This window comes from Sylvia atricapilla, chromosome 30, assembly GCF_009819655.1.
Source record: "Sylvia atricapilla isolate bSylAtr1 chromosome 30, bSylAtr1.pri, whole genome shotgun sequence".
Taxonomy (NCBI): Eukaryota; Metazoa; Chordata; class Aves; order Passeriformes; family Sylviidae; genus Sylvia; species Sylvia atricapilla.
In genome coordinates, this window is record NC_089169.1 from 430,515 (window position 1) to 648,248 (window position 217,734).

Consider the following 217,734-nt stretch of genomic DNA (forward strand, 5'->3'; position numbering starts at 1 on the left):
AGTCCCCTCCCTTGCCCAGCCAGTGATGCTGGGCCTGATGTCCCTCAGGACATGGTTGGCCCTCCTGGCTGCCAGGGCACTGCTGACTCAGATCCAACCTGCCAGGGATGGGACCTCCAGGTCCCTTTCTGCAGCTGCTTTCCAGTCTCTCATTCCCAAGTCTATACACACAAGTAGGGTTGCCCCGTTCCAGATGTGGTATTTGGCACCTGCCCTTGTTAAATTTCATACAGTCGGTGGTTATCCAGCCTTCTAATTTGTCCAGACATCTCTGCTTCTCAGGGAGTGGACTGCTCACCTGTTTTGTATCATCTGCAAACTGACCGAGTGTCCCTTCCAGCCCTGCATCCAAGTCATTAATGAAGATGTTCAAGAGTGCTGGGCCTAAGATAGAGCCCTGGAACCCCATTAGTGCCTGGTTGCCAGTCTGATGTCACACCATTCACTGCCACACTTTGTACCTGGTGCATGAGCCAGTTGCTAACCCACCCACATGATGTGGCTCTCCTGTGTTATAAATGCATATTATAAAGTTGGCTTTTCGCAAGATGTGTGCTATATGATTAATAACTTTGTGGTAAGGATATAATTTTTTATTTCTGCTGTTAATAAAGAAAATTAGGCATAGTGGTAGTAGTGATATAATATGCTCAAACTGTCTGTTTGGCTGTGATAATATCCAATGAACATGTAAAGAAGACTCTGCTATTGATACACCAGCTATCAGCATCTCCCATCTGAAGAAAGCACGGACCAAGGCCCAATCTGGAGGTGATAACGAAGACACAGCCAAGAAACACACAGCTCTAAAAAGGCGGACCCAAGGAGGGGCCATGCAAAACAGTCCCTGGAATATGGAAACTAGTTTATGGGAAAATATGAATATTCAACAGATTGATACAATAGAAAGGGTATTTAAAGAAAGTATCTGAAATAGCAAGGTGTGGACTTGGCTGAATGCCAAGACACCCAGCCCTACTTTGCTTTTTTTTAATCTCCTAGTTGTTTTATCTTTTATTAAACCTATTTCTTAAAATTTACATAAAAATTGAATCTTGTTTCTCACACCTGGATGGATTGTCCAGATGAAAGATGTATCAAAAGCTTTGCTGAAATCCAAAAAAGATTACATCAACCGGCTTCCCTTGATTAGCTAATTGAACACTGTGTCGTAAAAGGAAATCAGATTTGACCAGCAGAGCTTTCCCCTCCTGAAGCTGTGCTGGCTGTGACCAATGCCTATGCTGTCCTTCAGGAGTTTTGCAATACCTTTTCTTTTCCTTTTCCTCTTCCCCAAGTCAAAAATTTGGTGCATGAGGAAGGGCATGGAGAAGCAGATGTTCGGGGATCTATAAAAAAAATCACATGTGGACTATTGGGGTTTAGGATTCTTCCATTTGTTTGGTTTTTTTTTTTTTCTCTCTCACGGAATTTTGTCTCTTATGTGTTGCTAGGAGACAATAAGACAATAACGACCAGGTACTTCAGAGAGACAGGAGTTCCCACAGCTCAGGAGAGGGGTAGAGCTGGCTACTCTCTCCTTTTACCCGGTGGTTTCTCTGGGAAGGGCAGAGAGACCTCGAGAATCGGGCTGGGGAAAAAGGGTGGCATGTAACTCCTACCTCTCCCTCCCTTGCCCTCTCGGCGTTTGGAGGCGTTATAGATGAGTAATGCGATGGTTGGCTCTCACAATTAAGGGATGAATATTACGTGTATATCAAGAGAAGTTTTATAGATGTGTAGTTATTTTATGGCGGTATGTTCTCCTCTCCCCCTCACCTCTGCACCGTCACGGTCGGCCTTGGGTCGGGCCATGGGCGGGGTTGTTACTGTGGCAACACCTTACCTCCAATCAGGACGAAAGGCAGTGACCTCCCACCAATGGACGGCAAAGAAGGAGTTGACTGACAGGACCTTGGGCGGGGCTAGGAGTAGAAAAGGGAAAACACGGCTGTTGTAGACCAGCACATGGCTGCTGGTCATAGAGGCTCTCAGGGTTGCTCTTTCTCCTTATTCAGTCTTTTGTTGCGTTTCGTTAAGGTTGGAGAAACCTTTGACATTTTAAAAGTAAGCGTCCGTTTCTCACAGAGGGGAAGAATTAACCACTACTGCAGGGTTGTCTTCTGCTCCCTTCTACCGTGAGTGAAGCTCACCTAAGAGCTCATAAGAGCGGCCGATGCACTGGAACCTTATCAATACTGTACCTCACCAAACGGGACCCTTCCCCATGTGCTTGGGTGCCTCAGGGGAAACCCCAGGATCCCGGAGCCCCTTTCCCCACAAGGGAGCCTCTCTCTGCCCTGCTGGGAGCTGGGCTGCTGCTGCCCACCCCCTGCCCTTTGCTTGTTCCGTGGTTCCCGCCACAGCTGCGGAGTTGGGTACAGCTCGTCCACCACCCTGGGAGTTTTGCTCATTCCTGCTATCCCAGCTTGCTTGTTTCCGGGAGTCCTGCTGGTGCACCGAGTTCGGCTGCCTCTGGGGTTTATGCAGCAAAGCCTCACTACAATCCCTTCCCGGCTCGGCCGCGCCGCCATTTCCACGTGGCCCCTGAGCTGGCGCCACAGCGCCCCCTGCCGGCGCGGAGGAATCAGCGCCCCGGCCCCGCCCACCGGGAGCCACTAGCGCCCCCGCCGGCTGTGCCCGGAACTGCACCGCAGGGGAAATGGCTTAAAGAGCGGGAGAGAGACTGCACTGGATTTTCTGGTTTATTCTTTCTTTTTGTTTGTTGTTACTGCTGCTGTTGTTGTTTGTTTGTTCATCTTGTTATTCACATACATACTAGTAAAGAACTGTTATTCTTTTCCCCATATCTTTGCCTGAAAGCCCTTTGATTTCAAAGTTGTAGTAATTTGGAGGGAAGGGGATCGTATTCTCCATTCAAAGGGAGGTTCCTGCCTTCTTCAGCAGACACCTGTCTTTCAAGCCAAGACAATAATTTAGAACAAATTTGTACTGAAGTTTTCACTTTTGCCTACTATTACTCTTACTTAGCTGTCAATATGAAAATTATTTTGTATTTCCTAATCCTAATAATTTTATTTACAAGATTAGTTACTTGACAAGCTTCTTCAGCATCACTTTACATTAAGAATTCTTCTAAATAAACTCTTTCCTTTGAAAAATAACAGCTGTTTCAAATCAGCAATTTGTAAAAAAACCCCCACTATATTGGTTAATTGCAGAGGATTTTGTGCTTAAAAAAACCCAACCTAACAACAACAAAAAACCAAACAAAGACCCCCCAATACCTTTACAGTCAATTTTGTGAAGCAGATGCTTTAGGAAAGGACGTGTTGCTGGCTGCACAGTACTGGCAGCATTTCTCTTTAATGTTTCTTTGAGGCTGCTGGAGGGTATTCTTAAATGGGGAATGAGCCTAAAGAAAAAAATCGGAGGGACTCGGTTAAGTGGCATAAGATGCTGTAGGTTGGTGTGCAGTACAAGTCTTAACTCTGAAGTCATGTATTTTAGAATGTCAGTGGGCAAGATGGGTGTGAAAAATGCTGTGTTTGTTAATGTGCGAGGTTTGTGTGCAATCCCTATGGATGGAAACGTGTACCCAAGTGTTTCTGTGCTGCTCACAGCAGGGAGAGGGGGAGAAGAGAGGGAAAAGCATGGAGGGAGAAATGAATGTATATACAGCATTGCCATTGTGGTGCATGGATAAAAATTTATCTGAGTTGCTCATGTGGGATCCAATTGCTTCAGGCCTTCTGAAGCCACTGGTACTCATCCCTGTGAATTTGACATGTTTGCGTCATGCTCTAGTCCTTTTGCTTTTCCCCCGAGGAAGGTCTAGACACAGGGTCAGAGGTTACACTGCTGTAACAAGGTGGAACTGGTGGGGCTATGGGTGGGGAAGAAGCTGGCCAGCTGGTCAGGACCCTGCCCTGGGCTGGGGACACCCTGTGAGGACACAGCCTTCCCCAGGAAGTCTATCGCAGTGGATCTGGGGACAGGGCAAGGGACAACCTCTATCCCCAGAGTGGGGCAGGTGGGACAAGGAGCCTCAGTGCTTCTCCAATTCTGCCCTGTCCTCCTGGCTCCTTCCTCACAGCCCTGAGGCAAGGGAAGAATGAAAAACACTGTCTGCTCCAGAAACATCTGTTACTGGAAAAATCAGTCAATGAAACTGGACCCCTAAATCACTGGGAAATTTGAGCTGTTTCCTTTTGGGGCTGGTCCTATTTGAGGGCTGTGCTGGCTCAGCTCCAGGCCCTCCACTCTGTGTTTCACTTGGGCACAGTACTTCTTGGAAATTCCTGTGGCTTGACAGAGGAAAGAATCCATCAGGATCCCAATGGCTCTGTGTTCAGGGCCCCTCAGCAGGTTTGTTGAGGATGCAAGGGGACCTGGGAGTTAGCCCAGGATGGGATGCCATGGAGCCCAGAGAAACATCACCTGGCTGGAACTCCTGAAGGTTCTGCTGCCTGAGCTGGGCTAGGCACTGGCTGGGCTGCTGGGCCTCCTGCTCCTGCCAATGGCCGTCCTTGGTGAGGGCCAGGTGCTCCCACTGCTGCCGGAGCTCCTGGATCTGCCACTGGAGCTCGCTGGCAGGGACATGCTGCAGGCCAGCTCTCTGCGCCTGCTCCAGCTTCTGCTCCAGCTACTCCTAATGGGCCCTTTGGGAGAGCTGGGCTGGCACAGGGACCTGCTGACAGTCCTCCCGTGCCTGGTACAGCACTTGGGCTGGCATTGGAGCACCCAGCACCACCAGCAGGAACTGGAAGCCCCCCAGCCAGTGTCTCAGCCATCCCTTGGCCCCATGTACCTCCCCTGAGCACCCTGCAGAATTCCTGGTGGTCCTGTTCCACGTGCATGGCCAGGTACTGTTCCTTCTGGGCCACCTGCTCCTGCTAGTTCCATCTCAGCCACTGCTTCTGCTCCACCTTCCTCTGTCCCTGCTCCAGCTCCCACTGCCACCATTCCCAGTCTGTGGCCTCTTGGCTCTTCTTGGTCCTCAAAGCATCCTGCCCTAAGAGGGGACAGTGCAGGGCTCCAAAAAAGCTTCCCTCAGGGGCAGCTATGAAAGCCCTTGGCCATGGCTCTGGCTCTGCTGGCACTGCTCTAGGACATACCCTGGCTCTAGGGGCTGGTGCTACAGACCCTCCATATCCAGGGGCTCTGCCCCTTTCCTGGGGCTGTGACAGGGACGGTGGCAGGTGAATATGTCACCTGTCCCCAGGCCACTCACCCACTCTGCCTGCCAGGCCTGGGTGAGCAGGAAGCCAGGGCACTGGGCTGCAGCTGCCGTGGTGCACTTTTCCATTATCAGTTGAAAGGTATCTACAAAGTGAGGGGAGAACCTTCTGTCAAAGTCACGCTGAGCCAGGATTCCTCCCTGCCCAGGAGCACTAGTGAAGCCAACCTGGAAAAGGCAGGGAAAAGACAGGCTTTGCCACCTTTCCTCCTCACTCCAGAACCGGGCAGGGTGAGAGCACACAGACACGCATCATCCCCGACCACGCGGCTCCAGGAGCATGGTCAGGTGTATCTGAAGGGGACCCATAAATCCACCACTTACCACGACCTGTGCACCCTCCTGTGCCAGGTACGTGATGGTGGCAGAGGTGAAGTTGAAGTACCCAGCTTTGAGAGGCCGTAGAACCACAGTATGGGACACGTTGCTTGCTCTAGGAGCCAGATGTTAAGGAAAATGATTGCATTTCATCACAGGAAGAAAAGTGAGGAGATAGGAATGAGTAGACTGGAACAGGGTAAAATCAGCTGCTCCTCCACATAACCAAAACTGATACATAAAGTTACAGTATCTCTTTAATGTCATAAGAGTCCAATATGATATCAACATAATCATCAATACTTCTTTCAGCAATGCTGCTGTCCTGGGTTGTAGTTTAGGATGTATTCTATCACCATCCTCAGTTAATGGCCCATCAGTGCCTTGTGAATGACTCATAGATAACTCCCTCCGGGAGTTATCTCTCTTTAATGGGCCATCAAGGCCCTCTTCCATAACCCATCATCCCATTGTGAGATGCTCCGCCCACAGGGAGGAGCCAAGCATTCTCACCTGGATATAAGCTGGGATTTGGGACAGTAGAGGCAGCCTTCACCCACTGGATTCCCAGAGGACCAGAGCTACCAGACCTACCAGACCTTTCTACGAGATTTCTGTTTCAGGAAGACCACCTCGTCTGGACTGTTTTCATCATCCTGATCAGGTTGTATTCTGACTCTGTCAGTGGTTTTTCTTTTTGTATTAATTTTATTTTACTTTATTCTATTTTATTTTCCTTTTCTTCTCATTAAATTTTATTTCTGACTTAGAGCCTCTCACTTGGTTTGTTTTCAAACCACAACAGCTACACTCAGCATTTTGAATTATATTAAAAAATATAAAATAATAAAAAACCCCAAATAAGCCCCAACCTCCCTTAACACTTTCTCCTACTCTCTCCCTGACTTTCATCTTTTCCCTGCTCCTTTCCCAGACAAAGTTTCTCCAAGCTGCTGCCTGGTTGCTGGGAAAGCAACCCAGAGGTTTGTTACCTGTTGACCATTGAGGCCATGGAACCATAAACTGGACTTGCCTCTCCCACCCCACCCTTCCACAGGATTTGCTGCAGTCAGGGCAGGCTGTTCCAGTCTCCAAACAGTGACACAACCACCTGTCCTGGGCCTGAGAAACTCAGAGCTTTTTATAAAGAAGGGGCTCGACTTTCTCTGCAAAGCACCTTCCTCCTGCTGGCTGTCAGAGGTTAATGCATCCAGCCTACACCTTCCCTATATTTTCCTTCCAGTCTGCCAGCTCCTGGTACCCTGGGAGCTGGAGGGGACCAGGTAACTGAGAGTGGGGAAGACAAAGCCTTGTTGTAGGGCAGAGTAGTTTGAGGGAGAAAAATTTGTAGAGGTGGAAGCTTTTCTGGACACTGATACCATAAAAGGGCAAACGAGGCTGGTTTTCTGCCCTCGGTCCCTGTAATTAACACTAAAGAACTGGATGGGCCACATATTATAGGAGCTCTCAGGCCTGGCAGGAATGGGATGGTGCTGGAGCCCAGCAGAAGCTGAAGGTGCCCCTGCCCCTGGACTGACTTGTGTCCTGTAGCAGCATGTGGTGTTCAGGAGAGCTTCACCTGTGAGCTCTTGGATCAGTGCCCTGGGTCAAGTCCCTCATAACAGATGCATTTAGAACACTTAGAGAATCACAGAATCTCCTGAGCTGGAAGGGGACCCACAAGGAGCATGGGGACTACTATAAATTACAACATAATATAAATGTTATAAATGTATTGGCTTTCTCATTTATGTACCAGACTTTTCATATTATTATTAATCACAAATATTTTGATATGGTACAATTTATATTTCCTTTTAACTGCTTTTTGGTATACCATAATCTGTCTGTTTGTGTATGCACTGTATAGCTTATATAAATAGTAGTGTGATAAATATATCTTAGACTGTGGTATAATATTAAAATAGAAACTATGTGCTGTTTAAATGCTTTTTCATCTAACTAACTCAGAAAATGGCATAAGACAATTAGGTGGTTCCCCACATTTCCTGGATGATCTTATCTGGAGGATAAGATACAGGGACAAAACCCAGAACACTCAGAGGAGAATTTATTGACTCTTCATTATCAGGGAGTGTAAAAACAACAGGATGGAATTGTGATATATTTTGTGGAATGAATTAATTTTTTATTGTAAATGTGGTAAAAAATTATTCACGTATAAGAAATAAAGATGTTCGGGACTCATGCCACCTCTGCCTGAACAGAGGAAGCAGCCCATTTGCAACAGAAAGAATGGTGGCTCCAAAAGGAGATGGGTCTCCTCCGAAGATAGGATTGCCAATGACCCAGTGATCAACACCTGATGAACATCTTACCTACATCAGCCTGGGTGTGCATCCCAATGCCTGGTTCCCTAAATGTAAATGCAATCAAGTGTCCATCCCTGCCCCGAAAACTATTCGGCAGCCAGGAGGAAAAGAAATATGAATATGCAATGAAAACAAGATGGACAATAGGATGAGGCAACCTACTTTCCAGTCAAAAAACTGTATAAAACCAGACCCTGCAAAGACTGTCTTTGTGAACAGGGGTGGGGGGGGATTCGGTGCGATAGAGGCCGGATCTGAGGTTCACCCAGTACTGATCCCGGGCTCGGTGCTGATCTTTGCTTATGGCTTTCTTGGACTTTCATTTGGCAATTTTTCAATAAGTTTCTTTATTGATAAAATTGGCTGATCATCTACTACAGAATCATGAAAAAAAAATATATATATTGATTTAATCTGCAAGATAGCATGAAAACAAGTCAAAGGTTAAAAACAAGTAAAAGAATTCCCGGAACATCTAAACTACCAGGAATGTTTGAATAACATATAAACAGCCATGAATATGCATATACCCCCTGTAATGTAACATTATATAGAGAACATTGTTTTAGCCCACCCCAGCACTGGATATTTGTCCCTTTTTATCCCTTATTAAACTTTAAAACATCTCAAAGAGGGAGCAGTATTTTTCACAGAGACCAACTCCTGGCCCTGCACAGACACCCAACAATCCCACCCTGTGCCTGGGAGCACTGTCCAAACGCTCCTGGAGCTCTGGCAGCCTTGGAGCCGTGACCATTCCCTGGGGAGCCTGGGCAGTGCCTGGCCACCCCCTGGGGAAAGAGCCTTTTCCTGATATCCAGCCTAAACCTCCTCTTCTGGGTTTGTTTTTTTTCCAGTGAATTTTTTCTCAACTGCTACCTGGAAAAAGAACAATGCGGAGCAATGGTGTTCCCTTGAGAAACAAATGGGGCAATTAGGAAACAGAGATGTAGCTAGGTGTCACAACCTTCCATTGAAATGGTCTTGGCTTCGGGCGGGTTGCAGGTGATATTGCCAGAATAAAGGTGAAGGGGCTACTCTGAAGGTTTGGCTGGGTTTTTGTGGAGTCAGGTGTCTGGGTTCATAAGGAGGTAAGGCGCCATTTGCCTCTTTCCAGGCAGCCTGAAAGAAAGGAAGGAGGGATTTGTCTTTACAAACAAACTGTGGGTCTGGTAGAAGATAAAACTAGCACTGAGAGATAAAAGAAACAATGGGAAGAGCTATAAATTCCATAGGAATTCTGCTGATTGACACAAGGAAAAGACAAAGGGGAGGGGGTATTACATTAGAAGGGGATCTTAAGTATAAGGCATTCGGGAAGTCTGTACCTCTGAAGTACCTCAGCCAATGGGGAAAAGAGAGGGGGAAATGCAGCCAGGAAATTAGGATAAAAAGGAGGCTGAGTCCTCCAAAAATTTGAGAGACCCCATGGAAAATGCCTATGGCCTCTCCCTTTATTCGAATAAAGTTACAGGACTCCTCTGTCACCTTTTTGGATATAAATCTCTGGTGTTTGTGGATTAATTCTCCTAACAGGCCTGACCACTGGGAGCTCAGAACCAGCACGTGTGGCGTGGAAGCACCGGGCCCAGCTCCCGCCGGACCCTCTCCCCGCCGTGTGTTGCCGTGGCCATTCCCGTGGGCTGGACTCCGAGATCCCAGTCTGCTGCGTCCTCAGGCCGTACAGGCCACCTCATGCCGGTACCCCGACAATTGGCACCGGCTGCCAGCCGTGACCGCCCACCTCAGCCACACCGCCATTACCGCACGGAGAGGAGTCCGAGCTTGTGCCACAGCGCCCCCTGCCGGCGCGGAGGAATCAGCGCACCGGCCCCGCCCACCGGGAGCCTGCTCGTGCGCCCCCTGCTGGCTGTTACCGGAACTGCACCAACGGGGAAATGGCTTACAGCGGGAGAGAGACTCTGTTGGGTTTTCCGTTTTTGTTTGCTGTTGCTGCCGTTGTTGTTGTTTGTTGGCTTTGCTATACATACACACACATACTAGTAAAGAAGTGTTACTCCTTTCCCCCTATCTTTGCCTCAAAGCCCATTGATTTCAGAGTTATAATAATGCAGAGGGAAAGGCGCCACATTTTCCATTCCAGGGGAAGTTCCTGCCTTCCTTGGCAGACACCTGTCTTTCAAACCAAGACACCTCCCCTGACACAGCCTCATTCCAATCCCTCAGGTCCTTGATTCCCATTCTCTGGTGTGGGTGGACTGTTCCTGCGATACAGCATTGCAGGATGGGAGATGGGACAAGACAGATACTTGGCAGATCTGGAGCTGGAGTGGCTTTTCCTGGATTGGGTGGATTTTTGACTGCTTTGGGTCATGACTGAGAACTGAGGCCATAAGACATGCGAATCCCAGGGGTCTGTTCATGTCTGCAGAATAGGGGCTCAGCACCCATCCTGAGGAGGATTAGCCATCCCTGGGCCTGGGCGGTGGCAAACCTGGCGCCATGTCACCCAACCTGGCTTCTCCTTGCATCCCTCCCTAGGGAGGGATTCCTCCCTCCTGTCTGACCAACTGGTTTGTGAATTGGGTGCTGAACCTCCACCAGGAGGAAGAGGAGGGACAAAAAGGGTGAAACTGGCTATGCAGGGACCCAGGAGTGGTTCACAGGGTTGGGAGAGGGACAGTCTCGGGGAAACATTTTTTCCCTCTGGGAGGCATAATTTTGAGGCTGGATGATTGCATACTGTAAGGAGAAGCTCTGAGTCATTCTGTGGAGAATTTAACTCACCCTCTGCAAACCAGCCACAGAGCTGCTTGGTAAGAACTTTATTGGGCAAAGCTGGGTCCAGGAGGAGGGGAAGCAAATCCCACCCCATTCCCAGGGAACAGGGCTTGCTGTGACATGCTCTGGACCTTTCTCACCTTCCAGTAGGAGTCTCCTGGTGCAGAGGGTTTGCAGCCTGGTTCCGTGGGCCCAGGAAAACATGAATGTGTCTAGGCAGGGAGCAGGGGCCCAGCTGGATCTGCCAGCATCCCTGTGCTGGCAAAACTCTTGAGGCAGGGCATTAAGCAGGGCTCAAACTCCTAGAGTCCAGGTGCCCCATCTCCTGGCCTCCCTCATCCCCAGTGCCGGAGTTTGGCTCGGCTCTCCTTGGGGTGGCCCTCGGGTGTCGGCGCTGCCACAGAGAGGAGGTTCTCAGGCTCCAGGACAAACATGCTATACAGGTTCCAGAGCAGCATGGCCAGGAGCGGCAGGAAGGTCATGCTGAAGCCGAAGGCACGGAAGGAGCGGCCAATGGCGTAGGACATCCAGAAAATCAACCTGGAGAAGGCAGAGGGTACAGGCTCAGCCAAGGGTGATGCTATGGGGCTGGCACTCAGTGGTTCTGACCAGTGAGGATTTCCCAGGTATGGCTGCTGTAGGAAGAGGAACCCTTCCTGGCTCTGGTGAGGTGCTGCCAGGGTCGGAGTTTGCTCCAAGGGACGGTGTTTGCTGGCACCGACAGAGCCCAACAGCACCCTGGGGTGAAGGAGCCACTTACCGGGAGATGGCAAAGAGCCCTGTGAGCAGTGGGATGAGCTTGAGGAGCTCCTGTGGGAGGTAGGTGGCCAGCACGGCCATGTTGAAGAAGTAGAGGATGAAGAGGTGGACGGACTGGGAGACGTAAGTGCGGTGGATCTCTACCTCCCGCTGGAGCTCTCCAAAGGGCTCCAGGGCAGAGGAGCAGAGGCGGGAGATGGCGCTGACAATCATTCCTGAGGAACAAAGAGAGAGACTGCATGGGTGCCCAGAGAAGCCACGGTGGGGTTTGGAGAGCACAGAGAGGAGAAAAATTCCATCTGCTGTTCCTGATGGGAGCAACAGAGCCACAAAGAACCCCAGCTCTGCTCCTGCAGCCCCAGGGCTAATGCAGCCCAAAGCAGGAGCAAAGTGCTCATACCCCAGCCCATGGCTCACCCAGGACGATGGGGAAGGTGGCAAAGGCAGCACAGCGCAATGTGTAGACCAGGCGGGCGCTGATGGTGGGCAGCAGTGGGGCATCGAAGGGCAAGAAGACGTAGGCCCCATAGATGAGGCAAGGGCAGAGGAGCAGGGCCCCTGCCACTGATGCCACCGCCTTGAGATTATCAATGCCACAGTCCCTGGCACATGGGCACTGCGAGCCCTCAGCTGGGGGCTTGGTCATGCGCCCCTCAAAGCCCAGTGGGTCCTGGTAGCGTGAGGGGCCAAGGGGGAGGAGAACCTGCTTGTGGCGGAGGCTACTGGGCCTGTCACTGCAGGGAACATGTTTCCCCCTGCTTTCCTCCCCAGACCATGGGGTGGGGTGCTGCTTCTGCTTTAAGGGGCTCTGCTCGATGCACTGGGGGTCGATGGGGACAAAGACGTGGGCTGCCATCACAGGCAGCTGGGGGACTTCCTCATCTTCAGCCTCGACTGTGGGGCATGTGGGAACAGCTTCCTCTAGGTCTTCACGGCTCTCCTCAGGACTTGAATGCTTCTTCGTCTCCACAAGTTCTGACTGGTCCTGGGTGTTGTGCTGACACCGGTCCCATGGCAAGGTGGCATCAGGGTCCCCCAGGTGTTCATCTGGGGCTGGTGGCACTTTGTCCAGGACTACCTTCCCCATCTCCAGCAGGGCCACCTCCTCGGGGGGCAGGATAGGGTCCACAGCAGCCATGAGAGCATCCAGTTCCCCACTGCTGGGGCTGCAGCTGGGGGCTGGTAACACTTCTGCCTGCACTTGTGGTGTTCAGAGCTGACAAAGTTCCTGTCCTTTCTGCTTTCACCCTGGACCAGGAGAAAGATGACAGATAAATTTACATCAGAAAAGAGAAGTTTGGCGTCACATGCACAGCCCCAGCGACAAAGTGGGGAGCAAACTGGGACCCCTGGAGCCCCCACCACCCACCTGTCTTTGCACTAGGAGAGGAAAGCAGTGCCTGGTGTCCTCATGCTTTGGCCCCTGGCAGCAGGGTCAGGTACTGTCCTGAGCAGGGTGAACCCTGGAGGTGCAGATCTGGCCGCAAAATGGGGCAGCCTAGGAATTGCTTCCTCCACTGAAAAAACATCCTGGGGGTTCTGGCTGGCCACAGCCTGGATGATACAACCAGCTCCTCTGTGGCTCGCTCCTGGGCCAGGACCAGCCAAGCCGTGGGGAGAGGTGATCTAGCTGCTTCTGGGAAGCCTGGCTACAGCCAGCATGGCTCAGGTTTGCTGCCTGATGCGGGGTGGGCAAAAGGGGCTGCTGGGTGCCCTTCCATGGGGTGCAGGAGGTACAGGCAGAGTTCCTAGGTTGTTACCCTTTAGGGGAACCCTGTCTCTCGGCCTGTCCTGGGTCTTCTGCCCGTCTTCTGCAATGAACATTGCCCCTTCACTCCTCTCAGTACATTCAACCCTGCACCCTCAGAAGGAGCCTTGGGCCTGGCCACAGGTGTGGGGAAACTGAGGCAGGGAGGTACTTGGGGCTTTCTCCGAGGTCTACACACGGAAGTAGGGCTGGAAGAGCTTCCTGGGCCTCCCGCCCCTCCAGCGCTCAGATCCCGGATCCCAGCGCTGCTCCCAGCCCGCAGCCCCGCTTCCCCCGCCGCACCACCTCCCCTCGCTGCAGCACTCACTCGGGAAGAGGCCAGGGGCCATGAGGCCCACGGGGCAGCTCTGCCGGGACCCTGTGGAATTCCAGCACTCTCCCGGCCGCCTCTCCACCCCAAACCTGCCGAACCAGCTCAGGTGGGGCGGGCGGAGGGGCGGACCTTCCTCCCGTCCCGTCCCGGGCCGGGGCCCCGCGGGCTCCAGGCGGCGGGGACAGGGCGAGCCCCGGCGCTATCTCCAGTGCCAGGCAGGGGACCCCCGGATCCCTGTCCGGGCCGTTCTGGGCCTGCTAACAGCTCTCTAAACATACACAGAATTTAGAAAGGAGACAGACAAGTCAGTCCTTGTTTATTCTGCGAGGCAGAGTTTTCCACAAATCAAGCGCACTAAGGGTAACACAAAGTTACAGCCTTTATACAGAAAAATTTACATAAACCCGTCTAATGCACACCTAATGAATACTTATGTCGCATAACCTAACAAAGCTTGTAATACGGAATCTTTTTATTTTATTGAGCAACTTTTATTACAGAAGCTATGCGACGGCATAGTTACGTTTACAAAAGGTGAGAAGATTCAGCCTGAAGACAGATAATTTAGCACGAAGACACCACTTGAGAGCCGTGGCACCAGCAGAGCCGCCCGGATGCCTGCTCGGTCCCTGGGGAACCCCCGGCACGGCGGGATCCCAGAGTGCTGAGAGATTCCTGCGCTGTTCCCCCCGCTCCCGGTCCCACGGCCACGGGGGGACTCTGGTCGAGCACTCCTCGATCTGGGCAGGGGGAACTCCGGCCTGCCCGGTCTGCCGCTCCCGCCGGGCCTGCACTGGGACTCGGTCCCGGCTGATTTGACGCCGCCGCCGTCACGTTGCCAGCACCAAGTGCGTGGCTATGGCGAGCTCAAGCGAGGTGACGCCAGCGCCGCCATGTTGCCAGCACTAAGTGCGGGCTGTCGCGCGGGCTGGTTCTCGCGAGGCGAGGTCGCCCCTGCCGCCGCCCTGCCCGCCCGGCGCGGCGCAGCCGCGGGAAATCTCGCGAGAGGAGCGAGGGACAGGGGGCAGCCATGGCGGCGGAGCGGGCCCGGGGGCGGCGGCGGCGGCGGCGCGGGCGGTGCTGAGGGGTCGCGGGGCCGGGCCGGGCCCGCTGCGGGCGCGATGAGCCAGGGTGGCGGGGCTGCCGGCGAGAGCGGCGAGCCAGAGGCCAAGGTGCTGCACACCAAGCGGCTCTATCGGTAAGGAGAGGGACCAGAGGGGATGGAGTGGCCGAGAAGGGGAGGGGACTAGGGGACACTGGAGGAAGCCGGTGTCGCTAAGGGGCCCGGGCGGCTCCAGATGAGGCTGGGGAGGGCCATCGCGGAGGGGGACGGGGGGTTACTCAGGGGGCGGGGAAGGATCTGGGGACGGAGGGTAACAGGGGGTGCCCGAGGAGAGCAGAAGGAGAATGGGGTTGGGCAAGGTCCGGCGGGGACTGGGGTGATGGGATGGAAGGGGATTTGGGCGGGAGAGGTTGAGGAGCCTCAGGGTGAAGGGGTTGGCGGCATATAGGGAAGATGGAAAGAAAGGAGATGGGGCAGTCGTCAGGGAACGATTCAGGGGACTGGGGAAAGAGATGGCGGAATCGAGCAGGGATTAACGGTGCAGGGAGGGGTGCTCTTGAATCCAGGGGAGAGTGGGGGAACGAGGGCGAAGGGGATTGGTGGGATGTTCAGCGAAGATGGAGAAAGGAGGTGATGGAATTTAAGGAAGATTGAAGTAAAGAAGTTGGGAAATCCAGGGAAAGGATATAGTGCAGAGGGAGAGGAGGAGGAGGTTTAGGGAAGACCGGGTAAAGGGAGTGTGGGGAAAGGAGTTGTATGAGGTCCAGAGGGGATAAGCAACTCGTGGAAGGAGAGCACTGGGGAAAAGGAGTCTATTGGAATCTGTTGGCTTCGGGGCAGATGAGTCAGACCAAGGGATGGTGTGGGAAGGAGCTGTGGGAGATCCAGGCAAGATGGGAGAATAGAGAGATGGGGGAACGAGGTAGGTGGGAGAGTTAGAATGGGGTCGGGGGTAAGACAGGGTAATGAGTAAGGACATGTGAGATAGAAAAAGGAGTTCTGTGTGATTCCGGGAATATGGTGGGGGCTGAGTGGAAAGGAGTCGTTGGGATACAATGGGATAGGGGTGAGATGTGGGGTCAGCCAGGGATGGGGGGGGTTGGAGAGGGTGTCCCTGGCTTTGGCAGTAGGCAGGGATTACATGAGAAGTGCTGGAGAAGAGAGTGTGATGAGCAGCAGTGTGAGCCAGGGCACTTTGCTGTTGTGTGGAGGGCAGGACATCTCCAGCTGCAGTTCTCTCCAGTTAAGCACTCCCTGGGACTCTGGTCCCACATTTCAACACCATACATTGGAAATGGCATCAGAGAAGAGGATTAGGGCACTCCCACTGGCCTTGGTGACCTCAGGCCCCTTCTGCCCTGCTCATGACTTACTTTGCGAGGGCAGCCCAGGAATTGTTCTGTTCTGGCTCAGGTTCCCTGTTAGTACAGCAGATCCACAGGAGTTCCAGCAGCAACTCTGGGTCTCAAAGATGAGCGATGTGATGGAGACAAAAGATGAATTTTACATGGGGGTCCATTTCTTTTCATCTTGGTGACATTGGCGATGTCATTTCACCTCGTGGGACCTCACTGCCCTCCTCTACAGCAGGACAGGGCTTTTTCTGCTGCTGGGGCCACTGGCAGGATCTGTGCCCAGGAATCCCCACCAGTAACTGCACGTTTGGATGGTGGTTATTTCTCTGTTTCCACAATGTACTCAGTGCAAGCACATTCCTGCACTTTGGAGGTTCAGTGGGTTGCTTTTCTTTGTGCAAGGTCAGAAGTAGGATCCAGTGGCTCAATGTGCTGAAGGTATGGGCTGCATGGTCCTGCCCCAGAGCACCTCGGGCTGTGGAGCTCTGTCTGCTGCCATGCTGAGACACCTGCAGTGATCTCAGCCATGTCAGCTGGAGGCTGAGCTGGAGCAGCAGAGCACTGTGCCTGCCCAAGGAGTGTGGGACAGGGCTGGGGAGGATGTGCAGGATGTCTGTGCTTCTGCCTGCAAAGCAGAACACGTTTTGTTGAAACCATCTTTGTCGTGGTTCAAGACCTGTTCTGCTTTGTTTTCCTGGTGCTGCTCAGCTCACCTGTCAAGTGGAACATCACGTTCTGCTGCAGCTGGCAAGAGAATGAATGGCCTGTGGCCAGATGAGGGATTGTCATCCTGGCAAAGGAGGGGTTGTTTTCTGTTTGAATTTTTATAGTAGAATAAGGCATGTAGTTCCACTAGAGCATTTTTACAGCAGAGAAAGAACCACCCCTCTCCTGCAGGGACAGCTCTTCTTTAGCTGGGAGGAAGCATTATGATTTTAGCATAGGATTTATGGTACCTGCAGTGGCCACAAATTTCCATCTCTGTAGCTGACAGTTCTTTGAGCAAGTTTCCACCTTAAGAATCTCCTGTCAGTTCTCTGTCTCAGCGTGAGGTGGGAGTTTCCTGCCTTCTAAGCAGCCTGTTGTATCGTGACTGTGGTCTCTGAGAACTCTTGACTGTCACGCTAAGTGGCGCCTTTGAGTCACAGATGCCTGAATTTCACAGTCCCAGCTCTAAACTGAGATCCCATGGTATTAGCATGTTGTCAGCTTGTGGGAATTGAGCTGAGTCTCCAAGGTCCTGGGCAGCAAGTTGGCTGTTGAGTGTCGTTTCAGAGATGAGGGTGCCCATTGCTACTCATAGGGTACTCTTTGATCTTTTCCAAGTCTTCCTAGATCGATAGTTCCAGGTTTCACCTTGGAATGTGCCAACTGCATTATCATGGGTGCACTTTTACAATGCATGTTGTAGTGTAAGGTGACCAGGTTTATTTTACAGGTTTCTGGGTAACCATTAGCTTGTAGACTCAGTGTTGCTGTTCCTGCGTGGAGCCTGTTCCAGACAGTGTGATTTGTGGTCCGACACATGCCAGAGCAGAGATGAATGACTTGCAGGTCTTTGCTCTGAGGAATGTCTTACTCCTCAGACACTGTGGCTCTTAGTGATGTACTAAATAAAGAAACAGAGGGGACAAATAATTCTCTCTGCGGTCCTGCTCCATCCCAGTCTGTTAATGGCAAAGAGGAAAAGGGACAGATCAGTGTATGGCTCAAGAGTACTTGGCATTGTGCTATTTCCACCCTGTTTGGCACCATGTGTTGTACTTGTTTCTTTTAATAGACTGGCATCTGATATGCCTCCTTTGTGGCTCAAATGCACTGTCTGAAAGCAAGGTTTAAACACAGCGGGTAGAAAAATGGGTCTTGGGACAGGATTTGTGCTCTTAACTGCTAGGGAAAGTTCAACCCGTGGTCTCAGGCCAGTCGGGGCACAGATGTTGAAGTGCATTTCCAGCAGTGCATGGTCCATAGCACCTGTGTTGGTGTTTCCCAGCCTTTCTGGAGTGAGGCTAGCTCCTGTCTCTTCTGTCCTCACCAAGTTCTCTTTCCTTAGCACCACAGATGTGAGATCTTGATAGGGAATTGTGAGCTGTCACAAATTCTGCTTTATTCCTGCCTCCATCTCTTCCAGCAGCACCATAGGGCCTACGTGGACAAGGCAACGCTTCAGCAGAAATACCAAGTGTGTGCACTTGCCCATCCATGGGCTGTTGTAGAAAATTAGGTTGTATGGCAGATGCCCTCCAGGCCACCTTGAGGGGAAGGTGAAATACCTTCTGGTGTCCTTGCTCAGCCTGTCCCTAGAAGGAAACTTTTCTGTACTTCTCATTTGGCAGGCCACTGGGATCATTTCCCATATTGGATGTCATGGATGCATGCACTTGTTTCAGACACACGCAGCTGAGATTCAGTGCTCACAGAATATTATTTTACACCTGCTTTACTGCCTATGTCAGGAATAAACTATTGTAGTTTTCCTATAGTTCTCTCTGGGAATCAAATGAACCAGCAGTTCCCCTTTCCTCTGGTCACCCTTTGCTGACTGGAAGCCAGTCAGCTCCTACTGTGCTGGGAGGGGCTTTGAGTGCCACAGCTAGGACATCAGTGCAGGCTACAGTAAGGAGATGCACATTGCCGATGCTTTGTGGGGAAGCTGAACTGAGGGGCTTTTAGGAATGTCCCAACCCAAATATGAGCTTGGCTGTATGCTGCACACTCAGTGCCTATTACCTGTAAATCAAAATGTGTTTTACTTGCTTCTTTTCTTGCTATGAAGGTATGCAGAGTTTGCAAATGCCCTTCAGGGCCGTATGAGAGAGAGGGGAGTGAGCAGGGGGGGCTGGATGTCAAGGATGTAACAGGATTTTTTGTGTGATTCTTACTATCTCCTTGATTTTCTTAGTGATTATTCAGGAAGAAGTTCGTTCAAATCTATGGTGTTCTGCTCTCCCAAGGTGTTGCATGAGATGCTTCTATTCCCCCCGCTTCCCTTTTCCTGTCAATTTCTGTGGTTACTAGAAACAAGTGAGATTTCTTTACCTTGAGTGAAAGGCTTTCTGTGGCGTAGCAAGAGATGGGACATTTTCTCTGTGAGCTCTAGAATGTGCTGGGGCTTTTTTCAGGGAGGTTCCTTTGGGTGTAGTGAGTTTGTGAAGAGAGATTGGCCTTGCTGGGAAGATGCTGCCATAGGAAACTGTTGGTTACTTTGCAGTAATATCTTTCATTTTCAAGGCAGTGGCGGTGGTTTCAGCCTGCCTGAACATGGGCTTGCAGGCTTTGGTTTGAGCGTGCCCTGTGCTCCATTTGTCCACCATCAGTGCAGGAGTAGCAGGCTCAGTCACTGCGTGGTGCTGTGAGTGTGATAAGGGAGTTCCCGAACTGCAGGTGATGGAGATTTCAGGAGGAGGAGCAGACTGGCTGCAGCACCTCACTGCTCTGTTTGGCAGGAGTTCGCTCTGTTCCTCTTTTGTGTTTGCAGTGCATTGCATTTGTCTTCAGCTCCTTGCACCAGCAGCTCTTGGGTGCAGCAGGCTCAGCAGCCACAGTGGGACAGGTATTGGAATGGCAGTGGGTGGGGTAGATATGAAGCTCAGGAGGAGAACAAGGACGACTGGGGTTTGGAAGCTGATGGCTTGAGAGATGTACTGCTTAAAGAAGAGCTAGGGAAAGTTAACTTCAGGAGTGGGTTTGGTGACCTTGGGTACAGTTGGAGCAAAGGCTGGAGTAGTGCTGGAGGTGACCTCTTGTGTAGGAGGGGTTGATGGTTATTGTGCTTTATTGAGCTGTCCCTGAGCTATTGATGAGGCTCAGCGCTAATGGTGCTGAAAGTCCCTGGGTTTGTTTCATTGCAGCATTCAGAATTGTGGTTTGATTTGTTCACAGCTGCAAATTCTGAGTGCTTTAGATTCACACACAGTGTGGTATTCTTCCTTCCGGAGGAGGGTCTTGGGCCAAAGTACTTTTTTGTGCGGCTCAGAGGTTTGGAGGTCACTTGCTCTCTCTTTTGGCTGGCTTTCAGAAGAGAAAACTTTGGAACAAATTTATTTTTTTAGGTTGGGTTTGAATATCTGTTACCTGTCACTGAGGGAACTTTAAGGGTTTAACTAGTGAATCCCGGTAGTGACTTTGGGGAAGTTTTGCAAAATGAGATACTTGTATTGCCTTCTTTTGTAGGCAGGTTGGTAAGGAAACAGGAATTGGTGGAGGTTTGATTCTTATACCATTAAAACTTACCCTATCAAAACTAGTAGTTACTAGAATTCAATCTATTTTTTTAATCAAAGAGTTTAAGACATTTGATTTAATCAGAGTGTTGGTATAGCAGGTTTAATTGCTGAGGTTGCCAAAATGTCCGGAGACATTTCTGATTTTGCAACTGTAGAAATAATTGACATACTTGATCAGACAGGCAGTGGTAAGTGGTGATTAAACCACTGTTCTGCAGAAAAATGCCTATAATGTATGTAACTCTGCTTGTTTCTGCATTCTGTAACTTTCTTCAAATAGAGTGCAAAAAGGAGATCAGTGACTGTGGTGTAGTGGTACAGGGCAGTGTGCTGACAGTGGGATTGAATAGTCCAGTGTGGTTCTTTGCAGACACCTCTGATCTTCAGTGATCCCAGGTGACCTGCTGTCCTAAAACTCTTGGTTCTGTATTCTCATGCAGGGCAGTGGTTGAGGCTGTGCACCGGCTGGATCTCATCCTTAGCAATAAGGCAGCTTATCAGGACGTGTTCAAGCCAGAGAACATCAGCCTGAGGAACAAGTAAGTTGAGCAGTGTGCTTGTGCTTTGTGTTTGACTGGGGAAAATCCGTGTGAAGCAACATGCGGAGCTGTTGAATGTGCAGTTTTAATGTTTATTTGGTTTGTAGCGTGTCTGTTGATCTGGGATCCTCTCAGGTATTGGAGGCAGACATTGGATTTCAGACCTCTATTTGAGCAGTGCAGTCCATGGCTGGTGGCTTTCCTGGATGTCATTGATACAAATGAATTGTGTTTGTGTTGGCCAATTCCTTCCCTGTAATAAAAACTGGGGGGCAGAAATGTCTTACACATGTGTAAAATCCTTTAACAGATTTAGGGGTTGCTGAGCAAGGAGGATTATTCTTACTAATTTTTTGAGCTGTCAGGCCAATTCTTGTTATTACTGCACTTCAGGAAATCACTGATGGCCAGCTAGGGGGCACTGGTTTAAGTATGTGGCTTTTCCTGGTGCTCTGGTGTGGGAGTGGTCCAAGCTGTACTGTCACCAGATGGCCTGGCTCAGCCAGTGTAATGGATTCAGATTTTCCTCTTCTGTGCTTCTGTAGTGGTAGCTGTGTTTGAGGCTGCAGCAGCTCACTGAGAATGCTCTTACTCTCTGTCCCAGGCTGCGGGAGCTGTGCGTGAAGCTGATGTTCCTGCATCCAGTGGATTATGGAAGAAAAGCAGAAGAACTGCTCTGGAGAAAGGTTTACTATGAAGTTATCCAGCTCATTAAAACAAATAAAAAGGCAAGTATCTGTGGCTCTGGCATGAGAAAGTCTCTGGTTGTGCAGTGGATGACATGAAGTTTAAAGCTTCATTTGCTTGGAGAAGCTGTGGTCTGAGCCCAAGGTGGGAAGCTGGGCAGCTGGGCACTCTCAAATTCCTATGGAGCTGCCCTGTACCTTTTTCTGGCAGTGGGCAATTGAGCACTAACATACTGTTGAGAGACCTGCCATTGCAGAAGGCGTTTCTATAGAATTTGCTTATTTTTTGTCTTCCTTTCTTCGTAAGACAGATCTCTCCAGGCAGAGTGGTTGTTTTATGAGGCTTTATCAATACTGATTGTTTTTACAAGAGTTGATGACTGGAAGATCCTCAGTGCTCTCTGATGCCATGAGCTTTCCAGGGGTCTGGGTGCATTTAAGGTGCTCTAACCAGATACTTTGACTGTATTTTTTTGTTTTTCGAAGTATTTCTCCTTGATGTTGGCCCTTAGTAAATACCACGAGAGAGAACACTGTTGAGCAGGAGAAGCTACAGAGCTGTGCAAAACCAGTTACAGCTGAGCTACCACTGTCTTGCTTCACATTCAGTACACATCATGGGTGCCCAGCCTGAACTGTGCCCCAGGCTGCATTAACGTGCTCCTTTTCCTTCTCCCAGCACATCCACAGCCGCAGCACCCTGGAGTGTGCATACCGGACTCACCTGGTGGCTGGCATAGGATTTTACCAGCACCTCCTGCTCTACATCCAGTCTCATTATCAGCTGGAGTTGCAGTGCTGCATCGACTGGACACACGTGACGGACCCTCTTATAGGTTTGTGCTCAAGGTATTTGGTTCATGGGCAAGGCTGAATCCCCTACAGGTGACTTCCCCTTGCACAAATCCATGTTTGTTATCTTTATTTCAGCATTCAAGGGAATTTTTTTTTTCCCTTGATTAGCAAGGTCTTAGGTCTTAATTTAGAACAGACTGTCATGCTTTCTTCTTTATGGCACCTTTTTTTTTTTTAAGAATACTAAATTAGGGAAGAAAGAAGGGTTTCTAACAGGAAGAAAACAGTGAGAAAATTTTTTAGTAACATCTGGTGATGGCTGATTTTTATGGAAAACTGAAGAGCACTGCTGGCTATATACAATGTTTTTAAAAGCTTAGTTAAAGCAGACAAATGGGAATACATTCTTGAAATCAATAGATTTGCCTGTTCACTAGATGTAAGACACTCTTCATCTTTTTGGTGCCTCTTCACTGTGTGGCTTTGAAATGGCTTTTGAATCTTGGACTGAGAACACAGGAGGGCCCTGTAGTTTATGTTAGCTGGCCCATGTCTCCTCTGCATGGCCTTAGTTCCCCTCAGATTTCCCTGCACCTTGTAATGGTCTGTTGTTGTTTGCCTAGGGCTGTACTCAATGGCCTCAGGGTGCATGTTTCTGTTGTGGAGGGTGTCCAGGGGAGAAATGGAGCCTCTGTTTTGTGAGCTGTGTTAGCAAGGGTTTAACTGATGTGCTTACAGTTGGCAGGGGACAGTAAGGCAGCACCTGGCTAAGGGAAGTTAGTGGGTCTTTAGCAAAAGAAGGTTTTACTTGCTGGGATCCTACTCTTAGTTCTGAGAAATGATGGTATCGCTATTGGCTTCAAAATGTTGGTTTAAAAGGCAGATGTTCTTGGCAACTGTTTTTTTTTAGAAATGTATGTCAGTACTGCAGAATTAATAAATCCTCAATATGCACATTCCAGGTGGGTTTATACCCTGAGGGGTAATTGCATATGAAAGGCTCCCCTTGTTCAGGCTTTTTGGTGTGTTTGGCCTCTTCATTTAAAAGGATGCTGCAGGTTAACATGTAACTGGAGAGTAGAGATGTAACTTTTGCCTGTCCAGGAAAGATGGATCTAGAAGGGTCTCATATAAACCAGATAGGTTTGAGCACAGCTTCATGGTTATATGAATAGGAGCAAGAGGATTCAGAGCAAAAAAAGGGAGGGTGAGTCCAATGGTGTATGTGGACACAGATTTCAGGCTGTGTATTTGTACAGTGTGGCTTGTACAATGCCTCTTGGTACGTGGCAACAGCTCCTCACTGGTCTCTGTAGCCTTCAGATTTCATGTCCACCCTTCTAGCCTCAGCCAGGAGGGAAGCAGAGTGCAGACTAGATTGATTGAAAATCTTCTTCGAGATTCCTGCTTGAGGGAACTTTCTCCTCCAGAAGATGTGAGTCATTGGTAGCAGGAGGACTGAAGCCAGCCTGAGTCCATGATGCTGGTAGCCCAGCTGCAGTGGACACTCTGGAGGGGAGGTACAGACACAGCAGCCTTTGCCTCCTGGCTGAACTGTGGCCCTGCTGGCTGAGGGGCAGGTGGGATGTGCTCTTCCCAGGAACTGACTCATGTTTGATGACTTCAGTTAGTTCAGGTCAACTGGCCTTCCTCTGTCAGCCTTCCTCTGTTGCGCTTGACACTTTCCAGTGCCTGAATTGCTCTTTTTTTCTAAGTTTACTATAGAATAGACAGGACTGTCTCAGTGGGAAGAGACCTACAATTGTCCAATCCAGCTGCCTGAGCAACTCAGGGCTGACCAGGAGTTAAAGTGTGTTGTCAAGGACATTGTTCAAATGCCTCTTAAACAGTGACAGGTCTGGGGCATTTGCTAGCTCTCCAGGAAACTCATTCCAGGGTGTGACCACCCTCTGGTAAGGAGAGACTTACTCATGTTCAATCTAAACCTGCTTTGATGCATCTTTGAACCATTTCCATGTGTCCTATCACTGGATGCCAAGGAGAAGAAACCTTCCCCTCCTCAGGAGGCTGCAGAGAGCAGTGAGGTATCCCCCAGTCTCCTCCAATTAGACAAGCCTGAAGAGTGTGGCCTCTCATCCAAGCCTGTGCCTTCCAGCCCTGTTACCAGCTTGGTTGCCCTTCTGAGCCCACTGCAAAGGCACTGTTGTCCAGAGGCAGTTCTCACTAACTGACTCCAGTTGCCCTGCCTACAGCACAGATTTCTGTCCTATTTTTTTCTTGTTTTAGCTTTTTTCCTTTTTGGCTGGTCACTCCTACATCTGCATCTTGGTCCTGAGGCAATGAGTTTGTTTCCATCTTCAGTGTTGGAGAGGCTCTGTCCCCATTATGTGTTCCTGCCCAGTGCCAGTGCACAGAGTTTGTTCTGGCTTCCAGGGATGTGTGCCTGCTCCCATAAAGGCCTCATTAGCCATGCTAATGAAATCAGCCTTATTACTTGTGTTTAGTGCTGTTTAATGTGATCACACAATCATATGAACAGGAATTGTCCTTTGTCCTCTCAGGTGAGGGAGCCAGGTCTCTCTGGCAGATTCTGTAGACATGGTGATGGTCTACATGACGTGGTTTCAGTGACTGTTGATGGTGCGGTGACATGCACTGCCCCCATCACAAGGGAATCCAGGGGAAGTGGGTGAACAGCACAGTCTGGAAGTATTTTTCTGCATTTATTTTTCACATTTTCACAAGAGTGACCCAGTGCTGCTCTATTGGCACAGCCAACAGTGAGGTCTGACCGTGGGGGGTTTGATTTGGGTGTCTTGGACAGAGTTGTGGGCAGCTTTGGTATGTTCCCAGCAGCCTCCACCCACCCAGTGCTCTAAGTGATTCTGTGTTTGCTCATAGGCTGCAAGAAACCCGTGTCTGCATCAGAGAAGGAGATGGAATGGGCACAGATGGCCTGTCACCGATGTCTGGTTTATCTGGGAGATCTAGGTAAGGACAGCATTGCCTCTCATGGCACTCTTTAAAATGGGAAAAAGATGCTGCCTGTACTATGTGAGGCCTTTGCTGTTGGGCACCAGCCAAGATTACTTCCAGATTTTGTTTCCTTGGACACCTTTGTCACAGACTGGAATAAGCTAAAATCCTCCTGGCTGAACTGCTGCAAGTTGCAGGAGCTTTGTATCTGGTCAGGTAGATGAGGAATTTGCTGCTGATAACCAGCTGTAGCCATGGCTGTGAGAGTGGAAGCCTTTGCTTTTATTTATGTTGTTGCAACAGTATGAGGGATAAAAGAGAGTTCAGTTCAGACTGCTTAGCTGTGACTTCCAAAGTCACTTCCATCAGCACCAGTGGGACTGAAAATCAAATTTAGGCAATATTGTGCATCAGTCCAGAGTATTGCCACTGCAAAGCCCCAGGTTCTTTGTCACTGGCTGTGTAGCATCCTTTTTATAGCAGGCATGACTGTCCCATAGTCACGACCTCATGAAGTGTGTGGTGTGTCAGCTTCTTGATGGTGAACATGTGGGAGTAAGGACAGAGAGAAAATGTAGCTGTGTGGAAAGCAGCTCTTGGAAGTGTGGCGCAGGTACACGTGTCTCGCTGCAGCCTTCCAGCTGGTGAAAGCTGTTTGGCATTAGTGTTGCATGTGAATCAGCCTAAGAGTGGTGTTAGAAATAAATGTCTTGTGGGGGTAGTAGGAATCACTTACCTGAGTGGTGGGAGAGAAATATGCTCACCTTTTCACAGTGCTGTCACCTAAGGTTTTTGAAATGCCCACATTTGTTAAAAAAAAAAAAACAACAAAAACAAAAACAAACAAACAAAAAAAACCCAAAACAAAAAAAAAACGAGAGAGAAAATAAAGTTCAGTCTAGCCACAGTCAGGTATATCTATGAAGTCAGCTGACTTGATTTAGATTTCACACCCTGCTGTATTAGAATATAGCTAGAATATAGTCTGAGGTACAGGAAAATGGAACACAACTCTGAGTTACTTCAAGGATAGATGAATCAGCACTTAACACATGGAGAAGAAGAGCATTTTCCTTTTGTTCATGTGATGCTGTAAGTGTGGTAGGCTCTGCCCTCATGTGGAAGGGGTAGGAGTTGTGGTGTGTGGTGTGAGCAGGTCAAAGAAGTGTTTCAGACAGGCCTGGCAAACCCTGTGTGTTGCAGTGTTTGCCAAGAGCAGTTCTTTGGTGGATTTGTTGTCTTGGCTAGTATTTCAAGTTTTGTGGTATTTTTAATAGAGAAACCGTGCTGCTCTGCAGCAGACACTGCCTTCGGGTTTCTGATGCATGGTGTGTGGCTTCCTTTCAGCTCGTTATCAGAATGAACTGGCAGGCGTGGACACGGAGCTGCTGGCTGAGAGATTTTACTATCAAGCCCTTTCTGTTGCGCCACAAATTGGTGAGTGACTAACCATGAATTTATAGTTGTTAAAATTATGTTGCTGCAACATAAGAACAATGTACTACACTGGTTAGGTTTATATCTTGCAGCTGAGAGAGGACTGGTTTTATCTTCTGGCTGAAGTTGTTTCCTTTGAGAACTTCTCTTGCTGGCAAGCCAAACAGAGGAGTTAACGCCAGGGTGCTCTTTACCAGTGAGCTCATTGTACTCAGTTGAGAACCTCTGAGAAGCTCAGACTTCCCTGACTGTGGTGATGTTGTACCTTTGGGCTAAGGGCAGATCTAGCTCTCCATTGCCAGGAGCAGAGCATTATCAATCACCTTCCCCTTTTACTCATGAGAGAAACATCTCCTGTGCTGCTTCCTCCTTCCTCCTTCTGGGAACACATCAGTGCCAGAGTAGAGGGCTTGTCATACCTTAGTGTGTGGTTCCAGCCAAATGTTCTCTCCACGCTGTCTTTGCAGAGTTCTTACTGAACTGTTTTAGGGGCTGTTCCCAAATAAAAGTGGCAAAAGTTTCTGCACCACAGGAGCTGGAATAGAACTCTCAGATGCCAATAACATGACATCTCTGTCAGGGAATATGGAGTCAACGCCACACCACTGTTAGTCCAAAGGAGGAGACGTTGTTTGCTCCCCTCTCTTATAGAGGTAACTGGCACAAGATGGGGAGGATCTAAAAGACGAGTAAAATGGAAAACAAACCCTTGATGGTGGAAAGATTGAGTAGTCCAGACCTTTGTACTACAGCTTTACTACTCTTAGTGTCTCCTGGCTTCCCTCCTGTGTGGAAATGTGAAAGGGAAAGGATATACTTTCTAGCCAGGGCCATTGGAGAATTCCAAGTGAATTCCATTGCCCATCTCCTTCCTGACAGGAATGCCCTTCAACCAGCTGGGGACATTGGCAGGGAGCAAATACTACAATGTGGAAGCAACCTACTACTACTTACGCTGGTGAGTTGCTGCAGATCTGGATGTCCTGGGCAGGGAAGCCATGCCTTGCTACTATGGGTGCCAGATCCTATTCTCCTTACTTTGAGCTTGGCACTGGTTTTGGCAAATGAATTTTAGGGGAAGAGAAAGAGTTGAGTTTGATGTGCCCTTGAGCAGGACTGGTGGTAATGAGAGTGAGCCTCAGTCAAACCAAACCATTTTGCTGGTTACTAATCACCTGTGCAGGGTTGTACCTGGCAGGCTTTGCCCAAGCCCCTTTTGTGAGCTGGAGAGCCAGGCTGGAAGTGGGTTGGTTGGAGGCCCTTAGGGAGGCACCCTGTGGTGTGAGCTGGGTGGAATTCCTGGCTTGAAGGCACTGATTTGAGAATATGTGTAAGCAGGGCAGGTAGAAGCTGTGAGGCAACTGAAGTGCAGTTCACAGCCATTGGTGGGAGTTTAGTTGCCCAGCATGTTCAGACAGCACCACTGGGTACCTGTCCTCCTGCCTCAATGCCTGAATAACTTGCTAGTGAGTTAAAGCCATAAAATGTGAGCGGCCTTATGGAGAAGTAACTTTGGCTGTGTCCTGTTTTGGTGCTTTAGTATCCAGTCTGAAGTGTCTTTCGAAGGTGCCTATGGGAACCTGAAGCGGCTATATGACAAAGCAGCCAAGATGTATCATCAGCTGAAGAAATGTGAAACCAGGAAGCTGTCTCCAAGCAAGAAACGGTAAGAAGGGAAAGAAAAGGAGAGTTGAAGGCTGAGAGTTTGCAGTGCCACTGGTGTATCCTCTGGGTTGAGAGTAGTGTCTTTGTGGGAAGTGGAGCTGGTAGATGGGCCATTCAGTGCAGTGACTGTTCCCAGAATTTTGAGAGCCCCACTCTAGATCCCATTCTTGATCTCTTGTTTCATAATTTCAGGAGAAAAGCTGAATGATTGCCAGGTATAGAGTTCGCATTGAGAGATTATCTCACTCTTCCCTGGAGTCGCGGACTGTTCATGAGGGTTGGGGCATATTGGTGAAAGCTGGCAGTGTATAAACTGACTTCTTTCTCTCCAGTTTCATCAGAATGGACTTTTCAGTTGAGACCTGATTTACCTGTTAATAGAGCTCTGTCAGCCCAGTTCATCTCTGTGATGGGGCACCTGCTTTATAGTATTTTCTCCTCCATCTTTTTAGAGGAAAAGACATTAAGAGGTTGCTGGTGAGCTTCATGTACCTGCAGAGTCTTTTGCAGCCAAAGAGCAGGTAAGGTTATGGTAGATTGTATCTTCTATTGATAACTCACAGTAGCAGGCACTTGGAATTGGAAGGGATGGTTTCCTGTAGGATAACAGTGCCTGTGCTGAGGCTTTCTGCCAAAAGACCCAAGGCTTTGGACTATCTGTGTATGGAGCTTGAAGATCTTGTTTCCAGGGGAGGCTGAAATACCGAAGGGTTAAATACTTTGTGACTTGTCTAAATCAAGCCAGCCTGAGTGTGTGTTGAGCTCCTGAGCCTTGCAGCTGTCTCTGTGCTGTACTGTGCCTTTGGTGTTTACTTACCTCATGCAATCATCAGATGCCTTTTTCCTGTCAAGCCCTGTATTCAGGCTGATGGGACAGCAAAGAGTTACTGTCCACACGTGTGTGGGGCTGTTCACTGCACTTGGAAGTCTGTAACCAAACACCTTGTTCAAGGAAACACCAAGTCCTGGCTGTTTTAGAATAAATGGGAAGCTTTATATAGCTGTGTGATTTTGGGCTTTTAGATTTTTTTTTATTGGATTTTGTCTGTCTCTGCTGGAGGTTTTCAGGTGATTTTAAATAAACCTCTTACTGCTTGAAACAGAACAGGTGTTTTAAAGGTCTTAATACAAACTGCACTTAAATTCATCATGGAATGGTTTAGGTTGGAAGGCACCTTCTAGGGGTCCAGTACTTCCCCAGAGTAGTCTTCACTGTGAAAGTAGATGCAGATGTGAAGTTGGATGAGCTTGCTCAGAGCCTCATCACACTGAGTTTTCACTGGATCCAAGGGCAGAAATCCCACACCTTTCTGGTGCCTTTTCCAGTGTTTCACCACCTTCACCATAGAATTTTTTTTCTCCTTGCATCTAATTTCATTCTTTGTTTCTGTAGTGTGTGCCCATAATTTCTCTTCTTTTTGCTGTGCATCACTAAGGAGAGTCTTAATTGGTCCTCTGTAATCATCTGTTTGGCATCTGAAAACAGAGGACACCCCCCCATGCCTTCTGTTTTTCAGGCTGAACAAACTTGATTCTCTTTTCCTCTTCTCATGTTCTCTCATCATGTTCTCTGTTCCTCTGCTGGACTAAATCCAGTTTGTCAGGGTTTTTTGGTTTTTTGGGGGGTGGGTTTTGTTTTTGGGTTGGTTGGTTGGTTTGTTGTTTTGGTTTGGTTTTTTGTGGGGTTTCTTGTTTTGTTTTTGTTTGTGGTTTTGTTTGTTTGTTTGCTTTTGTTTTGATTTGATTTGGTTTGGTTTGGGTTTGGTTTTGGTTTTTGTCCTGGGGACCCAAAGACCAGATACAGTGCTCCAGATGCCACCTTGTGAGTGCTAAATGGGGAGGCAGGACACGTCCTCAACCTGCTGGCTCTGCCTTTGCTCATGCAGCCCAGTATGGAATTGGCTTTCCAGTACTGCCTTATACTGAGGTGGAACCACAAGGCTCCTCTTGATATCCACTCAACATGTATTTAGCACATAAGAAATTTGGGAATGACTTCAATTTCCCAAGCACACTTTCCCCTGAAAAGGCTTGCTGGAAGTTTCACAGGCAGCATTGTTTTATAACTAGGAGGCTCCCATAGCCCAATGGACTGATCTCATGGACACTTCCTTTGAAGAACTGAATAGCTGTGGAGGATTTTGGAATATTCTGGGCTGCAGGAGAGACATGGGAGAAGGAAAAACTGAGTCCCATGTGTGTGGCAGTGTAATACTTTTCACTGAGCAGTGCATCTAGATCTTTTGCCCCCTTGAGCATTTAAGTGCCTTGTGTATCTTAATGGCCACTAGTGAGCTCCCAGGGGAAAATTAATCTGGTTTTTGGTGACCCACCTCTAGGTATTGTTTGTCTTTAGTTTAGCAGCTTTAAAGAGGAAAACATAATCTGATTAATGTTACTTACTTCCCATAGCTGTTGTTGCCTGCAGTATATTCCCTGGTGCTTTATCCCGCTTAGTGCTAAAGACAGCCTAACTGCCAGTTTTGGTTCAGTTTCTGGGCAGACATGCCAGGAGCATGAGTCTTGAGTTAATAACTCTTATTTATTTTTCACTCTTTTCAAGTTCTTTGGATTCTGAGCTGACATCTCTCTGCCAGTCTGTGCTGGAGGATTTCAACCTGTGCTTGTTCTACCTGCCCTCTCCTCCTAACCTGAACTCAACTAGTGAAGATGAAGAAGAATATGAGAGTGGCTACTCCTTCCTTCCTGATCTCCTGATCTTTCGCATGGTGATCATCTGCCTTATGAGCGTTCACAGCCTCAAGAGGGCAGGTAACCAGTGCTTTGTTTGGAAATTCCATGGTGAACATCCAGCAGCACAGTTAGGTTGAAGATGCTGTCTCAACTCACATTCATGTTATGGTGTAGTGCTCACCTCCTCCATCTCACTGTGCTGTCTGGTTGCAGGTTCCAAGCAGTACAGTGCAGCCATTGCCTTCACACTGGCCCTCTTCTCTCACCTGATAAATCACGTCAATATTCGCCTCCAGGCTGAGCTAGAGGAAGGGGAAAACCCTGTCCCAGCCTTTCAGAGTGATGGCATAGGTAAGAGAACAGAGATGGCAGCACCTGGATCTCCCAGGTTGCCTGCCTATAGGGCTGTCTTTCCCCTTTCTCTCCTTTCTGCCCTGGCTATGGGTTTTGTAGTGCACAGGTGTACTGATCTTTTTACTTCTGGTCTGGAATCCCCAAAGATGGTTGATTTGCTGAGTTGTCTCCACTTGGATGCTCTTTCTGAGTATTTGAAGCACCGCAGGACGGACATGTTGCTTTCCTTATAAAGAATTTGCTTTCTGTATCTCTTGGCAGCCCATTCATCATCTGTTTATCCCAATCTGAGACTTTATTCTCTGTCTTTGTTTGCTGTTGTTTACTGGCTGCTTTCATCTTCCGCTGAGGAGATGATCTCGAGTAAAACATCTGGGCTGAGGGAGGTGGAAAGGGACTGAGTGAGGCCAAAAGAGACAGACCCTCTCAGCATACCTCAGTTCTGCTCAGGCAAGGGTGGCTCTTGAATTTCTGGGGGATTTTTATTGAGCAGTGAATAAAACTGCTAAACCTTTTCACTGAAAACAGTCCATTTGCAGTACCTCACTGAATGCAGGTTGAGGGAGTTTCTGGTAAAAGCAACAACGAATCACCCCTCCTCTGCAGGTTTTGAAGCTGTCACAGTGATCCAGGGCTGCTAGAAAGGCTCCATGCATGTTGGTCAAGGAAGGGGTTGGGTCAGGTCAGTGTAGTTACAGAGCACATGTCCTGCTCAGTGGGTCACTCAGCTCTTTGACTGTGGAAAGTTTGGAAGGGGAGTTAGAATTCATCTGTGTTCTATGCCAGTTTAGCAACCTGGAGCACTAAGGCTGCCTGCTAACAGAGTGGCCCAGCTTGGGCAGTAGGAATCCCAGCTTCCCAAGTTCTTCTAGAAAGTGAGTCTTTCTGCTGGGGTTGCTTATTCTGCGGTGGAAGACACTGATGGAAGTGATGGCTGAAGTTTGCAGCCCTGGGTCTGGGGCTGGCAAGCAGCAGCGTATGGAACGCACTGTGACTTTAACTTACATTCTCCCTGTAAACAGATGACCAGGATCCACGGGAACCTGTGAACTCAATTGAGAAGGAAGCTGAAGCTGAGCTGCCCAATCATCAGCCCAGTGAGGAACAGCGGAAGAGTGACTGCAAGAAAAGCAAAAAATACTCTCGTCTCTCCTGTCTGCGCCGCCGCCGCCACCCCCAGAAAGTGGATGAGAGTGACCTGAGTGAGGGCTTTGACTCTGATTCCAGCCAGAGCTCCATCAAGGGCAGTGATGGCTCAGAGAGTGGCTCAGAGAAGAGTGATGAGGAAGCAGAAGCTGCTTTTGATGTGGAGACAGACTCTGACATGAACAGCCAAGAATCTCGGTCTGACTTGGAGGACATGGAGGATGAACCGGGTGAGGAGGGAAGCAGCCAAGGCAGAAGTGGGCCCAAAGAGGCCTTAAAGAACTGTGTAGATGGCAGTGGGCTGGGGGACTTAAAGAGCCCAAGCATCTCTAGAATTGAGGCTGTGGATCCAGCAGTCAATGGGCCAGCTTCCCTGAGCACTAATGATGCAAGCATAGCCAGTAATCTCCAGGCCATGTCCACCCAACTGTTCCAGACCAAACGCTGCTTTCGCTTGGCTCCCACATTCAGCAATATTCTCCTGAAACCCAACAATGAACCACCTGCCTTGAAGGACGGGATAGAGAGCAAGCCTTGTTTCAATGGAGATCTGGAGAAGCCCAGCTTGGCAGACCAAGGTAAGGGCCTTGTTGTTGCAATTGTTTGTAGAAAACTGCAAACTATAGCAGTCTGTTTGCTAAATTCACTGTTTCCCATGGGACAAGCTCTCCTTTGGCTAGGTTTGGAGGAGCACATTGCCCGAGTAGTGGGCAGGCCTTGGGTTGGACATTTCCTGATGGTGAAGCTTTACTTTTACTGCCCAGCATGCAGGAATATGTGCACTGAGCAAAGGAAACACCTGTGGCCAACCAGGGTGACCAGAACAACTGCTGTTCTGCAGACTAAATGCTGAGTCGCTGTGATAATCACAGGCTCACAGTCTGTTTTGTTTGGAAGAGACTTTAAAGCCCATGTGATTTCATCCTTCTTGCATTAGGTTGTCCCAAACTACATCCAACCTCACCTTGAACACTTCAAGGGCAGCCACAGCTTCTCTTGGCAACCTGTGCCAGAGCTTCACCACCCTCACAGGGAACAATTTTTTCCTAATACCATATCTAAATTTACCTTCAGTTTAAAGCCATTCCCCCTTGTCCCCTCCAGGACCATGTCAAAGTCCCTCACCAGCTCTCTTGAAGCACCTTTAGGCAATGGAAGGAGCTATAAGGTCTCTCTGGAGCCTTTACTTCTCTAAGCAGAGCACTCCCCGCTCTCCCAGCCTGTCACCAGAACAGAGGGGCTCCAGCCCCTGGATCACCTCCATGGCCTCTGGACTCACTTCAAGAGCTCCTCGTCCTTCCTGTGCTCGGGGCCTAGAGCTGGAGGCAGCTCTGCAGGGGGATCTCAGCAGAGTAGAAGGGCAGAAACCCACCCTTCACATACTACCCACACTATTGGGGATGAGCCCAGGACAGTGTTTGGTTTCTGGGCCCCCAGTGCAACGGTGCCATGGCATGCTGAGCTTTTTGTCAACCCATCTGCCCAAAATTCTTCTCGGGGCTACTCTCCATCCGTTCTCCCCATCCGGTGTTTGTGCTTGGGATTGCCCCAATACAAGTGCAATATTTCTCCTTGCCCTTGCTATTCACCCACCACACAAATCAGTGTTGTCAGCAAACTGGCTGCAGGTGCACTTGTTCTGTCTGTGACACCAACAAAGATGTTAAAAAGTGCTGGTCCCAACCCCTGAGGACGTCCCTCTTCACTGCTCTCCATTTGGACACTGAGCTGTTGGCTGCAGCTCTTGAACTATGGTTATCCAGCCAAGTTGTTGTCCACTATGTGGTCTATCAATCAAATCCATGTCTCTCCGGTTAAGAGACAAGGATATTGTGCAGGACAGTGTCAAAGGTTCTGCACAAACCCAGGTAGATGAGGTCAGTTGCTCTTCCCTCATACTCCTCTGCTATAACCCCATTGTAGAGGACCTATGAATTTTTCAGGCCTGCTTTGCTATAGTGAAGCCATTTTGGTTCCAGTGGATAATTCCAGCAGGTATTAAAAATTGCATCTTCCCTTTTCCCTTTGTGAAATACCTAATCAGACACTGTTGCTTTTGGTGACAGACAGGGCAGATGGAGGATGAGGAGCTCTCCATGAGATGTCAGATTATCAGTCCAATGCTCATACAGAAGTTTGTGTGGAAGATGTGACCCAGGTGCATGTGAGAGGTGTTGAGGGCCTCTGTGACCCACCAAATGTGTCTCACTGCCTGTTTCACGCTGAGCCCTTGGGAGATGCACAGCAGGTGGAGCTGCCCGTTACCACTCAGCTTACACAACTGAGTGATGTCCTGAGCAAAAACAGCTGGAAAAGGATCTGTGATAAACTACAGGGAATTGTTTGTATTTCACATAGAACTACATGGGCCTGTTCAGTCTTGTTTTTCATTCCTCCCAGCTTCCCTGGAGCAAGGAAACATTCTGCATCCTGCTGCCAAATCCAGCTGGCCTACAGCACTGGAAAGATCCAGGCTTCGCCTGGGCCAGCATTTGAAGGCACAGTATTAGATCATGTTAGTGTTGATTGGCTCCTGGCACTGCTCCATGGCCACATGAAAGAGATGGAGGGGTAAAGGAAGAAACAAATGGGCTTTGGGCTGTTTAACCCTTTTCCTCAGCGGTTATCTTGCTCTTGCAGCTCCAGGAACGTGTGGCCACAATACCTTTACAGTTGTAGAAAATGAGAGATGGAATAAATTCACTGTGTGCATTTTAGCTTCGTGCTCTCCTCATCTGTGCTGTATCCAAACTGCTTTTTTGTGGTGTAACACTGTCAGTGATGGGTTCTGAATAAATCACCTCCTTTCTTGTGATTCCCAGGGTTTATGGAATACCCATAGCTGTGCTAATAGGAAGCAATGGTAGGCTTGAAATAAGGGGCTGTAGCAAAACGTGTGGTTGATTCCCAGCTTGACCTCAGGTCACTCATGTCCCATGTGATTCCTCTTGCAATGGCTTTGAAATCCTCAGGTCTGGAAAAGTCAGAAGAGTGCAAAGAATATGTTCAATATTTAAGATTCTCTGACTCATAGGACAGAGAATGACCCATAGGGCAGACCCTTGCCGTTTCCTTCTCCTGCCTGGCTCGAAGCTGGGAGCATGTTGGCCTCACAACTCTGTTCCCTGCAGGAGCTGCTCTGGTCCTTGTGCTGGCATGTGCTGCCCCACACTGTCAGCAAGCCTCTTGAAGGCTGCTGCTGCAGAGGTTACACATTGGTCAAACTTTCACAGGGAGATTTTAACCCTCTTATCCCAAGGAGGAAGGAGAAGCAGGGGTGATACACTTTAGTAACAGCACAGGGGACAGGAACTAGTTTTGTGAGGATGTGTGGAGGCACCGAGTATCTCAACTCAATTATTACCAGCCCAGTGCTGTTCCAACACCATCAGGGCTTGGCATCTCAAGGGGTTTAACAGTTGCCATCTTGTGCTTGCCTCTGTTTTCCAGATGATGTGTCTGACTCTGAAGAAAGCATTTCAAGTAACAAATCCTGCAGAAATGAGCGATCCCTTCAGGAGAAGTTGGAGATCATGACCAATGAAGGGCTGCTGCTTACTGTCAAGGTGTTCCTGGACTGGCTGAGGACAAACACAGACCTCATCATTATGTGTGCTCAGGTGGGGATGGTGGTGGGGATCTCTACAAGGTTGTGTACCTGGGCTACCTGGGCTGGTTGCAGACATTGCCCCAGTCCTGGGTGGAGGATGATGTTATGTCCCCCTCCAGCTGAGTTTAGCTAATCTGGGCCTAAGAAGGGTGGTGAGGTTTATTCTTCATAAAGCATTCTGACGGTTGTCAGATGCTAGATGGCCTAAGCTGCCTAGTTGTTGTATATGTCTGTCTTGACATTTTCTATGACCTTTTGTGTTCTGTTCCTGCAGAGCTCTCAGAGCCTGTGGAACAGGCTGTCTGTGCTCCTGAACCTTCTGCCTTCTGCTGCAGACCTGCAGGAATCAGGTACTGGAGAAAGAAGTGGAAATGTAATTTTTCACCAAGCCTAGTCATCAGTGATTCCCAGGGTGTGTGAAAGCCCAGGGAGGAAGATTTCCTAGTAGCAGTTTTTTATAAACACAACAGGAAGTAACATGTGCCTGTGTTTTTGTTGTTGTTGTTTTGTTTTTTGGTTTTTTTGGAATTTTTTTTTTTGTTTTTTTCATTTTGTGGTTTTGGTGGGGTTTTTTTGGTTGGTTTTTTCCTTTGCGGGGCGGGGGGGGAGGGGTTGGGGTTTTTTTTGTTGTTTTGTTTAAACACCATTCCAGTGTGTATATTCCTATATATGCACAGTATATATAGGAATATACATATATATTCCTATACTGTCCTATAGTCTTTAGAATCATATAATCACAGAAGATTGGCTGAGTTGAAAGACACTTCCCTGCCTTGCTCCAGGATTGAGTTCAACTCCTGGCCCTGACAGGACAATCCCAAAAAGCGCACACAAAAATGCTGTATTAATACATTAATATGGCTGGCAGTATACTGAATCACTGACACCAGCATGTGAGAATCTGTGTGGCCAACAGGAGTGAAATTCATTGCCAATGGCAGGAGTAAGGCTGTGATTTTTCCATGGTAATCCTGGAAAATAGTTTCAGAGCTCCAGCTGCTCATGATGTACTGTGTGCCTCTTCAGGGCTGAGCCTGAAGTTCCCAATGGTTCATGGGAAGCAGAGTTTAAACAGGGTTGCTCATCAGTTGGAATAGGTGGGAAAGCTATCCATCCAAACAGATGATTTCCCTCGGTAGATTGTTTGGGAGAGTTGCTCTTTGAATTTTGGGTGGTTCCTCCTGAAGCAGGTGCTCACAGAACTTGTGTCATTAATACCTGTGCCTGGGACCATTACAGATCATGTAAAGCAGTTCTCAGCCCCTTCATCAGTTGTTTTGCTCTTCTTGTCTCTCCTCTCCAGGGCTGGCCCTGTGTGATGAAGTCAAAGACATCCTGAGTGATGCTGAGCTCCCAGACCTGAAGGCCAACCTGCTGCTCCCTGAAGATGTGGCCCTGCGCAATCTTCCCCCTCTGAAAAATGCACACAAGAGGTTTAACTTCGAGCAGGACCGGCCCATTTTCTCAGCAGTTGAGGAGGTGAGTTGGGGTAAATCCTGAAAAAAAATTAGACCTGGATTGTTGCATTATGTAGTTCCTTTTCCTAGCACTGAAGGCCTGATCAGAGGTTTATGGAGCAGGTGTGGCAGAGTGCTGCTGAGATTTCCTAAGATTTTCTTGGGTTGAGGAAGCCCAGACTGCTGGCACCCCTGAACCTTCTGGCCAGCTGTAGTCTTTCCCGCAGCCCACTCCTGCAGTCTCTGACTTCAGAAGAGATGAGAAACATGAATCAGAACTGGGAATTTGATATCAGTTCCTGCCTTTTTCAAAAGCGTGAGCTGCAGGTTGGCACTGCTTCAGGCCACAGCCACCAAGCGCCATGATTGTGGTGGCTGGTGACTGCCTCCTGCTTCCTTACAGTCTGTCGTGCGGATCTGCTGCATTCGGAGCTTTGGCCACTTCATTACCCACCTGCAAGGCAGCATCCTGCAGTTCAACTCGGAGCTTGGGATCTTCATCAGTATAGCACAGTCAGAGCAAGACAACTTGCTGCACCAGGCCCAGGCCCAGTTTCACATGGTGAGTTGGTAGAGGTGAATGAATTCTCTCCACTTGGCAGAGTTTCCTGTAGGTTGCTGTTAGATTGTAACTATAATCACAGATCTTTGGGAGGAGATGAAAGTTTTGTTCCTTAAAGCTGTTCCAGTATCCCCTTTTCACTCTGGAAGTGTTTCTGGAAGTGCATGCTAGTGTCAGCTGGTGTGTTTCCTGCTAACTGATATGGAAGTTTGGTTTTGCAACTAGGCTGCAGAGGAAGCTCGTCGGAACAGGCTCATGAGAGACATGGCTCAGCTTCGACTGCAGGTAGGAGATTCCAGTTCCAGCCTGAAAACCAGCAGGGTAGTGGCTGGAATGTCAGAACCTGGGAAGGGAAGGGGGTCCCATCCCACACAGAGGCAGTAAGTCCATTCTACATAGATTGAAGTGTAAAATATCTCAAGTTGGAAGGGATCCTGTAAGGATCATGCAATCCAAGTCCCTGCTCCTCACAGGGCTACTTTAAACAGAATGCTTTCTTTACCTCTGGGAGCTGGGTGTGACAACCCCTTTCCTGGGGAGCTTGTTCCAGGAACCAGCCACCCTCTGGGGGAAGAACTTTTTCCTAATGTTCAGCTTGAACTTGCCCTGATGAAGCAATAAAGCTAGAAGTGAAATGTACTGTTTCCTCTTATCCTATTGCTAGTCATTGGAGAGAGGAAGTCAGCACCACCTCTTTGCTCACCTCCTTGAGGAAGGTGTGGGCTGCGATGGGGCAGTCACCCTCAGCCTTCTCTGCCCCAGTCTGAGCAAACAGAGTGACCTCAGCCACTTGAGGCACCATCGTGGTCATCCTACTCTGGACACTGTCTAGTATTTCGATACCCCTCTTACATCAAGGTGCCACAAACTGTTCACAGTACTCGATGTGGGGCTGCCCTGGGCAGTGCAAAGTGGGACCATCTCCTTTTGCTGACCTTCTGCTGCATCCAGCTCTCTGTTCTGTATGCTCAGAGGTTGGAAGAGCCTGATGGAGCTTTGCAGGGCAAGTCTTGCCCTGTTTGATGCTATATTTCAGCATAAATGTGAAATGAGTGTCTTTGCGTGTGTGTTTTCAGCTGGAAGTGTCTCAGCTGGAGGGAAGTCTGCAGCAGCCCAAGGCACAGTCAGCCATGTCTCCTTACCTTGTTCCGGACACCCAGGCCCTCTGCCAGCACCTGGCTCTTGTCAAGCAGCTGGCCACTAGTGGGAGGTTCATAATCATCATTCCTCGAACAGGTATGGGTACTCCACAGCAGGTAACTGTCAGTGGCTGCCTCTCCCTTCTGTGCTGGGAGCAGGCCCCAGGGACCTGGGTGGTGGCTTTCCCTCCTCCTGCTCTTATCCTTGACTTCATCTGGAACTGTTGCAACACCCTTTTGATGTGTTGCTTTTGGGGCCAGCTCTATGTGTGGTCCATGCTTGGGATTTTGAGAGTGTGTCAGAAGAGCTGAGAGGAGTCCTGTTCCCCCTCTCCTTCTCCTGTGGCAGCTATTTTTTGGACAGTGTTCTGTGCAATGGGAAGTACTTGATGCCTCTGGATTAGTTTGCAGAAGTAGAACTGTAAATAAGATGATTTTGGTTGTTTTTGTTTTTTTTTTTTTTTCCTGTTAGTTATCGATGGCCTAGACTTCCTGAAAAGGGAGAACGCTGGTGCTAGGGACAGCATTCGGTATCTGGAGGCAGAATTTAAAAAGGGAAACAGGTGAGAGCAAGAGATGGATTTTCCTTTGTTTTTGGAAGGGGTGGGCTTTGGGTGGGACCAGGCTGTGGATCCCTTGGAGCAGAATAAGTGGTGGGCCAAGGAAAAGCCAGACTTCAGGAATGGGATTAAGCAGCTGGTTCTTCAGATGTGCTGGTAGTTGCTACTCAGCTGTGAAGTGCAAGCTGCTTCTGAGCAATGGTGGAGTTGCATCTCTGTTGCTGTATAAACTGGAGCAGTGATGTTTGCCACAGCACTGGAAGTGCTGGAAGAACTGGATTGTACCTGAGTGCTCTGCAGAAACACAGCTGAGAGGACAAACTTAATCTCTGAGGCCAATGTCATGAGGCTGATGGGCTTGAGACGTGGTACTGTGAGCAGCACGTGGGATTCGTGGTGAGGCAGGGAGATGATTGAAGGGATTCACAGGGGATTCTTTGCATGGACCTTTGGGTGTTAGAGTTGGGTTGGTGGAAGCCCTACAGCACCCAGAGAAGCTGCTGTGGATCACTGACTTTAGCCTGTGTGACGGTCTCCATATGAGCTCAGAGACTCTGCTTTCTTCTTAGGTATATTCGTTGCCAGAAAGATGTTGGGAAGAGCTTTGAGAGGCATAAATTGAAGAGACAAGATTTAGATGCCTGGTAAGCTTTCAGCATCTAAAGGTGTCTGAGCCCAGTTCACAGCAGGCTGGTGGCTTTGGGGAGAGGTGTTAGCACTGGGACCCATTGCAGAGCTTGTTCTGTGTGAATAATGATGAAATTCCTTGGAGGTAAGGGCAGCCACCTGTGCATGTTACACAAAGCACTCCGTGCTCAAAAAGGTCTCAGAAAAGTGTTTAACAGGAGCAGGAAAGCCGCCCTGCTTCCCACTTATCGTCCCAAGCAGATGTGGTCTTCCTGCTGACCTTCCCTTTTGTTTCTTTTTTCTGTCAGGAATCTCTATAAAATACTGGACAGCTGCAAACAGTTGACAGTGTCCCAGGGCAGCGGAGAGGATGACACCACAGGAATGGTCACCATCATCACAGGCTTCCAGCTGGAGGACCCAAGCTTGTTCTCGGTGCCCATGCAGGTCAGTAGCTCTTACCTGGCTGAGCTGAGCCATTCTGCTTCATAGCAAGGATATAATAGGATTGATTGGCAAAAGATTTTTGTAATGTTTTTTTGCCTTGGCTAATAACTGGCCTGGTTTCCCCAGAGTTACTTTATATGTTGAGATTCCTTATTCTCCACCAGGCTTCTTGATTTTGTGGTAGAGAGTATTCTGAGACAGGGGAGAGAATTTTAATTTCGTGTCTTTGCAGGCCTCTTGTACCAGAGCAATGAGAGTTGGGAGGATTTGGCCTTCCAGCTGTGCCAGGCTGCCAGAGAGTCCCCAGGTTGGGAATGGCAGCTGTCTTGACCAGGCAAGTTAAAAATTAACCACCTGTTTTGTCTGTGTTTGCTTGCAGTCTGCCATCCAGGCAGCCGCCAATGCCAGCATAGAGATAAAAAATGTTCTGGAATTCTACAAGCAGTGGAAAGAGATGGGCTGATGGTCAGAAAGGCATCGGGTTGGTGAACCTTTCTCTCCCCCTCTCGCAACGTGCAGCGTCTGAACCAAGGAAACAACAATCTGGGCGACACTTAAGACACGAAGAAGCAGCAGCAGCAACAGCAACAAAAATACCTACCCAAACAAATTAGAAAAAAAAATCCAATGTGGGCACGCACACTGACACCCTCCACCTGCATTCTGACCAGACGGCTGTACAGCTTGATGGCGCCAACTGCTCTGAGAGAGGCCCCTTGGTATGGCTGAGGCAGAGCTCTGCCCTTCTCCCAGTCAGCAGAGATGGGCGAGAGACGGGCAATCCTTCATCCCCCTCCTTCCTCCCAAAGCTTGCTTGGCCAGCAGAAGCAGGCTGGTGGTTCAAAGCATGGACTTAACTTCAGCAAAGCCAAACCAGCGCAGCAGAAATGGAACCCTCCGGCTTGGGAAAGAAGATCCAAAGAGTGTTTTGCTCTTTGTTCAGCAATCTGGGGACAGGAAAGTGGATAGTATTTCCCCCCGCTTCCCCTTTGAATTAATTATTTTTCAAGGGTTTTTTCTTTTTAATTTTTAGGTTTTATATATATGAATAATATTAAAAAAAAAGAAAAAAGGAGGAGTTCCTTTGGGGTTTTGGATACTCTTCCAGTGCCAGAAAGAAAAGGAGACACTCTATTTAAAAGGGGGGAAAAGCTCTTAATATAATTTTTTTTTGTCTTAGAACAAGCATATTTATTTCCTTTCCCAGGCCCCCATGGAGTGGGCCCAGTGCAAAGGGATGTTGGCCTGTGAGGAGGGAGCAGCCCCATGTTGCACTTCACTCTCCCTGGGAGCTGCATGCTTCATGAGCTCAACCGTGCTGCTCCAGGGAGGCCACAGGACTCTGTGCCTCCATCCCCAGCTTCTCCCACTTTGCATTAGACCTTCGAGAAAAGGAGTAATCTGGGAGAACTGCTGAAAGAGAGAGAAGAGCCGGGCGGGATTTATGCACCATTAAGGCTCAAATGCTTGGCTTGAGCAGTGCAACACTGGGATGGAGCAGATGTCTCCAAAGGACCCAAAGCCTCTTTTGCATCTTTTTTTTCCCCTTTTTTTCCCCACTAAATCTTTCAATATGGTGTGGAGGAGGAAGGAGAATCTCAAAGCCATTGTCTTCTGCTGGTTGTTCGGTGCACCACTGCTGCAGTGCTTTGCTAGAGATGGTGACAGAGCTGGAGTGTTTGTGTCCCCTTTTCTCACGTCCTTCTGGGCTGGCAGAGGCAGTGCCATGACCGCTGCTGCCCGGGAGCACTGAGCTCATGGACTGTTCCGTGCTTTTCCCATCCCAAACAGGAGGGCTGATGCTACCTGCACAGATGCTGGAAGAGCTGGTTCCCCAGGTGACCTGTGAGGGATCCCGCAGACCTCCATCCTGACAGCATCTCATGCAACCTGAATCTGACACGCTATCACTTGGCTGGTGCTCTGATAGGAAAGTTGCAGGTTGCTCACAGGGCAGCAGCAGAAGGCCTGGGTGGTCTCTTCATGCTCCCTCTTGCCTCTCTGTGCCCACGGAACATTTGTCTCCATCCACATGAACCAGCAGCAGCTATGCAAGTACAAACCGCTGGAGTCTTCTATCTGTGTTCTCACATGGGCCAGCCAGAAGCTGCTACAGCTAGAGTGTAACATGAGAAGCTGAGCCACATACTCCACTCTTTGCAGGCTCTGAGCATGGTGTGTTGTACTGTAGGGCAGGATGTTCCTTGGTTTCAGGTAAAAACTAAAAATACCAGCACAAGTACCAGAGGATTCATTTCTATTCCAGTCCAGCTCCTTTACAGCACAGCAGAGGTAAATACCAACCTCCACGGTACAGCTGATCCACCCCTGGAGGCTGACAGGCTGGTCGTGAGGGACAGAGGTATGCCTGCAGGATCTTCGCTTTTACAGCTTCTCCTAAAACTCACAATGCTTTGCTTGGCTAAGCCAAGAAAAGGTCATATGCAGGACAGCAGGTCCTTGGGGATTCTTGGAGATCTGAGATGAGTTATAAAGCTCCCAGTCACTCTTTCCTCCAGTGGTTTTATTTTTAGCCATTTGTTTGTGTAGCTCATTATTTCAATGGGGTGGAAAAAGAGAAGGGAATCACCTTGTGGGACTGTTACTGAGATGAAACCTTCCTTGTCTGGTGGGGACACGGAGAGTTGATGTGCTCTGCATTTTCCTGCTGCTGACGAAACCCCCACCCCAGTCCTGGCTGCCAAGCACAACTGAGGAGTCTGGAGGTCACTGAAGCTGAGCCTGGTGTGTGTGTCCCGAGAGCCTCAGTGTCACCCTTGCGGCTGCACTTGGGGTTGGTGAAGAGAAGCCTTGCTGGGCTATGATTAAAGCAGGGAGGAGCTGCGGGCAGTCTTTATCTTTACTCCGGGTCAAGCATTCCTTAGGTCCCGGCTGGATCTTGAGGGGAGAGAAAAACAGTACAGGTAAAGCAGCAGCCCAGAGGGAATTTCTGTCTCACTGGTGGCAAGTGTTTCAGTTGATGGCAGGTGTTTTCAGTTCTTGCAGCTCCCACAGCTGTGCAGGTTGGCAGCTGGGAGCAAACTGCTGCACAGTTGGGCAGGCTGAGGAGGAGCTGTGTTCTGAGTCACTGGGGCCTTGTGTGGGCAGAGCAAAAGTAAAAAAAGCAAAAGTAAATAAACTCAATTTCTGTAACCAGAGGCAGTGGAGCTGCTGTGAGTGCATGTGGGGCCACATGATGACAGCAGGGGCTGCTCACAGCTATCCCTCAGTCAGTGCTCTGGTGCAACCTGAGGGGTTGGTTTAATATTCCAAGTCTTTTCTCACCTGGAGGAGAGAAAGAAGCCCTTACCATGCAGTGGGGAATCCTGACTGCCCCCATGGCATCTTCCATTCTGGGCTGGATAGGGAGAGATTGTGACCTTTAAAAAGGACACCTGAAGGGTTTGTGTGCTATCCTCTTCCTCTCCAGAGCATGCAGCTGTGCTTGAGGACCTGGTGAATGGTTTTTGGATTTGCATCCCCAGTTAGAGATGCCCAGAACTGAAAAACTAGGAAGGCTCCCCAATGTGGGAGCAGTGTGGATGCAGAGCAGCCTTGGGGAGATGGCACACAGTGTTCTCCAGCAAGCGTGGCCTTCTGAGGGGACTCAACATGTCATCCCCAGGATCTGGATAAAGGAAGGCATTTCTCTGCCCTCATCCCAACACTTGGGATGAGCTGGAGTTCCCGCCTTGAACACATCTGCTCTAAGAGCCATTGTGTTTCTCCCCTGGTCTGGTGGTTGCTAATATGAAGTGGGTCTGGGGTGAAAGCAAATGGAGTGGTCTGTGATAGGCTCTGTGCAGCCTGTGGCTGCTGTGGTGCTGCAGCAGGGGCTCCCTGAGAGCCCCCCACCCTGTGCATCCTGGTCTAAGCCAGAACCGTGAGCTGCCTCATCAGGAGAGCATCATGCAGGACAGTGCAGGCTCTGGCCATGGCTCTTTTGTGCAGTGCTGCTCCTGCACCGACTCCAGGCTTGCCCTGTAGCAGCTGTAAAGCCAGTCCAGTAGTGCCCGCTGTGCTGGGAAGGGGAGCAAACAGAAAAACCATCTTGTGGGCTGAAAACAAGAGTTTTCATGTGTTCTGGTATGTTTCTTGGGTTTGTTTTTTTCTCTTCATTACCACCCTGCTGAGCTCTTTGGGGTTTTGGGGTGACTCCATGCTGGGAGGACACAGGTCTGTGGTGGCTGAGCTGTCCCCAAACCAGGGTGGACACAGCCACTGGTGCTTGTTGGGCTTCTGCTCCATGGTTTCATGGGCTGTTCCAAGCAACTCCTCTGCTCCCATCCTTGCTTGGCTTGAGGCCACCCACAATGCCTCGGATTTTGTCTTGCATCTTCAATTTAGGGCTCTTTTCCTTCTTGGTGTGCAGCGGCACTGGCCAGGGCTGGCCAGGGTGGGGGACAAGGCGGGCTGGTACAAGGGGCCGTGTTGCTGGCCTTGCTGCTCTCAGTGAGGGGACTGTAGGTTCAAGGTGAGGGACAATTACCTCTCCTCAGCCCTCGTGTGGCACAGGGGCTTGCAGAGCCAGGGAGAATTGCTTTCATTGAGGGACAAGGGGACATGGGGCCCAGCTGAGTGAGGAGAGGCTGGGAGTCTCAGCACATGTCTGACCATGGTCTGAACACAGCAAATGGCTTAATAAAATACCAGATGTTTGTACTTCGTGTCCTGTGGTCATTCCCATCCCGTCCCACCTTTCCTGTGCAGCCTTGGGGCTGAGTGCATTTTCCATCTGTAAATCCACCCTTGAGCATATGCTTTGCTGACCAGACTTTTCTGTAAGTGCAAGTGGGTCCTTCCTCATCCTTGTGATGGGAATAGCATTTCCCTTGCCACCTTTGCAAGAGGGACTGGGGGCTGCAGGCTGGAGATTGGGCTGTGCAAGGGTCCTACCGTGCCCTGGTGCCAAGGGTAGCTTGTGGGGTTGGGAGAGGAAATAAATCAATATTCCTGCCCTGAATTCATTGCTGTCAAAGCTCCCTGATCTGCTTCCCCTGGTGGGGAGCACCGAGCTGGGCACTGTCATAACTTTCTCTCCCTCTTGGGTTCTTTGGAGGCTGCCACTGGAGGTCAGAGAGGGGGTTTGTGAAAAGGTAAATCCGGCTTCAGTCTCCAGTAGGGAAATGGGCTGGGGGTGAGACCTTCCGTATCCCAACACCAAGCTGGCAGAAAGGGACTGTCACTGCTGGCTCCATCCCCTTGAACAGGGCTGGGAATACTTTTTCCAGCTTGGAAGAGCCATACCAAGAGGCTGCCAACCCCTTAACAAACCCTGAGCCTCCATCGTCGGTCCGTGCAGAATGGTATTGCTGGGGGGGGTCCATGGGTGGGGGATATGTCCCAGAGCCCTTGCATGGGAACCGACCAAGGTGACATTGAAGCAGGAATAGGCCACAACACTGGTCAGGGGATGGGACTCCTGGGGAGGTGATTCCTCAAGGACCCCCAGGAGCTGCTCTCCAGCCTCACTGCCTGCCTGTTCCCCTCCTTTTCTGTGCCTCTGTTCCCCACTTCTGCTACAGATGTGTCATTCCCCTGCCTTCAACATCTCCCTGCCATTTGCTGTGCCTAATGGGTTATTTTGCAGGGACTGCTCAGCACCAGGGTCTGCATCCCAGTGTGGAGACCCCAAACCCTCCCTTTGGCCTCCTGCCAACACCCCTGGGGGCAAGTGACTTCCCCTTGGCTGGGGCCACCAGAGCAGCAGAGCCGTGGTGTGGACCAGCCTGCACCTTGGGCTCTTCGGTACAGGTATATGGTGTTTTTGAGCTGCTCATGCTGTGCCGAGCACTCAGCACTAGTCCTCTGGGGATCAATAAATCCCCAAAGATAGGGGCTTTGGAAAGCATCCATCCTGCTCCCAGCTCAGTCCTCTGTCCTCTGAGTTCCATCCAGCTGCAGCATGGAGCTTCTGCTGGTATTTGCCCCCATGGACTAAGCAGGAGCCGCTGCCAACCTTCCTGCTGTCAGGTAGTTTTGTTTCTGCACACTTGCTTTCTCCACCTCTTCCTTCCCAGATCTCTGGTGAAACTCTGCAGTGTGGCACAGTGGGTGGCACTGAGGCCCTCTGCATGGACCTGCACTCAGTTTTGTCACTTGCTCTGGCTCTCCCAGTTTGGTGGCATTTAAGGTCTGATGCCCAGAACTGTCCTCTCCAGCCCTGGAGGCTCCCTTGTGCGCCCCCACAGTAAGGGGTCGTGTCTTCAGGAATTTGAAGGAATCTCAGCCAAAGCAAGGCTGTGCCTGGGCTGTCAATCTGTCCAGCACAAAGTTGCCTTTGAGCCCCTGTAGAGGCCCCAACTTCCCCTTCTGCCAGTGAGGGGGAGCTGCCAGGGAGGGACCCAGAATGGAGACAGGAGAAGGGCAGCCAGTTGCAGTGGCAGGATCAAAACCACCGGCCCAAAGGCAGTGGTGAGGAGGGGGCTCTGCAGGGCAGATGTGGGAGAGGATGCCCACACGGCCACCACACCACCAGTGCTTCCCACCAACACTGCTCTGGCTCCTGCTCATTGCAGAGCAGCAGGAAATTTGTCCAGATACTTTTGGATCGTTTTGGGTTTTCCTTCCTCTAAACCACTGTGCGAGTTTTGGGCTGAGGATTGCTTGTAGTGGGATGCTTATAGCACCCCTCGTGCTGCTGAGCTGCTCTCTGTGTTGCCCAAATTTTCCCAGCTGCCCAGTTCAGTGTCCTTCATCAGGCCCTGCGTAACAACTTCACTGGGCTGGGACTTGGGGGGCTTCAAGGTGTCTCTGGGGGCTTGTTCCTGGCGTGGTAGTCCTAAACATGAATTTGCCAGGGACATCTGTAGGGTTGGGAGCCTTTCTGGGGAGAGGGTACACAGTGGTGTGGGGGGCTGTTGGGGGTTAGATTTGTCCCTTTTTTCACTCTAAAGAATTTTTTCCCCATAAGTTACCGAGGAGACCCAAGTGTTGGATACTTAAACAAAGAAGTGGCCGAAACCCAGTTGAGGAGATTTTTTTCTTTATCTGTTAGGGAGGGGGTAACTGCCTTCTCTGACAAGAAGCCACCTGTTAAAAACTGGGTGGAGCAGTGCTGCTTATCAGATGGTGCAATGTTGCTTGTCTCTGTTCATTCTTCCACTACCCCCGTGGGAATATCTTCTGTTAATGGACCATTAAAGCTCACCAATGACATGACACATTACATCATACTATTGTAAGATGCTCTACCCGGGGAGAAGGAGCCAAACCATCTTCACCTAGATAAAAGGAGCAAAAAGTGTCACCTGTCAACCAGTGTTCCCACGGGACTCCCAAAGGAAGACTGGACCCTTCTCTGGACACATGGCTCCACAGGATCATTGCTGCTTCCGACAGGACCACATCTGCCACTCCAGGAGGTCTTACTTACGCCCTGACCAACAGGGAGTCAGGTTGTATTTCTGACTCTTTCAGAGTTTTTCTAGGATTTCTTATTTGTTTGTTTGCTTGCTTATTCTTCTGTACTACAACATTTGTATTTTTAATATCTCTAGTAAAGAACTGCTATACCTATTCCCAAATCTTTGCCTGACAGTCTTTTAGTTGCAAATTTGTAATAATTTGGAAAAGGGGAGGAGGGGAGCTTACATTCCACAGGAAATTCCAGTCTTCCCTGGCAGACACCTGTCTATCTAAACCAAGACAAGGGCGAAGCAGGATCTCATTCCTTCCTGCAGCCCCCATCCCTGACCCTATTGTGTTCTCCCATTCTGGGCACGGGGTCCTGATCCTGTCCAGTCAGTGGCTCTCTGTAAGAGCCAAACAGAAAGCAGGCTTTGCTGCATACAGCCTTGGAAAAAGCTGGGAGCCTCCCTGGGTCTGTCTGTCCTCCATCCCCCAGTGGGCTTGGTCCTGAAGATCCACTCTTTCTCACCCTGAGTGCTGGGCCCACCATGCTGCCGGTAAAACCTTCAGGGTCCACCAGGTGCCTCGGGGATGTCTGGCTGTGGTAGGAGGACGCTCTGTCCCCAGGTTTCTTCCCCCAGTTCCCTCATCCAAAGTGGGAAATCATCTGGACTCCTCATGAAACCTTGTTTCAGCTGGAAATATTCCCTGCCCACCCTGCCTCAGTTTCCCTACCCGCCACAATCCCAAAGCAGCTCTTGGGCTGCCCTGCCCCCCCTGGGGTGTCCCCTGAGCAGCCCCACTGTCCCCACAGATCTTCTGGGAGGATGGGATCGTGGTGGGGTATTGGCACCCCAAGAGCTCAGCCCTTCACTGTGTCTTCAGCTCCTTTCAGATGATGAATGAGACAGTCCTGGATGCACTTCCTGCTGATCAGATGGGGGTGGGGGCAGGAATGGAGATGAGAATGGGAATAGGAACAGGGACAGGCATGGGAATGGAGATCTGATGGGAACATGGACAAGGATGAGAGTGATGAAATGATGGGATGGGAATGGTGGCAGTGATGGTTGTGGAGATGGGGACAGGGATGGGGATGAGAAGAGAATGGAGATGGGGACAAAGAAAGGCTGGTGATGGAGATAGACATGGAATTAGGGACAGGCCCTGGGACAGACCTGGAGTTAGGGATGTACAGAGACAGCAATAGGGACGAGGAGGGGATGGAGATGAGGATGGAGACAAGGATGGGGATATGGGCAAGGACAGAAGTCACCTCAAAACATGCTGTGTTAGCAGATGTTTCATGTGGTGCTGCCTGGTGCTCTCATCCTCCCTGGACAGCTGCTGGGCCTACCACTGGCCACTGCTCATCTGCCTGCTGCTTGTCTGCCCCTTTCCCTTTGCCCCTCAGCTGCTACAGCCTGGGAGAGACTCAGCGGAGATGGGCTGGCACAGGGATGGGCTGGCACAGGGATGGGCTGGCACAGGGATGGGCTGGCACAGGGAGCTACAGGCCCCATGACACCGTGTGTCGGTCACAGTCTGTGCGTTTGCCTGTGTGGTGCCTGTGTGATGCCAGACTCCTGGGTCAGTGATGTCTGGCACCATTGCTTTGTCCCTGTGGCTGTTTTGAACTCCTTCTCTTGCATTCCCAGTATGTTTGGGATGAGGAAACTGCTGGAGGTTTCCTCCTTCTCAGCTTTTTGGTCCTCTTTGTGATTTCCTCTGCTCAGGCCGAAAGCCAAAGATTTTGCAACTGTCCTCGCTGTGGAAGCTGACAGAGGTCTGTACCATGCCCCCCACCCCCCTCCTTTCCCCCTTCACAACTTCTCCAAGCTGGAGCATGCCCAGCTGAGCAAGGTGCTGTGACTTTTGTGTGCCCCTTCCTCTATGACAGTATCCTGCTCTTCTACCACTTGAGTCAGGATGGCCCAGGGCAAGAGTCAGATGCCCCACCACATGGGTCCCAGGGCGCTTCCAGGTGGCTCCCTGCTGGTTCTCGCCTTCCTCCCCACAGCTCCTCTGCTGCTCCTGGTGTGACTGTGCTTGGAGTGAAGCTGAGGTCAGGTACTGCCACTGCCTCCTCTTTGCACTGCTCACTGGCTTCCTTTTCACATCCCATCTGCCCGAGTGCCTTGTGCTGCTCTGACTGCATCAGTGAGCAGCGATCCCCAGTGTCCCTCACTGCTGCGGCTCCTGTCCCCTGCCCCCAGAGCAGCCCCTTGCAGCAGGAGCTTTACAAGGAGCCTCCCCAGCCATGAGTGATGCCCCCTCAGCCTGGCAGGACACATCCACCAGCTTTTCCACATCTGTTCTGTGCAGGGCAGCCCCTGGCAGCTGGAGGACATCCACTGTGATGTCTGCAGGCTTGGCTGTGGGGCCAGCTGAGCTCCACCAGGATCCCAAGCACCTTCGGCATTGCCGGGGTGGCCCTTGTGGGCAACCCTGCCATCATCAGTGCCTTGACTGTGGCCTTGCCTCAGACCCCCGGTGGCTCTGGCTGCTCTCCAGGTGTCCCCACGGGGGCTGGGCACTGGAGGGACCCGTGACACTGTGTGTGTAGGGCTGGGCTGCAAAGCCTGGGAGAACCCAGCGTCCTGGCAGCCTCTTTGTGGTGGGTCCTGCTATTGAGTGTCTTGCAGTGTCTCTCCCGACTCCCTCTGCACCCATTCTCTGCCTTTGAATGCAAACCAGTAGTGTGATTCCATGAATTTGGGAGAGGCACAATATGCCATCCTATGTGGAGATCTGTTGGGGAAGATAAATCAGGGAAACCTTATAAGTATGATTGCTTAGCAAAAGATTCTGAAAATATGAAACCTATAATCGAAATAGAAATGAAAGCTTACTTTGAGTTGTAGGATACTGAGTCTTAGTTACTATATAACCTAAAAACAATGGCCTAGCTAGCTGAAGGAGAATCCCTTTGGATTGAACAATCTCTTTCTGCTGGCTAAGGGATCCAAAGGTCAATGTAGCAAAACAGAAGTTTAAAGAGTAGTTTTTAGAGTTTAAAATATAACACAGTATGGTGATATAGTAGTTCTTATAGGCTGTATGTAGATTCTATAGGATTTTGTGTCTTGTATTGGTTGGTCACTGTAAATTAGAATATTAATCACAAAAGAAGATATAATGGATTGTAACAAAGACTTCCCTCTCTTAACACTCTTAACTCTCTTAACTCTTAACTCTCTTACCCTTCCTCTTCCCCCTATTCTCACTCTCTCCTGCTCTCTTCCCCCTGCCACTTTGCTCTCTCGCTCCCTTCTCTCTCAGCTCTCACTCTGCTGTTCTTTCTCCCTCTCTCTTTGGGACTTCCATTCAGCCCAGGCTGGTGGCTGAAGGCAGGACCCTTTTACCGAAGACCCTTGCAATAAAACCACATATTCTAGAATATACAGGTTGGCAGAATTCCTTGTCCCAGCTGTCCACGCATTCTCCTACAGACACCCGGCAGTGTAAGTGTGCATGTGTGTGTCAAGGTTAATGAATAATTAAGGTAGTTTGTGATGAAATTCCTGGGCAGGTCAAAGAGCCCTGTGGTGCACAGAGCAGCTCTGCTGTTCCCCAATAATCCCACGCTTGGGAGAAGCAGCTTTAAATTAAACTGGAATAACGATGGTGCAGGTCTGGGCTCCTCAGTGTTGGGAACAAGATCTGGGGATGACAGCACTGACCCTCCTTGGAGCCTGAGGGGGGGCACAGAGAGGGAAATCAGGAGTCCTCAACTGTGTGGGGTGGGGTGACATGGGGCACATCCACTGCAGCCTCCCACCCACCCATGCCCCAAGCTTGGGAAGGAACTGGCTCCACCATTTGCATTTATTTCTTTCCGGGGCTAACAGAAAGGGTGAGAGGGTGAAGGCATACGGGGGGCGCTGATGCGGGTTTATGGGAGGTCAGCCCCTGTCCCACAACACAGCAGGGGTTGGCTGGGGCTACACGAGGCCGTAGTAGCGCCGATAGGCCTCCTGGAATCCAATCTGGTCGGCCAGCTCATCACAGTCGGGGTTGAGCTCACACACCTCGCGTTTGGCCTCCAGTGGGTCCCGCGAGGCTCCATAGACACTGCTGGGGACAAACGGGGGACCCATGGGGTGTTGGGGGTTCCCATGGGAGCTGGAGGCTCCTGGGGAGGGGCTGAGCATGCAAGCCTCCCCTTATCTGGGGGCCACGAGCCCTCACCCAGCAGAACAAAGCACTACCTGTCATAGCCATAATTCCGCTTCTGTCTCTGCACTACCTCGGCACTGGCGCGTCTGGAGACAAAGGCTGCAGGGACAGTGTGGTGGGTCAGGGGGCCACGTCCCCCTCTCCCCAGGGCCGTGAGGCTGAACTGAGCTGCAGTCACTCACCTTCGGAGCTGGGCGAGTCACTGGTGCTGGTGGAGCCATCAGCAGCTGCGAGTGGAGAGTTGGGTGAGCTCAGGAAGGTCCCATGTGGGCTCTGCTTTCACCCCACTCCTTTTGGAGCTCAGATGTGTGCTGAAGGATATCCTGCTCCCTATCTCCCTGTTGTGCCCCCCACTCCAAGGCTCAGCAAATTCTTCTCAGTCCCTTTGCTCCCCCCAGAGCCCTTCCCAGAGCACAGAATCACCTCGCTTGTCCCCATCAGCCATGGACCTTACCTCTGTGGCAGAGGCCAACGGTGAGCAGGGCCAGGACGGTCAGCAGGACGAGGGACTTCATGATGCCTCCCTGTGCTGGGCTGAGTGCAGCCCTGGCTCCCTGGCTATCTTTATAGGGTCCTGTGGCCTTGGCAAGGGGGGGCATGGCCCCACCAGAGTTATTTCCAGCACATCCGCCATGGCCGGAGCTGCCGGCAGAGGTGGCAATTGTGGTTTGGGATGAACTCAGTCCCCCTATGCCCAGCCAGAGCCCACAAAGGGAGGGAAAAGTGGCCCTGGGCCAGGGGGGATTTGTTGGTGGGCCCAGCCCTGCCAGCCTGGCAGCACCCACTGCCCACTGGAATGGGTGATGGGGCACTGGGGGCTCCTTGCTGCGCTTCCCAGTCACTCACTGCCCTGTCCCAGTTCTCACTGCTGGATGCCAGAACTGTCTTCTGTGACACAGGAAGACTTTCCTGCCAAAACCTGTGGGGTTTTCCTCCATGGGCAGGGCCAGCAGGAACTTGCTGGCCCACTTTTGGGGGGCCAGCAATGTTTCTTTTGTAGCATTGTCACAATGTGCCCCTGGAGGAGGGTGAGCAGGTGCCTGTGCCCTTGGTCTCTGCACAGCTCCTCCCTGCCACATGCCACGGGGAGATGCTGCGTGGCCAGGGCAGTCAGAGCCCCCAGATAACATTCCTCTTCCAGATCTTGACCACTTTCTGATCCAATAAATCCCAATCCTGTCTGGTAAAGCGGAACTGGAGGCTTTGGAGCAGAGGGCGGACAAAACTGCTGAACCAGAGCCTTTGTCAGACAAACCCATAAAGTACAGAGTACATGGGCCAAGTACACAGCAGGAGCCAAGCTGGGAACAACAGCCCCAATTTATTGAGATTCCAGCACAGCAAGGGGAGGCAGAGGGAAAACTTGTTGCAGCAATTCTGCTGTGGGCTCTAATTGCAAGCAGAGGTTGGGGCGTGGTGCAAGCGGCCACTGCTGCTGCCCAGTCTGTCATGGAATGGCCTCTCCTTGGGGTAGAGATCACAGAACCTGCTGCCTTCAGTGGCTTTTGGACTCAGAGCCTCTCTCAGTCCTCATCAGGTGCTCCTCATTCTCTGCCCAGCTCCAAGGAACAACCTGTTCATGCTGGAGGCACCTGTCACTAATGTGGCTCTGCCAGGGAGATCCTGGAGCCTTTGCTTCCCCAGCCTGAAAACTTCTGATGAGGCAGTAACAGACAACTGTGGGTGGGGAAAACCAGTCTGGTTCTAGAAGATTCCACAGAAAAACATTAAATCCCCATGCCACAAGCCCACAAAGTGGAGGCAGGGCCCTTCCAACCTCTGCACAGACCCCCAGATACCTCAGGTTGCTGGGAGGAGACCAGGGCTAGAAAATAATTTGGAAGAACAGAACAAATGGTAACGAGGAACTTGGTGCAGCAGCTGCTGCCACATCTGCAAACCAGTGGTTTGAACATGTGAAAACACTGGGCAGTGGTTTGAACATGTGAAAACTGAATGAACCTGCAAGTACAGGCAGGAGCATTGACTGTGACCCATCCTCAGATGTGTGTGGTGCTCCTGCTTGTGGGCTCCTCAAGCCTGGGCACAGCCTGGTTTGGGGCTTAAGGCACTGAATTTTGTCTTAACTCACAGCTAAAACAGCTACAAAAACCAAAACGTGGCTTTGGAAACTGGAACCAGGCCTGTCACAATGCTGAGTGGAGCAGATGAGAGCACAGACACACTTTGCAACACTCCTCTCTGAGTAGAAAATAGGGAACTGACATCCATTTCCAAAGATCCCAATGGTTTTGTTTCTGCACCAAATCTGATCAAACCGTGCCAGTCCAGCAGGCATTTCAGTCCCTCTGCAGTCTCCAGTGGCCTGATGGGGTGATTCTCAGTTTGGGTTCTGCACACGCCTTGTCCCATCGGTGCTTTGGGATGATGAACTGTTTCAGCAGAGCCTGTGGGACATTCTGCAGCCTCACTGGGGCTCCTGGAACGTCATGATGAGTTCTTGTTGCTCCTTACTGATTGCCTGGAAGGAACATGATCCACAGACCTCAGCATGATGCTTCTCCCACCCTGACACACTCAGGGTGGAACGTGGGCTGAGTGTGCCACACACTGCTGTCGCCTGCATGCACGGAACACAACCCCTTTATCTCCCCTGGGACCGTCCCATATCCCACCCACTGCACAGGGAAAAGCACCTGCGACCTCCGAGAAAATGTCCACATCTAAAGTTGCAGCAGGACTTGGCTGCTGGGGAGGTCTTGGAGTAGTGGAGGGTTTGAAAGTCATTCCAGGCTCCATTGAGCCCCAACCCAGTGGGTGCTGCAAGGAGTTTGGTTTGGTCTGTTTTTACCTGCCAGGCCTGCTGGCGAGCCTGGATCAGCTGCTGCAACTCTGCAATCCTCTCCCTTCCCATCAGCACGGACTCAGCCACCTTCCTGTTCTCTTCCTCCTTCTCCCTGAGAACTCTGCGCAGGTGGGAGCGGTGCTTCAGCAAGTAGGGCACCATGGTGCTGCGGATATCCTGCTCTGGGATCCCACTGGGCCGCCTGGACACACAGCAGCACATGAGGCAGCCAGAGAGCAGCAATCCTGCCCAGCATGAGTCCCATACAGCCCAGCTGGATGCTGAACTGCTGCCAGGTGGGATCAGCTCTGTGGCTCCCACAGTTTCCTCTGGCACAGGGAACTGAGGACAGCCGGAGCAGGGACCCCAGTGTGGAGAACCACTGGAGGGAACAGGGAGCCCTTCCCCAAGCCTGGCTCCAAGTGGATGCTTGGAGCAGGCACGATGTCATTCACCACCTCAGCACAAAACCACAAAATCTTGTGTTTCTGGTTACAGTCCTCAGTCTGTCTCCCAGGCAGCCAAATGGCACGTGCAGTGTCTGCTGAGGCCCCAAGCCAGGGATACAAAAAGCACCCAGGGGAGCTCTGCTGGTGGACAGATGCTGTGCTCAAAACATCCCATCAGCCCTTTGGATTGGTCATAATTAGCTTGTTGCCCCACCTCAGTGGCACTGACCTCCCTGCACTAAGGAAGTGAATGGAAATGGATCCTGGACCCAGAGAAACACAGATTAAACTGATTTTTGTGTGGTTTAGGCCCAGTGCCTATCTTTACGTTGCTGTAAAGATACAGAAGCTTTCAGACCCCTTCTTGCAGCATGAAGCCAACAGGACACCCATACATTGCCCAGGAATTGCCTGTTGCCCTTTAGGAACATGACCTCCACCCCTGGCCATCCATACCACGCTGGCTCTTCCCGGTCCTTTGCCTCCTCCACGATCTTATCCAGTGAACTGAAGAGTCCCTCCAGATTCCCTTCATTTTTCACCTCCTGGATCTCCTCCTGTGAAAGAAGGACACAAAGTGAACAAACACAGGCACCACGCTTCTTGTGAGCTTTTGCTGGTCATGGAATCAGGGACTGGGGTTCAAAGGGACCTTAAAGCACATCTTATTCCAGCTTCCCTAGACCATGTTGCTCTGAGCCCTCTCCAACCTGGCCTTAAACTCATTCAGGGATGGGGCAGCCACAGCTTCTCTGAGCACCCTATTCCAGTGCCTCATCACCTACACAGGGAAGAATTTCTTCCCAGTATTCTACCTAACCCTGCCCTCTGGCAGTGGGAAGCCATTCCCCCTTGTCCTGTCCCTCCATCCCTTATCCAAATCCTTCCAGCTTTGTCCTGGATGAAGGGCCTACACTCTGGGAATCAACATCCCTGGGGGTATTTAACGGATGTGTAGATGTGGCAGGTAGGGACATGGTTTAGTGGTGGCCTTGGCAGTGCTGGGGAAATGCTTGGACTTGACAGTCCTAGTGGTATTTTCCAACCTGAATGATCCTACACCTTTTTTTTTGGAAAGACAGACCTCTGGAGAGCAGCCTCAACTTTCCGCTTTTGCCATTTAGGAAGTGTATTTGCTGCCCTTAACATCAACCTGCTAATTGCTTCTTCACAGGGATTTGAATCCCCTTTTGGATGCTCCAAGGCCCTCCACAGCCCCCCAGGCACCCCGGTCGATCCCCCGTTCACCTTTATGGACGTCTGTAGCTGGGAGATGAACTGATCGTAAATGCTCCTGGTCAGCTGGGGCTGCAGCTTGTAGAAGCAGCGGTAGCAGTTGACAAACCTCTGGTAGCTGCAAGAGCGATTGTGGGGGGAGGAGGGCAGGATCAGGACTGGGGTCACCGTGGGGTCGGAGTCAGGGTTAGCGATGGGGTCGGGGTGAGGGCTAGGCTCAGAGACGGGTGCAGGACCGTTCCCGGGGATCCGGGTAGGACCCAGGGTCACGGCACGGTTGGCACCGGGGTCAGGGGTCCCTTCCTGCCCCGCGAGACCGCGCTCCCGCCTCACCTCCCGGCGGCCACCAGCTTCTCCAGGAATGTATCTACCACGGTGGTGAACACCTGGGCGCGGCCCGGGGCCGCCGCCAGGGCCGGGTCGCCTCCGCCATCAGCATCCCCGCGCTCCGCCACCGCCGCGCCGCCATCGCCGCCCGCTGCCGCCATGGCCCGGCCGGCGTGGGGGCCGCTCCCATTGGCCCGGCCGGCGCGGGGGCCGCTCCCATTGGCCGGGGCGCGGGGGCCGCTCCCATTGGCCCGGCCGGCGCGGGGGCCGCTCCCATTGGCCCGGCCGGCGCGCGGGGGCCGCTCCCATTGGCCCGGCCGGCGCGGGGGCCGCTCCCATTGGCCCGGCTGGCGCGGGGGCCGCTCCCATTGGCCCGGCTGGCGCGGGGGCCGCTCCCATTGGTCGGGGCGCGGGGGCCGCTCCCATTGGCCCGGCTGGCGCGGGGGCCGCTCCCATTGGCCCGGCCGGCGCGGGGGCCGCTCCCATTGGCCCGGCTGGCGCGGGGGCCGCTCCCATTGGCCCGGCTGGCGCGGGGGCCGCTCCCATTGGTCGGGGCGCCGGGCTCCGCCCCCGCCGGCCGTAAGCGCGGGAAGAGAGCGCGGCCCGGGCGGTTGGTGCCGCTGCGCGGGGCCGGCCCGGCACGGCCGCTCCTGCTGCCAACCCAAAACGCCAAAAAACCCCAAAAAACCACACGGCGAGAGAAGCTGCTGCCTCCCGGCGCCGTGCTGCGCCCGGCACTGGTGCGACGCAGCGTGACAAACCGTCCTTCTCTCCCCAGCCCCCGTGGAAATACCCGCCCTGCCCCCTAGCGACTGGGGCTTCGATCGTTTAGTGAAATAAAATGATCAAGCCTAAAGAATTCAACGAGGAAAGAAGCAGCAAAGTTCAGCTCGGTTAGAGAACAAAAAAAGCGACATTTCCCATGTCGCAGCCAACCAAGACCCAGCCTGCGTCCGCAGGGCGGCTCTGGGTCACAGCTGTGTCCAGGTACTCCACGTGCTCAAGCTGCTTTTTCCCTGGCTCGTTCAGCCACTGAGCAGCCACTTGTCACTGCGATCTCAAGCAGCTCACGTCCCTCTCCTAGTCCAAAGGCACAGGGTGAGACCCTTTCTGTGACAGGACAAAAAGCAATAGCCTCCCCTGGCATGGAGAGTCACGTGCTTTTAAAAACAGGCAATAAACTGAAGGTCTCTCAAGTTTATTAGTTGTCAAGAACGTTGCTGGTTATGAGAGGAACGTTAAGTTTGACAGTGTCTCTCCACACTGGTGCTGCCACCCCTTCATATGCCACACACTGGGACTGGCTCTGCTGCACTTGGCAGAGGTGGATCGTTATTGTTTCTGTTAATATAAGCGTTACTGCTGCCTTGCAATTTGGGGTGCTGTTGTTCTGCTTTTCAGAGCAGAATCTGTTATTAGAGCAAGAGCCAACTGGCGTCAACTTTTAAACAACAGGTGACCAGAGCAGGTGCAGAAGGTGCTGCTCCAACATCTCCACCAGTGGCTTCAGCATCCACTGCCTTTCTGAGCACTGCAAGAAACAAAAATGGGATGAAGAGGGCTTTGATGACTCACCTGCAGCCCCATCACAGCACTCCACCTTAGAATCAAGCTCTGCCCTTAGCACAAAAGGCTCTCCCCACCTCGGCAGCAGCTTCAGCATTCTCCATCTCCAGCAGACATGGTGGCATGTCCAGTGCCTGCTGGGCAGGGACAATTGGGATGAAGGGCAGAGCCACACTTGGTGAGTCCTCTTGGGAAGAGACAGCCAAGAGGAGCCCAGCAACAGCCAGAGGTCGGCACGATCAACATCTCAACCAAAATTCCTGGTTATGGCAGAAGGGGAATGGAGATGGTGCCCTCTGTTGTCTGAAGGTGCATCCCCCTCGGTTGTGGCTAACTAGGACAAGCACCATGTGTGGGCTGGCAGCATGAAAGGCAAATTTCAACCACAAAGAGCAGCAGAGTAGTCAAACAATCCCTTCCCTCCCCAAAACGCAGCCTCTTCGGAGGAGTTTCACCCCCCTGAAGTTTTCACCCGATAAAATATACAGACCCTAGCTCAGGCTTCTGATCCAGCAATTGTGCAAAACATTATCCTTGCCCTTCCCAAACTGGATGAGCAGAATTTAAATTCATGAAGTGAACCATCACTTCTTATTCAATATGAACATGCCCGTCAGGTTTGAACCAGATCAAAAGCCAGGACAAGGTTTTTCCTTCCCCACCTCCCATCTAATTGTAGCTCAAACCCCATTCAGTTCTCATTCAGCTGCTGGCAGCACCACAACTGGACACTTCCAAACTGCATTTCTGGGCTTAAACTAACTAAGGTGGGAAGTGGCCACAGCCACTTTGAACATGCAGGATTGACACACTGAACAAGGCCACAGGACAACCATTCAGTTCCCCAGAAATCAGAATAAGCTTCCCTAAAATAAAAAAAAAATTAAATTACAACAGATTAAAAACACAGGTTAGGTGCCAAAACCACCATCAGCTAATTCCAAACAGCCAGCTCAGCTCCTGACTTGCCATCAGCCAGCTTGCTGAGGATGAGAGATAGGGAACATTTCCAAGAATATACAAAACAAGTATGCAGATCTATCCAAAATGCAGGAAATCAGGTCTGAGGTGGTTCCAGGTTACTCTTGTCTCACATCTTCTAGAAATAAATGCAGGTAATTGGAAAAAGTCACTTGTCTATTTTCTGCTTCCAGCTTCCTACAGCACAACTGCCACTAGAAACATCCACCAGAGGGTCCTGCTGCAAGCTGTGAGACTCCTCTCCTTGGAAGTTTGGCAAAGATGAAAATAATTTAAAGTGAATAAACTGGCTTTTTGGTTGAGCCAGTAAGTCTTTAATTTAAGAAAAAAGGAATTAATAACTTGCCAGGATGCGTTCACACGCCTGGAATGGACTGTCCCAGGCAAACAGCACTGCCAAAGGTCACAGTTTAAGCAAAACCAGCAGCAGACCATTGTATGACACTCAAATTTAAGAGGTGAAGTTCAGTTGCTTTTGCATCTGCCTTGTGCTGTGAAACCAGCCAGAGACAAAGGCACAGCAACTGTGTCGCATCCCAAGCTCTCCCCTGCAACAGTCCAGATTCAGAGGGTTCACAGGAAGGTTCTCCTCCACCAGCTGCCTCTACCAGTGCCTTGAGTCCACCAGCTCTGGGCGCAGGCTCAGCTTCTTCAGCGTTTCATACCCCACCACGATGACGATGGTGGAAGGAGTGGCTGAAATGATGCGGGCAGAGAGGCCTTTAGTCAGTCCCCAGGGACCTTCCTCTGCAATGAGCTGTTTGAACGTGAGAATGATGGAGCTCTTGCCTTCCACCTGCAATGCCAGAACAAACATTGACACAGCTGCCAGACTCTATACTGAGCTGCTCTGGGGCTCTGCTGCAACTGAACACTCTGGAGATAACAGATCAACCAATCCACCAGCCTTCATCTGGTCTCCAGAACTCCCTAAGGAAGGGAGCAAAAAAACCACAAAGTCCTAAGGAGGCAGCAGGAAGCATCTCTCCCTTTCTGAAGAGAAAGACTGCCTGAGCAGGCTGGGCCGGCACTGCCAGCCTCGCTCCCTGGGCTCCTCTTGCTAATGCTGAGTGCTAATTAAGCAGCTACTACTCAGGATGAAAGGCCCAGGGAGAGCAGGGAAGCAGCTCACCTGACACCACAGAGATCAGAGAACCGAGGCTGAACCCCATCCTGCATTGTGCCCGGCATGCTGAGCTCTTACCTGGACCCGAGCCCTCACCACATCCATGGGGTTGGTGAGTGTAGAAGCTGTTGCAGCTGCAAGTGGCCCTGATATTGCTTGCAGAAGGAGGTGGGGACAGTCTTTAGGAGTCAAACTCGAAAGCTGTTCTGGGAACAGGAGAGAGAGGAGTTTCAGACTTTCAGTGGCTTCTTATAATTTCCTTAACTCCCTAACTCCAACTGATTTGCAGTGGGCAGATTCCCTGATTTACAGCTTGCCAGCTCCTCCCACAGAATCTCAAATTGGTGCTTCCTACACCAATCAGAAAGCTGGCACAGCACAGGGAGGAGGACACATCCCACTGCTGACTCCAGGACATTCCCCATGCTTTGTCCCACAGCCCACCATCACCTGCCACACTGGCTCCCAGGCCTCTAGAGCAAACTGGACAGAATGAGCTTCCGTGTCCCCAAAACAGGGCATGAAAATAGCCACCCTCTTTAGAAGGTGGGGAAAGCCTTAAGACAAGGCTCTATTGGAAGGTGTCTGCAGAGATTTGCACAGAAAGCCATCACTACTGCGCATGCTGTCCAGGAGATACCCTGGTATCCCACTGTGGATCCCCTAAGCAGAAAAGCACCATGGAATGCTCATCCCAGATTTTCTCACTCAGTTCCTGCTGCCTGGCGAATAGGATTTGAATCTCCCACACTTTTATTGGTTAAAGTTGGACAGAAGACTGTTCAAAAGCCCCATTTTTTTTGGACGATGAGGAAACCTGTCTGGCAGGAGGGAAGGAAGCAGCTCTGTTTCAGACTGATTGAGACTTTGAGACTCTGTCAAAGACTAATTGGAATCAGGGCCAGAAGTGTCCTTTGAACTCGAGGAGGGTTCAGTGACCCCTGCGGCTGCTCCAGGAACAGAGGACTGGGAAATGCAGCCAAAGCAGAGATTCATTGACAGCTGGGGCTTATGCTTCCCATCATCTCAATTTCCACTGAGATGACAGGAAAAGAACAAACACCTGGAGGCTGAGAGCTCTGGTCTCTCCATATCAATTGCCTTGTTCTTACATGCCCTCCTTTGAGCCCTTCTGGAATGAAAATCTTACAGTTAATACAGTGGGTTTTGGTCTTATAAACTGTTGACGTGGAGACTGATGGAAACACTCCCACAAAGTAGAGACCAACATGCCAAGCTGCCACTGCCATTTAAATGCAGCCCAGATGGAGAACCAATGCTTTGTCTAGCTATCAGAACTCTGTAAACATCTGGATTGAGACATCTGGATTTTGAAGAACAGGTGACCTCCAAGATGTACTTCAGGCCCAGTACAGCAAAATTCAAACTGCTCATTACCACCACCTTTTGGCAGAAATTAGGTAACTAGATACCTAAAAACCACGTGCAAACCTGCACAGCTGAAATCTAAAGGATCATCAGAGGTTGAAATAAACGTTAGCTGGCCAATACCTTTAGCCTTTGGAAACACCCTAAGGAGTACTAGAACTGAGCTAGGGAGAAAGAACATCCTGCTGAGTACAGTTTTTCATCACAAGACTTGGTGCCAATTTTAAAGTTGCCAAAACGGAAGCAACATCTGACAGAAACCCAGGGGAGATTTGACCCTTGTCTCTGCCTGTTTGGTTTCACCATGAGATTCATGGCTCTAAAACTCCCTTTGCCATATATGAGACTCCTGACTCCACATGAACTGAAAGATGAACTATATTTACATGGTGGCTCCAAAACTCTGCCCAACACAAGAGCCTTCCTCACTTCCTTGGAGAAGGCATTATTTGGCATTAGTGGAAGAGAAAGTTAAAGCAGATGCATAGAGATGCACACTTCTCTAGAGCCATCCAGTCTGAAGTTCTATAGTGCTTGGACCCCTTGTTCTGCATTGAAACAGAGTTGGGTGCTCTTCCACCCAACACCTGCAGAATTCCTACACAACCAGATAGAGCTCCTTAGCTCAGGACAGATTCTGCTCCCACCCCCAGAGATAAAATGAATCACACTGAATACACAGTGTCAAGAGACAATCCAAGAGGCTTCTGGGTCTCCTGGGATAAGATATGTTTCAAGCCTCCTTTCACTTACCAGCATAGAAGTGGTAGAACGGCCACCAAACTGCACTGTTGGGAATATAAGTGAGCAGTGAGGCCACATAACCTCTGTAGAAGCCTCTAAAACCGTCAGCCTTGAAAATCTGTACAATGATGTCCTTGGTTTGGCCAAAGACCAGCAGACGCTTGCCATCTTGGTTTTGCACCTTGAACCTGCCCATGCTTTCCCCCTTTCTCTGCATCATGAGGTGCTGGGAGATGACATCGATGGGCACCGTGATGCTCTGGGCCACGAGGGAGGCTGAGCCGCCGGCCACCAGAGACTTCACAGCATTGTTGTTGTTGTACCGTGACACGTACTTCCGAGTGAGCTCATACGTTGTCACGTAGCACTGTCCCGAGATCAGGGTGAAGGTGTTGACCAAAAAGCCACGGTAGAGCCCAGCCGCCCCTTCTGTCCGCAGGATTTTCACAAAGGCATCAAAAGTCCCGTTGTACAGGCTCTTGCCTTTCTGAACCTGCAACCGTGTCCGGATGAGCGTGAAGGGGTAAACGCTCACCCGGATCATCATAGTCATGCAAATCCCAAACACATAGAATTTCCTTTTGTCCAGGTGCTCCCACTCAATGATGGGGATGTTGCGTTTGTCCTCCATGGTTCCTTGGGGTCAGGCAGGAGAGGTCCAGATCTCCCTCAAAGGTACAGAGCAGATCCAGGCCCAGCCTTCCAGCCTTGACTAACCAGACTGCAAGTACTGGTACCTGAAATGAGAGACCCCTTGGGTAGAGGACACAGCCCCATTCACTACAGCCACCCACATCACTTCAAACTTTGCTGACTCTACTCTAGCAAGCCCTTGCACAGCTTTGTGCCCGCTGAGCAGAGGGACTGTAACCTCCAGAGGCAGGGCCCTACTATGTGGCTGACGATGACACCTTCTGATGTCACCGTGGCTGTTTTCTGAGCTCCAGCAGCAGCTGGCACATGTGGCAGCTCTCACCACAGCTCAGACTGCTCTCTGGAAAAGCAAAGCTCCCATGCTTTGGGAAGCAGGCTGAGAGCCAGCAGATGACCACCACAGCAGCAGCACACACACCTTTTAATGGACATGCAAGATCAGGGATGGCCAACCACAGCAGCTTCTCCCCAGTCATTCCAGGTCTGTGATGCTCCCAGCTGTCAGGACATCACTTTTCAGTTCCAGGATCTGTACAAAGAAGAAAGTGACAAATCCTTTTGTGTTCCTAGTTTCCCTATGAATGAATTACACACATTTCTCTGGGCACTTCCATTTTTATCTTCCTAAAGCTGGAGGGTGATGAGAAGGTGAAAAGAAGAACAATGGGAAAACAAGGCAAAACAGCCATGTAGAGTCTCCACATTGATTACCAAGACCCTGAAAAGAAAGGGTTAAATCACAGCCCAGGATCTCTCTGTTGAGCTGCTTGTCAGCTACATGAGCAAAGTTCACCGTCCCTTCTGACACTCCATTGCTGCTCCTTGTCTGATAACCCCCTTTCCACTGCTGGCTGTGCTCAGAGCACCAGGAATGGGGAGGATGAGGAGGCAGGACTGGTTCAGTCACCCCCAGCCCCAGTTGCTGCAGCTCATCACCATGTCCAAGCAGGCACCAAGTGCTTCTCCAAAACCAGGCTCCTGGTACTTTCAGCTGCTGTAATTAGTAAATTAACTTGCTGTATTATTAACCAAGCTTGGGCTAAGGGAATCTACACACAGGGCCAGCATCAAGAGAAGGTCAGCTCAGAGAATCACCCAATGCAACATGGACCATTTCACTGCTGTAAGGACTTACTTTCCGCATGAAATGAAAAAAAAAAAAAAACAAAAAACCAAACCCTGGGATGTTTGGATGGCTGAACTTTTGGGAAAGGTTTGTAGCTGGATCATAACTTGTATTTCAGGTGCTGGCAAATGGGTACTGGAAGTGTGTGCCCAGGCACGAGCTGAAGTGCTGGAGAGCACAGCTAGAGCAAGAAGCAGGAACAGGAACAAGGGAGCCAAAACCTGAGATCTCAAAACAGAAACACCCAAGTGAGAACTCAAAGGGACAGGCAGTCATCACCACACACCAATTTGGGGGCACTTTACATTACCAAGCCACAACATCAGTGCCTAAAAGAGCTCCAAGGGAGGGAGACTTGGGACAAGTGCCTGGAGTGACAGGACAGGTGGAATGGCTTCCCACTGACCAAGAGCAGCATTAGACAAGATATTGGGAAGAAATTGTTCCATGTGAGGGTGGGGAGGCCCTGACACAGGGTGCCCAGAGAAGCTGTGGCTGCCTCTGGATCCCTGGAAGTGTCAAAGGCCAGGTTAGACAGGGCTTGGAGCAAACCTGGGAGAGTGGAAGGTGTCCCTGTCCATGTCAGGGGGTGGGATGGTATGGGCTTTAAGGTCCCTTCCAACCCAAACTAATCTGTGATTCTTGGGGAAATGTCTCAGCACTTCAGAGTTCATGAAGAACTCACACAGGCCACAGACATTCTGTCAGAAACACAGTAACCAAACAACTGGAAGTTGTTTACCTCTGGCACAGAGAAGAAATTAGTTAGGAAATTGTGGCAGATCAAGGGTGGGTGTTGCATTAACTGACCATTTCATTGTCCATTGGCCAGCAAAATATTTGCTGAACAGGAGCAAACAGCATTACAAGCTACCACAGCTCCTGCAGATGGACAGGGGAGTTAAAAACACCCAAGGGCACCTCGGTCCCACATTTTAACTATTGTAAAGAGAGCTACACTTCACCCTCGCAGGCAATTACCTTGGCAGTTAAGGTGTAACAAACACCACAGCCTGGCTAAACAAAGCCTGAATTGCTTTAGTTACAATTACAGCCTTTCTGGGTTCACTAATACCAACATGATTTGACACACAAAGCTTCCAGCACAGGAATTATCTGCACACAGCATCTATGAAAACATTACTTGGTTCTTGATGAGAGTCCCACTAGCTTAATATTTTGTTTTAAAAAACAAAATAGAGTCTAGCCAATAGGATTCCCTGGTGAAGCCAGAGGGTTTAGTCCATATTCCAAACTCCTCTGCCATGCAGTGATGGAATTGAGCTCCCCACAAAGGAAAGGGAAGAGCTGCCAGCAAAAAACATTCTCATTACTGCAATATGGAAAACAAAATAATAATAATAATAATTATGATGATAATAATAATAGTAGTAGTAGTAATGAAGTATCCTTGATCTTTATTTACTTTTATGTGCTCTAGTGCTTTGGGTTTAGAATTTCAGCCACAACTTTTTGAGGAAACAGCTGTACTTTCTCTAGATGCTCACCGATAACACCTCTCATTCGGGATCTGAATTAGATGAAGTCACTTTAACCCCATGGCTCTGAGGCACTCAAATTCCTTCCTGTGTGGAAGAAGGAAAGGGTCCTGGCAGCTCCAGGGATGACCAGCATGGCTGCAATTCTTACTTTGCTAACATAAAGCATTTTGCTCAGAGCATTTAATCTTCCAGAAGTTTAGACCAAGGCCTTGCTCAGGGCAGGGATCCCATCGCACTCATTATGCAACTCTTCAATGATCTTTCAAGAAATTTTAGGGAGACTGATATAAAGGTAGTAGCTACACCTCCTAAGAATTGACCTGCCCTCCAAAACACCACAGCACGCGCATCCTTGAACCCTGGAGCAGCTTCCATGCCAAAACCATCCCTCAGTGGCTCCTTCCCACCATGCACAAAACAGCATTTCTTGAACTTCTGCCTGGAAATCCAAGCAGGGGATACTAAGCACGGTGTCCCTGCTCCTGCTCTCTTATCTGGGCACAGCTTCGGTCTCCTATACATAGAACTGAACTTAGTATAAAAACCCCCAGTTTACATCCTTTTAATGCCATCCTGTCAGTCTGGTCCCCAAACCGCTCTTTGTTGCAGCTGGAGCTAAAGATGATTCTCTGGCAAACACAGACAAGGCCTTTGTGTGCTCCGGCCAGGGATGTGTCCTGCTCAGCATGCTAATGCCCCAGCACCCTCCTGGGAAGCATCCGGAGTCAGCACTGAGGCTGCCTGGCATCTCCTTCAGCAAAGAATCACAAAATAGTCTGAGTTGGACGGGACCCAGAAGGGCCATCGAGTCCAACTCTTGAGTGAATGGCCCATTCGAGGATCGAACCTTGACCCTGGTGTTATTAGCACCATATCCAACTCACCGAGCTAAGCTAATCCACTGTTCGCTCCTTAAATTCACTCCACGGTGGGAGCGGATACAGACCCGCGAGGGAGTCCTGGCTATAACCCCAGCACCGCTGACAACCCGCGGCTCTCCGGAGCAGCTGTCGCTCTGTAACCGATGTGGCAGCGGCAGTGTCTCCCCAGCACTTCTCTCGCCAGCACCCCCAGCCCCGCGGGCGGGAGGCCCCCACTCCCCTACTCCCCGAACGAAACCACCAGCTCTGATTCCTGGTTCGGACGTGCTCTGAGGCCGTAAACAGCGGCAGAGTTCGGTCCGGGATCCGCTCAAGGTCACTGCCGGGCCAGACGCGTCCCTAGCACCGCGGCTCCGTGTCGCGAGGGTGTCCCCACTGTCCCCTAGCTAGCTTTACCCCCGCAGCCCCGGGGGGCTCCGGCCACTTCCCCGTCCACCCCGGGGAGGGTCCCTGGAATATCCACCTTGTTTCCCCGCAGCCGTTCAAGCCCTGTCCCGCCTGCCCCGGGGGGCCTCGCCGAGGGGGGCTCCGGGCCCTTTCCCGTCTGCCCTGAGACCCTCTGGCCCTTTCTCCCGGGGTCTTTCAATGCCAAGTGGGTCACACACCAACCCCCTCCCCCACCCCGCTTTACGTACACCCCCCGTCAGCCGCCCCCTCTCCCCCACCTGCCGGCCTCCCGTCCAGCCGCACAGCCTCCACACCTGCCCAGGCCTCCGCTCGGCCGCCGCCGCCGCCGCCGCCCGCACCGGCGCCGCACCGGGCCGGGCCATCACCGTTAGGCCCTGCCGCACTGCTGCTGGCCCAGGCCTAGCCTCTCCCCAGCCCGCCGCAGGCCCGGCCCCGCCACCCGCTCACCTCACGCCGCCGGGAGGGATCCCCGATGACCCCCCCAGCCGGCCCGGCCTCGCCGCCCCATGGCCGTTCCCCGGCCGGAAGTGACCGGCGGCGTCAGCGCCCCGGCGCCGCCGCCATCTTGGGCACGGGCAGAGGCAGCACCGGAAGTGCTATGCGCTTCCGGCCCGCAGTAAAGAGGGCGGCAGGGAGGGGGCGCGCGCCTTAAAGGGACCGCGCTGAATTACGCCTCTTAAAGGCCCAGCGGCCATCAGCGGAGGCGTGCGGGTCCGACGTGCTGGTGAGGCCGGGAACACAGCACGGATGTACCCACGGGAAAGGAGTGATGGGCGAGTGTGAGAGAGTTGTCCTCCACTCTCCCCGTCTCTCCCCGCACCTGCACTCCTGGGGCACTCTGCACAGGAACGAGTGTCCCTACACGCTCACGCGTGTCCATACGTGTTCCCCTGGCCCAGGCCTTGCACATCCCCACGCACATTGCCCAAACCCCCCCGGGGCTGCCCCATGGACCCAGCAATGTGAGGCACTGAGTTTTCCTTCTTTAATAAAAAAAAAAAAAAAAAAAAAAAAAGCAGAAAAACTTACAACTGGTTTGACTTTAAAAAGGCAGATCAAAGACATTGGCAATGGCGTGGCAGGTGGGTGGGATAACTGGGGAGAAGTGGGGAGCTCAGCCACCCTGGGGACCCAAGGGTCGGGATCATGCAGTGTTGAGGGGTGGGTGGCAGCGCAGGGTCAGTGCCCATGGGGTTGGCTTGTGAGCCCACTGAGCACAGCTTTGCCCATGTTGACGGTTTTATGGGACCTCAGGTTTTTTCCTGGGGTAATAGCGGTATCAGCATCCACCATTTCCAGTCATCCCCACCACATGTCCTTGCCCCACAGCCACATTTCTCCTCTGTGCCACATCCTTTGCCTGTCCCCATGACCTTCTTTTTCCCTCCACTCTCTCCCCATCCTACTCCCCCCATCCCACCCCTGCTGCTCCCAGGGCCTATTTCACCCCCTCCCCCTGAATGTGAACCTTAGGTTAAAACAGGTGTATTAAATAAAAAAAACCCCAACCAAACAAAAACTCTTTCACATTCACACCTTTCTCCATATCCCTCCTCCCCAGGGTCTTCCTGACCCACTGGCAGTGTCATGCTGTGTCCTCTGCTGGCACGTGGAGTCGGTTGTTGTCAACGTCGATGTCCCCATCAAGCTGGAGGCAGCAAGCGTGAGACCCTTCATCCTCCTCCTCCTCCTCAGTGGCTGCTCCAGGTGCTGGGGGCTCTCTGGTGTCCCCATTGAGGGGCACCTTCTCCCGGTGGCGGGATGGGGGACTGTGGGGTGTGCTGCAGCCCCTCACCTTGCTCCGAGCTTTGAGCTGGTCAAGGTAGGCCAGGAGGGCCAGGCAGGCAGCCACGGTCACCGTCACCGCCAGTAGCACTGTCACCGTGACAAACTGTGGCCAGTATGACTGGCGGGTGCCAGAGGTCAACTCCCCCTCATCCAACCCAGAGTCCCTGAGCTGGTAGTGAGCCACGGTCCAGGTGTAGCCGTTCTCTGTGGCCTGGCACTTGTAGGTGCCGGCCATTCCCTGCTGCATCATGACCACCAGTGTGTGGTCGGGCAGCAGCACCGTGTGCCCCTGGGCACTCCTGGGCTGCTGCCAGCTGTAGGTGGCCAGCGCAGAGTGGTGGGGGCACGGCAGCTGGACCACGGTGTTCAGCTGGGGGCTGAGCCCTGTGGGTGCAGAGAACAGGGTGACGTGGCGCACTCCATGTGCCTCATCCAACCCCATGTGCCCCACCCTGCTGTGCTCCCATACTCAACCCTGTATGGCAGGATCCTCTGGTGCCCCCCAGGACCGGGGTATGGCTGCACTCCTCCCACGGTGGCATGTGGTGACCGGGCTCCCTGTCTCAACGTCCTGCAGCCACGCACTCCTGCAGCCAGAGAGTGGGGTCAGCATCCCAATGACCTCCACACCCCCTTCCCATTCTTGTCCCGCTGCTCACGCATCCTCAGTGGCCAAGCGGGCAGGCAGGCAGGAGCCCTTGGGGCTGTGCCAGGCGCAGTAAGGGTCCCGTGCCAGCACGCACTCGGCGCAGCTCCGGTGCAGGCTGCAGTTGGCCAGTGGGATCTGCAGGACGCCTCTGGAGTAGCCCACATAGAGGACGCCCTGGGGAGGGAGAGGCGCAGGGCTGAGCCTCCTCCCCCCAGCCTCCGGTGCCGGGGTTGGATGGTTGTTGAGTGGTCTGGGTGATCACATCTGCCCTACCTTCCCTGGGGCCAGCAGCAGGTTCTTCACTGGCTCTGGCACTGCAAAGAGCTGGATGCTCTCCACAATGTGGGGACCTCCAGGCAGCTCCACTGCCTTGTGCAGGAGGCCCTCATCTGTGGGGCACAAGGGGCACCACTTAGGATTTGGAGCCAAGGGAAGGGTTGGAGGGGTGACTCTGTGGGCACCCCCATATTAACCCACCTGTGGCCAGGAACATGACACGATATATGATCCCCAAGACACCGCGAGTCTCATGTACTGCGATGCGTGTGTAGGTCACATCTGACTTCACCAGGAGAGGCTCCCCCTGGATGGGTGACACCTTCCCGTCCATCAGGAAATGGTCCTTCATGAAGGTGAGGGCTTTGTCCGAGGAGGGTCCCATGGAGCACTGTGGAGGGAGAAAGGAGTCTGTGCTGGCGTGGGAAACTGAGGCATGGGGATTGCAGGATGTGCTGCATCACCGCACTGCCCTGTGCCAGCATCAGTGGGATGCAGAGGGACCCTTCTTTCTCATCCTGCTTGCAAGTGCAAGCACACGGGACAAACTGGGATAGACAGACCCCATCTCCTGGGGACCAGCATCGTCCCCTGGAAAGTCCAGTCCCCCTGAGTGGGCAGCACTCACGCTGCCAGGCCGGGGACTCATGTCGGGGCCACTGTAGACGGTCCAGCGAGAGCTCTCCTTGTTCAGCTCCTTGTACTTGCCCTCAAAGACCTTCTCCAGATCCTCCTGGCTGTAGGCACAGACGGCAGCGCTGCCTGCCCTGCCTGCCTGCCTGCAGAGAGGGACAGCCAGGTGAGCAGTGGGCACAGGACCCAGGACTTCCTCCACACCCCTGGGCACTCACCACTGCGAGGTGAAGACAGCATAGAAGTCGGCGCGGCCATCCTGGCGTAGCAGGGCAAAGGCATGGTGGATGACATTGAAGGGGAAGCGGCCAGCCTGGGAGCACACCAGCTGTGCCTTCAGGAAAGTTGTCCACTTCTTCTGCAGCACCTTGTCCCCCCCTACATCACTCTGCAAGAGCCACAGCATGCTCATTACCAAGGTGACAAGACCTGGTTACTCCCTTTGTCCCCTGTCATTGTCCCACATCACGGTGTCATCATCCCAAGTCATTGTCCCCCATCACTGATGCTGATCAAAGTACAACTGTCGTCCCCATTATCGTCTCCTGTCACTGTCCACATGGTCATCATCCCCCATCACTGTATCCCCATTGTAGCCCACCATCATTCCCTGCTGTCACCCCTGCACACACCTTGCAGACCCGGGCCACCCGTGGCACCAGGAGCCGCTCAAAGAAGTCGAACTCATCCGCTGTCTCCTCGAAGAAGAAGTAGACCTTGTTGTCCCCAGGTATACTGAAGGAGGCCACGAAGGCAGCATCAGCTACAGGCACAGCCAGGGCAGGTGGGTGAGGAGCTGGAGCCAGGCTGGGCTGCACGCACCTCCCCAGGAATCCTCCCCAGGACCTTCCCTCTGCTTACCCGAGAGCCAGCGGAGGAAGGCGTCTGTCTTGAGCAGGGTGCGGGTGCCCAGTGAGCGGGAGATGATGGGCTCGTTGCCCTGGAAGTTGTTCATGGTGCCAGCGTAGAGCTCTCCGTCTGCCCAGGGACAGAATGGGGGGGTGAGCTTCAGCAAGGACCCCTCACCCTCACCCTCCATTCCATCCCAGGGATGGGTGTCCATCCGTGAGGCCACTGGCCCCATACTCACCCACCAGCAGGGCCGTGTAGGTGTGCTGGGGGTCAAAGGGGCACTGGCCCTTCCCATCCAGAAAGAGCTGTCCTCTGCCACTGGACACCAGTGTGAAGTTTTCCAGGTGCTGTGGATAAGGGGAGAAGAATCAGCCAAAGAAGTGAAAACAACCCCAAATCTGTAGGGAATGACTGTGGAATATCTTGCAGACATGGGGTGTCTTCAAGGTGGGTGCAGGGATGATGACAGGGGATGATGACAGAGGATGCTGGGGCTACCCAACTCCTATCACCTTCCTTCATTTTCATTTTGGGGAGTGGCAGTCCCCACTATGTGCTCAGCACAGAGGAAACTGAGGCAGCGACAGAGAGCCTTTAGTCACCTGAGGGAACCCAAAACTGGGGTTTCCCTGCCAGAGGAAGAGTTGCTGGCAGCTGAGTGACAATCACCAAGGGTTTCTTTAGCAGATGGGACACAAAGATGTCCCTTGTGGGGGATACCCGGCACCCCCATTCTGGGGACAACCCATGATGCAATTCACTTCTGGGACCATATTTTGTGGGTTCTCACAGCAACACTACAACCTGCCCAGAGACCTGCTGCACCCTATCCTGGGGAGGACACTCACAATATAGGTGCATGCAGGGCTGAAGGCGTAGGTCCCACAGACATAGAGATGGGTCTGGTTCAGGGCCACCAGGACTCGGATGAAGTTGAAGCACTCGGTCTAAGAGGGAAAGAGCAGAGGTGGATGCTGAGCACCCCAGTGGCTTTATGGGACCCCTGAGCCCTCAAAGGGCCATCTCACCTCTTGGCTCTTCTTCTTAAAAGCACATTCAGAGGTTTTCTCGGCTGTGGGTCCCCACATCAACTGCAAAGGGAATGAAGATGTTCCTGAGCTGTTGAGCCCAGCTCCATGGGGAAACTGAAACACAGCGGAGGCGCCCCCTCCCCCAACTCCCCAGAAGTGGTGGCTGCTCACCGAGGCTTTGGCATGGATGCTGCCAGGGGTGCCAAGACTGAGAGCCAGCACCCAGTCGCGTGCCCCTACGTACAGCTCCTCCTTGCTCTCATCCAGGAGGAAGATGTCATAATGGGAGACGTTGTCTTGGCTGAAGTGGGTGAGGGTCCGCCGGGGGTCCCCTGGCAGGAGTAAAGGGGATGGTGGGGGCCAAGGGGTCACACACACACCACCACCGTCATTTGCTGCGGATGTGGCAGCAATTGCCATTGTGGCTCACGTTACATTTCACACGGTGCAGTTCTTCCCCTTCAGCTCCCACATCACCATCACCCCTTTGCCCTCCAGGTTCCCACCTCCCCCTGTCCCCTTCAGGTCCTACTGCAAGAGCTGAACATCCCCAAGCTGCAGACCCCCAGAAATGGGGTGCATTTCCCCCCAAGCTGTGCCTGTGATGCTTTGGGGCCATGGCCAAGGGCAGTGCTACATTTGGGGGATGCACTGCCCCAGGGTGCCACCCTGGAGGGATTACAAGCCCCTGAGGAGCCAGACTAAGGGAGTCACCAGCCCCGAGGGTGCCTTTGGGCACAGCCAGGGCCTGCAGATTCGTTTTCATCCCCACCAGGCTGGGGGATTTTTGCTGTTCTGGGCATGGCTGCATGGGGAAACGGAAGTGACAGCGCAGTCAGGGCTGGAATGGCACAACGCTGCTGTGGGGCACAGACCCTCTTGCAGCCCGATTGCCATATCACAGCTCCCCCGAGCTCCTGCTTTGCCACCTGCCTTTCAGCTGGACATGCCGTGCCCTGTCCCTTCCAGAGGCAGCTTTTCCTCCTTCCAGAGTGACCCTGAGCAGACCCTGGGTAGACGTGGGTGACAAAAATGCTGCTGGATCTGGCCCATTGGGTATTGGGGTGCCAAGCAGCCTCATCTGCTCTCATCCCCCACTGCATCACCTGCAGCCATGGGCACTGTCTCCAGCCCCACGTGAGGGTCAGTGATGGGGCAGGGGGGCTATGATGGGGGGCACCCCAAGGTTCCCGATGCTGGATGCTCAACCCTGGGGATGGACACACGCCCACGCAGAGGTTGTGTGTCCCCCTCCCCAGCTGTCCCAGCTCTTCCCGGTGTTCCTGCTCCCAGTGCCATACTCACCACCGGGGAAGGTGACGCGGGGCAGGGACTCTGCGCAGAGCATGGCAGCCGGCACCATCACCCCACAGAGCAGGCGAAAGGCAGCGGGCATGGCGGGGGGCGGCAGGGATGCGCCCCAAGAGGGTCCCACCACCATCCCTGCGGGGAGGGTGAGGGTGAGGGCACACGCTGCTGGGCTGCGTGCCACTTCACCGGGCGGAAACAAGACAGGGGAAGCGGCACCCGGCAGAGAGGTGGGGGATGGGGTGTCCCCAGCGCGTCGAGCCGCACGTGGCCCCCCCAGTTTGGGCACCAACTTCCTACTGCTACACCGGCAGTCAGAGATGTCCCCTCGCCCTGCGGGGCTCCTGCACCAACATGTGGCACAGGTAGAGACGTGCCCTCATCCTCTGGGGCTCCTGCACCGGGAACCCCGGCACAGAGGTGTCCAGATGCTCCTGCCTTTGCCCTCAGAGCCTGTCCCCATCAGGGGTTCCTCTCATTGGTTCTATCAATTATCAGAGCATCCGCAAAACGGGGAGGAACACACATGGGAACCCCCTCCTTCCAGCTCTTTCTGCAGCTCACACCAGAAGCGCTGGGGAAAGAGCCATGTCTCAAGAACCTCACGGTCCCCAGGACCCCTTTGCTGATGGTCACCGTGTCCCCGGCGGGCGGCATTACCTCTCTGGCGAGCGAGGACCGAGCCGCTCACCTCCAGCCCCGGAGCATGGGCCCCAGGCAGACCCCCGAGCCCTGACGGCCGCGGCCACGGGACTCGCGTGGGCCCATGCCCTGTGTCCAGCTGAAGGGTGGCCGTGCTGCCACGCTGCCAGCCCGGCCCGTGCTGGGCTCGCTGCAGCCCGGCCCAGCCCAGCCCAACCCTGCGCGGCTCCGCCGGGGCTGCGGGAACCTGAAAGTCCTGCTGGAAGAGGACGAGCCCCGGCAGGTTGGGGCAGTGGGCGCCTGCGCTCGCCTTCTCCGCCTCGCACCCCCGCAAGGACAGCAGCGAAGCCTGGTGGAGGCAGCTGGGATGGGAACCAGGGAGCTCTGCTCCTCTGACTGCTACCCAGGGATTGACGTGTGGGGAGAGATGCGCTCGGATGCCTGGGTTTGCTTGCTGGGGAAATCTTTGGCGTGAGGAAAACAATGGCGTTTGTCCTGCCGATCGTGTGGACCAACAGTGGGCCTGAGCATCACCCCCAAAGCCAGCCCCACGGGGACAAGCATCACCCAGAAAAGCCGACCCCAGGGCTGAGCATTGCTCCCCACAAACAGCCCCATGGGGTCGAGCACTCCCTCCACAAAGCTCCTGCAGCTGTTCCAGGAACGTGCCTCCCTGTAGATTCCATCCTTAACCCCAGGCTGCTCTGGGACGGCTGTAAGGCAAGAAACTATCCAAAGCCAAAGCCCTGGAGTTCCTCAACATCACAGCCATACCTGAGGTACCCCAATATCCCTCTGGACAGGGCTGAGGAGCATCCTGCCCTGCTGGGGTCTCCTTACCTGCCTCTCCCGTCCCCACAGCAGCCCACCGGGACATGTAGCCCTGGGAGGGCAGCGCTGTCCTCACCACCTTGCTTGGCTGGGACAGAAGCTCCTTGTGAGCAGAGAAAGTAGGTTACTCTGCCCCGGATTTCCCACTTGGCGAAGGGCTGGCTGAGGGACGGGGCTGCACGGAGCCTTGGACCAGCTGCATTGTTCTGCCCTGGGCCAGAGCCACCAAGGCTGCGAAGGGGGAGGAGGGATGGGAAAGGGAGCAGAGGATCCTTGGCGAGGCTGAAGGCTTGACTGGGGCTGTGGTGGGGCTGAGGAAAACCGCCAGAGTGTTCCCCAGTATGAGCCAGGGCTGACACAGGATGTGAGGCGACAGCAGCCTTGAGGCTGCTGCAGCAGTGTGGAAAGCTGGAATCCCTTCTCAGCCCTGTCTCTCCTCTTTTTTGGGTCCCCTGGTCACAGTTGTCTGGGGACATTGGTAGGGGGATGTAATTTACAGTCTTCTTGGGGTTTGGCACATGGGAGTGATGTGCTGCCAAGAGTCTCTCAGCACTGGGGTGGTTTTGTTTCCCCTGTGCTTTCAGGTTGACCACAGCTGTGGCTTGATGGGTCTTGCTCCTGCTTGGGTCTCCTCCTCCTGGAGGATTCCCTCTGAGCCAGGGAATATTGTGCCGTTAATGAATGTGCACACTCCCTTCAAAAAGCACATCACCTGCCACGGGATGGAGGCAGGTGCAGCCCTTGTGCTCAGCAAGGTGAACTGTGATGGATGTGGTGCAGGTGTGAAGCTGCTGCGGGTCTCTCAGCTGCTCAGACATTCCTTTGCCTCAATTTCTCACAGCAGAGAAGAGTTTAGTCCTATGCAGACGGACTTCAATCCCCTGCCCATGTCACATCCCAGGAGCATCCCTGTGGTGTGGGGGATGCAGCAATGCTCCCAACAGCCAGGAGGGGCTGGGGCAGCTCAGCCTGGAGTAAGCTCTTTCAACCCCCCGGATCTGGAGCAGGGTGTGTGTGTGGGGGGGGGGAGAGATGGAAGGCAAGGAAGGAGTGGGGGTGTGGACTTAGAACATGAGAGGATGAAGGGGAGGAATTTGGGGGGTGTATGCAAGAGGAAATGGGAGACGATTGTATCGATGGGGGTGTTCCGTACAAAGGGTGGGGGGTGCAGGTAAGAGGGAGTAGGATGCACGGGGGGGAGTTGCGGGGTGGAGGAGGTGTGCACAGGAGATAGGGGAAAGGGGCGGGGGGAAGGTGTTTTGAGAGGAATGTGAAAGCAGGGAGTGCAGGGGGCTGCCCGGGGGCTGCCGAGGAGTCTCCCCAGGGACGGGACCTCGGCCTCTTTGTTGCCGGCTGGCAGCATCAGCGCTGGGGGTCCCCCAAGCCCAACCACACTATGGCGACTTCCTCCTTCCCGCTTGCCCTCCCGCCCACCGGAGCCTCCCCAGATGCCCTCGGGCCCCCCGGCCGCCCCCGGCCCCGGTCGCGGTGCGGCGGTACCGACCTGCGGCGGGCGGGCGGGAGCAGCATCCCCCGGCCCCGCATCCGGCTCACGTCGCCATGGCTACGGCTGTACCTCGGCAGTCCGCGACCCCCCCCGCACCGACAGACCCTGACGGACCGACACGGGGCTGCGGAACCCGAGACCCCCCCAGAGCGGGACACGGACATGGCCCCGCGTATGGAGGGCGGGCACTACCTCTCCCTACCCACCCACACCACGGACACCCCCATCCCCAGGAGGTGCGGGGACACCCCTCTGCCCCTTCGTTGTTGTTACATCCAACCCCTCTCCTGGCACTTTCCTGTGCCCCTATAACTACACTGGGGCCCTTGAACTCAGTTTTGCTCTCAGCTTTTGGCAACAAGTCCCTGCACCCCCATCTCAACACCTCTAGATCCCCTATCCCTGCATCCCATGCCCACACCCCATCCCTGCACCCCCATACCCACACTCCATCCCTGCATGCCTATTCCTGTCTCAGCCCTCTCTCTTGACCCATCCCAGATGAGTGCTACTGGCTCTGGCTTCCCATGTTCTGTGGATTTGGGGGGTCCCAGGAGGAGGCTTGGGGTGCAGCCGTGGCGCCAGGCTGCATGCGTGTCCCCTCCACCCAGCTTTCCCAAATTCTGGTTTATGGCATTTCCCCTCTTGGAATTTCCCTTGCCAGAAAGCCTGGCCGAGCTGGTGCTTGCCGACCTTACTTCTCCTGTGGAACTTGGCCCCTTCCCCTTCCCAGTTGTGTGTGAGAGTTTGGTGCCATGAGCCCCAAAACAGGATCCCCAGCCACCACTTCCTCCCCCGCTCTGCAACCACCTTCCCTGCATGACCTCAGTCTTGCGCAACTGCAGCCGAGGCGCTGGAGACGTGCCAGCCTCTGCAGCAGCTGGGGTGCAGTATCAGCACCCCCAAAAGCCTGCAGCAGGTTCATCGCCTGGGCTACTTGCTCTGCCAGGGCTGGAGAGCAGAGCCAAGTGCCCCTGCAGTTCCCACAGGGTTCAGGAGGTTGAAGTCTTTTGCAGGAATCTGTAAGGAGCTTGTGCCTAGTGCCCACCAGCACTGGAAGCTTAGCTGGAGCCTGTTGTAGAGACTCCTCCCACCCCAAGGCTGAGCTGCAGCCTCTCAGCCCTGCCTGGACACCCCTAGGGTGCCCTGTGGGGGTCCTACAACTTGCAGCATCTTGGGGTGCAGCTTTGGGGGGTGGCAGTGGGCACAAACTCACGTCTTAACCCCCCCTTGGGATTAGCAGGGTGGCTTGACCTTAATCTCCCTGGGCACGCAGGGGCCTGGAGGGGCTGGTGTGGGGCTGGCGGGGCCCCCAGCACCCACTCGGCCATGCCCTGGCTGGAAAAGTCTGGTGGCTTGCCAGACACTGGAGTCAGTCCCAGCTCTACCCCATCCCAGTGATTGCTCCAAGGCTTCCTGTGCTAGACTTTCCACCCCAAAAACATATGATCCTCCACATGTGCCCAAACCCTGGTGCTCCTGCCCACCCAGGATGCCTTTGAAGGGACCCCAACATTCAGAGCACAAGTGAGCAAGGCCAGGCCATGGCCCTTGCTCTGGGATCCCATTTCTCTCCTGCCAGGCTCTGGGGGACCCGAAGCAGGGCTCAGATCCATGGGACAACAGGAGGAGGAGGAGAAACCTGACCTTGAGTCAGTGCTTTGGCTTGAGTGGGAGCTGGAGCTCTTTCACAGGCTCTTTTGCGAAGTCCCCATAGGGGTGTGTGAGGTATCTGTAGGCTGTAGTTCCCCCGTGGACTGTGCAAGGTCCTCATGGGCTGCACATGCCTCTATAGGGATGTGAAAGGTTCCCATGGGTTTATGCAAGGTCCACACAGGGTGTGCAGAGTCCCTGTGGGGGGTGTATGGGCCCCATGTGGCTCTGTAAGGAACCCACAATGTCTGTATCATGCTTACAGGGCTCTGCAGTGTACCTGAGGGCTGTGCAGAGACCCCATGAGTCTCCAGCTAAACTGTTCCCCAGAGTGACCCAGTCCAGGAGTGCCAGGACCCTGGGGAACTGTGCAGGATGTGAGGAGGATCTAGGACATTATTTCCCTGTTGCATTTCCCCATGGCAGTTCCCCATGGCAGTTCCCATGTCTCCTGACTTGTCTCCTCCCAAGAACATGTCCAGGCAGCAGCACAAGGTGCCAGAAGCATGGTTGGTTTCCCTGCATCATTCCAGAACCTGCTATTTTGGGCAGAACCTCATGACTTCTGGGGGCCGGCAGTGCCAGGACTAGAGCAGGGTTAAATCCCCATGAAAGGGGACAGGCTGAAGCATTGTGGGGGTAGCTGCCCCAGTGTTGTGGCATGGGTATCCCTGAGCAGGCACAAATGGGAGACAAACAGGGCACAGAGAGGGGGCCAGTGTGTCCCCTCTCATGCTGTGAGCACCTCCCTGTACCCCTCTCCTGGAAGGGGAGATGGCACCTTGCCGGGTCTCCTCAGGCTCACTTGAAGCTGGGAGGTGGCAGCAATGCCCTAGATCCCCTGCCACCCCCTGCCCTCCTGAACCTCAGCCCTGCTGCCCCCAAACCTCGGGTGATGTGACCCCACACAGCATGGGGGGACCCAGACATCCAAGCGCTGGGACAGGGGTACCCTCAGACCAGATATCCCGGGATCCTACCTGGCTGTGCCTGCGCGCCGGGCGCTCGCTTGCGTCCCCTCACATTGTGGCTCTGCAGCACTGTGCCTGGTAAAGCCGATTATGCATCGGCTTTACGGCTCTCCTTCTCCCCAGCATCCCCTCCTGCCTCGCTCCAGTGCCTGGCACGGCCCAGGGGCACAGGCGGTCCCCTTGGCACAGTGTGGGGGTCATCCCTGTGGTGGGAGCAAACCTTCACTCAGGTTCTCCAGTCCCCCAGTCCATCCCATCTTGGGGATGTCTGGTCCCCAAAACCCCAAGAGGAACCTCTGAGTCTCTTACCTCAAATTCCATCCCCTGTCCAGTTCCTCTCTGAGGGGCTTCTTGCCCAGCTGGCCCAGTTCTTAGCAACCCACCCTCGGGTGAGCCAGGATGTAAGGAGCCACCCCACTTCCTCTCATCCATGGTGGGTGCTGAGCCCCAGCCCTGGCTGTGGGGTGGAAAGAGATCCCTGGGGGGGTCCCTTTGCTGCTGTGGTGCAGCACAGCACCCCTAAATCCCCCTGGACAGCAATGATGACAGCACACAGCATGGGAAGGGTTCAGCTGTATTTTGACTCTGGAAGAAAATATAGGCAGTAATACAGAAGCTTTGCAAGCACAGATACATACATGACCTCCCCAAAACCCACTGGAGTGGGGGGCTTGTCCTGGCACCTTCTCCAGCCCCATCTCTCTGCTGCACTTGAGGCTGGGGGGGCTGCGGGCATTTCCCAATCAAGGCAAAAAGCCAAGACATCTATCGATGGCTGGATGGACTCTTGCCAAGGGGGAAACTGCACCTACCAGATCCCAAAATCCATCTCACTAGAACAAAAAGCCTTCCTAGGTGCTTTCCTGGAAAACCAGCTCTGACCTGGACTGAGCATCTTTCACTTAATCCCTGAAACAGCTCTTGAGCTCCGGCCACCAGAGATGAGCCCAAATAACCGCAGCTGAGAAAAGCTGGGGTAAACCCTGCTGGATGCAGTGGCTCCCAAAGATGGGGCCTGGGGGGGCCCCACTTGTGGGACCGAGGTCCATCACCCCAGCTGTCAAATCCATCTGGTCTCAGAACGCAGCTCCGGTGTGTTTTCACTTCTCCTACTCCATCTCCACTTGATGCCAGGTGGGATCCAATGGGGTTCCCAGCCTGACCCCCACCTCAGCTAAGGCACAACTCGGCTGATTAAGAAAAAGGGAACCCAAAGGGCAAGAGGTGCCTGGGATGGGGAATATGAGGAATACAGTACATAGAGTGCTGGGAGTGCAGGCGGGCAGGGGGCTGGGGAGGGGGCAATGGCCACACAGATACATGGGCATCGCCCGCGAGCTGCCAGGAGCCCCCGCGCCAGCACCGCCAGAATCACAATTCAAAAAAAGAGAAAAAAAAGGGAATTTTGACTTCGGATCCCAAGAAAAAGGGTTGTAAAGGCACTATGATCCATTTGAGACACGACAGCAGCCCCTGTGGCATGCAGCTCCGGTGGGCATGGCTGCACTTCTCTGTCCTATGTAAAAAGCTTTGGCAAAAAAGGTACAATCTAAGGAGCATTTCAGCTACAAACTCCTCCTGCATGGCTGCTCTGTAAACACAGTTCTTTGCTGTCTTTGGCTGAAGTTCTAAAAAATATTTGAAGCTGAAAAGCTATTTTTTGGTTTGGTTTTTTTATATAGAAATAGATTTTTTCTTTACAAAAAAAATCAAAGCATCTTTTAGCACTTTTAATATATATATATATAAATTTCCTGCTATAGAAAACAACAACAAAAAAACCCTCTTGGTTTTTGATATCTTGTTTTTTTAAGGAAAAAAAAAATTCTGTTGTTTGGGAAAAAAAAACCCTGGCTGGAGACGGGCAGGAACCACAGGAATCCGCCACGGAACTACATGATGCTGCAGCTCTGCACAGCCTGAGCCTGGGAGAGAGAAAGAAAAAGAAGAGAGTTAAGAAGACACCAGTGTCACCATCCATTTGCTCTGACTGTAAAATGTCCAGTGGGATCCTTTGGATAACCACAGTGCCCCCAGGCTCTCCTCCATCCTGGCCCTTGTGGTGGGATAAATAAATCCTCCTGAGATGAGATGTTCATAGCTCCAAAATGAGAATTTGTGGTAGGTGATACATGAGGATTATAATATTGACTGAGACTATCAATACAGAATATATTATACATCAATCTATCTATATATCTATATAAAATATATATTAAAGTGTTGAAATATTCACAATTACCAGCCTGAACACTTAACAGCAGTGGAATGAGTAATGTGGAGGATGGGGGATGCTCTGGGGTGCCAAGGGGACCAAGCATAAGGTGGAGTGTGGTGGGAAGCTGCTATGGCCACATCTCTTTCCAATCCCTCTCAGAATCTGCCATCCCTTATAAAGAGGCTTGTGCGAGCCCAAGGAGGAAGAGCAAGGGCAGGGAGAAGGAGAGGTGGGAGGGGACAGGACCCCCACAGCATTGCCCTGTTGGGAAGGGACGATACTAGGACAGGGTGGAGACCCAGCAGCACCAGGACCCAGCAGTGCCAGGGACTTGACCCAGGGGCTGGGAATGGCACTGACCTGCCTGCGGGGGCTGGAGTTCCCCAGGAGGTAGTTCCTGGACACCAGGCTGTCCCCAAGGCCGATGCCAGAGTCACCCATGCTGCGGTAGCTGCGGGTGACAGTCACGCTGGAGGTGGACGAGCCCGAGGACATGGTGTTGATTCCGGCGTTCTGGGTGCCCGACTTGTCGGCGGGCTGGCCACACGTGCCACAGACCACTGTGCGGGAGCGCAGGTTGTATTCACCAGGGTCCCCGGAGCTGCTGCAGCCCTAGACATTGGAGGGGACAGACAAAGTGACCTCAAGCCCCTGCCAGAGCCTCCTCTGCCCTGAGAATGGTGGCAGCACCACTGTGACCCAGGAGAGCTCTTCACATTAGGCCTTGAAGAGAGCCTGACTCACCTGTCCTCTCTATCATGTGGTTTAAAAATAATAAAATAGAATCCTTAATATTGTGTTTCTAATCCCAAGTGACTGGGGCCACCACAGTGCCAGTGGGTGACCTGCCCTGCTGCCCTGACCTTGCACCCCGAGCTCTTGGCACATGGGAGACACCTGAACTGTGCTCCTGAAAACATTGTCTTCCTCATCACTTCAGGAGCTGGCAGCCTTCCAATGGGAAATCTGCTCTTGGAAAGGATTCAGCCTCCAGACGACTGGGCAGCACTGACTGCAGGAGCTTGGCTCGTCTGTCCAGGGATAGTCAATATAGAAAAGAATCACAGGATCATGAAATGGTTTGGGTTGGAATGGACTTGAAAGCTCATCTCATTCCAGCTTCCTGCCATGGGCAGGGTATCTTCCACCACACCAGGTTGCTCTAAGCCCATCCAACCTGGCCTTGAACACTTCCAGGGATGCTGGTGCAGCCACAGTTTTCCTGTGTAACCTGTGCCAGTGACTCACTTCCCTCACAGGGAACAATTTCTTTCCAGTACCCCATCTAACTCTGCCCTCTAACTGGCAGTGGGAAGCCATTCTCCCTTGTCCTGTCACTCCAGGCCCTTGTCCAAAGTCCTTCTCCAGCTGTCTTGGAGCCCCTTTAGGCCCTGGAAGGAGTTCTGGAAGGTCACCCTGAAGTCTTTTTTCTTCCAGGCTGCCCCAAATTCATCCAGCCTGCCTCCAGAGCAGAGAGACCCCAGCCCTTAGAGCATCTTCACGGCTGCCTCTGAATTTGCTCCAGCAATTCCGTGTCCTCCTTGTGCTAGGGGGCCCAAGAACTGGACCCTGTACTGCAGGTGGGTCTCACATGGGCGGAGTAGAGGAGGACAATCCACTAGCTCAACATGCTGATATCAGTCTCGGCACAGCTCTTCAGATCCAGAGAACTCCAAGGGAAGTGGATGATGGATGTGCCATTTTGCTCCTGCAGAGCTCTGGAAATGGTATTCAAAAGATCTTTCACCATCGTTGAGGCACAGCTTGGCCACGATGGCACCTCTCTGCCTGTGGTTCCTGAGGGCCTCTCGTGTGCAGGACACACACACCCTGCAGGATGGGCTGGTGGGGGATTCTAGGCTGCAGCCAGGGATGTTTCTTTGGGAGAAGTGCCTGCAGCTCTGCTCCTGGCATGTTGTCTGCTCTGCCTACTCCCTGCTCTCTGCCTGCAGCTCCTCCTGGTGCATATTTCAGCTCCATATGGAGAAAGATGAGCTGAGAGGAAGAACAAAGCCACCTCTGGTGTTCCAGCATCCTCATGAAGCAGAGAGGACAGAGCAGCTGCTGACAAGAAGCGTCGCCCATCAACTTCCCACCAAGTTGATGGGCCATGCTGGGTACCAGCTCAGCCTCCCTCTGACTCTTCTGGCCCTTTTAAGGCATGTCTGGGTTCCTTAGGGTTGGAGACAACTTACAGCAAGGTCTTTAGAGCTTTTATGGTGAGCAGCAATCTCCTCCAGATGCCAGAGGTCTGTTGGCTTCTCTCATGCAGTTGTTTCCACAGCAGCTTCCCCACTGCCTTCTCCTATTGCCTGATCCTGTGTGATGCTGAGCTCCCTCCCACCCTGACTGAAGCTGCAGTCCCTTGGAGCCCTTGGAACCAGCATCCTACTCACATGGTGATGACGGTGGTGGATGCTCATTTCATCATCGTCCTCATCCTCGTCATCATTGATGATCACAGTGCGGACCAGCTTCCGCATGGCCACCTCCTGCAGGGGACAGGAGGTGAGTTGGGAGGTTCAGTGCCAGCTACCCTCTGTGCCCCGTGCTGGAGCTGCCATTGGCTCTCACCTCCCCGCTGGAGTTGATGAGGGCAGTGCGCAGGCTGTCCCCGGAGCCCCAGCTGCTCTGCGCCTTCCACACCACATTACTGGGGGGGCTGTGTGTTGCTCCAGCTCCTGAGGCCCAGATCTAGGGAGAAAAGCAGGAGAAAAGTGACTTCTCAGGTCTGCAGACTCCACAGCCTGGGGACGGGAGTCTATTACCACAAAAAGCCACACCCCAACCACTCCATGCAACCAATGGCCTGGCAGGGTTTGGGATCTTGCCTGGATCCTCCCCCAGGCAGTGACTCACCGTGACCACCTGGCCAGCCTTCAGGGTGAACTTTGGGGGGAAGCGGTAGGTAATAGGGGGATCGTCCCCATTTTGCCTCTTGATCTGCCAGTTCCCCATCGCCTGGTCCTGTGAGAGAGAGTAGCAGTACTCAGAACCCTGGTTCTTCTCTAACTTGTCCCATTCACGTCCTGCCCGTAGGGTGAAGCAGGGCTGAACCTCACCCCAGGGTCTTCCCGAAGGCAAACTCACCTCGTTGGACTTGTTCCTGAGACGAACAAACTTGCCCTCCAAGTCCACCTCCTCCACGCCGACACGGCCACTGGTCCGGGCATGGTGGGAGAAGCTGGTCCGGCTCTCACTGTCCTCCAGCTTCCGCTTCTTGGAGGAGCCTGGGGTGGACAGGTGGCTTCGGGATGCACCTTTGTGGGATGAAGGGCTGGGGGACAGCCTCAGCCTGGCAGGGGGAAAAGAGAAGATGAAGCCAGTCAACACACGAGGGCTGGGACCCATGAAGCCCAGAGCTGGGCACAGCATCCTGTGCTCACCGCTCCTCCTCGCCCTCCAGCAGCTTGCGGTAGGCGTTGATCTCCATATCCAGAGCCAACTTGATGTCCAGCAGCTCCTGGTACTCATCCAGCTGCTGCTGCATGCGTGCCCGCATCTCGGCCATCTCCCGCTCCTTGTCGGAGAGCAGGCGCCGGTTGGTCTCACGTTCCCTGGCCAGAATATCCTCCAGATCATGCAGCTTCGCTTCCTTGGCAGCCAGCTGTGGGGAGGGAAGATGAGAGACCATGTACAGAAAGGGACCATCCCCAGGGTAGGCATGCCACGGAACCCTCTGGTCTCAACTCACCTGCTTCTGCAGCTGGCTGACTTCTGAGGAGAGGTTGTCAATGCGGATACGGGTCTGCTGCAGCTCCTCATGGGCAGCACCCACCATGTTGCTGTTCCTCTCAGCTGACTGCTTGGCATTCTCCAGCTGGGGGACAGGACAGGGGGATCAGCATCTCAGCACCCACAGCAGCCCACTCTTGCTCTGTGGGGCTGCAGGGAGAGGAGAGTGGCGTGGGGAGGCTGCTCACCTTCGCCCCATAGGTTTTCTCCAGTTCCTCCTTGTAAAGCCTGATCTGGGCCTCATGCTGGCTCCGCAGCTCCTGCAGGGCCTCGGAGAGCTTGCTCTCAAACTCCCGCTGCCGCCCATTGTCGATCTCCACCAGCCGGGTTTCGTGGCGCCTCTTGGTCTCCCGCAGCTCCTGGGGACAGGTCAGGGGACGCTGTGTCACCTCAGGGAGGTGACACAACGCGTATAGTGGGGGTTATCACAAGTGATCCCAGCCCCATTGCAGTGCATCACAGCTCACCTCGCTGTAAATGTTCTTCTGGAATTCAAGCTCTTCCTTCAGGGTCTGCAGCCGGTTCTCGGCATCCACACGGCGCAGCATCTCATCCTGCAGCTGCTTCTTGGCTTCGCTCAAGGCACTCTCCAGCTGGCAGGGAATTGAGAAGGACCATCACAGTGAGCTCTGGGCACTGCACCTGGCATGGCTGGGGACCCACAACCCAACTGCATCTGCCCCAGAGCCCCTGGCATAGTGGGGATCTGGCAGCCCCCAGGTAGGGTAAAAAGGGATCCCTGGGTCAGTTGGAGACAGAGCTGCCACTGCTCACCTTGGCCACCTGTCCCCTCAGGTCCCGCACTTCAGTTTCCAGATTCCTCTTCTCACCCAGCGCCGTGGAGAGCGCAGCCTCCTTGGAATTAAGCAAAGCTTCCACATCCTTAAGGCGTGCCTGGGCAGTCAGCAGGTCCCCTTCCTTCTTGGCATTCCTGCAGGGCAAAGGGTGGCACAGATGAGTGGCACAGCGAGAATAACCATAGTCATCAGAAAATGATGGAATTGTTTGGTTCAAAGGGACCTTAAAGCACATCTTAACCTTGAAGTTCCACTCCCTGCCACAGGCAGGGACATATTCCACTAAACCAGGCTGCTCCAAGCCCTGTTCAACCTGGCCCTGAACACTTCCAGGGATCCAGGGGCAGCCACAGCTTCTCTGGGCAACCTGTACCAGGGCCTCACCACCCTCAAAGAGAAGATTTTCTTCCCAATATCCCATCTAACCCTGCCCTCTGGCAGGGGGAAGACATTCCCCGTTGTCCTGTCATTCCAGACCCTTGTCCAAAGTCCCTCTCAAAATTTTGGAGTCCCTCTAAGTACTGGAAGGGACTCTAAGGTCTTGTCAAGCTTCTCATCCACCAAAACCTCCAAGTTCTTCTCCCCTGGGCAGTTCTCAGAAAAGCCTGTGCACTGTACCCCAAGCACAAAGAATGTCACATCTGCCCCCCTGTGATCACTCCCAGAAGGGCTGCATCACTGTCCCTAACAACCATCCACCGAGGGGATCAGCATGTCCCAGCCACCTGACACACCCAGCCCTAGTTTGGATACTGGAGAGCAGGAAGAGCTGGGAATGACTGGCAGAGCAGGAGGAGTCTCAGGGTGCAGTGTGCAATGTGCACACCCACAGCATGGCTGCATCACAAGAGACCAGTGCTGATGAGTCTGGCACTGAAGTGGCACCGTGTGGCACGGTGGGACGCAGGGCAGTATGGTGGGACACCTGGAGCATGTTGTGGTGTGGCACAATGTGGTACAGCATGACATGGATCTGCACTACAAGGTGCGGCACAGCCCACCACGCCATGATACAGTCAGATGTGGCTCAGCACGGTGTGGCATTGTGTGACACGGGGCTGGATGGTGGAGCAGCAGCTGGGGGAGGAGTTGAAACTGCCCCACAGCCAGTGTTGCCCACCTGAGGCGGCCAGGCAGAGGAGCCTGTGGCACCCTGCTAGTGCCAAGAGTTAGATGCCTGTCCAGGAGTGGACAAGGGAGCACCAGGTGATAAACAGGGGCTAGGGGCTGCCTGTGGCTGTGCCTTACCATGAACTCAGCTGGATGCAGAGCTGTGGTGCCTCAGCCCCCCCAGTCCGACCTCTGGCATCACCATCCACACCCACCGCCCTCCTCTCTTTTCCAGCCCTCTGACAGCTGGTCAAAGCCACTCCTTACAGACCCACAGTGTGAGCAGGGAACCTGATCTGACTTCACCACCAAAATACAGCCTGGAGCTATTTTGGTAAGTCCTATAAAAAGAAAAGACCCAACGATCCCCCAGCAGCCGCCAACCTCGCGGTGGGATTGTTACCCCAGGGTGGAAGGAGCCCGAGGAGTGGCCGTGGGCGAGCAGCGGCTGCACCGCGGCAGCGAGGCGCATTCCTGGGCCGAGGAGGGCGCACCCGCGCCGTGCCACCGCGGGTCACAGCGACAGAGAGCGCCTGCGGCACCGGCGGCACCCAGCCCATCCCACAGGAGCACCCGGACCACCAGGAGTGAGACCCAGGACCAGCACGGACCGCCTTCCCAGACTCCCAGATGCGGGATGTCGGAAGCTCCTGGATTTGCCAGCAGCAGATTTTCCTGCATTTCTTTCTGTTTCCTGACCCTAGTCAGCATGGAGAAGTTATTCTGTTATTTTGCAGACTAAAGCAAAGATTTCAAAATCCCAAGCTACTGTTTTTAAGTGCAAATTTCACTTCAAATCCCAGGATATTCCATGTTAAAAGAGCAGGAATTCCACTTAAAGACAATTTTTAAAAAACCAATTCCTACATGTACAGTAACAAAATTCAGAATCACTTTAAGTGCTGCTGTCAGGAAAAGCAGAGCCCAAGAGCCTCTGGGAATCCAGGAGCAGCTTGCAGACTTTTTCTTGGAAATGAGTGAAGATCTATCTTCTGCCTTCCTTTCAATTTCTGAAAGCTCCTTTCCCAGCCCAGAACACTTTTTATTGTGGTGTAAAGGGCTCAGTATAACATGTTGGATCTGTAATGAATTCTATAATGTTTCTGTGGTCAGATTGTCATAATTTAATGTTTGGGGCTCCCAGGTAAGAGGGTCTCAATTATATGCATAAAGTATGATTTCATAGTCCATAAATTCCATAAAATAGCCTCTTTTATGTCTAAATAGCATTTAAGCAGTCTAGAGATTTTGGAATTATGCCACAGTGGAATAACTGACCAAGAAATGCTGCTGGCCCCCCTTTTCCAGGGAACCACAGTCTCGCTTGCTGGAGCTCTGTGCTGGGTCCTTCCTGTTCAACCCACTCCTTTATGCCAGTGACTCATAGGACAAGAATGCCAACTGGGAGCAGATCCGAGGCTCCAAGGCTCACTGCAACCAGTGTTTGAGGCTGAGTTTTCCCATCTGGCCCTGGCTCATTCCTGCAGCCAGCGTGGCCACCCCAGCACTGGCAGCTGGGTCCTGAAGGAGTGAACTGCCATGTGACTCCAGGAAGAGCTCCTCCCTGGTGTTTTGCTGCTGCTCATTGCTTGCTGTGTTGGCCGTGGAGGTTTGGGTACAGCTGGAGGACACTGGTTCTTCAGGATGGGGTTTCAGCACGACCTGGATTCTACAGCTCTTTCAAAGGACAGCAGTTCCATTAATAAGTGACAAACGAGGAAAAACTGCTGATGGTTACACTTGTGTCTACAGCAGATTCGCCCTCACCAGGGACCAGAAGTATCCAGGGGTTTGGGCATCAGTGCCTGGAAAGCCCCAGAGTAAATCCCAGATGACTCAAAGGACAAATCCTTTTTTCTTAAGAAGCCTCCTGTGCTCAACTCTGGATTCCACTGTGAGGAGCAGAGCCAGAAGCTTGGAGCTTACCAGCCATGGGGCTGAGTTAGGAGTAGTTCTGCCAGATGGACACGAGTGAGACAAATCCTCTCCTGTCCTCTGCTCTTGGGGAGTCCAGTGGCCAGCAGAATTTGGCTCCCTGGGACCTGAGCACCTCCCCCAATATTCCTTCCAAACATACCCTAAACCCCAAACGTGGCAGCAGCCTCTGGATAAGGTATCAGCACACAGGTGAGTCCTCTCTGGCCTCGAGGACCTCCAGCCTACTGCTTCACACCAGCTCTGTTGATCCCTGCTCCAGCCCAGCCAAGGTTTGCGTTTTCCCTTCTCCTGCCCTCAGGTCCTGCTTTTATTCCCGGGAAGCCTCACAGGCTCCAGCTGGCGCTGGGCTAAAAATTAAAAACTTCCATGGCAGCTGTGTCACTCCCACTTCCCTGGAGAGGAGGACAGAGATAGACCTTCCTCCTCCTGCCCAGAGGGTTTCACTAGCCTCTCTATCCTGCCTCCTAGAGCCTCCAAGATCCCAAATTTCCCAGTGAAAAGGGAAGCAGAGACTCATTCTGGAGGGCTGGGTGCCTCCAAATCCCACAGGATCTGAGCCCCTGTGCTGCGAGAGCCATGGGTAAAAACAATCTAAGAGGAGAAAAAACAACAGAGGCATCAAATCCTCAAGAAACAAATGTCTCAAGAGAAAAGATGGAGGGAAAAGGGGCCTCAAGACATTTTATTTTTAGCTTTTAAAAGCAGGAAGAAGGAAAAAAAAAAAAGAATTGAATATTGCAGCTGAGCTGCCAGAAAATCCAAATGTTAATGGAAAGTTGGATCTGCTCTGGCTCTGCTCAACACAGAGAGACACGAGGCTGTGAATTCAACGTGATGGATTCAGAGAGGGCTCAGGGACAATCCTGCAGAGCAGCATCTGCTACTGCTCCCCCCACTCTGCCCCAAAATCCCAGCCAGGAAACCTGGCAGGTCTGGGCTCTCCCTCTGGAAAAGTCAAGACAGGACAAAGTCATCAGAGCTTGTTGGAACAGCTCCAGGCATGAGCCCACCAGCTCATGCTGGTGGAAAGATGCCAACCCTCTCTGAGATGCCAGAGCCCACTCAATGCATTTTTAGGAAACACACTTTGGTTTCCCTCTCCGCTATTAATCCCCACAAGTGTTCATGAAGCTTGGGCAGCCCTGGGCTTCATACACTGGAAGAGGACCAATGAGTGGGATGGAGCTCATAGAGGTGCAGGCATTCCTCTCCTTCCCTGCCTCTAAATTGCAGTTGCCCCACCCTGGAAAAGGTGTCAACTCAGGGAACTTCTGGCTCCTGCCCCATCCATAAATCTTTATGGACATCTGCAAATTCCCCAAGACTGCAGGTGTCAGTCCCACCTGGTTGCCAGGGGCCACAGCTGCCTGCTCCTGGGCATGCAGGCTAGGAATGCTTTCCCAGAAAAGGCTTTGACATGTTTACAGCTTGGGAACCCGAGGCAGGAGTGTCAGTGTGTGCCCATGGAAGTCTCTGATTGCTGGGAGGACCCAGGAAACCTGCTCTGCCCCACCCCGGGCAGGCTGCTCTCCACGGCACTCCCTCCAGTGCCAGAGATCTGTCCCAGGATCACCACACGTATCCCAGGGATCATTCCCCTATCCCAGGGATCATCACTCCACTGCAGGGATTGTTTCCCAGTCCCAGGGACTGTTTCTTCATCAAGGATTGTTCCCCTGTCCCAGGGACCAGGGCCCCACAGGACAAGCAGCAGGGACAGCATGAGGAGAGGCGGACCTGGAAAACTTCTGCAGTGGGGCGATGGGAATGTGGCGAAGCAGCTTCTCCCAGCTTCTGACTCATCTGTGCCACAGCACCTCTGCCAAATCACCAGGATAAACACGGGCTGGTCTCCTAGCAGGGGAGCTGGAAATAGCCAGCATGATGTATAGCGAGGACAACGTCTGCAGGGAGCCGGCATCCTGTTGGGCACCAGACTTCTGCCAGAGGCAGCTGGGGATGCCAGCACCAGCTGTGTTCACAGATAGAAAGAAACAGCTTCCACCTCTGGCATTAGTGGTGCCAAAGACCCTTCCTGGTGCCAGGGTGAGTGCTGGCCCTGCCACATGCTCCTGATTCAGTCACGACACGCTCATCCATGGGGCTGAGGAGCTTGTCCAGCTCCATGTGACCCCAGTGGAGCAAAACACTGTAATCTCCCAAGAGCTGAGCTTCCCCTCCTGGAACTGGGATCTGGCCTTTCCTTGCACCCTTAAAATGAGCCAAAACTGCAGCTTTGTTGGGAACCAGGAAAAAACCTTTCATGGGGAGGCAAATGGATCCCCTGTCTAGGATTCCCCAAGTCCAGGATGTTCATATTCCTCCACAGCTCCCATCACCAGGAATACTGCTGGGAGCTGTGGGTGCACGCAAACTCAAGTGTGATGGAACCTGACTGTACTGATACTGACACCGCCAGGAATCAGCCACATGCATCCCCTCGGAAGGTTTGAAGCTTTTCTTCTCCTGGATGCACCAGTGTAAAGACCTGTCACCATTCAGCCTCCCCTCTCAGCATGGGAGATGCACTTCAGCTTCAGCAGCATCACAACCAACAGCCACGCGTTGCTTAAGAGCTTCTTTTAAAAAGCACATTTCCGCGAATAGATAGTGTATTAATTGTTTAGAATTAACAATGTTGCAGCTCAGGGCTGCCTGGGGAGCCCCAGGGTTGCTCACTCCCTGTCCAGGCTGTCACGCCAGCTGGTGACTCATCCTATCCTCCACCAGCAGCTTGGAATGGAAATCCCAAGTCACCAACTGACGCTGCTGTTTGGGCTGAGTCCCCCATAGTAACAGGACAGTCTGTGGTTTTTGGGGGGGGATGGCATTACCAGAGGGGCTTCAGAGCTGGAAGAGGGGTTTCTCCCCTTTTGCCATGTGGCAGTCATCAGGGAAAGGGAAGGACTTGGTTTTTCACAGCCCAAATTGTGGGAGTTGTGGAAGTTGTTTGGGGGAGGTTTGTATCAGGCATAAATCTTTGTGTCTGCACAGACAAAGGGCAAGACTTATCCTCCACGGACAAGTGTCTCAGCTTGGAGTATGCATCACAACACTCCTGCAGGTCTGCGAGTGCCTGGCTGCCTGGGAGGCCCCCTGCCACCTGTGGGATCCCATTTGCTGCCTGTAGGACCCCCTGTTACCCACAGAATTCCTTTTACCAGCTGCCTGGGAAAAGCTTTTCCAGGGCGCAGCAAGCCCCAGGAGACAGATGCAAAGAGGATGCAAAGTGCAAGGAGGATCAGCCACTGGAGTCCCCAGTGCTGGGAGCACAGGGAGCCCAGCAAAATGAAGGCAGGATTTCCCTGTGGGGAATGTCTACCACCAAACCCTGGGTTACCTGGAACAAGCCTCCAGGGCTGGGATGACATGCAAAGTGCTACCAGTTGAAATTTGATTTAGCAAACCTGGCCCAGTCCCAGGTCTGTTACCAGAGCTGGTCCTGAAGAGCTTGGGAATTGTCTTCATGGCACTGGGAAAACCTGGCCAGTGTCTGTGCAGGTCCTGAGGGGATGGGCTGAGCCCAGTGTTTCCAGAGCGAGGTCACTTTCTTGCTTGAAAAAACTGCATTTTCCATTGAAAAAAGCTACCAAACACTTGAACAGGCTGCCTAGGGCAGTGGTGGAGTTGCCCACTTCGTGGAGAGATTTAACAGACGGGGCAGATGTGGCAACTGGGGACACGCTTTAGTGGTGGCCTTGGCAGGGCTGAGGGAATTGGATGATCTTGGAGGGCTTTTCCAACCGAAACTATTATGTGATTCTATCTCTTTATAAACCTGAACATCTCAACCGCTCAGAACACCACAATCAAACACTGGTCAACCCCATGCACAGCCCAGGCTCAGCACAACCCAAAGCCATCCATTCTGAACATGCCAGCCTGCCTCTTCCTGGCTTCCCGTGAAATCTTGAATTGGGTTATCTAGAGGACACTTGATGGCCGGGAATTGAACCATCATAAGTATAGATTAAAGCAATAATACCCTTTATCAAGAAAAAAGAAACTTGCTAAAAATGTTTGGAATTGAGTTGGAAAGAGAATTTTTTTAGACACAACTCAAATATGTCAATACACCATCTTCCACTCTGCTCAATTCCATCTTCTGAGGGCAAAATTTCAGTAAGAGAGACACAAGAAAAAGCCTTCGAGATCATGGAATATCCTGAGTTGGAAGGGACCCACAAGGATCATTGATTTCAAGTCCTACACACGACAGCCCCAAAAATCCCAAATATGTGCTTGAGGGCATTGTCAGCTTGCTTTCCCAATCCAGAATTTGCTAACAGTTTACAGTGTTGTCTATTGCTGACTAAAGCCAAAGCCTTTGGGAAGAGAAAGGAAGAAAGACATCACAAGTCTTCATGGCACTACTCTGAACACTCGCCATTTTAACAAGTCAGTTTTGTATCATTAATATAGTTAAATTATATGTAAAGCAATGACAAATTAAAAATTAACCTTTAGACTGGATGAAATTTAAGAAGTTTTGCCCAGCCTTGACTATCTTACTCCAACACAGCAAAAACCTATTTTTGAATAATTGGGCTAAAGCTTAATGGGAAATTGTGGGTTTGGTTTTTTTTTTTTTTCACCTAGAACAGCTCTGAGTGTTCCCCCTCCACAGAAACCCCAGAACATTCCACTTCAATACATCCTTCTCCAGATGACCAAGAAATGCTAAGCCCATAAACCACCATCTCAAAGGATGAAGACAAAGCAGAGATTCCCCGGTGTTTCCCTGGGAGATTGGGCATGGCAGGAGACTTACAAAGGGAGTTAAAAACAGGGAGCTGAGTCACTTGTATTAGTCACATCTTCAGGACTAGGAGCACTAAGGGAAAAGGCTGTAAACTCAACTGGTGACACAGCCAGGATGTGGAGCAGGGATGCAATCCCAGCCCTGGGAGCAAGGAAACATGCTGCCACTGTGCAGATGTGGCTGTAACTCCCGCTTCCTCTGCTCACGCATGCAGTTCCTGAGCAAAAAGGGGTGATGGGAAGGAATGAGGAGGTCACTCTGTACCTGCTGCATCTTGATCCACAATGGAAACCAGGTCCCTGTGCAAGGTGGAACTAGGCAGAAAGGAGCCAAAAGAGGCAAAGTGAGACAATTCAAGGCCTCCTTTTTCTCTTCAGAAGCAGCAGTAGCTCACCCCATTTTTCATAAACTGGGTATGCAAAGCTTCTGGCCAGCAACATTTGCTTAAGAAACAAAGCAAGGGATTGTTGGATCCAGATGCCACACATATTCCTGGAAACAAAGGCGTTTGCTCTCCCGGCTCCGGCAGCGCAGATAAAGGCAGACACGGTGTTTACATTGCCACAAGGTCTGTTTGTGTGTGGCGGTGGCAGCAAGGCTGGGGCAGGCTGCACTGGGGCCACCGAGATTGTGTCACTGCGGGCACCAGGAGCTCAGGCTGCTGTTGGGGTGGCTCTGGGAATGCCTATGGGTAGAATGCCATTGGGAAAATGCAGCTCAGCACAGGGATAAGCAGCAAACAAGGTGAATACCTATGTTTTGCTGTGCTATGCCATGTGCAGAGCTGTCAGCATGCCTCTGCCCACTTTCCCTGCCAGTCTGCACTGTGCTGGATGGAGCCCAGACCTGCTTGGCACGTGGGCAGGAAATAAGCTCTTCCCCACAGCAAAGACTGCAGATGTGGCATCCTTAGAAAACACAATTTAGCCCCAGTTGCTGCTTGCACAGAACTGTCTGTGAAGAGGACCACCATGAGACGGCCCAGCCTCCCCTCCACCTCCCTCCTGCTCAACCTCGCACCCACAACACACTCACCACCAGGCAAACCTCAGTCTGGTGGCATTTTGCACTGGAACTGCAGAGCTAAGGCTGGGTTGCACAAAGCAGTGTCTCTGCCCTGAAAGGGGGGCCTGGCAGCCACCCAAACAGCAAAGCACGATGCCCAGGGGTGAGGCTGCCTTCCTCAGTGCTCCCCTTCCCTGCTAAAGCCCACGGCACGGAGGATCAAATTAGAAAATGTAGCCTGGTGCCCTGCAGGGGAGCATCCTCACACCCCACAGATGCTGCCAGGTTATCTGCCATCATGCCAGGAAGGAAGGGACAGAGCGTGACTGCTGGACTGGCGGGGCCCCCTGAAGCACGGCCCCGTGGTGCCGCACCCTGCTCCAGCCCAGAGACACATGGCTGAGCATGACTCATCTCCCTGCTCTGCCAGGGCTGATCCAGAGCCCTTCCACTGCCAAGGCGAGCCCACTGCACTGCAAGGAGACCGGGGGACACAGCTCTTCACAGCGGGGACTGGGAGCTGCAGTGGGGCAGCTGGCCACTCCTCAGCGCCAGTGGGCACTGGGGCCGAGTTTCCTTTGGGGTAGCACCCCTTTTGAAGACAACATTACACATCCACACCAAGAGCTTGGATGTTTCTTTGGGCTCATGTGACTCAGATGGGGTTTTAAGGAGAAACTGTGTCCTTAAGCTGTTAATAAATAAAAGCACCAAGAAACTGAAAGTTCTGAGCTCCAGTTGAGCACTGCAGCATGGAGATGCCAAGCTCTGCCTGACCAGAATGGTGGCACTGGACTGGATGGCAGGAGGACATGTGTGGGGAAAGCAGCAGCCAGAGCAAGTGGCTGGAGATGGCTTTTGTGCAAGAGGGAGGGAGAGACCTCTGCTATCAGAACCTTGCTCCTACAGAGGTGCTTCTGAGCCACTTACAGCCCCGACACAAAAATTCAACAGCTTCAGGAGAGCCCATGTTTGTTTCTACCCTGGCTCCACCACGTCTCCGCAGAGACGTGGCGCCAACGCCTGAAATGGTTGCAACCCCATAATTAAAGAAGGTACAATACAGGCAGGGCAGCACCCACCTTGCACCTTGTGTGCTGGGGAACTTTGGCCCTGCTGCTGCTGCAATTCCTAGTGTGTTTAAACGGTGGCAACTGACTGAAAATCATAATTTTCTCTCTGTAGTGTATAAGAAAGTGAACAGTTGGGAGGGGTGGGGGGGAAGGTATTTAAATGTCTCAGCAAGTCTCTGGTTTTTTTTTTTTTTTTTCTTTCCTCTCTTTTTCTTTAGTGTATATTAATAAAATCTATCTGTTTTTACTTTTAAGTTGTACCTGTTTTGCCTTTTTCTCCCAAAGTCCTATCTCCCAGCTGATAAACAAAATTTGACAAATGTCAAACCATGACACTCTACTAACCAGGGAAGGCAGAAATACAGCACTGGCTACAGCTTGGAGGAGACCCCAAGCCAAGGGCACCTTCACCTTCACTGGAAAAGGTAATTATTTTATGACAGAGAACGTAACATGTTGACTCAGCCTCGCAAGGAACGGAGGTGTCCTAACCTCAGCTGGGTTTTGTGGTATTTCTGTGGGCTGAGTTCAGTGCACTTCATTAACCAACTTCCACACCCTTTGGCTTTCCCCAACACCCACAGCCCTGAATCACACCGTGGTTCATGGACATACTGCGACATTCAGCATATACAGGAACAAGGAAAAAGGCGTAAATTTTATTATACCGTTATCAAGGACACGGAATGACTGGACAAAGCAGAATAGCTTTAAAGTGAGAGGGCAGATTTAGATGAGGTATTAGGAAGAAACTCTTCCCTGTGAGGGTGGTGAGGCCCTGGCATAACTTGCTCAGAAAAACTGTGGCTGCCTTATCCCTGGAAGGACAGGGCTTCTCCCGGGCAGCCAAGAGCCTGGCTGTCACACAGATGTCTCTGCAGTCAGGGCTGCAGCTGCCACTGCACCAGGGAGGGCTGGGGGACTATGCCAGCCTCCACAGTTGTTCAGCTTCACACTGGGCATATTCAACCCTGGGCAGGGAGGGGAAGGGAGTAGAGGCAGGTGGGCACCCAGCCCTGACACCACACTGTCTGATGGCAGCTGTCAACAGAGAAAGGTTTTACATGGCACCGGCCTCAGCTGTTTAGGAACATGCTGAGCTGGTCACAAAGGAACAGGCTCAGCAAACAACCTCACAAAGAGCACAATGGCAAAACAGGTAATGCAGCCAGGGTGGGACAGTGGAAGGTGATTCCCAGCTCACCCTGAACCCACTGGGCTGACACTTTGTGGGGAATCCTCCATGACAGCCCTAATTTTGTCCAGGACCAGAGAGAGAACTCTAGTGACTTCCTCCTTTCCAGGTTGCCAGCAGCACAAAAGGAAATTACATCTCCCAAAGGGCACGAATTCAGCAGAATATGAAGCTGGCAGCCGCCCCACATGTCCCACCCTGACTGTGCCACCCTCTCTGTCTCCATCCCTGAGTACCACACTGGGAACAGCTCCCTATCCTCTGAGCTCTGGAGTTTGAGTGTTGATGGGATTCAGACAAGTGAAGTGACACATGCAAGACTGAGAAACACTTGTGGCAGCATGTGGGATCGGGGCAGGCTGGGACGGGTTGTCAGGGATGGATCCCCTCCCACACCAAATGCAGCTCTGATTCTCTTTGCAATCACTTCTCTTTAATCCTCAGCTCCAAGGATAAAGTCCTTAGTTTACCAGAGTGGATCCTATCATCCTAAATATATATAAGACAACAGGATTTCCTCTCACTCCCCTCATCCCTGGGAAAAGTGAAGGGATGCACTGGCAAACACAGCAATGAGAGCGAGGTCGCAAACCGAAAGTGCTGGAGCATGTTTCACTGCCACAATTTTTCTTGAAAAAAGAGGGGCTGGATGGTTGCACAGGCAAAAATTTCTCTCCACTGGGAGCAGCTAATGAAAACCTTGACCTCGAAGAAATGTTTTGCCATGGACCCTTCCAGCCCTGCAGCGTGCCAGGAGGACCAGCATGCCCAGCCATCCCAAGCTGCTGGCTCCAGATGTCAAGGGACAACCAGTGTGTCCACAGGGCTGGAGATTCAGGGTGGAATGCTTAAGAGGGTCCCAGAAGGCCATGGAGGTCTGGATCAGCCCACCTCTGTGTTCGCGACTCCCCCAAAGTATCCCCAGCTGCACAAGCTGCTCTTTGTTTGCTCTGAAAGGGCAAAGCCTCCTCCCAGCCAAAGCATTCCCTCCCGGCAGGGATTCCATGAGGCAGACGGGGGAGAAACCCAGGAGCCTCAGGTTTCACCCCACGCAAAATGTTCCAGCACAAGCTCATCACTGCCGAAGGAAGTATGTGCTCCCCCCTGCCCTGGCAGCACTGAGCCCTAATTCTTTTTTCTCCCTTTTTTTCAACTAAACAGGTTTTGTTTACCTGCTCCTGCCTGGAAGGTCACTGGTGAACAAAGCAGAGGGCAAAACCCCCTTGGGCTGGGGAAGGGTTGTAGAGTACACCTCCTGGCACCCCACTGTTGCCTCCCTTGCTCTGCCCTTGGATGAGCTTCTTCCCTCCACAACAACATCTGAGAAATGAAGATTTGTCCTCATTAGGGCCAGGGATGAGATCTGGGCCCCAGGAGGAGGAGGCGCTGCCAAGGCACTGGCTTAATCAGGTTAGGGGCTGCAATTCAGGAAGGCATTGCTCATCAGCTACTGTACTAACAAGGACTGGTTCCTGCCTGGGAGAAAGGAGCTGGTCACTTTGGTTTCCCTCTCCGCTATTAATCCCCACGAGTGTTCCTGAAGCTTGGGCAGCCGTGCCAAGCAGCCACCACATGGCTGCTGCACGGCCACTCCTTGCCCGTGAAGTGGGCACTGAATTCCTCAGGGGGCCTCTCCTGGGACTGAAGGTGTCCAAGGGCTGTATTCTACACCCCTGTGTCCCCAGACTGGGGCTTGCACTGATAAATGTCTCCCACTTGTGGGATGGAACAAACTTTCATGGAGCAAGGCAAGGGCTGTGGCTCTTTCATCCTGTGAGTCAGAAGCCAACTTAAGGAGAGGGGACAGTGGGCAGGACCAAGCACAGAGCATCTCTCCAACCTCTGGTGCCATGCTGAAATCCAGGTGTTCTCCAAGGAGGGGTACAGAAGCTTGAGGACACTAGGGACAGGGGCATTTCAGACTAATCTTGTCTCTACCCATGGTGTGGGAGGGGTTGATGCTGGTGTAGCCAGCACCTCTGAGTCACCAGCCACCCTCACCGCACCCTCTGCTTTGCCTGAAGTATGGCTATAGCATAGCCAGAGGCCATCCAGAGCTTGGGACATGTGTGGCACCAGGACAGGCAGGATTGCCCAGAGGGGTCCCTTGTCCTGCGGCACAACCAGTATCAGCCTGCACAGGGCTGAGGGTCCCCATGGAAAGAGCCAGGTGGGCACTTTGGGAAACCCCTCCTGGATCACCACTGGAAACAATCAAACAGGCAGTGGGAAGATCCCACTAGGAACCTCCCCAAGAGAAGAGAAGTTGGCCAGGAACAGAGGGGTGGCAGGAGGCAGAGGGCAGGCAGCTCAGCCCTTCTCAGACCCTCCTCCACCCATGCAGCTCTTGCATTCATTAGTTGGTACTGGTTAGACTGGTCTCCTTTTTGCACACCTTGTCCCCCTTCAGTCAGCACCTCTTTCCCCATGCCAGACAGAGGACCCAGCACCCGGGGCCGTGTCAAATCCAGACACGTCATGCTCTGGCATCCCGGCCCCCCACCCTCCCTCTGTGCTGGTGAGACAACCCTGCATCGGGCAGTGGCGATGCTGATAACGCGGCCCCGGGTGCCTGCCCTGCGGGAGATACCCGGCGCTTCCCTAGGGCTGACAGGCACAGCGAGGGATGCAGAGGGCTGTCAGTTACTTATTAGTCAAAGCCTCACTGTGTCAAGGACAGTGAAGTGGCCCCAGACCATGTGCTGACCCAAGGGCTCAGGGTGGGCGGGTAGAGCCGGCAGAGCAGGCACATCCCTGCCCAACTGGATGGCAGGGAGCAGAACAGTGCCTGAACAGGGCTCTTCTAATCCCGCCAACAGTTCTGACCCCTCCGCAGGGCTGGGCTCGTGGCTGCCCCATTCCCTCATGCCCCGAAGATTCAGGACACCTCACTCAAACTGAGCCCAAGGAGCAGAATCGCAGCTCAGCAGCCGATTGTGCTGCTCTCTGAGCAGCCCTGCCACATCGAGCAGGTCCCCAGGGAAACAAGACAAACTGCAGCCTCTTTGAAAGGGTTTTGGGGGTTAGAGAGCAGTCCTCATACCGCGCCCTAGGAAGAGGGACAAGCCAAAGACAAGAATGAACAGCAACGACTCCCCCGCATCTCCGCTCTTCCATCTCACCGACCGTGACTCAGAGATGACTCAACACGAAAACACTCCTGTCCCCCAGAGCCCCGCGCACCAACTGCTCTCCAAAACCCACCGAAACCCATCTCTAAAGCACAAGCTGTTCTTTGGGAGTCACAGCACTTTTTCAGGAGATTTGTTAGCGCCCGGCAACAAGCACAGAAGCTCCCGGAGCGCAGCCCATAGCAGGGAAAAATTCCACATCCGTTTTCCACACGGCCGGCTCCACAGCGCAGGCAACTCCCCTCCAGCCACTGCTGCGGGCCGGGCATTTTTTCCAGCTCTCAAAAGATCGTGGCCACGATAGTTCTGGGTTTGCATAAGGCAGAAAAAGCCTTTAGACAGTTCAGCTCCTCCTCTCACCAGCATCTGGATCCTTCAGATCCGGGAGCGGGGATCTGGCGAGCAGCAAACCGCCTTATCCGAGGACGAAGCTGCAGCAGCGCACGGGAAATACAAAGCTAAATATAACCCCCACGGCTTTCGGAGAGGGCGGTAACAGGCAGCACAGTCGTTCCCTCCCAGGTAGAATATTTATGGCATTTACTAAGGAGGTTAATTTTAGCCTGATTTGGTCCAGGCTCAAAACGACGCGTCCAGAATAACAGGCAAAAGATCAAATGGAATAAGAGGGGGCTGTCCCGCCACTGCCCAGCCCGGATCCGGCTGTGAGCCAAAGCTGATGACGGAAAGGGATCCGCTGCCTTCTTACGTGGAGCAGGATTCGGGAAACTGAGCGCTACAGGGACACGTCCCGACGCTGCACGCGCTGGCAGAGCCCGAGGGAAGCCCAGTGCCAGCCCCTGCTTGGCCAGCAGTGACATTTGCCAGGGAGCCCCGTGTCCTCAGGGGACCTGTGCTGCTAACCGGTGACAGCCCTGAGGAGGGCAGAGGTATCCAGTGGCAGCAGGGAGGGGTCCATGAGGGGGACATTTCTGAAGGCAGGGAGGAGAAAAAACGAACCCTATGGGAAGTGCGGACTGGGAGCACATCGCCCAGAGACAGCTGGTGGGAGGGGGACACGAGTGCTGCCTGCACACTGCTTCCCCCAAAGCCAGGGACCCCACAGAGTGAGAGCAGCTTGGCACAGGGAGGGTTAAGGCACACAAAACCTCGAGCAGGTTCTTTAACCGGTGCCAAAGACAGCAAAGGAAAATGGGACGAGCAGGCAAAATCTGTGGGCAGGACAGAGCCAGCTGGCTGGCACCGCTTCCCGGGCTGTGCCAGAGCGTGTTTAGGAATAGCTCCAGCATGACGAAGGTAGAGGGGCCGCCAGCCCGGCGCATAGCACAGACCCTGCCGGGGGCCCAGGACATGTCTGCTCAGCCTCAGCCCCAAGCGTCGCCAGCTCTGCTCCCAAATCCCCGTTCCAAGGGCATCCCTCCCAAAGATGGCGCTTGGAAGGAGAGCAGGAATGACCAGAGGGCTTCTCTCTTCTTTCGGTCCCTACCACAAACACTCCAGCCCCGGCCAGGCCACGGATTTTTCCTCTCTCTCCCTGCCTCCTCCAGGTCGCTCCTTCCTCCCTCCCGGCCCACTGCCAAGCATGACGACAGCACCCATCCCGCTGCAGTCCCCCCCCATCCCCAGGGCACTCACCGGGCTTTCAGCTCCTTGTGCTCCTCCCGGACTTTACTGAGCTCAAGCTGCAGCCGAGCTCTCTCCTTGGCCACCGAATCCAGTGTTTTGCGGGCATCCGCCAGCTCCGACTCGTAGGCAGCCTTGATGCCCGAGACCTCTCGGCTCACGACCTCCTCGGACTCCGTGATGCGGAGCCGGAGACCGGCGTTCTCCAGCTCCAGCGAGCGCACCTTGTCGATGTAGACGGCCAAGCGGTCATTGAGCTCCTGCAGGTCTTCCTTCTCCTGCAGGCGGGTGATGCGTGTAGGTGACAAGGGGGTCCCTGAAGCCCCGCTGCGGGTGCTCCTTTTCTGCGAAGGCGTCGCCATGGGGTCCGGCGTCGAGGCGAAGGGCACGGCTCAGGTCACGGCGCGATGTCCCACGCCACCCGCCCAGCTGTCGCGGCAGCTCTTAGCGTCTGAGTGACTTGCTTATATTCCAGCTGGGCTGTTCACTGGGAGGAGGAGCTGCGAGACGGCAGCGGGTGGAGTTATCCAAAACCTGGGTGGAGACAACTGCATCAGTTCCAGCCCTTCCTTAGGAAAGGCTGGGAAAATATCTCTGGGTAAAGGGGCCTTGGGAGGGCTTTTCTGGGGACGCAGTCCGGAGTATTCCCCTTCTACAGCCTTTTTTTAGGGCGATTCCCCCGACAGAGGCTGGATTGCAGACTGGGGGGACTTGGCCGGGGAAAAGGGCACCCTGAGAGGGGCTGCATGAGGGGGTGCAGCCAGGCACCCCCGGGACCCTTGGGCTGAGCAGCTCCAGGACACTGCTGGCCCACAGGACAGGGCAGGCAGCATCTCAGCAGCTGACACCCGGGTGTTGGCGGGGGGTGTGGGGTGGGGTGTCTTGGCACACCCTGAATGCAAGAACCACAGGCTGCACAGGACCCTGGGGTAGCTGAAACTCTGGGGTCCAGGGACCCAAATGTAGTCCCGGGTCACCAAAACACCCTGGTCTGGGTTCCCCTGAATCCTGAGGCATCCCACACAAAGAGCTCTGGGGAACCAAAGAATGCCCCCACCCACCTACCCACTTCTCTGCACTGGTTTTGCCCAGTTCTCTCAGCACTGGTTGTCCCCATTTCCTACTTTCCCCAGTGCCAGCTGTGCCAGTCTGCAACTCTCCAAATTCTGAGCACCAGTAGGAGCCCCCACCCCAATTCCCCGCACTGTTTCCTGTTCTCCTGCCTCCCAGCCCTCTCCAGTCCTACTCAACCACCCTTCCAGTATCGACAGCTCCCACTGGGGTGATTCCCAGTCCTCTCAGCGGGTGCGGGGTACTCTGTCTCTCCCTCGAAGTGCTGCCGAGACTCGGGCAGCTCGTGATTTCCACATCTGCCAGATGCTTCCAGGTACTCCCAATGCTACCACAGAGAGGGTGTCCCCTCCTTGGACTTCTTCCCCCTCCCTGCGTCGTGCTGTGGAGCCAAACCCTCCTGTCTGTGAGAAATGGGAATAAAATTACAATGAGAACGGAAAAGCAACCTTTTTACATCCTAGAAATGAAGTCCTGCGGTGTCCAGCTTCCTCCTTGTGAACTCCTGCTTGGAAAGCTGGGCTCTGCGGCAAGGAAAGCTGGGAAGGCAGCTGGACCTCGCAGCTGAGGACACTGGCGAGAGCCAGAGCACCCTAGGGCACAACCTCCCCCAGCCACTCCCTGCGAACAGAGGGGTCAAGGGCAAAGCCAACCCGAGCCGCTTCCCGAGCCACGGCCGCCCGGCTCCCCCTGTCCGTGCTGCAATCCAAGCTCAATTTGCTTCTCAGCTCACGAAGCTCAGCAGAGCCCCAGGCAGGCTGAGAATGACTCACACAGCAACGGAGCAACGCACGCAAACACGAAGAGCACACACAGAGCACACGTGTGTGCGCCCGCTCCGTCAATGATTAACCCGCTGGCGGCTGCTCAGGCTCGGCTCCGGTGCACGGGGCAGGGAAGGGACCCCGGTAACAATCTGGGGTCCAACTTTCAGAAAGGAAATGCCGGGAATCTGCCCCAGCGCCACGTCAGACAGGAAGGGAAAGGGGAGGAAAGTGGGGGGTGACGAGGGTGTCAGCTGGGCACAGCCCTCCTGGCACTGCCAGGCCGAGGGGTTGGGATTCCCCCTCCTTCTCCCCCAGCCCGCCGGGACTCGCTGTATCCCCTTCCCCACCCCAACTCTCTACACGGAGAAGCGCCCATGAGTGCCGTAGGCAGGGGCTTACTGCGCCACCACCCACCGAGCACCGGTCTGCCTGCGCCTCCAGGGGGGTCTGCGCTTCTTCATCCCACTCCTTTGTTCAGTTCCACACAAATTCCTCCTTTCCTGCCTCCTTGCCCGTCCCGGGCTGTCTTTCCCTTCCTCCTCCCGTGCCCACAGCCCGTTCCCCGGCAGGGTTCACCGCAGTCGCGGGAAGCCCCGTGCGTGTCACACGCCCAGGCGGGCGGAGCGGTCAGGGGCCATGGCGCCCGGAGCCCTCAGGGCCGATGCCCACAGCCCCCGAAGGCCGCGGCGGGCGGAGCGGTCAGGGGCCATGGCGCCCGGAGCCCTCAGGGCCGATGCCCACAGCCCCCGAAGGCCGCGGCGGGCGGAGCGGTCAGGGGCCATGGCGCCCGGAGCCCTCAGGGCCGATGCCCGCAGCCCCCGAAGTGCGCGGCGGGCGGAGCGGGCCCCGTCAGGGGCCATGGCGCCCGGAGCCCTCAGGGCCGATACCCGCAGCCCCCGAAGGCCGCGGCGGGCGGAGCGGGCCCCCTCAGGGGCCATGGCGCCCGGAGCCCTCAGGGCCGATGCCCGCAGCCCCCGAAGGCCGCGGCGGGCGTGGCGGGGCCCGCTGGCTCCGAGGCGCGCAGCACTGTGGGACGCGCGGAGCCCGCCCCTGCGCGCCTCTGCCTTGTTTTGTTTCAAACAGCAGCCCCCGGCGGGCAGGGAAAGGCACGGGCCGTTTCGCCCGAGGGTGCTCCCTCAGCAGGAGGTGCCTGCCAAGGTCCAGGGCATCCGCGGGGGCACGGGCTAGAGCGTTGCAGGGTCACGAAAGGCGGGGCTAAAACTTCTTTGCCTTAATATGGGAAACGGCATCCAGGATAAAGGCAGGGAGGAACCGGCTTGGGCAACAGCTGGAAATCACAGCTAAGGGTCACAGGCACAGCCTGTCGTGGATCTGGCACTCCTGCCACCTCCTGGCTCCTCATGCTCCCCGCAAAGCTCCTGCTGTGAACGAGACCTCGGCTCAGTACCCCACGCTTCGCTGCCCGAGGCGTCAAACCTGAGGGCTCCCTCGGGCTGGCCACGCAGGACGAGATGAGGGACCTGGGGGACCCTGCTTGCTCTGGAGTCTGCAGGAGTTGTTTGCATCCTGGAGTGAAAAGCCCCCAGGGAGGATCAGACTTCAGCTCCTTTGCAGTAGTTGCTCCACACGCAGCTCTGCGTCTGGCAAAGATACGCTTGGCACTTGTGCAAGGCAGGAGGGCTTAAATCAAACCAGATGAGCCAAGAGGACTGGCTGCGCTCCGCAGCTCTGGCACAGGCACGACAATGTGCTTCAACCCACTAACATGGATTTCTCCAGGTTCTGTGGGCACCGAGGGAGCTCGAGGTGCAGAACGCTGCAGCAGAGTAATGGACAGGTGAGGGACAAGGCAAGGACAGGAGTCTGGGGCTTGAGGAGAGGGTCTCAGCAGAAGCTGTATCTTACTTGCGTGACTTGGAAGGCAGAAAGCAGTCACATCCCTGGAATTTCAACGCACTTCCAGCTCTTTAGCCTCCAAAAAAAGCCCAGTTTTGGGGCCTGTGATAAAATTTTGTGATACAAATGACATGTGGGCAGTGATAAAGCTCAGTTTGGGAGCGACAAGAGGACCTGCAACTCCAGGGACCCCCACTCCCTGGCTGGTCCACATGGAGGGGCATAGGAAGGGTCAGGCAGTGTCCCTAGGCTGTTTTTCTGATGCTTTTCAGGTCTTTTAGGCTCTTCACAAGGATGCTGGGGTTCACTTCCTAGACTGCATAGCTGTTGCCACCTGCTTTCACACGTGTGGAGCAACCCAGGACTGAGCCACCCCTGTCTCCCAGACACCTTCCAAGTTCTCTCCTCAGCCAATGTACTCCCCTCAATCCTGCTTCCAGTACAGGGCCATTTCTCCTTTCCAGGGCATACACACTCCATCTCCAAGTGGGGCTTTTCTCCTTTAAACCCATTCTCCTAGCCGAGGGCCCATCCTTAGCCCTATGCCTCCATCCACCTCACTACCAGGACGAGAAGATCCCAGCCTCAAAATTTTTTCTTATCTGATCCCAGAAAGCTGAAAATTGCTGGGTTGGATACATGCAGCAGTCTGGATCCCTTATAGCCGTGGCTAAGTGACACACCCAAGTATGAAGAGACAGATGGTGGTACAGACAAGAATGGGACATGGAGAAGGGTGAATGGCTTTAAACTGGAAAAGAGACAGTTTAGAGGAGATGTTGGGAAGAAATTGTTCCCTGTGAGTGTGGTGAGGCATCAGCAGAGGCTACCCAGAGGAGCTGTGGCTGCCCCATCCGTGGAAGTGTTCAAGACCAGGTTGGACAGGACTTGGAACAACCTGAGATAGTGGAAGGTGTTCCTTCCCATGCCAGGGGGTGGATTGAGATGGGTTTTAAGGTTCCTTTCAATCCAAAGCAGCCTGTGATTCTGTGACCTCCCCATCCAGCATCCTGGCCCATCACATCATGCCATGTATCATGTTGACCTCAAGACCCAGCTGCAATGGGCTTGCAGTTCCCCCATCCAACTATCTGTACACATAAGGGGGTTGGGGTGTGTGCACAGAGGAGTTTTAATTAGCTAATAATCTTTAATAGGGTTTAATTGCCTTGTTATAAAAGGTAATTACAGCAATACATCAATTAGAGCTGTAAAATTAATAGATTTACCAGTTGTTTTTATTGAGGAGCTGCAACTAGCAGTGTGCAGCAGCCAGGGCAGCACTGGTGGTTCAGCTCTTATATGCAATAGTGGGAAGGAGAGCAGCCACCAAGCCTCTCTGGCATGGATCCTCCCCCTCCACCCAGGACAATCTGAGAACCATCAGCACCAGCAAAGTGCCCCACGACCAGCAGCCAAGCAGAGCAGATGGACAGACAGGAAAATGGGAATATGAGGCTCTGTAGGTGCAGGCTCAGGCTCACAGTGTCCTTGACATGTCCCCTGGGGACACTGGAACAAGTCACCTCTGCTCTGCTGGAGATCCTGAGAGGGGAACGGCTCTGTCTGCATGTGCTGGGGCAGATGTCTGCCCACAGCAATGGCTACGGAGATGCTTGTGTCCCCCCATGTTCCCATGCTTCACTCTCAGGAGGAAAACCATCCCCATAATCCTGCATCTGAATCTCTCTTTAGAAGATAGCAGGAACCCATGGGTGCAGGGACCTGTGGGTGCAGTAGCAGAGATGGAAGCCCACCCACACTGCCAGGCAGAGATGAGTGTACTCTGGGGTGTGCAGCTTTCTCCAAGCTCTCCCAGACTCTCCCAAACCCCAAGCACGGGTGCTGCGGTCAGACTGCCAAGTGGCAAGTTGTGACCCAATGGAAAATGCATCTCATGGCTTCCCATGAGCCCTCCCAGGCGGAGGGATTTAAAGGAAAAGCTGTTCTGGTGCCGGTGTTGCTTTGTGGCTCTGTTATTTAGTTCATGGGTTAAGTACATGGGGGATGAGGGATGAGATGCTGGGCCCTCCTAGCCCTTTTGCAGCTTTGCTGATCCTTCTATCGAGCAGGATCAGCCTAATTTCAATAAAGTCAGTAGACTACACAAACATTTGCACAAAATTTCCCATTTCACTGAAAGAAGTGTTTGTGAATATAAGATCTCAAACAAGCCAGTTTCTCGCTCCCCACAGCCCCCACTGCTGAGGGGTGAGGGGTCACGCTGACATTCTCGTGACCAGTTTTCCCAAAGCACTGAGCTTGGCACCTGCAGGAAAAGCCAAAAGACAATGGGCTGGTACGAGACCAGGCCAGTGTGGGGCAGAGGGACAGGGGCTCATACACACAGGCCCTAGCTCGGGATGTGCCCCATTAAATGCCACCTTGGAACAGCCCCCAAACCCCCAGCGACTGGTGGGACCCTGATTCAGCCCCATCAATCCTGAGGGGTGACTCAAAGGAGTTAAAAAATCCAGACACTTGGGGCAAGTTAGGGGAACCTCAGCACATCTGGAAATTGGTCTTTGCTTCCCACACCGCAGCAGCAGAGTCATCTCAGCCATGGAGAGAGCAGGGGGATCTGCAGCAGTTGGTGCTCTCTGTGGGCACATGGTGCCTTGAGGCAGAGCAGGGACCAGGGGCTTCACAAATAAACCAGCAGAGCTGCCTGCAGTAATTCCTGCCCACTTTCACCATTTGTGCTAGAAAAGGTGTAAATCAGGGATGTCCCTTAGGGAATTGCCAGGCAGGAATGGGATGTCCCTTGGGATGCTCTCAGGTAGGGATGAGCTGGTCAATGCAGGGGCTGGGAACGCCTCTGGAGCTGCCCAGCCAGTCCCGTGGCATTGCCTCTCCAGCCTGTAGCACGGCCAGGGATACCACGACAGGTTTGTGGTTTGCAGTGCCGTGGAGGTTTTCCTCCTGCAGTCTGTGCCAGCTCACCCTGGCATGCGGAACACCGGAGCCACTGAGCCCCAGCAGGTTTGGCAGCCAGCACCATGGACAGGATGTGGACCTGCCTGTCCTAGTCCTGGGCCAGGGGAATCCCCGGCTGACAGCAGGGTGACAGCACATAATTTTCCTTACAGGGCAGTGGGGGTGCCAAGGGTATGTTTGTACAAACCAGAGCTGGAGAGGATCCAGACCATTGGAAGGGCTTAGCCCTCCCCATTGCCACACTGAAGGTGGATAAAAGCCATCCTGCCTCCAGGGCTCACCACAGCCCTGCTGGACTTGCCCAGCATCCTCCAGGATGCCAGCCCAGCCCCAAATCTGGCCTGAGGGCCCGAGTGCCTGCATTGGCAGGGCTCCCGCCACCTTCACTCTATCCCGGGGGAAGCCCCAGGATGGGTGTCTTCTGATGTAAGAAACTGCAGCCTGGGGCTGCTGCTGCTCCTGCAGTAAAACATCCTTGTGCTCAAAGGTCTCCACTGCTTGGGGGCTTTAAGGATCCCACAAGAAAAATAATCTCCAGGAACAGTTTCAGGTGGGAACTATTCCCACCTCTAGAGTGGTGACATGTTCCTCTTCTACACTTTGCCCATGTGAACAATGTCCAACTCTGCCTCTTTGCTCCGGCTGCAGGGATTAAAGCTCACCTTTGACTGGGGGCTGTCGAAGAGAGTAGCTCCCAGGCCTGGGTACCTCATTCCTGCTGCCCTGGGGAAGGGATGGGGACAGGGACAAGGCACATGAGCTGGGACAAACACCTGGATCCCCACACTGGTTATGCAGGTATTCACATCCCTTTTTACTGCCTTTAAAAGGCAGAAACAGGAGAGGCCTAGGCATATTCCTCCTGGGATCCTTGGTGCAGAGGGGTCAGAGCAGATACACTCCATGTTTCCAAACAGCATCCCATCTCCCCAGCAGTCTTCATGCCGTTCCAGTTCCTCAGGTGGTGCCACCTCCTCTGTCCTTGGCAGCTCCTCAGGGAAGGGGCCATGTCTGCACTTGTCTGTGACCAGCTGGGAGCAGCACAGATGGACCATTCCACACTTGCAAAATCAAGCCACAGCAAATCCAGCTATCAGCATCTTGAGGTCTTCTTATGCCAGAGATGCTTTATAAACTCACTGCTCCTCCAAACCCAGCATTTTATCCCTGTTTGTTCTTTGGCCACCCTGGATCCAACAGCAACAAACACCTCAGTGTCAGCACATTCTGCCAGAAACATCCCAGACATTTTCTCAAATAAAATCCAGTGTTAGCTTATTTCAGCTCAGAATGTCAGGCACATGGAAGTCTCCATTCTTCCATTCTTTCCTTCCAAATCTGCCTCCTTTGCTGCTGCATAGGCAATTCCAAGCAATATTAACAAGCTCAGAGAGCAGAATTCCACGGGGAAAACCATAGAATTATGGAATATCCTGAGTTGGAAGGGACCCAGAAGGATCATGAATCCAACTCCTGGCCCTGCACAGACACCCAACAATCCCACCCTGTGCCTGGGAGCACTGTCTAAACGCTCCTGGAGCTCTGGCAGCCTTGGAGCCGTGACCATTCCCTGGGGAGCCTGGGCAGTGCCTGGCCACCCCCTGGGGAAAGAGCCTTTTCCCGATATCCAGCCTGACCCTTCCCTGACACAGCTCCAGCCATTCCCTCAGGGAATTTTCTCCCTGTCCCAAGGCTCATGCTCACTATGCACTCAGTGTGTTGAGCATCTGCTGGTTCCTCCACAGCAGAAGAGCTGCTCAGAGCAGCCAGATCTGAGCACTGGGGCTGCAGACTTTGGGGAGGGAACCTGCACTGCCAGGCACTGATAGACACCAGCCCAGGGCATGGGCTGTGGGGGCTGCTGAGCACCTTTCCCCCTCTCCACACTCTGTATTTCCTGGAGATGAACCATCAGCAGGAAGAGCTGCACAGGGCAAACCCTGCCAGCCCTGGCAGGTGTGTCCACAGCCACTTCCATTCATTTCCATCCACAGTGCTTTCTGCCAACAGGGCTGTTTCCCTGCTATTCATTACACTTCTCCCTCCTGGCCTCCTCAGTGTTGCCACAGGGGTGGAGGGCAGCATGATGCAGCTGGTTGGCTTTACCACATTTAGTGTTCCAAAAAGCCAAAATCTTTAAAAAATTGCCCTCAAAATATTACAAAACCCAAGCACTGGGAGAGTCCCTCAGATTAAAGGAGAAAATGAAAATGGGTTCAGTGGTAGAAATTAGAGCAGGACATTGCACAATGCCGGAGTCAGAGCTTGGTGCAGAGCGGGGTGTGGGACTCATTATCACCCCTGCACAGGTAGAACAGCCCTGAGGCTACTCTAATCCAAGCTGAGAGGTAGAAGTCTTTTCCCAAAGCAGAGTGAACAAATCTACCCCATGGGGAAATCTCTGGATGATGGCTCCAGAGAAAGACCAAATTGTCCTCAGGGAGACCCTGAGTTGTGGTTTGCAGGGGGAGTCCAGGGCTGGCAGCACGGGACAAAGCCAGAGGAGCTCCATGGCCGAGGCTCATCTGTGCTGCCCATTGGAGCAGCTCTGCAGCATCCCCAGGCTGGTGGGCGGAGGAACAGTGTGAGTTTTCTTAATGGGGTCTGGCAGTAGAGGCTGGAGACGAGCAGATTACCAGTTCCTTTTCAAAGGAAAAATATGATAAAAAAAGTGCTTCATCCCAGCTTGTCCCAGGCAGGAGAGGCCGTGTGGCCAAACAGGCGCTCCCAGTCTCACCATGAATCACACTGGTGACGAAGCCAGCGACAGGCTGTTTGTTTGCCTGTTGCCAAGGGCCCCGTGGCTGCTGCTTGGGATCTGTGAGGTCTGTGGTTCAGCCACTCTTTCAAGAGGGTTTGGGATGGGGAAGCCGGGTGATCCCTGCTGTGATCTGAGGGCAGAGCTGAGACCATAGGGTGGGGTTGAACTGGGCAGGATGGAGCTGTGGTACCAGGAAAGGGGACTGTGCTGGCTGGAGACCCCAGTTGCTGCAGAGAGCAGTAGAATAGAGGCTGTGGTGTCCGGTGGCAGCAGAAGCAGAGGGTGCTGTGACACACCAGCCCCAAGAACAATTATACAAGGAGGGCTGGAGGACAGATCCTACTGGGAATGACTCATGGACAATCAGAAAACACTCTTGGCTCCAATGACAAAGACAGAGAGCACCAAACTGCCCTCCTGTTCCATGCTGGATGTGAGTTCTTTCCACTGCCTCCACTTCTACCTTTTGCCCTTCTCTGTGCAAAGCCTGGCCCTGCTCACTGGATCCTCAGATCTGGCTGGTCTGCAGTGCTCAGCCCAAGTGCTAAAACATCCCCTCCATCCTCCTGTGAGGTCTGGGGTCTTCAGAGCTCATCTGTCAATGATGCAGAGGTCCATGCCTCGGTTTCTCCATTTGCCAGGCTGGGTTCAGCACATTCTTCCATTTTTCCATTTTTCCATTACTGTCTTAACATCTGGGGGTTTGTCTGCAAAGAGAATGTCTCTTTCTGCATATAGAATCTCAGAATCACAGACAGATTGGGGTAACAGAAACCTTAAAGTCTATCTCCTTCCACCCTCCTGCCATGGGCAGTGACACCTTCCACTGGACCAGGTTGCTCCAAGCCCTGTCCAAGCTTGAATCCTTCCAGGGATGGGGCAGCCACAGTCTCTCTGGGCAACCTGTGCTGGTGCCTCATCACCCTCACGGGGAAGAATTTCTTCCTAATATCTAATCTAAACCTACTCTTTTAAAGTTTAAAGCTGTTTGCCATTTGTCCTCTTTCCATGATCCCTGCTCCCACTACCTGTCCATTTCCTTCTTGCCCTTCCAGTTCACCAGCATGTCTCCACTCAGCCATGCCAGTCTCTTGTCTTCCTTTCCTGATTTCTTACTCATGTAGATTGAGAGTTCTTGCACTCTATGGAAAGAGTCCTTAAAGACCTGCTAACTCTGTTCTCTCCCCTTGTCCTTGAGGGCAGTTTCTTAGGGGTCCCATTGGCCAATTCCTTGAAAAGCTGGCAGTTTGCTTTCCTAAAATTCAGGGTCCAGTCCTAACTTGAATCTTTGCCTGTCCCACATCTCCCAGGGCTGTGAACGCTACTGGTGCACTACTGGTCACTGCAGTCCAGGCTGCCTCCAATCGTGATGTCGCTGATGAACTCACTTGCACTGGTGATCAACAGGTCCCACGATATATCCTCTCTGGTAGAATTTCCGTACATAGCCCCTTGCAAATCCAAGCCCTGCTCTCATATGAGGATGCTGGAAATTACCATAATGTAAATAAAGTCATGTGTTATTAATGATTACACAGCATCATCCACACTGCAGGCTCTGCACAATCCTTCGCTCTGTCAAAGGATGAAAGAGAAGGGTGATGAGGCCCTGGCACAGGCTGCTGAGAGAAACTGTGGATGGCCCATCCCTGGAATTGTTCAAGACCAGGTTGGATAGGGCTTGGAGTGACCTGGTCCAGTGGAAGGTGTCCCTCCCCATGGCAGCACGGTGGAAGATGGGCTTTAAGGTCTCTTCTAGCCCCAACCATTCTGTGATTCTGTAACCCCCAGGGTCTGACCAGTTGTGTGGTTTTGCTGTGACACCCAGCGGGGCCCATCCTGGTTCCCGTTCCCTGGGCAGTGAGAGGCCAGCCCAAGGGCAGTCCCCACGGGACTACATCAGCAAAGACGCAGCACCAATCCCTCTCTGACCCGTGGAACCACACCGCCAAGACCCTGCCCGGCCTGCCCGCACCCCCAGACGCACGGCCAAGGGGAGCTTCCAGCCTCCGGAGGTGACACCAAGGTCATTCTGCCCGTGCCCTGCAGCTGGGTGGCCCGGCCGGCCGGGGGCCAAGGCTCAGCTGAGCACAGCCCGAGTCCTGGCAGGGTACAGGAGGGATCGGCAGCTCCATCTCGTGTCTGACGCCCGCAGTACAGAGCGCGGAACCCAGCCCCAGGACAGCGCTGGACACGGCGGCTCCTTGTCCCACGTCCCTGCGAGTGGGCTCGGGGGGCTGCTCTAACCCACGGCCAGCCTCATCCTCTGGCTCCTGAGGGAGCCTGGGGCTCGGGACGTAGGTGTCACTGAGCTCTGAGTCCCAGCCAGGAGACTCAGAGGGGCGTGGGGACTGTGCGGCTCCCAAGCGGAGCCCTGAGGCTCCCGGCAGCCCAGGGATGCCCGCCGCGGGGATGCCACCCCTCGCTGTCCCGTGCCACCCCTGTCCACAGACCCCCTGCTCTAGCCGCAGAGCACGTGGCACCGAAAGCACTAGCCCAGATTCATTTTTACAGGCACGGGGCCGAGGCTGAGAGACTCCTCATTAGGGAAGCAAAGCTGGCAGTAAATGGTCCCGAGCTCCCGCACCAGGCTGGCGTCTTCCCAAGGGGGTGAGGAGAGACGCCATCCCTTGCCGGGGTCTACACTGCCGGCAGTACTTGTCGCTGAAGCACCTAACACCCAGTGCAGCGGGAACATCGCCTGGACGCTGCTGTGGGGAGGAACAACCATGTCCTAATCCAGCAGTAGAAGAGCAGTGGCGGCAACAGCCAAGGCTTCCTTCAACCACCCCACGCTGACCCGGTTCTCCCTCCAGGCTTTTTGCCAACAGAGAGCGGGGGAAAAGGTTCCCGGACAGCAGATAGTCCCGGTGAGCCAGCCAGGAGACAGGACATGCTGCCAACAGCATCGCCGGGAGGGAGCAGGAATCAGAAACAAGCTGCAGCTCCCACACGAGCAAGCGAATGTGGTACCACCGAAGAGCAGGTGGGACGAGGATGGAGATGAGCAAAGCTCCCTGAGCAGGGAACCACTGGAGCAGGACACACAGTCTATTGGAGACGTGGGATGCAAGTGATGGCTCCTGCATCCCAGCCTCTCTGCACAGAAGATGCCGGACACACAGCCAGGGATGCTTCTGGGATGGACCCACAGTTCTTCCTGCCTCCCGGTGCCCTTCCAGCCCAGCTGCACAGCCCTGGCATCCTCCCCCGAGCAGAAAACACCACTCTTGCTCTTGCCGACACATCACTGGCGCCAGGATCTCGTTGCTCCCAAGGCAGAGCGCCAAGCAATCGGGATGGGAACAGTTGCAGGCTGAGCTGCAGGTGTTGGGCTGACGGCAGCACCTCCCACTGCTTGGGGAGCTGGCGGGACAGCGCCAAGGCTGCTCTGGTTTCCAGAAACAAGATCTCCAGGGAGGCTGCTGGCCCAAGCACCAACTGGCAGACGTGGCAAGCAGGGTGGGGGGGACAGCCTGGCAGCAAGGTGCTGCTCTGCTGCACCGCGACCTACCTGCCACAGGGCCGTCACCTTCTGAGCATCCCAAAGGACCACGGGGGATGAGAATGAATACAGGGATTCTGGTGTTTCTTCAGCCAGCTGGTCCCCAGCATCTGCCTGCTGGTACAGGCTCTGTGGCTGTTCCAAGGAAGGGAACAGGCCAGGCATGGCCCAAGGTGCCCACTGCATCTCCTTACAACGGGGTCAGGAACAGGGCCTCATATGCCCTGGAAGAGCGGGAGGGGGCTCAGACACCTGGGGGGGGGTCTTTGCCCAAATGCTGAATTCTTGCCATGTGCAGGAAACTCCTCTCTGCCCTTACCCATCCTCTCCAAGGCAAACCCAAGATGGAATTTGAGGCAGGAGGAGGGTAAAACCTGGGATCAACGTTGCTGCCCTGTGTGCTTACCCCCTCTCCTAACCCACAGCCTCCTCCTTTGGCATGGCACAGGCACAGGGTGACACTGTCCTGAGCCACCTCCCTGCTTCCAAGATGCTGAAACTAAGGAGTGGGAGGCTTCAGCCACTGCGGGGTGCAGTGAGAGTCTCCTAGATTTGCAAAAGCAGGACCAACGGCTGTCCTGTGCTCCATAAAGGGGTCTGAGCCCACAGCAGTGCTGAGTGGGGAGACACCACAACTGGGACTATGGAAGGCTCAGGAACTGCTCCCCAGTCCCCTTTCCCTCCTGACTGTGACCACATGACAAACCCAGAACCCCCATGCATTTAGCGCCCTGTGCTGGCCCTGTGCCCCACGGGTGGCAGACTCAGGGAGCTCCCAAGAAGCAGATATTCCCACAGCCGAGGCAATCCCGGAATTTTGGGAAGCATGCAAGCAGTCCGCAGCTCACGCTTGGATTTACGCCGCTTGGATGGCCCTTTGCTGCTTGCTAAGGACCCGGCCCTTTGGCAGGCTCCGAAATGATCCCGAGCTCCCCTGCTTTGTTATTAAATCAAATCCATCTGGCCTCGACCACGGACGGTTGTTATTCGAGATCCCTCTCCTAGAGGAGCTGGGCTTAGCTCCGGGCATGGGGGATTCTCTCTCCCTCCCTCTCTCCCACCGCTCCCAACCCTCCTGCCTCTCTTTTTGTTTCTCCACTTCTCGAGGGCCAGGGGGAGGCGCGGGTCCGTGCGGCAGCCTTTGTGCAGCGCGGAGCTGGCTGCACGGCTGTCCCCGCAGGACCGCGGTGCCACCGCGCTGCCGGTGGGTCGCCCCTGGACATACCTGAACCCCACATATCAGGGCAGCCAGAACCCCCGAACCCCGAGGAATGCCACAGCTGGCGTGGGGGGGTGACAGTGACGTGAGGCTTTGTCCCAGCCACCTGCCACCCCCATTTTTGACCCCAAGCAGCCAAAACGCTGCCGGGAGTTGGTCTCCCCAGGGACATGCAGGGCTGAGCAGGGTAATCCCCTCGTCCAGCCCCACAGAACCCACCACTCCAGGAGAGCAGGGTGTAGTGGAATGATGTGGGATGTGTCACTGTGGAGCAAGTGTTTTTAGCTTTACAGCAAGTGCCTTGAGTACTGCTGCTTGCCTGGGTGTCACTGTTGGTCTTCCTTAAGGCTGCAGCTTCCAAACCCCCGCTGAGGAGCTGTTGGATCTGGAGGAGATCTACTGGAGGCTTTGGCTGGAACCTTCATGAAGACAATGGATTTCCACTGCTCTGACAACACAGAAAGCAGTAGGCAAATGAATTTGTGATGACCTGCCAGCAGGAGGCAGAGGCAGGGCACCCAGCCGGTGTGGGGATGTGTGTCTGCTCCTGGTGGAACCGTTGGGGCCACCTGGACCAGAAGGGATAAGGTGACAGCATGTCTGGCTCCAGCCGTCCAGGGACTCCTTTAGGTTGGGCAGATGGAGCCGTGGTCCCCATGGCCTCTCCAGTGCTGGGCCCTGTGTTCTGGCTGCCAGCAATTAGTGTTGCAGCTTGTTTTGGAACGATCACTGGGTACGGGCTCTCCCTGAGCAGTGCTGGGGCTCAGAACATGCCCTGACAGACTGCTCCTGGCTGAGCTTGACCTTGGCGTCTTGCATCTCCTCTGCTGTAAGTTTCTCTCCCAAGGACACAGCCCACCATGCAGGTACCTCCACCACCAATGGGGTACATGGTCCCCAGCAAATGACACCCCGAGCCCCTCAGCCCCCCACACGCTGTGTAAGAGGCACATCCCTCCTGGGAGGAGTGACCATGGCAGTGTGGGGCAAAGGCCGGCTGGGCACAGTGTCAGAGGGACATGATGGGTCAGAGGTCAACTTTAAAAATGGGTTCAGTGTTTAAACCCCTTTAGTGTGAAAATCTACATGTGTTAGCTTCCCGGCCTTGGCAAAGCCTTAAGCACGCCCCAGAAGAGTTGGCATCAATCCCTGCATTTCCCTCTCCCCACAAGGATACCTGTACCAGAGCCTGTAGACAGCCTGAGACTGGGAAGTGGCCCCTGAGCATCCCAGATGGTCCTTTGCCCTGGAACCATTGCGGCACCTGCCGAGGCTCAGAGCTTCTCTGCATGCCAGCAGCAGCCCCCAACTCACTGCAGATCTCTTTGGGATACGGCATCCTGCAGCCAGGTCTGCTGGACTTCTGCCTGGCTTCCTGGTCCTTCTGCAGCTGACTGGAAAACATAAAAGGAGACAAGGCACTTTCCGAGGGAGCGCTGGAGTCCAGGGAATCAGCAATGTGGGAATTAACAGTAACGCCTTCACTCCTGGGTCACACAGAGGTACAAACATTACCACACCTGCTCTTCTCTCTTGAGGCATCTGATGCATTTAGGCACAAAGTCTGCCTCCCACAGGAACTTTTTAATGGCACAAGGGACTCTCCAGTGACAGAGATGATACTCCCATCTTTGCTGGATGGCCCTGCTGGTACCATCCCCTCAGGGACCAAAGCACAGCTCCCTCCATCACCCAGCTCTGCGGTGGGCTGCCAGCACATTGGGCAAGAGATAGGAATGTGTCCACTTGAAGTGCCTGAAAAGCAGCACACATCTCCCTGTTGCTATGGAAACACTGCTTTTAAAGCAAATTAATAATAATAATTAACACTATCTATTAAATAATGGTAATAAAAGCATTAGTAATGACTTGTAATTGGTAAAGCACTCGGAATAATATATGCTCACCCCCGCGACCTGCTCCCAGCACAGGAACTGGAGCTGGGGGCAGCATCTCCAACCCGCAGGGGAGTCCTGGGTGAGGGCGAGTGCCCTCTGCCTTCAGTACCATACAGGCAGGAGCTTAGTGGGATTCAGTGAGGGATCAGACTTTTATCTGGATAATGAGGATGTCTAGACTGATAAGAAGAAGGGGCAAATTGGCTCAGGGCCTGATTCTGCCTTGCCATGTGCTTGGCACAGCAGCATACTGTGATGCCAACTGAGCATAACTGAGGTGGGTTGAGACCAGAAGTCTACACCAGGCTAGACAAAGACCTTGTTCCTCCCAGTTTTTAAACCTAGAAATCTGAGTACTTCTAGGACTGTTAACCCCTGGGAGGCAGAGGTGAGGGGAACTCTAAGAAACTTTTAATGTGCTCAAATTCAGGCTGGAGAAGAGAAGGCTCCAAGGAGACCTTAGAGCTGCTCCCAGCACCTAAAGGAGACTCCAGCAGAGCTGGAGAGGGACTTTGGACAAGGATCTGAAGGGACAGGACAAGAGGGAATGTCTTCCCACTGCCATAGGGGAGGGTTAGATGGGATATTGGAAAGAAATTCTTCCCTGTGAGGGAGGTGAAGCACTGGCACAGGGTGCCCAGAGAAGCTGTGGCTGCCTCTGGATCCCTGGAAGTGTTCAAGGCCAGGTTGGATAGGGCTTGGAGCAACCTGGGATAGTGGAAGGTATCTCTGCCCATGGCAGGGGCTGGGACTGGATGAGCTTTAAGTTCCCTTGGAACTTGGTTTCAGCCAGGGGCATGAGGCAGCCGCAGCTTCTCTGGGTCCCTCTGCTCTGTCTCTCACACATCAGGTCCTTGTGTCCCACTCATCAGCCTACACCACCAAAAGCAGTGTCCAGAGCAGAGCAATACAAGGCTGTCACCAGAGCCATGTTAAAACGCCCTCTTTTCAAGCTGTGAAACACTTCCAAAAGGATCTGAAATTGCAGAGAAAATAAATGCAAAGACCTGACAGTGTCACCTGCCTGTTTGTTCCCAAAGTCCCTGTGTTAACAAGGTCTTCTATGCATGGCAGAGCAAGGACCTGCTCTCTCAGAATCGCTCAGCATTCCTGCAGGAGCCTGCCCAACAGGCAGAGCCAGGAGGTGAATGTCTGGGAAAACCTGGCCTTGGTTTAGGTGCCTGCATGAGACTGAATTATTTGGAAAAGCAGGTCCCCGCTGTCCCTGCTGTGACCTGCAGAGGCATTATCCATCCCTGGACTGGCATAAGCAACTGCAAAACAGCTAAAGAAGCACTGAGATGTGCTCCTTAGACTTTTCCCAACAAGGTCTGACATCCAGACTGCCAGGCCATGCAGGATACTGGAGCAGCATTAGGATTGCAAACACACCTGTGTGGCTTAGGCTCCATCCCATCCCGAGCACCCAGCAGCAACTTCCACCATGAGACTAAAATTAGCACTGACAGGAAGAGCTCTGGAGCACGACAGGGTGATTAGAGCCTCCTTGGAAAGGAGGCATCACCTGCAACGTAATGACTTTCCTCATCTCTGTCAAAATGTGCAGCAACCCTTGTGGAATATGATGGGGAAAAGTGAGGCAGTGAGACAGGGCAAGGTGCTTCTGCACAAAATTGGAATGATAGCACTTGTCTAGAGGAGAAAAAACAGGATGCTGCCTCTCTGGACTGTGGCCTGGACCTGCCGCGTGACTTTGATGAAATTGCTTAGAAAGACACAAAAGACTTAAGGATCATGCATGCCAACTCCACCTGAGATTTATAAACAGCAAGAAAATATGCAGATAAAAGGTAAAAAATCTGGTTTACATGTATTTAACTGTATATGTTCTGAGTGTGAGTATTCAATGTCACTCTTCTCCAGCACCAAATTCTTGCTTCAAAACTCTTTGTTGGCCTTCTTTAGCTAAAAATAGCCAACATCACCCACATCCATGTTCCTGAAAGAATGGGATTTCATTGGGCATCACTCCTCCTATAAACTTCCCCTGTTGTCATTTAAAATTACTCATAACCAGAAAGAGCATTAAAAGTGGGTGCACTGAGCCTCCAAGTGGGAAGATGTGACTGTGCTGAAGGAGCTCGTGTGTAGCTCACAGAAATGCCAGTGCCACTTTTGTTGGACCTAGCACAAGTTAGTTTGACTCCATGACTCACATTCTTGTCTTGAAACTAGAAATCGTAGAATCATAGAATCATGGGATGATTAGTGTTGGACAGGACCTTAAAGCTCATCAAGTTCCATCCCCCTGCCATGAGCAGGGACACCTTCCACTATCCCTGGTTGCTCCAAGCCCTATCCAACCTGGCCTTGAACACTTCCAGGGATCCAGAAGCATCCACAGCTTCTCTGGGCAACTTGTGCCAGTGCTTCATCTCCCTCACAGGGAAGAATTTCCTCCTAATACCTGATATAAACCTCCCCTCTTTTTGGTCGAAATCATTTCCCTCTGTCCTCAGAATCTGGGTCATCCTCCTCTCTCAGGTGGACCCTTACAGACCAGGCTCATTTGTCAGGATAACAGGAGACAGGTAAGTCTCCTTGGATGAAGCTGCCATATTTCCCTTCAAGATTTCCTGGACAGAAATATGTGCACATGCGCTGCACAGCTTGACAGTGAATGTGCAGTGAATACAACACATCTTGGACATGTTGGATTTGCTGGGCACACATGGACCATCTGGTAAACACATGGGCCTTGGGCTTGACAAATCCAGGAAGCACCTGACTGATGGTGGATGCACCAGGTAGGCAGTGGGAGCACATGCAGGGAGCTGGCCCCACTGGCACCACAGTGGAGGTGGGTGTGATGCTCATGGAGATGATCTGCGGCTGCATTTCTGGGTTGATAGAGATTCAGACACATGGAAGTGCCAAATCCCCAACATGCCCCTGGACAAAAATCAAAAGAGGACATACTCAAGGAAACATGTGGTAATTCTGATCTTCTAGAAATTGAAATCAGGAACTATCTTCTTGCAGAAGATGGGTTTCCAAAGGGAGGAAAATGTGTTCCTCGGAAAATGAACTAGCAGCAGGAATAAGGGGAGAGTGTGACCTTGAAATTGAACACCCCCTTTTGATCCTAGAGCTAAAATTATCCAGATTTCAGCAGAAGTTTTTTCAGCAACCTTAGTGCAGTTTTTAAAAAAGAATGCCTCATGACTAGAAGTCCAAACCCTCCACTTCACAAATGCAACCAAGTCTGCCAAGGGTGCAGCACCGGCGATCCCAGTGCCAGATTGTCCCTGTAGCTTAGCACCCATCTGCAGCCAATATGCTGAGCTCTTAACAAAATTGAGAGGTTTTTAAATCTGGTCTCCTGGGCCTGATCCCATGGACCTGGACTCACCAAAACCAATGGACTTCAAGAAGCTTTGGATCAGGGTTTGTGCTAATTTACTTATCTCATAGAACAGCTTAATTAACAAATGTTTGCAAAGCACTTTAGGATCCTTGTACGGACAGTGAGACTCCTCTTGCTGCCAGTTCCATTGACAAAGCAAAGAGGTTTAACATCAACAGCCAGCAGATTAATTGTATGGACAGTGGCGGCCACAGTCAGGGCTGGAGGAACATCCTGGGTGGATCAGCCACCACAGAGCGCAGAGTCCCCTCCAAGCCATGTACTTCAAGGATCAGCCAGCACTTAAGGCTATGAGCTCAGAGTGGAAGGGAGCCCTTCCAGCTTTCCAGAATTTGGGATATTTCTGTTTCACGTACAGCTGAGCAGTTCTTGAAATAAGCTGTCCAGGGACAGGGCTATGATGTCTCAAACCACTCGTGGCGATGGTGTCCCAGCTTGAGCTTTCTAACTCGAGATATTCTATGATTCTATGCAAGATGAAAATGAAGAAAAGTCTAAAAAAGGTGTCCTGGTTCCAAACAGGTGTTTGTTCCCCCTGTCCTCTCCACCATCAGCTCATCACCTCCGTCTATGGGACGTGTGATGCTTTCACAGCATTAAATCTTTCCTAACAGCTGCCACATTTCCCCCAGACTTGGGTCATGTCAGTGGACAGAGGGATGCAGCACCGGGAAGTGCCAAATTTGGCTTCACATTGATGACACAAATTCATCCAGAAAGTTTCTCTCTGTGTTGGCTCTTGATGGTGACTCTAAGTCTCTGTTTTGCCTAAGGACAGGCTGCTGGCACCTCCTCAGTGAATGTCAGCTTTATTCCTGCCTCCCACAGAACTTTCTGTCACCAGCCGAGGTGCCCGGCCTCCCCTCCCCGACGGCTCTGGCACCGGCAGCAGCTGCAGTTTGCAGTTTCTCCCTTTTCTTTGATCGTTCTGCAGCCTCCTGCCTCGGGAAGGGGCACGTGATGCCTCTGTCTGATCCCGACCTCTGCGCACCGAGGACTCCGCCGCCGTCCTTGCCTTTAATTAATACTTTTTCTTTCCCCCGACAGTAATTCGGCGATGTGAGTTTTAAAGCATTTAGAAATACCTGCTTTTTAACTGGAAACAGTGTTTCTGCCAAAACTTCGGCAGGGGTGTTCACTGAGTGGATGTAGTTGTGTGGAGACTACATCCATGGTGAAATTCTCACTCTGAATCCAGCACTGCCTGCCCCCCCAAAATAACCTTTTGCCCCTCTATCCAGGGAGCTGGGAATGATCCAGTCCCCAACAGCCCTGCACCATGAGCTCCTATGTCCTACTCCAGCTCATCGAGCTGGTTGAAGCCACCTGGCAGAGCTAACTTTAACCTGAATTACTCCTGAAATCCAGCTTCCCCAGAGGCAGCGATGCCAGACGAGAGGTAAGATCATTCCCAAGCAGCTGCTATCACTGGGAAGAGGATCAAAGTCTTGGTTGTAGACCAGCTACACCCCCAAAATATTGTATGAACTGAGAGATGCTGCTATCAGGGATCCATCAGGATTAGTCACTGCCCATGTTGCCAGTTCCTGTGATTTTTTCTATGAGCATTTCTGGTTGCCTTAAATTCCCAGCTCTGTGAGTCATGTGAATCTGTGCGAGTATGATTTTTTTGTTTTTTTAAAGTGAGTTTCTAGACCTTGTGGCTGTGCAGAAAAGCAAGGTGATGCAACCAGAGTGAAATCTGACAGCCCCAGGAGAAGGCAAACGAAAAGAAACTTAATTTTCAATTTTTTTTTTTGAGTCACACAAACTTTTTAGTCAGTTTGGTGATTTCTGGGCCTGGCTCATGCTGCTGGAATGCTCAGAGCTGAAGCTCTATAGTTTTTATCTTTTTTTCCTTTCACTTTCTGATTTCCAGGGCAACTTTCTTCTCCTGAGACCTCCATGACAGAAATTAAAATGGAGGTGGAAGCAAAACCATGTCCCTAAAATGATGTGCTGCCTCCAGAGCAGGTCTTGCTACCAGCCTCACACATGAGATCCAACTTGGACAAGTGAAAAATCCATAATTTATAGGGCAGAACACAGTAGCTCCCACCACCACCACATGTGTTCTGGCACCATGGGCACACATGATCCTCGCCCATACTGGGAACACTCCTGCATGGAGACGTGTGCGCACACAAACACCTCGTACACAAACACATGTGGTTTATGGACATATTTCAAGGTACATCATTCTATGTGTTTGCACCTGTAACACGTGCTTACACAGACACACACAAGGATTTCACCTGTTGTAAGCGTGGAGTGAGCCACAGCCAGCAGGTGTCTGCAAAGGAAGCAGCAGTGTGTGCGTGTGAACGTCCATGAGCATTAAATGCACATTTCTGGCCATTGATCTGGGGCACACCCAGGTCAGTGGCTGTGTTAAAACTTGCCGTGGGATGTGCATGTGCCCTATGGAGCCACCATCCTTCACATCCCAATACAAACAGATGACACCTCTTAGAAGAAGGAATATTACAAACTGCCACAAAGGAAAACATCCCAAACTGCAACTCTCAGGAGCCCCATCACCACACAAAGGTGAAAAAAGAAATAAAGCCTAATTCAGGACAGTGTTCTACAATCAAGACCAAAATGAGCTGCATGAATCACAGCAGTAGGTGGGTTCTCCTGCCCTTAGATGTACTTTTTCCCCCTCTTTTTTGTGCACAACCATCACAAGCTCTAACCCACAGCTGCTCCACGCCAGGTCCTGCTGCAGAGGGGACCTGCCAGGAGCAGCCCTCCAGCTGGTGTCCCCCAGCATCTCCCTGAGTTTGTACTACACATCAGGAAACCTGTGTGCCAAAACCAAACCGAAAGCAAAAATTTCCCTTCCCAAAGTGCCTGGGCAAACTCACAGGGAAAGCTCCAGCAGCACCTTACCGGCTGAGTCAGTGGGTGAGCCATCTCCTTGTGCTGGGTGCCCCATCTGCCGAGTTTAGCCACAGCTGAGATCTTCTGCTGGTAGACCCAGAAAGGGGCGGGGGGGGGGGGGGCGGGGGGGGAAAAGGACGACGACGGGGAGAACAAAAAAACCTTCCTGTAAGGATCCCAGCGCCAGAGAGAGCAAATCATAAAGGATACAGTGGGGGGTAGAAAGGTCCAGCCCCGGTGACAAGGCACCAGTGCCACCAGCCCCCAGCCCTCGCCGCAGCCGTTGCCTTTGCCAGAGCTGCAGCGCGATGTGGCTCCGCGTGAGCCTCACATCCCTCTGCATTGTCCCTCTCCAGTATGAGCTCCAGCAGTCTCATTTCATGGGAGACATCTGGTTTGATTCAAGGGGAAGAAAGGCGCGAGGGGAGAACGGCGCGCTCACACACTCACCGCCCAGCCCTGCTGCCTGGGAGCTGGGGAGCGATTGTCAATGCTTCTTGTCAATGCTTCTTCCCTCCACGCTGAATCCTCCTCATTTCAATGAGAAAGGCCAGCTCAGGGAGCAGGGCTGTCCCACGGCCCACCCCCCAGCATTCCCAGTCTGCAGAAAGGGGCTTTGCTAGGGCACGGAGCCAAGGGTGGGGAGCTGAGCCCCAGCAGCCTCACCAAGGCTCGCTGTGGCTGGAGCCACTACAAGGCCTTGGGGGCTGGGGGGCTTTCCCTTCTTGTTTTCCATCATTTCCATAATGGTGGACATGCAGTAGTGTCCCTCAAATGCTTGTGGCTGTGTCAGGGGTCTTCCCATTGCAAGACTGTTGTCCTCATGTTCATGGGGAACCCTTTTGGAAGGCCGTATCCTCCTGCACAAAGATGAAGCAGTGTGCTCCTTGTCCATGGGAGGAGGTTCCTGCCCTCATTGTCCCAACATTCATCCCGCTGACCCTAGTGCCCTGCTAGCCTGTACCCAAGCAGTTCCACCCTGAGGTGTCCCTGTGAAGCCACCGCTTGTCCCAGGGATCCTTGTTGTGCCTGTGGATCTCTGGATGGATCCCAACCCTGGACATCTCTGCAGCACCCCTCATGTGGGCAAGAACAGGTCCCTACACAAACCCTCCTTCACCCATGACCCCTCCATATGGTGGGTCCCCACACTGACCCCTTCCACTCATGACCCTTCCATGCTGAGTACACCCCGTGGGTCCCCTCACAGACCCTTCTTTCCTGTGATCCTTCTATGCCAAGTGTGTGCACAGTGAGCCTCTCATGGAACCCAGAGTGGGTCTCCATGCAGCCCCTACACCTGTGTCTCAGTGGGTCCCCATGCAGCTCCCTCCACCCACCCGTTGCATGGTGGGTCCCCAAGGATATCCCTCCACATGTGACACGGAGAATCCCACTGCAGCTTGCTCCACACATTGCACAGTCCCTTCCACCCGTGGCATGGCTGATCCCCTTGCATCATCCTCCATCCGTGTCACAGCGGCTTCCCATGCAGTCCCCTCCACCAGTTTGTTGAACGGCTGGTCTCCTCGCGCCTCCCTAACCCGTGTCACAGCAGATACCCCCCACCCGCATGTCCCTCTGCAGTCCCTTCACCGGTGACACGGTGGATCCTCCTGCATCCCCTTCCTCTGATGGCACCGCGTGGTGCCCCTGCAGCCCCTACACCCGTGACACTGTGTGAGCCCTACAGTCCCTCCACACACTGCACAATGTGTGTCCCCACAGTAACCTCCCCTCCGTGTCCCAGGCGGTCCCGCACATCACGCTCCACCCATGTCACCGTGGGTGCCCGTGCAGTCTCTCCACTCGTGTCACGGTGGGGCCCCTGTATCCCTTTCACCGGTCCCCCCTACATCCCACATCTACCCGTACCACCGTGGGTCCCCGTATCTCCCTCCCCTTGTCACAACGGGTGCCCCTCCCCGTATCGCCTGCCCCCGCCACCTCCGGTCCCGCCACCTCCGGTCCCGCCGCCCCGGTCCCCGCCGCCCCGGGCGGGGGTGTGCCGCGGCCGGACTACATCCCCCATCAGCCCGCGGGCCGGGCCGCTCCCGCAGCGCCCAGCCGCCTTCAAACAAAAGAGTTTCCCCCCGCGGGGCCGCGCTCCGCTCCGCGCCCCCCGCACCCCCCGCACCCCCCGGCGGCGGCGGCCGGGGGCGGGGGCGTCGGCGGGGGGACCGCGGTGGAGGCGGCGGGCGAGGGGCTCGGGTTACACGGGAAAGGGGCTTGGCCAGGCGGGGGGCGGGGGGCGGAGGGTCCTTTTCTCTCTCTCGTTCTCTCCCTCTGCCTTTTTTTTTCCCTTCTCCCTCCCGAGCTCTTTGTGTCCCCCCCCCTCCCCTCCTCTCGCCCCCCCCCCCCCAGCCCCCAGCCCCCTCCCAAGCCTTTGTTAGCCATGCCTAGCCTGGTAGTCCCAGGGATAATGGAAAGGAACGGGGGTTTCGGCGATTTAGGCTGTTTCGGTGGGAGCGGCAAAGACAGAGCGCTGCTTGAGGATGACCGGGCGCTGCAGCTCGCCCTGGACCAGCTCTGCCTGCTGGGGCTAGGCGAGCCTTCCTCCTCCTCCTCCTCCTCGGCCGTGGTGCTGGTGGAGGACAGCAACAACAACAACAATAACCCGCCGCCGCCGCCGCCGCAGCAGCCCCCGCCGCCGCCACCGCCGCAGCAGCCGCCGCCGCCGCCGCCGCCGCCGCCCCCGGCGGCCCCGAAGGGCTCGGCGGCGCCCAGCGCCGGGGCGGCGGAGCCCAAGTTGTGCGCGCTCTACAAGGAGGCCGAGCTGCGGCTCAAGAGCAGCTCCAACACCACCGAGTGCGTCCCGGTGCCCAGCTCCGAGCACGTGGCCGAGATCGTGGGACGGCAAGGTGAGTGCCGGACCCCCGGTCCCCCCCGGTGACACCCCCGCGGTGTCACCGGTCGCCAGCCTCGGGACACTCCCCCGCGGCCGGGGGGCCCCGCCGCCGCCTCCGCCGCTCCCGCCCGCCCATTGTTCGTGTCCGGGACCGCTCGGCCCCGCCGGGGGACAAAGCCCGGGGCTCCCGGGCTCTGGGCGGGTGACTGCGCTCCCGGCACGGCGGATTTTGGGAAGGGCGGGATGGGGGGTCTGTGGGAATGCCGCGGGGGCTTGTCCGGCTGCCGGCACCGGAGCCCCACGCGCCGCTACCCGGTTCTGCCGGAGAGCCGATCTCCACCGTGCTCTCCTTAAAAAAAAAAACCCAAAAAACTGGGAATGAGGCGGGGGAAGGGCGGGGGGTGCGGGCTGAGCCCGGCCCCGCGCTCGGAGTCCCCCTTTGTTGGCCGGGCGGAGGGGGTGTGGTGGTGCCGGGCGCGGTCCGAGCGGCCGGTGAGCGGGTGGCAGCCGAGCTCCTCCTGCCACCGCTGGGAGCGGGGGACCGGGAGTGGGACCCGCCGTCCCGCGTGGGCCCCCCCGCAGCCGCTGCCCGCGCACCGCCACAGTGATGCTTTTGTTCTTCTCACGGCTCCTTTCGGAGCGAGGTGGAATGGAGGAGGGCTTTAAAAAATTATGTGTGTGTGTATATATATATATATATATATATATATATATATATATATATATATATTTATGTCCGTACCACACCCACTCTTAAGTCACCCCTCGCCCACCCTCGCCACTCCCGGGTGCGCGGTGCGGGGCCCCGCGCCGCCCGTGGGCACTGCGGGAGCCTGGGCACGGCGCTGCCGAGAGAAGTTTTGTGCTACAGAGCAAAAAAAAAAATAGTGCGGCTAAGTGTTCGGTTTTTTCTTTCTCTTTTTCTTTCTTTCTTTCTTTCTTTCTTTCTTTCTTTCTGAACAAGTAACTTGGTGCTCTGGAAGTGCAATGGGCAGAGCCTGCGGCTCCATGGGCAGATGCTCCCCTGTGGGTCGAAGGCTCCCTGTGGGTTGGGATCGAAGGTCCCTGAGCAGGGGGTTTGTGGTTGGACCCGGGGGGTGATGACCCCCAGTGTCCCGAGAAGGGCTGAGGTGGGCAAGGGGAAGCCACAGAGAGAGGGACACAAACGGCTCCTTGCTGGGGATCTCTGACGCTAGGGCGTGTGGTTGGAACAATGGGGCCTGCAGAGGCTCTGCTTGCTCCCACCCGTGGAGCAAGGGTCCAGTTCCCACACTGGGCTGGAGAGTGGGCAGGAGTCCTGGTATGTGCTGACCTCCCCAAAACTCGGGGCATCTGCAGCGGAGGAAACATCTCTCGCTCTGGTGTCAACACTGAAATAGGGGTCCCCGGGAGGTGGGCAGGAAGGGGTGAAGGTCTGGCCCAGGAGATCCCACTGGCCCGGATTCTGATCCTCCCTATGCTGCCTTTACATTGCCGGGAGTGGAATGCGGGCAGACACGGCGGGGCTTAGCACCAACTCTGCACTGGTGGGTGTGAGGCCATGGAGAATCAGGCCCCCTTTGTTTAATAAAGTTGGGAAAGAGGATTCGGCAGGCGGAACCGAGGGAAAATGTGCCAGGCTGTTTTCTTCCAGGATCTCACTGCTGCCCCAGACTCCTGAGAAGGGGGTGTGTTCCGATGTGCTCAGAATGCAGCACGTGCCTGCTGTGTCCAGAGCGATGGAGAGAAACGTGGAGACCTGGATTTTTTCCACCATTTTTTGTGTGTGTGAGGGTTTTCCCACATCTGGGAAACTGGAATGTCAGTGTGCTGGAGCTGTGGGGATGAGGCTGTGACTGAGCTCCTCTGGCTGGTGGGGCAGATGCTGTAGCCTGTGCCCCATAGGTGGGTGGGATGGATCCTGTGCTGGGGATTCCTTCAGCACAGACCCTTGTAGCTACAGCTCTTCACTCCAGCAGAGATCATGGCCCACACTTGTTTCTGAAGGCCTGTAGAAATGTCTCCACTGTCTCTAATGCCTTGTTTTTGTGGAGAAAACCAGATTTAGACGGTCTAGAGTTTGGTGTAGGGCTCCCAGAGGGATTGAATCCTGGACTCTCATGGATGCTTGAGCAGGAATCCCAGAAACTGCAGCTTGTCACCCCTTGGTAGTACTGCACCTGTGGTGGATGGTTTTCTAGGAAAACAATTATTTATTTGGTACCTGTGAACAGGGTGATGAACGTCTTGAAAAAGGGAGGGGGGAAAAAAGTAGTAATGAAATAAAAATTATTTCACAGCTTTACATGGTAACAGGGTTTAGCTTTTTCTTCAACTTACTATTTTCTGCAGAAATGCACTATCCCTTCAGATTATTTTATAATAGTATCAATCATCTATGAAAGTGTTCCTCACAGACAGGGGTGGATATGAGAGGCCTAGATCTGGGCATAGGGGCCCTGGTGCACGCACTTGGCCATGGGAATTCCACCTGCCATCAGGCTACCCCTCACTTTGCCAAAGAAGTGAAAAGGCACTTAAGTGTAAATAAGGCTCAAGCCCAATATATTTTTACTGGAGTGTGTGTAAGGGTGGTTTGTGAAGAGATGTAACTGTGGCAGAAGGGGTGGCTCCACTCCAAGCAAGAGATGCTGCAGGAACTCAACCTGAGCTTGACAGCTCCTGCTTTCCCCAGGAGCTGTGAACGTGCCCTCGCGGAGCCAATCGCCTGCTGGAAACCTTGCTCTGGTTTGTGCTGGGGCTGGTTTGTGCGCTGAATTTGAGCAGTGCGTCTCCAGCAGCATGGCCACGAGCTGCCTGGGATGGGGGACTGGCTGGGATAAAATGGTGGGCTCTGGAAATGGGGATTGATGGGAACTGGCCTGACAGGCTCCTCCATCTGGTGCCCCAGGATCCATGGCAAAGAGCTGGGTGGCTGGTGGGATGTGCCAAGGGCTGCTTTGCAAACCAGAGGACAGAAGCTGGAAAAGGAAGAGTGAGGGGATTAAGTCACAAGAATCCCTTTGACTATGATCGCTGGGCATGGTTGGTAGTGACACTCTTTACCTGGCTGGAGGTGGAGCCATAACCTCCATGCCTATTCTCTTGCTGTGAGGGTGAGGGGCACGGCTGAGTCTATGCCTGAGTCAGGGCTCCTGCAGGTCATCCCCCCTTCCCCTGGCATGTGTGTGAACTCCACCTGGGCTGAGTTGGGTGACCAAACCTCCTGGTGTGTGCCATGGCCTGGGCAGCGCTCCCTGGAGCACTGGTTCTGGAGCCAGTCCAGGGTGCTTTGGTGGCTCTTGTGTTTGTCCTGCCTGCAGTAGCCTGTCCATGACTGTGCTGGTTCTCACAGCCATGCCGATGAAATTGTAAAGACAAAGCACTGGAAGGGTTTGCAGTAGGTTTTTGAGGAGATGGTGGGACATCGAGGGAGGTGAGGTGAGATGGGAGAGGTGCTGGGAGGAATGGAGAGTGTCTGAAGGGCGTCGTGTTTTGGTTGTGCGGACTGTGAAATTAGAAATGGGCAGAAGTCCTCAGTCACTGCGGTGTCCAGGTGTGACACTGGGTCCAGTGACCCGAGGTGGGTGTGGATCAGCCAGATCAAGGTTAGTATCCAGCTTTTCTGCCCGCTCCCATAGACAAACTGGGCTGCTGTTGGTGGAACGCAGGGCACATTTAAGGCCAGATGTGGTTAGGGAGACATGGTGCTGGTTCTTTGTGTGTCTGGTGTGTGCAGGTGTTGAGAAAAGGTGTGAGGTTGGTTTGGCTTCATGCTGCGCCCACTCTCAGATGAGACTTTCCCTTTAAGGATTTTTTGGACTAAGGATTTTTGGTCCTTCTGAGGGTTCTTGGTCTCATCACAGTAGTAGCATCCATTGTCACCTGTACTCACAGACACCCTTTGATGCAGCACCTCCCAGCCTGCTCCAACCAGCCTGTTGTCACCAGGAATGAGATTACGTGAGAGAGGATCTTAACATAAATTGCTCTTTCTTGGCAAGGTGAAGTCAAATAACGAGAGGCCCCACTAAGCCCAGGTGATTGGGCTCTTTGTGTAGCTCCAAACATGCTCCAATGCTTTCAGCATTTAAAAATAGTCCAAGGAGGCCTTTTCCATTGAGGAAGTCTGATGGTAGCAGCTCCCCCACCCACCCTGTGGAGGTGGATGTATGTACAGCATCCAGGAGCAGCGCGGGGGGGCAGTCTTCTTGTCTCCTTGCTTCACTGAAATCTTGGAGCAAAAGCCACGCTATCTGGTGGGCTCTGTACGCTGCTCCGGCAGCGCGGGATGGGCCTTAAAGGGAGACAGATATTGCAGTCGGTGTCGGGTTGTTCGAAAGTGTTAATGAGAATCGGTCTGAATTTACACAAGGGAAAAGTGCGGAACGGGATCGACTTTGTGCTGTTTGAACTGGAGGTGGGAGGAGAAAACGGGTCTGGGAGAGAGACAAAGGGAATTTTCTAGGGAGACGCACGCTCCCCCGCGCATCGGATCGGGCGGCTGGATGCTGACCGAGTGAACCGCAGCGCAGCCGCCCGGAATCTAGGGCAGTGGGAACGCGTGCTGCCATTGGGTGGGGGCCCCCGCCTTTGTCTGGCAGCCCCCTCCCCGCGTCCCCACGGCCCGCTTCTTCCCCCGGCACTGCCCGGCTCCGCTCGGCTCCAGCGCCGCGCCTGTGCCGGGGCCGCGGCAGGATCGTGCCGTGCGGGCACACCCACTCCTCTGCTCGCCATGCACGGCTGGGGGCTGCCACTTCCAACTTCCCTCCGCCGCACAAGGCACTGATTGTCTGCGCACTGGGGCTGTTTCTGTTGGGTGTTTTGGTGGGCTTTTTTTTTTACTTTTCCTATTTTTTTTTTTTTTTTTTTGTCGTAAACAACTTTCATCACAATGTGAAAAAGCGTAAAATCGCTGCACTGGAGCAAGGCAGTCGCTGATTTTCCTGGCATGGTGTGTTGGGTGGTGTTTTTCCCCTTCTTGTAAACACAACTTGCATCATCAGGACAATAAACCCTCGGTGCATTTAGTTGGTTGGTTGTGGTCCTTTTGTGTGCATTTGTGTTTTTTGACACCACTTTCATCAGGTTTTCAATGCAGCAAAACCTTATCCCACAGGCCGTCAGGAGGGTTTATTTGTGAGGTTCTTTGTGTGCTTGTCTTTTAACAAGGCTTTCATGTTAACGAGGAAAAGAATGCCCCACCTTACCTGAGGTAGCTGAGGGTTGTTTATTTTATGATCCTCTTCAATTTTATGACTACAATAGAAATAAAAGACCAAGTTCTAATTTGCCCTTAGACCCTCTTGCACCCCACTAGCACTGCCAGAATGGACTGCGTGGGGTATTTACGGGTGTCAATTTTATCTGTGCGGTGTAACGGTGCCTTGGGATAAATGAGCAGAGGGCTAAAAAGCTTTTGTCCGTAGAGATTATTTTGTATCTGATGAAAACAAGAAATATCAGGACCTGGGGTGATTTGTGAGGTGTGTTTTCCAAAATGAAACCGCAACACAGTCAATGAAACAAAAAGATCCACCTTAGGATTGGCTCCGGAGCTGTTTGCTCCCAGCTGCTACAGCTCCTCTGGTGCTTCCAGGGTCAGGGTCATGCTCCTGGGCTGGAGGTGCCAGTTGATGCCAGATGGGAGTCTGTAGACTGCATCACTAGCAGAATATACCTGTGCAGGATTTGGCCTTGTGGCAGCACCAAGAAGGTCATCAGCAGGTCTGGCTCTGAATTTACATACACCAAAGTGAAATTATTTGAGGGATCTACTCCACAGGCACAGGTTTGTTTGCCATTGCACTGTCCTGATGGCATTGTCACCATGGTGGTGTGCTGGGCAGATCCATTCCATGCACTGATCTGTCCTCTGCCCACTGATGGAGCAGCACCTGGAAGCCTTGGTGTAAACCCTCCTGAGATCCTGTGAAAGCACATTGGTTTGGGGCTGCTCTGAATGGGAACATTTGGGATGGGTTTGTGCCAAGAAACAACAGATCAGATGTATCCAGCACCCTGGTGTCCCTTGTGAGCAGCTGCCTTTGCTGGAGAGATGAACCAAGCTCCTAGAGCCTTCTCTGTTAATTTTGATGGATTTGTTGCCCTGATGCAGGGGTAAGTAGAGATGAGAAGGTGGCTGTGCATCCAGGTCTCCCCCTGACTCCCACCAGGAGAGTCATCATTGCCATCATCTTGGCAATGATGTCTAGACTCAATTTATTTATATGTTTTCAGCCAGAGATGGCTGCTCTGTGGATTAACTCCAGTTAACTGCCTGGTCTGGGCACCAGAGGCTCTCCACTCCTCCAGGGTTTGGTCCTGTGTGGGAATGTTTGTGATGTACTCAGGTAATTTGCAAACACGTCTACTTTGAGTCAATTGGTAATCAGTGAAATTAAAGAGAAAAAAGGATGAGCGGAGGAACTGAGTTTACAGCCTCGTTCATGAAATGCTTCAGGATCTGCATTATTGGCAAAACCCAGGATAATAGAAGGTAGGCTGTGGAAACACAATGAGAAAGGGCTTAATTCTCTGTTTAATATAAAAATCTAAGTGGCAGGGGTCTTCCAGGGATCGACACACTGATGTCTGTGTGCTGCCGTAATGAGGAGAACATACACCAAGTTATGTATTAGTACAGCTTTCATGGCTCCTTTTCTTCCCTTAGCTTCGTTTTGACATCACCTGCTAGACAATTCCCTCCCTTCCACCCCTCTCCCCTTTGAATAATCCCCCTAGTAAAATGCTTTGTTACACGGTGTTTTCAAATTTCAGTTATACACAAAGGAAAAGAGTCAGAAAAACGCCCCATGCAGAACAAATTTTGTTTGGAGTGAGAACGTCAGGGTGTGCTGCCCATCTGGGTGGTATGTCATGGGCCACATCCTTATCCAGCTGTGCTCCCTCAAAAAGAGGGTGATCTCAAAGAAGGCTCAGCTCCTTTTTAGTGTGCAAAGCAGAGTCAGGAATGGGCCTGAGATGGGCTCAGAGCCTTGGAACTGGATACATCATGTTTAAGCCCAGCCTGGTTTTAGCTGATATAAACCAGTGCAGTGCCCCTGGAAGTTGTGGAGGTCTCTGGATTCAGGCTGTTGATGCTTTGGCCCTTCTCTGTATCAGTTTAGAGCTGCTGGAGGTTGGGGTCGCTGAGCCCACTGGGCTGCTGGGCTGGCTGGAGTTGGTCTAATTTCCTAGGAGGTGATTTTCTCCTGTTTTTAAGCACAGGATTCCCATCTGTCTGTCTCCACAAAGCTGGCTTTCCCGTCTGCAGGCCTGCACAGAGACCCTCCCTCCTCCCCCCCTTCTCACTCCACCGACTGCACCACGCGTCCTTTTGTCCCTTCCCATCCTCCTTCCCCTCCCTCTCGCCGTCCTCTCTCCTTGCCCTTCTTCCTTTGGCTGTTTTGGGGTGTTTTGGGCTTTGCCTCTACACACCTCGCTCTCCTCCTCCCTTGAAGGGATCAGAGTGTGCTTCTCCTTCAATTTCTGTCACCTTTGCTCCATCCCTAACTCCCTCCCACTCCTGCAGCTCATGTAACGTGCTTACATTTGCCCTCATTCATGTGTATTCCTTGCCACTGTTCCCTTCCATCTGTCCCCAGCATGGAGCCCCCGTCCTTTGTCACTGCTCTGCCTGCCTGACCCTCCCTGTCAGCTCAGCGATTGTTTCCTGTCGTGTCGGGCTCAGATCCCTCTCCCCCACATGCCGTCATTGTCCCACAGCTCAGAACAACGCAGTGCCCGATCCCAGCCGTGCCACACGCCTGCCCGAGGTCTTTTCTGCACAGGAGAGCGAGCCTTGCGCTCCAGAGGCAGAGTGCGGGTCACTGCGGAATTTGATGGAGCTCCTGCAGCCTGGGGTGATGCATGGGGAGGTAGTTTCAGCTTGATGCTTGCCGCTAACACTCCTGTCTTTCCATGTGATGCTCGGGTGATATCCCTGGGGAAATGGTGGCATCTCGGTTAATCTTCCTAAGATGGAATCTCCCTCTTTGGAGTGAGCGGCACAGGAGAGGGGCAGGGAAATGTCTGCCAGCGGTGGGTCAGGGACAGCCCACCCTGTCAAGGGATGCCAGAGGACATAGGTGACCTCTCATGGTTTTACCCAGCTCTCCTTGGGATGAACCTTTGTTATGGATTTTGGCTGTGTGGGTTTATCCTACAGTTGAGTTGTGCCTGGCTCCGTGAGGTGCTGTCCTTTGAGTTTCCTGGGAATTAATAGCACACCCCTGGGTGACCATTGTTCCACGTGGGCTGTTTGGAAACTTTACTCAGCAAAGCACCACAAATGTACCTCATGGTGCAAACTGGGGAGTAACTCATGAGCTACATTGGCAGGATGTGGATTTGGTTTGGATTTGGGGATTTTCCCAGATCCTTCTTTGTGCCAGATCTGGCATTTCCATTCCCCAGGAACGTGAAATTTCTGTTTCAGGGATGGGTTTAGTGCAGCAGCACTGTGATGTGGCATGTTAAGAGGAAATTTTGTGGAAGCAACAAGGCAGGAGACAGCTATTCCTGCTCCAGAAATGGGAAATGAGGCTCCGGAAGCTGAAGTAGCTCTGAGGAGTTAAAAGTCACACTGTGAGTCGACAGTGAAGTTGTGATTTACCAGGGCTGTCCCACGCTGCTGCCAAGACCCTCGGAGGGGCTGTGTGTTCATGGCTGTGCCGGGGCCATGTGTACCAGGGCTGTGCCCAGTGCCCGTGCAGTGCCGGTGCCCGAGCGTGGCTGGCTGGGCTGAGTGTGCTCCACGCTGGGCACTGCTGGATGCAGAGGCTGCTGCAATGCCTGTGAGCCCAGGGAGTCGTTCCTGTCAGCTCTAGTGGCACGAGGCTGTTTCCATCGCCGCGTGTCTGGGCTTCGGTTCTTGCCAGTGATGCAGGGTAGTGGGATCGCTGCATTCCAGTGAACACCCTGGTGTCACCAGCCTGTGTCTCACAAGAGGAGCTGTGGATGAGTGGCAGCCCTGAGCTCCCAGCCTGAGAGATGCTGTTATTTATTAAGGATGTGTATAAATAATAATGTGCCAGCCCAGGAGCTGAGGAATCTGCATTTCATGGTTGCAGAGGCATCATTTGCAGGTCCTTGTGTGTTGAAGTGTGATATCAGTGGAGAGTGTGGGGGAAAACCTGCTGGTGTCAGATAGTCTGAGGAAGTACAGGAGACTGTCTTTTCTGGGGAGAGAAGGTGGGGTAGGAGGTGCTGGGGGATCTCACAGAGATCCCAATGCTGTGTCCTTATCCTCTGGTTCTGTGAGCCCTGTGTCAGACACCCAAATCCACACCCCTGGGTGACCACTGTTCCACGTGGGCTGTTTGGAAACTTTACTCAGCAAAGCATCACAAATGTACCTCATGGTGCAAACTGGGTTGTAACTCATGGGCTACATTGGCAGGATGTGGATTTGGTTTGGATTTGGGGATTTGGGAAACTGCATCAAAGTGCTCACTTTACTTCATCTGCACTGAAGAATCACAGGTTTTAAATTTTCTTTGGGATCTGAGCTCAGAACATACCTCCTGCAGATGAAACCCCAACCTGCCCGGGAGCTCGGTGCCAGGCTTCAGAAATGCCTTGGGGCACCAAGTGTGGCTTTTTGAGAGAGGGGTCTGAGGGGCAGGACAGCAGCAAAGAGGGGTCCAGGAGTAGTTTAGAGAACTGTGCCACATCTGTAAGAACACTTAGTTGCTTGATGGCATTCTGGTGTCATCTGGGAACCTGGAGCCAAACAGCTGGATCAAGACCCTCCAAAAGATCATTTGGAAGCCAAAACACACTGGAAAGTCTTTTTCCCTTTTTGGGAAAGTAGAAGGCTGTTTTCTGAGCTTTGAGGAGCCGAGGAGTGGGCTTGGTGGGTTCTAGGAGTTGAGGAATGGGCTCAATAGGCTCTGGGACGTTGACACTGGTACACAAAAGCATCACTTGGCCAGTGATCCTGGGAGAGGGTCTTAGCACCTGGAGCAGGAGTCTTTGCACAGCCTGTTGTGAGGCTCACAGGAGGGCAGCCCTGCCCAATTTCTTGCTGTTTCAGCCCCGAAGCAAATCCTGGCCTCCTGCTACCCCTGGCCATCTAGCTCTGCTGGTGTTTGCAGTCCTGCCAGTGGGGAGGTCCAAACTGCTGCATCTCTGCAACTCCCCTCCAAACTTGGCCCCCTCAAGTTTGCTGCATTTACCCCAAAACCTCCTCAGTAGTACCAAAATCCTCTGTCTCTCTGGAGTCATGGCAGGTGACTCCCCTTGGGAGCTAGCATAGGGTGGACAAGGGGTTCCACATTGGTCATCTAGGTTGTGCAACCAGCATCCCCCGTTCTCCTGTGACCTCCAGGCTGTCCCATGCATCAGCCCTGTCCCCAGAGCCCAAGAATGACCATTGTCTCTGGGGGGCCATCCTGGAGCTCTTAGGGACAGGCCTCATCCCAGAGACCACTGACACCTGGGGTGGATCCTCCATTACTCCATGGTTTTGGGGTGTGTGGAAGGGAGATCTTAGGGATGACTGGTGAGGGAAGGCAGTTTGGGGGGAGGGTGTGGTGAGGTGCACCACCAAAGGGTGATCCTCTGTTTTGGGTGATGAGGAAGTGTGGGGCTCCTGAGGGAGGGAGTCTCTGGGAAAGGTGAGGGTGGACCTCCCTCTGTCATTTCCCCTCAGGGTTAGGGGGATAGGGCCTTTCCCTTGTTCCATGTCCTGCGCAGCAGCTGCCAGGTGGCACAGGAGATTATGGCCACAAAGCCCAGTGTCCTGCAGAGCAGGGCGAGCTGTGGGACTGCCTCATTAACTGCTGTGCCTTCTTCTCTCTCTTCCCAAGGCTGCAAGATCAAAGCTCTGCGGGCAAAGACCAACACCTACATCAAGACCCCGGTGCGGGGGGAGGAGCCGGTCTTCATGGTGACAGGGCGGCGGGAGGACGTGGCCATGGCCCGGCGGGAGATCATCTCGGCAGCCGAGCACTTCTCCATGATCAGGGCCTCTCGCAACAAGGCCGGCACCACGTTCGGCAGCGCGCCCACCCTGCCGGGGCAGGTCACCATCCGCGTGCGCGTGCCCTACCGCGTGGTGGGGCTGGTGGTGGGCCCCAAGGGAGCCACCATCAAGCGGATCCAGCAGCAGACCAACACCTACATCATCACGCCAAGCCGAGACCGAGACCCTGTCTTTGAGATCACCGGTGCACCGGGCAATGTGGAACGTGCCCGGGAGGAGATCGAGACACACATTGCGGTGAGGACAGGCAAGATTCTGGAGTATAACAATGAGAATGACTTCCTCTCCAGCAGCCCTGACTCTGGCATGGAGAACCGCTACTCAGAGGCCTGGCGGGTCCACACACCGGCACCAGGCTGCAAGCCTCTCTCCACCTTCCGGCAGAACAGCCTGGGCTGCATCGGTGACTGCTCTGTTGACCCAGTCTATGAGACCCCTCGGCTGAATGACCAAAACGACTTCAATTATGGTTACCTCTTCCCCAACTACGGTGTGAACAAGCAGGATCTGTACTACGGGGTGCCGGAGTCAGGGGCCCCGATGTGGGCAGGGCAGGAGAACACCAACCCTGTCTCAGTGCTCTTCTCGAAGCAGCAGCGCTCCAGCAGCACAGGCACCATCCATCCCAATTCCCACCGCTCCCCGTCCTCCTCCATCCCGGAGCCCAGCCTCTCTGGGCTGCCCAGGCGGTCACAGGGGGAGCCGCTCCAGGGGTTTTCCAAGCTGGGAACGCCTGCTGCTGCCCGGACATCCGTGGCCAGCAGCCGCGAGTGCATGGTGTGCTTTGAGAGCGAGGTCACGGCCGCACTGGTGCCGTGTGGCCACAACCTCTTTTGCATGGAGTGTGCTGTGAGGATCTGCGAGAGGACTGATCCCGAGTGCCCCGTTTGCCACGCGGCAGCCACTCAGGCCATTAGAATATTTTCATAAAGAGACAGAGCAGGGCATTGGGGGGGTGGGGGTAGGAAGGGAGAGTGGGGGGGGCCATGAGAGAAAAATGATGATGATAATAATAATGATAATAATAATAATGACATCTGAAGAACAGAAAATGAAAGAATAAATTAATTTAAAGAAGAAGAAGAAGAAAAGAAATTATTTTACAAGCAATGTATGTTATTTTTTAAAAAAAAATAAGTGAATAATAAAATTAAAATGAATAGCAAAGCCAGAAATTTTGAAGGGCGAACAATGCTCCAGCCTGCAATGTCTTTTGCAAAGCAAGTACTCAGTACGCACACTCGGATCTTGCAAGCAAAGTGGTTTAGTTCAGTTTTTTTTTGTGGTGAGATTGGGACTTCTTGCCGATGACCAAGCCAAGGCCACCTGGATTGACTGGGGAGGGAGCAGGGATGCAGGGAGGGCCTTGCCAGCCTTTCTCCAGCCACGTTCAACCTTTGTCTTGGCCTGAAGCCCCCATACTCTTCCCCCCAGGGTTGTTGGCCCAACTGGGAGCTCAGAAAGAAACAACAGAAAGAAAGGAAAACTGATGACAGGGATTTAGAAGAACAAGAAAGAAACCATCAACCTCTGGGAACCTGTTAGAATGAGGGCACAACTGTATTACCTCAAAGATTTAAACAAAAAAATCACAGCTAAAGAACTTTTATTGTTTTCCTTTTTTTCTAAAAAAACCAAACAAAAACACGCAAAAAAAAAAAAAAAAAGAAAATCAAAAGAAGAAGGTGAAGAAAGAAAAACGACGCCAGTGAAACTGAAGAAGGTTTGGAAGAACCTATTGGGATCACACCAGGCGACGAGCATTTATTTTGTTATTCTGAGCCACCGTGGAGTCTGGAACTTTGTTCTTTTTTCCTTATCCAAGCAGGGATTTGTTCATCAGTCCAATCAGGAGTCACTAACAGGGTATTTCCAAAGCAGTCCTGAGTTCCCATCCGTGGGAGGAGTGCATCGACTTCCACATTTCCATAGGTCACTCTTCATTCTTTTCTCCAAGTGATGCCAGCTGCAGCTACACACACACACACAAGAGAACATTGTACTTTTCTTTTCTTAAAAAATATACCTATTGCACCAAAACCTAAGAGAGACGATCATGCAATACAGGCAATGAGCCCATATGAAACCAACATGCATCCCAACAGAGAGCAAAAAAACCCCAAGTTTATAGAGATAATTTTGTTGTCGTCATTTTTAAACTGGACCAAAACTTTTGTTACCCAAACCAAGTGGGGGGAAAAAAAACAAAAAAGAAGAAAAAGTATTTCTTTATGGACCAAAACCTCTTCAGCTGTCCTTTTCCTGGATCTTCCTGAGGTTGGCCACTTTTATATATTATATTTTTTTCAGAACGAAACAAAACAAAAAAAATGCCTTGTTGAACATCCTTTAATAATTTCAAGACTCCTGGTTTTGTTAAATGAGAAACTTTAAAACCATTGGGAAGTGGGAAATGATGGGCTTCAGATCTGGCTCCCGTACCAACGCATGCAAGGTGCAGGGCAGCACCTTCACTCCATCAGGTTTGTTCAGCTGGTCTGTGGATGCCAAAATGCTGTGATGGTTAAAATGTGTTGGATTGACCTGTTAAGTACCAGTACACCCAGCTATGAATATATGTGTGTATATATATATATAGGCACTTAATTAATCAAGCACCTATATATATATATATGTGTGTATATAAACCCATACATATGATTTTTATCCCACTACCACTGCTTCCCCATTTCCCACCCCTCAACTTCTGCTCACAGATCCTGGACCCTGATTTAGAACTGAACCAACAAGTTTCACAACTTGGCAGAGACAGTTCTAACAGAAAAAACCCCAAACAAACCCAAACAAAAAATCGTCTGAGATTTTTTTATACCTTCAGTTACAGGAGACTTTATTTTCATCGTAATAATGTTCCTGGGAACATCCTCTCCTCTGCTCAGTTTGCTTGCTCCCAGTTGTCTGTGCCCTGGCTCAGTGGGCTCAGGCCAGCCGTGGTCAGTGGCTGCAGTCACTGAAGGGGCTGAGCTCACTGTGCTGGGGCAGGTAGCGCTGGTGTTCTGAGCTGATAAATATCCACTTTTGATCTTCAGATACCAGTTGGAGGGTTTGAAATGATGGTGGGATGATGGGATGCCTCCACTGTTTTGCATCAACGCTAATATATTCCGTAGGGGCAAGAGGTAGATTGGAGGGGTGGACAATGTTCCCAGGCTCTAGTAGATGCTTACGTTTTGGAAAAAGTAAAGACAAAAGTAACAATACTGTCCTAATGGGACAACACTGTCAGGCAGAATTGGTACTCCCCTCCTCCCCAAAGCTCTAAGAAGTCCCTGGCCACGTGGTTGTCCTGGCCCTGCGGCACAGCCGTTCACACCAGGACTGGGTTGTGGTGTGAGCACTTCCCTGGGGGAAGATGCCGAGTTTTGGACCCACCGGTGTGGGCTGTAGGGTGGTAGAGGTCTGGGGTGCTCTGGATGAACTCCCAGGGTCCCCATATCCCACCATTGTCTGAGGCACAGCCGTCCCTCCCCGTGGCACCATGGCCACGGCAAAGGCTTTGGAGTCCCAGCCAGCACTGGCCTCATCCTTCTTAAAACTGACCCAGTTCTCATTCAAAATCTGGCCTCAGTTTGGTCCCGGGAAGGGAAGGGAAGGGAAGGGAAGGGAAGGGAAGGGAAGGGAAGGGAAGGGAAGGGAAGGGAAGGGAAGGGAAGGGAAGGGAAGGGAAGGGAAGGGAAGGGAAGGGAAGGGAAGGGAAGGGAGGGGAAGGGAGGGGAAGGGAGAGAGTGACATTTCTGTTCTCTGGAAACCTTGCTTCTTCTCTCACCAGTGCCACCTTCTCCATCATGTCCTTCCCTTCCCACCCCAGGGTTATATTTTATCCATTGATTTCTCAAAATTCTCCCACTGATGTAGAGAGAATGGTTGGAACACACGCTGGGGGGCGGGGGGCAGGTAGGGGGGATCAACCACCCTTCAGAGGGGCGTTCAGAAATGTTTGTGTTGGTGCTGGAGGGGCTGAGCTGGACGCGGTGGTGGTAGCAGCCCTGCGCCACTGTGTTAGTGAGTGAGTAGTCGTTCTTGGCTGCGTGGAGTCTGTTCGTGGTAATGTGAGCAAGTTCTTGATCAATGTCTTTATTTGATGCCAGGTTGTGAAGAGGTGGGTGGGAGTGGGGAGGGAGGAAGGAGATTCCCCTGATGGGGACCTGGGGTGGGGGGACCTGTTCTAGCACTGACTGTAGGAAGTGGGGAGTGGGGAATGTACAGGGGGCTCACCTCTGCTCCTTGGATCTCGTCCCTCACCTTAACACGCAAAAACGATGTAAAAGCCTCCTGCATGCTGAAAAAATGTTAGAGAAAAAAAACAAAACAAACACCCTTTCTTTTAAAGAAATAAAAAAAAAAAAAAAAAAAAAAAAAGAATCATGACCCAAACAAACGTCCAATGCTTGCTGTTGGGAACCGGAGTGGGGCTGTCCTGGGGGAGGCTGCCCTTCTCTGCAGATGAGGTTCCTACTCAAGTCTCCAAGTTGGCCTTTAATAAAATCTCCAGTTCCAATAACCTTTATATATATATATATATATATACACACATATATATACATATACATATACATATATATTAAAAAAAAGCTTGATGTAGCAGTTCTAGTTTAAAATTAATAGAAGTATTTCGGCCCCTGTTTTATTTTGATTTTTCCCTGTCCTCTGCTTCCCACTGTACCCCCCCACCAACTCCATATTTTGATGTAGCAACTTTGGAAGAAAGAAAAAACAGGCGCTGTAAATGCACCGAGAGCTACCTCTGCCTCGAGTGGGGGCTGCAGGGAACTCGGGGGGCTCGGGCCTCTCCCTGGCCCCATGGGGCACCCAGAGAGGGGCAGCCCGGGCCCTGCCTGTTGGCATCCATGAGGAGCCCGGTTGTGGGGCTTAAACAGCAAATTTGCGTAATTTTTTTTCTCTTTTTAAATACATGTATATATATATAAAAATCTTAAAAAAAAAAAAAATAAAAACAAAAAACAAGAAAAATGCCCATGACCTTAACTATTTGCTCTGACTTGTATCTTCCTTGATAGGTGACTAAAAATGACGTGTTGGTCTAATTCACCAGCAATAACGATAACTAAAGACAGCCCCCCTCCTCCTGCACCCATCCCTTTTCTGCAGTGCCCACCGAGCCGGTTCCTTGCACTTCTTCCCTTCCCTCCCACCACTGGGATGCCCTTGGTGACCCCTTCTTGCAGCGTGAACCAGCTGGACCGAACCTCTCTGGCTTCAGCTGCCCCCATGATCCTTCCCAGGCTTTTGGGATACCACCCTCGGGGTGCTGAAGCGATGGGGACACCCCACTTGTGCCTGAGCTGGAGGGAGGCAGGTGGAACTGGGACCCAACACACCAAACCGGGTCCTCCTCTCTCTGGATTAGGAGCAGTAAGACCCTTGTGGGAAGCCTGGTCCGTGAGACCTCCATCCTGCAAAGCCACGTCCCACCAAAGCGGGGTGGGTTCCTGGGAACAGTGACAGGACACAGGCGGCCCCCGAGGGGTGCCAAGGAGAGCCGCTGGTTTTCTCTCGGCCCGGCAGGGGAGTGAGGAGTTCTGCTTCAGCCCGTGGGGGTGATGGAGCCAGGGTGGGGACCGAGGTGAGCCGTGCCGTGCCGTGTGAATGCCGGTGGTGGTGGTCTTTGGCGGGGCAGCAACACGAGGGCACAGGCAGTGGCACTGAGTGCCCAAAGGCCGGGGCTGGCAGCAGCGAGGGCACAGGTGCGCTGTAAGGTGCTGAGGCTCCAGGCAGGATCAGCCCTACGGAGGACAGAGGGGTTCCAGCGCGGTCCTCGCCCGGATCAGCGCTGGGCTTTCCACACTTTGCCAAACTGCCGCCCATTTCGGCACTGGCTGCAAACAGGGGCCGGGGCTTGGGGGCTGTGCTGGATTTGGGACTCGCCCTGTGACCTTTCCTTGTGGATGTGACCTGTGCTGAGCCGAGCTGTGTCAGGGCTGTGGGGGCACGGTGGCAGAGTCCAGCGTCGCCCAAAACTGCGTCCTCGGGCAGCGATTGCGGACTGCTGCGGCGGGGACAGAGACTCCCGGACAAGGGACGGTGCAGGGGAGAGGGTGACAAAACAGAACGGAGGGAAATGGAGGGGAAAAGTAATATCATGCTGTGATGTCATCCTCATCGACATAAATTATATAGACAATAGTGTGTATTATAATGCATAACAAAAGAAAGGAAAAAGGAACCAAAATTGGATTTATAGTTAATGAGGAGATACTATAAAAATATCTTGTCCTAGCTCCCATTTGCGAAAATATTTTTCAGCTGGAGGGATATCTATTATTTTTTTCTCTTTTCTTTCTTTCTTAAAAAATAATAATCTTCATACATACAAAGGCTCAGACTGTTAATATTGTTAACCTCTGAAATCAAAATACTCCAACCTGTTTTGTTTGGTGTTTGAAGGGTTTATTTTGATGTATTTCCTGGTGTTTTTTAAAGAGAGAGAGAGGAGGGAAAAAAAAGATTAAGATTTTAAAATTAGAACATTTCTTTATAATTTAATATTCTATTTTAATAAATGCATTTATTACATGTAAATGTAGCAAGGAACTGGGCTAATAAAAATACTTTTTATTAGGTAATTTATTATAAGAAAAAAGGATATTTTATTTTATGATAAAGTGATCCTTAAAAGTTTAGAAGGTTTAGAATATATGTAGGTTAAAAAATACATTTGTATCCAGAGTATTGCTTAAAAAGTGTTTTTAATATATGTTTCCTTTTTCGTGTGTGCGTGTGTGTATGTAAAGGTGATAGTTATGGTGCAGATAGCCCTTTCCACAAATAAGAAATTAACACAGTTGGATGTATTTAAACAAAAAACAAAATGAAACAAAAAAACCCCAAAAAAAAACAAAACAAAAAAAAAAAAAGAGAAGAAAAAGGTTATTAAAAGCAGAGAAGTAGAAGAGATAAACCACTATAAACCCAAGCCTGTGCCCCCATCCTGTGGCTGCTCCATCTGGGAGTCCCCTTGGAAAGGGTCAAGGTCTGGGTGGACTTTGGCTCGGGGCTGGCTCTGGTTCAGTTTTTGGGTGGCATCACCCTGTGCTGGCCGTGGCAAGCCCTGGCCCTGCAGTGGCACAGCCCTTCCTGGGCACCCTGAGCATCCCAGGGTCCAACCCCCCCCAGGTGAGCGCTGGGGAACAGAGTTTGCCCCTGCTGTGGTTCCCTGGGACAGGGGCTTGTGGAGAGCTGGGTGCTTGGAAGGCAAAGCTGGCACTACCCAGCTCCCTGCCCTCCACCTCCTTGTTGCCAGCACTGTCAGCCTGGCATCCCAGGGGGAGCCAGAGTTTTGTCCTTTGTCTGGTTGCAGGGAGTCCAGTGTAATATGAGCATTTATGGTCCTTTCCACAGCCTTGCTGAGCAGGACTGATGGCCACTACTGGCACAGACACCCGGCTGGATGTGCTCGTGGGGGGCTCTGGAGACCCACTGGGTGGTCACTGTCAGTGGCTTCCCTTTAGGCTTTGGCTCGGTCTCTTTCTGTGCTGGGCAGGTTGCAGTGACAGGAGGCTTTGGTCCCAGTGTTCAGGCCAGGCATGAGCTTAAGAACATCCATGGTCATTCCTTTGGAGCTTGTGCCAGACCAGAGCCGTGGGCTTGTTGTGGTGCTTTGACCAGCCAGGGGCTGAGCTCACATGGAGCTCCTGGCTGGCTCCAGCCCATCCTAGATGGGAACAGGTCACCCACCCCGTGTGCTCCCCCAAACCAGTGTGGGCACAGCTTCTGCGAGATATCGATTGCAGGGACAGCCAGAGCAATGGGAGTGCCCCCAGCTGGGTTCTGAGCTTCCTTGAATCCAGGAAAGCGCTTCAGCATGTGCTTGGCTCCAGCACATCCTGAAGTGTTTCACAGGATCTGGTCCCAGGAGCTGCTTTAGGGATGTGTTGAGCAGCCATGATCTCCCCTGTGGGCAGGGGAGTGGGGCAAGTCTGTTGCCCTCACACCCCAAATGCAGCCCGTGCCCCACTCCCCCTCCCAAAGCAGCAGGAAGACGGGGTGATGCTTCTGCTCTCTTGCCTTTCAAAGAAGCATTTAAAAATAAGAATTTTTTTTTCTGTTTGTTTGTTTGTTTTTTAACCAAAAATGAGAAGAAAAAAAAAAAGGTTTGTGTTGATGGGTATTAAAAAAAAAGTTAATAATAAAAACACTCAAATTTATTTCATATAATCCTAGAGTAAAGATTAAAAAAAATTAACTAGTTCAAATAGTAGATGCTATCCATATTGTTTAATCTATAGTAGATCCAAGTGATCCCAGACAGAGCAGAATGTAAAATAAACTTGTGAACATGATCATTGTTAACTTCCCCAGGAATTCCATTGTTTTTTGGTACTATTTTTCTGAAGTAAACAAATATATGACTGAAAGCCTAACAAAATAATGACCACCAATTGGTACCTTCTGTCAATCAAAGTCCTGAAGTTATTTTTATAGAGGGGAAAAAAAAGACAAAAAAAAAAAAGGCAATCTAATAATATGTATTTTTTTAAAAAGATACATTGGGGGGGTTATGTTGCTTTTTTTAATAAAAATAGACAGATTTGGCTAGTCATGGAACAAAATAAGGAAGTTTTAGGCCATTAATTTTTGCCTTATTCTGACTTCCAGCCTTGGGCTTGGAGCAGGAAATTGCAGAAAAATGTTCAAAGTTGCTGTTACTTTCCTTGGGCTGTTCTTGGTTTTTGAACTTCTCCAAGCACCAAAGGTGTGGGAAGGTCCTGGGACGGGCAGGTGGGACCATCCCAGGCGGGAAGGAGAAGGAAGATTGGGTGATCTCCCCTCTGTAAGGTGACAGATGGAGCTCGAAGGCAGTGAGGCGCCAGGCGAAGGCTCTGCCCTTGCACTGGGCAGTGTCAGGGCATTAGGGTTGGTTTGTTCCCTCTTTCTTTGTTTTCTTTCTTTTTCTTGGTTCTCTGTCACCCCAGTTGCGTTGCACTGGGAGAGGCCGTGCACCTCGGGATGAGCTCACTTGCTTACATGTGGCGTCCTCCAGGAGATTTGGTTTGTTGGGTGTTTATTTGCTTAGCTTTCAAACATCAGTTCTGAGCATTGGAGCTGTGGGTGAGATGTTTGGAAAAGCCTCTGCTGGCCCGAGAGGGCCTTCTTGCAGCCGTGATGGGCCATGACATCCCTGATCCCACAGCCTTGCTTCCTGACAGCTGCCTCGACCCTGTGCTGCTCAGGGGACAGTGACACTCATGGCACATGCCTGGTTTCTGGCTGCAGGAGCATGGAGGAGGCTGAAGGTCATTCTTAGCCAGCACAGCATGTTGTGCTCTGGATGGATCCTGAGTCCCTGCAGTGCCAATAGTGGAAGCCAGGGCTCCTTGAGCCAGCAGCATGCAGGGGGTACGGGGATGGCAGACCCACTCTGAGCATTGCAGGGCAGGACAAGACAGCCCTGGCACTAGCACTGGGGCAGGACATGGCCCATGCCCCTGTCAGCAGTTCCATTCATTCCAGAGACAGGCCAGCACTTCTGTCTGGATGATGGTGATGCTTGTCACTGCACCAAAATCTCTGCGTAAGGGAGAGAACTCAGAAATAAACATCCAAGAGGCAACGTTGTCATTAGCAAAGCCGAGTGCCGCGAAGAAAACACCCTTGGAAGTTGGTTCCCTCTGGTTTTAGCCTTTGCTCCTCTCTGTGTTGTGGCTCAGCCGTAGCAAACCCACGGATCTCTTGCAGCTTGGGAGCATCCACACAGATGCCTTCGAGAAGTGCAGTGGTCGCCCCTTGCTCCCTGACGGTGCCTGCTTTGGAGGGCTGGAGTAGCCTTTTACCAGCGTTCATCACTCAGCAAAGCCATGCAATAGGTCAGGACAGGAATGAAGATAGTTGTCATTCGGTTTCTGCGTATAAATAGCACTGTGAATCTGAAATCCCTCCCCGGGACCCTCCTGGCACACTGGGGTGTTTTGGGAAGCAGGGCACGATGTCTCCTGCACTTTCAGGGGGGTTCATGCTTGGCGGAATCAAGCGCCTGGTCCTTCCCTGCCGGGGTGGTGAGGCGGCCTGTTTGCTCTTTCAGTTTTGTTTTACCTCATTTTTTTTATTTGATACTTGAAGAAGCGTCAGTAGTGGACATTGTACAGTGGTGCCCTGGACTGGAGAGTGGATGCACTTTATCGTCACTTGTGTACAGATGGTGGGTCCCATCCTACCTCTGCTGAGCCCCAGCAAGGTGTCCCTGGTGGCAGCAGAGCCAGCATGGGCTGGTTCTTCCAAAACCCTTTCTAGGATGTTAGGGAGGAATCTCTGTGTTTTAGTGTGGGTTTTCACATCCTGTAGAAACTTGAAGTCATGTTCTGCTGTCGGTTGACCCAGTGAAAAATTCAGCTGGAATTCTGCTAGGCAGACTTTCGCTTGCCTGTGCCGTGCCAGCAGAGGTTGGGCAGCTCCTGCCTCCTTCCCGTGTGACTCCCCCATTCCACTGGGTTACTCTGCTGGAATCTGGAGTCATTGCAGCCCTGGCAGGCTGCGGCATCCCCGCTGGATCTGCTCCAGCATCGCTTCAGGGCTGCTAATGGAGCAAATTGAAAGTCACCCCCAGTAAAGTGACACTAATGTAAAATCTGGAGTAGTTCCACTACTGTCTGTGTGAAAATGAATTCCCCCTCCAATGGTGGCACCGGGTTGCTGACAGCAGGATGTGCTTTCTGGGCTTATGATGATGCTCTTGAAACAACCTGCAGAGAAATGGAGCGGTGAAACATAGCAGTGTGGTGTGGCTGTTGAGATCTGCTCTTGGCTCCCAGGAGCTGGGACACAAGACATGGTCACAGGCTGTTTTACTTATCTGTGAAACCATAAACATTCTTTTCTTCCTTTTTTTAAATGAATTCTCTTCAAGATAATCATTTAAAAAAGTGGGGGGGAAATAGGACCAGGGGCTGGATCCTGTTTTGCAATATGGGGTTTGCTCCTGAGTTAGAAAACGGTGTTAAGCAAACATGAAAGGCAATGGGCACGAGTGCTGGCGGATCCCAGACTGGAAGGTCTAGCAACTGCTGCAGAGCCAGCTCTGATCCCAGCCCCAGGCAAGCCAAGGAATTCCCCAGAAATGCCCAGAGCAGGCCCCTGGCATCCAACTTCGAAGTCAGAAGCCTGTGGGGCTGCAGAGGACTTCCTCTGGCTCTGCCCTGGTATCAAGGAGATTCAGGCTCCAGCTTGCTGTTGTTGGGACTCTGGCAGGCCAACTCCAATGGCATTTCTCACATGAGACATGCTAAAATGAAACCCAAGCCACGGGGTCCCCAGAGCAGCTGATCTCATTGATACTCACCCAGGTCAGCACAGCCCTCCCCAGCCCTTCATGCTTTGCTTACACAGCATCACATGTGCTTCCTCTCATCCTCACTTCAGACTAATGTAAAAATCTGTGTGTATCCGCTTTCCCTTGGGTCTGGGCGCTGTTGCACGGTCCTGCTCCATGGTACTGCCACCTCGTGCTGAGCCAGCTGGCCCTGAGTGGCCTGGCCATTGCCGGCCATGCCACCTGTGGGGCCCTTCCATTCAAAGTCCATTTCCTATTATTTTGTGTTGGCTTTTTTTTTTTTTTTCCTCTTTTCTTTTAACATGATAGGAAACCTGTAGTCGGGATTGTTACTATTGGAAACCGATCACATGTTCCATCCAGGTATTTTCATCTCTCTGGCGATACACAAAAATGAAGGCCTGAGAGAGAGATATAACCGAACATAGAAGTAGAGTTAGGCTTGTTGTCTGAGTTTTGAGGCATATAGTGTAATGGGAGAAGGAAAAAAATAAAATAAAATAAAATTAAAATAATGATGTTGCACAACTTGTAGAAAACAAAGAAGGGAAAGGGTTAATGTATTAAATGTGCTAAATTACATTAAGAACTTAATTTTATTAAAGTATTATTACTTAAGAAACCTGGTATCTGCTCTTGGTTTGTGTTTGTTCACAGTTCAGGAAGGGCCAGGAGCCATGGTTGAGAACACTGCTGGGCTGAGTTCCAGGGCAGTGGGGCTGGACCTCCCTCTGCCACCCCTTCTGCATCTCCCACCAGTCCCATGCTTTTGGCAGCACTTCTTGGGGTTCATTAAAGCAGTTGTGAGATGATGAGCCTCCTGGGGCAGCTGCTGGTGCTAGCAGTCCCACATTCGTGGGCGACCCTGTGCCACATTTCATCCCAGCTAAAAACACCTGAAAACTGGAAAGCCTGGAACAAAACTGAGTTGCCTGGGCCAAGAGTGTCTCCATGAGTCTAAATGAACTCATCATCCTGTGCGTCTATGCCAGTGCCTGGCTGATGGCATGTCCAATGGCAGGGAGGCCCAAGGGACAATTGGCTCAGCCCTGTCCCTCTGTGGAGCAGCATCCATCCCCCATATGCCCACCTCTCCAGCCGGTGGGGTTGACATCACCTCTTGGCACCGTGTTTTAGTGTGGGCAGATGGTGTGGGAGGAGGTGGTGCTTGGCAGCTCCAGCTGGTCTGCGTGTTGCCAGGGCTTTGCCAGGTGAGGTGGGCATGGGGTAAAGTGCAGCCCGTGGGGCAGTGGCCACCATTCACCTGGGGACAGCCCCCAGCTGTAGTCTGACCCAGGGTCTGGCCAGCTCAGGGATGAGGCTGCCTCTGGAGGGGGCAGTGCCATGGTGTAGGGACACAGTGTCCCTGGAGCCAAGGTTAAGGTGCTGCACAATGGGTGGATAAAAAGGGGCACCCATATGGTGCAGCTGCTTCTGCTCCCCGTTTGCGCATCCCCTGCACTGCCCCTGTGCCAGCAGCAGGATCCCACCTGTTCTTCTAATCCTGAATCTCAAGCTCTCCCCTCTGGCCTCCCCTTTCCCAAACTACAGTCATACCTTCCTCCCAACCCTCCTCCTCCTCAGCCTTCATTGCCTGTGGATACTTCCCAGCTGCCCCATGTGGGGCTGGCACTGCTCTTGCCTGAAGGAAAGACCTGGCAGAGGGAGAAAAGGCTTCAACAGCAGCTTTATTTGGGTATTTTGCCTCAATTCCTGTTTCATTGAAAAATCATGCCTCAAGGGGGAACCCTGTCCCAGATCCTACTGGCACAGTCAAGTGAGATGCAGAGACCGGGGGCAGCTGTGGAGACAAAGGGATCCCCCCAAACCCCACACTGTGACAGGGGCCACACTCCCAGGACTGGCTCAGTGGCGCAGGGTTTCCCACCTGCACCCCTCTTTGACACCTGCCAATCGCCCCTGACAGCAGCACAAGGCTCAGCACAATCTGTCTCAGCATCTTGGGTGACACCCACCCTGAGGGGTGGCCGCTGTTCCCCAGGCAGGGGACAAGACCACTGCCACAGCAGACACTCCACCCGCTGGTGGCGTGTCCCCAAGCTGAGCCATGCAGCCACCAGCCACAGTGGCCAAACACTCAAGCAGGGAAGGGCCAAGCCCTGCCAGGGGGTCCTTGCAGCTGGAGCTGAGAGGTCCCCAGTGCTGACACTGGCTCCCACACAGGGAGCTGTGCAGAAGGACGAAGTGCCCACCCTCAGCACCTCATCCCTGCTGTTACCCTCAGCCTCCCAAATCCCTGGTCCCCCTTTGTCCTCTCCTTGGGGCTTCCCAAAGGCCAAGGCCCCCCAGGCTTTGCTCCCATACTTCCATGGAAGAGTCGCAGTTTTTTCCTTTGCTGGGTCATGCCACAGGGAGTGGGTCACAACACAAAAACAGTGTCACCCTCGCACCCCACCCTGGATAGCCCCAGCAGCATTCAGAGGCACTCCCAGCTCTCAGTGCTGCAGGGACAGGGCAGGGCACAACCAGCCGCATCACTGCTGTTTTCACCAGGCAGAAGAAGGTTGCACCCAGTGTCCCCCTCCACACCTATCCCACAGGGCTGCACACAGGGCATCACCAAACAGGGACTCACCATGTTTGGGCTTGTTCACTGCCACCCAGTCACCCAGCAGCTGTGCCTTCAGGGCTAAAGGGAGCAGGGGCACAGGGGATGGCATGCCCCTAACCTTGGGAAGAGGGAGGAGACACCCTGATGCTTTCCCTGCCCCGTATTTGTTGGTCCTACATAAACACAGGCACAGCACCATCCAGGCAGGATGATGGTGCACACAAAAGCAGCCGCCAGCCTGCACTGCTCAGGGAGCTGCGGCGGTAGCTCCCTGAGCAGTAGAGGTAGAGGGTGAGACTTATGATGCCACCCATGTGCTGGGTGGTGGGGGGTCAAGGTGGGGGCATCCCAGGAGCTCAGATGTTCTGGCAGCAGGGCGCCTGCCGGCCCTCCTGCTGCGTGGGCAGCACCCGGATGGGCTCAATGGTGGTAGAGGGGCCAAACTCTGGCTCCAGCTGCCCGGTGATCTGCCTCTGGGACACGATGTGGTAGATCTCTGCCAGCAGAGAGAGAGGGGAAGTGAAAAAATTGTTTAGATAAGTATTTCGGTGGGGTATCTGCTCCCTCCACAAACACGCAGCTCCGGGGGTGTAAATCCCACGTCTCCCCATCCAGGGGAGCAGGATTCCAACCCAGATCCCACCCAGTACAACCAAGCCCCCAGCGGTGTCCTGAGTAGACACAATGTCAAAAGTCATCTCTATTCCTGTTCCTCCCTTTCCTGGTTGCCCCTTACCTGAGAGGATGTTGTGGAAAGCTGTCTCCACGTTGGTGGAATCCAGAGCAGACGTCTCAAGGAAGGACAGCCCGTTCTTCTCTGCAAGAACAGTGTGAGCTCACGTGAGCACCATGAACTCCAGCCAGACGGGATGGGACTGGACAGGATGGGGGAAGATACCTGCGAAGCTCCTGGCCTCATCGGTGGGCACAGCCCGCAGGTGCCGCAGGTCACTCTTGTTGCCCACCAGCATGATGACAATGTTGGCATCAGCGTGGTCCTGCAGCTCCTTCAGCCAGCGCTCTGCGTTCTCATACGTCAGGTACTTGGCAATGTCATACACAAGCAGAGCTCCCACCGCCCCACGGTAGTACCTGGGGGACAGCGAGGGGACAGGGTCACAGCAGGGCCACAGGCAAGTGCCACAGGTTGAAAGCAAGGAGACTCACGCTGAGGTGATGGCCCGGTACCGCTCCTGCCCGGCTGTGTCCCAGATCTGAGCCTTCACCGTCTTGTTGTCCACCTGGATGCTCCTCGTGGCAAACTCCACCCCGATGGTACTCTTGCTCTCCAGGCTGAACTCATTGCGGGTGAAGCGCGAGAGCAGGTTGCTCTTCCCCACCCCTGAGTCCCCAATGAGCACAACTGGGGGGCACAAATATAGTGTCAGCTCCCCCAGCCACCCACCCCACAGCCTGCCAGGATGGGAATCTCCCCAGTGCCCCCTCCCCGCCCGCACATCCAGGCCCCATCTCATCCAGGAGAAGCTGACAGGTGAGGGGTGAAGCAGAGCAGGACCAGCTGCCTCCACTCCTCCTAGCAGCATCACTGCTGCCTATAAATACCCCTGAGAAAATCCCTGCCATCACTGGGAATTTGCCAGAAGTTTCTGTCCCTGGGGATGGGAAAGCACCGTATGCAGCGATGTACCCAAAATGGCCAGAAAACCTGGGTCAGGAGCTGTGCAGGGAGAGCCAGGCCAGAGGCCAGGCAGAGCTGGGGCTCCTCTTGCCCACCCTGAAGGCACACTGGAGGACTTAAAGACATGGTTTGAAAGGAAGCATCCTCCTCTGCTGCTGGTCCAGCCCATCCTGGGTGTGGGTTAAATGCATTTTCTGCCTGTCCCAGATCTGGCTGGTTCCTGTAAAACCTGGTAAAACAGGCTCTGGGGAGCTTTATCGCACACCTCCCCTGTCAAGTTTGTTGAGTTTATAACTCAACAGGTTTTTTGTTTTATTTTTTAAGTTATTTTTCATTCCCTCACTGCCAATCCTGTTCATTCTCCATGTGTACTCAGACACTTCTCTTTACCCACCTGTGGGACATGTCTCCCCACCAGGGTTGGACAACAGCAGGGCTGAGGTCACAGCCATCCAGTGAGCACGGTGGGGAGGACACAGGAACAACAACAGTACCAGCCAGGGGCCACTGGGATGCCACACACTGCGGGAGCCTCAGCAAGGCAGAGTTACACTCAGCCAAGGCTCAGCAGCTACCATCCTGTAAGGATGTTGCTCCATGTCATGGATAACCCCTTCTCACCAGCTCCAGCTCGTAGACATGGCTTCTCTGCACCGTGCAAAGCCTGCAACAGTGCAGCCACCCTATTGACAAAACCCTCAGTGTAGGGCAGACAGCAAACAGCCTGGCACCAGGAAGCCCAGCAGTAAGTGTAACAACTCTCTAGAATCACCGAGGGAAGCTGGAAGGCACCTGGAGCATTGCTGGCAATGGCTGTGCCAGGACAGCCAGCAAATAGCAAATGAGGGAAGGGTGGCTTCTCCATGGCATCACAGTATGGTTTGGGTGGATGGGACCACGAAGCCCATTTTTTTCCATCCCTTGGTTCACTAGACCACACTGCTCCCTGCCCCTTACAACGTGGCCTCGAACACTTCCAGTGATGGGGCAGCCACAGCTTCTCTGGGCAATCTGTGTCAGGGCCTCACCACCCTCACAACCAAGAATTCTTTGCCAATATCCCATCTAACCCTGCCCTCTGGCAGTGGGAAGCCATTCCCCATTGTCCTATCCCTTCAGGCCCTTGTCCAAAGTCCCTCTTCAGCTCCCTTGAAGCCCTTTTAGGCACTGGAAGGGGCTCTGTGGTTTCCCCAGAGACTTTTCTTCTACAGGCTGAATATCCCCAGCTCTCCCAGCCTGGCTCCAGCCTTTGGAGCATCTCTGTGGCCTTCTCAATTTCTTCCAGGAGCTCCGTATCTTTCCTGTGCTGAGGGGTGCCTGAGCTGGAGGCAGCTCTGTAGGGGGGTCTCACCAAAGTGGAGCAGAGGGGCAGTATCCCTCTCCCCCACCCCCCAGCTTTGCCTGGCTGCTGGGGAGACTTCTCAGCTGCTGCCCACTGCACGGAGGTCTGAGAGGACCATAACAGCCTTGACTACCCTGGACAAGAGATTAGGAAATGCAGGCCAGTGGCAAGCCAGATTCATTACTGCTCTCCCAGCTTCAAAGTTTTGATCTGAGCTTGGTTTTATACCAACAGGAAATTGCTACTTCCCCAGCTCAACTGCCACAGTCCCCATCCTGGCAATGCCATGCTCCACGGCAGGCTCCAGAGGGCTTTGGACCACACCAGGGATGCAGGGTGGGTGGTGCAGGGTCCTGCAGCCTGTGGGGGTGATGAGGCCCATGTCCCTGAGCTTGAATGGCTTGAGGAGCTGGAGCAGCATACCCTACCCCAGGCACAAAAGCATTTGACACATTCTGTCCTCACTGCCTCCGAACATCCTTGTCACACCATGTCCCACTGCAGGGATGGGAGCAGCCTGGAGCTCCACACAGGGCCCCAAGGAAGGGTTGCAGGAGCAGCCATGCCCAGAGCTGCTCCTCAGCCATTCTGAGCCCCTCCAGCAGCATCGGGGACTTGCACAGCTGGAACATGCATTGTGCTTTGCAACAACTGATGCTCCCATTTCAGTGGAACTCGGGTTAATGCTGCTTCCAGCTGTGATAACATCCCTTTTGTCAAGGAAGTTGCTGGGCTTGCAGAGCTGTTGGACCCTGGGAGCACTAGCCCAGCTCCATGCTCTTGGACACTGCATTCCTCTTTCACTTTGCTCTGATTTTGGAAGGGATGAGCTGCCCTAGCATTGAAAACTGAGTTCTCTAGAACTCCAGAGACCACCATGAGACCCAGGAGGGGAATGAAGAGCCCATGTGAGCTGCTCCCAGCCCTGGTGCTGTGGGATGACAGGGGATGGACAGACACAGGAGTACCATGTGCCGAAGCTCCCTCAGAGCCACACAGCTAGCACAGCACCAGGTGGGAAGTGCAGAACAAAACAGCTGGGAGAGCTTCTGCCTGGGCATCATACTCGAGGCACCACTCAGCTGCAGAGTTTCCCCCTCACCAGGTCCCAGACTAACTCCAGGGAGGAGGATTTTCCTGGGCAGCGGCCAGGGGAGGTATGCAAAGAACCAGGGGCTACCAGCACGTTGCTGGCTGGAATTACATCTTGTCGGTGGCTAGGATTACTCGGGGCCTTGTGGGCAGGCTGACTCACAGCCACCCACTGGTGAGCTCACACCCTGGATTTTATGGCTCAGGAGGCTGTGGCACTGCCAAGATGTCCCTTTGCTTCCCCAGCACCTGCTTTGGCCACAGCAGGGACTGCAGGGAAGCCTGGCATGCACAGGGATGGGGGTGTTTCATGGGGATGCTGGGCTCCCACAGGCAGAAATGCCAACGTTGTGCCTCCAAGAGCCTGTCCCTGTCCCCCACCCACCCTGTGCTCAGCAGTGAGCTCAGAGCATGACCAGCACCGGGAAGGACAAGCCCGGAGCCCTGGATTCTCTCCCTCCACTGCAGCTGGGGACCAGCACGGCTTTGTCTCCTGGGGTTCATTTCTCAGCTCCCAGATGTGCTCCCTTCACCCACTGCCACAGAGCAGAGCACCCACGGGTGCTCAGGGGCCAACACGGCACCCACAGAGTCCCACGGACCAGCCTTCCCCACCAGCCCCGGGACCACCACCCTGCCATCGCCAGAGCCACCGCTTCAGGACGCTGCGGGCTCCAGCCTCCTCCCGCAGCAGTAAAGAGCATCGGCACCACAAACCATCAGAGCAGCTCTAGCAACCCCTCCGACCACGGCAGCACTTCAACCCCAGACTCACCAGTATGCACTCTCCTTCCCAGCACGGTGGAACACCGCAAGCCTCTTTCCCGCCCCATCCCGAGAAGTGAGCATTATATCGCAGCAGGAGCCCCCGGTCCCACGCCGAGGGCGCTGCTGGAGCCAGCCCGAGGCCGGGCACAGGCACGGCCAGCGTAAGCCGGCCAGCAGACCCACCTTTGAAGAGATAATCGTACTCATCGTCCTTGCCCCGCATCTCGCCCGGCACCACAGCCCGACTGCCACTGGGCCAACTGGGATTTCCGGGCCGTACGCAGCCCTGGCAGGGGCTGTCCCCTGTCACCCATTGGTGGCCACAGCCTTTCCTGCTCCACACCCATTGGCGGCCGAGGCCGCCCGTCAGCACTCAGGTGTGTTCACCTGGGCCAGGTAAGGGGGAAGGGATGCTGCATACCGGCGGGGACAGGCCACTACCTGTGTGTGCTGTGATGGGACAGCGATGGGGACAGTGACGGCCACGCGCTCCACGCAGAGCCGTGGGTGTGACGTGGAGCTGGGCTGGCACGTCTGGCGTGGTGCAAAGGGAAAGCGAGTGAAGACACGGAGAATCCGGCAGGAATGATCCCGTTTCCGAAGGGTCTTCGGATAACTAGCAGAGGCTGTGTCATAGTTTGAACTGATAAAGTTCAAACAGGGGACCTAAACTGGGAAAGGCTGCACGGGGAGGTGGCACAGGGGGAGCGTGGCTTTAGGGGGGGAGGGGGTGCAGGATGAACCTAGCTTCAGGATGGGAGAGAGTGCAGGAGGCCCATGGTATTAGAGTAGGGGGGAGCACAGGGGACCCGTAGCATCCAGATGGGCTGATCTGGAGGCCATGATCTTCAGCACATTATGAAGGTGGGGATCCAGGGCGTCGACCACAAACACGCAGGAATTCCAGCTCAGTAAACCTGCATTTCACAAGTCCTTTAATGATTGTGTCACGCCCGTGCTGGACACAGAGCTGCTCCTGGCCCCATGGCACTGGGCCCTGTGCCAAAGCCCTGTCCTGCCATGCTCTGTCCTGCCAAAGCAGGCACCTTTGCTTGGTCCTGTTGCCATGTATGTCCTATGTCTAGGGATGGGACAGATGTCTAGAGATGAGACAGCCAAGGGCTGAGTGCTGCCACTTCACACTGTAGGGCTTGGCTCAACTCCAGGGCAGTCCCTGGTGGGACAGACACCTGTTGGTCAGCTGCATCCTCAGTGCACAGCACTGGGTGGCCCTACTGGAGAAACCCCAGGGCCAGAGGCAATCAGAGAGGCTCCTGTTGCTGGCATGATCCTGCCCAGAACCTCTTGGTTTCTTCCCCAGAGGTGCCCCAGGAGTATCCTGGTCCTTTTGCCCTGCAGCTCCAGAAGGTGTGTGACAGTGGCGATGCTACTCAGGGCCCAGCAAAAATGAAACCGAGAGAGAAGAGCTCCTGGAACTGGTGCTTCTCACTGTTTATGGCAGAATTTGGCCCCTGTCCAGACTGCTGGTGCCCACTGCACCAGGACAGGGGTGGCAGTGCAGGCAGGGTGACAATAGCCTGTGCTGGTGGCTACTGGTGTGTCCCAGGGCTGTGGGGTTCCCAGGGACTTCCCAGGGACCTGGTGGGCTCAGAGGGCCACGCAGCACGGGCGTCTCTCTGCCTGTGCTGGGGCCGTGCCTGCAGGGTTCTCGCTGGCAAGTGACACCGTGTTGCTTTGGCTGCTCCTCTGCTTCTGCTTCTGCACTTTGTAGAAGATTTCTGCCAAAGAAGAAGTATGTCAGCCAAGGCCCCCTGAGGAAGCAGGGACAGCTTCAAGCATGCAGCCCCCACTGCTCACCCGCAGCTTGGCACACCAGTGGCCCTCCTTCCCCTCTCTGCAGCAGAGGGGTGATTGGAGGAGTGACAAGGGAGCAGCTCCCACAGGCTGCATCTCTACGGCACTTGGGAAACACCCTGTGCTTGGGCAATTTCTTCTTGCCCAACCTGGGATTAGTGCTTCACCCTGTGCTGGGGCTGCCAGCTCACCGGGCCAGGCTGGTTCAGCACAGCACTGCACAGCATGGCACAGAATAGCACCACATGGTTTGGCATGGCTCAGCACAGCATGGCACACCTCACTGCCCAGATGCTGCTGGCTGCCATTCCTGGAGAGCTGCTCTTGGACTCCATCCCTGGCCCCCCAGGTCCCCACAGCCGGTTTGGCAGCATGCTGGAGACACCAAGTCATGAGCCCAGCACAACAGGAAGGAGACTGGAGATTATGGGGGAGAAGCAGCCCTTGGGGCTTCAGGGATGCCCAGAGGCCATGAGAACAAAGCTTCATGTGTGGGGAGTGAAAAGCCCAGCACCAAAGGCTGAAAACCAAAGCAGCCAGAAAGACACCACCAAAAGATCTCATGAAACTAACCCAAAATAGCTTAAGTGGAGCAGGGAGAAAAGTGCTGCACATCATCTGCCCAGCCCTGCATCCCTGGGAAATGGACCCTGCAATGCCCAGGGACCCTGCTGCACCACAGCACCAGTTCCTGTACCTTTCAGAATGGTCTCAAATGCTTCCTCAACATTGGTGGAGTCCAGTGCCGAGGTCTCAACAAACAGCAGCCCATTGTTGTCTGCAAGGAGAGGAGCCCCTTGAGATGATGCAGACCCCAGTGAGGACATGGCTCCAATCTGGAGCACCTTTAGAGATGTTCAGGTGCCTCCAGTGCAGGTCCATGCTTTTGGGGAGACTCTCAAGACCCTAGCCCTGTGGTGGGGTGCCAGCCTGTACCTGCAAACATTTTTGCCTCTTCCATGGGCACCTCTCGAGCCTGTGCGAGGTCAGTCTTGTTCCCCACCAGCATGACAACGATGCTGGCCTCAGCATGGTCATACAGCTCCTTCAGCCAGCGGTCCACAACATCGTATGTCTGGTGCTTGGTGATATCAAACACGACCAGGGCACCCACAGCCCCCCGGTAATACCTATGACAGAACCCAATCATCATTCCATGCTCCAGATCCACCGCCCCCCATAGCATCTTCACCCATGGGGCTGAACCCAAGCCCCAGGAGAAGCACGGATTTCAGGCCTCCCATCCTTACGCTGAAGTGATGGCGCGGTACCGCTCCAGTCCAGCAGTGTCCCAGATCTGAGCCTTCACCACGGCGTCTCCCACCAGGATTGTGCGTGTGGAGAACTCCACGCCAATGGTGGTGCGGCTGTCATGGTTGAACTCATTGCGAGTAAAACGAGAGAGCAGGTTTGTTTTTCCCACCCCAGACTCCCCGATCAGGACAACTGTGGAAGGAAGGAGAAATCCCACTGGACTGCCCCAGCTACCAGCACTGGTTGCATGGGCATCACTTGCTGTCCAATGACCCCAGACAGGTGGCAGAGGCTGGGCAACTGTGTGGGTTTAACCCCTAGTGTGGTCACTCCTTCAGCAAACACAGGTCCCTGTGGGAGCCCAGCTGTGCTCTCTAGTGCTGGTGCAGCCCCAGAGCTGTTCAGGGGGGGTCATGGCTACCGGGATCTGGGCAGCAGGAGCAGGGCAAGGATGTTGGTGAGCCCTGGGTCACCCTGCTGCAGTGGGCACCTAGGATGGGTGGCACACCAGAGCTTGTCTCCACTTGCCCAAAGGGAGCACTGAGTTCCAGCAGATTCCAGCCAATGGTACCTGGCAGAGACCAGGTGGGCCCAAGGAGCTCAGCAAGGGAGGTGTGAGGCTGTGCCCTCATTTCTCCAGCTCAGGTTTGACACCCATAGTCTTTGCATGTGCCACTGCCCAGGTCACCACAGCAAATGACTTTTCAATGCCTACTGCTCTCGGGGATTAAGGTTCTCGTGGCATTTACGTCTCACACACTCAGCCCCAGCTTTTACAGCCGCCCCATCCCACAACAGCAATTTGCCTGCCGCTGCACACCTGCAGCCTTGGGGTGAGTATGGATCTCCCCGGGTCTCTGTGGACCCTGGCGCTGCTCGGCAGCCTTGGCCTCACTGCTGTCAGTGGTCGGTGCCTGTTCCCCAGTCACCTGACCCTCCGTAGCTCCCGGTGCCCATCACAGCTGCAGGGATAGTCAACAGCGTCCCAGCTCAGGACACAGCCCCTCTGGGGAATGGGCACCCTCGTTCCCTCCCCGCAGATCCCGGCTTTCTGCTCCACCCCTTTTGGCCAAGTGGGGAGGGGTCTCATCGAGCGCAGGACTCACCCTTGAAGACAAAGTTATAGTCCTCCTCAGGGCTGCCCATGTCGCCCCGGCTGCCGCCTGCCCTCGCAGGGCCGCCCTGAGTTTCCTCCTTCCCGGTGCCAAGCCTGGAGCAGACGCCGGAGCGGGCCGGGCTCCCGGAGGCGCCGAGGGAGGAGACGGAGCGACCAAAAGTTCCTCTCTGTCGGGGAGCGAGCCGGGACCGAAGGGGGCCCAGGGGAGCGCGGAGGGTGCGGGACAGCGGCGGCCAGAGAAGCCGAGCTCGCAACAGCGCGCCCGGTTGACTCAAGGGGTGGGACTGGGTGTCGCAGCGCAGGTTGGGCAGGTAGTGTCACCCCTGAGACCGTCACGGGGTGGCTGGAGGAGGAGCCAGGACCTTATCCTGAGTGCGGGGCAGGCTGGGGCACCGCGGACAGCACAAACAGTGTGTGCAACATGGGCAGGGAGGGGTGCGAGGGCAGCGTGGGCAGGCTGGGGCAGTGCGCACAGGACAGCGAGGGCAACACGGGCAGCAGGGAGGGCAGTGTGAGCAGCGTGGGGAGGGGACGGGTGCGATGGTACCGAGGGAGCGATGGCACCGAGGGCAGCGATGGCACACTGGGACAGCTTGGGCAGAGCAGGGCAGCGTGTGGTGCGCTGGCAGCAAAAGCAGACCGAGACAGCATGGGCAGAGCAGGGCACTGTGGGGTGGGAGGGCAGCGAGGGCAGTTGTGCCAGGAGCAGAACCCTCGCTCAGCTCGTCTCCCGCCGCTGTGAATGTTCCCTCCCCTCTGCTGCCATCGTGTGAAAGCCAGGGAAATAGGGACGGGAAGGAGCCCCCACCACTCCCAGCTATCCCAGTGTGACCAGCAGAGCTGTGCAGGGGCTCAGCTCCTTTGTAACCCCTCTCCTTTGACAACAGCCCCTTGCAACTTCTTGTCTTTCCCCAGGGCAATGGGCACCTGCAGCCCAGCGGAGCAGTGTTACCCCTCAGCTCCCCCAACAACAGACGCAATGAACACGAGCATCAAACACGTTTTTATTCCCCCCAGCTTTTGTATTCCTGACACCTTATTTTTAAGACCACACTAGAGCTCCAGGACGCCCATGGGGCCACTCACACCCAACCCACGTTGGGTGATGGTGACGGTGGTTGTGTCGGGGCCCAGTGGTACTGAGAGCCCTCCACTGCATGCTCACGATGCGGCCACCTGCGTGAGCGGCTCCTCCAGGTACTGGACTAGCGCCTGTGCCTGCAAGCAGAGAATGGCATGAGCCGTGCTCAGATGGGTTTTGCAACCTGTGTGCCCACTGCCCACTTGCTTATTGTCATTTATATTTCAGTTTAGAACCTTAAAAAGGTGTGATGCGGTGCCTGGGCAGGCACGGGGGACAGAGGAGTCTCTGCAAGATGCAAAGAGTGTCCCAGGCACAGCAGCTTCCTCCAGCCCTTCCATCCCAATCCTCTTCAAGAGCTCTTTCCCACACCAAAGCAGGCATGCAGCCCTGCAGACCCCCCAGCCACCTCCCCACCAGCATTACCTTGGCTTTCAGCATCCCAAATCCGACCGTCTCCTTGGCATACATGCAGAGCAGCAGGTTTGCCACCCGTGTGATGGCCACTCGCCCCTCCTGCCAGGAAGAAACAGCACCTGTTGCACCCCAGCTTGGCCTGGACCCCCGGCACGGTCCTGGCAGCACAGCCAGGTCCCTAGGCAGGGCAGGCCCAAGCCCCACGTACCATACAGTCCATGAGGATAAATTTGAGGTTGTCCTCATTGAACGCCTGGTGCCCGTTCTTGTCGTAGGCCACCCAGATGTTGCTGGCGATGGCCGCAGTGACCCTGGCATCAGTGTCCCCGTAGCCCGAGTAGGCAAGCAAGGACCCCTCATTGTTCAATAGCCTAGGAAAGAAACAGCGGGGCAAACTGATGCCTCTAACACCAGACTCCCTTTCAGTACCAGGGGTAGAGCAAATCCCCCTCACCCAATCTCAAGCACTGCTCCCCAAGACACTGCCACTCTGCAGGGGTTTGGCACAGGGTGGGGAGGATTCAAAGCCAGAAAGCTCAGCAGTGGCCCCAGGCTCGAGCAGGGCAGTGCAGGGCCTGGTGACTGTCTATTGAAGCAGTGGGACCTGCCACAGGCTGGGCATGAGCCTGGGGGACAAACACTGTGCATGGCCCCAGCTCTGAGCATGGCCCTTGCACAAGGGATGCACGAGGCATCCCAGCACCAGACATCGGGAACGGTGCAAGGCCCCGGCCCCACACACTGTGCACAGGCCCAGCACCACGCAGGGCATGTGGCCTGTCTCACATCTGCCCCTGGAAGGCCTCCTCGCCTTCCCCAGGCAGGGACAGGAGCAGGGAAAAGGCGGGCAGGGGGAACGCAGGCAGCGTCTGTGGGCAGGCAGCATCCCTGGGGCAGGGACAGGAGCAGCATGCCCGATGCAGGCGCAGGGACACAGGCAGGAGCAGGGACAGGATCTGGGTGGGGCAGGAACAAGGGCAGGGGCAGGGACGGGGAATGGTAGGCAGCATCTCCGGGCAGGGGCAGCATCCCCTGGAGCACGGACAGGGGCATTATCTGCCGGGCTAAGTACAAGGAAAACATCCCCGGGCAGGGAAAGCATTCCCCCGCCGTGGCGTCACCCCGCATCAGGGACCGCCCGGTGCCCGCCGGCTCCGCTCGGGGAAAGCCGCTCCCCGCCCGCCCGCCTCCCGCACTCACAGCGTGCTCTGGACGCCGCCGGTGTTGGCCTGGCTCAGCACCTGCGTCAGGGCCTTGGGCCGCAGCATGGCCACCGCCGGCACCGCGGGGCGGGGGTGGGGCCGCGGCGGGCGGGGCCGGCACCGGGCCGCGTCCGCCTCGGAGCATCCCGGGGGCTGTAGTCCCGGCGCGGCCCCGCCGGTGTCCCCGTGGGAGGGGCGGGCCGGGGCTCCGGAGGGACCTCGGCAGCAGAAGGGAGCACGGGGCAGGCGTGGGCCCTCGGTGTCCGCGGGGATCGGGGATGGGGCCGGTGAAAGGGAGGTCGTTGGGGGCAGCGGTGGGGCCCTGCGGGCAGCAGCCTCTCCCCGCTCTGTCCTCCCCGGGCTCTGGCCCCCTCTTTCCGCTCCCGTTCTGCCTCCGCCACCCCTGTGAGCCCCCACCCCTCTCTGTCCGCCCCCCGCCGCCGCGCTGCCGCTGTCCCTCCGGGCCGCCCGGGGGCGCTGTGGCACGGCGAGGAGGTGTGTGGCGCCGCTCCCGCCTCTCTGTGGTGGCGGTGGCTCCGGCTGGCGGCGGGCGACGAAGATGGCGGAGCCGAGTGGTGGCGGCGGTGGCGGCGGCCCCGGCCCCGGGCCCGGCGGGGACGGGCAGGCAGGGCCTGGCGGAGCGCTCATCCGCGTCACCGTGAAGACCCCCAAGGACAAGGAGGAGATCGTCATCGCGGACGGCGCCTCCGTGCGCGAGGTGGGGGCGGGGGCAGGCCGGGGGGGCGGAGAGGCCTGCAGGGGGGCTGTCGCGGCTGTTGAGGGGCGGGGGCGGCTGGGCTGAGGGGGCTCAGGGGTCGAGGAGTGCCGTGAGGAGGTTTTGGGAAGGGACCTGCGTTTGGGGCCGCGGAGGAATTTCGGGCGGGCGTGAGGAGCGGGCGAAGGGGGCTCTGGGCTGAAGGGCGGTCAGAGGGTCCGGGGGGCTTCTGGGAGACCCGGATCAGAGCTGAGGCTAGCTTCGGAGCCTCTCGGGGGACCCCGGGCCTTTGGGCCTTGCTGGAGCCAGGGTGGGGAGGAGCGGGGAGATCTGAAGGAGGGCAGGTGCTGGAGGGCTTTAAAGGGGAAACAGTCCCGAGGGCAGGAGGTGGTCTAGGGGGCTCACCTGTGGGAGGGGTCGTAGGTGTCGAAACCACGATAGTTGAGGGACTCGGAGAGGTGCTTTGGGGGTGGTGGCAGTGGGAGGGGTGTGAAGGACCGGGGTGGGGTCTGGGGGCTTGGGCCGTGGGCTGGGCGGCGTGAGAAGTTGTTCCCCGAGCGGAGGTGTAGGAAAGGTTTTGGGATTTTGGGCAGAGCCGCGTGGGTGCGTGGGGGGCTGCTGGGGGGACATCTGGGAGTCCTGGCGTAGATCTAGACTCCTCTGGAGGCAGATTTCCCGGGCGAGGGGAGAGGAGCCGGGCAGATGTTCAGGGACAACGTTGGATGAGCTGGAGGAGAGGAAACATGGGCCCTTCCACCGGTGGGCTGGGGGAAGGCTCTGCACCTGCTCGGGAGCGGGAGAGGGCTGGGATTGGCAAGAGCTGGGGTTAGCAAAGGCTGGGTTTGGCAGGGGCTGGCTCTGGGGCTGGTCCTGGTATTGCGGAAGTGGCGATGCCCACTGGGACAAGGTGTCATGGGCTCTGCGCTGGGCTGTCTGCAGGGCACGAGGTCGGCGTGTGAAGGGCCTGGAAGGGATCTCTGGGCAGCAGTTCATGGTGTGGGCAGGGGCTGTCCACGTGTGGTCCTCCTGATCCTTTCCATGCGGGGAACCCATTGGTACAGGGGGTGTGGAGTGAGGGCTTTGTGTGGGGAGGGCACGGAGCTGTAGGGGAGACACGGAGCTGTGTGAGGAGGAACACAGAGCTGTGTGGAGAGAGACACAGACAGGGTGATCTGGGCCAGGGCTATACTGTGCCCAGCCGTGTTTTTAGACTCTGATGCAAAGGGTGAGAGCTCTGGAACCGGCATGTGTTTCACTCTCCATCCTGGCCTTCTCCTCTGAATTCCCTGTAGTTTGTGTTTTCCAAGTGCAAGGATTTATTTCCTCCAAATCAATCTGGGAATGCCCAGGCAGGGCCAGCAGTGAGAGACTTGCTTGCAGGTGTGAATCCCAGCACAGCACAAAGCAAGGAGGAGGTGTCCATACTCCGTGGCATGCTCACAGGGAATTCAGTTGCAGAAATAGGAATTGGACAAGACCTAGTTTATTTCCATTGGCTGATAAAGGATTATTCCCTTTTCCATAGAGCTCTGTCCTGTATTAAATCAGAGTTTGGCTTTCCTTACGAAAAAAACTCAAATGAGCAGATGAAACCAGTTCAGTAATTCAGGATAAATGGTGTGTTTGGGTTAGGTTTGAAGCACAATTGGTCTGGTTTTGGAAGCCTTTAGCTCTTCTGAGGGAATGGCTCTATTTTTTTCTGAGATTTACTCCATAATTTGTGATTTCAGAGCTTGTCTTTGCTTTGTTTTGGTTTTCATTAACACCTCAGACATCATCAGCAACTGGTGACTGTGTGGTACCTTCATAGGCTCTGAGGGCTTGTCAGTTCCTTGTGCTGTTCCCAGAGTGGATGTGATCCCTGGAGCTTTATGTTACTGGTACAAATTCTTCGCCTGAAAAATGCTCTGTTTGTTTTTCAGTTCAAAGAAGAGATTTCTAGACGGTTTAAAGCCAAACAGGATCAGCTGGTTCTGATCTTTGCTGGGAAGATCCTGAAGGATGGAGACACGTTGAATCAACATGGGATCAAAGATGGGCTCACTGTTCACTTGGTCATTAAGACTCCGCAGAAGTAAGAGTTTGGTCTTGGAGGGGCTGGGGTCAAATGGGAGTAACTGATTGTGATGATCCTGGTGAGCTTTCCCTGCCCAAGCTGTGCTTTGCAGCAATGGGGTTTGTCCCTAACCTGTCCATGGATGAATGACACAGCTGTGATGGTGTATGGCAGGTACTGGGAGGGGCTGGTACCCTTTAACATTACTCATGTGTGTGCCTTGGAAGAATCCATCAGAAATGGATACTGGTTCTAGCAAAGCAGCAAAAGTTCTAGAAGAAGTTTCTGATAAAAGGAATTACTTTCCCAGTGAATTTGTGTTGCTGTAGAAGCCAATACCTGAGTTTTCTGTCACCTGCTGCATACTGAGCTCTGAGTCTGTGCACAGGCTCTCCGAGGCGCCACAGGAGGCACATGGTGTGTGGAGCCCTGTGGGACACCTGTGTGCCCCTGGAGGCACAGCTGCACAGGCTGGGGCAGACAGGGGCTGCTCCACATCGGGAGTGTGCAGAGGCTCAGGCTGTGCACCCACGGACACAGGGCACTGTGGGGTTCACTCGTGTGGTGCTGTGGGTGCACTCGGGGCCGTTCCCAGTGGGGATGTGGCTCATATGCACCACAGACCTCAGACTGAGAACAGGACACAGGGCTGACCTGAGGCTCCTGTGGGTTTAGCTCTTCCCAGAAGGATGGTGGACATGGAAGGATTTTGGGAACAGCTGCTGTGCTTTAGTTGCAGCCACATTTCATTGATCTTGGCCCTTCACAGCCGTGCCTCTGGCTCTGATGGCAGTGTGCCCCAGCTCCCAGGGGGCTCCAGGACTATGTCTCTATGCAGTTTGGCTGTCCTCTGGGAGAGCTGCATTAATCAAGATGGGGGGGGGAGGGGGAGTTCCTTTTTGGTTTTTTTCCCCACCTGTTTTTTACAAACACAAAGAAGCGTACTGTCAGGTTCTGTGGCCTCTTTTTGGATTCTGCCTCTCCAGGTAGCCTGAGAACCTGGTGCTGTTTCTGCTGTCTCCACTATAAGTGTGGTATTGGTGAACCATTTCAAAGGGTGAATCAGAGCTGTCCTGGGCTGCTCATTTTTTCTCCTGCTAATAGTCCTAGATAAGTGCTTACTGAAGACATTACAGTCTCTTCCTGTGAGAACAGGCTGAAGAAACCAAGTGCCCTTTCTCTAGGTTCCTTCTTCCTTTCTTGTTCAGCTTCCCATTTGCTTTGCTTCCCCACTCTTTGCCTCTCTCAGTGGCCAGTGGTTTTCAGCAGCAGTCACGTTAGTCTGGACAGTGGACAGGGACCTTCAGGGTTGATTTTTCAAGTTCTAGAAGACTGAAAAAGGAAGAGGAGGCAGAGAAAAGGAATTATTCTTGGTTTGGGAAAAAAAATCAGGAAATCATTGTTCTTGTTGTTAGAGGTATAATAATATTGTTGAGGTGAGTAAAGTGAAATTTTAATGAAAGCTCTTCAAAACTAGTCCAGGACTCACTATTGTAACTACAAAGGCTTCAGAAAAATCTTCTCTTTCAAATTCCTGTAACACTCTTGAGGAGTAACTGTGGTAACAAGGTACTAACCTGGGTCAGTGAATTCAGCAAAGCTGATGTCCAGCACCTGCTGTGTGGTGGCTTACAGCACAGTGTCTGTGTGGGTGTGTTTAAAGAAGCTCCAGACAACTTGTGTTGAAGCAGGAGCCTTGCATCAAGACGCAGCCAGTAGCAGAGCTAGGAATTTGGAGCCAAGCTGGCCAGAAACATTCCATGGATTTGTGAGACAGCCATTCCATGGCTTTGCTGGCCGGCTCATGCCTCAGTTTCCCTCTTGGTACAGTAATGCTAATGCTTCTTTTTGCCCCAGAAGCACTGATAGGAATATTCAGAAGTGAACATTGTTGTTTGCCCCATGCACTAGTCCTGTTGTAACCTCCTGTGTTTTCTGTGGGAGCAGCAGAAGGATTTTCCTGTTTGGAGCACACTCATTGCTCCAGGATATGGCTGCAGTAAATAGTTCAGTGGGATTCAAGGAAGAGCTGGATACAGCTCAGGGTAAGACTAGTCCAGCTGCTCTGCGTGGTCCAGGACAATGTGTCAGGGGCTGCAGTGCATCAGGATGGGAGGCTGAGATTCCAGCAGATGGAGGACAGCTGTTCAGTGCAAGCAGAGATGGGATGGAAGCTGGGGCTGGCTGCTGTAGGAAGGACTGGTGTGCTGGGAGCCTGATCATCATGGGGGTACACATCGTGTGTCCCCACAGAGGACTCCCCGTGCCCTACCCTGGGTACCAGGAGTTTAATACGTTTTATCCTTTGCAGGGTCCAAGATTCAACATCTGCTTCTGCCCCCAGTGCTGCTTCTGCCCCCACTGCAACCCCTTCTTCTCCTGCTGCCCCATCTCAGCCCTCCACATCCAGCAGTGCTGGTCCGGACGGAGGGAGTGGCAGCAGACGGAGCAGTGGGTCAGGAACCGTGGGAGGTCCTGGAGACGGAGGCCCCAACAGTGCTGCATCCATCCTGTGTAAGTGGGGCTGTGAGAAGGAGGAATTTTCTGAGATTACACCCAAGAAGCTGGGGTTCTTGACCTCTCTTGTTGTCTCTGCTTGCCATGGGCTTCGCATGAGTCATTCCCATGGCACACCTCTGTGTCTCTGCTCAAGGTAATGCCACTTAGTGAAGTGTGTGTGTGTAGGGATGTCTTTACTTAGAGCTGGCCACCGTAGGAATGAAGGATACCCCTGGATTTGTAGGAATGCAGTTCAGCTGACTGTCCTCTTTTGCAGTTGCTGGCAGTTTTTGACTCACGCCTCTCTTCCTGTGTGTTGTCCCCTCTCCAGCTGGCTTCGGTGGCATCACTGGGCTGGGCAACCTTGGGATGGGCTCTGCCAACTTCATGGAGCTCCAGCAGCAGATGCAGCGGCAGCTGATGTCCAACCCAGAGATGCTTTCCCAGATCATGGAGAATCCTTTGGTGCAGAACATGATGTCTAACCCTGACCTCATGAGGCAGATGATCATGGCCAATCCCCAGATGCAGCAGCTCATGGAACGAAATCCAGAGATAAGCCACATGCTCAATAACCCAGAGCTCATGAGGCAGGTGAGTCACGCCAGGGCTCAGTAAAGAGTGTTGAGGAGAGTCATTGTGGACCAGCATCAGTGTCTGCACTGCAGAGGAAGAGTGAGAATGCCAGAACAGTGATTTTGGAGCTCTCTTCCTTCCTGCTGTGAGCTCCCCACAAGCAGATGGTGGTCTTGAGTTGTGCGAATACTGATTACTCAACTCACATCCTTGCAACTCTTATCTCCCTTTCAGAGCTGTTGAAACCTTGGTTTATTGGGGAAAAAAGGGATGCTGGGATTTTCCTAGCATGCTGACTACAAGGCTACTGTGTTGTGATTCAGGAATGGGAGTAAAAACAGTGCTGGAGAAGTGAAGCTACTGCAAAAGCTCTTTTTATCTCTCTAGTTCTCTTGACAGATTACGTAGAGACTCCAGAGCTGTACAGTGAGTGTTTCATTACCTGTGTCAGTGGGGATCCCGAGTGTAGACTGGGATCCCAGAGGGCTCCCATTTTTCTCAGAACAGAGAGGACCCGTGTCCAAGAGGAGTGGCTGTCTGGAAGACCAAAGATTCATTGGAAGGGAATCCCAAGGGATCAGTGAGAATCTGGGTGTTAATAGCTGTTGACAGGACTTTGCTGTTTCCTGGGAAGGCTTGTCAAGAGGGTTGTGCTGAATGGGCCTACTTTCCATCTGCTTCTCGATTATTCTGCTTTCAACTGTGTAGGCCATATATGAAATTCCCGAGATTCAGGACTAAATTGTTAATAATTTGTACTTAAGCAGTTCCTCAAATGAGACATGATGTTCTTTGTTCAGAGGAGACCCATCAAAAGTCTGGAGAGGGTGGAAGAATCCACCTTCCCAGTTGTATGTAGTCCATCCAGTCTGAGTGGGAACATTTGGGTGTCAGATGTTCGGATGTCCTGATACTGCTTAGGAACAGAACAGTCTCATTGAGCTGAACAGAGGCTGAAAAGGAAGAGAGCTGATCAAGGCTGAGGAGGAGCCTGGATCTCTGGGCTCTCTTTGCTTGGATAAATGATCTCTCTGCCCTCTGCCTGTGAATGGGGTTTAATTATCCTCTCTCCTGGAAGCTGAGATTTAACTCTTTCAGGGCTTGCCTGCTGACCGGGTTCTTGATCCACTCTGGCCCTTCATGGTGCATATGAGCCTGAGCTTTCCACCTTTTCCTTCCTCTCCCAGACGATGGAATTGGCTCGTAACCCTGCCATGATGCAGGAGATGATGCGGAACCAGGACCGTGCTTTGAGTAACCTCGAGAGCATTCCAGGAGGATACAATGCCCTGCGCCGGATGTACACGGATATCCAGGAACCCATGTTTAGTGCAGCCAGGGAGCAGGTATGGCTGCATTCCTGTGAGTGGGGCATAGTGTGAGAAAGGGGTCTTTCCCTGTCCCCTGTGCTGAGGGGGCAGCTTTCCCAGAGCGTGGCTCTTCATCCTCCCACTTCAGTGCAAGCACTGGCTGGAGAACATGGTGCAGTGCCTCTCGTGACAGGGGTTGAGGTGTCAGAGAGGCCTGCTGTGGCTCCTCCAGTCCCCCAGCAGGCTGGGTGCCAGCCAGCCCTGACCGATAGGCAGAACCTGTCACTGTTAGCACAGCCCTCTGCTCCCTGGATTAGCTGGAGCCCGACGGCTTCGGAATAGGGCTGGCTCAGATCCAGTTGGCTGGTAGTGTAGGAGGAGGGAGCACAGGTCTGGCTGCAGAGGGCGGTGCAGACATACTCCAATCCAGCATTACCTACTGGTATGTCCGGGTGCTGATTTTACAGGGGCGTTTGGGAGCTGAATCTGGGGCTGTGGCCATTCCTGTGCCTGGTCTTTTTCTGAGTGAGGTGTGTTGTGGATTGCAGATTTCTCAGGAGGCGGATCATGGCACATGTTTAGCAAATTCTGGACTTGGCTAAATATCATCGGCTGTTCCCCAGCTTGCTCAGGGGTTGGTCTGCTGGGACTAACTGATTCCATCTGTTGCTTTTTTTTTTTTTTTTTTTTTTTCTCCCTAGTTTGGCAACAATCCTTTCTCTTCCTTGACCGGGAATTCTGACAGCTCAAGCTCTCAGCCTTTGCGGACGGAGAACAGAGAGCCGTTGCCAAACCCCTGGAGCCCCACACCCCCTGCTTCCCAGAGTCAGGCACCCAGCAGTGAAGGGAGCACGGGCTCGGCAACCACCCAGGGCACCCCGACTGTATCCAACCCCTTCGGGCTGAATGCTGCCAGTTTTGGTGCTGGTACGTAAGGGAGGAGCCCGAGGGTGCTGCTGGCTGAGCAGGTCACCCAGGCTTCCTTGGAGGGCCAGTTCCTCCTGGCATTCGGGCCCTGTCTGTGGCTGTTATCCAGAGGAGTGGGTCTAGCCTACTTGAAGACACAATTGAATTATTCTGATGCACTTGTCAGACAGTTCCTTTGAGAACTCTGCTGTCCCTGAAGCTCTCAAGAGCAGGAGAGTGGTCAGGAGAGCACTGCCATGGCTGTCCACGGCCATGTTCACTGCTAGAGTGGGAATAGAGTACAGGCAGTGCTGTCGCCTGTCACATTGTGTTTCAGGCAATGCAGTGGTGCTCAGGCTCATCAGGGGTTTTCCTTTGTCTTCCCTTCCCCTTGCAGGCATGTTCAACAGCCCAGAGATGCAAGGACTCCTGCAGCAGATTTCTGAAAACCCTCAGTTGATGCAGAATATGATCTCTGCCCCGTACATGCGGAGCATGATGCAAACTCTTGCCCAGAACCCGGACTTTGCAGCACAGGTAAAAGTGTTGCAGTTGTCTGATGTTGCCAGGCAGGCCGAGAGCTCAGTGTGAGGTCAATCTGCTGCTGGGGTAGGACTGGTTCCTCCCGCAGACACTGGAGCAGAGTGAATACACAGTTTAGTTGTATTTCTCAATAGGCTGAAACAGCCCCAGCTCTGAGCCGTGTGTGTTTGCAGAGCCCTTAACACAAGAGGTGGCTCTCAAAAGGACATGGGAATGACCCTTCTCTTTGCCTGTGGCCAATTGGCCCCTGTTCAACACTGCTGTCAGGAATTGAGCATTTTGACCCCCCTTAGCAGGGAAGCATGTTGAAAGCCCAGGGAGGGAGTCAGGGGCCCCATGACTGACCTGTTCTTCATGGCTTACTTGCATAGGGTTTAACAGCAAGTGGCAGCAACCCTCTGACCCTACCTACATGTGCTGTCTCTTGCTAGATCATGGTAAATGTCCCCCTCTTTGCTGGGAATCCACAGCTTCAAGAACAGCTCCGCCTTCAGCTCCCTGTCTTCTTGCAGCAGGTAAAGGCCTCTGGCTGGCCCTGTGCTGCCCTCAGGCCCTGGCTCCAGAGCTTCTTCCCCCACTGTGGGACAGGCAGGATCTCAGCTGCTTGGTTGAGTGCACTAGGAAGCATGTGGGCTTGGGGGTCTGGGCTGAGTAAGGAAGGGGGTTGCACAGGGGAGACAAAGAGGAAGAACTTGGTTAGACAAGGTAGTCTGAATTAACTCATCTGAATTACTGAAAGGTGGACTCCAGATCAGGCTTGTTAAGCTACTTGGAACCCCTGTGTAGACAGTCTCTCACTGTGTTGAGTTTACAAAAATTACAGCAGCTGGTTCTCAGGTAAATCAGAGTCCAAAGGCATGTGTCCCCAGTTCTAATCTGATTCACCCAGTTCATCTAGGAAACCTGATGTGAACTTTGTGAGTGTCCCTGCAGTCTGGAGCCTCGGAGGAGGATCCAGACACGAAGGCTGGCGCTGGCCGCAGGCAAGAGGCGCGGCTTGGCGCTGGCTCAGGTGTGACAGTGGTGGAGCTCTGGCTGCCTGAGCTCTCACTGGTTGGTACCGTGGTGTCTCTCTGCCTTGGTCCCCAGATGCAGAATCCGGACTCCCTGTCCATCCTCACCAACCCCCGCGCCATGCAGGCCCTGCTCCAGATCCAGCAGGGACTCCAGACACTGCAGACGGAGGCCCCCGGACTAGTGCCAAGGTATGGAGTGCTCCAGAGTAGGGCCATGCAGCCAGAACTACTGCTGTCCCCAGTATCAGCAGGTAGAACTGGCTGTGGATTCATCTGGGAGGTCTGTTTAGGATGCTCTGTCATGGGGACTTGTGCGGCTATGTGCCTGCAGGCCCCTCTGAGCCAGCTAATTAGCACTTGCTGCTTGCATGTGCTTTACTGGGAAGTCCTTGACCCTTTCTTTTTGGAGAAAAGGTTTGGAACGCACTTGGTCCTTCCCCCATCCTTTGTGTGCTGCATTTGGTGTGGACTGAACTCAAGAACTTTATCTCTGGAGAGCAGTATGAGATGGACAGAAACAGACATAAGGCTGGGTGGGTGTGCTGGGGCAGGCTGATCTATTGGCAGCTCTCTGCTCACTGTCACCATGGGTCATGCTCCATCAAAGCAGTTCTCTGCAGGTTTTTGTTAGCTCTGCCCACTCCCCGTGCCATGTGTGACCAGAACATGGATCCAGCCTGTTCAGTTTTCAAAACTGCCCTGTAGCAGGGCCTTCAGTGAGAGCCAGCCTGGTCTCGCCTGCTGGCTGCCCTGCTGCCCCACTCTGAGAGGGTGCCCAGAATGCTGGTGTCACCCTGAGCATGACCTGCCTTCCTCTGCAGCCTCGGCTCCTTTGGCATGCCCCGGATGCCCCCGTCCTCCACAGGAGGAAGCACAATCCCGGAGAACCCCGTTCCCTCTGCTTCAACGCCGGCCAGTGCCTCTCCAGCTGGGGGTGGTAACCCTCAACAGCAGCTCATGCAGCAGATGATCCAGCTGCTGGCCGGAGGAAGCTCTCAAGTACGTAGCGCCCAGCAGAACCTGGCACGGGCAGGGAGGTCTCCAGGGGGGTTCCCACCTCACCTCACTCAGAGGATGTGGTCCCCAACAGTCTCTTGTGACTGTTGTGCTCTAGGCCAGGTTTGGTTTTGGGGTTTGGCTGACTTTTTGGGGTATTGAACCCTTTGAGAGGTTTAAGCTCAGCGTGCTTGGGATTCTTCTCCCTGCACTGCTGCCACTGTCAGTACCGAACCAGGACTGACTCCGGTGCAGCTGCTGTGCCACCACCCAGGGGGACATGAAGACTGTCCCCACACGAGCCTGAAGCTGAGCTCGAGGTTCCTGCACAGCTGTGGCTGCTGGCACTGCCTGTGTTGAAATGCTGTCTGTGCTCTCTGGTCTCTCTCCAAGGTCTCTGTGCTTTTCCTCACAGGTGCAGAGTCCCGAAGTGCGATTCCAACAGCAACTGGAGCAGCTGAACGCCATGGGCTTCATCAACCGTGAGGCCAATCTCCAGGCGCTCATCGCCACTGGTGGAGACATCAACGCCGCTATCGAGAGACTGCTGGGCTCCCAGCCTTCCTAAACTCTGTCCTGCTGTTCCACAGACGTCAGCACATGCATCCATACACATGCACAGGGGATCTTTCCGGAAAGCCCGCCATCATTTTCATATCTGACAGCTGTCCATGTATTTAAAACAAAAAGATACAGCTTAACCCTTGACCTTCCTACTAAGTTAAGATTTCATGTTGAAATGCTCTTTAACTGGCTTGTATGTGGATTCCAGTTCTCATCGTGGCCACAGAGACTTCAGATGTGTATTTTTTCCTAAATATGCCCTGTTTCAGACACTCTTCTCTCTCTCTCTCTCTCTAGATGGTAGAGGCGATACTTCTAGTTACTTACCTGAATGATTGTGTTTTGAGTAGCTTGATTTTAACTGTACATGATTCCTTCCCCTAGCCCTCCTTTCAGGCAAATATTTAAAAAATTGAGCCAAGTTTGGGGATTGGTTATTTCTCTCAGCATCTTACTGGGAATGGATCAAAAGAAAAATTGAAATTACCTGAGAATTTCTGATGTCATTTGTCTTAATGTTTCCTGGGATGAACCGAGCCTGTGTCCCTCACTCACAGGTGCCTCTGATCTCCTGGTAGAGGATTAATGGGTGCAAAACCTGCATTTGAAGTGTGGCCTCTTTACATGCTGGGGGTGGTGTAACGGAGCCCAGGGGTGTACAGCGACCAGGTGTGCTGTTCTTGAGCTTGAGTTGAAGGTGCTGTGTAGAAGAGGGTGTTTGGAAGGTGTGTTTCTGCCCAAGTTGTGTGGTTCCTGGTCAGAAGTGTGCAGGGTCATTGACTCCTGTGCTCAGTGGGCTCATTTCTACAAGTGTGAAAACTAAAAAGGAAATGGAAAAATAAGCTAACGGTCTTTTCGCTTCACTGGAAAATGTTGAAGTTCATATTCTTCCCAGTTTAGATCCATCCTCCACCCCCCTTCCATTCTGATGTGTTTGGATGTTCCTACTGTCCAAGAGACTCCCCAGGACCAGCAGGGTGGTATTTCCCAGGAGCCTCCATGGCTGTGTAATTTGCATACACCATTTTTATCAAAGGAAAATAAATGCGCACAACCATCTGTCTCCCTGCATCCCTGTCTCATCCTTGCTTGACTCGGCTCAGCTGGGCCAGTTCCCAGTTACTTGGGATTAATCTGTCCTGTCCTCTTCCCCGTGCTCAGTGCAGGCATGGGAGTGTCACTCTTCCTTCCCACCTGGTCCAGCTATCTTCCCTCGTGTCCAGGAAACCTTTGACACTTCAGGAATGCTGCTGAAGCTTCCCAAAATTGGTCCTAAAGTGGCAGTTCGGAAGCTTCTTTCAAATTGGAATTGGCAAATAGCAGCTGTTGAGAGCTGAGAGTCAGTGTTTTTTGATAGTTTTGTTTCTTTCAGTGTGGGAGGATTGGGCAGAGAGGGAACAGGAGGTTTGCTGCGTACCTGTAAAACCTGCTGCACCCATCTGGCTCCGTAGCTGGAACTGGGATCAATGGGCGTTCGTGCTGCTGCGAGTGTAGGTGATGGTGGCGGAGAAAACACAGGACTGGAAACACTCCTGCCTCTGTGTGTGTGTCCTAATGAGACTGCAATCCCTTGGAGGAGGATTTAGAAAGCTGCTTTAACCTCTTCTGGAGATTGTGCACAGATGTGTGGATTGCTTTGTGAACCTCTCCTCAGACATGAGAAGTTTGCACAGAACTTTGTAGGCATAGGACTGGAGGTCCCGATTGGCACTGGCAGGGTCCAAGCTCTTCCCAAATATCACTGATTGGCCCCTTTGCAGCTCAAAACAGGCCCCTGAAAATGCCTGTATGAGCCTTGGGATCTCTTCAGTGTCCCTTGACAGGACTAAAGTCTGTCCCTGCACAGGCCAGGTCTTGTAAGGAATGTGCTTGTGGGAGGATGGATGGTGCAAGCAGGGAAGGGAGGGTGCAGGGGGGATGCACAGGGTCACAGGGAGTGGCAGTGGTACTCACCATACACCTCCCCATGATGAGTTTGAACTTCTGAGGAGCAAAATTAGTCCCACTAGTGTTGTTTATGGCCAGGCAGAAATCATCCTTCCACCCGCCCTGTGTCAGCAAGGTGTGACATGGTGATGTCAGTTAACACAGTGCAAGGGATCTGTGTATGTGTGAGAGGTTCTGTGTTGGAACAGGGACTTGGAGTGATGGAGCAGTTTTGTGACTCCAAAGCTGGCTGGAAATAAATCCTTGCATGGTAGAGGAATCCTGCTGCAGTGTGTGCAGATGGCTGGGAATCACTGAGGAGAGTCCACAGGAGTTTGAGAACCCCAGAATGATTTGGGTGGGAAGAGGCCTCATAGCTCATCTCATTCCACTCCCCTGCCATGGGCAGGGACACCTTCCACTATCCCAGGTTGCTGCAAGCCCTGTCCAACCTGACCTTGAACACATCCAGGGATGGGGCAGCCACAGCTTCTCTGGGCACCCTGTGCCAGGGCCTCACCACCCACACGGGGAAGAATTCCTTCTAATATCCAGTGTAAGTTTTCCCTCTTTTGGTTTAAAACCATTTCCCCTTGAGTCATCATTATCTGGCCATATAAAGAACCTTTGTCCATCGTTTTCACAAGTTCCCTTTAACTACTGAAATGCCACAATGAGCCCTCACGGGCCATCCAGTCCTGGGTGTCTCTTGTTCAAGTGTGAAAACGAATTTCTCCTATGTCTCCACAGTGTAGCATCTGCTCCTGTGCCACTTCGGGATCATTCCTACCCACCAGCCAAGATGCTAAAATAGAGACACAGGGCAGCCTGCAGCTTCTTATGTCCATCTGATGCCACCTCCCAGCTCTTCAGTCTCCCCCAGCAGTCTGGCAAAGCTGTCCATTGCTCACTGCTCCCAAGGGCTTTGCTGTACTGCTTATGTACTGGGAAGGAGAGTTGGGGGAGTCTGGCCTGCAGTTTCCTCAGTGGTGGGACACACTGAGACAGGGATCACTGGGAGAGAGCTGGGAGGTGGATGCAGCTGGGTGTGCTCTTTGGTACCTACTGGGGATGCAGATCCAGCCTTCCTGGGCTCCAAAGGAAAAGATGCTTTGAAGGCTGGTGAGAAGGAGCCTTTTAGTAAAACCTTAATCCCCTCCAGAGCCTTCCCTAATGCCTGGTAATGTGTGTTCAAAGGCCCACTTCCTAAGGAATGACTGCACTTTCTTGATCACATATCTCTCCTTCCCCAAGGAATCGCCTGAAGTTGCTCTCACTGTCTGTTTTCTCTCATTTTAGTCTGATAAATAGAATAATTCTTTTAAAACATAATGAAAGAGGCAATTTCTGCAGCAGGTAGTGGCTAATCCGGCTGATTGATTGGGAGAGATTTCTGCTGTCAAGGAAATATTTTCACTTCATTCCTCCCCTTTCCTTGGAGAAGATCCGCAGTCTTTTTCCCCAATATCCCAGTGTAACACTTAAAGCTTCAAAATCAAACCTCTAAAATGTGGAGGAGAGAAAGATGGCGAGAAACCAACATCTATATTCCTTTCAATAAACTGGGGATTTTGTGTTACCAAAATCCATGGTTTGGGCAGTTTTCTGTGGCCACAGCCCTGATTATAGACGGACAAACTCAAAGTAACTCAATAGAGGGTCAGTAGGGAAATATCCTGGGGTTAGGAGGTCATGGAGTACGATATCTTGCAAAATATATGTGTGTGTGTGTATGTGGAATTGCTGCAGCACCTTTGCTCAGCTACAGGAGTCATAAGGCTCCTGAATGATGCTCCCCAGCCTCTCTGTGGAATTCTGCCTTATTTAAGGGCAGAAAACCATGATTTAGAGCATGGTTGGGCCACAGCCAGCCCTGACAGCTCCCTGCTGCAGGACCTGACCATGGCACATTTAGGGCCATATTCATGTTTCTCTGACACGGTTTATTTTTAATTCCACCAGCAAGCTGACACCTGATTTCCTGACACTGCCTGGCTGGTGCTGGTGATGTTTACGAGAGTTTGCTGTGGGTTTTTGGGTGTTTTCAGCTTGTAGGGTTGGCTATATCAGAGCTGACACTGTCCACAGTGGAGGTGCACTGGAAATGGGAGGGCAGGTGTGTGTGTGTGTGTACAGAGCAGTCAGCTCTGTGTGTGTGTGTGCTTGTGGCACACCCAGCAGGGCTCTGTGCATCGCTCAGCAGGTGAGGAGGCGTGGGTGTACACGTGTGTGTCACGTTCACACACACTAGTGTGTCTGTGTGTGCACCCATGTGGGCATGTGCACAGATCTGTGAGCATGTGCATGTGCGCACACGTTCATGTGTGTGGGCATGTACACGTGTGTGCATGCACGTGTGTGAGCACGCGTGCAGACGTATGTGCACACCCGTGTGTCCGCCCATGCCTGTGTATCTCCTTTGCCATGTTCATGTGTCTCATGTCGGTATGTCCCCTGTGTCCCCGTGTCCCCATCCCTGCCCCGGTGGCCGTGTATCCGCTGTCCCCGTGTCCCTGTCCCCGTGTCCCCATCCCTGTCCCGGTGGCCGTGTATCCGCTGTCCCCGTGTCCCTGTCCCCGTGTCCCCATCCCTGTCCCCGTGGCCGTGTATCCGCTGTCCCCGTGTCCCCATCCCTGTCCCCGTGGCCATGTATCCGCTGTCCCCGTGTCCCTGTCCCCGTGTCCCCATCCCTGTCCCCGTGGCCGTGTATCCGCTGTCCCCCTGTCCCCGTCCCCCTGTCCCCGTGTCCCCATCCCTGTCCCGATGGCCGTGTATCCGCTGTCCCCGTGTCCCTGTCCCCGTGTCCCCATCCCTGTCCCGATGGCCGTGTATCCGCTGTTCCCGTGTCCCTGTCCCCGTGTCCCCATCCCTGTCCCGGTGGCCGTGTATCGGCTGTCCCCGTGTCCCCGTCCCCCTGTCCCCGTGTCCCTGCCCCCCTCTCCCCATCCCCGCCCCGTACCACGCCCCGCCCCCGGCGCAGTCTGTGCCCCGCCCCTGGCGCATGCGCACAGCCCAGGGCCGGCCCGGCTGTGGCGCGGTCCGTGCCGCGTGTGGCGGTGCTGGGACGCGCTGGGAGGCCCCCAGGACACGCCGAGACTCCCCGACCCCCTCCGGGATCCCTCGGACCTGCCGGGCCATGAGCATCCCGGACCCGGCGGGCCGCGGGATGCTGTTCGCCGAGAGCCAGCTGAGGCGGCATGGCTGGCGCCGAGGTGGAGCCGGGCGGGGGTCCCCGGAGCCCAGTCCCCGGCCTTGCGCCCCACCTTGCCCCACCCTGAGCGCCTCCGGTTGTCCCCCGGACTCCGGTTCCCCCTAGACTCCGGTCCTCCCCAAAGCCCCGTCTCCCTCCGCCAGGCCCCAGCTCCCTCCAGGACGCGGCTACCCCCAAGGCCCGGCACCCTGCGGCCCCCGGCAGCCCCCAGGTCCCCACCAGACCCCTTTTGTCCCCAGAGCCCGTCCTCCCCGCCCTCATTCCTGCAGTACCGGTCTCGACCTCACCCCCCACCCTCGGGGTGCTGCAGCCCCCCAGCCCCGGGTGCCCCCCGGCCGCGCAGGGCTGACGGGTGCCTTGTCTGCAGGACAGGGGCTGGGCAGGCGGGAGGACGGCATCGCCGAGGCCATCCGGGTGAAGGTGAAGTGCGACACGGCGGGGGTGAGTGCGCGTCCCCTCTCGGCCCTGGCCCAGTGCCCGCTGCCCACCGCAGCCGTTCCGACCGCTCCTCTGCACCCCGCAGGTGGGACACGACGCGGCAGAGCCCTTCACCTTCCACTGGTGGGACCACGTCTTCAACAAGGCGGCTGCCAACATCGCTGTGGAAAATGGGCAGGTTGGAGGGCTGGGGGGTGGCAGCGCCCCCGGTTCAACAGGGATGGGGTTGAAGGCTGGGGAGGGTGTTTGGTTTCCTTCGGTGGCTCCTGTATTGCCACTGTATCCCCCCAGGCCCTGTCAGCAAGCAGCACCTTGCACAGGGGCTGTGGTGGTGGAGTGGCGCTGCTGGAAGGGTGAAGCCCCTTGGCACAGATCATTTTCAAGCCCTTTGCCTTTTCCCGCCCAGGATGGCATCTCTGTGAAAGCACTTTCTGAGCAGGGAGGCAGGATCAGCAACAAGAAGCCGCACAAGGCTGGCAACAGCGGGAGCCTGCTCTATGGCCGCTTTGTGAAGGTAGCTGCTTCCAGGAGCCTGGGGGCTGCACGGCCCCCAGCTCATTGCTTCTGTGGCCCCCAGAGCTCCACTTTCCTTGTTCCCCTTTCTCACAGTCCCTCTGTCTCTGTGCTGCAGTCAGCCACACTCACAGCCTGTGGGGAGGAGTCTGTGACACTGCCCACCAGATCTGAGAGCAGTGAGGAGGAGGAGGAGGAGAAGCTGGACCTCTCTTCGGTCAGGAGGTGAGGCTGGGCCCCATCCCTTGGCAGGGAGGGACAAAGCTGCAAAGCCGAGCCCTGGTCAGACTGTGTTCCCCCTGCACAGATGCTGGGGGTGACAGGTCCTGTCTCTCTCTCACAGGCTAACGGATGAGGAGCTGGTACAGGCGTGTGGGGGCCGTACAGCACACAAGTGAGTGGCTGGGGGGTTGCTTGGCTGGGCTGCCCTCTCCTCGCAGGCCTGTTGAGCAGGCTGGGCTGGGGAACAATGTTCCCTGCTGTGGAGGTGCCACTCCTCGATGCCTGTGGTCATTGCAGGGGTGCCCGTCACGGCCTGACCATGAGTGCCAAGCTGGCACGCCTGGAGGAGCAGGAACAAGCTTTCCTGGCCAGATACCGGCAACAGGAGCAGCAGCAGGAGCCCTCAGAGAGCAGCCAGGGTAAAAAGAAGAAAAGGAAACAGTGCAGGGATGGAGCCAACCCTGAGGTGGCACAGAGCCAGGAACCAAACAGAGAACAGGAGAAAGTTTTGGAAGAAGAAAAAGTTGTGAAGAGGAAGAAAAAGAGCCATAGGCCAAGCAGAGAAGAGGAGCTGACAAGAGAGGAAGAGGTCATGAGGAAAAAGAAGGTAGTGATCATGGAGCCATGCAGAGAAGACGTATCAGGAGAGGAGGAGAAGTTCATGAAGAGGAGGAGGAAGAAGCCAGAGCTAAGCACAGAAGAGGAGGTGGTAGAAGAGGAGGAGAAGGCTGCAAAGAAGAGAAAGAAGAAAAAGAAGAACAAGCAGGAAGAAGAGGACAAAGAAACAGATGAAACAGACATACCTCTACAAGACATAGATGAGCCAAAGTTGGTACAGAGCCTTACAATGAAGAGGAAGAAGAAGAAGAAGAGGAAGAGGGAGCCAGAGTGAGTAAGTGCTGTGCAGCTGCTAGTCCCACCTGGCTGTAAATGTCCTGATCCTGGTGCTGGTGGGTGCCATGGAGTGCTCTGAGCTCGTTCCAGATGGAGCCCAGCACTGTGGCTCAGCTGCATGAGAATGTTGGGCTAGGACAAGTTGGTCTGGAGCTGTATCAAGCTTTACTTCTCGACCTGAACCTTCACAGGTGACCCTGGTTCCCCCCAGGCCCTTGGACAGGGGCCCATTTGCCATGGGCCTGTCACAGAGGGACACAAGGACACACTCTGCAGAATACTGAAATATTTTTTCAAGGACATGAATAAATCTTTATTGTAATCAGATTATCCTGAAGCGTGAGTGGTGCCATGAGTGGCAGAGCCGTGGATCCCAGATCACCTTGACACCTGTAGCACTTGGATTAGGCAGCAACCCCAAACAGCTGCCCCTGCTGCCCCTCACCACTCCCACCTCCTGGCCCTTCTGTCTGGCCCTTTGGATCCTGCTGGCTCACTGAAGCCCAGTGAGGCACCGAGTACCCTCCTAGCAGAGGCTTGGGCAGAATTTGGCCCTAGTGTGCAGTGCTCAAGCCGAGCCTGGCCCCCGCTGCCGGACCCTTTGGCCCCAGCTCTAGGTCAGCTGCAGGACGCAGTCGGTGCTGGGGTACGCTGGCAGGTTTAGAGTGTATTTCTCCTGGAGCGCGGGGGGCACAAACCTGCCCCCAAGGAAGTGGTACCGGCCGGTGAAATGCATCGCCGCCTTCTTGGGCGCCGTCAGGGAGATGAGCATGTCGGGCTGGAGGCCATCTGCCTTCCCCTTCTCCACGTCCCAGCCTGCAACGAGTCCCACAGCCAGGCTGCAGCGGGGACCGCCCAGGCCAGGCACCTTCCTCCAGTAGGTGCAGCCGTAACTCACCTGAGGGGATGTCGATGCTGGCAATGGGCACCGTGATGCGCTCAAGGGTGCTGAGGATGCTACCGAAGGGCTCCCGCACTGCTCCCTTGAAGCTGAAGCCAAAAATGGCATCTACCACCAGGCCATAGAGCTCATCGATGAACGCAGGCTGCAGCAGGAACGGCAGCAGGTGAAGGGCAGTCCCGGCCGCAGCTCCGGGGGCAGGTGCTGCCAAGCTGAGGGCTGCTTCTCACCTCAGCTGGGAACTCGGGGAGGAAGGGAATATCCATCTTCTTGCACTGGGTGGTCAAACCTTCAAAGAGGGGCTTGCTGGGGCGCTTGGGGTAATACACAGTTGGCTGGTAGCCCTGCAAGAGCACAAGGGACCTGAACTCATCCCACTCTGGCACAGCCAAAGGAGTAGGACCCTGGGGCCCACAGGTACTGGGGTGCACAGGGACCGGCACCCTCATGGGAACCTGTGGCTGGCTGTGCAAAACTCACAAACATCTTCAGGTGCCGGGCGCAGACCAGCCCATCACCGCCGTTGTTCCCTGGCCCGCAGACCACCAGCACAGTGGGCTGGCTTGTGGTGAAGGAGCTGGGTGGGTAGGCCTGATGGGGGGGTGAGAGGCACAGGGTTACGATGGAGAAGTGGGTCCACACCATGGGGCCAGGTTTCACAACACCCCCAAGTAGGGATTGACATGCCCACGGGACTGGGACCATTCCCAGGATCATCATCTGCCTCCCTGGTGCCCACCTTGGTGGTAGCACAGCTTGGTACACAATGCTAGGACCCGCAGGACCCTTCCTCGCCCCGCAGGGCCCCTGCCTTGTCGATGGTGTTGACAGCACTCAGCCTGTAGTGCTGGAACTCTCCCCACGACCTCAACCCACCTCCCAGGCTCCCACTGGCAGTGGCACAGCCCCGACCACAATGTCAGGACCCACAGCCAGGACCCCCTTCTGCCCCCCGGGACCCTCACCTTGGCAATGGCAGTGGCACAGCTCAGCCCCGCCAGCTCCATCAGCTGGTCCACGCTGAACTTGTACTCATTGAAGAGCTCCTGGTCGATGGCCTGAGCCTCCTCCTGCCTAGGGTGGAAGACGGCGCCCCTGGGTACCCCAAACCCGGCCAGGCCCAGCCTGGGGGCTGCTATGATCCCCTCGACTTCGCATGAGCCCGGAGCGGACACCACACACAGAGCCGAGCCCCCTGTGTACATCGGCACCCCAGCGCCATGTGCTGCCGAACCCCTGCGCACTCCTCAGCCCGCACCTTTGTCCCGGCCGACCGCACCCCGTCCCCCTGCGGATTCCAGCAGCGCCCGTCTCCTCTCCCACCTCCCTCCTTGCCCCGGCCCTACCCCAGGAAGCGGAGCCCCGTGGGGCCGGACCCCGTGCTGGGGCTGTGCATGGCGCGTCGGGGAAAGCACCGGTCCCGTTCCCGGTCCCAGCCCCAGCCCCGGTGCCGGCAGCGCCCGCCCGCCCGCGCCGCCGCCACCAGCAGCCCCAGCCCCAGCAGCGCCCGCGGGCCCGGCATGCAGGGGGCACGGCTCGGCTCGGCTCGGCTCGGCACGGCACCGGAGGGCACCCGGAGCTCCACCGAGCAGGCGCGGGGCCGGCCCGGGGCGGAGCCGCGCAGAATCGGCGTCCCTCCAGCCGCTTCATTTCCTCCCCGGGACCCCGCCGTACAGAGGATGGCGGAGACGGAGCGGGGTTAAAACCGTGTTTGCTCAGCGCCCCGCCCGCCGGTTTGGGCCTGCACAGGCCCTCCGAAAAACGGTGTTCCCCTGGTGGCCTGCTGGTCACACGAGGTTGCAGACGAGGGATAGAGTCCTGGTCCCCGTGCGAGGTCCCCGGCGGGACCAGCAGCCGGCAGCAGTGGCAGTGGAGTCATCATCAAGGCTGCAAGGTCACGGAGTCATCGTGGGGAGTGAGGGTGTCCAGCAGGATGCAAAATGGAATAATGAAATCATGGAGTCACAGACCGTTTTGGGTGGGAAGGGATCTTAAAGCCCATCTCGTGCCACCCTCCTGCCATGAGCAGGGACACCGTCCACTATCCCAGATTGCTCCAAGCCCTGTCTCACCTGGCCTTGGACACTTCCAGGGATGGGGCAGTCACAGCTTCTCTGGGCACCCTGTGCCAGGACCTCACCACCCTCACAGCCAAGAATTCCTTCCCAATATCCCATCTATCCCTTGCCCTCTGGCAGTGGAAAGCCATTCTCCCTTGTCCTCCAAGGGTCTTGTCCAAAGTCCCTCTCTAGCTCTGTTGGAGCCCTTTAAACAGGAGTGGGCAGGAGGTTCATACCAGGGTACTGGTAACTGCCCCTTAGATCTGCTGCCCCATCCATAGGGCATGGTTTTGGTGTTGGCTAAGAGGTGCCAAAATCCCCAGCCCCTGTGACTTCTGGCTTCGGTTGTGTGCATTCCAAGACCAGGGATGTTCCAAGCCCTGCTGAGGTCTCCACTCATGAGCCCTCCCCTCGGAGGACACTCTGGAGCCCAAACCTCCCACCCACTCCCCTGGCCACTCCCTCAGGGATTCACCTACCTCTCCAGATGCCTTGGATGGAGGGTTTGGAGTTTTTGATGCCCTGTGGAATGCGATGTGAGACCCTCAGGCCTGGGCTCGCTGGAGAAGCGACGTTCTGGTTGTGTGTGGTACTTAGGTAGCTGGAGTCTGGCATGGGGCGGCTTGGCCGGGTGCAGGGGGCTGGTGCTCCTCTTACTGAGAGACAAGTCGACCTCATGGGTGGGTTCTGGACAGCATCTCTGACAAACTCTCCCCTATCACATCGTGACTGAACCCTCCCTAGGATCCAGCTGGAATTACCCCAAATGCACTCCCCAAATTATGTATCTTTAAAAATCTCTGGATTTCACCATTAAACAGGAGAATTCCCTTGTGCTGCAGAGGTATATTTGGATGTCAGGTGCTATATTGAGGTGCCTCCCCCTTGCCTGCCCACCTGTTAGCCTGGGGCTCACTGTGATACCCTGGAGCTGAGCTGGGACCATCATCCTCCTCCCCAGAGGTGCCCAGGAGGCCACGTGGATTGCAGGGCTCCAGTGTGAGACCACCAGTCAGGGCCACTCTTGTGCCTCCAGGAAGGAAGAACAAACAGGCAAGAGCACAGTATCAGACTGTGCCAAAGCTTCAGCTCTGTCAGGAATTGCCTGGATGGCTCAATCCCACGTTTAGTTTGCACCCTCTCACCTGAATACCTGGGATGTGCTCCTGGCATACTCATATACAGCTTGTCCTCAGCCTGGGCTTTCCCCCTGAAGGACAGGGAGTGAAGGAAGGAAGGAAGGCTTGTTTCCCGTGTGATCTGGAAACTCATTCCAGAGGCAGGAGAGAGAGGATGGCAGCTTTCCTACTCACACCTTGCTCGCCTGGAGCTGTGTCCTGCTGGCACGGGGCAGCGTGGAGCAAAACTGCAGCTGACTGGGCTCCTGATGGGATTAATACATGTGTCCCCCTGCCTAGCAAACTCAGGCACCTCTTGCCACAACCTCTACTGGGGTCCCAGTTCCCAGCCCTGCAGAGTGTCCCATGCCCTGGGTGGTGCTCACCAGGACTGGGGTGGGCGCCCAGCCCCTCGGGTAGGAGAGGTGGCTGAGGCAGAGTCGGTGCTGGATGGCATCTGTGAGCTTGTGCACGACCCGTTTGTGGGCGGCTCTGGGGCTGTCCTGTGGTGGAGAGAACCCATATGTGCCATGGGCTGAGGCCTGTGCCCCATGATGCATGGGAGGGCCTGGCCCTGGGGGCGCCCCATCGCGCCTTACCTGACAGAGGGAAAGCAAAATCAGGGCCTCCTGATAGTGCCCGATGGCTTTCTGGGGGTCTCCCAGGTGGAAGCACGCTGCACCCAGTCCCTCGCACGCTTGCCACTGCCCCTGCAAGTCCCCTGGAAGGCAAAGGGCTACAGCGGTCCCAGCACTGCCCAGCCGAGATCCCTGGCAGGCAGCATCACCCAGCTTGAGCCCACTTGGCTCAGACTTCCCCCAAGGCGCCTCCGCTCACCCGAGTCCCGGAAGGCTTGCAGGGCGCGCAGGTAGCTCTCCGCGGCAGCCCCATGGTTCCCGAGCTGGCTGCAGGCATACGCCAGGTTCCCAAAGCACTGCCCCTGAGCCCTCCGGTTCCCCAGAGCACCTGGAATCGGGAGCACGGGGCTCCATGCCGAGCTGGCACATCCGGCAAAGCCAGGAGGCACGGAGAGCGCCGTGAGCCTACCGTGCAGCGCGGCCGCACGCCGGTGCCAAGGCAGCGCCGTGCCGAAGCTGCGCAGCGCGTTGTGGGCAGCGCCCAGGTTCTGCAGCAGCGCGGCCTCCCGGCGCCGGTCCCGCTCCGCCTGCCCACCGCACAGCCCAAGGGCCCGCTCAAAGCTCTCGGCGGCCAGGGAGAAGATGTGGAGCTGGGAGTAGCCGAGGCCGATGTCGCTGTAGAGTTTCCCTGGGGGCAGAGAGGAAAAGCCGGCGTGGGTGCTGCTCCCCGGGGCGCTAAGAGCGAAGGAGCGTGGCGCAGAGTTACCTCGCAGGGCCAGGTCGGGGATGGTCTCGCAGAGCGAGCGGCACCGGGCGAGGACGCCGGCGATCTCTGCCGCCCGGAACCGCCGGCTCTGCAGCATGGAGCCGCTCGCCCTGCTCAGAGCCACGGCCGCGGCCTCGGGGCTCTCCGCCGCCGCGTAGGTTTGCGCCGCGTCCAGGAAGCAGCGTGCGGCTCGGGCAGGCTCCCGCATCCCCAGGTAGCAGCAGCCCATCTGCACACAGGTCCCTGCTCGGCCGCCAGCCTGCGCGGCACCGGCGACTTTCTCAAAACTCTCCAGAGCCTTCGGAAAATCCTGGAGCCCTTCGTGAGCCGCCCCGACGCTGAAACAAAGGCTCCCCAAGTGGTCCCTGCTCTCCATCTCTGAGGGCTGAGACTGGAGGAGGAACTCAAGGCCCTTTTTGGGCTTCCCGGTCTCCACATAGGCAGCCCCCAGGTTGAAGGCACAAGCCCTGTGGAGCTGGGGGCTCACTGTGTCCCTGGAGAGGAGCAGGGCCTTCCTGAAGAACCCCACTGCCTCCCGCCCAGCGCCCAGAGCCAGTGCCTGGTGCCCGGCTTGTGTGAAGCCCTGGATCGCATCCACTCGCCCCGCTGTCTCATCCCCTCTGTCCTGAGCAGCTTCCCTGGTCTCAGCCTTCACCTTCTTTTTCTTCCAGCTCTTCTTGCAGCTGGTGTGGGCTGTGGGGGCTACGGGAGCTGCAGGGGTGATGGTGGAGGCAGAGGGGGCAGTAGGGTGTGTGGGAGTGGTGAGCTGCACTCCCACATCAGCAGCCTCTTCCGAATCCATGCGGAGGGGCAGAAACCCGCCTGCAAGAGAGAGAGGTGCTTAGGCAGCCAAGGCTGCATGTCGTGCCAGGGAGCACTTCAAATGAGCAGCGTTATTTTATATTATTTATAAATAATTAGGGAAGTCTTTGTAGCCTGTTTGCTATAAAGTTTCAGGAAGGAAAAAGGCTCCCATAGAGGACCCCACAAACCTTGGTGGCCATGAGAGAGGAAAGAGATCACTGGGGCAGGAGGAGAAGGGACACCACAGCATGTTGCTGTGGCATGCTGCTGGGGTACCTTTTTGGGAGGCAGAATAACCAGTGTCATACACTTACTGTTTGCTCTTCAGGTGCAAAGGGTGCCGAGAGCGGGGAGCAGAAAGACAGGGCATCCCTGCCGCTGCGTCGCTGCCGCAAGCCACGGCTCTCTGGTGCAGGGGTGTCTGAGGCACCTCTGCACTTGAGCTGCCTGGAAAGTTGCCTGGAGCGGGGTCGCAGACCCTGGTGATGGATGCTGGCACCTAGTGCTGGAGCACACCCGGGTTCTGAGAGACAGAAGTGTGGCAGGTGGTGGCGCAGGCTGGGACAAAACCAGGCCTGTTCCTGGGAAAGCACATCCCACAATGGCCCCACTGGCTCCAGTTTCATGCCTGTCACCAGGGTGGTGTGCAGTGTCATGGCAACCCAGCACAGCAGCGCCAGTGAGAGCTAATGGATGGACGGGAAAACTGTGTGATGGACAGGACAGCTGTGTAATGGATGGCACCACCAGATCCTCGCTGTCTCAACAGCTTGTGGCAAGTGTTGGGGGCTTGTTCCATGCAGGGGCAGGTTCATGCTTCGAAGAGCAGGTTGATGGGCTCAGAGCAGCAAGGGTACAGGGCACCCCGGGGCCGGATGGTACGTCCTTGGTCTGGCAGAGAGCTGACTCCTTGACACAGCCCGTGGAGTGCCCCAGCAGCCCTTCACCCATGAGTTCCCCCTGCACCCCGCTGAGTGCCCAGCCCCCTGCACCCCACGGTTCCCGTGCAACCCGAGTCTCCTCTCGCTGTCTCGGTGTGTGTCACCTCCCTGCACCTCCAGCGCTCCCTGAGCTCCCCAGTGTGTGTCCCCCTCTCCAGGGCTCCCCCCGGGGCTCCCCCTCCCCGGTGTCCCGGCGCTCCCTGAGCTCCCCAGTGTGTCCCGTTGTCCGGTGTCCCGGTGCCCGGTGTCGGGTATCCCAGTGTCCCGTGTCCGGTGTCCCGGTGTCCGCTGTCCCGTGCCCGGTATCCCATGTCCAGTGTCCCGGTGCCCGGAGCCCCGGTGTCCGGAGCCCCGGTGTCCCGGTGCCCGGTATCCCGATGTCCCAGTATCCCAGTGCCCCGTGTCCGGTGCCCGGTGTCCCAGTATCCCGGTGTCCGGTGTCCCGTGTCCGGTATCCCGTGCCCGGTGTCCGGTGTCCCGTGTCCGGTATCCCGTGTCCGGTGTCCCGTGCCCGGTGTCCGGAGCCCCGGTATCCCGGTATCCCGGTATCCGGTGCCCCGTGTCCGGTATCCCGTGCCCGGTGCCCGCCCAGCAGTCCCCGCGCGGAGCCCCGGTGTCCCTGTATCCCGGTGTCCGGAGCCCCGGTGCCCGGTATCCGGTGTCCCGTGTCCGGTATCCTGTGTCCCGTGTCCGGTATGCCGGTATCCCGGTATCCCGGTGCCCGCCCAGCAGTCCCCGCGCGGAGCCCCGGTGTCCCGGTGTCCCAGTATCCCGGTGTCCGGAGCCCCGGTGTCCGGTATCCTGTGTCCCGTGCCCGGTATCCCGGTATCCCGTGCCCGGTGCCCGCCCAGCAGTCCCCGCGCGGAGCCACGTGGGCGGCGGGAGATTCAAACCGCGGGCGGAGCCGCCGGAGCCTCCGCGGCCATGGAGGGAGCGGGGCTGGGGCGCTGTGAGTGACCGGAGCGGGCTGCCCGAAGGGTGGGAGCGGGAGGGTAACGGGAGCGGGCAGTCCGGGGTGCACAGGGTGAGAGGGGGACAAATGGGTCTGGGCGTGCGGGGGGACAGGGGAACAGACCGACCTGGAGCGCAGGGGAATGCGAGAGGACAGGTAAGGCTGGGGGGACAGGGGGTTGAGGGGAACGGGCAGGTCTGCATGTGGGTAGAGGGATGGCGGTGGCAAGGTGCCAGACCCCTGGGGAGACACTGGGAGGACATATTTTGAGGAATGGTTTGTTGGGGGACTGCCGGGTGCCTCGGAGAAGTCGTGGGTGCCTCCAGCAGTGTCAAAGGACCCCAAACTTGTAGTTGTGTTCCCCACCTCTTCCTCGGGTGGTTGCTCTGCGCCTTCCTCCACTCCAGTTCCAGCTCTGATAGCCGTTATTTGGGAAAAAGGGAAATTGGAAACTTTCCTCCCACTGCCAGAAGGGCCTGGCTGGTGGCATTGTGACGCTGGTGGCCACTCCCATGAGGGCTGTGGGAGGCTACTGCACCCAAAGCCTGGCTTCCTTTCTCAAATCTTAGTTTCAGTGGCCACGGGGGCTTCAAAAACCCTCCCTGAGCAGGGGGCTCTGATGGGAGGTCTCCTTTCTGCTCAGGTGAGCGCCCGACTGCAGACGAGATGGACGAACAGAGGAGGCAGAATGTTGCCTACCAGTACCTGTGTCACCTGGAGGAAGCCAAGCGGTGGGGCTGCACTTGAGGAGATCCCTGAGCTCCGATTTGGGGGGAAAAGGGGTGTTAAGGGGAGAGACAGGGAATGGGTGGGGAGTGGCTGTAATGCTGCAGAATGCTGCCTGGATCCTGGGACTTTGTGTCTCTTCATAGCTGGTTGGGGGTTTGGGTTTTTTGTGGGGGGACACTCAGCCCTACACCCAAACTGAAAACCACCCAGCAGTAAAAGCCTGAGGGCTGAGTTCCCCTGCCAGGGAGGATTTATTGGAATGGGGTTGTGGGGGGATGTCCTTTGGGTGCTTTTCTGCTGGGTGGGGTGCTGGGGGCCTGTGATGTACCCTGTCTCTGCCCTCCCAGCTGGATGGAGGCCTGTTTGGGCGAGAGGCTGCCCCCACCCACGGAGCTGGAGGAGACCCTGCGCAATGGGGTTCTCCTGGCCAAGCTGGGGCACTGTTTTGCCCCTGCCATTGTCCCACTGAAGAAGATCTACGACCCTGAACAGACACGGTACAAGGTAAGGCTGTGGCACCAGAGGGAAGGTGTAGTACTCCTTAGGGTGTACCCCCAAACCTTTCCCTTGCTGGTGAGTGCAGTGTGAGAAGGGACTTGCTGACAGCAGTCACTGAGGGATGGTTTTGTAGCAGGTGGCTGCAATGGGGTCCCTGAGCTGTGCTGCCCCTGGGTGTCACAGGCATTGCTTCTGTCTTTGAACTTCCTGCCTTGGCTGGCTTGGTCTGGGGACAAGGGGGACCCCAGGGATGGCAGCAGGTGAGGCAGCAAGTTCAGCCTGACCTCAGCTTCTCTCTTCCAGGCAGCTGGGCTTCACTTTCGGCACACGGATAACATCAATCACTGGCGCGATGCCATGAGCCACGTGGGGCTTCCCTCGGTAACATCTCCCCTCTGCTTCCCCAGCCAAGGAAACACTGGCCTCTGCCTTGTGGCAGTACTGGGGGGGATGCTGGTGTGGCAGGGGGGCTTCATCTTTGTCCCCCACTCTTTGGCACCAGCCAGCCTGGGGACTGTCTCAAGGCCATTGCCACCTGAGGTGTCTCTTGTCTTCCTGGCAGATCTTCCACCCAGAGACCACTGACATCTATGACAAGAAGAACATGCCCCGGGTGGTCTACTGCATCCATGCACTCAGGTGAGTGCCCTGGCCTGGCTATCACGGAATGTGTTCATGCTCATGAGCCCTTTGGTGGTGTCACCTGTCAGCTTCACGTGACACAGAAGCGTCAGGAGAGAGAAGCAAGTGATGTCATGGTGTGGGTTTGTATTTCAGCTTCTACCTCTTCAAGCTAGGGCTGGCTCCTCCGATCCAGGACTTGTATGGGAAAGTGAACTTCACAGGTATGGCGCCTTGCACGGAGACCTGGGCTGGGAGTTGCCGAGGGGGGTTTGCCACAAATGCTCTGGGGTGTCGTGGCAGGAGGGGAAAGTCTTGGATGTATTTTGCCAAAGCTGCCTCAGGGATGCTCACCCCAGTGTGGGGGTTTTCTGCACCTTTCTTGGTCTGGCAGGGGAGTGGGGGACTCTGCTGGCTGCCCCTGCTCCAGCACTGGGCTGGTGCTGAGCAGTGCTGCCTCTGCTCTGCTCCAGAGGAAGAGATCAACAACATGAAGCAGGAGCTGGAGAAGTATGGGCTGCAGCTGCCTGTCTTCAGCAAGATTGGTGGCATTTTGGCCAGTGAGCTCTCAGTGGATGAAGCAGCAGGTGATGGGTGCCTAGTGGGGAGCAGGGCTGGGTTTCAGCCTGTAGCAGGATCTTGGCTCACCCCTTGAATGCCAAATCTGGGGCCAGCAAACTGGGAGGGGGTGGTCTTGGATGCAGTGGGAGGCACCTGGTAGTTCTCTTTCAGCCCAGCACAAGGCTGCAGGTGCAGGCACAGCCCTTTCCTAGCCAGCAGCAGCTGGAGTTCTGCATTCCCTGGGCTTGCTGTGAGACACAGACTTCCTGGGTGCTGGAGACTGCAGCTTGCCTGTTGAACAGGGCGGGTTCCCGCCATCACCCATGAAATGCCTTCTCCCACTGCATGTGGGAATAAAGCAGATGGTCCATCTTGTCTCTCCTTTTCCTTTCTCACTCACCTCCTCCCTGCCTCACCTCCAGTCCATGCTGCGGTGTTGGCCATCAACGAAGCGGTGGATCGGGGGGTGGTGGCCCAGACGATGGAGGCCCTCCAAAACCCCCACGCGATGCTGGTGGCACTGCGCAAGGAGCTGGCAGATGCCTACCAGGAGGTGCTGCGCCAGGCCAAGCTGGAGAAAGGCAGCAATGCCAGAAACAGGGTGAGGAGGGCATAGGGTGCTCTGGGGTGGCTGGGAGAGGAGCAATCCCTTTGCTGATGGGCAAGTGCGTGCTTCCAGCTGGAGGGGTCCCTTCACCAGAGACCATATGGTGCTTGCTGGCTGAAACATGGCCAGGGAGCCCTTGTGCTGAGCAGAAGATGGGGGAGATGATTCCTCTTTGGGGGCTGGTTCATGCAGGGCTTGGGGTTGGGAAATGAACCCAGGCATCTGCACTGCGCATGGTGGGGTGTGCTTGGGCAGAAAGCTCAGGCTAGGGAGTCCCTGTCCAGTACCTGCAGGTGATCCCCGAAGGAGAGGATGTCTACGACTGGTGTCTGACCCAGGCTGAAATCCAAGGGAACGTCAACAAAGTGAATGGTGAGTAAAGCTGGGCCTTCCCTCTGGGGGTTCTCCAGAACCTCTAGCGGATAGCCCAGGGTGTGGGGAGAGTGGTGGGCATAGCAGAAGGAGTCTGTTCAGGCCAGCCTAATGGGAAGAAGGACTGGGTGTGCACTTCCAAGGAGAAATTAAAATGATGAGTCTGCAGGCTTTAGCTATAGTTGCCTTGGCTCCCTGGAGCTGTGGGATGATTTTTCTGCTCACCCCTGGGGTGAACTGGCTTCTTGTAGTGCGTGGGGCTCTGGAAGAGGTGGACAATGCCCTGGAGAGACAGGATGTGCTGGCGCTGCACCGCGCACTACAGGACCCCACCCTGGCCCTGTGCTGCCTCCAGCACGACAACATCGAGCTCTACTTGGAGCAGCTCAGCACAAACCGGGAGGAGAAGGCACTGGTAGGGGCTGGCAGGAGCCTGCAGTGCAGAGTGCTTGTACTGGGAGGCAGCCCATGGTCCCCAGGAAGAGGGAGGTCCCGTGGGGTGGGGAGTTGGCAGCTTTCTGCCAGGGGTCTGAGCATGTCTGCTCTGACAGCACAAGCATGGATGAGCTGTGAGACCTGACACCCCTCTCTGCCTGTTGCAGGAACTGGGCTTCCTAGAGCTGCTGGAGCAGGAGGAGGTGCAGGCAGGGATCCTCACAGCGAACCAGAGGGTTGAGACAAAGCGAGCCAGTGAGTGCTTGGGCAAACACTTGTTGCAATTTCTGCTGCCCAGTGCATCCCAGGAGCTGGTGGGCCTGCTGGCAGCCTGGCCCTGAGACAGGGCACAGCTGTCTCCTGCAGCCCCACTGTGCCAGCCCCTGTGTCTGTCCCTCAGTGCTGCAGGCTGTCGGCCGGATCAACGCTGCTGTGCGCCGAGGGATGCCAGCAGAAACCTTGGAAGCGCTGATGGACCCTGCAGCCCAGCTGCCTGATGTGTATGCCTCTGCTGCCCCCCTGTACCAGCACCAGCTGGCCATGCTGCAGTGCCAGCACCTGCGGGTGAGAGGCCTCCAGGGATGGGCCATGGGTCCTTGACGCTGGGTGGGTTGGTCCCTCTGCTAGGACTGGGGTGCTTCCTCTGCTGCTGCTTCCCCAGGGAAGCTGGTACTGGAGGAGGAGGTTATGGGGGTTCAGTGTGTCTGCCTGCACCGTGCAGGGTGAGTTGGCACAGGAGGAGTTGTTTGTGGCTGTGGAGATGCTCTCAGCTGTGGCACTGGTTAACCAAGCCCTGGATGCCAGGAACCCCAACAGGCTCTGGAGCAGCCTCATCAGCCCTGCCCTGGGCCTCTCAGGAGTTGAAGATGCAAATGCACAGCGGTGAGTTGGGCTCTCTGTTGGGGGTCAGTGGGAAGAAATCTTGTGGAAAGGGCTGGTCAGGGGGCCTGGGCTTTTTGTGGGCTAGTTCCAGCAGCCTCCCTGTCCTGTGCCTTGCCTCTTCCCTCTGAAGAGAGAAGCAGCTGGCTCTGGCAGGTGCACTCCTGCCTGGAATGCACCAAGCCCTCTTTGGAATCCACTGAGCCCTTCTTGGAATGTTCCAAGTCATTGCTCTGTGTCTCTCCTGCAGGTATTTTGATGACTTGTTGCAGCTGAAAGGCCAGTTGAGGAAAGCAGGAGCTGAGTTCCTGAGCTGGAATGACATTCAGGACAGCATCAACAGCACCAATTCATCAGTGCAGGATGAAAACGACCGTGAGTTCTGCATGCCGGGGGTCTGTAGATATCCTGGGAGAGAGGTTGGACTGGGATTCCAGCCCTGATGACGCATTGGAGAATCTCACAGCACCCTGGGCTCTGACTCTTTTGGGTGCCTGGAGCATTGGGTTGAAAGGCATGTCCCTTCCTTCCCACACAGGAGCCCATGCGGTCTGGCTGGTCAACGAGGCACTGCTGCAGGCGGACCCTGAAAAGACACTGGCGGCATTGCTGCTACTGGAGCCCACCCTGCCCGACATTGCCCTTCCAACTGCCCCGCGCTACCACAGTGTCCTGTCCAGGGCACGGAGGCAGAAAATCCAGGTGGGGTGGAGGTCATCAGCTGTGGAGTACCTCCACGGCAGCATGGTATTCCCTCGGATGCAGGGTACCCTGCCTTGGTCACAAGACTGTGAAGTAACCCCCCCACCCGAGCATTGCAGCATCTGCAAAGCAGGAGGTGCTCAGAGGGGGCTGACTGGCTCAATGGACCCCATCTCTCCCATCTCACAGGCCACAGAGGATGATGGAGCTGTTCTTTGGTGGGAAGAGATCCGGGATGGGGTCTGCCAGGCCAACCAGGACGCAGTGGCAGCCAGGAGCAGTGAGTGCTCTCCCCATGTGGGTACTGCTGGAGGTCAGGGGACAAGAAGGGGCTGATGTGAGTCCCTCTGCTCCCGCAGTGGCTCTGGGCATAGCTGCCATCAACCAGGCCATCAAGGAAGGGAAGGCGTCACAGACGCTGAGGGTGCTATGCAACCCTGACGTGGCCCTGCATGGAGTGGTGAATACCTGTGCTGATGCCTACCAGGAGCAGCTGGCAGCTCTGATGGCCACCAAGAGACCAACAGGTAAAACTCTGGGGCTGCAAAACCTTCCCCATCCTGGGAGCCTGGGGTGCACCCCTGGCCAGGGTGTTCAGGGGCAGCAGCACTCTCCAGCAGCTCCCATCCATCCTGGCATGCAGAGAGCATGAAGCCATCCTGGATCCAGCACAGGCTGCGGGATGGTGCCGAGTTCTACCTGAACCTGCAGACCTTGGAAGGCAGCTGGCAGTGCCCACGCAATGGCAGCTTCAACACCACACATCTGAGCCGAGACGAAATCCAAGTACGGGCAGGATGGGGCTGCATGGGTACCAATGGCATCACTGGGGCTAAGCTGGTGCCTCATGTCCTTGCAGTCGGTCATCACCCGAGTGACGCTGGCACACGACCGGGAGTGCCTGTGGGCAGCCAACGTTGCCTTGGTGGTGAGGCTCCAGGCGCGGCTCCGCGGCTTCCTCGTTCGCCAGCGCTTTGTGGCACGGCGGCACATTCTGCAGGAGCAGAGGCCAGCTGCCATCAGGATCCAGGTGATGCAGCCAGAATCTGTCCCTCATCTGAACGCAGCAACACAAACCAAAGGCAGCTGCTCACAGCACCTTCTGGCAGGTCCAGGGAGTGCCAGTGCTTGCTGCTCTGTAGTTTTACTGCCAGGACCCCTGAGGTGCTGCAGAGAGTAGTGTGGTGCTTGTTTATCTCACAGTAGCTGCTTTAGGTGCTGGTTTCCTCTTTCCCCATGCTGTGTTATTCTCTTTCCTCATGTGCTCCCTGAAAAACCAATGGAGTCACAGTGACCTCACATAGGTCTCTCTGCCTGATGTCTTCTTGTGTCCAGGCTTGTTGGAGGGGGTACAGGCAGCGCAGAGCTTACCTGGAGAGGCTGCACTACTTGAAATCCAGCACAGAGGCTGCAATCAAGGTTTGGAAGATTCTTTAGCCTTTGTTCCCATGTTGGGCATTGTCGCTGCTTGTTCAGCTTGCAAGGGTGGCATCTACTCCAGTGCAGAGGAGCCAGGGGGGGATTGTGGCAGCTGGGCCAGCGCAGTGTGTTAATGGACAGAGGAGAAAAAAATCATAGTATAGAATTGTTACCATGGGCTCACTGAGGCTGGAAAAGCCACTGAAGATCACTGAGTCCAACTGTCCCCCAGCACTGCCAAGGCCACCACTAACCATGTGCCCAGGTGCCACATCCCTGTGGGTGTCTAAACCCTCCTGGGATGCTGAAGCCCTCGCTTTGCTGAGCAGCCTGTGCCAATGCCTGACTGCCCCTTCCATGAAGAAATTTTCCTTAATATCCAACCTAAACCTCCCCTAGTAGTCCTCATGATTTTTCCCCTCTACCCATTCCCTTTGGTCAAGCAAGTCCTTCCAGAATCCAAATGTTTGAACATCTATCCCAGATCCAGGCAGCTGTGAGGATGTGGCTGGCACAGAGGAAGTACCAGGAGAGGCTGCGCTACTTCAGGCAGAATGTAAGTGATGGGATGGGAGTCAAATGACTCCTGGGATCATGTTGGTGGGGATGTAGGGGGATGATCCAGAGCACACAGTTGGATCCCCATCCCTGAGTGCTCACAGTGCAGCTGGAAGAACTGATTCATCCTGGCAGTGGGGCAGATAGGAAGTAATAAGTACCTGAAGTACCTGGTGGATGTGGAAGCCAAACTCTCATGTTTTGTAAAGTGTGAGGAGAGAAAAACCACTCCAGTTCTGTCAAAAACCAACAATGACTTCAAGATGCTCATTAAGAGGGAAGGAAATTTTTTTGGGGGAAAAAAGGAGTGTCAGTTCCAGGAAGTGAAGTTGCACCCTGGGATTTGCTGCAGCTTCTGATATACAGTGAGTGGAGGGAAATGACCACTGAGAAGGGTAGAATCCCAAAAATCTCTCCTATGTTGTAGAGACCTTCATCCCAGGCCTTAATATATTCCTGGCAGTTATATTCCTGGGACCAGGCAGCAATGTGCTTGTCCAGTTTTCCTTCACGCCCCGTGTATGTTAGGGACACCATGGAAAAACATCTCCCACCCCCTTGTTTGTCTTGGCAGATTAAAGCTGTAATTAAAATCCAGGCCTTTGTGCGAGCGAACAAGGCCCGTGGGGATTATAGGATGCTGGGTAAGTGCCTGCTCATTGCTTCTCTGAAGTGTGATGGCTAATGGGGAAGGGTACACGGCCTCTTCCCTTGCTGGCCCTGGATAGTGGTGAAGCAGTTGAGAGCAGGCCACTGATGGTCCTTTGGCAAGGTCAGTAGTGACAGAACCTTGGTGGTCCTTAGTCATCAGCCCTGGGGCTGCCATTCTGCCCCCAAAGCTTCCTGGAGGCTGTTGCACGGTGTGGCCGTGTGCTGTCTCATGTCCTGGTGCTGCAAGAAGATCCTTTTTGGGGAGGAGGATGCATTTTGGGGGAATGCTGGAGATCTGAGAGTCTGTGGTGAGTGTGGCCCCTCCATCCGCCTGCAAATATTCATGATGTTACTGTGCATTGCCACAGTCCACACCAAGAGTCCACCCTTGGGCATTGTCCGGCGCTTCATCCACCTGCTGGAGCAGAGCCAGCACGACTTCTGGGAGGAGTCAGAGGTGCTGCGGCTGCAGGAGGAGGTGGTAAAGAGGATCCGTGCCAGCCAGCAGCTGGAGAGCGACCTGGACCTCATGGACATCAAGATTGGGCTGCTGGTGAAGAACAGGATCACGCTCCAGGTAGAGTGGGGGAGGACTTGGTAGCCTCATGCTGTCCTGGCCTCAGTGGCATCACAGCTTGGACGTGTTTTTGCTTCATTTTTTAAGCAGCTGGAGGGGTCGGGGAGGGGTTGGGGAGCACTGGGGTGCCTCTGGCTCTGGTCAGAATGCCAGAGCCTTAGGCAGACCCCAGTGCTTCTCTCCCTGCCTATGTGGCCACAGGAGGTGGTCTCCCACTGCAAGAAGCTGACCAAGAAGAACAGGGAGCAGCTCTCAGAGATGATGTCCATGGACAAGCAGAAGGGGCTCAAGTCGCTCAGCAAGGAGAAGCGGCAGAAGCTGGAGGCCTATCAGCATCTCTTCTACCTGCTGCAGGTGGGGCTGGGGCGCTCTGCTGTGTCCTCCACAGCGGTGGGGACAGTGCAGTTACCTGGCCCCTGGCTACCCTGCAACACTTGGGCTAGCTTGGTGTCCTTCCTCCCTGCAGACACAGCCAGTGTACCTGGCCAGGCTGATCTTCCAGATGCCCCAGAACAAGTCCACCAAGTTCATGGAGTCGGTGATCTTTACTCTTTACAATTACGCGTCCAACCCACGGGAGGCTTATCTGCTGCTCCAGCTCTTCAAAGTGGCACTGCAGGAGGAGATCAGGTGGATGTCCATGGGTGTCCTGGTGTGGGGACAGGCCCAGGGAAAAGCTGAACTGCATCAGCTTGGATGCTGTTACCTCTTCTGTCTGCTGCCTCCTACTTGGAGAGCACACACACACACCGGTCCCTCCCCGCCCTCATCCCATCTGCCCCATCTCTGTCTCCAGGTCCAAGGTGGATCATGTTCATGACATCCTGATGGGCAATGCCACGGTGATCCGGCTGGTGGTCAGCTTCTACCGCAACGTGCGTGGGCAGAACGCCCTGCGGCACATCCTGGCTGGCCCAGTGCAGGAGGTCCTGCAGGACAAGACCCTCAGCATCCGCATGGACCCTGTGGACATCTACAAGGCGTGGATCAATCAGACTGAGTCGCAGAGTGGTCACAGAAGGTCAGACCCTGGGTAAGAAGGCTTGGCTTGGCCACAGGGTGATGGACATTGGGATGGTGATGGGGATCTTGTCTTCCCTTCACAGCAAGCTCCCTTATGAGGTCAGCCCTGAGCAGGCTCTCAGCCACCCCGAGGTCCAAAGGCGGCTGGACATTTCTATCCGCAATCTCCTGGCAATAACGGACAAGTTTGTCTCTGCCATCACTTCTTCTGTTGACAAGATCCCGTACGTATCCCGATGGTTTCTGTGCACACCCCAGGAGTGCTGTTTGCTCTAAGGTGTCTCCAGCAAGGCCTTAGAAAGGAGGTTGGCTTATGGGCGGCTTCCTGGCCCCTTTGCTGCTGCAGGACTGAGTGCACTGTCAGCAAGGGGAACCCCAAATATCAGCAGTGCCCCATGGGCTGGCTCGTTTTTCTGCTCCATTTCTGGGCAGTTTACTGCTGACATTAAGATGTCTGCTAGGAAGAATATGAGCTTTGTGGTCATCTCAGAGGATGAAGGCCTCCTCCAGAGATGCCTGGGCTGGCAGCAGGGCCGGAAGGGAGCTGAGAGGTGCTGTAGCTGCCAATCCTACCTGTGGGCTTCTTCATCACACCAGGGCTAGGGGCTTGCTGCTTCTTGGATGATGGGTAGTGGGACTGGGTCATCAGGGTGGACCCACATGCTGATGGTCCTCTCCCTGTCTCTCCTCAGCTATGGGATGCGCTACATGGCCAAAATCCTGAGGATGTCCTTGGCTGAGAAATTCCCCCAGGCGCCGGCAGAGGAGGTCGATAAGGTACAGTGGGGCTGGGGCACCTGCACAGTTTGGTGGGGTTCAGCTGTGTCTGTACATGAAGGGCCAATATCCTTCCACAAAAAGTCAGGTCTTCTTGACTTAAAAACACCTCCGAGTCAGCATTTTCCTTGAGCCACTAAGGAAATGCCAAGAGTGGGCTTTCCCCTGCACTGCCCCCTCTTCCAGGAGGGTTCTACCATGCAGTGCAAGGAGGAAACATCCTTCCCTGCTGAGCTATCACCTCCTTGGGCCCCAACCCATCTGCTCCCCAATCCTCAGCCTGTCTCATGCCCTAGATCGTGGGCAACCTGCTCTATTACCGCTTCATGAACCCGGCGATCGTGGCCCCTGATGGCTTTGCCATCGTGGACGTGTCGGCTGGGGCAGCCCTGCACCCTGACCAGCGCCGCAGCTTGGGGTCCATTGCCAAGGTGCTGCAGCACGCCGCTGCCTGCAAGGCCTTCGAGGGGGAGAGTGCCCATCTCTGTGGGCTGAACCAGTACCTGGAGAACACCCACAACAAGTTCAGGTGGGCCCCAGGACGGCGATGGGGTGAGTGGGTGGCTAGGGGCTGGTGGCAGGGATTTGGGGCTGACCAAAGGGGTTGCTCCCTGCAGGAGGTTCATCTCTGCTGCCTGTTGTGTCCCTGAGCCTGAAGAGAGATTTAACATGGATGAGTACTCAGAGATGGTGGCAGTGGCCAAACCAGTCATCTACATCACTGTGGGGGAGCTCATCAACACACACAAGGTCAGGGCATATAAGCATATAACTCATGGCAAGCTCTGTTTCCTCTGCTCTCACCTCCTGGACTTTCTGCTGCATTTCCTCCCCTTCCTCTGTATCCCACTCCTGGTCCTTTTTTTTTTTTTTTTTTTTTTTTTTTCTTCTAAGCAAGGAAATAACCTAGATTCTGCGGGTTTGTCTTCTTGCAAACCTCGTATCTTCTCCATCCCCCCTCGGGTGCGAAGGGTGTTGTATCACTCCTGGCTGGCCCTCCCTCACTCTCCCTTTGCATCCTCCTTTGCCACTGACTCATCCCTTGCACTGTCCAGCTCCTGCTTGAGCACCAAGACTCCATCGCACCACACCACGGTGACCCCCTGCACGAGCTCCTGCAGGATCTTGATGAGCTTCCTACAGTTCAGTCCCTGGTTGGTAGGTTGAACTCTGGGGCCCACCACCTACCCTCATGGGAGGAGGGTGGACGTGGGCACACAAGGGCACACTTATTTCCTTGCACAAAGCTTGAGATGGATTGCTTTGGGCATGGGAAACCAGCCCTCTTAAGCCCAACACAGCTATCAGGGCTCTCTCTGCCCTTGCAGGAGAAAGTGTTGCCAGCCTGGGAGACAGTGGTGCTGAGCAGGTGCTCTCCCAACTCAGCAGAACAGAGATTTCCCTCACTCTCACCAACAAGCTGGTGCCAGTGGCCAGCAGCGAAGAGAGTGACACGAGGAGCCTGCTGCTGAGGTAAGGATAAACTCTGTGGGCATCAGGAGGGTACTGGAGGTGTTGGAAAGGTACTGGGGGCTGGGATGCTCAAGGTAGGCAAGAAACGTTTGGGAGGCAACCGAATATTTTGTGGAGGGTGATGGTCTGGAGCACATGCCTGACCTCTCTCTCTGGTCTCTAGCACCAAGCAGATGCTGGTGGATTTGATTCAGTCCCAGCCAGGAGATTCTCTCCCAGAAATCCTGTGGACACCAGCCTCAGAGCATGAGGTAGGATGTGTGAGGCTGCTGCTGGGGATGAACTGAAAAACTTCGTGGGCAAACAGCAAAAAAAGTTCTCAGCAAAAAGCTGCCCTGATCCTCTCAAAAGTTTGGCCATTGGTCTTGTGATCCAGCAGTGACTGGATGCTGGTTTTCAGAAAAACCACTGGGCCAGGTGTTCTGGGTCAGGAGACACCCACATAAAAGTGTAGGTGAAGGAGTGTGGTTGTGTATCCCATTCCAGCTGTGATCCAGGCTCACCCCTTCTCATCCCTAGGAAGCTGCCCATGAGCACCTCACGCGGCGGCGAGCGCTGCGGGATGCCCAGGCCTCTGCCCAGCTGAGGCGCCAGCACTCCCTGGCTGCCAACAGCCAGCTCTCTATGGAGGAGAAGAAGCGCAAAGTCATCCACAACCTGCGGCGCTTGGAGAGCCTGGGGCTGGTGGACTCTGCCAACGAGTACAGGGAGCTCATTGATGAGCTGGCCAAGGTGTGCTGGGGGACACTAAGCTGAGGATCACCTCTAAACCCCCCGGAGGTCCTGCTCTGGTAAAGCTCATAATGACTTACATTGGCTTTCTGGTGCTGCTGTTTCCTCCAGGACATCCGGAACCAGCGGCGTCACCGGCAGCAGCGCCGCAGGGAGCTTCTGAAGCTGAGGCAGACCCTGGAGGGCCTCGATGCTAAGACTCTCTTTTATGAGGAGCAAATTGATTATTACAACCAGTACATCAAGACCTGCCTTGACAACCTAGCAGCCAGCAACAGGTGCAGTTCCTTACCAAAAATCATTAATTTTTTTTAAAAAGCATTACTTGTTTTCATTGCTCTCTGGTTGTTGTGAGTCCTGGGAATCCAAGCTGTCATGGATGGCTGGAGATGAGCTCTTAGCATGTGGCCCCTTCTCTTCCAGGGTCAGTGGGAAGAGCAAGAAGCTGCCATCACTGCACTACACAGCAGCCCAGCTGTGGGAGAAGGGGGTGCTGCTGGAGATCCAGGACCTGCCGCCCAGCCAGTGCGTAACCCTGCTCCAGGGGAGGAGCTCTTGTTTGGGGTTATTCAGTGCAGGGCCAGAAGCTGGACTTAATGCACTCAGTCATCCTTGTGGGTCCCTTCTGACTCAGCATATTCCAGATTCAATGAAAACTTGGGCAGGTAGAGGAAAATAACCGAGGAGGAGGATGCACATGGGTCACTGTTGTCCTGCCACATGGGGCAAGTTGTTTTGTGTAGGAGAATGCAGGAAAGTGGAGATTTGCAGTGGAGTTTGGGCTGTGGGTCTGGCTGCTGTGCTGAGGAGGTGCACTGAGTGGGTGACCTGGTCCTTGGTTGTGTTAAAGCTGTGAAGCTCCTTTCAGTAGCAAGTAGCTCTGTGTTCTCAGGTTCAGGAATGTGATTTTCGACATCATCCCCTCTGAGGAATCAGGCACGTTCCAGGTGAAAGCCAAATTCATGGGGATCGACATGGAGCACTTCCAGCTGCACTACCAGGTGTGGAGCCTGTCCTGCATGTGCTGGGGGTCAGAGAGATGGGGGCAGCTGGGGTATTGGGGGCAGGGTGGTGTCCTCACACCTGCAGCTCTTGTGGGGACTTGGAGTTCATGTGGACCTCTGCCCTGAGCTGCTGGGGGCAGCCTCGCTGTGCATCTCCCACACAAACCCAGCTCTCTGTCCCTGGGCTGGGCACAGCACTGGTGGCAGTGACGGTCCTCTCTCCCACAGGATCTGCTGCAGCTGCAGTACGAGGGTATAGCAGTCATGAAGATGTTCAAAAAGGCCAAGGTGAATGTCAACCTGCTCATTTTCCTCCTCAACAAGAAGTTCTTCAAGAAGTAACAGGGTCAGGGGTGGGGCTACTTGGGAAGGGGGGCAATGTAAACCTGCCAAAGAGACTTCAGGGTTAGTGGTGGCAGAGCAGGGAAACTGCTCCTGGCCATGGAGCTTTCCTGAATGAATGCAATGTGCTTGAGCATTTGCAGCCAGAGGTGCCTGACTGGGGAGCACAGGGCTCAGCCCCAGCCCTGGGCACCCCGAGCTTGGCACTAAACCAGTGCCTGACCTCCTTGCAGGAGGATGCAGCTGCTAAAGCTTTTGCAGCATGTGTTGCTTTTAAAATCTATTTTATCTGGGTATTTTGGCTGTTTAATGTCTATGTTGCCAACAGCCAGCTGCCCAAGGACACTGTATTTCTGGACACTACACAGGTTTTACTGATGCAATAAAGGTATTCTAATATATCTATATCTATCTATGTGTATGTATGTATTTTTTTCTTCATGCTAAGGCTGGGGAAATGTCCAAATAAGTCTTTATATGGAGGGGTAGGGAGAGGGAAGAACAGAGAGGCAAAAACTGATTGTGAAGACACCTGTGAGCTCTTCTCTAGTACATTGAGGTGCAGTAGAAGAATTTTGATTTTAAAGATGAAATTCACTGCTCTTCAGCCAGGCTGTGCGACACAAGAGAGAGGCTCACTGCTGTCCCATGGATGCTTTGAGGGACTGGAGCAGGGACCACATTTCTGGACCATATTGCTGCCTGGCATCTACTGTGGAACAACCCATAGCACCATCTCAGTAGGGATGGTGGTGTCTCTGTCCCCTCTTGATTTGCTCTGGTGCTTAATCGGTTTTCAAGTGTGGGACCATGACTGAGTTTGGCCATGGTGGCATTTAAAGCACTTTCTCTCCATGTGAGCTCCTTCTCCAGCCCCTTCCATGGAATGGGAAGGAAGCTGCTGTAGTCCTAACCTCTTCCTACCTCATCTCCTTCAGGCACGGGAGCAGTTGGTCCCAAACCTGCTCTGCAAAGGAAGTATTTTGGGGGACTGGAGCAGGAATCTCCCTTGCTGCTCAGTAACCGCTGTGGGACCTTGAGGCAGCTCAGTGGTACCTGGTCTATTGGCATCTCAGGCTCTGTCTTGTCTTTGGAAAGGGATGTTTGTTTCTGAGGGCTTTATGTGTTTTTTCTTTCCCTCCTCTCATATAAATGCCTCAAACTGTGCTTATTCTATCTCCATCCATGCTGGATTCCTGCTGTGCTGCCTCTGCTTGTTGACTCTAAATAAAGATGTATCAGAAAATGTAGAATTTCTCTGGATGATCATTTCCCTGTGCTCCTCACCTGCCTCTCCCCTTGCTTACCAGGGTCTTTGAGGGTGGTGCCGTTCCTACATCCCCCTGTTCCCAAAACAAGGTGCCCCCATGGTTTCTGGCCAGGGACACCAGGGACTGGCTCCCTTGCAGCAGTGCCCCATCAGGTGCTGAGGCACCAACTCAGCTCTTGCACAGGGAATTTAGGTCACTTTCAGACGCACTTAATTCTTAAATAAATACTATGATTACGTCTCCTAAAGACTATGATTATATCTCTACAGGAATGAAGTGGGATCAAGCTGCAGCACTTTTCTGTGTTTAAAATAGGACCGGGTTTCCATTAACCTGTTGGAGGCTGCGCCATCTGCAGGGACAGGATCCTGGGAAGTTGCTGCTCCACATTACCCATTACCACATTCGGGTTTTTAGCTTCTGGTTACCATATTTGTTTATTTTTTTTCCTTTCCTTGCCTTTAGAGGAGGATCCAGCATGTCTCTTGCTGTGGCTCAGTGTGGTTTGTTGCTGCCAGCCACCTCCCCCAGCAGCCAAGCAGTCATTGGCTTTGCACCAGCAGCATTTGGCACGCTGAAACCACTTTTTTGGGGGTGCTTTGGGGATGGAGGGGAAGCCTGAGGTAAAGAACCCCACCTAATAATAATAATAATAATCCTAACTATTTACTAAGCACAGTTGCAGCATGGGCTGGAGGGGACTCGGTGTTGCTGTGGAAAAGGTGCTTCTTTTTTGGCTCCCGGGAAGTTGCGCTGTGGCCAGCCATGACTCAGAAATAGAGTGCCACTTCTTGCCTTCTGCCCACGCGTTTTGCAGGGGAGGTCGGAGGGGAAAACAGCGCTGGAAGTGCTGTGGAGGCCCGGTGCAGGCTCGCCGAGCTCCTCCCAAGACAGCTCCACTAGATGTCATCGCAAGCTGGGGAGAAGCGCTCGGATGGATGGCCGCGGCCGCCCGACACCAGCCCGGCCGCGGGCTCCGCTGCTGGCTGCAAAGGCTCAGCGTTGGCCCCAGCTCCAAGGATGGATCCACCACGGCAATCCCAGCGCGTCCCGATGTGGACAAAGCAAGGCAGAAGCTTGCAGATAACAGGAGCTTGCAGCGCAGCCTCTCCTCAGCCTTTTCTCCCGGAGTGCCCCTGGGATGCTGCCCAGGCTGGGACAGCGAAAGCGACTGGCGAGGAAAAGCAGGTCCTGCCCCAACCTGTCCCTAAAACCATCCTGAGAGGTGTTATTTGGGAAGGGGGATAAAAGGAGAAATTTGCCCCCGCCTAGGGTTCACATTTCATAGCAGAGAATCCTACAATGGTTTGCTTGGAACAGACCTTAAAGCCCATCCAGTCCCACCCCCTGCCATGGGCAGGGACAACTTCCACTATGCCAGCTTGCTCTAAGCCCTGTTCAACCTGGCCTTGGACACTTCCAAGGATGCCAGGTTTTCTGGGCAATCTGTGCCAGGGCTTCACCACCCTCACAGGGAAGAAATTCCTCCCAATAGCCCATCTAACTCTGCCCTCTGGCAGCATGGGAAGCCGTGCCCCCTTGACCTGTCACTCTTTAGGTACAGGGAGGTATTATTTCACCTTGACCAGCACCACTACGTCCTGTCCAACACGCAGGCACCGTTTCTGGCCCACCAGCACTCCCTGCATGGCACAGGGAATCATCATGCTTGCATTAAGCCCCTTCACTGACTTCCCCCTCTGCACCTACACACTCAGCTGGGGTACAGCATTCCCAGTGCTGCTGGCTGTGCCAGTGGCTCCTGCTGAAGGTGCCACATCCCCAAGTGCCATATAGCCCCTCAGCAGCACAAGCTTTACTCCTGCTCCCTCCTCACTGACTGCCATAATTGCCTCCAGGAGCACAAATGACCTCCCAGATAGGTGGATTTTGGAAAAAAATAAAGAAAAAAATATATATATAGTGAGGGAGGGTTAAGAAAACTACGTGTATAAGTATGTGCATGTGTATAGATGTGTGAGAGGGAGAGAAAAAAGGCACCAGGGTACAGGATAGGCATTCAGCATTTCACATCTCACCAGGCTGGTTTGGTGTAAGTGCTGCAGCCTGTGGCACTCAGCATATGTAGGAAAGTGTAATCCACGGAGAAAAGTGTCCCACATTAGAGCTGCTGCCCTGGCCCAGGGTGGAAAAGGGGCTACTGGGATCTCCCAGGCTTTGTGAGGGAGAGCTGAGATAGAATGAAGGAGCATTGGGAGGTTCATAGCTGGGAGCTCACTGTCTCTGTTCCACTCCAGCTGCTCATGGGAATCTGTACACCTAAAAGGGATGAAAAATGGTTAAAGTGGGCTCAGAAAGGTGCTGCTGCAAGTCCTGCTGTTCCCACCAGCTCAGGGCTGCCTGGCCTGGTGGAGAAGCTGTTGGGAGCTGGTGCTGGTTCTGGGTGCTGGGTGCTGATGCTATTGCTGGGTGCTGTGTTCTGAGTGTTGGGTGCTGTGTTCTGAGTGTTGGGTGCTGGCTGCTGGGCAGGCCAGCTCGAAGGCAGTGCTCCTGCAGAGCCACTGTCCCCAGTGTCACGTGCCACAGAGTTGCTAATCCCATTTCGAAAGCCTGTGCCCCAGGCTGTGCCCACTAATCCCCAATCCCCCTCAGTGCCACGGCTGCGGGGCTCGGGCTGCGGTGCTGCTTTGGCAAACCCCGGGGTGTCCCTGCACCCAGCTGCTCTCCACAGGCAGACCTGGATGTGCTGACGTCCTCTGCTTGCTCCTGCTCCAGTCCTGAAGATGCTCTGGTGCTTCCTGCCCTGTGCAAAAGGGTCCTGAGTCCTGGACAGCCCCAAAAGACACACTGGATAGAAGCTGGGCTGTACCTCCAGGTACATCCCACCAGTACGTGGAAGCTCCACGTTACCCAGGAGGAGGATTCACCTGCTTGGCCAACCTGGCTTCAGCACAGCCCCGGTCACTGAGCACAACGCCCTCGCTGGCAGCACCGAGGAGGCAGGTGAGCAGTTCAAACTGCCTGTGGCAGAGTCAGGGTTCAGCTCAGCTCTGCCAGGCTCCTCCTCAGGAGCAGCAGCCTCCCCGGCAATGACGGGGGCTCTGCACCACAGCTCCTGCTGGGATGGCGCAGGCTGCACTGAAGAATAATTATATATTGTTGTTCCCTTCTGATGGCAGCAGCTTCCTTGTGGGAGAGGGGAAAAAGCACAAACCCAACTGGGGAGAAAATAAGAGGGGAATGTTTGCCGACTGTCTGCTGTGTGTTGTTGCTGTTTGTTGTGTTTCTGTGGTTGCTTTGGCAACCCAGGGAAGACATGCCAGGCTGTAGCATGGTGGGTACCAGGGCAGTGTGGTGAGGAGCCGGGGCTCTGCACTGTAGGGACGAACTGCTGACCTGGTGGCAGCCCCCACTGGGGATGGGAGGCTTCAGGCAGCGGATTGATGGGGTTACAGCTCAGCCACTGCCCTCCCTGTGGTGAGGTGTGGGGTGGGCATGTGGGAGCCTGGGGTGGGCATTTGCTACGCATCACATGGGCCCTCTGAGAGGGACCTGGCTTGGAGATGAGTGAAGGAAGACTGGCTGAAGGGTCCATGGAGACGGTGGCCAGCCCTGCTGTTCCCCAGGAGCCTAGAAGTATCTGGGCTCATCCTCTCTCTTCTTGTCTAAAGGAAAGAGAGTGAAACAATACTGTCATGCAGGGGCAGCTGCCACCTTGCAGTGCTCACCAGAGAGGCTACAAGGGTCAGGCAATGCTGTGGGGCTCTGGGGGCATCTGTCGAGGACAGAGCCATTCCTCTGGTAATGGAGCCGTGGCTTAATGTGGGCAGGGTCATGCTGCTCTCTGTCTCCTGTAGGTCTGGTAGAAGGGGCTGCTCCCCATGGAGAATGGAGCCAGGGTCCCAAGGGACAGCATGGGACTGGGGACAGCAGGGCAGAGGAGCCTGGCAGATGAGGGGACAGGGCCAAGGGCAGCTCGGGGAGGATGGTGATGCTCCCAGAGCCCCTCTCTCACTCGTGCAGCCCTGGGAGCTGTGTGAGCTGACATCCGTCAGAGAAAGAGCCTGTGTGCCCTGCGGCATCCCCAGGGCAGAACAGTCAGGGGGTGGGTGAAGGCTGTGCCCCTGGGAGCCAGGAACATTCTGTGCAGCTCCAGAGATGTGCATTAACTCTTTGGGGGCTGCAATGGGAGTGCTGAGCTCCTTGGGGCTGTGGGCACCACCATCCACCCGGGGTTTGGGTAGAGATTTCTGCAAGATAATGGTTAGAGGGCTCTGCTGCTTCCCATCCAGCCTGGCACGAAATGTGCCAGTGTGGAAAGGTTTAGCCTGTCACTAGTCAGATGTGCCAGTTTAATGAAATTGTTTAATTGCCGCATCTCCAAATGTTGATTTTTAACTTAGATGCCTGATGAGGAATCCTGCCCTGAGCTGGAAGCTGACTCATTCTCCTTGCAGTCCCGGGGTCATTGTTGGATTGCAAATAAACACACCAAATTCCCACTGCTGGGTTCTGGGAACGTGCTCCTGGCCCTGCACGGAGGGCAGGGACCCAGGAAGGGGCTGGGTGTCTGCCTGCCTCCCACTGCATCCTCCCACCCTTGGAGCAGGGGGTGGCTTTCACGGCACCTGGAGCTGGCTGGGGTGGGGGGAAACACAACTTTAACACTGACGGGGGTCTGGAAAATCCCAAAGTGCAGAGATTTGCTGCGCTGTTCCCTCTTTGAAAAGGAGAGAGCAAGAATCAGGCCCCAGCTCTCTGTCATCCCTGCTGTAGCCATCAGATGAGACCAAATTCCCATTTCTTTGCCTTCAGCGCTGGTTTTGCAGCACCTCTGGGTGCAGCTTCAGCCTGGTCTTGGGAGCAAAGGAAAAATGGAAGAAATAAGAGGTTGGAGCTGGGACTTGAATCCACATCCCAGGATGATGGAGTGAGAGGAGGGCAGTGCTTTCCGCCCCAAAACCCTCTCCACGCGGGGCTGAGCAGAAGCTGGAGCCAGCGTGAGTCACCCTGTGCAGCTGCTGCCAAGGCAGGAGCGACCTTGTGCTGCTGAGCCAGCGTGGGCTGAGGCCGCGGCCCCGCCAGCCACGGGAAAGGGAAGCTTTTGCTCAGGCCGGATGCCCCAGAGGAAGGAACGAGCTCTGGGGCCGAAACCAGAGGACCAGAGCAATGGACGTGAGGTCAGGGGTGGTCTGGGCTCTAGCCCTTCTCTGCAGGGAGAGCATCAGGGTTTGGGCACTCCCAACCATTCCGGGGCCTGGTGAGCGGCATCTATGAGCCACCCGGGGCACGGGACTCACTTTCCATGAAACTACTGGGAAAAACACATCAATCTCCCCTTTGCTCCTGCCACCCCGTCCTCAGCCTTGGGATCCTTCCAGGCTGGCGCTTGTGAATGTTTTCCCCTATCAACTTGTTTGGCTCGAATCAGCGGCCGTGACTCACCGGAGGAAGGAGAGGCCTCGGCGGAGCGGCGCACCGCGGCCTTCGGAGCCGGGCCCGGGGTCACCGCACACCACGGCACCGGCGCCCCGATCCCCCTCACTGCCGGGAACCAAACGCAGGGCTGACATTCTCCTTGTCCCCTCGCTGTCCCCTCCCTGTGCCCAGCCCAGTGGGTGCAGCAGAGGGGGAACTGGTCGAGCCGGTGCACCCCGTCCCGGCAGAGAGGGGACATTCCTCTGGCGGAGGTGTGACCCTTGAGGGGCTGTGCCTTTGTCACCAGGGTGGCCACCACACCCTGAGGGGACCGAGTGCTGGGGATACGCGTCGCCCTTCCCGAGGGACCCCCGGAGCGCAGGAGCAGGAAAAGCCGCATTCTGGGGTGGGTGCGAGATGGGGAAAAGGGCTCCGTGCGGGGATCACTCCTCACGGCACTGGATCAGGGGAGCAGCCAGCCAGGGTGCCGAATTTTGGCTGGATTTGTCAGAGATCAAGCAGCCGAGGGATTAGGGAGTCAAGAGAGCCAGGCCACCTGCGGGGGAAGGAAAAAAACCTACGAAGGAGAAGGATATGCTGGCACTCTGCAGAGAGGTGTGCAAGGCCTGGGCTTTGGAGCGATTAGATAAGTGAATCAGGGCCTCGGAGCGATTAGAGGAAGAAATCAGGTTTTACACCAATTAGGTAAAGTCCCCAAGCGATTAGACACAGAGGTGGCTGCAAGAGGAGGTCTCCCAGCAGTCCCTGGAATTGATAGGGCCAAGCATTGATTAAAGGAGCATCAGAGGCTGGGAGCAATTTGATAAGAAAACAAAACAGTGGATCAATTATCCTGGGAAAAAGGAGGCGGCTGGGTGATAACGGGAATAGGGAAGTGGGGCCAGTCAAAACAACCCCAATAGCTTCGAATGTGGTGTTGGTGGAGCTGAAATTCGGGTGGAAAGAGGGAAAACAGTCCCAGCTGGAGCAGCCAAGGGCCATGGGCACCTGGGGCACTGGGATGAGATTGGTGGGCTATTTCAGTTTGGCCTTAGCATGAGTGAATTCACACCTGGCCTAAAGATGAGTTTGTTGTTGGCTGTAGCTGCTGTGAGCCTCACGCAGCTTCTTAGCTGCTCTTCCCACCAAGAGAATCAGAAAGTTCTGCATTTCACAGAATCCCAGAATCATGGAATGGTTTGGCTTGGAAGGAACCTTATAGTTCATCTACTTCCAGTGCCCCCGCCATGGGCAGGGACACCTTCCACCATCCAAGGCTGCTCCAGGGCCCAACCAACCTGGCCTTGAACACTCACAGAGATGGGGCAGCCACAGCTTCTCTGGGAAACCTGAGCAAGTGAATTTCAGATTTTTTTTTTTTTTTTTTGAGCAGGTTTTGCTCTGGGCTCACACTGCCACACACCTGGAGCAATTTTATCCACTGGGAAGGCAGTTATACCAGCAAAACTCAGCTCTGCACCTTGTCTCAGATGCTCTGGGAGTTTCCAGATCGGGGTGCCAGACGAATAAGCAATTAAGTAACTAAACAAAGCCTTGAAATAATTAGACCAAGGAATGCAGCTCCAGCAGATGAGTTTAGTGAAGAAATGGGAGTGTTAGTGAGATGGAGATGAGAAGGGTGATCAGGTCTCGGCACAATTATCTAGAGAAAGTCTGCTCCAGACTGATTAGAGGAAGGGAAAAGAGCTTTCTGGGCAATTAGGTGAAGGAAATCAACTCTGGGCAGGAAGAAAATAGACTATGGAAGAGATTGGGGTGGGAGATGGGGAGTTATCTCTGCCCCTGAGTTAGACAAGGGAGCTTGATAAGGGCTTTCTGATGCAGAGACAGAAACGAGGATGAGGAGGATTAAGAAGCAGAGGTGGGTGTGCAGAAGATGCCTGGTGCTGGAAAAGAGGGAATGAGGAGTGAGAGGGTAGGTTCTCCATGGGACTGAGTAGGAGAAACTGAGCCCTGCCCCTGAGGAACAGGAGGGCCAAAATCTGGGGATTAGACCTAAGAAAGAATAAAACAGGGACGCTGGCAGTTGAAATGGCTGTGGGTTGGAGCAGGGAAGGGACTTTGGCATTATTTCCAACTGAGCACGTGGCAGGATGCTTCCTTAATCTGTAAAACAGGATTAGTCCTTCGTGCCCGGCAAAGCTGAGAACCAGCAGTCTTTCTGCATGAGTGACTGACTTAAGGACAGAGGAACCTGCAGGGTGGGAGTGTGATCGGGGATGAGCACAGACAGCCCCTGGGATGTGCCCTGGGATGTGCCCTGGGATGTGCCCTTGGGCACCCAGCAGTCCTTGACTGAGCCAGGGGGAGGGAGGTGACCACGCAGGGAGCTTTACCCCAGGTTTTGGGATGCTGAGCTACTGTGAGAGAGGTGACAGTGGTCAGCTGCAGCCCAAGGTTGTGCCACGGGTCAGCAGCAGCTGCAGCTGGAGAGTGCTGAATCCTTTGGGAATGGCTTCTTTTGCTCTTTAATTAGCCTTGACGGCTTCTGGAGCAGATTTTGCTGGTCCTTTCCTCTCTGAGGCTGGCCCTGGCTTGAAGTCGCAGGGTTCAGTGAGGTCAGGCTCCTTTTTCCTTCTTTGCCATTTTCTTTTCCTTTCTTCCATCGTTGCACATAGCAAAGGCAGTGGAAGGAGGGAGCAGCATCACTGAGGCACATGATGCTGACTCTGGGACTGTGAGAAGGGGAAGCTGTGGTTTGGCAGCCAGGTCATAGTTTGGCCACTGGAAATGACCCCCTTGGAAAGGGAAGCGGTGTCTTGCCAAGCTCGGGCAGGGGCTCAGCAGCCCCCCAGGAAATGTGGCAGCACTGCTGGTAGGTGACTGGAGTGGGAGTGAGCGACCTCATGAGCAGCAGCCGAGGGCAATGCTCAGCTCCAGGGAAAAAAAAACAACCCAGGTTAAACCAAGCACCTGTGGAGGTCATGGAGGGTTTTTAGATTCTGACGGGATTTTTAATTATTTATTTTCATTTTTGGTTTAGTGCTTTTTGCCACAGCTCCCAGTGGCTGCTGATGACTGACAGAGAACAGTGCTGAGGCCATCCAGGCAAGGTCTCATGGACACTCGTCCCTCCTGGGTGTCACAGCCCTGCTTTTCCGAGCAGGAGGGCGGCTCTGACCTATCTCCTTCACCCTTTGGCCTCTCCTGAGCTTGCTGGGATGAGCCTGGTTTCTGTGGCTTGACAGCGTTATCTGGGACACAAGCAGAGCCAGGCTCCACTTTGGTCCCTGTTCCTTGACTGGTGTGGATACGCTCAGGAGATAGCACAGTAAATTGTCCCCCTGGGACTCCATATGCTTCATCTCCCATCACAGGATGGAAACGGGGATTTACAGAACACTAGAGCCCAACAAAGCCCCAGAGGCAGGGAGATCAGCCCCTGGGGCCCATGGGTGTGTCCTCCTCCCAATGCTCACACACTGCTTTTATTCGAGCCCTAATGTGGATTTCAGTGTTTTCATGGCTTTAAAAATTTTTCCCCCCTTCCAATTCTGATGAAAAATGTATTTGGGGAAAATAGAAATATTTAGACATTTCCCTGACAGGCAGCAGAGCTGGAAGAGCTGCGGTACAGCACCGTTCACGTGTGCTGATGAAAGCTCAATACGAAGAATCAGGCTGGGGGGCACAGCATCCTTGGCAGCAAAAGACCCACAGAGTGACGTGTCAGTGCTCACCCATAGGTCACACCTCTTCCCAGCAGCCCAGCACCAAGCTGTCTTCAAAACCTGGATAAGAAGATGGGTTTGAGCTGGTTTTGGGGAGGTTTTTGATGCGTGTATATATATATATATATATATATATATATATATATAAATCTTGTGTACACAAAAATATATGTAGTACATTAAAATATACTATATAGCATATTAAACCTCACTATAGTAGGAGATTTGTATTAAGTAAGTAGTAGTATATATATTACAAATACGTATTTTGCGTTATGTTGTGACTCTGTCAGGGCTGAAAAAGGGGTTGGTTATTTGAGGTCCATACCAGCCCCCATTTCCCCATCAGAAGGTGTCTGGGCCAGATGTATCTTGAAAGGGCCAGGGAAAACCCCATCTGGAGCCACAGGATGCTGTGGGGACCTTGGGCATGTCAGTGAAGAACACAGCTACTCTCCTCTGTGCAGATGGCTCTGGGATGCTCAGACCCCCCTTTCGAGGAGGCAGAGAAATCCCCAGCCCCAGAATCTGCCTTCCCCACCCCATTTTTCATGTGCTCACACCCTTGGGTTTTGATGTCAGCTGTGTCATCCTGAGCAGAGGACTGCCACCACACCCTGTGCTGGGGAAGTGATGCTCCCTATCCTGCACCCCACTCCCTTTGTCCCAGCCCTTCAGGCTTCACCCCATTGCTCTGCCTCATTCCAAGAGGGTACAGAGCCTCCTTCCACACCCAGTGGGGCTGTGCCTTCCCAGGTTGGCCCCTGACCCACCGCTCTCTCTGCTGGTCCCCACTGCATGAGCTCCGTGAATGTGGATGCCACACGCACAGGGCACTTCTGCAGAACCAGGTGTATGGGGCTGCTGACCTGCTCCCGGGGGAGTGAGAGGGACCAGAGGCCATAAACTCATAGAATCATGGAATAGCTTGGCTTGGAAGGCCCTTAAAACTCATCTCATACACCCTCCTGCCACTAGACCTTCCACTATCCCAGGCTGCTCCAAGCCCTGTCCAACCTTGGACACTTCCAGGGATGGGGAAGCTGCTCTGGGAAACCTGTGCCAGGTCATCACCACCCTTACTGTAAAACACTTCTTCCTTATATCAAACCTAAATCAACCTCATTTAGTTTAAAAATGCTCTCCCTGGTCCTATCCATCCTTTTACTTGGACTTAGGAAGAGGAGCTCAGGGCCCCTGTGCCCAGAGATCTTGCAAAGTCATTTTCCCGCTTGAATTTTGGGGAGTTTCCCCACAAAGCTGTTGGGTTGCCCCTCCCTCCCCTCCCTTTTCTAATTTGTTGCTGGGGTGGGGGAAATGCTCTTAAAGAGTCCTGTGGCTGCAAAACCTCTGGATTACACACAGCCTCGAACTGCTGGGATGGAGACAAGCTGGGGTAGGGCTGCAGCAGTGGGATGAGTTGCCTCTGTCCCTGGCCCCAGCCCCTGCCTGGTGGAAAGGACAAGGCAGCTGATTTCAAACCACCTGTAAACCGCCTTGGTGTCCTCGTGTCCCTTTGGGACAGGTGGTGCAGGAGATGCAGTTTTTGGCCCACAGTCTGTTCTGCCTGAGCCATCCTTCGTTTGGGTGGACACTGTGGTGGGGTGAGGGACCAGACACCCAGAGGGGGTGGGAAAGCTGGAGAGGGGAGGTGGTGAACCCATGGGATGGGTTCTGTGAGCTGCCCCATTAGTGGGTCAGGCTTGCACAGAGCACGGTACATCCCTGGGCCGTGCACACACCAAGATGTGGAGGCAGTGCTGCTCCTGGGTCAGGCGGCTGTGACAGGGAAGCAGAGGTGGTTTTCCCACCTGTCGATGCTGGTTTGGGGGTTGGAGAGCAGCATGGGGCCATGAGCTGGTGGGAGCACTGGGGCTGGCTGCCCCTTCCCACAGCCCCCACACATCCCAGCTCCATCGTCAGCCTGACCCCTGATTACACTCCACAGGCTCTGCATCGCTGCCGTTGCCGCAGCAACGTGTCGTCGCCACAGCAACCGTGACAACCTTATGCTCATTAATTTAAAAAGGTTCGCAGTGTAACAAATGAAATAGTTATAAGCTTGTCAGGGTGTTAAGGAGCAGGGGCTGACAACTTGCCCCCCTTGCCCATGCCACCAGAGCAGCCTGGCTCTGCTGCAAGGTCCCCACCCCAGACCCGGCTTCATCCCATCTTTGAGGGCAGTAATTCCTTCAGGCCAGTCCTTGGAGCATCTTGGCAGCGCAGCATCACTCAGTGACCTCCCCAGGAATGACCAGGGGCCACATGCAGATGGGGGGCTGTGGCAGAGGTGGCTTTGGGGGGTTTGAACCAATGACGCTTCTGTTGGGTCATTCCTGCTGTGGTGTGGCTGATGTCTAGGATGGAGTCAGAGTTATCTTGTCCTTCCCCAGGGTCAGCACGGGGTCTGTCATGGAGGATAATTATTTTCATGCAACATGTAGCACGTCAGTATCTGCACTATTAAAATTAATATCTTTGCCTTTGTACCTAATACAATTGAGAGGGGGAGGATGAACAGATCAAATATATGACTATACACACATATATTCCTTAGGAAACCTAAGGACAGATCACAGATACCCTGGATATCCTCAGCTGGGGAAAGTTAATCCCAGTTGGCTGAGCATGGCAGCTGAGGTAAATCAATGTTTCCCTTGAAGTCCTGGGCCAGGTTGCTGACAGGTACAAAGAGGTATTGGAAAGCTGAAGCGACTGAAGCCAGGGCAAAGGACACCAGTTGAGGATTTGGCTTTTGCTTCATTATATACCATTTTGCTGAAATCTCAGTGGATTTCAGTTGACCAAACCCCTTTAATCTCAAATAAAGGCCATTCTCTGGCTTTTTGTAAATGGAAACATGAAAGGAAATGGTTTAAAAAAAAAAAATCCTGCCACTGCAATTCTTCTTGGCAAGCTGAGAATAAGGTCATTTTTCAGCAAGAAAAGTGTCCGTTCAGTTAAAAATAAAAATGGTGAGTTCTCGGCCACATCCATTCCTAATGGAAGCCGGTGCTAGGTTTGCACTGGTTTTTGTTAGCTGGGACCCAGCATTTCCCAGCTCCGACA

At 54.1% G+C, this 217,734-nt stretch overlaps 16 protein-coding genes across 21 annotated transcripts; 6 read left to right on the plus strand and 10 right to left on the minus strand.

The window, feature by feature from the left end:
- Positions 1-10,324: 10,324 nt before the first annotated feature.
- TMEM79 (transmembrane protein 79) lies at positions 10,325-12,598 on the minus strand. Its single transcript, XM_066337960.1, has 3 exons — positions 11,770-12,598; positions 11,354-11,567; positions 10,325-11,133 (listed from the first exon to the last, which is right to left on the minus strand). The coding sequence occupies exons 1-3, from the start codon at positions 12,488-12,490 to the stop codon at positions 10,929-10,931; spliced, it is 1,140 nt and encodes a 379-aa protein (XP_066194057.1). The 5' UTR covers positions 12,491-12,598; the 3' UTR covers positions 10,325-10,928.
- A 1,165-nt stretch (positions 12,599-13,763) lies between these two features.
- Positions 13,764-45,397, plus strand: SMG5 (SMG5 nonsense mediated mRNA decay factor). The gene is made up of 22 exons (XM_066337990.1): positions 13,764-14,631; positions 20,518-20,616; positions 21,221-21,344; positions 21,982-22,138; positions 24,960-25,049; positions 26,382-26,471; positions 27,351-27,429; positions 28,012-28,137; positions 28,589-28,657; positions 30,700-30,908; positions 31,044-31,181; positions 32,207-32,908; positions 35,781-35,950; positions 36,215-36,290; positions 37,247-37,422; positions 37,804-37,962; positions 38,188-38,247; positions 39,039-39,198; positions 39,574-39,664; positions 40,231-40,305; positions 40,597-40,735; positions 41,115-45,397. Exons 1-22 carry the CDS (start codon positions 14,327-14,329, stop codon positions 41,196-41,198), a joined length of 3,378 nt encoding a protein of 1,125 aa, XP_066194087.1. The 5' UTR covers positions 13,764-14,326; the 3' UTR covers positions 41,199-45,397.
- A 3,236-nt stretch (positions 45,398-48,633) lies between these two features.
- PAQR6 (progestin and adipoQ receptor family member 6) lies at positions 48,634-50,476 on the plus strand. Its single transcript, XM_066337758.1, has 5 exons — positions 48,634-48,642; positions 48,900-49,028; positions 49,668-49,675; positions 49,822-49,871; positions 50,373-50,476. Exons 1-5 carry the CDS (start codon positions 48,634-48,636, stop codon positions 50,474-50,476), a joined length of 300 nt encoding a protein of 99 aa, XP_066193855.1.
- A 1,423-nt stretch (positions 50,477-51,899) lies between these two features.
- BGLAP (bone gamma-carboxyglutamate protein) lies at positions 51,900-52,779 on the minus strand. The gene is made up of 4 exons (XM_066337901.1): positions 52,719-52,779; positions 52,447-52,491; positions 52,297-52,363; positions 51,900-52,162 (listed from the first exon to the last, which is right to left on the minus strand). The coding sequence occupies exons 1-4, from the start codon at positions 52,777-52,779 to the stop codon at positions 52,030-52,032; spliced, it is 306 nt and encodes a 101-aa protein (XP_066193998.1). The 3' UTR covers positions 51,900-52,029.
- A 1,735-nt stretch (positions 52,780-54,514) lies between these two features.
- Positions 54,515-68,055, minus strand: SLC25A44 (solute carrier family 25 member 44). The gene is made up of 10 exons (XM_066337759.1): positions 67,907-68,055; positions 63,961-64,071; positions 62,898-63,625; positions 60,834-60,961; positions 60,238-60,425; positions 57,172-57,735; positions 56,768-57,122; positions 55,976-56,076; positions 55,077-55,272; positions 54,515-54,746 (listed from the first exon to the last, which is right to left on the minus strand). Exons 3-10 carry the CDS (start codon positions 63,517-63,519, stop codon positions 54,693-54,695), a joined length of 2,208 nt encoding a protein of 735 aa, XP_066193856.1. The 5' UTR covers positions 63,520-63,625; positions 63,961-64,071; positions 67,907-68,055; the 3' UTR covers positions 54,515-54,692.
- A 375-nt stretch (positions 68,056-68,430) lies between these two features.
- Positions 68,431-74,210, minus strand: SEMA4A (semaphorin 4A). The gene is made up of 14 exons (XM_066337744.1): positions 73,994-74,210; positions 72,860-73,020; positions 72,686-72,748; positions 72,506-72,604; positions 71,896-72,004; positions 71,667-71,783; positions 71,438-71,568; positions 71,024-71,193; positions 70,801-70,951; positions 70,374-70,563; positions 70,170-70,285; positions 69,907-70,070; positions 69,722-69,834; positions 68,431-69,631 (listed from the first exon to the last, which is right to left on the minus strand). The coding sequence occupies exons 1-14, from the start codon at positions 74,127-74,129 to the stop codon at positions 69,045-69,047; spliced, it is 2,307 nt and encodes a 768-aa protein (XP_066193841.1). The 5' UTR covers positions 74,130-74,210; the 3' UTR covers positions 68,431-69,044.
- A 5,945-nt stretch (positions 74,211-80,155) lies between these two features.
- Positions 80,156-102,657, minus strand: LMNA (lamin A/C). The gene is made up of 12 exons (XM_066337991.1): positions 102,161-102,657; positions 86,328-86,484; positions 86,021-86,146; positions 85,742-85,912; positions 85,513-85,638; positions 85,205-85,425; positions 84,909-85,113; positions 84,678-84,785; positions 84,393-84,512; positions 84,215-84,310; positions 82,179-82,430; positions 80,156-81,525 (listed from the first exon to the last, which is right to left on the minus strand). The coding sequence occupies exons 1-12, from the start codon at positions 102,508-102,510 to the stop codon at positions 81,493-81,495; spliced, it is 1,965 nt and encodes a 654-aa protein (XP_066194088.1). The 5' UTR covers positions 102,511-102,657; the 3' UTR covers positions 80,156-81,492.
- Positions 89,711-161,601, minus strand: RAB25 (RAB25, member RAS oncogene family). 2 transcript variants are annotated; one of them, XM_066337995.1, is made up of 6 exons: positions 161,148-161,601; positions 160,038-160,233; positions 159,724-159,917; positions 159,485-159,565; positions 158,572-158,711; positions 89,711-89,720 (listed from the first exon to the last, which is right to left on the minus strand). In XM_066337995.1, the coding sequence occupies exons 1-5, from the start codon at positions 161,185-161,187 to the stop codon at positions 158,581-158,583; spliced, it is 642 nt and encodes a 213-aa protein (XP_066194092.1). In that variant the 5' UTR covers positions 161,188-161,601; the 3' UTR covers positions 89,711-89,720; positions 158,572-158,580. The 2 variants fall into 2 exon arrangements, with proteins under 2 accessions (XP_066194092.1, XP_066194091.1); XM_066337994.1 differs by lacking the exon at positions 89,711-89,720 and having other exon boundaries at positions 158,401-158,711.
- Positions 126,570-139,193, plus strand: MEX3A (mex-3 RNA binding family member A). The gene is made up of 2 exons (XM_066337975.1): positions 126,570-127,298; positions 138,079-139,193. The coding sequence occupies exons 1-2, from the start codon at positions 126,833-126,835 to the stop codon at positions 139,182-139,184; spliced, it is 1,572 nt and encodes a 523-aa protein (XP_066194072.1). The 5' UTR covers positions 126,570-126,832; the 3' UTR covers positions 139,185-139,193.
- On the minus strand, positions 151,591-157,239 carry LOC136373058 (ras-related protein Rab-11A-like). 2 transcript variants are annotated; one of them, XM_066337993.1, is made up of 5 exons: positions 157,156-157,239; positions 153,299-153,494; positions 153,030-153,223; positions 152,868-152,948; positions 151,591-152,627 (listed from the first exon to the last, which is right to left on the minus strand). In XM_066337993.1, the coding sequence occupies exons 1-5, from the start codon at positions 157,193-157,195 to the stop codon at positions 152,488-152,490; spliced, it is 651 nt and encodes a 216-aa protein (XP_066194090.1). In that variant the 5' UTR covers positions 157,196-157,239; the 3' UTR covers positions 151,591-152,487. The 2 variants fall into 2 exon arrangements, with proteins under 2 accessions (XP_066194090.1, XP_066194089.1); XM_066337992.1 differs by having other exon boundaries at positions 152,733-152,948.
- A 541-nt stretch (positions 161,602-162,142) lies between the features above and the next one.
- On the minus strand, positions 162,143-163,984 carry LAMTOR2 (late endosomal/lysosomal adaptor, MAPK and MTOR activator 2). The gene is made up of 4 exons (XM_066337996.1): positions 163,857-163,984; positions 162,865-163,027; positions 162,666-162,755; positions 162,143-162,376 (listed from the first exon to the last, which is right to left on the minus strand). The coding sequence occupies exons 1-4, from the start codon at positions 163,922-163,924 to the stop codon at positions 162,320-162,322; spliced, it is 378 nt and encodes a 125-aa protein (XP_066194093.1). The 5' UTR covers positions 163,925-163,984; the 3' UTR covers positions 162,143-162,319.
- A 382-nt stretch (positions 163,985-164,366) lies between these two features.
- UBQLN4 (ubiquilin 4) lies at positions 164,367-176,110 on the plus strand. Of its 3 annotated transcripts, XM_066337902.1 has the most exons (11): positions 164,368-164,576; positions 166,496-166,647; positions 168,941-169,143; positions 169,460-169,722; positions 170,892-171,050; positions 171,716-171,941; positions 172,318-172,457; positions 172,895-172,978; positions 173,553-173,668; positions 174,301-174,478; positions 174,891-176,110. In XM_066337902.1, the coding sequence occupies exons 1-11, from the start codon at positions 164,418-164,420 to the stop codon at positions 175,041-175,043; spliced, it is 1,833 nt and encodes a 610-aa protein (XP_066193999.1). In that variant the 5' UTR covers positions 164,368-164,417; the 3' UTR covers positions 175,044-176,110. The 3 variants fall into 3 exon arrangements, with proteins under 3 accessions (XP_066194001.1, XP_066193999.1, XP_066194000.1); XM_066337904.1 differs by lacking the exon at positions 174,301-174,478 and having other exon boundaries at positions 164,367-164,576; XM_066337903.1 differs by lacking the exon at positions 172,895-172,978.
- Positions 176,111-179,991: 3,881 nt separating this feature from the next.
- LOC136373068 (G patch domain-containing protein 4) lies at positions 179,992-182,570 on the plus strand. 2 transcript variants are annotated; one of them, XM_066338009.1, is made up of 7 exons: positions 179,992-180,177; positions 180,544-180,617; positions 180,700-180,792; positions 181,021-181,128; positions 181,246-181,352; positions 181,471-181,521; positions 181,647-182,570. In XM_066338009.1, exons 1-7 carry the CDS (start codon positions 180,102-180,104, stop codon positions 182,239-182,241), a joined length of 1,104 nt encoding a protein of 367 aa, XP_066194106.1. In that variant the 5' UTR covers positions 179,992-180,101; the 3' UTR covers positions 182,242-182,570. The 2 variants fall into 2 exon arrangements, with proteins under 2 accessions (XP_066194106.1, XP_066194107.1); XM_066338010.1 differs by lacking the exon at positions 179,992-180,177 and having other exon boundaries at positions 180,562-180,617; positions 180,906-181,128.
- Positions 182,530-184,690, minus strand: NAXE (NAD(P)HX epimerase). The gene is made up of 6 exons (XM_066338011.1): positions 184,491-184,690; positions 184,110-184,218; positions 183,625-183,735; positions 183,375-183,488; positions 183,142-183,289; positions 182,530-183,059 (listed from the first exon to the last, which is right to left on the minus strand). The coding sequence occupies exons 1-6, from the start codon at positions 184,664-184,666 to the stop codon at positions 182,857-182,859; spliced, it is 861 nt and encodes a 286-aa protein (XP_066194108.1). The 5' UTR covers positions 184,667-184,690; the 3' UTR covers positions 182,530-182,856.
- A 222-nt stretch (positions 184,691-184,912) lies between these two features.
- Positions 184,913-188,468, minus strand: TTC24 (tetratricopeptide repeat domain 24). The gene is made up of 10 exons (XM_066337774.1): positions 187,667-188,468; positions 187,370-187,588; positions 187,160-187,288; positions 186,922-187,043; positions 186,709-186,825; positions 186,518-186,588; positions 186,350-186,414; positions 186,102-186,234; positions 185,684-185,860; positions 184,913-185,031 (listed from the first exon to the last, which is right to left on the minus strand). The coding sequence occupies exons 1-10, from the start codon at positions 188,466-188,468 to the stop codon at positions 184,932-184,934; spliced, it is 1,935 nt and encodes a 644-aa protein (XP_066193871.1). The 3' UTR covers positions 184,913-184,931.
- Positions 188,469-190,312: 1,844 nt separating this feature from the next.
- IQGAP3 (IQ motif containing GTPase activating protein 3) lies at positions 190,313-204,728 on the plus strand. Its single transcript, XM_066338012.1, has 38 exons — positions 190,313-190,360; positions 191,007-191,094; positions 191,440-191,596; positions 191,894-191,971; positions 192,153-192,229; positions 192,368-192,435; positions 192,685-192,798; positions 193,195-193,373; positions 193,664-193,751; positions 194,003-194,166; positions 194,354-194,441; positions 194,587-194,750; positions 194,908-195,068; positions 195,316-195,440; positions 195,604-195,767; positions 195,957-196,047; positions 196,127-196,294; positions 196,411-196,553; positions 196,627-196,797; positions 197,103-197,186; positions 197,671-197,742; positions 198,319-198,388; positions 198,764-198,972; positions 199,174-199,326; positions 199,439-199,602; positions 199,769-199,993; positions 200,079-200,219; positions 200,688-200,772; positions 201,069-201,301; positions 201,390-201,522; positions 201,828-201,930; positions 202,101-202,245; positions 202,409-202,496; positions 202,765-202,977; positions 203,089-203,255; positions 203,401-203,502; positions 203,870-203,978; positions 204,210-204,728. The coding sequence occupies exons 1-38, from the start codon at positions 190,336-190,338 to the stop codon at positions 204,321-204,323; spliced, it is 4,923 nt and encodes a 1,640-aa protein (XP_066194109.1). The 5' UTR covers positions 190,313-190,335; the 3' UTR covers positions 204,324-204,728.
- The last annotated feature ends 13,006 nt before the right edge of the window (positions 204,729-217,734 follow it).

Excerpts from the sequence above, each read along its gene's own strand:
- TMEM79 (XM_066337960.1), bottom strand. The coding sequence starts at position 12,490 with ATGGCTGCTGTGGACCCTATCCTGCCCCCCGAGGAGGTGGCCCTGCTG. Across the intron at positions 11,568-11,769 it reads CACCTTCCCCATCGTCCTGG|GAATGATTGTCAGCGCCATC; the intron begins GTGAGCCATGGG and ends TTTGTTCCTCAG. Across the intron at positions 11,134-11,353 it reads GGGCTCTTTGCCATCTCCCG|GTTGATTTTCTGGATGTCCT; the intron begins GTAAGTGGCTCC and ends TGCCTTCTCCAG.
- RAB25 (XM_066337995.1), bottom strand. The coding sequence starts at position 161,187 with ATGGGCAGCCCTGAGGAGGACTATAACTTTGTCTTCAAGG. Across the intron at positions 159,918-160,037 it reads TACCGCGCCATCACTTCAGC|GTATTACCGGGGGGCTGTGG; the intron begins GTAAGGATGGGA and ends GTTCTGTCATAG. Across the intron at positions 158,712-159,484 it reads ATTTGAGACCATTCTGAAAG|AAATCTTCTACAAAGTGCAG; the intron begins GTACAGGAACTG and ends CTTCTTTGGCAG.
- LMNA (XM_066337991.1), bottom strand. The coding sequence starts at position 102,510 with ATGGCGACGCCTTCGCAGAAAAGGAGCACCCGCAGCGGGGCTTCAGGG. Across the intron at positions 86,147-86,327 it reads TGAGGGGACAGGTGGCCAAG|CTGGAGAGTGCCTTGAGCGA; the intron begins GTGAGCAGTGGC and ends ATTCCCTGCCAG. Across the intron at positions 84,786-84,908 it reads TCAGGAACAAGTCCAACGAG|GACCAGGCGATGGGGAACTG; the intron begins GTGAGTTTGCCT and ends TCTCTCTCACAG.
- IQGAP3 (XM_066338012.1), top strand. The coding sequence starts at position 190,336 with ATGGAGGGAGCGGGGCTGGGGCGCT. Across the intron at positions 191,972-192,152 it reads GCCACGTGGGGCTTCCCTCG|ATCTTCCACCCAGAGACCAC; the intron begins GTAACATCTCCC and ends TCTTCCTGGCAG. Across the intron at positions 198,973-199,173 it reads AGAACAGGATCACGCTCCAG|GAGGTGGTCTCCCACTGCAA; the intron begins GTAGAGTGGGGG and ends ATGTGGCCACAG.
- SEMA4A (XM_066337744.1), bottom strand. The coding sequence starts at position 74,129 with ATGGTGGTGGGACCCTCTTGGGGCGCATCCCTGCCGCCCCCCGCCATG. Across the intron at positions 71,194-71,437 it reads GGGTGGCCCGGGTCTGCAAG|AGTGATGTAGGGGGGGACAA; the intron begins GTGTGTGCAGGG and ends TGGCTCTTGCAG. Across the intron at positions 70,564-70,800 it reads TGAGTCCCCGGCCTGGCAGC|TGCTCCATGGGACCCTCCTC; the intron begins GTGAGTGCTGCC and ends CTCCCTCCACAG.
- NAXE (XM_066338011.1), bottom strand. The coding sequence starts at position 184,666 with ATGCCGGGCCCGCGGGCGCTGCTGGGGCTGGGGCTGCTGGTGGCGGCG. Across the intron at positions 183,736-184,109 it reads GTGCCACTGCCATTGCCAAG|GCCTACCCACCCAGCTCCTT; the intron begins GTGAGGGTCCCG and ends CCCCCCCATCAG. Across the intron at positions 183,290-183,374 it reads TCCCCGAGTTCCCAGCTGAG|CCTGCGTTCATCGATGAGCT; the intron begins GTGAGAAGCAGC and ends TTCCTGCTGCAG.
- LOC136373058 (XM_066337992.1), bottom strand. The coding sequence starts at position 157,195 with ATGCGGGGCAAGGACGATGAGTACGATTATCTCTTCAAAG. Across the intron at positions 153,495-157,155 it reads GTACGATTATCTCTTCAAAG|TTGTGCTCATTGGGGACTCA; the intron begins GTGGGTCTGCTG and ends TGTGCCCCCCAG. Across the intron at positions 153,224-153,298 it reads TACCGGGCCATCACCTCAGC|GTACTACCGTGGGGCGGTGG; the intron begins GTGAGTCTCCTT and ends GCTGTCCCCCAG.
- BGLAP (XM_066337901.1), bottom strand. The coding sequence starts at position 52,779 with ATGAAGTCCCTCGTCCTGCTGACCGTCCTGGCCCTGCTCACCGTTGGC. Across the intron at positions 52,364-52,446 it reads TGACTCGCCCAGCTCCGAAG|CCTTTGTCTCCAGACGCGCC; the intron begins GTGAGTGACTGC and ends CTGTCCCTGCAG. Across the intron at positions 52,163-52,296 it reads CGGAATTATGGCTATGACAG|CAGTGTCTATGGAGCCTCGC; the intron begins GTAGTGCTTTGT and ends GTTTGTCCCCAG.
- LOC136373068 (XM_066338009.1), top strand. The coding sequence starts at position 180,102 with ATGAGCATCCCGGACCCGGCGGGCCGCGGGATGCTGTTCGCCGAGAGC. Across the intron at positions 180,178-180,543 it reads GCGGCATGGCTGGCGCCGAG|GACAGGGGCTGGGCAGGCGG; the intron begins GTGGAGCCGGGC and ends CCTTGTCTGCAG. Across the intron at positions 181,129-181,245 it reads TCTATGGCCGCTTTGTGAAG|TCAGCCACACTCACAGCCTG; the intron begins GTAGCTGCTTCC and ends TCTGTGCTGCAG.
- TTC24 (XM_066337774.1), bottom strand. The coding sequence starts at position 188,468 with ATGGATTCGGAAGAGGCTGCTGATGTGGGAGTGCAGCTCACCACTCCC. Across the intron at positions 187,589-187,666 it reads CCCCGACCTGGCCCTGCGAG|GGAAACTCTACAGCGACATC; the intron begins GTAACTCTGCGC and ends CTCTGCCCCCAG. Across the intron at positions 187,044-187,159 it reads GCAAGCCTTCCGGGACTCGG|GGGACTTGCAGGGGCAGTGG; the intron begins GTGAGCGGAGGC and ends TTTGCCTTCCAG.
- SLC25A44 (XM_066337759.1), bottom strand. The coding sequence starts at position 63,519 with ATGGAGGACAAACGCAACATCCCCATCATTGAGTGGGAGCACCTGGAC. Across the intron at positions 60,426-60,833 it reads TGGTGAGGGCTCGGGTCCAG|GTGGAAGGCAAGAGCTCCAT; the intron begins GTAAGAGCTCAG and ends CTGGCATTGCAG. Across the intron at positions 57,736-60,237 it reads CTGGTGGACTCAAGGCACTG|CAGGAGCGGCCGTGCCGGGC; the intron begins GTAGAGGCAGCT and ends TTGGGTTGGCAG.
- PAQR6 (XM_066337758.1), top strand. Across the intron at positions 49,872-50,372 it reads CGCTGTGGAAGCTGACAGAG|GACACATCCACCAGCTTTTC; the intron begins GTCTGTACCATG and ends TCAGCCTGGCAG.
- SMG5 (XM_066337990.1), top strand. The coding sequence starts at position 14,327 with ATGTTGCCAGCACTAAGTGCGGGCTGTCGCGCGGGCTGGTTCTCGCGA. Across the intron at positions 27,430-28,011 it reads ACCTACTACTACTTACGCTG|TATCCAGTCTGAAGTGTCTT; the intron begins GTGAGTTGCTGC and ends TTGGTGCTTTAG. Across the intron at positions 37,423-37,803 it reads TTTTCTCAGCAGTTGAGGAG|TCTGTCGTGCGGATCTGCTG; the intron begins GTGAGTTGGGGT and ends GCTTCCTTACAG.
- LAMTOR2 (XM_066337996.1), bottom strand. The coding sequence starts at position 163,924 with ATGCTGCGGCCCAAGGCCCTGACGCAGGTGCTGAGCCAGGCCAACACC. Across the intron at positions 163,028-163,856 it reads GGCGGCGTCCAGAGCACGCT|GCTATTGAACAATGAGGGGT; the intron begins GTGAGTGCGGGA and ends TTTCTTTCCTAG. Across the intron at positions 162,377-162,665 it reads TTGGGATGCTGAAAGCCAAG|GCACAGGCGCTAGTCCAGTA; the intron begins GTAATGCTGGTG and ends CTCTGCTTGCAG.
- UBQLN4 (XM_066337902.1), top strand. The coding sequence starts at position 164,418 with ATGGCGGAGCCGAGTGGTGGCGGCGGTGGCGGCGGCCCCGGCCCCGGG. Across the intron at positions 164,577-166,495 it reads ACGGCGCCTCCGTGCGCGAG|TTCAAAGAAGAGATTTCTAG; the intron begins GTGGGGGCGGGG and ends TTTGTTTTTCAG. Across the intron at positions 172,458-172,894 it reads ACCCGGACTTTGCAGCACAG|ATCATGGTAAATGTCCCCCT; the intron begins GTAAAAGTGTTG and ends GTCTCTTGCTAG.
- MEX3A (XM_066337975.1), top strand. The coding sequence starts at position 126,833 with ATGCCTAGCCTGGTAGTCCCAGGGATAATGGAAAGGAACGGGGGTTTC. Across the intron at positions 127,299-138,078 it reads CGAGATCGTGGGACGGCAAG|GCTGCAAGATCAAAGCTCTG; the intron begins GTGAGTGCCGGA and ends TCTCTTCCCAAG.